At 37.8% G+C, this 224,041-nt stretch overlaps 2 protein-coding genes across 7 annotated transcripts; one reads left to right on the forward strand and one right to left on the reverse strand.

The window, feature by feature from the left end:
* Positions 1–9,747: 9,747 nt before the first annotated feature.
* Positions 9,748–142,960, forward strand: RIC1 (RIC1 homolog, RAB6A GEF complex partner 1). 4 transcript variants are annotated; one of them, XM_068552550.1, is made up of 26 exons: positions 9,748–10,188; positions 47,879–47,986; positions 70,950–71,029; positions 91,667–91,774; positions 96,106–96,248; positions 96,547–96,683; positions 101,785–101,873; positions 107,284–107,372; positions 112,506–112,650; positions 113,333–113,381; positions 115,015–115,167; positions 116,842–117,045; positions 122,273–122,311; positions 122,633–122,743; positions 123,593–123,682; positions 124,304–124,464; positions 125,418–125,553; positions 129,968–130,084; positions 130,577–131,305; positions 132,927–133,085; positions 133,168–133,304; positions 135,238–135,524; positions 136,382–136,573; positions 138,980–139,157; positions 139,312–139,500; positions 140,342–142,960. In XM_068552550.1, the coding sequence occupies exons 1-26, from the start codon at positions 10,045–10,047 to the stop codon at positions 140,628–140,630; spliced, it is 4,263 nt and encodes a 1,420-aa protein (XP_068408651.1). In that variant the 5' UTR covers positions 9,748–10,044; the 3' UTR covers positions 140,631–142,960. The 4 variants fall into 4 exon arrangements, with proteins under 4 accessions (XP_068408651.1, XP_068408649.1, XP_068408650.1 ...); XM_068552548.1 differs by having other exon boundaries at positions 9,749–10,188; positions 101,782–101,873; XM_068552549.1 differs by having other exon boundaries at positions 9,749–10,188; positions 96,550–96,683; positions 101,782–101,873.
* Positions 142,961–145,270: 2,310 nt separating this feature from the next.
* Positions 145,271–195,500, reverse strand: ERMP1 (endoplasmic reticulum metallopeptidase 1). 3 transcript variants are annotated; one of them, XM_068552003.1, is made up of 15 exons: positions 195,089–195,500; positions 193,429–193,730; positions 189,699–189,826; positions 188,933–189,038; positions 178,115–178,261; positions 177,362–177,454; positions 174,952–175,164; positions 173,868–174,088; positions 170,420–170,594; positions 169,839–170,029; positions 166,001–166,057; positions 163,585–163,787; positions 162,895–163,010; positions 149,148–149,311; positions 145,271–149,022 (listed from the first exon to the last, which is right to left on the reverse strand). In XM_068552003.1, exons 1-15 carry the CDS (start codon positions 195,427–195,429, stop codon positions 148,858–148,860), a joined length of 2,622 nt encoding a protein of 873 aa, XP_068408104.1. In that variant the 5' UTR covers positions 195,430–195,500; the 3' UTR covers positions 145,271–148,857. The 3 variants fall into 3 exon arrangements, with proteins under 3 accessions (XP_068408104.1, XP_068408103.1, XP_068408105.1); XM_068552002.1 differs by having other exon boundaries at positions 165,905–166,057; XM_068552004.1 differs by lacking the exons at positions 188,933–189,038; positions 189,699–189,826 and having other exon boundaries at positions 165,905–166,057.
* Between the last annotated feature and the right edge of the window lie 28,541 nt (positions 195,501–224,041).

The raw sequence follows: 224,041 nt of genomic DNA on the forward strand, positions 1-224,041 counted from the left end.
TGCTGGCATTTCCTGTTACCAACACCCAAATAAACTATTGACATATGTATTCTTGTTGGCTTCTGGGGGAACAAAACGAAGACAAAGGGTAAAGGAAAGGTGGGTCTACAAAAGAAGGAGAACCCAGGTGGAGGAGGTGCTGCATTGCTGGAAGGAGTGCACGGGGTTGCTTCTTTAGGGAGCAGCCTCATAGATAGTTCCCTGTTCTTGAAGGTGACAGTGTCTTTGGGCGACAGGAGAGAAAGGTTTTGAAGGATTATTGAATATTGACACACTAGATGGTTCTTTTACTGCTTTGTTGGTGGACCTTTTTTCAGAAGTCTCTTTTGCTCCATTCCTTTTAAATTTATATTTGTCTAAAGTTTTAATAAGAAGTAAGAGAACCCAGGAAATGCATCCATTAATAAGTGGAATAGTGAAACAGGTATAAATGCAAACATGTTCTCAATAGAACATTGAGGAAGCAATCATAAGTAAATGAAAGATTAAAAGTACATATATAATTTTGGAGGATTTATAGCTTACCCATGGCCTGAATATAATAATGTTACGTACTGTGTTTCATAGTGACAAATTCTTTCACCAACTTGTGACCCTATGGCCTTTGTTGATTAACTGGACTTCCAGTGGTGTCTAATGTTTTCAGGGACTAACATGGGCTTTGGGAAACTCTTGCTTTGTTAAGGTTAATGACATTGTAAAGTGTTAACTATCGTGTTCACACATTTTAATTCCTTGACTGTCTTTGATTTCATATACTCAACTTCATGTCTGCATTAACTGAGTTTTGACATCTTTAAAATTTATTGTATGGTAGTTATATGGTCTAAATAAGTTTGTTTCGGAACTTTTGCTTGGGGGTATTGTTATTAGTGCTTTCAAGGTGAACAAACTTAGAAATGCCCATAGTTGTTACAAAATTTGTAGAGTAAGAGAGGATGATACAAACTTGAGTAGTTTTTTTTCTAGTGACTACTTTAGCCACAAGAGGGAACTGTATGAGCAATAATAGGATATTTAGGGATAAGCTTTAGAGGATCTCAGCACCCATTTCCCCCATTCCTTGAGTCTTGGAGCTTGCCGCATTTTAGACAAACAGACTTTTCACCAGAGATCTGGGTTACAGAGCTGGATAACTCTTTCTACTTTTTAACAGACATTAACAGGTAAACTTTTTTAGTTCTGTGATAATGGAAGGATGTGGGCTTAATAACAAAGTATATGCAGGCAATGGCCAAGTTCCTTTTCTAATCCACACACTTGGCTGATATAAACCCATGTGTTTCCTTCCACCTGGTCAAGGTAAAAACCTGGAGAGAGCTGTTGCCGTCTTTGTCAATTTTTTGTCTTTACTGCAGAGGAATTCTGAGACAACCTCTGAAAACAATGTGCTTGCCTGGGGTTGGGGAAATGTAGGTTGAGGGGAGAAATTGGAACAATATGCTCCCTTTCGCAGGGTCCTGCCGAAGATTCCTCTCTATTGGGAAGCCACAGGCTGTGCAGCACACGGCAGGAACACAATCAAATCCTAAGGACCTTCAGAGGAAAGAGCCTGCAGTGCATTCCAATGGGCATTTTTAGGAAGTGACTTGGGTAAGGGGAGAGTCTTCCTTTGGTGAATCATGTATTGAATGATGTGGGTGGGTTAATGTTGTTAAACTACTATCCAATTGTTAAAAGACTAATTCCTTGATTCACCTTATAGCCTTCAACATCCTACCTGAGTGATGTGATTTCTTCTTCCCTCTCTTCTGTCTACTGCTTATTTTTAAGAATTCACATGACCTTTTGGATAAATTACCGTTTTCATTTTTGCTTAAGATACAAATGATGTTATTTGCTAGGTGAATGTGAAAATGCCAATTTCATTCATTTTCTTAGCAATTTTTCTGCATGAAGGATTAATAAAAAATATTCTTAGGAATTAAAAAAAATAGTTAATAAGTCAGCCTGACATACAATATGTATATTTAGGTAGTGAGAAAATAAGTTTGTAGAAAGAGACAGTATTGAAGTTGTTAAGTGTTTGGGTTCTGGGTTCAAGTTTTGACTCCACCACTTCTTAACTCTATGAACCTTGAGTCTTTCTAAGCCTCAGGTTCTTCACCTGTAAAATAAGGATAATAATAGCTACCTCATATGATTGTTAGGACGATAAAAATTAAGTGCTTAGAGCAGTATCTAGCACATAATGAGGGCTGAATAAATACTAGCTGTTGTTATTATTATTACTATTATTATTATTATTCGTGTAATAGCATTAATCATTAGGAAGTTCTTTGTGTCTAATCCAAAATATACTGCTAAGGGCACGGATTACTCTGAGCTCTCGGTTTCCAGCATTATGAAAGAAAAAAAAGAATCTGATAAGATAGGTATTATCATTTCCACTCTACAGATGAGGAACAGTTAAGTGTAGCTCAGAGGGCTAGGAGGGCAAAACAAATATGATGAGCACGGGCCAGGTAGTCCATAAGCATGGGCTCAGCTCACTCATGATGATTGCTATTGAATGACCTAAGGTCACTTCAACCACTTGGTCTCATCTGGTCTCTACAGCAGAGTTGTTAAACCCTTTGGATAACTCTTTCATCAGGAAATCAAGAAAATTCAGATTTGCTGGAAGAGGGTTCATGCCCACACTTCCTAGGAATCCAGTGCACCTGGATTCTGACTTGTTTGCATGCTGACAGGAGAATTGGAGATTCAGTGCAGAGATTCTAGCCCACATATAGAGTACAAACAAGAGGCACTTTAGCTTTTTAACTCCTAATCAACTCTTCATCAACCTTATTAATATGCATGAGAATCAGGAGGGTATTTGTTTAAAATGCTAATTCTTGGGCCACACCATCTTGGAATTCTGATTCAGGAAGCCTGGGACTTGGCCAAGGAATCTACATTTTATTTTTGTGTGTGTGGCAGATTCTCTTTTTAATTTTTCTTTGTTTAATTGAAGTATAGTTGATATACAATATTATATGTTACAGGTATATAGTATAGTGATTCACAATTTTTAAAGGTTATACTCCATTTATAGTTATTATAAAATATTAGCTATATTCCCTGTGTTGTACAATATATCCTTGTAGCTTATTTTATACATGATAGTTTGTAGATATCTGCGTTTTTTGTTTTTTTTTAAAAAGGGAACGCTATTTATTTATTTATTTATTTATTTATTTTGGCTGTGTTGGGTCTTCGTTTCTGTGCGAGGGCTTTCTCTCGTTGCGGCGAGCGGGGGCCACTCTTCATCGCGGTGCGCGGGCCTTTCACTGTCGCGGCGCACAAGCTCCAGACGCGCAGACTCAGTAGTTGCGGCGCACGGGCCTAGTTGCTCCGCGGCATGTGGGATCTTCCCAGACCAGGGCTCGAACCTGTGTCCCCTGCATTGGCAGGCAGATTCTCAACCACTGCGCCACCAGGGAAGCCCCAGATATCTGCATTTTAAATGTATCTCCAGACAATTCTGATGCAGGTGATGAGTAGACCACACTTTGGGAAAACTGATCTCCTCAATAACAAATTAACATATTAAAAAATAGCACTTACTTTTTCTGATTATAAAAGAAAAAACCCAGAAAGTGCCGAGAATGAAAAAGAAAAGAAAAACCATTCATAATTATATTTTCTAGAGATGACTACTGCAAATATTTTGATGGCTGTCCCTTTAATTTTTTTTTTTTTTAAATATGTAGCCACTTTTCTGTATCTCTCAGGTTACAATCAAGTGTATTGAGTGTTATTTCATAGATATGTTCGTTTTATATTAATTCTTTAGTGGTTTTATAAATTATTTCTATGTTTTAAATATATGTAAACTTACTCTATGAAATCCACTTATATTCTTATCAGGTCTAGAGATTGGACTGGATATTATTTAAGGTCCATTCTGACTAAGATGTCATACTTGTAAGAATCCTGCAGTTCTCTGAATGTAAGGATTCACCACATTCAAACTTGATGGAGAACCTAAAATACATCCTCCAAAACTTCAGCTCAAAGATTTGCTCTTGAGCTTTGTCTTTCTGTGCAGACCTGCTGATGTGACATTGTATCAAAGGTAATAATAACATTTCTTCAAAGATGATATACAAATGTCCAACAAGTATATAAAAAGCTGTTCAACATCACTAATCATCAGAGAAATTCAAATCAAACCCAAAGTGGGATATCATCTCATATCCATGAAGTTGGCTACTATTAAAAAAAAAAAACAGAAAATAGCAAGTGTTGGTGAGGATGTGGAGAAATTGGAACCCTTGTGCACTGTTGCTGGGATTGCAAAATGGTGCAACTTCTATGAAAAACTGTATTGGAGGTTCCTCAAAAAATTAAAAATAGAACTGCCATATGATCTAATCATCCCACTTCTGGGTACATATCCAAAGGAATTGAAAGCAGGGACTTGAACAGATGTTTGTACACCAAAGTTCTCAGCAGCTTTATTCACAGTAGCCAAAACGTGGAAGCAACCCAAGTGTCTATCAATGGATGAATGCATAAACAAAGTGTGTTATATATATACAATGGGATATTATTCAGCCTTAAAAAGGAAGGAAATACTATCACAGTCTACAACATGGATGAACCTTGAGGACATTATGCTAAGTGAAATAAGCCAGTCACAAAAAAGACAAACATTGTACGATTCCACTTATATGAGGTGGAAACTAAACTAGTCAAACTCACAGAAACAGGAAGTAGAATGGTGGTTATCAGGGGCTGGGAGGCAGGGGAAGAGAGAAGTTATTGTTTAATGGATATAGAGTTTCAGTTTTGCAAAATGAAAAAGTTCTGTTGATCTGTTTCACAATAGGGTGAATATACTTAGGCTACTGAACTGTTCACTTAAAAATAGTTAAGATGGTAAATTTTATGTTATATGTTTACCACAACACAATAGCTAAACCATTAAAAAAGGTAATAAAAAAAACGAGTGTTGCCCTTTTATAACATTTTGAACTGTTACAAAACATAAGTTATACAGTTAATATTAAGGTTTGGTTTGATAAAAATTTTTCATGTAAACTGTTAAGTTTCTAGAATTGTACTCACTTGGGGTTTATAATTCTCAAAGTTATCAGATTAAACCTAGTGGGAAACCTAAGACTAATGGATGAGAATAGCGCAGAAGACAAAACTATTATATACCAGAATGGTTTGTTACACCTGGGCACTAAACATGACTCTAAGCTTACTGGTAAATACAGGCAATAAAAAAGATAATGCAATGAATATGAATTTTTCTCCAAATTAATGAAGGGAAATTTCTCTGAATATAGAGGGAAAAGAAGGAGGAGGAGGAGGAGATGGAGGTGGAGGAGGAGGAGGAGGTGGAGGAGGAAGGGGGGAATGAAGAAAGGGAGGTGTCATTAGAATTATGGTGAACTCTGTTGTCTCACATTATGGGGTTAAACAATTTCTCATTCGAACTCCTCTTACTATTTTAATAAAGAATACACACAGAAGATTCAGGTTGGCATTATTTTATACTGGAACACTGGATGAGACGTGGTCAAACAGAACGATTGTTATTGTTTGCTATTTGAGTGGAAGCAGGTCTGTTTTCAACGATTTTTTTTAAAAATTTCTAAAAAGATCAAAGTGAAGGGAAAGAATAGTGACTCTTTTCCCATTTTGCTTTATTAGGAACAGTAGACTTCCTCACTTTATTTTCTAGTTTGTGTTCAAGTGCCAGCCTAGGGAGTCTCATTTGCATCCATTAAGGCTTATTAATAATAAGCCATTCTGCCTTTATGGTTAATTAAATGATTCTAAGTAAAATTTAACACTATTTACCGTGAGGATTGTGGACAAGGTAGACTGGTTAATCACACATGATGGAGTTCCTGATTTTTTAAAAATTTAAATGTTTATACTTTTTTAATGGAAATTTCAACCATATGGAATAACAAGATGAGTTCCCAAGTTCCCATCATTTAGCTTCCTAGATTATCAACTCATGGCCAACCTTGTTCATATATATTTCCACCTTCTCCACTCACCCCCAGATTATCTTGAAGCAAAACCCAGACATTGTATCATTTCAGCTGAGATATTATCAATCTTCAGGAGGGGATGAATAATAATCAAGAATCTATGCCAGAAGCAAATACATCAGTTGCACATGACAAAAGTGTCATAAAGTTGAATGTTAAAAGCATATTAGGGACTTCCCTGGTGGTCCAGTGGTTAAGAATCTGCCTTCCAATGCAGGAGATGTGGGTTCGATCCCTGGTTAGGGAACTAAGATCCCACATGCCGCGGAGCAACTAAGCCCAAGAGCTGCAACTACTGAGCCTGCACACCATAACTAGAGAACCCACGCGGTTTGGAGCCCGGTGCCCACCCCCTTGCACCACAACTAGAGAGAAGCCTGTGCGCCGTAGGAAAGATCCCACGTGCCATCAACTAAGACCCAACGCAGCCAAAAATAAATAAATAAATAAATATTTTTTTTAAAAAGCATATTAAACAGTCAAAAACAAAAGCAGTATCACTTTCGGTGAATATTGTGATAGGCTATTATAGAGCTCCCCCCATATTGGGAGTGGTGTACGAAGGATCAAATTCCAGTCCAACTGTGTACTGTCATAAGAAGTCTGTGAATGTGCGAAGGGCAGAGAGCCTACTTTCAGTCTGATGACTCAGGGTGCTTTTCCTCCTAATCCTCCTCTCACCAGTCTTGGGACAGTGCCTGAAGCTCCACGTTACTACATTCCTCCCTGATTTGCCAGCACTGCAGGCCCCACTTAAAGCAGGCAAGTGGGGCATTATCAGTCATGAGCAATTTAACTTTGTTTTACATAATTGTTTTTCATTACAGAAGTAACATGTGTTCGTTATAGACAATTTGGAAAATACAGAAAAGCCCCCAAAAGAACATAAAAAGCACCATAGTCAGGGGTAAATACCAGTATTTTAGTGCATTTTCTTCCTTTTTTTTTTCTAGGCATTTTTATACTTTTTTTTTTTCATGAACATAGGATATTTTACATACTGCCTTTTTTCTGCTTTCATTACTTCATAATATATGGTGAATATACTTCTATATGATTAAATATTCTTCCCCAACATAATTTTTTATTTTTGCAAGATATTCCATTGTAAGGAAGGACTATAATTAATGTCTTTTGGGGGACATTTGGATTATTTCGTCTTAGCTACACCTCTGTGGGGTACATTCTTAAAGCTAAACTCTGTACATATTGGTGTTTATTTCTTAGAAAATAATCATAGGAAAAGAAATAGTTGGGGCCAAAGGTGTGCATATCTTTAAGATCTCTCTCTCTTTCTTAAATGTAATACCAACTACTCTTTAGAAAAATTGCACCAAATTATACTTCCACCAACCGTTTATAAATGTACCTCTGTTTCTGTGTACCAACATTTCTTCTAATTAAAAAAACCCGTTAATTTGATACATGAAAACACATACCTATTGATGTTCACTTACACCTTAGTCTTAGCTCAGAATAGAGTTTATTAAGTTTGACTTGAGAGTGACGGTGGTGGTGTAGGGAAAGGAAGAGAAGGAACATCCAGGGCACAGGAATTGCTAGTGTATTTAGAGTAACATTACACTGATATTTGAAAGCTGGAAAGTCCAGTTCATAAGGTTTCTATCACAACGGGGGAACTCTTAAGTAAGGGATTGTGGAGAGTCAGATATTTTACGTTTCCCCCCACAGGGCGAAAGGCCTACAGGGTCTCACTTCCTGGAGCAGCTACCACAGTTCAGTTCAATCCAAAGATCACTAGATCTGTAGAAGGAAGGCCAGTTCTCTTCAGGCCATGTGACTTGAGGCATGTCCACCACTCTGGTCCTGTTTCCTCATTAAGGAAGTGAGAATAACATCACACCAGTATTACCTACCTTGAAGATTTACTGTGGAAGGAAATCAAGTCATGCATTTGAAAATATTCTGCAAACCTTAAATGCTACAAAGGAGTGTGGCAGGGATATTAGATTCTAAAGCCAGCAAGTAAAGTTAAAACTGAGAGCAATGAAAATTACTTAGAAGTACCTTAAAATGTGCTTGAGTGCAGTTACAATGCTAACATTTAGGAAGCACGTGAGAACAAAGAACCTCTGAAGGAGAGCTGGGACGAATACACTCTCAGGAAATTTTGCCAGTGGAATCGGTGCCCTGTAACTTATTTTAATTTCCTCTCTCTTTCTGCCAAGTGCATAACTGAATCTGAGAATGTTAGATGACAGTATGATGCCACTGTTATTCTTCTACAATTTTATATTGGCAAGTCAAGAAACCACTCTGGGCCTCTTTATTTGTGTAATGGTACAGTTCAGCTGGATCACGGTTTCATCCAAAGTTTCCTTTGACAAATACTTTGAGTTTACTATTCTTACTACGTTCCAGGCTGCTTTGCTGTTTGTCAGAAAAAAAACACCAGGAAGCAGACACAGTCTGACCACAAGAGGCTGGTGAGCGGTGAGACAATTTCAACTTTGATTTGAGGAATCCTGGGTTCTTTGATCGCCTTCTGGGGAATGCACTGAATGTTTAGGAAGATTATGGAAAGTTATATATTTTGTTATGAATACCAGCTACAATACTACATCTGATACGGATTAAGTTACTTTGTTTCCTCTTTTGCTGTTTATCTTGCTACTTTTTCATGTAAGTTAACATTTTTTTTAAAACCTGGGCTAAGTTAAAAATCCTTTAATTTAAAAAGTAATAGAAACACGTGGAAAAATTCAGACTGTACAGAAAAGTAGATAATGAGAAGCAAGTCTTTTAATCCAGACCCCCCCCCCCCCTTTCGCCTACTCCACATTCCCTCGCCACTCCTGCCATCCTATTCAGAGGTAATCACAGAGTCAACACTTAAGAAAACCCTCTTATTGTTAAGGTGATCCCTGGGTCCAAAAAGTTAAACATTGAACTACAGAATCTCTAAAGTCTGTTCCAGCTCTAAAATTAAATCTTATACCCTACTGAGAGTGCAAATGAGAAAGCCTCGCCTTGTTTAACATTATGGTTGGTAAAGGGACAGAGAAATGCAAACTGAATTCAAAAACACACTACATTTAGAATTCCTGAAGGACAGAGAACAGGATTCAGGCACTTTCACGGTGGTTTATTTACGAATTGAAATAAAGGCCCCCTCTAGGGTGTAAACTCCATGAGGGCAGGAACTTCACCACCAGGTTTCACTGCAGACCTTGTCACACAAGAAAGGCTCACTGGGCGAGGGACACGACAACCCAGCACAGAGACTACGGCCCAGAAGGCAGGACCGGAACTAGAGCAGGGAGCGTCACGTGACTCGCCCTCCTCTGCAATTCCCCCCACCCCCACCCCCACCCCCACCCCCGCTCGGCGATGCAGCTCCGGGACCGCCTCCACCAGAGGCCGCACCAATCCGCGAGGGAAGTCAAATTTGGCTAGGCCAGGCAAGGGGCGGCTCCAGCTTGTAGTCGCCTTGTAGCTGCGTTTCGCTGGCTCGGCCCACTTGTCGCCGAGTCTCAGGCGGTGGTCCCGCCTTCCAGCCCTGACTACACGCTCTACATTGCAAGTGGGAGGTACAGAGGAGCAAGAGCGGGGCAAAGGCGCATGCGTGTTGAAGTGAAGCCCAAGGCGAAGTTTCAGAAAGCAGAGGGAGGGGGAGGGGAGAAGTCTCCAGTACGCGCGCGCGCGCAGCAGCCCTCCCTGCCAGACACACGCGGCGCGGCGTGGTGACGCCAGGTCGGCCCGAGGAAGGGGCGGGGCCGGGGCGGGCCTTTCCAGCTTTTCCAGCTTCTCCAGCTCCTCCCGCCCCCTGCCGGTCCCGACTCTCCTTCCCCCTCCCTCCCCCACACTGGGCCCCGTCTGCGCGGGGGTGCCTTCATCGCTTAGCTTCGCGTCGGCCCGGCCCGGCCCGGCCAACGGGCAAATGCCCTGAGCTGCCACCGCCGCCGCCGCCGACTCGGCCGGTGGCGGTGTGGGAGACGGGCGTCCGGCCCCGGGCCGCTGAGTGTGACGGACGGGGCCGGGGGCCGCCGGGCGCCGCGGCGTCGGCGGCTCCGCGCGGACCATGTATTTCCTGAGCGGCTGGCCCAAGAGGCTGCTCTGCCCTCTGGGGAGCCCGGCCGAGGCGCCTTTTCACGTTCAGTCCGACCCCCAGAGGACTTTCTTCGCCGTGCTGGCCCCGGCCCGCCTCAGCATCTGGTACAGCCGAGTAAGTAGAGCCGCCCGCCGTCTCTCGCCTCTCCCTCCCCGGCGTCCCGGCATCGTCTCGCCCCCAACTTCCACCCAGAGTCTGGGACCCCTGCCCCTTCGCGCCGGACCCACTCGTCTTCGCCGTCGGCGTCCTTGTTCCACCTACTCGGCCGCACGAACCCCCGGGTCCTAACACGTCCTCCGGCCAGGGCTCCAGGGTGGATGTCGTCGCTGCTGCCCCAAATCCCAGCGCTTCCCTGCGTTGGACCGACGGCCGCGCACAGTGCGGACCCCACGCGCTCCCTCGGCAGAGCCCAGACTTTCCCTCCTCTCCCTTCCCCCATTCGCTGAGGAACAAATTTGTTTAAACTTTCCGCAATTAGGAATCTGGCCGCCGTATTGTTCCTAGCCCTTCCTTGCCCTAAAGGCCATTGTTTTGAAGTTAGGGAAAGCCTGTTGGGCTTTACCCAGTGTCAGACTTTACATGCTGTGATAACTTATTTCTAGCAACTATAGCCAGAGTTATTTTTTACTAAAGTTCTGATAATCCAACTCCTCGCCTCACCCCAACATCTTTCCACTTTCAGGCCAGTTCTTTTTTCTGCTGCTCTTGCACTCTTCTGTAGAGAATTGTAGGGGGTTAGTAGGAGCGGAAGTAGAGCTCAAATCTGTTCGCGCTGCTCCTGGTATTCACACCTGGAAGTAATAAAATTTGGGAAGAGCTTGAACCGGTGTTCTGTTTTTGCTTTCTGTGAATCTTGCTTTTTTATTTCTTGTATCTAATTACTGAGTAGATAACTTCAAAAATAAGTGGTGGATAGGATACTCCTTATTTTCCGTGACGGTTCTGTTTATAAAAGCAACAAAACAGTATAAAAATGCCCCCCCGAAGGCAGTACTAATCGATGTCAGAGTAAAGTTGTTCTCTTTTCAAAGCTAATTTTACCAAGTGGAAATAGGTCGTGACCCTAGCTTTGTTAGATCTGTGTGAAATACTGGCTTTAGTTAAATTAGTTAAAACTGTCACATCTGTGTATCTGACCATTTGAATGCCTGTAAGGCCCTCGACTACCCTCACACACAGCCCTGGTAAAAGTGATGATGAGATTTAGGTATTTCTGGTATCTCTTTTATATGACTATCATAGTTAGTGTTTAAGTCAGACTATTTGCCATTAAGTTTTAGCTGATTTAATTTTTAAATATATATCAGAACAAAATAGGCTGTTATAAAACAACAGTGTGACTCTTCTGTCTGGTGCTTGATTGCATTTTTTGAATGTATGTACTGCATATCATTTGGTTCTTAAATGAGATACTAATTCATTTACATCGTGTATGCCAATTGAATAATATTTTATTTGGTTATATATAACTATTATACTTAAAGCATATAAAGAAAAAAATAATTAGAACTTGAATTTTATTTTTATTTTTTAAAATTTATTTATTTATTTTTGGCTGTGTTGGGTCTTCGTCTCTGTGCGAGGGCCCTCTCCAGTTGCGGCAAGCGGGGGCCACCCTTCATCGCGGTGCACGGGCCCCTCACCATCGCGGCCCCTCCCGTTGCGGAGCACAGGCTCCAGACGCGCAGGCTCAGTAGTTGTGGCTCGCGGGCCCAGCTGCTCCGCGGCATGTGGGATCCTCCCAGCTCAGGGCCCGAACCCCTGTCGCCTGCATTAGCAGGCAGACTCTCAACCACTGCGCCACGAGGGAAGCCCAGAACTTGAATTTTAAATTGCCTTCTGAATTTAGTACATAATTTCACTCTAATTTAACAAATTGTTTGTAAAGCCTAAAATTTAACTTTCCTTATCTCTATAAAGGGCAGACCTAACTTAATTTTAGACGGAACTAAACTTAATTTGAAGGAGGAATAGACCAGAAGCCTGTAGGCTACTATTCCTCTGTAGAAGAAACAGAAATGTGCCTTGACTTTCTTAGGGATATTGTGAATATTAAGAATATCAGGTTTTTTTGCTTTTGGACTTAGATACTAAATAAATCAAAGGCAGTCCTGGAATGTAAAACTACTCATACTCCTTTCCTTCAGATTCCCACCGTGCACACCAATAGCTACTTCCTACCGAAGTGCTGGGGCCACTACCATTAAGATCCACTGTACAAAAAGTTAGTTTGTACGGAATCTGTGGGTTCAGAAGTATGTGAAATGATATGCAGGAATACCTTAGAGAAGGCTCCATGGTACTGTAGGTTTACGAATGGTTAACTTTGATCTCTGGCATCACTGTCACTTTAAAGATCAAGTATTGGACCAGATGAATTTAAGGTCTTTAACTGGGTGAATGGGGGAACAGGTGCCAGACCCCAGTTTTTATTTTGATTTTTAAATTTCTAAACTTAAATTTATTTTAACTTACATAATTTAGGTCAACAGACTTCTTTTAGAAGTGAAAACACCTCTAGCTAAATTGAGTAGCTATCAGTTATTTCTATATAATTTAGAGTGAATTGGTTTAAAATGTTTGCGTGAGAACATGAAAGCTTTGATTTTGGAGACATTGTATATGCAAGTAATTTTACAGAATAAAGTGAATTTTGAAGATCCAAAGAAGGGTTTTATGGAGTTTGAGGTCTTAAAAGCAGCTTGAGGGCATTTGGAGACAGGGAGAAACATGCTCAAAGAGATGAGAGGATATAACACGATTTGCTTACTTGAAATTTTGTTAGGGCTCTCTTAGTAAGTTAAACTCACTTAGGAGGAATGCATTTTTAAAAAGAAAAAACTATCCTTGTGGGAGGATCGCGCATTTGATAGTCTAGCTGTTTTTTTAAAGATTAATTTATTTTGTGTCTTTGTTGCTGCCCCTGGGCTTTCTCTAGTTGCGGCCCGCGGGGGCTAGTCTTCCTTGTGGTGCGCGGGCTTCTCATTGCGGTGGCTTCTCTTGTTGCAGAGCACGGGCTCTAGGCACTCAGGCTTAAGTAGTTGCAGCATGCGGGCCCAGTAGTTGTGGCTCACGAGCTCTAGAGCGCAGGCTCAGTAGTTGTGGCGCACGGGCTTAGTTGCTCCGCTGCATGTGGGATCTTCCCAGACCAGGGATCGAACCCGTGTCCCCTGCATTGGCAGGCGGATTCTTAACCACTGAGCCACGGGGGTAGCCCTAGCTGGTTTGTTTTGCTGTTTAATGTCTAAAAGAATTGCTGTCTGGAAAATGTTGATTAGACATGAAACAATGGAAACATTAAAATAAAATCTCTAAGGATAACTTGTGTACATTTTATGGGTCTTCTGATGAGCTTATATGTATCAATACCTCATATAGCTACTATTATAAACTCTAAGTAGCTATTTGGAATCCCAGTGTTATAGAATCATATCTCTTCAAAATTCTTTCCTGACTCCAAGTTTGAGAAATGTAGTATAGTGTTTTTCAGATGTGTTAATAAACAAGAGTTTCTGTAGATGCTCATTTTGCTTTTTGATTTCATTTTTAGTGTGAGGATGTGACTTGTTTTCATTGTAACATGTTGATGTAAATTGCTTTCTCTACTTTGTGATTCTACTTAGGAGTTTTGAAAACTACTTGAGCTTAAAACAGGGATCATCCATATATTTTGGAACCCAAAAAAGGGGACTCAAAAAAGGTTTGGTATGTATGTTAGATTGGGGTGCTAGAAGTGGGACTTACTTGATGGAGCAGTTGATGATGTATTTCTGCCAAGGGTATTATAAAAGGACTAGTTTCAGCTTTGAGGATGAAGCTGCTGTTTAAAGCACATTATGATTTATGATTGACATGGGTGTTGTGTGAGATGAATTGTGTTTTGTATTGTATCAGAGAGCCTAGAATTATTCCTTTAATATACTGCTTAACTGTGAGTACAAAAAGTCTACAAATGTGAACCACAAAATGATACCTTAGAATGCTCTAATTCTAAATTAGTCTTACCTCAGTTTTCAGGTCATTGATTATTTCAAATATATGAACACCTCCTGTGAAAAAGGTAGTATAAATAGGCAGTATATGAAAGGGATTAAGGGGCACATTGTATGAAAAAACATTCTATCCAAAGATATTAGTGTGTTAATATAAATGAAAATTTTGTGAGTTATCACTACTAATAAAAAGCTGAAATAGATAAATAATTACTGGCCTTATGAAATAAATTGTCTTTGAGTAACCCTGAATAGAAACTTATCCTCTTGTTGCTGTATACTAATAATGGAAAACAATGAGATAGATGTTCAAAGAATCAGGTGTATGGTTAACTGTGTGACCTTAGGAAGGTAACTTAATTTGTATTGTACCTGTATTTTTCCAGCTCTCCTGTTTCTCACCTTTTCAACCCTATTCTATTAATGCCTCCAAAGAGCCTTCCTTATAAACTCACTGGTTGGAAGTCATTTAGGGTTCACTGTTGGTTAAAGAATGAAGTTCAGACTCCTTAGTTTGATACCAGAGACACTCCCCTCTTGGAATGCTCTCTTGCCCCATCTCTGTCTATCAGAATATTATTCAAACTTTAGCTACTGTTGAAATCCTGCTCTGTGAGTCATTCTTTATTTACTGTAATTAGAAGTGTTCTTTTTTTTTGATGAACTACTGTTTGTACTGTAGTTTGCACACGTGCTTTATTTATCCAACTAGATTGTAAGTTTCTGGAGTGCAGAAGTGGTCTTATTTATTTATTTAATTGAAGTGTAATTGAGTTACAACATTGTGTTATTTTAGAAGTGATCTTATTTTGTATCATCCATAATGCTTTGCACAAAGCACATGCTTAATACGTATTTAAAATAAATTAATGAATTTAGGATATCTGTCCTATGCGTAGCACAGAATTTTTTCAAGTTTTAATAATTGGAAGATTTTTAAATGTTGACATGTAACTTAAAAAAATGTAATACTAAGTTACAACTTAAAATCAGAAAAATTTGATTAGAGAGGTTTATATAAGTGAAGGTGAGTTAAATACTTTTTTATTACACACAGTCCAAATTGTATTAGAAAAGTGGTACATGTTATTCACAATAGCCAAGATGTGGAAGTCACCTAAGTATCTGTCAATGGATGAATGGATAAAGGAGATGTGGTACATATACACAGTGGAATATTATTCAGCCATGAGAAAGAAGGACATCTTAAACCATTTGTGGCGACATGGCAGGACCTTGAGGGCATTATGCTAAGTGGAATAAGTCAAGAGACAATTCATGTATGATATCATTTACATATATGGAATCTGAAAAAGCTGAATGCATAGAAACATTCTAGAATGGTGGGTACGAGGGGCTGGGGAGGGTGGAAAAGGGGAGATGTTGGTCCAAGAGCATAGACTTCCAGCTGTAAGATGAGTAAATTCATGTACAGCATGCATGGTGATTATAGTTGATAATACTGTATTATATACTTGAAACTTGCTTAGATGAGAGTAGATTTTCAATGTGTTCACTACAAAAAAGAAATGGTAATTATGTGACATGATGCAAGTGTTAGCTAAGACTATGGTGGTAATCATTTTGCAATATATAAGTATATCAAATCAACATGTACATCTTAAACTTATACAGTGTTATATGTCAGTCATAGCTCATTAAAGTTGGGGGAAAAAGTGGTACATGATAAAGGGTCCTTCTTTAATTATTAGATAATCTGCTGTTTGCCAAAACTTAAACTACTATGCAGTATTACAGCTAGTTGAACTCCTGGTTCCTAGTATGTGTTTATATTGATGTGATCTATGGAAAAAGAAGGTCACACACACAAAAGAAGCAGAATAAGAACGTTAAAGACATTTTGCTTATCTTCAGGTGCTTGTGAATTATCGAAGTGATCCATTTTACTTGTGAACATTCATTCTGAGTTTACTGTGGACTGTGTGCTTTACAACATGGGAATCAACGTTTCCTAAATTTAGGTTCTTAACATACCTCACTCATGATTTTTGCCCTGTCCTTATAGTACCTATCCAATCTAACTTTTAGATTTGAAGTTCTCTTTCAAAATAAATTAATTTATATCTTTATTACAAATGGAAAACTAGCACCACTTGTATGAATAGAGGGTTACTGCATGAGGGAATACAATGAAGAGAATGTTATGAAAATCTAGTTTCCTGCCAAAGGCTCTTACCTTTTTCTTTAAAACGGCAGTTTGCAGATTACATGAGAGGTGTTTAGAAGTAAACTAGCCCCTCATGCAGATTTCCTCACCTAAATCAAAAGGATTGAAGAATTGAAAAAATTTATTTTCTCACATATGATTAAATATTTAATACAGTGTTTATATGTTACCTAAAATAGTATAGAAAGTATTGCCTTAAAGCATTCCATTTACTGCTAAATAAAGCATTTATTATGCAGTTTATCAGGTTAGAAAAAATAAATTTACAATTTAAGCATTTTAAAATGTTCTAGAATTCATACTTGCCACAGAGTGAGACAGTTGCTTTAATTTTCTTTTTTTTTTTTAATTGACCAGCAAACATCAGTTGTTTGAGATCAAGGTATCTTACTTTTAAGTTCATTATAATTGCTTTGCTTTGAGTTGCTATCACAAACCTGTCTCCCCAAGTGATTGCCTTATTTCAGTCATAAATCATACCTAAATTTACATATGAAATTTTGGATATTATTGTAAATATACAGTAGAATTTGCTGTGGTTTAATTTTCAAACAGCTTTATTGAGGTGTATAAAATACATCTATTTTAAGTGTACAGTGATTTTTAGTAAATGAATAGCGTTGTGCAATCATCATTACAGTCTAGTTTTAGAACATTGATAGCAACCTCAAAAGTATTATGCCCATTTGTGGTCAACCTCTGCTCCCACTCCAGCCCCAGGAAATCATTGGCTGGCTTTTTGTCCCTTTGGATTTGGCAGTACTCCTTTTTATTGCTGAATATTATTCCATTATATGGATATACCATATATTTTTTTAGTCCATTCACCAGTTGATGGGTAGTTCGATTGTTTCTAATTTCGGACCATTATGAATAATGCTACTGTAGACATCTGTGTGTACTTTTTTGTGTGAGAGATTATATATTATCATTTCTCTTGGGGAGATACCTAAGAATGGAAGTGCTAGATCGTATGGTAAGTTTGTGTTTAGCTTTTTAGGAAACTGCCAAAATGTTCAAAGTAGCTGTCACATTTTACATCCGCACCAGCAGTGTATGAAGGTTTCTGTTTCTCCACATCCTGTTAACACTTCTTGTTGTCAAGCTTCTGTCAGTCTTCTTTATTATAGCCATTTAGTGGGTTTGTAGTGGTAATCTCATTGTAGTTTTAATTTGTATATTCCTAATGACTAAACATGTTTAACATCTTTTCATGTGTGTATTAGCCATTTGTATACCTTATTTGGTGAAATATCTATTCAAATCCTTTGCCCCCCCTTTTTTTAAATTGGAGTGTTTGTCCCATTGAGTTGTAAAAGTTCTTTATATAGTCTAGATAAAAATTCTTTATCAGATATATGACTTGCATATATTTTATCAGTCTTAGATTTGTCTTTTCGGTTTCTTTATGTGACCTTTTGAAGAACAAAAGTTTAGTTTTGATGAAGTCTGGATTATCATTTCTTTCTTTTATGAATCATGCTTTTTGTGTTTTATCTAAGGAACCTTTGGCTGGTCCAAGGTCACAGACATGTTCTGTATTTTCTTTTGTAAGTTTTATCATCTGAACTCTTATACATAGGTCTGTCACATGTTTTGAGTTGATTTTTATGCATGGTTTGAGGTAAAGGTCTAAGTTCAGTTTCTTTTTTACATATAGATCCAGTTGTTTTAGCATTATTTGTTGGAAAGACTCTTTTCACTATTGAATTGCATTGGCATCTTTGTCAAAAATCAGTTGACCATGAATGTAAGGGTTTATTTCTGTATTTTCTATTCTATTCCGTTAATCAATATGTCTGTCATCAGGCAGACATCACACTATAGCTTTTATGGCAAGGTGGTGAAAGTCCTACTTTTTGTTTTCAAAATTATTTTGCTATTCTAGATCCTTTGCATTTCTATATCAGTTTTTAAGATCATCTTGTCAATTTCTACCAAAAAAGAAAAAAGAAGAAAGAAAAACCTTGCTGGGATTTTCAGGAAATGGCACTAAATCAGACACTCATAAACATGAGTGTTTCTCCATTTATTTAGTTTGTAAAAAGTTTCTCTTGTTAATTGGCTATACTCCAATATAAAATTAAAAAAACAGTTTCTGTTGGCAGTATTTTTTCGTTTTCAGTGTACAGGTCTCTCACTTTTGTTAAACTTATTTCTAAGTATCTTATTTATCTTTTATGATGCTGTTTTGAATGTAATTTCATTTTCAGATTGTTACTGGTATATAGATGTAAAATTGATTTTTGTATATTAATCTGCAGCCTTGCCAAAGCTTGTTTACTTCAGTAGTTTTTTTTGTAGTTAGAACTAATAAATTCAGCAAAGTTACAGGACATAAAATCAAGACACAAAATTCAGTTGCATTTTTATACAAAAACAATGAGCATCCAGAAATGAAATTAAGAAAAAAGTTCCATTTACAGTAACATCAAAAAGAATAAAATACAGGGTGTGGGGGGAGTTTGGGATTAACATATACACACTACTATGTATAAAATAGATGAAAAACAAGGATCTACTCTGTAGCAAAGGGAACTATATTCAATGTCTTGTAATAACCTATAATGGAAAAGAATCTGAAAAAAAATGTGTGTGTGTATCTGATATAACTGAGTCACTTTTCTGTATACCTGAAGCTAACACAGCATTGTCAATTAACTAAAAACGGTTAATTAAAAAAATGGTTGTTGGGAAAAAAAGTAAAATACTTAGGATTAAACTTAACTAAGGAGGCGGAAGACATAGGCTAACAACTACAAAACATTGCTGAAAGAAAGAAGATGCAAATAAGTGGAAAGACATCTCATCTTTACGGGTTGGAAGACAATATTGTTAAGATGCCAGTAGTACCCAAAGCAGTCTACAGATTCAGTGCAATCCCAACAGTGTTTTTTTGCAGAAATATGAAAATCACTCTAAAATTGATACGGAATCACAAGGGACTCCCCACATCAGTTTAGTTAAAATTTTATCAATTTTTTAGATCTTTACAGAGAACCAGCGTTTGGTTTTACTGATCTTAGTCTGTTAATTTTCTGTTTTTTATTGATTTCTGCATTGAATTTTCTTAAAAAATTATTTTTTTCAGCTTGCTTTGGGTTTAATTTGTATAAACCAGATTAAAAGTAAAGTAAATTTTGCTAGGTTGAAAACAGGTTATTAATTAGAGTCATTTCTTTTTTTAAAATAGGCATTTTAAGCTCTAAGTTTTCTTCTAAGTACTGTATTAGCTGTATTCCATAACTTTTTTCTTTTTTTTGAGCAGTTTCAGGTTTACAGTAAAATTGAGAGGAAGGTACATAGATTTCCCATATCCCCCCCCCTTTACACATGCACAGCCTCCCCCATTATCAACATCAGTCGTCAGAATGGTACATTTTTTTTTAAACCACGGATAAACCTACATTGACACATCGTACTTACCCAAAGTTCATAGTTTACCTAAGAGTTTACTCTTCGTATGTGTGTTCAGTGCGGTTGGACAGATGTCTGATGACACATATCCATCGTAATATCATACAGAGTATTTTTCCTGCCTAAAAATTCTCTGTGTTCTGCGCATTCATCGCCTGCCCCACTGTAACTTTGATACGTTACAATTTTGTTTTCATTTAGTTCAGTTTTAAAAATTTAACCAATTTCTTTGAATCATGGATTATTTAGAAGTGTTACGGTTTAATTTCTAAATATTTGAGGATTTCCCAAATTCTTTCTGTTACTGATTTCTAGTGTAATTCCATTGTGGTTGGGGAATATATATTTTGGGTGATTTTATTCTTTTAAGGTTATTAACACTTGTTTTATGGGTTAACATATGGTTTGTGTAAGTGAATGTTCAGTATGCACTTGTAAAGAATGTGTTCTGCTGTTGGCAGAGTGTTCTCTAAATATTAGGTTAAATTGGTTGACATGGTTGCTAAGTGTTCTGTAGCCTTGCTAATGTTAAGTCTAGTTCTATCAGTTATTGAAAGTGAAGATTGAAGGCTCCAACTCTGTTGTTGAATTGCCGGTTTCGTCTTTGAGTTCTGTCAGTTTTTGCTTCATGTGTTTTTGGGCTGTGTTGTTAGATTTGTATACATTTATAATTGTTTTATCTTCCCTTTGTATAAACTGATTTATCATTATGAAATTCCCTCTCTCTAGTAATGTTCCCTTTCTTGAAGTGTATTTTGTTTTGCCTTAACATTGCCACTACAGTTCTCTTAATATTACCACTTGTGTGACATATCTTTTTCCACCCTTTTACTTTCAAACTGCTTATGTCTTTCAGTCTCAACTGTGTTTTGTATAGATATCATATACTTAGATCTTGCTTTTTTGCTGTTGTTTCAAAAATTCAGTCTGATAATTCCTGCGTTTTGATTGGAGTGTTTAGTCCGTTCACATATAATGTGATTACTGATGTGGTTGGATTTACGTTAGCTATTTTGTTATTTCTTTTCTACACCTCACATGTTTTTTGTTTACCCGTTATTCCTTTAATTGCTTTGATTTCTTAATCATACTTTTTGAGTTATTTTATTAATGGTTGCTCTAGCAATTAAAAAATGAATCTTATTACAGTATACTTCAAGTTAATACTGAATTAATTCCAGTAAAATATAGCAAATTTTTCATCCCTTCTTTTTACTTTTATGTTTCTAAAGTGATGAAATGTACGTAAAATTTACTGTTTTGATAATTTTTAAATATACAGTTCTGTGACGTTAAGTGCATTCACATTTGTGCAACCATCACCACCATCCATTTTCAGGACCTTTTTCATCTTCCCGTATTGAAACTCCCTTCCTGGTAAACAGTAACTCCCCATTTCCCCCTCCTCCCAGCCCCTGACAACCACTATTTTACTTTCTTTCCTTATGAATTTCACTAGTGTGGAAACACAATATTTGACCTTAAGTGATAGACTTAATTCACTTAGAATGTCTTCAGGGTTCTTCCATGTTATAGCATGTACCAAAATTTGCTTAAGGCTGAATAATATTTCATTGTAGGTGTGTATTATAGTTTGTTTATCCATTTATATGTTGATGGACACTTGGGTTGCATCCACTCTTTGGGTTGCTTTCACTTACTGTGAATAGTCCTGCTGTGAACATTAGTGTGCAAATATCTGTTTGCGTCCCTACTTTTGATTCTTTTGTGTATATACCCCAAAGTGGAATCGCTGGATCATATGGTAGTTCTGTGTTTAATTTTTTGAGAAACTGCTTTTTCTTTTTTTGATTGCCATACTGTTTTTCACAGTAGCTGCACCATTTTACATTCCCATCAGCAATATACAGGGGTTTCGATTTTCCCGCATCTGTGCCAACACTTTCTCTTTTTTGTTTGTTTTTTGATTATAGCTATCCTGAAATGTGCAAAGTGGTATCTTGTTTTTTTTTAAAACATTTTTATTGGAGTATAATTGCTTTACAATGTTGTGTTTCTGCTGTATAATTAAGTGAATCAGCTATATGCATATGTATATCCTCATATCCCCTCCCTCTTGCATCTCCATCCCACCCTCCTTATCCCACTCCTCTAAGTGGTTGCAAGGCACCCAGCTGATCTCCCTGTTCCAAGCAGCTGCTTCCCACTAGCTGTCTGTTTTACATTTGGTAGTGTATATATGTCAGTGTTACTCTCTCACTTCGTCCCAGCTTACCCTTCCCTCTCCCCGTGTCCTCAAGTCCATTCTCCACGTCTTTGTCTTTATTCCTGTCCTACACCTAGGTTCATCAGAACCATTTTTTTTTAGATTCTATATACATGTGTTAGCATACAGTATTTGTTTTTCTTTTTCTGATTTCCTTCACTCTGTATGACAGACTCTAGGTCCATCCACCTCACTACAAATAACTCAATTTCGTTTCTTTTTATGGCTGAGTAATATTCCATTGTATATATGCGCCACATCTTCTTTATCCATTCATCTGTTGATGGACACTTAGGTTGCTTCCAAGTCCTGGTTATTGTAAATAGTGCTGCTATGAACATTGTGGTACATGACTCTTCTTGAATTATGGTTTTCTCAGGGTATATGCCCAGTAGTGGGATTGCTAGGTCGTATGGTAGTTCTATTTTTAGTTTTTTAAGGAATCTCCATACTGTTCTCCATAGTGGCTGTATCAATTTCCATTCCCACCAACAGTGCAAGAGGGTTCCCTTTTCTCCACATCCTCTCGAGCATTTATTGTTTGTAGATTTTTTGATGATGGCCATTCTGACCTGTGTGAGGTGATACCTCATTGTAGTTTTGATTCGCATTTCTCTAATGATTAGTGATGTTGAGCATCTTTTCATGTGTTTGTTGGCAATCTGTATATCTTCTTTGGAGAAATGTCTGTTTAGGTCTTCTGCCCATTTTTGGATTGGGTTGTTTGTTTTTTTGACACTGAGCTGCTGAGCTGCTTGTATATTTTGGAGATTCATCCTTTGTCAGTTGCTTTGTTTGCAAATATTCTCTCCCATTCTGAGGGTTGTCTTTTCGTCTTGTTTATGGTTTCCTTTGCTGGGCAAAAGCTTTTAAGTTTCATTAGGTCCCATTTGTTTATTTTTGTTTTTATTTCCATTTCTCTAGGAGGTGGGTCAAAAAGGATCTTCCTGTGATTGATGTCTTAGAGTGTTCTGCCTGTGTTTTCCTCTAAGAGTTTTAGAGTGTCTGGCCTTACATTTAGGTCTTTAACCCATTTTGAGGTTACTTTTGTGTATGGTGTTGGGAAGAGTTCTAATTTCATTCTTTTACATGTAGCTGTCCAGTTTTCCCAGCACCACTTATTGAAGAGGCTGTCTTTTCTCCATTGTATACTCTTGCCTCCTTTATCAAAGGTGACCATATGTGTGTGGGTTTATCTTTGGGCTTTCTAACCTGTTCCATTGATCTATACTTGTGTTTTTGTGTCAGTACCATACTGTCTTCATTACTGTAGGTTTGTAGTATAGTCTGAAGTCCAGGAGGCTGATTCCTCCAGCTCCGTTTTTCTTTCTCAAGATTGCTTTGGCTGTTCGGGGTCTTTTGTGTTTCCATACAAATTGTTATTTTGTCCTAGTTTTGTGAAAAATGCCATTGGTAGTTTGATAGGGATTGCATTGAATCTGTAGATTGCTTTGGTTAGTATAGTCATTTTTACAATGTTGATTCTTCCAATCCAAGAACATGGTGTATCTATTCATCTGTTTTTATTGTCTTTAATGTCTTTCATCAGTGTTATAGTTTTCTCCATACATGTTTTTTGTTTCCTTAGGTAGCTTTATTCTTAAGTATTTTATTCTTTCTGTTGTAGTGGTATATGGGAGTGTTTCCTTAATTTCTCTTTCAAATTTTTCATTGTTAGTGTATAGGAATGCAAGAGATTTCTGTGCATTAATTTGGTATCCTGCTACTCTACCAAATTCATTGATTAGCTCTAGCAGTTTTCTGGTAGCATCTTTAGGATTCTCTATAGTATCATGTCATCTGCAAACAGTGGCTGTTTTACTTCTTTTCCGATTTTATTGGATTTCTTTTATTTCTTTTTCTTCTCTGATTGCTGTGGCTAAACTTCCAAAACTATGTTGAATAATAGTGGTGAGAGTGGGCAACCTTGTGTTGTTCCTGATCTTAGAGGAAATGGTTTCAGTTTTTCACCATTGAGAAGGATGTTGGCTGTGGGTTTGTCATATATGGCCTTTATTATGTTGAGATAGGTTCCCTCTGTGCCTACTTTGTGGAGAGTTTTTATCATAAATGGGTTTTGAATTTTGTCAAAAGCTTTTTCAGCATCTATTGAGATGATCATATGGTTTTTATCCTTCAGTTCGTTAATAAGGTGTATCACATTGATTGATTTGTGTATATTGAAGAATCCTTGCATTCCTGAGATAAACCCCACTTGATCATGGTGTATGATCCTTTTAATGTGTTGTTGGATTTTGTTTGCTAGTATTTTGTTGAGGGTTTTTGCATCTATGTTCATCAGTGATACCGGCCTGTAGTTTTCTTTTTTTGTGACATCTTTGTCTGGTTTTGGTATCAGGGTGATGGTGGCCTCATAGAATGAGTTTGGGAGTGTTCTTCCCTCTGCTATATTTTGGAAGAGTTTGAGAAGGATAGGTGTTAGCTCTTCTCTAAATGTTTGATAGAATTCACCTGTGAAGCTGTCTGGTCCTGGGCTTTTGTTTGTTGGAAGATTTTAAATCACAGTTTCAATTGCAGTGCTTGTGATTGGTCTGTTCATGTTTTCTATTTCTTCCTCGTTCAGTCTCAGGAAGTTGTGCTTTTCTAAGAATTTGTCCATTTTTTCCAGGTTGCCCATTTTATTGTCATATAGTTGCTTGTAGTAATCTCTCGTGATTCTTTGTATTTCTACAGTGTCAGTTGTTACGTCTCCTTTTTCATTTCTAATTCTGTTGGTTTGAGTCTTTTCCCATTTTTTCTTGATGAATCTGGTTAATGGTTTGTCAATTTTGTTTATCTTCTCAAAGAACCAGATTTTAGTTTTATTGATCTTTGCTGTCGTTTCCTTCATTTCTTTTTAATTTATTTCTGGTCTGATCTTTATGATTTCTTTTTTTGTGCTAACTTTGGGGTTTTTTTGTTTTTCTTTCTCTAATTGCTTTAGGTGTAAGATTAGGTTGTTTATTTGAGATTTTTCTTGTTTCTTGAGGTAGGATTGTATTGCTATAAACTTCCCTCTTAGAAATGCTTTTGCAGCATCCCATAGGTTTTGGGTCATCGTGTTTTCATTGTCATTTGTTTCTAGGTATTTTTTGATTTCCTCTTTGATTTTTTCAGTGATCTCTTGGTTATTTAGTAGTGTATTGTTTAGTCTCCATGTGTTTGTATTTTTTATAGTTGTTTTTCCTGGAATTGATATCTAGCTTCATAGCATTGTGGTTGGGAAAGATGCTTGATATGATTTCAATTTTCTTAAATTTACCAAGGCTTGATTTGTGACCCAAGATATGATCTATCCTGGAAAATGTCTCATGAGTACTTGAGACGTGTATACTGTTTTGGGATGGAATGTCCTATAAGTATCAATTGAGTCCATGTGGTCTAATGTATCATTTAAAGCTTCTGTGTCCTTATTTATTTTCATTTTGGATGATCTGTCCGTTGGTGAAAGTGAGGTGTTAAAGTCCCCTACTATTATTGTGTTGCTGTTGATTTCCTCTCTTATGGCTGTCAGCATTTGCGTTATGTATTGAGGAGCTCCTGTGTTGGGTGCGTAAATATTTACAATTGTTGTATCTTCTTCTTGGATTGATCCCTGAATCATTATGTAGTGTCCTTCTTTGTGTTTTATAATAGTCTTTATTTTAAAGTCTATTTTGTTGGATATGAGAATTGCTACTCCAGCTTTCTTTTGATTTCCATTTGCATGGAATATCTTTTTCCATCCCCTCACTTTCAGTCTGTATGTGTCCCTAGGTCTGAAGTGGGTCTCCTGTAGACAGCATATATATGGGTCTTGTTTTTGTATCCATTCAGTCAGTCTTTGTCTTTTGGTTGGAGTACTTAATCCATTTACATTTAAGGAAATTATCAATATGTATGTTCCTATTACCATTTTCTTCATTGTTTTGAGTTTTTTATTGTAAGTCTTTTCGTTCTCTTGTGTTTCCTGCCTAGAGAAGTTTCTTTAGCATGTGTTGTAAAGCTGGTTTGGTGGTGCTGAATTCTCTTAGCTTTTGCTTGTCTGTAAAGGTTTTTTTCTTTTTTCCTTAAGTTATTTTAATTAATTAATTTATTTATTTTTGGCTGTGTTGTGTCCTCGTTGCTGCATGCGGGCTTTCTCTAGTTGCGGTGAGCGGGGCTACTTTTCGTTTCTCTGCCCGGGCTTCTCATTGCGGTGGCTTCTCTTGTTGCAGAGCACGGGCGCCAGGCGCACGGGCTTCAGCAGTTGTGGCTTGCGGGCTCTAGAGCGCAGGTTCAGTAGTTGTGGCACACGGGCTTAGTTGCTCTGCGGCATGTGGGATCTTCCCAGACCAGGGCTTGAACCTGTGTCCCCTGCATTGGCAGGCGGATTCTCAACCACTGCACCACCAGGGAAGCCCTCTGTAAAGGTTTTAATTGCTCTGTCGAATGTGAATGAGACCCTTGCTGGGTAGAGTAATCTTGGTTGTAGGTTTTTTCTTTTTACCACTGTAAATATGTTCTTCCATTTCCTTCTAGCTTGCAGAGTTTCTGCTGAAAGATCAGCTTTTGACCTTTTGGGGATTCCCTTGTATGTTATTTGTTGCTTTTCCCTTGCAGTTTTTAATATTTTTTCTTTGTATTTAATTTTTGATAGTTTGATACATGTCTCAGCTTGTTTCTCTTTGGGTTTATCCTGTATGGGATTCTCTGCGCTTCCTGGATTTGATTGACTATTTCCTTTCCCATGTTAGGGAAGTTTTCAACTATAATCTCTTCATACATTTTCTCAGACCGTTTCTTTTTCTCTTTTTCTTCGGGGACCCCTATAATTCGAATATTGGTGCGTTTAATATCCCAGAGGTCTCTGAGACTCTCCTCAATTCTTTTCATTCTTTTTTCTTTTATTCTCCCTAGCAGTTATTTCCACCATTTTATCTTCCAGGTTACTTATCCTTTCTTCTGCCTCAGTTATTCTGCTATTGATTCTTTCTAGAGTATTTTTAATTTCAGTAATTGTGTTGTTCATCACTGTTTGTTTGCTCTTTAGTTCTTCTAGGTCCTTGTTAAATGTTTTTTGTATTTTCTTCATTCTGTTTCTGAGATTTTGGATCATCTTTACTAACATTACTCTGAATTCTTTTTCAGGTAGTTTCCCTATCTTCATTTATTTGGTCTTGTAGGTTTTTACCTTGCTCTTTCGTCTGTAACATTTTTTTTTTGTCGTTTCATTTTTCTTTTTTTTGATGGGTGGTACTGTATTCTTGTCTTACTGGTTGTTTGGCCTGAGACGTCCAGCACTGGAGTTTGCAGGCAGTTGGATAGAGCCTTGGTGCTGAGATGAGTACCTTTGGGAGGGCTCCCTCCGATTGATATTCCTTGGGGTCTGAGGTTCTCTGGTAGTCCAGCGTTTTGGACTTGGAGCTCCCACCGCAGGAGCTTGGGCCCAACCTCTGGCCTGGGAACCAAGGTCCTGCAAGCTTTGTGCCATGCTGTTAAAAAAAAAAAAAAGAAAAAAAGAAAAGAAAAAGGAGTAGTACGATATCGAAGAATAAAAAATAAAATTAGAAAGATAAAAAATATATTAGGAAAAATTAAACTATAATTGAAACAACTGCAGTAAGGTAAAATAAAGCTACAACAGGAAAAAGAATGGAAAAAAAATGGGAGGTGGGAGAAGCCAAAAGGAAAGAACAATAACAAAGTATAATGAATAAAATAAAATTAGAAAAATGAACGATTTATTAGGAAAAATAAGAATAGAAAAGAGTCAACAACAGTGAACCAACAAGATAAAACAGAACCCCAATCTAAAAGAAGACAAAGAAAAAAAAATGCCTTGGCTATAGGGGCGGAGTTTAGGCGGGGGTGGAACTTAGGCAAGGGAGGGGTTTAGGATGGGGTGGGACCTAGGCGGGTGGGGTGTGACATTTGAGTGTGGGACGGGGCCTCTGCTTAGGACCTGTGTGGAAGGGAAGAGCCAGCCTTCCACGAAAGAAGGGCCTCTGGAGTGTGGAGTTCCAGTGTTTAGAAGTAGGGCCCTGAGTGAGGGTGTGTGGGTGGGGTTTAGGCCCAGCGTGTTGGAGGGGGTCTCTGAGTGTAGTGGTAGGGCCCTGGGTGGGGGTGTAGTGGCAGGGTTTGTGTTCTGCGCAGCAGGAGGGAGTCTCCGAGGGCAGAGGATTAGGCCCGGGAGCCCAACAGGCTCCCCAGTGCCTAAGTGGACAGGAAAGCACTGGCCATGTTCCCTTCTGTTCCTTCGCGCCCCTCCCCCACCATCTCCCCCAGGGTCTCCCCCATCGCCATTGGACCCCTAACAGTGGGTGGGTCCCTCTGGGTGTAGGAACTCCTCCCCTCCCCTCCCCCAGCTACCCCTCACGGTTGCTGGTCCCGGAGGTCTGGCCTTTGTTTTTGCTCCCCTTCCCTCCCTCCCACACCCTCAGGACCCGCACGGCTGGAGGGGACCTAGGTGGGCAGAGGATCAGGCCTGGGATCTCAGCAGGTTCCTGGGGGCCCACGTGGGCAGGGGAAACCTGGCCACACTCCCTTTTGATCCTCTGCCCCCAGCAGTTCCCCTTTTCCCCCTTTGGGCATGGGAACCCTTCCCCTCCCTCAGCCACCCCTCAGGGGTGCCAGTCCTGTCTCGCCTCCACTTCTCCTTCCCCTTCACTCCCCCGCACACCCCACGTCCTACCCAGTCACTGGGGGTTCCTCCCGTTCCCTTAGGTGTCCGTGGTCCCCCACCAGTGCCTGGTAGGTGCCCTAGTTGTGAGGAGACACGAATTCCGCGTTTTCCTAGTACACTGTTTTGACTCTGTCCTCCTCGTTGTGGTTTTGATTTGCATCTCTAATGACAAGTGATGTTGAGTACCTTTTAAGGTATTTATTGGCTGTTCATGTATCTCTTTTGGAGAAACATCTGTTCCAATTCTTTGCCTGTTTTAAAATCGGGTAATTTTTCTTTTTGTTGTTGAGCTGTAGGAGTTCTGTATGTACAGTTGACCCTTGAACATCACGGGTATGACCTGCATGGATCCACTTATATGTGAACGTTTTTCAGTAGTAGATACTATAGTACTACATTCTTTGTGGTTGCTTGAATTCTCAGATGTGGAGCTGCAGTTATGGAGGGCCAACTGTTAAGTTATACTCAGATTTTTGACAGATGGTCAATTCCTGCATTGCAAGGGTCAACTGTATTCTGAATATCAATTTCTTATCATATATATGATTTGTAAATATTTTCTCCCATTATGTGGGCTGCCGTTGTACTCTGTTGATAGTGTCCTTTGATGTCCAAAAGCTTTTACTTTTGATGAAGTCTAACTAAACTAGTTTTTCTTTTGTTGCCTGTGCTTTTGGTGTCATATGCAAGAAATCATTGCAAATCCAAAGTCATGAAGTTTTTGCACTTTGTTGTTGTTTTTTTTTAAATTAACTTATTTTATTTTAGGCTGTGTTGGGTCTTCGTTGCTGCACGTGGGCTTTCTGTAGTTGCGGAGAGTGGGGGCTACTCTTCATTGCAGTGCGCGGGCTTCTCATTGCAGTGGCTTCTCTTGTTGCAGAGCACGGGCTCTAGGCATGCGGGCTTCAGTAGTTGTGGCACGTGGGTTTAGTTGTTCCGTGGCACGTGGGATCTTCCTGGATCAGGGCTCGAACCCGTGTCCCCTGCTTTGGCAGACAGATTCTTAACCACTGTGCCACTATGGAAGCCCCACCTTTTGTTTTTCTTCTAAGAATTTTATAGTTTTAGCTTATACTTAGGAATGTGATCCATTTTGAGTTGAATTTTGTATGTGGTGTGAGACAAGGATCAAATTTTATTTTTTTCCATGTGGGTATTCATGTTTCCTGGTGCAGTTTGTTAAACACTGTCCTTTTCCCCCATTGAATGGTTTTGGCACCCTTGTTGAAAATCGTTTAGCCACATATATGAGGGTTTATTCCTGGGTTCTGTTGTATTCTATTGTTGTGTATGTCAGTCTTTATGCCAGTGTGGTACTATTTTGATTACCATAGCTTTGTAGTAAGTTTTGAAATCAGAAAGTGTGACACCTTCAACTTTCTTCTTTTTCAAGATTGTTTTGGCTGTTTGGGGTCCCTTGAGATTCCATATTTTAGGATGAATTTTCATATTTTTGCAAAAAACTGGTGTTGTGATTTTGATAGGGCCTGCATTGAATCTGTACATTGGTTTGGGTAGTACTGATATCTTAACATTATTTTTTAACCCATGAGCGTGAGGTGTCTTTTTATTTATATGCATCTTCTTTATTTCAGCAACATTTATTAGATTTCAGCATACATGTCTTTCACTTCCTTGGTTAAGCTTAATTCTAAGTATTTTATTCTTTTCTATATTTACTTATTTATTTTCTATATATTCTTTTTATTTTCTACTATAAATGGAGTGATTTTCTTAATTTTATTTTTAGATGTTCATTACATAGAAATGGAATTGATTTTTGTGTGTTGATATTGCATCCTGCAACTGTGCTAAATGGTTAATCAATTCTAACAGTTTTATGTGGAATCTATAGGGTTTTCTACATGAAAGATCATGTTTTCAGAGAACAGAGATAATTCTGCTTCTCTTCTAGTTTGGATGCCTTTTATTTCATATTCTTGCTAATTGCCCTGGCCAGGACTTACAGTACTGTTTTGAAGGGAAGTAGTGAAAGTGAACATCCTTGTCTTATTCCTGACCTTAGGGGAAATGTTTTCAGTTTTTTACCATCAAGTATGATGTTGACTAATTTTTTTATGTATTGGTTTTACTACATTGAGGTAGTTCCCTCTATTCCTAATTTGTTGAGTGTTTTTGTTATGAAAGGGTGTTGAGTTTTGTCAAATGCTTTTTTACTGAGATGGTCATGTGGTGTTTTTCTTTCATTCTGTTAATGTGGTGTACTACATTGATTTTTCTTGTGTTGAACCATCCTTGCATTCCAGGAATAAATCTCACTGGTTTATAATTCTTTTCATACTGCTGTTAAATTTGGTTGGTTAGTATCTTGTTGAGGATTTTTGCATATGTATTCTTCAGGGATATTGACCTGTAGTTTTCTTTTCTTGTGAGTCTTTGTCTGGCTTTAGTATCAGGGTAGCCCTGATCCAGGAAGATCCCACATGCCACGGAACAGCTAAACCTGCGTGCCACAACTACTGAAGTCTGCACGCCTGGGCTCATAGGATGAGTTACTAAGTGGTCCTGTTTCAGTTTTTTGAAAGAGTTTGAGGAGAATTGGTGTTTATTTCAATTGTTTGATAGAATTCACTAGTGAAGCCGTATGGACTTTTCTTTGATTATGGATTTAATCTTATAAATTTATTCAGATTTTCTATTTCTTCAACATTCAGTTGTGGAATTTGTCCGTTTTATCTAAGTTTTCTGATTGGTCAGGGTACAGTTCAGAGTACTCTCTTATAATCATTTTTATTTTTGTAAAATCAGTAGTAATGTTTCCCCTTTCACTTCTGAGTTTAGTTATTTGAGTCTTTTTTTCCTTAGTCAGTCTACCTAAAGGTTTCTCAGTTTTGTTGATCTTTTAGAAGAACCAACTCCTGGTTTCTTTGATTTTTCTCTATTTTGCTCTTTTTCACTTTATTTCTGTCTGCTCTAATCTTTATTATTTCATTCTTTCTTCTAGGTTTGGGTTAATTCATTCTTTGTGTATTTCCGTAAGATGTAAAGTAATGTTGGTTTGAGATCTTTTTCTTTTAATGTAAGCATTTAGTTGTAAGTTTCCCACTTTGCACTGCTTTTGTTGCATCCCATGTGTTGTAGTGTGTTGTGTTTTCATTTTCATTTGTCTCAGGATATTTTGATTTCCTTTGTGATTTTTTTTTTCTTTTCCATGGGTTGTTTAAGAGTGGGTTAATTTCCATGTTTGTGAGTTTTTTGTTTTTCCTTTTGCTGTTGATCTTTACTTTCATTCCATTGTGATCAGAAAAAATACTTTGGATTGTTTCAGTCTTTTAAAGTTTATTAAGACTTGTTTTGTGGCCTAACCTATAATCTGTCTTGGAGAATATTCCATGTGCATTTGACAAAAATGTGTGTTTTTCTGTCATTGTATGGAGTGATTTGTGTATTTCTTTTAAGTCAAATTAGTCTGTAGTGCTGTTCAAATTCTCTATTTTCTTTTTGATTTTTTTTGTCTGGTTTTGTTCTCAGGTGCTTTCTTTGAGGTATTATTGTCACGTATGTTATATGTTATAAAGCCAATAGTGCAGTGTATTTTATTTTTAAGTTATTGTTTTATAAAGGCTGGTATACTTTAGAGAAATTAGAAGGAGGAAAGATAAAAATACATTTATTCAGTCTTTTGCCTTTATTCATTTACCATATCTTGTGCTCTATGTTTCTTCCTTTGGATTTGAGTTACCATCTTTTTCAGTAGTCCCCCAAATTACCCCCGGTTCAGTGATTTGCTAGGAAGACTCACAGTACACAGCATATAGTCACGCTCATGACTGATTTATTACAACGAAAGGATACAAAGCAAATTTGTCAAAGGGAAAAAGTTTAGTGGGCAAAATCTGGAGGAACCAGCTGCAAGCTTCAAATAGTCCTCTTTCTGTGCAGTCATATAGGATGTGCTTATTTTCTTCATTAAATTGTGACAACATTTGTGCAATGTTGAATACCAGGGAAGTTTGTTATAGACCTAGTCCCCAAGGTTTTTACTGGGGACTTTCTGCCCAACACATACCGAATTTCACATTCTCTGAAAGGAAACAGGTGTTTCAGCATAAGCCATTTGATTTGTATAAACAGTTTAGGTACAGTCAGCCACTCTAATTAGTTTTGGAATGGTGGGAACCCTCCAAAAATCCAAGTTCCCAGATGCCAGCTCAGGACCAACCTTGCAGGCAGGCGTTTTTTTTGTTTATTTGTTTGGTTTTTTTAGTAGCGCAGTCTTAGGCCTGTTAACTCTTTTCTGCATACCTTTTGATGTCCTTTCCTTTTTTTCTGAGGGATTTCTTTTAGTATTTCTCATAAGGCAGGTTCAGTAAGAACAAATATTTTAATCTCTGTTTATCTGGGAATGTCTTTGTGTATAGTTCCAAAAGATAGTTTTGCTGGATATAGAATTCATGGTTGATAGTTTTTCTGTTTCAGCATTTAAATATGTCCTTTCAGTGTCTTCTTGGTCTCCATTGTTTCTGACAAGAAGTCAGCCATTAATTGTATTTTTGTTGTCTTGTGTGCCATCACTTGTTTTACCTATATTCTTTTAACATTTTCTTTTTGTTGAGTTCAAGTAGTTTTGTGTATGATGTATGTGTGCATGTGTTTATCCCACTGGGATTTTGTCAAGCATTCTGAATCTGGGGCTTAATGTTTATCATAAAACTTGGGACATTTGCAGTCATTATTTATTCAAATTTTTTTTTATCCCATGTACTATCTCCTGGAACTTCCCATTATACATACATTGGTGCACTTGATGTCTTAGGGGTCTCTGAGGCTCTCTTCACTTCAGTCTTTCTTTTCTGTTTTTTAGATTGCTTAATTTTATTGAACTGTTTTCATGTTTTTTGATCTGCCATCTCAAATCTGCCACTGAGTCTGTATAATGTTTTCATTTCAGTTATTGTATTGGGTTGGCCAAAAAGTTTGTTCGGATTTTTCCATAAGATGTTATGGAAAAACCTGAATGAACTTTTTGACCAACCCAGTACTTCTAAACTGTAGAATTTCTAGAATTGGTTCTGTTTTATTGATTTTACTTCTTTTTCGAGATTCCCCACTTGTTTAGGTGTCATCATATTTTTTTTTCATTATTTAAACATACTTTCCTTTATTCTTTTAATATGTTTTTCATGACTGATTTGAATTATTTGCCTGCCATTCTGGGCCCGCTCACAGGTAGTTTCTTTTTCCTTCAGTCTGGGTCACTCATTGTATATCTTCAAACTTTTTTTGTTGATGATTGGACATTTTGGATAATTTATTATAGTAACTCTAGAGTCTGGTTTTTTGGTTTGTTTTTTGTTTTGTTTGTTTCCTGAGGGTCATTGTTGCTGATACTTGTTTTCGTATTGTTTTTTAGTAAGTTTCCTGGACTTAATCTGCAAAATTTATCTTCCCTGCAACGTGCAGCCACTGACTAATGTCTCTGCTTATTTTTTCTTATTTTTATTTTTACCATGGCTCTCTAGGGGTTGCCTCTATGTCTGCACCGTGAGTGTTTAGATGTTCAAACATCTTGAGCCAGTAAGGCATTTGTTCTCTGTTGATTGTGGGATGATGTGTGGGTTTGGGAGTACAGGCAAAGTTCAGGACGTTTTAATGTCTGCCCCAGCTTTTACTTCCTGCCAGGCCTTTCTGGAACTTCCTTGCAAACAGCTTCCCAGTGAGCTAGTGATGTGTGGGGAACTTGGCCTTTCAGTGCTCTTAGCTTTGCATGTACACAGCCTCCCTGACAGACAGGGTTGAGTGGAGAGCTTGGGTGCTTCAGCGTTTTTCCTTTTTATAAGTCTGCCTCCCATTGAACCAGGGATGTGTGGCAAGCTTATCTGTTCCCTCTTTGACTCTCTGGTTTCCAGGATTTTCCTGTTAAATTTCTTGCTGGTTGAGGGATGTGCTGCCTGCCCAAAGCAGGTCTGCAGACTCTCGCTAGCAACACTGTTAGCTTTTTCTGTTTGTTTTCTAAGAATTTGCCACTTTAACAGTGCTGCAGGCTGTATTGCACTCTGCTCCATGTCAAGGCAGCCTACCTTTAGCAGCAAAGCTGCTGGTTTTTCACCCACAGCCCCACCCTGGTGGCACTACTGCCTACCAGGCTTTGGTGAGGGGATGGAAACAGTCCTGGCAAGAACATCATTTATTGTCACTGTTCTTATCTGAGGTTCAGAAGTTTCCCATGCATAAAATGTTCTTAATTTGTATGCCATCATTTTTCAAATACAGTACAGTTAGTTGATCCTTGAATAACACAAGGGTTAGGGGCCCTGACCCTCTGTGTGGTCAAAAATCTGCGTATAACTTTACAGTCAGCCCTCTGTATCCATGTTTCCGTGTCCATGGGTTCAGCCGACCACAGATTGAGACGTACTGTAGTACGTATTTACTGAATAAAATCTGCATATGAGTAGACCTGTGCCGTTCAGAGCTATGTTGATCAAGGGTCAACTGTATTTGAAATGTTTGTTTTGACAGTTTTGTTCAGTTTAATGGTTGTTTTTTGGGGGAGAGGATTTGCCAGTCTCTCTACTCTCTCATTGTTGGAAGTCCTTGTGATTTAACTTTTGCTAGGCAATTTTATGTTTCCCTAAGTCTTAATGGGGTAAAACTGAGCAAATTGGCTCTTTGTGTCATAATTCTCAGTCATTAGAAGAAATAATTCCTTAATTTTTCTCTTCAAGCACATGTAATTGTTGATGTAATTACTGCTTTTTTCTTAAAGCAAGACTGAGCTGTTTGAGTGTGTGTGTGTGTGAGTGAAGTGGTAGGAAGAGAATATGTTTGAAGCTTGGTTATTTACAGCACAGTATTCAGTAGCTTTGGGGTCTCATTTGTCTTACGTTACCATTATTGTTATCACTTTCATTAAAAACCAGATCCACTACCATCAGCTCTGCTGCCATCATCAGTATCACTTGTTTTTGAAGCAGAAGGGTGATAGAATTTTTGTTCATTTTTTTTTGCTGTCAGTCACATGAAATATAAATCCCACTGACCTTAAAACTAAAAACCTACAGGAGAACAAATATAAACTAACAAGTATTGAGTGCATATTGTATGTCAGTCTCTATTTAAGTTTATTATGTATATTATTTCATGAAATCCTTACAGTAATTTTGGGAGATTGGTCTTAGTTCTGTTTTCCAGATACGGAAAGTGAGGCTCAAATAAAGTAATTGTGTGACCTAGAGGAAATAATTTAATAAATGGCAGAGCTGAGATTCAAACCCATGCTTAATGCCAAAGCTGATTTCGTGGAGATTGTCCCGTGCTGCTTCTCCTATAAAGTAAGAACAGTAACAGTTGAGACAATCTGTTTGAAAGATATCTTAGCAACAACTCAAGTAAAACCATATTCAAATAGTTCTATTCAGACTTAAAGATTGTTTAATAAATGCCCACTAAATTTCAAGCACGGTGTCCAATAATCTTTTGGTATATTCTGTTTAAATGAAATGGTACTGTGAAGTAGAATGTATTTTTTTCCATTTTAGACATTTTCTTAAGCCTGGGTTCCACCAATTTTGAGGTTGAACTAAAGGAAGATTATGAAACTCAACTGGAAAGATGGCATATAGGAAGCAGAAAAGTCTTAAAACATGGATGTATCTTTCAAACCAGAAAAATGTATTGTTTAGTGTATTTTAAAATGTTTATTATTTTTCTGGAATAGGGGAATTAGGTAGTCTCCCTAAGTCTATTTTCTGGATAACTGATTCTATTTCTTTAAGTCCAACTTATAAATCTTAGTTAATTTTTTTTTAAACTCTTTCTGAAGTTCTATTATTTGTTTTTTCTTTATATGGCATGTAAGTAGTATGTAATAGTGAAGACTTTAAGCCAAATAGTACATAAGACTTCTAGAGTCTTTGTTGTTGATATCATGATGTGCTGTTGAGGTATGTTGGTCTGTGACCCACAGTTTGCTCTTAACTATATGCTAGGAAACAGAGATGAATTATACAGATTGCATACCTTCAGCTCTGTACAGTTTGTTTCTAGAAATTTCCACCTCTAATTATGTCCAATTGTGTACACACATAGGACTAAACTGATGCTTCTCTAGAGGGACTAGTGTGGTTTCCTTAATTAATGAGATTTAAGTATTGTTTCCCAATTTAAGAATACAACCAACCCCTTATTTTCTTTATAAAGTTTTATAAAAGTTTTAAAACATACAGAACACCTGGATACTCACCACCTAGAATCAGCAATTGTCAACATTTTCTTTCTTATTTAATTGCTTGGGTGTATATGTGTATATGTCTGTGCGTATATATTTGTGGGAACTCTTCGAAAGTTGGAGACATCAAGACACTACACTAATACCTAACTACTTAGTGTGCATCTTCTAAAAATGACTTAAATATACATAACCATAATATGAAAATTAATAATTCCCTAATATATTCTATTATGGAGTTTGACTTGAAAATTTCCCCAGTATTCCCCAAATTACTTGCATAGCCTTTTTCTTATTTTAAAACAGATCTACTCAAGGATCACACATTCCATTGGATTGTTATATCTTAACTTAGAAATTGTTATCGCTTAACCTAGGATAGTCTTCCTTCCTTCTCTTACTTTCAGTTATTCAATATGTAGATTTATTTTGTTCTTAATAGATTAGGTCACTTTTCTTGAAAGATCACCCTCACACTCTGGATTTGCTTAGTTGTTAATGTTTTCCTTGAATCTGCTATAATTCTTGTAAACTGAAAGTTACATTTAAAGGTTTGATTAGATTAAAGTTAAGCATATCTAGTGTGCATACTTTATGGGTGATTTTTGTATTCATGAAATTAATTTTAAAAGTGTTTCTATTCAAGAGTACTTGTTAATTGAGGTAATATTGCACAGGATAAAGAATAGTAACATGGTAGGAGGTAAACAGTCTGGTTTCAGGAGCTTGAAAGTGGGAATCAGGTATTTCTCAAGTATTACTCATTTCGTAAAGGAAAGAAAGAAAATAACCAAAGTTTATTGGCTGTCCTTTTCCTGTACATGAAGGTGATCATCTCAGTTTAATGCCAAGAGTGTTGGTGTTGAGATTGAGTCATCAGTCACAGTCATCAGCTGCTACCCTTAAGGAAAATTGCACTTTGGAATTCGAGGAATGTTTGAAGCATGGAGTTAATTACTTATCACTACTGACATGGTATCAGTAGAAGAAATTGCGTGTTACTGATAAAAGTGACCTGTGTACTTTGAAAATAATACCTAATGGACTGTCAACAGTTAACCAGAAAACCATTTTTGAAAATCATCTTAAACATATTAGTAATGTTTCCTGCGTTTGTAAATAGTATTCAGTATACTTAAATGATGGCTTATTTATTTATTTTCTTTTAGACTTTTTTTTTTAATGTACAGTGATGTGTTGTTCTTAAGTGGTTATTGACAGGCGTATATACTAATGTAATGACTATTCCAATCAGGATTCAGAATATTTTCATCCAGAAAGTTCCCTGTGTCTACTTCTGGTCAGCCTGGTTCTTCTCCCCATTCAGGTATCTGGTGGTCCAAGCCCTATACTGCCAGAGAGTTGGGCTGATCTTGTCATTGCTTAAGCTGTAAGCAGAAAGCAATATGTTACTGGTGTCTTAAGTAGGAATTTCAAATACATTATCTCAAGGAAGCAGTTGGGAGTTTTGTTCTGTAGTATTTTTAATAATGTGATCCTGGGACATTAAAATAATAAAACAGCAACAAATAATATCTACAGTGCTTACTGAGCTCTAAGCGCTCTGCCAAGTGCTGTGTTATTTATTTATTCAATTTTTGCAGAACCTACCAGTGAGGTAGGTTCTATTGTTAGATTTATTTTAAAGATGCAGAAACTGAAGCAAATTAGTTTGTTCAAGCTCTCAAAGCTATTAAATGGCAGAGCAAGTATTTGAACCTTGCGTTCAGACTTCAGAGCTTGTATTATTAACCACTGTATTATATTCCCTGTTAGTATATGTGGGCTTAGCAGACCTTCTTGAGCTGGTCAGGGAATCTAATCACCATTTATAGTGAATTTTCCTATATGAACAAAAGAACCCCAGTAATCAACTTAAAAAGACAGATATTGGAACAATACCTCTTTGAAAGTTGGTGATCCCAGTTAAAAAAATAGGCAATGGATTTGAATAGGTATTTTCTCCAGAGATGATGTAAGATAGCCAATAACCACATGAAAAGATGCTCAGTGTGATTTATTCATTAGGGAAATGTAAATAAACCATAAGATACTACCACACTCACTAGAATGGCTACCATTAAAAAGACAGTAGCAAGTGTTGGCAAGGAGGTGAAAAAATTAGAACTCTCATGAACTGCTGGTGGGAATGTATAATAAAATAGTTCAGTCACTGTGGAAAACAGTTTGACAGTTCCTCAAAAAGTTAAACACAGAGTTATCATATGACCCAGCAATTCCATTCCTAGGTATATAGCCAAAAGAATTGATAACAGGTGTTCAAACAGAAACTTGTGCATGAACATTCATAGCAGCATTTTTCACAGTAACCAAAAGGTGGAAACAACCCAAACATCCATCAACAGATGAATGGATAAACACAACGTGGTATATCGATACAAGGGAATATTATTCAGTCATAACAGGAATGAAGTATTGATACATGCTACAACATGGATGAATCTTAAAAGATTATGCTAACTGGAAGGCCACATGTCATATGATTCCGTTTATATGAAATCTCCAGAATAGGCAAATCCATAGAGTCAGAAAGATTATTGGTTGCTAGGAGCTGGGGGTGGGGGTGGGGAGGGAATGGAGAATGACTACTGATAGATACAGAGTGTCTTATTGGAGTGATTTAAAAAATGCTCTGAAATTATATAGGGGTGATGATTGCACAACTCTGAATACACTAAAGCGCATTAAATTAGACACTATAAAAAGTAAAAAGTAGACTTTAAAAGTTGATGACATTTAGTTTATCAGACATAATATACACATATAACTACTTGAAAAGTGTAGAATAGAATTTCCTGGAGGCTGGTATACGAACTCTTGATACTGTGTGGTAATCTAGGGAGAGACGAGTTGTTTAATCAAATAAACGGGAAATATACAGACTGTATCTATTGAAGATTTACAGCATACCTCAGCCCACTGAAGATTTGCTAAAGCTCTGTGGTAAAGAAACCTGTTCAATGTTAACACAGGATTTTTGTAACTGAATTGGTCTTCTGCCCTTTAAATGAACAATCACCGGTTCTACAGAACCTACTTCATTATATCCAGCATGGAAACCACCGGTCACATATTATTAAAAATTTTAGTTTATTAAGAATTCAGTAAAATAAAATCATTTCCTTAAACTAGCCACATTTCAAGTGCTCAGTAGTCACATGTGACTCGTATATACTGTATTGGATAATGCATTTCTCTTGTTGCAGAAAGTTTGCACAGCCTTAGTAGACATACACAATAAGACATACAGTCATAGGATGTTTTTATTTACTCTTAGTGCCCCACTTCTCAGTTATTATAGAGCATTACAAAGAGAATGTTACGGGTTGAATCATGTCTCCCGCCAAAAGATATATTGAAGTCCTAACCCCCAGTACCAGAAAGTACTTTTTATGCAGAAAAATTCATGCCTACTTGAATCTGTGTTACCATGTTACAAGTTACAAGGAAATACGTGATAGACTTCTTTAGATATACATATATTTAGACAAGAGGCAGTTCTGTAAGGAGTAAAATTGCCTCTTAGGATTTTTTTTTAATAGAGTCAACAATTAATTGGGGGCCTTTAAACACGTTGATTTCTGCTATTTACAGAGTCAAAGTAGTACTTATTAACATTTATGCAAAATGTAAGTCACTAGAAGAGAGGTGAGACTGAAGACTGCTGGTTGTCTGCTTTACATAAAAATGTAGCAGTTTCATAAGCCCACGTTATTGTACATTATTCTTTTGATATGGATACAAGCAGAATAACAATATCAGGTTTGATACGCTTTCTGACTCCCAAATTAGGAAAGTCATTCATTTTGAGAAATGAAAAGTTTATAAGATATATAAATATTGAAATAGTTAGAAATAAATTAGTAAGTACTAAAACATACTATGGTTTTAAATTAGTGATTAAATATTGTCACTCTGATTGGCTCTTTTACCTTTATTAATCCAGTAGGCAAATTATCATCATTGCTGATTATAACAATAGAAACCTTTTTAAAAGCCCCTTTTTTGATTGGTTAATGTTGTCTCCTTTGTCATCACATTAAAAAATAATCTTTCAAATAGGTCAGAGATGCCTAAATCATCAAAAATAAAGATGCAATTTACTCTAACTTGTATCTTGCATGTATGTATTGTAGTTGTGAAACAAATTACAATCAGTTTTTGTTGTTGTTGTCTTCTTTCTGTTCCTCCTACCTTCTGTCATAGTTCAGGTTTCTCTTTTAGGTTTTTGCAACAGATTCTGAGTAGGCCTCTGTAAGTATGTTTTTTTTCCCCTCTAATTAGTTCTTCAAAAGACCATCTAAGATAACTTGTTTTTAACTTTTTAAACTTTTTTAGGATATACTTGACATAAATATAAATATAATTGACATATACATAAATTGTACATGTTTACAGTGTAAATTTGATTAAGTTTGATGTGTATACACCCATTAAACCATCACTATAATCATGATAATGAACATATCCATTACCCCCAGGTGTTTCCTCCTGTCTCTTTGTGTGGCTTCCCACTGCCCTCTATCTCTGGGCACTCATCTGCTTACTTTCTCTCACTGTAGATTAGTTTTCATTTTCTAGAATTTTATATGAATGAAATCGGACAGTATGTACTTGTTTTTTGGTTGTTCTTGTGTGTCTTTCACTTAGCATAATTATAAAGAGTAAATTAACATTGGTACAGTATTATTAAAGTACAGATCTCATTGAAATTTTCCCCAATTTTTCTAGTGATGTAGTTGTTATTTCTTAGTCTTTTCCATTCAGTAATAGTTGTTCAATTTTCCTTGTCTTTTATGACCTTGATCCTTTCGAAGAATACTGATCAGTTCATTTATAGAATCTTATCAGCTTGGGTTTATTTGATTTTTCTCATGAATGGAATGCGCTTATGTGTTTTTGGCAGAAATTATCACAAAAATGTCCTTCTCAGTATTATATCAAGGAGTTCATGATGTTCATATATCTTACTATTGGTGACCTTTACCTTGATCACTTGGTGTCTGCCACGTTTCTTTACTATAAACTGTCTTTCCTTTTGTAGTTAAAAAGGAACTGGGGGAAGATATTGTGCATATCCTATTTTTCCTGTAACTTTTGCTCACTGATTTTATGTCCATCACTGAATCTTGTCTGCAGCTAATTATGTGATTTTTATCTAATGATGATTCTCTACATCCTTTTTCCTTCTATATTTATTAATTGGAATTCTATGTAAGAAAGAGCTGTCCCTTTGCTTTCATTTATTCAGTTATTTATATTAGTATGTTTTTGTATTTACGTGTTAAATACAATGCTGTAATTATTTTGTTTAAATTTTTGCCTATTTAAAAAATTGGATTGTATATATATATATATATATATATATATTTTTTTTTTTTTACTGCGTTTTAAGAATTCTTCATTTGTTCTGAATACAAGTCATTGATGCAGATATATGATTTGCAAATTTTTTTTCCAGTTTGTAGCATGTGTTTTATTCTTTTTAGTAGTGTTTTTTGAAGAGAAATAAGTGATTTTTATAAGGACTAGTCTGTCAGTTTTAATAATATTTATTTTGTGAGTCATGAAATAAATGCTGTGTTTTATCTAAGAACTCTTTGCCTAACCCAAGACCACAAAAGATTTTCTCCTATATTCCTGAACTTTGATGGATCAGGTTTTACATATAGGTCTCTAATAGGTGAATTAATTAATTAATAGCTGTTATGCATCTATTACTATATTTATTAGGTTATTTTGATACTTTCGTCTTTTAACTTTTATACTAGGATTAAAAGGAATTTACTTATCGTTATAGTATTCTGTATTTGTCTATATATTTACCTCTACCAGTCAGTTTTATACTTTTTTATGCTATAGTGTTGCTGTTCTGTGACCTTTCATTTTAACTTGAAGAACTCCCTTTAACATTTCTGGTAAGTAGGTCTAGTGGTGATGAACTCCGTCAGTTTTTGTTTGTTTGGGAAAGATTTTAATTTTCCTTCTTTTTTGAAGGATAGTTTGCCAGTTATAGTATTCTTGGTTGGTGGCTTTTTCCTTTTAGCACTTAGAATATATCATTCCACTCCTTTCTGGCCTGCAAGGTTTCTGCTGAGAAATTTGCTTATAGTCCTATGGGGGTTCCCTTGTACATGACAAATTGCCTTTTTCTTCTGCTTTTAAAATTCTCTCTTTGCTTTGACTTTTGACAATTTAATTTTAATTTGTTTCATTGTGGATTTCTTTGAGTTCCTCTTTGGGGTTCTTTGGGCTTTTTGTATCAGGGCATCCATTTCCTTCCCCAGATTTGGGAAGTTTTCAGCCATTATTTCTTTGAAAAAGTTTTCTGGTCATTTCTCTTTCTCTTCTGAGCATACATTGATCTGCTTGTTGGTATCTCACAAGTTCCTTAGGTTGTTTTTTTACTGTTTTTTTCATTTTTTTTTCTTTTTGTTTTGTGATTGAATGATTCCTGATGACTTTTCTTAAACCTTTTTTCTTTCTGCCTGATCTAGTCTTCTGTTGAATCCCTCTAGTGAGTTTTTATTTCAGTTATATTCTTTAGCTCTGTGATTTCTGTTTGGTAGTTTTATATTTATATATAATAAATTATATATATAATATGTATATAAAAATATGTTTATATATATATTTTTAATTTATTTTATTTATTTTACTTCTGCCTGTGTTGGGTCTTCGCTGCTGCACACGGGCCCTCTCCAGTTGTGTTGAGCGGGGGCCACTCCTTGCTGCGGTGCACAGGCCTCTCACTGTGGTGACCTCTCCCACTGCAGAGCACGGGCTCTAGGCACGCGGGCCTCAGTAGTTGTGGCATGCGGGCTCAGTAGTTGTGGCTCGTGGGCTCTAGAGCACAGGCTCAGCAGCTGTAGTACATGGGCCCAGCTGCTCTGTGGCATGGGAGATCCCCCTGGACCAGGGCTTGAACTTGTGTCCCCTGCATTGGCAGGCGGATTCCCAACCACTGCGCCACCAGGGAAGCCCCTATTTATATATGTTTATTTAATAATTATTTATTTAGTATTTTGTCTTTGTTGAAATTCTTACTGTGTTCATGCATCGTTCTCCTGATCTCAGTGAACATCTTTATGATGGTTATTTTGAATTATTTGTCTAGTGAATCATATATCTCTATTTCATTAGGGTCTCTTTCTTTTTTTTTTTTAATTTATTTATTTTATTTTTAGCTGCATTGGGTTTTTGTTGCTGTGCGCGAGCTTTCTCTAGTTGCGGTGAGCAGGGGCTACTCTTTGTTGCGGCACGCAGGCTTCTCATTGCAGTGGCTTCTCTTGTTGTGGAGCACTGGCTCTAGGCACGTGGGCTTCAGCAGTTGTGGCACTTGGGCTCAGTAGTTGTGGCTTGCGGGCTCCAGAGCGCAGGCTCAGTAGTTGTGGAGCACGGGCTCAGTTGCTCTGCGACATGTGGGATCTTCCCGGACCAGGGCTTGAACCCGTGTCCCCTGCATTGGCAGGCGGATTCTTAATCACTGTGCCACCAGGGAAGCGCCATTAGGATCTCTTTCTAGAGATTTGTCCTGTGTCCTTTGGAACATATTTGCCTGTTTCTTCGTCTTCCTTGACTTTCTTTTTTGGTGTTTGTGCATTAGGCAAAGCAGCCACCTCTCCAGTCTTTATGGATTGGCCTCATATAGAAGAAGATCCCTACCAGTCAGCCCAGCCAGAGATTCTGGTGGCATCTCAAAACTATATTCTAGTTCAGCATCTTTACTTTATTCTTTGCGGCCGCCTAATGTCTAGGTTATTCTACATCCCCTCACAGCATCAAAACAAGTGAGACTGAAGCCATTTCTCAGGCAACCTCTAAAAAAGTTGGATCATTTGAAGGTTTAGCCAACTCTTTCCCTCCCTTGGGAGAAGCTGAGAGCTGCGTTTTTTCATCACTTGCTCTGTGCTGCACTGGGGGAGGAGCTTTGGGAACTGGCAGCCCAAACCTCGGTTTCTATTCTTATTAGCTACCTGGTGGCTAAATTATGCCAGGTCTCATTATTGCCCAGTGGAAGGCAAGACAGACCCCCCCACCCCCACCCCTTTTTTGGGCAGCCCCCGGAAAAGTTGGGGCATTGGAATTGTGGACTAATCTTTAGCTCCCCAGGGAGAAGGTGGGGTTGGGTTTTTTATCCACTTGCTCTATACTTAGCCAGGGAGACGGGCTATGGCAACTGCCTGCCCAAACCTCTGTCTCTGTGTTCACTAGCCCCCAGGCAGCTAGATTTTTCCAGATCCTGTCAACACTCTGAGGCAGGTAAGACAGAACCCATTCCTTTGAATAGGCCCCATAGAAACTGGGCTTTTGAACCTGTGGATCAACTCTTTTTTTCCCAGGGAAAAGCTGAGAGCTAGAATTATTTTCTCTGCTAACTCTGTGCTAAGCTGTGGAGAGGAGCTATTGGTGACTACCAGTCCAAGCTGTTGTCTCTGTTCTCCCCCAGGTAGCTAGATGATGCCGGTTCTGACAGTGCTTCAAGACTGACAAGTTAGAAGCCTGTCCTCTGAGGATCCCTGTGGAAGGGTTGGGGCATCTGACACACAGACCACCCCTTTTCCTTTGTAGGGATTAGCTGGGAGTTGGAGGGTTTCATCCTGATTGTATGGCACTGTGTTGGTGGTAGGAATTCTGGTGAGAAGGTGTCCTGAATTTCCCTACCAGCTTTGATGAGTGTGATCTCTCATTCATCCAGCATTCAGGTGCTTTTCAATTCGTTTCTGTATTTCTCACAAAAGGGGATTTGTCTGCGAATTGTCGTGGGGGGTGGTGGGGAAGAGAATCTAGGACTTTTTACTCTGACATTTTGTTAATGTCACTGCCCCCAGGGTATTTGTTTTTAACTTTTAATTGATATTTGAAGTACAGACAACTAATGCCTAGCAGTTTTAATGTGTTTGGAGCTTTGTTAGCTTCTTAGAAACTTTTGTGTTTCACTTTCAGAGATTAAAAAAAGCTTCTAAGGGGATGGCCTATGTAACTTTGGAAAATGGCATTGTAACTCGTTATTCTAAGGCTAAAGTAGAAGAAGTTATCAAAAATACCTGTATTGTGTTCGGTAAATTTGTTTGTTTATAGGGGTATAGTTAGCAATTCCAAAATACTGTATACATATGGTAAGGTTGAACAAAGAACTAAATTAGTTATATGAAATGATAGCCAGGTTCTCACTGTCTGAAGAAAGTTCCAAATAAGTAAGGGAGAAGGCTAGAAAGAACCACATTGTGCTTGATTATAGTCACATATGTTTTTGTTTATAAATACATGCATATATTGAAAGAAATATGTAGAGATACATGTGTATATGTGGGTTAGTATAGGTTCATATACTTCCTACTGTGTTTGCTGAGAGGACCTACAAGTAATGACACCCCACTAGCAGTAAGCATCTTGTTTTCAGGTCTTCTTTTCTAAATACTATCTCTAATAAAAGAGTCAGGAATCCCTGAAAAAATGGCTGATTTTAGGGCAAGGACAGACAGAGTACAAGATGACCTTGTGGAGCTTCTTGTAGTGCCAGAATGTGGATGTCCAGTTGTTCCAGCATCATTTGTTGAAAACTGTCTGTTCTCCATTGTGTTGCCTTTGCTTCTTTGTCAAAGGTCAGTTGAATGTATTTATGTGTGTCTGTTTCTAGGCTATTCTTTCATTGATCTGTTTTCTTTTCTTTGGCAATACCACACTCTCTTCATTACTGTATCTTTATAGTAAGTTTTGAAGTTGGGTGGTGTCAGTCTTTCAACTTAGTTCTTTTCCTTCAATATTGTGTTGGCCGTTCTCGGTCTTTTGCCTCTCCATGTACACCTTAGAACCAGTTTGTCAATATCTGTAAAATAACTTGCTGTGATTTTGATTGGGATTGTGTTGAATCTGTAGATCAAATTGGGAAGAACTGAACATCTTGACAATACTGGGCTTTTTAATCCATGATTTTGGAATATCTCTCCATTTATTTTTTCTTATTTTATTTTGTTCATTGAAACTTCGTAGTTTTCCTCACATAGATCCTACACATATTTTGAATTTATATCTAAATATTTTTTATTGAAAATTCCACTTGTTCAATGCTAGTATATAGGAAAGCAGTTGACTTGTATATATTAACATTGTATCCTGCAACCTTGCCATAGTCACTTATTACTTCCACAAGTTTTTTTGTTATTGTTCATTCTTTCTGATTTTCTATATGGGCAGTCATGTCATCTAAGAATAAGTTGTATTTCTTTCTTCTCAATCTGTATATCTTTCATTTCCTTTTCTTGTGTTCTCCCAGTATGATTTTGAAAAGGAAGGGTAAGAGGGAGTATCCTTACTTTGTTCCTGATCTTATCAGGAAAGCTAGTTTCTTCCAGTGAGTATGTTGTTAGCTATAGGTTTTTGTAGATGTTCTTTGTCAGGTTGCAGAAGTTCCCCTCTGTTTCTAGTTTGCTGAGAGTTTTTGTCATGAATGGGTGTTGGATTTTGTCAAATTCTTTCTCTGCATCTATTGATAAGATCATGTGATTTTTTTTTTCCTTTCGTCTGTTGATATGATGGTGGATTATATTAATTTTCAAATGTTGAACCAATCTTGCAGACCTGTAATAAATCCCACTTGATTATAGTATATGATTCTTTTTATACGTTGTTCGATTTGATTTGCTAATATTGTGTTCAGAATTTTTGCATCTATGTGCATGAGAGCTCTTGATTTGTCATTTTATTTTCTTATAATGTGTTTTCTGGTTTTAATATTAGGGTAATACTGGCCATAGGAGGAGTTAGTTAGTATTCTCTGCTTTTATCTTGTGGAAGAGATTGTAGAAAATTTGTATAATTTCTTCCTTAAATGTTTGGTAGAATCCACCAGTGAACCCATCTGGGCCTGGTCTTTTCTGTTTTTGAAGGTTATTAATTATCGATTCAATTTCTTTAATTGATATAGGCTTATTCAGATTGTCTTTCTTTATGGTTCTTTTTAGTTGATTTGCTTGGACTGTTTAAACTCATTTAATATTGGATTATGTTATCTTTTATTATACTTCTAGAATTATTAAAATACTGTCAGAGTGTACTCCATGATGTTATCTTAAATTTTTTACTTTTTATGAGATATTAATAAAATAAAACTGTTTTCTTCCAGCCTAGTGTATTAATCGTAACCTACAAGGAACCTGCAAAATCATCTTCTCAGTTTGGATCCTACAAGCAAGCTGAATGGAGGCCAGATAGTACCATGATAGCTGTGTCAGTAAGTACATTTTTCAACTTTAATGCTGTTTTTTTATGAAATCATTACATCGCATTTAAATTTAATTCTCTTAGATGAGATCCTTTCTCTTTTTCACACCCATTAGTATTTACCATCTGTGATAGGAATTGCTGTACCGATTCTTCTATTCAGGTTACTCCTACTATATCGTCTTTCTTGATTCTTCTACTTTCTCCCATTCCTAAACGGTGCCTATATCCTTTTCTTTTTATTCCTCTCACTTTCCTGTTTTGTCCTTGAAGTCTAATCTAGATTTTTTAAGCTTTCATCTGTATTTATGTGGTACTCCCAAATTTATATTATAAATCCTGCCCTCTGTTCCCAAGGATGTCTCATAAAAATGATAAACTTTGTGTTTATGTCATACTACATTCTCATATCCATTTGGGTTTATTTCTGCATTTCTCCTCTATTCCATTAATGTGCTTAGGTCTGGTTAATTTTACCTTTTGATTTGCATTTCTCTGATCATTAGCGATGTGGAGCATCTTTTCATGTGCCTGTTGGCCATCTGTATGTCTTCTTCGGAGAAATGTCTACTTAGGTCTTCTGCCCATTTTTTGATTGGGTTGTTTGATTTTTTGTTATTGAGTTGTATGAGCTGTTTGTATGTTTTGGAAATTAAGCCCTTGTTGGTCACATCATTTGCAAATATTTTCTCCCATTCCATAGGTTGTCTTTTCATTTTGTTCATGGTTTCCTTTGCTGTGCCAAAGCTTATAAGTCTGAATAGGTCCCGTTTTTTTATTTTTGTTTTTATTTCTATTGCCTTAGGAGACTGACCTAAGAAAACACTGCTACAGTTTATGCCAGAGAATGTTTCGCTTATGTTCTCTTCTAGGAGTTTTATGGTGTCATGTCTTATATTTAAGTCTTTAAGCCACTTTGAGTTTATTTTTGTGTGTGGTGTGAGAGTGTGTTCTAACTTCACTGATTTACATGCAGCTGTCCAGCTTTCCCAACACTGCTTGCTGAAGAGACTTCTTCAGCAAGAAGAAGAAGAAGAAGAGATGACTTCTTGCCTCCTTTGTCAAAGATTGACTGAGTGTGGGTGTGTGGGTCTATTTCTGGGCTCTCTGTTCTGTTCCGTTTATCCATATGTCTGTTTTTGTGCCAGTACCATGCCATGCTGTTTTGGTTACTGTAGCTTTGTAGCATTTTCTGAAGTCTGGGAGAGTTATGCCTCCTGCTATGTTCTTTTTCCTCAGGATTGCTTTGACAGTTCTGGGTCTTTTATGGTTCCATATAAATTTTAGGATTATTTGTTCTAGTTCTGTGAAAAAGGTCATGGGTAATTTTATGATAGGGATTGCATTAAATCTGTAGATTGCTTTGGGTAGTATGGCCATTTTAACAATATTAATTTTTTCAGTCCAAAAGCATGAAATGTCTTTCCATTTCTTTGAGTCATTTTCAGTTTCCTTTATCAATGTTTTATAATTCTCATCATATAAGTCTTTAACCTCCTTGGTCAGTTTTATTCCTAAGTATTTTATTTCATTTTTTGGATGTAGTTTTAAAGGGATTTTTTTTTTAACTTTCTGATATTTCATTGGTAGGGTAAAGAGGTGCAACTGATTTCTGTATGTTAATCTTGTATCCTGCTATGTTGCTGAATTCGTTTATCAGTTCTAGTAGTTTTTGTGTGGAGTTTTTAGGGTTTTCGATATATAGTATCTTGTCATCTGTGTATTATGACAATTTTACCTCTTCCCTTCCAATTTGGATACCTTTAATTTCCTTTTCTTGTCTGATTGCTTTGGCTAGGACTTCCAATATTATGTTGAATAGAAGTGGTGAGAGTAGGCATCCTTGTCTTGTTCTAGATTTTAGCAGGAAGGCTTTCAGCTTTTCCCCATTGAATATTATGTTGGCAGGGGAACATTAACTTTAAACCTCAATTAAGCAAAAAATATTATCCCCACAAAAAGAATTTCATTCTCTTTAGTGGATATATATTACAAAGAAAAATTGTACTAAATTTTCATCACTATTACATTTAGAATTTTGTAACAGTAAAATTTATGAAAATTTGTTTTCTGTCTGTAGTTTGTTTTTTTTTTTTTTGGTAAGCTGTATTAGTCAAGTTTTAATAACGACATTCTCAAAAGTGTCAAAGTCCAATTACGATATCATCTCACACCGGTCAGAGTGGCCATCATCAAAAAATCTAGAAACAATAAATGCTGGAGAGGGTGTGGAGAAAAGGGAACCCTCCTGCACTGTTGGTGGGAATGTAAATTGATACAGCCACTATGGAGAACAGTATGGAGGTTCCTTAAAAAACTAAAAATAGAACTACCATACGACCCAGCAATCCCACTACTGGGCATATACCCTGAGAAAACCATAAGTCAAAAAGAGTCATGTACCAAAATGTTCATTGCAGCTCTATTTACAATAGCCAGAACATGGAAGCAACCTAAGTGTCCATCATCGGATGAATGGATAAAGAAGATGTGGCACATATATACAATGGAATATTACTCAGCCATAAAAAGAAACGAAATGGAGTTATTTGTAGTGAGGTGGATGGACCTAGAGTCTGTCATACAGAGTGAAGTAAGTTAGAAAGAGAAAAACAAATACCGTATGCTAACACATATATATGGAATCTAAGAAAAAAAAAAAAAAGGTCATGAGGAACCTAGGGGTAAAACGGGAATAAAGACACAGACCTACTAGAGAATGGACTTGAGGATATGGGGAGGGGGAAGGGTAAGCTGTGACAAAGTGAGAGAGTGGCATGGACATATATACACTCTCTGTAATCTTTTTGTTGTTGTTTTTCTGTATTTTGATGCTTTGACGCTGGCCCTGGAGAGACTGCCCCTCTCAGGGCTAGCCAATTTCTAGAGATAGTAAAGGATTACCTGCTAATGTTCCTTTCATGTGCAAACCAAGCACTTCACAGCCTGTACCCTCAAGCACATCATTTATGGAGCTCTTTAACATCCTTTATGGAGCTCTTTAACTTGGGCCACTATTCCCCACTCCTGATTACTCCAGGGCCAGGTACCAGATAACTAGAAACAACCTTTACAGAAACAATTTCACAATAATTTATTAACCTTTGCATATACTGAATATTAAGAAAACAAAGAAGTTAGGAATTATTTCTGTTCTCAAGTTGGGGGTGGGTAAAATACATATGTAAGAGAAGATAACAAGCAATTTACTCTTTTTGGCTACTGAAAATCCAGTTTTTATTTTACTTAGTTATTGCTTATAGTCTTTTTCTAGAAGATACATTTCCATACAACTGGAGATATCATGATGAACATAAATTTAGCTATTGTAGTCTGGTTTATGTTAAATATGCTAAGTAAATGCTGACCTGATTCAAGTGATTTAAGTTAAATTCATCTCTGTATAATTTAAAACATGAATTAATGGTTTAGCTTATATGAATTATAAGGTCATAAATGGACTTTATGAAAAATAGACTTTGTCTTTTAGAGCAATTTTAAGTTAACAGCAAAATTGAGAGGAAGGTATAGAGATTTCTTTCATTACTCCCTGCCCCAACACATGCATAGCCTCCCCCAATTATCCTCCACTACAGTGATACATTTGTTACAATTGGTGAATCTACATTCACCATCATTATCACCCAGAGCCCATAGTTTGCATTATGGTGCACTTTTGGTGTTGTACATTGTGTGGGTTTGGATGAATTTATAATGACATGTATCCACCATTATAGTATATAAAGAGTAGTTTCACTGCCCCTCAAGTCCTCTGTGCTTTGCCTATTTATCCCTTCATATCCCATAATCCCCGGCAGCCACTGATCTGTTTTATTGTCTTCATAGTTTTGCCTTTTCTAGAATGTCATATAATTGGAATCATACAGTATGTAGCCTTTTCAGATTAGCTTCTTTCACTTAGTAGTATGCATTTAACGTTCCTCTGCGTCTTTTCATGACTTGATAGCTCATTTCTTTTTAGCATGAATATTAATTCGTTGTTTGGATGTATTAACAGTTTATACATTCACCTACTGAAGGACATCTTGGTTGCTTCCAAATTTTAGCAGTTATGAATAAAGCTGGTATAAACATCTATGTGCAGGTTTTCTTACGGACATGTTTTCAACTCCTTTCATGTGCTGAGGTGTACTTGCTGGGTTGTATGGTAAAACTATGTTTAGTTTTGTAAGAAACTGCCAAACTGTCTTCCAGAGTGGCTGTACCATTTTGTATTTCCATCAGCAATGAATGAGAGTTCCTGTTACTCCACATCTTTGACAGTGTTGTCAGTGTTTTGGATTATGGTCATTCTGATAGGTGTATAGTGGTATCTCGTCGTTTTAATTTGCATTTTTCTTCTGACATATGCTATGGAATATCTTTTCGTATGCTTATTTGCCATCCATATATCTTTGGTGAGGTGCCTGTTAGGGTCTTTGGCCCATTTTTTAGTTGGGTTGTTTGTTTTCTTATTTTTGAATTTTAAGAGTTCTTTGTTATTTTGGATAACAGTCCTTTATCAGATATGTCTTTTGCAAATATTTTCTGCCAGTCTGTGGCTTGTCTTTTCATTCTTTTGACAGATTTTTTGCAGAGCAGAAGTTTTTAATTTTAATGATGTCTAGCTTATCAGTTTATTTCATCAGTTGTGCCTTTGGTGTTGTATCTAAAAGTCATCACCAAACCGAGGTCATGTAGATTTTCTGTTATGTTATCTTTTAGGAGTTTTATAGTTTTGAGAATTGGATTTTTAAAAGTTTTAGTTTTTAATAAGGGGGATAAATGTTTGATGAAGAAAATCTGAGAATTGTAGAGATAAACAAGAAAAAATAAATAACTTCACTACTCACAAATAATCATTAATTTTTACTTATGTTCCTATATTTTTTTAATGGATGTTTGCAGATACACTTATATTTAATAGTACATAGAATTTGAAAGGCTACTGAAGTCTGTTTGTTTTTAAATCTAAAGTGATATTACTATAAGTGACTGCTAATGTCACCTGTTCATGAGGAGCACATTTGATAAATCTGAGTTTTCATAGGTAGAGGATTATCGAAAACATGTTTTTTTCTTTATAGAAAGCTACTGTACAGCTTTTTTGACATGTTATATCATGAACATTGTCTCACTTCAACATTTTTCTATAACTTGATTTTGAATGTTTGCATAGGATTCTAACTTACAGATGAGAAGATATTTAAATAGATAAATATAGAAATTTTCATTATTTTCCCACAAAATTGACATCTTAATTTACACATTACTCTGCAATTTGATTTTTTTCACTTAGTATATTATGACTACTCTTCTAGATTAATACATATACTTCCAACTTATTAGTTTTAGTATTTGTATAATGTTCCATAGTATGGAAGTTTCTTATTTTCTTCGCTATTCTTCTCTTAATGGACCTTTGGCAACTATAAACAGTGCTGCAGTAAACATCGTTATACATATACCCTTTTGTATTGGTGCATTTATTTCTTTAGGGCACTTTCCCCTATGTAGGATTGCTGGGTCAAAGTGCATATGTGTATTCTTTTTAATGAATATTGCCAAATCATTTTTTCATAAAATTGTGTCAGTTTCCAGAGTCACTCCTATGTGTTCTTAAGATTCCTGTTGACCTACATTTGTGCCTGCATTGGATTGGTGAAAAATGGTCTTGTCATTTTAATTTCCATTTGTTTAATTTCTATTGCTAGTGAGGTTTGGCATCTTTTCCTATATTTATTGGCCCTTTGCAGTTCCTCTTCTGTAGGTTGCCTGTGTTTGTCCATTTTTCTTTTTTTCTTTTTAAATTTATTTATTTGGTTGCACTGGGTCTTAAGTTGTGGCTCGCGGGCCCCTTAGTTGCGGCTTGCCGGCTCCTTAGTTGCAGCTTTCCTTAGTTGTGGCACACAGGCTCCTTAGTTGTGGCATGCGAACTCTTGGTTGCGGCATGCATGTGGGATCTAGTTCCCTGACCAGGGATTGAACCCAGACCCCCTGCATTGGGAGTGCGGAGTCTTATCCACTGTGCCACCAGGGAAGTCCCTGTCCATTTTTCAAACCCAGAATATTAGTTCTATGTCTTTCTGCTTGTTATTTTCACTATAGTTTCAATGCCAAGAGCATTTTCTGCACACGGTGGGCATTCATATATTAAATAATATCTGAACGTACTGTTCTTTAAGCATGGTGAAGGATATCCTGTCTAGGTACAGGATTCTTAGGTAGAGATTCTTTTTTTTTTTCCCTAGCCATGAGGTAATGTTCTAGTGCCCTCTGGTTTCTAGGGTTATTAGTGAGAAGTCTAGTGTTAATCTGAGTCTTTTCCCTTTTCAGGAAACCTATTCTTTTTCTCTGAAAGATTTTTCTCTTTGTGATTGAAATTAGGTTATTTTTACTTACAAGATTGTATCTTTTTTTTTTTTCATTAAATTGTCTCCCTCTGCCTGCCTCCCTTCTTCCCACCCCGTGCCAATCCACCCAAATTAAACCTGAGTCTTAGGTGTTTCAATCTGAAGACTTCAGTCTGTTTCTGCAGGTAGGGATTTTTTTTTTCTTTTTCCTAAATAAGAGAAGAATAGAACAAGGTTTGTCCTGTTTTCTTTCTTTTATTCATTATTTGCAGACCTCCTGAATTTGTCTTCCAAGTCTCTTACTTTACAGTAATGATTTTATCAAGAAGGGACAAGCTGTCAAGATGGCAGCATAGAAGGACATGGAGCTCACCTCCTCCCACAGATACATGAAATAATACATCTACACGTGGAGTAGTTCTCACAGAATACATACCGAAAGCTGGCAGAAGATATAATACAACCAAAGCTGCAAGAAAGATACCCACATAACTGGTTAGGATGAAAGGGGAAATAAAAAGGAATCAGGACAGGACCTCACCCCTGGGAGGGACCTGTGAAAGAAGAAAGGTTTCCTCACCCTGGGAACCTCCTTCACCAGCTGGGAGGTCCACTAGGACAGATAGGGAGCTTCAGAGGCGAATACAGGAGCCAGCTTATGGCCAGGTAGGGTAGAGGGAGACCAGCATAGACGGTCTTTGCACATTGGTGCACTTTGCAGCCCGACATGCAGGCCAGCCGGTATGCACAGGGGCTGGATGCTGAAACTCGGGTTTCAGTGGACAGACCTGGTGAGGAGACTTGGTTTGGCTGTGCAGAGATAGCCCGAAGGGCCTGAAGTGTGGTCTGGGATGCAACTGGCACGGAGCGCAGGTCTGCCATAGCAGCCCCATTGTCAATACATGAAGGGAAGGGTGTGGGCCCACCATGGCAGCCTCATTGTCAGCATGCTCCCAGCGGGGCATGGCTGCAGCCACTGCAGACTTTGGAAGTGTGCACCAGCAAGTTTTGGGAGCATGCAAGCGCCACCAGAGTGGGTGTGCACATGCAAAGGCAGGGCTGAAATCTGAGCAGATTACCAGCACTCCCATAGTGGGTGCAGGAGCATGACTTCAGTGGGTTTTCGCACCGGTGGCTTTGGGAGCATGCACATCCCTGAGAAATGTATGAGTCTGTTGATTATTGATGCTCCTGTAGCGGAGGCTGGTTTGAAGGCAGTGCCAGCAATATTGTACTTTGTGGGCGCACACACCGGGTGGCGGGTGACATCACGGAGTTGCACATCCTGGTGGACAGCTCCTGGAGAAAAATACACAGTGGCCCCTTTCCTAGTGAGAGCATTCCAGTCCTCCCTACCTCACACTGTAGCTTAGAACTGGATCTGGGGGCTTCTACTCCAACAATTGGGGAGCAGACCCTGCTCCCAACAGGGCTGTGACAACCACAGAGCAAAGAAGAGGCCCCACCCAACATCCAGTGCAGGCTCTGATCACCACAACACAACCCCTCTGTCAAGGGGATAACAGCCAGAACATGGCAGGCATCCATACCAAAAACAGGCCTTGCACCAAAAACACTGGACTCACACAGGCTACACAGGGATGCTCCCAAATACAAAACAGCCCTTTAAGACCACAGTAGATAACTGTTTCTCCTAAATTCAAAGAGAGAAATATGAGTAAAATGAAAAATTGGAGGAACCACTCCCAATTAAAAGAACAAGAGAAATCCCCTGAAAGAACACAAAATGAAAGAAACCTCTCCATTCTACCAAACTCTGAGTTCAAAAAGGAGGTAATAAAAATGCTAAAGAAATTAAGAAAGATTGATAGAAATGCAGATCACTGTAACAAGGAACTAGAAACTATAAAGAGGAGCTAGTCAAAATTAGACAATTCAATTGCCAAGATAAAAACTGAGCTAAAGGCAATGAACAGTGGACTAAATAAGGCAGAAGAATGAATAAGTGATCTGGATGATAGAATAACAGAAATCACCCAATCAGAACAGCAGACAGAAAGAAAATTGAAAAAAAAATTGAAAGCAACATACGAGATCTATGGGATAATGTTAAGCATTCCAATCTACGCATAATAGAGATCCCAGGAGAAGAAAGAGAAAAGGGGATTGAAAGTGTATTTGAAGAAATTATGGCTGAAAACTTCCCAAATCTAAAGAAGGAAACAGATATCCAGGTACAGGAAGCACAGAGGGTCCCAAACAAAATGAACCAAAACAGACCTACACTGACACATGTTATAATTAAAATGTCAGAATTTAAAGGTAAAGAGAGGATTCTTAAGGCATCAAGAGAAAAACAAACAGTCAGTTACAAGGGAACCCCCATAAGGCTATCAGCTGATTTCTCTACAGAAACTTTGCAAGCCAGAAGGGAGTGGCAAGATCTGTTCAAAGTCATGAAAGGGAAAAATCTGCAACCTAGGATACTGTACCCAGCAAAATTATCATTTAGAGTAGCAGGGGAGATAAAGAATTTCCCAGACAAGCAAAAACTAAAAGAATACAGCAATACTAAACCTATCCTAAAAGAAATATTGAAAGGTCTTCTCTAAATAGAAAAGAAGCAAGACTCTGTAGGAAAGAGAAATCACAATAGGAAAGGCAAATACATAAAGGGATTGTTTGGTCACTTAAGGAAGCCAGTACATAGATTTTTTAAAAAATCAAAAAATTTTGTGAAAGTGATTATAATTAAAACGAACAGCAAGAGGATAACATGAAGATGTAAAATAGGACATCAGAGTCACAAAATGTAGGGGAGGGGAGTAAGAAAATATAGATCTTTTTGAATGTGTTTGAACTTATATGACTACCTGTCTAAAGCAAGGAGATATAGTAATGGGTTAACATATTTGAAAATCAGGGTAACCACGAATCAAAAACACACAATACGTTACAAAAAACAAAAAGAAAAGAACTCAAGAATAATACAAAACAAAACTGTCAAACCACAAAAGGAAAAACAAAAAGAAGAAAGGAACAAAAAAACAAATACAAAATCAACTGGAAAACAAGGTTTAAAATGGCAATAAAGACATACCTACTTATCAGTAATTACTTTAAATGTCAATGGACTAAATGCTCTGATCAAAAGACAGAGAGTGGCAGATTGGATAACAAAACAAGAACCTATAGCATGCTGCCTACAAGAGACCCACTTTAGGGTAAAAGAAACACATAGACTGAAAATGAGGGGATGGAAAAAGATACTTCATGCAAATGGACATGACAGGAAAGTGGGGGTAGCAATACTCGTATCAGACAAAATAGACTTCAAAGCAAAGGCCATAAAGAAAGACAGAAAAGGACACTATACAATGATAAAAGCATTAATACAAGAAGAGGATGTCATATGTTAACATGTATGCACCCATATAGGAGCGCCTGAATACATAAAACAAACACTAACAGACATAAAAGGAGAAATTGCTGGAAATACAATAATAGTAGGAGACTTTAACACCCCACTGACGTCAATGACCAGATCTTGCAGACAGAAAATCAGTAAGGCAACTGAGATCCTAAACGACACAATATAACAGTTAGACTTAATTGATATCTACAGGACATTACATCTTAAAAAGCCAAACAAACAGAATAAACATTCTATTCAAGCACACATGGAACATTCTCTGGGATAAACCATATGCTGGGACACAAAACAAGCCTCAATAAATTTAAGAGAATAGAAATTATTTCAAGCATCTTTGCTGACCACAACGGCTTGAAACTAGAAATCAACCGCAGAAAGAGAAATGAGGAAGAAATGATTACATGGAGACTAAACAACATGTTACTAAAAAAACCCAAATGGGTCAGTAGTGAAATCAAAGAGGAAATTTTAAAAAATCCTGAGACAAGATAATGAAAACACAACCATACAAAATCCATGGGATGCAGCAAAAGCAGTTCTAAGAGGGAAGTTCATAGAGATACAGGCCTTCCTCAGAAAAGAAAAAAAATCTCAAATAAACAACATACCCTACTACCTAAAAGAATTAGAAAAAGAAGAACAAACCTAGATTCAGCAGAAGGGAGGAGATAATAAAGATCAGAGAGAAAATAAATAAAATAGAGATTAAGAAAAACAATAGAAAAGATCAATAAAATTTATGTGGAACCACAAAAGTCTCAGAATTGCCAAAGCCATTGTGAAGAAAAAGAACAAAACTTGAGGCATAACCTTTCCAGACTTCAGACTATACTACAAAGCTACAGTAATCAGAACAGCATGGTATTGGCACAAAAATAGACATGGATCAATGGAACAGAATAGAGAGTCCAGAAATAAACCCATGAATCTATGGTCAATTAATCTGTGACAGAGAGAGCAAAAATATACAATGGAGAAAAGATAGTCTCTTCAACAAGTGGTGTTGGGAAGGCTGGACAGCTACATGTAAATTAGTGATGTTAGAACACTCCCTCAAACCATATACAAAAATAAACTCAAAATGGTTTAGAGACCTAGATGTAAGACTTGAAACTATAGACCTCCTAGAGGAGAACATAGGCAAAACATTCTCTGACATAAATGATAGCAGTATTTTCTTAGATCCATTTCCCAAAGCAAAAGAAATAAAAGCAAAGATAAACAAATGGGACTTATTCACACTTAAGCTTTTGCACAACAAAGTAAGCCATAAACAAAATGACGAAACAGCCTACAGACTGGGAGAAAAATATTTGCAAATGATGTGACCAGCAAGGGCTTAATTTCTAAAATATACAAACAGCTCATACAACTCAATATCAAAAAATCAACCCAATCAAAAAATGGGCAGAAGACCTAAATAGACATTTCTCCAAAGAAGACATACAGATGGCCAATAGGCACATGAAAAGATGCTCCACATCACTAATTATTAGAGAAATGCAAATCAAAACTGCAGTGAGGTATCACCTCACACCAGTCATCATCAAAAAGTCTACAAATAATAAATGCTAGAGAGGGTGTGGAGAAAAGGGAACCCTCTTATACTGCTGGTGGGAATGTAAACTGGTGCAGCCACTGTGGAAAATAGTATGGAGGTTCCTTAAAAAACTAAACCTCGAGTTACCATATGATCCAGCAAGCCCACCCCTGGGCATATGTCCGGAAAAAAAAGGAAAAGTCTAATTTGAAAAGATACATACACCACAGTGTTCAGAGCAGCACTGTTTACGATAGCCAAGACATGGAAGCAACCTAAGTGTCCATTGACAGATGAATGGATAAAGATGCGTGTGTATGTGTGTGTATATCTATATATCATAGATAGGTAGATACACACACACACACACACACACACACACACACTGGAATATTACTAAGCCATAAAAAAGAATGAAATATTGCCATTTACAGCAACATGGCTGGACCTAGAGATTATCATACTAAGTGAAGTAAGTCAGACAGATAAAGACAAATATATGATATCGCTTATATGTGGAATCTAAAAAAATAATGCAAATGAACTTATTTACAAAACAGAAAGAGTCACAGACATAGAAAACAAACATGTTTACCAAAGGGATGGGGGGGTAAATCAGGAGTATGGGATTAATATGTACACACTACTATAGATAGAATAGGTAAACAACAAGGACTTATTGTATAGCACAGGGAACTATATTCAATATCTTGTAATAACCTATAATGGAAAAGATTCTGAAAAAATAAATATGTATAACTGAATATGTTTGCTGTACACCTGAAGGTAACACAATATTGTAAATCAACTAAACTTCAATAAAAAAATACAAATTATAAAAAATAATGATTATATCTGTGTGATTTCTGTATCATGAGATTGTTTCCATTTGAGCGTCTGGAATAAAAGGTTCAGCTGCCATAAAGGATTATTCTTCATCAGTCCATGTGTTGCATTTTTCTATTAGGAAATATTTAGCTCTGAAGAGTCTTGTTTATATCCTAATAGTATCTCCTGAAAGTCCTTAATATTTTTTCCTTAATTTACTTGCATTTTTCTGTCTCATCATTGTGGCTTATTGGTAGGATCCATATATTTAGCTGTTTATTTTGGTCTTTTATCATAAAGTTACTGAGATTCCATAGAGGTGGTATTTTTCTTGGTTTTGTTCCATTAGCTACCCACAGAGGTTAGACTTTTGTGTCAGTCTTTCTGGCAATGCACACCAGCAGGTGTTTGCTAAAATGGCAGTTTGCAGAGGCAGATAAGGTCACAAACTCCTGTCTTCTTTTGAGGCTTAGGGTGTCTCCCCTGCTCAGGCACTTTCTCTGAGTGGAAGAGTCTTAAGCGGAAGGATCCTCCAGACCATGAGGTCTGGGAGCAATTCATTTCAACAGTACAGTGTCTGCTCTAAGCCTGCTGAAGTCAGTAGGGTTAAGCGTACGGCCCTGTCAATGTCCACTTCTGGGAGCAGTCACATTCAACTCTTTCAGGGCTCTGCTTTTTAAGCTTACTTAGGGAACTGTGAAATTCCAGGTATTGGCCCAGAGCCTCAAGGAGTCGCAAAACACAGCTTAACATTTTCTTAGTCTCTTACATGAAATATATTGATTATGAATTAGCTACTTACTTAAAGATTCAGAGTTACTATTATGGTAGTTAACTTTTTTGGTGTCTACTATGTGCTAGGCACTATTGTAAGTGCTTTATGTATGTTAAAATTAATTTATTCTTCATAACACTCCTCTAAAGGTAGGTAATTTTATTGCTTCCACCATATAGTAGAGCTAACTATGGTAGACAGGTTAAAGCACCTGCCCCAGATTACATAAATACTATGTACGTAAGATCACATCACTGATAATGGAATTCTAAACCATGAAGGCTGGTTCTAGAATTTGGAAGTCTTAATAATTTTGCCTTGCTGCCTTTCACTGTTAGCCTGGTTGTTTAATCTTACTAGCTATTATGGAATAAAGCTGAACCTAGGAGACACTTTGAAATTTGCTTCTACAAAAAAAATCATTGATAGACTGTGTGAGAAGGATATACAGTTGTATGACCTATAGAGCAATACAGCATCACTCTCTTTCTGCACATTAAGTCAAAGCCAAAGCAGTTATCCCCATTTAATTTTCTTATGACCTTCCCCCTGATCCCCAAGTATAGTCATTGTATGCTCTGACATGTCAGTTATATTAAAAATTCTATTACTGTATCATCAACAGAACCACAGTCACCTCCTTATCAACTTGTACCTTAGAAAGAAATCTGACACTGTTTTTTAATGGGGTGTGAGAAAGAAAATCCTTTACCATTTTAAGAATTGGCCCATAGCTTTTGGGAGCGTGTATTCTCTGAGCATCAGAAGTAGAATATCATTTTTGTAGACATGTTACCAGACCATAAATATCCATACAGTTTTCCTCAGTTTTAGACAATTGATGTATATCCATGCGCAAGGAACATTAAAATGAATTTGAAGTACTATCTCATTTCTAGGACTCTATCTGGCAAATAGTAGCACCAGTGTATTTAGGCATATGCGTAAGTATTTTTATTGAGGCTTTGCTTATAATAGGAAAAAGCCTGGAGTCCCTTGACTCTGTGTTCCCATCCAATCACCAGTATTTTGCTAAGTCCTGTCTCTAGTTTACTTCCATCCTCTTCTCTTTATTCTCATTGTCATTGCCTTAGCACAGGCCTTTATTATCTTGTGTAGATTGCCTAGAACTCAAAACTTTCAGTTACATTTTTTGTCTACTTGCAATGCATCTAAATTATGCATAGCTATTTCTGAATCACAGCTCTTATATTATTTTTTTAATATTTATTTATTTATTTGGCTGTGCCGGGTCTTAGTTGCAGCACGCGGGATCTTCATTGCAGCACGTGGGATCTTTAGTTGCAGCATGCGGGGTCTTTAGTTGAGGCATGTGAACTCTTAGTTGCGGCATGTGGAATCTAGTTCCCTGACCAGGGATCGAACCCGGGCCCCTTGCACTGGGAGCATGGAGTCTTAGCCACTGGACCACCAAGGAAGTCCCACTTATATTATTCTTACTTTAAACCTTTTGGTGGCTTCCCACTGCATTCAAAATGTGTTCCAAACTTCTTAGCCTGGTGTTCAGGGCATCTTGTGATCTGGCCTCAACCTGCCATTCCAACTCTATTTCTCATTGCTACTCATAATATTCTCTTTCACACCCAGCTAAATGGAAATGTAGATTGTTTTGCCACAACATGAGTTACTGTGACATGAATTAGAATATAACTTATTTATGAATAAGGGAAAGACATCAGTTTAATTTAGAATTCCTGTTGTTTCATTGTGATTTTTTTCCCCCTTTCCAGCATGTTAATGTATTGAGTCACCAAATAACAGCTGAAGGCAAAGTATTATAAGAGAGTGGAATACAGCAAATTGTGGAGGAGTACAGTGTTCTAAATAGTACCCATTCATCCCTCTTTTCTTTTTTTTTTTTCTTTTTTTTCGCATCTTGGTGTGACCAGACACTGTTTTGGAAGTGATTACTCTGCTGTTCTCCTGGATCTCTTTGAATTTTGCTTGTCTCCATAACTTGGTGTCTTTAAATTATAATATTTATACTTCCTTAAATTATACTAATTATACTTCCTTAAATTATACTAATTTTGTTAGGGTTGTTATTTTTCACACTTAACATCTATTGAACCATTATCTTCAAAATGGTGGCTCAAAACAGCCATTTGTTTACTCTCATTCTGTGATTTGCTCTGGGTTTGGTCAAATGGTTCTCCTGATCTCACCTCTAGTACTGATGTGGCTACAGTCATTTGACAGCTCCACTGATGCGGGATGGCCCCTTAGTTACATATCTGGTAGTTGACTGTAGCTGTCTGCTTTGGTTTTCTTTGTGACCTCTTATTTTCCAGTAGGCTAGATAAGGTCTTTCTTGTGATGGTAGAAGCTTTTCAAGAAGCAGAAGTTTCTAAGTCCAACCATCACTTCCATTCCTCTTTTCTAAATAGCTTTATTGAAGTACAGTTGATGTACAATAAACTGCACATGTTTGAAATGTACAATTAGATAAATTTTGAAACCATAACTACAGTCAAGATAGTGAACAGATCCATCACAGGTTTCCTTGTACCCTTTTGTAATTCCTCCGTCCTGCCATGATTCACCTCCCTCTAAAACCAATTATTGATTTGCTTTCTATCACTACAGATTACTAGAGTTTTAAATAAATGGAATCATACAATATGTGCTATGACATTTTTCTAATTTCTTTTACTCAGCATAATTATTTTGAGATTCACGCATGTTGTCATGGATCAGTAGTTCATGCTGAGTATCTTATTGGATATAACACAGTTGGTTTATCCATTTATCTGTTGATGGGCATTTGAGTTGTTTATAGTTTTGGGCTGTTTTAAATAAAAGTGCTATGAACATTCATATACAGATCTTTATATGCACATACATTTCCTTTTCTCTTGGGTAAATAGCCATGAATGGAACAGCTAGATCGTAAGGTAGGTCCCTTATGTTTAACTTTTTAAGGACACGCTAAACTTTTTACAAAGTAATTGTACCATTTTACATTCCTACCAGCAGGGTACAAGAGTTCTCATTCCTCTTTGCCAACTTAAGGTGTGCCTTTTTAATTTTAGCTATTCTAATGGCTGTGTGGTGGTATCCCGTTATAGTTTTAATTTACATTTCTCTAATAACTAATGATGTTGAACATCTTTTCATTTGTTTATTTGCCATGTGTGTTTTCTGTGGTAAAGTGTCTTTTCAAATCATTCACCCATTTTATTTATTGGGTTCTTTGCTTTCTTATTGTTGAGTTTCTAGAGTTCTTAGTGTATTTTGGATTCAAGTCCTTTATTACACATATGCTTTATGAAGAATTTCTCCTAGTATGTTACTTGTCTTTTCATTCTCTTAACACTATTTTTTGAATGCGTGAAGTACTTAATTTTGATGACGTCTGGTTCATTAGTTTTATTTTTTAATGGCTCTTAACCTTCTTCCTATGCTTTCCTCTAGAAGTCTTATGATTTAGGTTTTATATTTAGGTCTCTGATATATGTTCAGTTAATTTTTATATATGGTGCAGGATATGGATCTAAGTTAATTGTTTGCATATTGATATTCAGTTGTTCCAGCACCATTTGTTGAAAAGGTTATCCTTTCTATACTGCATTTCTTTTGCATCTGTGTCATAAATCTGTTGTCCACATGTATGTGGGGTTTTGTCTGTATTCTCTATTCAGTTCCATGATGTATTTGTCTGTGTTAGTACAGTATTATCTTTGATTACTCTAGCTTTGTAATAATTTTTGAAATCACAGTGTGTTACTTTTTCAACTTCTTTGTTTTCAAAGTTGTTTTCAGTGTTGTAGGACCTTTTGTTTCCGTATGAATTTTAGCATCAGGTTGTTGGTTTCTATGAAAATGCCTGCTGAGATTTTGACTGGCATTGCATTGGATATGTGGATCCATTTGGGGAGAGTTGTCATCTTAGCAGTATTGAATCTTCTGACCTATAAACAACATATATCTCTCCCTTTATTTAGATATTTTTAACTTTGTCAATGTTCTGTTATCAGCGTACAAGTATTTCACATCTTTTGCCAGGTTTATCCCAAAGTATTTTATATTTTTTGATGTTTTTTGAAAACAGTATTTTAATTTTCTGACTGTTCACTGATAGTATATAGAAATGCAGTTGATTTTTCTATTGATTTTGTATCTTGCAACCATGCTAAACTCACTTATTCTAGTACTGTTTTTGTAGATTCTGCCAGATTTTCTCTATAGACAGTGATGTCAAAAAACAGTTTTACTTTTTTCCTTTCCAATCTGGATCCTTTTATTTCTTTTTTTTGCCTGATTTTATTGGTTAGACCGTCCAGTACAATTTTGAATAGGAGGAAAGCATTTAGTCTTTTACTATTAAGAATCATGTTATAGGGGCTTTCCTGGTGGCGCAGTGGTTAAGAATCCACCTGCCAATGCAGGGAGCACTGGCCCAGGAAGATCCCACATGCTGCAGAGCAACTAAGCCCGTGCGCCACAACTACTGAGCCTGCGCTCTGGAGCCCACAAGCTACAGCGACTGAGCCCGCGTGCCACAACTACTGAAGCCCGCATGCCTAGAGCCTGTGCTCCTCAACAAGAGAAACCTGCACACCGCAACTAAGAGTAGCCCCCGCTCACCGCAACTAGAGGAAGCCCATGCACAGCAATAGAAACCCAGTGCAGCCAAAGATAAATAAATAAATAAATATTAAAAAAAAGAAGAAGAAGAATCATGTTATAGGTATTTTGTAAATCCCCTTTATCAAGTTGTGGAAGTTCACCCTCTCATTAATTTGCTGGAAATTTTTAATTAGGAATGTTATATTGGATTTTGTCTAATGTCTTTCCTGCATTTATTGAGACTATCATACTGTTTTTCTTTTTTAGTTTGTTAATATGGTAAATTACATTTATAGATTCTTGAATGTTAAACCAACCCTGCATTCCTGGATAAACCCCATTTACTTATGATGTATTAATGCATTGTTAGATTTAATTTGCTAAAACTGTTTATAAATTTTACATCTGTGTTCATAAGGGATATTGGCTTGTAGTTACTTTTCCTTATAGTGTCTTTGTCTTCTTTTAGTATGAGGGTAATGCTGGCCTCATAAAATGTGATCAAAAGTGTTCCCTCTTTGTTGGTTTTCTAGAAGAGTTTGTGTTGAATTGATATCTCTTTTGGTAGACTTCACCAGTGACAGCATCTGGGCCTAGAGTTTTGTTTTGTTTTGTGGAAAGGATTTTAATTGAAATTTCAATTTCTTTAGTAGATATAAGCCTGTGTAGGGTACCTCTTTCTTTTCAGTAAGTTTTGATAGTTTGTGTCTTTCAAGGAACCCGTCCATTTCATCCAAGCTGGAAATTTACTGTCATAAAGTTATTCACAGTACTCCCTTGTTATTCTTTTAATATCTGTAGAATATGTAGTGATGTCACCTCTCTCATTTCTGATAGTGGTTATTCTCTTTCTTTTTTTCCTGGACAGTATGACTAGATGTATATCGATTTTAATGATCTTTAAAAAAAACAAAACAAAACCAGATTTTAATTTCATTGATTTTATTTTTGTTTTCTACTTCACTGATTTCCATGCTGATCTGTATTATTTCCTCTTATTTTTTTAAAAAATTTGTTTACTTTGCGTTTCATTTGCTCATCTGTTTCTCGTTTAAAGTAGAACCAAAGGTCACTGATTTGGCATTTTTCTTTTTTCTAATACAGGTATTTGAAGCTATAAAATTTCCCTTAAGTACTGCTGTAATAACACCCCACAAATTTTAGTATCGTGTATTTTTCTAAATTTCTGTCTTGATTTCTTCTTTTATTCATGAATTATTTACAAGCATATTATTTAGTTTCAAAATATTTGAGAGTTCTCCAGAAATCTTCTGTCATCAATTTCTAGTTTAATTCTGTTGGGGTGAAGGAACATATATTATACATGTTTTATTTTTATATGTGGTAAGACCCCAACATACATTGCTATTATTCTTGTTTAAAAAGTCAATTTACCACAGCCATACCTGAGGACTACCTTCCTGAGCATTCTAATCAATGCCCTGTGCATTATGAGTTTCCTCAGTCTTGCTGGTGGGACAGGGACTGTTTTCAGGACTGTTGGAGCACCATGCACTGTTCCCTTTACTAAGGCTTTTGGTTTCTCTTCTGCCTTGGTAGTATCCTCACATGCATGTGCTTATTGGTGCTCTCTGATTCTTTCTCCATGCAGCTCTCTTGTCTCTGGTACTCTGTCATATAAATTTTGTTAGTGCCTTGTTCTTCCTGGACTCTCAACATCATCTTCTTAACTCAGGGAGTCTGCCAGGCTCTGTCTCCATTCCCCTTCTCAGTGCTGTGACCTGGAAACTCTCAAGAGAGTAAGCTGGAACAATCATAGAACTCACCTCAGTTGTTTTCCATCTGTCAGGGATCACTAGCCTTCATTGCTTGTCAGTGGTTTGAAAATCATTGTTTCATATATTTTGTTTGGTTTTTGGTTGTTTGTTTCAGATGGGAGCACAAGTTGACTTCAGCTTAATCCATCTTGGTTGGAAGCAGAAGTCTTTTTTTTTTTAAGTATTCTGGTATAAAACAAATGTGATAGAACTAGTAATAATATAATAATTTTTGATGACTATTTGTATCAAAAGATATTCTTCACCTATCTTTGAGAGAATGTGTTATTTATAACCGTTTTTGTTATTTTTCATTTAAATATATTCATAAGTATGAATGTACAAAGTCTGAAAGAGTATACAAAAGTGTTAGATCATTATCTTAGTGGTATGCTTTGGGGTGAGTAATTTTATATACTTGAACATGTATAACAAAAAAAAAAGCTAAAAACAGAAAACACCATTTATAAACCAGTGTAAAGAATTAAAAAATGCTAGTCTGTTATCAGCCTTATTTGAAACCTGATACGACAGTATGTTGGGATAGAAGATACATCTCTAAATCATCAAATCCTTATCTCTTAAGTTATTATAGAAATCTCTGTGATGCCATTATTCAAGTCATTGGAGCCAGGTGCATAAATCTGTCCTATTCTTTATGGTAAAAATGGTATATGCTGAGGAAGAAATGCACTTTGACTTGGAGTTCTAAAGTATCTGGTGAATTCATATACAAAAAAGTATTTGGGTTGGTAGAGGAAAGTATTGGGATGCTGCCTACAGGTTAAGCATTAGTTATATATAGCAGTTGATTTGTCTCATGACACAGTTAGATTTAAATTACTCCTGCTACAGAAATTTACTATTTGTAATATATATGTCATACATCAATCATAAAATAATTTAAAAATACATTTAATTTGGGGTGGCAAGTGAAAACTTCCCAAATGCCCAAACAAACCAGAATAGAAACAGGCAGTTAATAATAATAATAATAATAATAATAATAATAATAACCATATCAACTACCACCACCACCTGTAGAATTCAATCTCTTCTTTTTAAAATGTGGAATTAGGTGAGGTACTTTGCATGGTTTTTTAAAAGCTCTGTTACTAGATTTGCAATTGAAATAAATGATGTCAAACTTTAATATTCATACCTCTCTGACTGATAATTTGTTGCATTATTAATATCCTTTTACATTATTGTTTTTAGTTCTTTTTCTTCTAAGTAGCATTAGTAGAGACAAGTCTGTCTCTTCCATCCTCTATTTAAGTAGTGATTTTCTTTTATCCTCTCAATACCTTTATCCTTATGACCTTACGGCCCTAATTCATGGATATACAAAAGAAAGGGACATAAAGACTTGTCATATAAGTTGCCTACAGATTGTTGGGCCTCTGTAATTAAAGGCACATAATCCAGTAATATACCTTGGAGAAAGAAAAAAATATTGTTAAGATAGGGATGATAACAGGAAAGAGAACTTGGAAGTTCTTTATTTTGTCTTTTCATTAACTTAGAAAAGTTAGTTTTGGGGTGTGTGCGTGTATTTATGTATGTATACTCGAAGAAGGTATTGTTGCCCACAGATTAAGCAATAGTTATATACTTTCTTGCAGTATTTTGGGGATAGGAAGAGAAGGGCCATCATAACACTGCATAAAAACAGTTTTGGTATAGATACTACTTTTTAAGGATGATCATTTTTTTACCACCAAAACTTTTTAAGTTGTTCAAAGGCAGGACTGTTCATGAAATTATCACTGATGAATGTCATTGAGATCTGGAAATAAATAGCATTTAATATACATGCAAAGCCATAGAAACTTGGTAAAGATGATTGATACAGAATACCGAAATAGTAAATCAAGCCATTATTTGTAATTTGATCTAGTATAGTGTCTATATAAAATTTCTAAATGCTGGTGCAAAGTGATGCTGTATTTTTCCTGACATTATAGTCTTCTAAGCACTTGTTAAAATTGAGTATATTATTAGCATTTGATATTCTGAAATGTTGAACTTTTGACCTTGAGTGACTGATATTCAGACAGTGGTTGTATGTTATTCATCTAAGTACTAGACCGTATTATTTTACTTTTCTAGCCCCTGTAACAGTAGAGTTTACACATTTTAAACAGTCACTAATCTATATAGGAGTCATGATGTCTGTGAAACTTTCAATATAGTTTGATTTGAATCCATTTTCTTTTTGATCCCATAGTTTTCACATTAGAAGAATAAAAAATTGCACATGAGGAATTAGAATGATGATCTTTTCTGAAGGATTTTAACCTTTTTTCTTTTGTATCCCAATATGTTGAATTAGAGTTTTGGAATACATTAAAATACTAAAGTTTATAGCTTAGAAACAAAACACCTGGCTTTGCTGAAGAAATTGAGTATTTCCTCTGGCATTCCTTTATGTGAAAAACAGAAAACCAGTACTGGAAAGAAATTTGAAACTTTGAATAATTTTTTCAGTTTCTTTAGTTCTACTTTGGGTAAAAGCCCTCCTGCCTCTAAAGTGATAAGAATTCAGTATGAATATAAAGAAGTTTGGGTAAAACATTGCCACCTCACTCTGTTAATGCCTGAAAATGTTTGTTTAGAAAAAGCTAAATACTGTATTTTCTGTATTTATATAAATGTAAAATGGTTGTTTGAGCTTTACAAGTCAGATATGTGCCATGATCATATGATGGCACTGTTTTAATATAATTTATATATATTTTTTTAATTGAAAGATAGTTGATTTACAATGTGTTAATTTCTGCTGTACAGAAAAGTGATTGTTATACACATATATACGTTTTTTAATATTCTTTTCCATTATGGTTTATCACAGGATATTGACTATATTTCCCTGTGCTGTACAGTAGGACCTTGTTGTTCATCCATTCTATGCATAACATGTTTGCATCTGCTAATCCCAAACTCCCAACCCATCCCCCACACCCCCCCACCCCCCGGCAACCACAAGTATGTTCTCTATGTCTGTGAGTCTGTTTCTGTTTTGTAGATAAGTTCGTTTGTGTCATATTTTAGATTCCACATATAAGTGATATCATATGGTATTTGTCTTTCTCTTTCTGACTTACTTCACTTAATACAGTTTATATTTTTAAAACATTTTATTAACTTAGAAAAATTAGCTGATGTTCAAATTTTTTAAGTTGAAGGTTTGCTCTGTTTTTTCTTCTGTCTTGGTATATTTTGTAGTAAATCAGAGGCTAACTGATTGATTTTGAAATGTCTAAAATATGTTATTCTGAAGTTACACTATATAAACTTTGAGTAGAGTCAAGAATTTCATCATACTATTACTATTGTGGTGACATAATTGCTTTGAAAACTCAGAAAAATTACTTGCCGTGTTATTCCAGAGTTTAAAACGTTCTGTATATTTTGCAAAATAATCATCTATTATTCAATAATAAAGTTATTTTAGAATATTAATGTCTACAGCATGTTATGAACTATTGATTTCAATTACCTATGAAATATTTTGCAATCTGTAAATCCCTTTCATGAGTTACTTTAAACAAGATGGATTATATTGAAACAAAGTGATTTTTTATTTGCATAATTAAGCTATAGCTCTTCAAAAGAGGGTTCTTGAAGTGTTTTCAAAGTAAGAATATATAAAATTAAGATTACAGTCATAGCCTTACCCTTTAATTCATGGTAAATAAAATTTATCTTTCAGACGGCAAATGGCTACATCTTGTTTTTTCATATAACATCTACAAGAGGGGACAAGTACCTTTATGAACCAGTGTATCCCAAGTAAGTTTGTTGTCTTTCATTTTTTAAGTATTTGATTTGCATACTTTGTATTCACAAAACATTACAGTTTGGGGTTGTCTGAAGTGCTAAGCCAGCATTTCCAAAACACTGTTTTAAAGATTACCAGGTCTTTGAACTGCTGTCACTTGAATAAAGAATTCTATAATTAAATAAGTCTGAAAATCTTGGATGGATGTACTATCTCCCTTCTTGGACATTCAGAATTACTATGAAAATACTCCAGATCTAGCATCCTTTAGTCTTTATTGGGGATGTATGAGGTAAGATCATGAGGGGAAGAGGTGAAGTGTCAGTAAGCTATACGTACTTTTTCCTGTACATTTTAGTATATGCATAGAAAAAATATGTACCCCAAACAGTGGGTTACCTCTTGATTAGAATTTGAGGGAACTTGGACTTCCGATCTTTAATCTGTGGTGTTCTGTATGTTTTGCATTGTTTCTTTTCCTTTTTTGTTATTTGCCTTACTTTTGAAACAAGAGAACATTTTATTGAAAGACCTTTTGAAATAAAAGAACATGTAATTTTCAAGTATTTCACGTTTTTAAAAAATGATCAAGCCATTAAAACTGGATGAAAATATAAATGAATTATTTATCATATTTCTAGATGATAGAAGACAGAGGTTATTAGTTATTAAATTAATTAATTAAATTAATTAATTAAATTAATTAAAGGGAAAATAGATTACATTGTATGAAAGTTTAAATTTCTGAAAATTAACAGAAAAAAAAAAAGACCAACATTAGAAGGGCAGATAACAAACTGGGGGAAAATTTTGCAGTAAATAAGACCAAGGCTTACTATTTTTTATATGAAGGGGTCATATAAATTGCTAAGAAACACAAAGATTTCAAAAGATAAATAGGTAAAAGCAATCTCATAAGAGGAAACATCATCCATTTTAATTCTCAATTTAGACATACTCTGAAAAATTTCAAAAGATAAATAGGTGAAAGCAATCTCATGAGAGGAACTATCTCCATTTTAATTCTCCAATTTAGACACTCTCCTGTAAATAAAAAGCAATAAACAGAATCACCTGTACTTAACTTGATTATTTTTTATACTATTATAGGTGGGCAGAGGAGGGAAATAACATCTCTTGAAACAGTGAAAAATACAGTTTTCTTCCATTTGCCAACATGATTTACATATATTTAGAGTGTTTTGGAATAGTATTTTGAGACTCACTTTTTGTTTTCCAGAGGTTTTAAAAAGTTTCTTACCTTTTAATTCTGAGACTCCAGGGCACGCTGCTTATTAACTAAGTAGTGGTCCCAACAATGCATGAGCTATGCTGTGTTTGACTGTATATGTTAAGCTAAAGAACTAAGTAAAGAGCATTATTGTTTTGTTTTGTTTTTAAACTTGGATGTTCTTCCACTGTGTTGAAGAGTTTGAGTTTCAATATGTGGGCTCAATAAAATGTGTATTGTCTTAGAGCAGCATAAATAGAAATTAAGGGGGGATATAGGCTTTGGTGTCAGATAGACCTGGAATTGAATGTCAGTTCTGCTGCTTTTCAGCTGTATGTCTCCTATCAAGTTAATACCTCTAAAAACCTCAGTTTCCTCATCTGTAGAATGAGATAACAGTAGTAATTATTTTATAGGATTAAATGAGACCATGCATATTAAATGTTTAGATAAGTGCCTAGCTTGTGGAAAAATTAATAATGGACAGCTGCTATTATTATTAATATATTTTTCCCTCATCAAATTTTTACTTTATTTCTAATGATTTAAGTGATTATATATATAAAGTGATTTCATATATTACATAAATTGTATATATTATATATATTTTTTGTTTTTAACTTGATAATATACTTTTTTCAGAGTTTAACTTCTAGTAACTGCTACATAAAATCAAACAAAATCTCTTATATGGAAACAGTTTCACAGAGCAGATTAGAATCAGCCTATTATGCATTTGTTTGCTAGACTACTTTCTAGTTCGGTGTTTTAGCCTAGTAAGTTTCTTAGTTTTTCTGTAGAACCTGTTTATAAAATGGGAATAAAAATATTTTCTTCTTCAGTTGTTTGAAGGGTTATGTGAGTTTAGGTTTTTAAAACCTGATTTGAGGAGAGTTTTTTTTAAAATTTAGTTTTTATTAGGTGTAAGATAAGCTCAAGGATGTATTATACAATATGGAATATAGCCAATATTTTGTAATAACTGTAAATGGAAAGTAACCTTTAAAAATTGTATAAAAATTTTTAAAAATTAAAAAATTTAGTTTTGAGAGTGTATCATCATCATCTGTGCCATTGTAAACACTTATGCAATTCAAGACACTGTTCTAAGCACTTTTTCAAACTAACTTAATCCCTGTAGCAACCTGATGAGGTAGTTATGTACAGTAACTCTACAAACTGCAGCACAGAGACGGCTAAGTAACTCACCCATAGTCATACACTAGTAAGTGACACAGTCAGGATCTAAACATAAGTGTTGTAGCTTCAAAATCTGTGTATTTAAATTAACCACCAATACTACACTGCTTCAACCCTGTGTGTCCATCTAGCCATCTACTACTTTGGGTTTTATTTGGGGAGTTAGGGAACCAAAAATGGATAAATGATCTGGAGTGGTTTATAGTAGTCCTGAAGAATAGAGACAGCATAATTGAGGCCAGTGGTTAGTCATCCTCTTCTCAGTTTTAGAAACGCTATTGTCTCTTGCTTCTCTCCTCTAAATCTTATAAGTTCCTCCCATGAGTTTTTCTATAGTATCTCAACTTCCTTGTATTATGTGACAGCATCTTAACCTCAGACTGCCTCTTTTCCCATAGTGCTTCATCTTAGAACAGGTCAGATGCCCCCATAATCTTTCAGTTTCCACATAGTTTTGTTTCCAGCATCCTTCCTTTTGATGATGGGAGTCAGGCTTCAGCAATGGTTACAGTCTTATATTAAATGACTCTTTATGCCTCAAAGGTCATTTAGGTCATTTATTCTTTGATTAATGAATTTTCCATTTCTTTCATTCTTTGCATATTTATAAATTCCATTCTATATTAAAATATTCCTTCATATTGGTTACACAGGCCAGTGAATGGACTTACCCATTGAAGGTCGTCTTGATGGCTTTTTCTTTCATGTCTTGTAACTTACAGTGAAATTAATGAAGGAAACTCTGCCAGGGATAAATCAGAAATAATTTGTGTTAAGCTTTAGAATATGTTCATGTGTTTATGTTTAAATATGAGTTTGGTAGTTCTTGAAACTGCAAATCATTTAATTTCATAATGAAAGTAATTTCAACAAACATTTCATCATTACGTATACTACTTTTGAGAGCAGAGATTTTTTTCTCCTTATTCTTTCTATCTTTCCACCTTACTGAGACCAGCCTTATTGAGGTTAGTGTTCTTTTAAAAAGAAAAGTTACTGTACTAAAATTCAGTATATTTAATTATCAACTATTAAAGATGAAGATACTATCTTTTTCACTGAAAAACATCACTCCAAAACAACTATCAAAATTCAGACGTCCCACTCCCTCCCCAAGGCCAATATTTTTACCACCTGTTATGAATTCGTGCTAGGTGGGAAGCAAGAAGAGAATAATTAGTTGAGGTTAGCAATTTCTAACTTCAACACAACTTGTCTTTTCAAAAATCCTGCTTCTTGGGAACTATACTCAATATGTTGTAATAACCTATAAGAGAAAAAAATCTGAAAAAGAACATATATATGATATTATATATATACACATGTATATTATATATACAACTGAATCACTTTGCTGTACACCTGAAACTAGCATAACATTGTAAGTCAATTATACCTCAGTAAAATAAAGCTTCTTGCAGGAGAAACCTGCAAGGAAGGGGGATATAAACATTTACTCAATTACATCAAAGAGAATAAAAGAGGTTTGAATTACTTACAGATGTGAAAGATTCCCCTCAACATTTGTTTTTTTCTTTTTGCTAGTAAGTTTTGAGTGTTAGTTTTCTGGAGAATAAACTTTAACTGCTTTTTTCCCCTTAAGCTTCTATAGATTTAGAAAGTTATTTCTAACAATATATCTTGGTCTAAGTTCAGTTTTTGAACTTGACAAAGTATGTTAGTTATCCTAACATTTTTGATTCCCTTTGATCTTCTCAAAACGTTGCATGTGTAGTTTGATTTCAATATGTATGTATTCTGTTAACAGTACATGTGTAACCTTTAGCTGTTCAACTTTGCGTCTTTTATGTATCCATTAGCTTACATTATAATTGCATGAGCATTTACTAATAAGATTAATTAGCAACGTTATTCTATAAATTCTGGACAGTGAAAACCACTCCCCTGTTGGCCACACTTCTAAGACTGGCACCTGAATTCAAAAAATCACAGAATTGTTAAAAGATCTGCCTGATTCAAAGAGCCCTATGCATTGTTCTTATCAGACTCAAAGCTGTCTGATTTTGTGATAATGTAAATAAAAAGCTTTTTTTTTTTTTTTTTTTTTTTTTTAAGAAAAATGATATAAAAGGCCTGGTGATAAAGAGTACTACCTCTTTCAGAAAACTCTTCTGAAAAATTGTTGTCATCCATCCATCCATTTAAGTATTAAATTTTGTCAGGCTCCAGGACTGTTCTAGATACTGGGATGCAGCAGAGGAAAAAGAAAAAAGAAGAAAAACAACAACAACAAGAAACCCTACTCATACAGCCTGCATTCTTCTAATAGATGGTGATAAATAAGTAAAATACATTACAAATTAGGTGATACATTCTGTGGAGAAAAATAAAGCTGGGAAAGGGAATGGGAAGTGGGGAAACAACTTGAAATAGAGTGGTCAGGGTCTTTACTGAGAAGATGATGTTTAAAAGTTCTCAGTGAGATGAGGAAACAAAACATACGCCCATGGCCGGAGCATTCTGGATTGGTGAGATTTAGAAGGTAAGAAAGTTAATAAGAAGAAATTACTGTGAATAAATCCTAGGTCTTATCTAATAACTTACAGTGAAAAAGTCAGAAGGGAGAAATTTTTTATTAAGTATAAAAAGAAAAATTACATTCTGCCTTTTAAATAACCTAATCCTGGGAAAGCCTACAGTTTATTCTCTTTTTTTGTAAATGGCACCGTCATTTGAGCTTATTTATTCTTGCCACTTAATAACTCCAATAGCCAGGCTATATCAAGTCCAGTATATTCTACCTTATATTCCTCATGTCTTTCCCTTCTTCCTAATTCTGAGCAACACTACTTTAGTTTGGGTTTTGTCATTTTTCTCTTGGATTATTGTAATATCTTATTAATTCATCTTCTGTGGTTTTCCCCTAAGTGAATTTTTCTAACATAAAATTAACTTGCCATTTTTCTACAGTTTTTCCGTGGCTTTTCTTAGCTTTCAGGATTAATCGTGTTGCTTAGTTTTTTTGAGTTTTATTTTACAAGTCTGAAGAATGGAGTTAATATCCACTTCATGAAGATGTCATTAGGTTTAACTCAACACCCTAAATTACTCTATAGTACCTAAAATAATGCTTTACTGTTCCCTAGGATTTTGTTCTGTGTTCTCTTGTATTCTACATGCTCTTACTGGCTTTAGTTATCCAGTATATGTGGATGAGGTTCAGACGTTTCTGTAATATAGTACCACTTTCTTAAGCTTTTGGCCCACCTTTCTGGAACACATCTATTTAGATATCTCTAGGCAGCCTCAAACTCATCATGTCTAAACCTAACTCATTTCCTCTTTACCAAGCCAAACATGTTATTGCTTTTCTAAAATTTATTGCCATTACCATGATCTTTTTTTTTTTTTTTAATTAATTTATTTATTTTTGGCTGTGTTGGGTCTTCGTTTCTGTACGAGGGCTTTCTCTAGTTGCGGCAAGTGGGGGCCACTCTTCATCGCGGTGCATGGGCCTCTCACTGTCATGGCCTCTCGTTGCGGAGCACTGGCTCCAGACGCGCAGGCTCAGTAGTTGTGGCTCACGGGCCTAGTTGCTCCGCGGCATGTGGGATCTTCCCGGACCAGGGCTCGAACCCGTGTCTCCTGCATTGGCAGGCAGATTCTCAACCACTGCGCCACCAGGGAAGCCCTACCATGATCTTTTACACAGTGTGTGATGTTGAAAACATGTTGAATCTTTATTTCTTCATTTCTCTTCTTTGGTAATCAAGTTGTATTGATTGATTACAACTCTCTAGTGCCTCTAAAATTTGCTAGTATGTATTTTACTCTCACTTGTCATATTAGGGGTGTTCATGGCCTGTCCTTGCTATTGAAAAGCTTGTTTACTAACTCATTCTTGTCCTCTAGTCTCTTTCTCCTCCATACTGAAATACATTCTTTGCACTGATAACCAGATTTATTCTTCAAAACAGAGACTTGATGATGTGATTCTTGTCTCAGAAACTTTTTTTTAAAGTCTGGATTAACTTTGTTCTAAATAATTAACACCTGGATCTAAAGATACAAAAATGCTAGCATTATACATCAGTACTTCCTGGAATATTATTTCAGAAAGATCATATCAGTAAATTTTTTTATTTCTAATTTTTTTATTGTGGTAAAATACACATAATGTAACATTTATCATCGTAACTGTTTTAAAGTATAGTTATATAGTTGGCCCTTTAACAACACAGGTTTGAACTGTGCAGGTCCACTTATATGTGGATTTTTTTCAGTAAATATGTACTGCAGGATTCTTGGTTGGTTGAATCCAAGGACGCAGAGCCACATATATGGAGGGCCAACTGTAAAGTTACGCACAGATTTTCTAGTGCATGGGGGTCTGCATCCCTAACCCCCAGGTTGTTCAAGGTTTAACTGTACTTCATATAAGTGAAACCATACGATATTTATCTTTTGTGACTGACTTATTTCACTTAGCATAATGTCCTCAAGTTTCATTCATTTTGTAGCATATGTTAGACTTTCCTTCCTTTTAAAGGTTGAATAATATTCCACTGTATGTATATACCACATTCTATCGTGAATAATGCTGCTATAAACATGGGTATTCAAATGTCTCTTTGAGACCCTGATTTCAGTTCCTCTGGGTATATACCCCAAAGTACAATTGCTGTATCTTATGGTAATTCTATTTTTAATTTTTTGAGGAACTGCCATACTATTATCCTCAAGGGCTGTACCATTTGCTGTACTTAGTGCACAAGGACTCTAATTTCTCTACATTCTTGCCAACACTTATTGTTATATATGTATTTTTATAGTAACTTGTAGGTGTGAGGTGGTATCTCACTTTAGTTTTGATTTGCATTTCCCTACTGATTAGTGATGTTAGGTACTCTTCTAATGTGCTTATTGGCCGATTGTGTATCATTGGAGAAATGTCTGTTTTGAGTCCTCTGTCCCTTTTTGAATCAGATTGTTTTGGTGTTTTGTTGTTGAGTTTTAGGAGTTCTCTATATATTCAGGGTATTAATTCCTTATCTCATAAACTTCTGTTGCTCTCCAGTCCCCACAAAATAAAGCCCAAGAGATCTGGCTTGGCATTTAGAACCTACTTTTCCCCTATCTCCAGCACACTGAACCCACACTTCCTATGTATTTTAATTCTGTTCATTTGCTATTTGCTTTACTTGGTATGCCTTCACCACTATCTTTTTTATGTAAGAAAGCTATCTCACTTGGTTTTCAAGCTCAGATCAAGTATTTATAAAGCTTTGGACCTCAACTCTCCTATCTTCCCTTGTACCCAAGAAATAGCTGATCCCTCATGTATAATCCCATGGCACTTTAAAAAAATTTACACTGGTAGTCCATGAATATATTCTTACAAAAACAGACAAGTACTATGTTGAGGTATGTTCCTGCTGTGCCTGCTTTCTGGAGAGTTTTTATTATAAATGGATGTTGAATTTTATCAAAAGCTTTTTCTGCATCTATTGACATGATCTGTGGTTTTTATTCTTCAGTTTGTTGATGTGATGTATCACATTGATTGATTTGTGGATTGAAAAATCCTTGCATCTGTGGAATAAATCCCACTTGATCATGTTGTATGATCCTTTTAATGTATTGTTGGATTTGGTTTGCTAGTATTTTGTTGAGGATTTTTGCATCTGTGTTCATCAGTGATATTGGCCTGTAATTTTCCTTTTGTGTGATATCTTTGTCTGGTTTTGGTATCAGGGCGATGGTGGCCTCATAGAGTGAGTTTGGAAGTCTTCCTTCCTCTGCAATTTTTTGGAATAGTTTCAGAAGGATAGGTGTTAACTCTTCTCTAAATGTTTGGTAGAATTCACCTGTGAAGCCATCTGGTCCTGGAATTTCAATTTTTGGGAGTTTTTAAATTACTGATTCAGTTTCAGTACTGGTGATTGGTCTGTTCATATTTTCTGTTTCTTCTTGGTTCAGTCTTGGGTGATTACACCTTTCTAAGAATTTGGCCATTTTTTCTAGGTTGTCCATTTTATTGGCATATAGTTGTTTGTAGTAGTCTCTTATTATCCTTTGTATTTCTGTGGTGTTGGTTGTAACTTCTCCTTTTTCATTCCTCATTTTATTGATTTGAGACCTATATTACAAACCAACAGCTAATATCATCCTCAGCGGTGAAAAAGCTGAAAGCATTTCCTCTAAGACCAGGAACAAGACAAGGGTGCCCACAATTGCCACTTTTATTCAACATAGTATTGGAAGTCCTAGACACGTCAATCAGAGAAGAAAAAGAAATAAAAGGAATCCAAATTGGAAAAGAAGTAAAGCTGTCACTGTTGGCAGGTGATACGATACTATACGTAGAAAATCCTAAAGATGCCACGAGAAGACTACCAGAGCTCATCAGTGAGTTCGGTAAGGTTGCAGGACAGAAAAGTAATACACAGAAATCTGTTGCATTTCTATACACTGACAGTGAACTATCAGAGAAATTAAGGAAACGATCTGATTTACCATCACATCAAAATGAATAAAATACCTAGGAATAAACCTACCTAAGGAGACAAAAGACCTGTACTCAGAAAACTGAAAGATACTGATGAAAGAAATCAAAGATGACTCAGATGGAAAGATATACCATGTTCTTGGATTGGAATAATCAATATTGTTAAAATGACCATACTACCCAAGGCAATCTACAGATTCAGTGCAATCCCTGTCGGAATACCAATGGCATTTTTCACAAAAGCAGAACAAATAATTTTAAAATTTGTATGGAAATGCAGAAGACTCCAAATAGCTAAAACAATCTAGAGAAAGAAGAACAAAGCTGGAGGAATCACATTCCCTGTCTTCAGACTATACTACAAAGCTACAGTAATCAAAACAGTATGGTACTGGCACAAAAACAGACACATAGATCAATGGAACAGGATAGAGAGCCCAGAAATAAAGCCACACACTTATAGTCAATTAATCTGACAAAGGAGGCAAGAATATACAATGGAGAAAAGACATTCTTTTCAGTAAGTGGTGCTGGGTAAGCTGGACAGCTACATGTTAAAGAATAAAATTAGAACATTCTCCAACACCATATACAAAAATAAACTCAAAATGGATCAAAGACCTAAATGTAAGACTGTATACTATAAAACTCCTAGAGGAAAATGTAGGCAGGAACACTGACATAAATCACAGCAATATTTTTTTGGATCCGTCTCCTAAAGCAAAGGAAACAAAAGAAAAAATAAACAAATGGGACCTAATTAAACCTAAAAGCTTCTGCACAGCAAGGTGCAGGAATAAAGACGCAGACGTAGAGAATGAACTTGAGGACATGGGGAGGGGGGGAAGGGTAAGCTGGGACGAAGTGAGAGAGTGGCATGGACATATATACACTACCAAATGTAAAATAGATAGCCAGTGTGAAGCAGCCACATAGCACAGGGAGATCAGCTCAGTGCTTTGTGACCACCTAGACGGGTGGGATAGGGAGGGTGGGAGGGAGATGCAAGAGGGAGGAGATATGGGGATATATGTATATGTATATCTGATTCACTTTGTTATAAAGCAGAAACTAACACACCATTGTAAAGCAATTATACTCCAATAAAGATGTTAAAAAAAATAAAAGCTTTCTGCACAGCAAGGGAAACCATTGACAAAACAAAAGACAACCTACTGAATGGGAGAAAATATTTGCAAACAACATGACCAATAAGGGATTAATATTCAACATACATTAACAGCTCATATAACTCAACATCAGAAAAACAACCCAATTAAAAAATGGGCAGAAGATCCGAATAGACATTTTTCTCTAGAGGAAATTTAGATGGTCAACAGGCACATGTAAAGAGGCTCAACGTTGCTAATTATCAGGGAAATTCAAGTCAGAACCACAATGAGATATCACCTCACACCTGTCAGAATGGCCATCATAAAAAAGAACATGAATAACAAGTATTGCCAAGGATGTGGAGAAAAGGGAACTCTCGTACACTGTTGGTGTGACTGTAAATCAGTGCAGTCACTGTGGAAAACCATATTTTTAGTCAAAAGACTAAAAATAGAACTACCATATGACTTAGCAATTCTACTTCTGGGTATATGTCAAAAAAAACCTAAAAACACTAATTTGAAAAGATACATGCACCCCATTGTTCCTAGCAGCATTATTTGCAATTGTCAAGATATGGAAGCAACCTAAGTGTCTATCAACAGATGAATGGATAAAGAAGAAGTGGTGTATATATATATATGTATATATATATATATATATATATATATATATATATATACATATATATATATACACACATATATACATATACATACAATGGAATACTACTCAGCCATAAAAAGGAATGAAATTTTGCCATTTGCAGCACCATGGATGGACTTGGAGGGCATTATGCTAAGTGAAATAAGCCAGACAGAGAAAGACAAATACTGTGTATCACTTCTGTGTGGAATCTAAAAAATATAACAAACGAGTGAATACAACAAAAGAGAAGTAGACTCACAGATACAGAGAACAAGCTAGTGGTTACCATTGAGGGGAGAGGCAATACAGGGGTGAGAGAGTAGTAGATACAAACTACTGAGTGTAAGATAGGCTGCAAGGATGTATTGTACAACACAGGGGATGTATCCAATATTTTGTAACAACTGTAAATAGAGTGTAACCTTTAAAAATTGTATTAAAAAGCACACAAATAATGAGAGACATATAAAAAGTAAAAAGTGAAATTGTGAACCTTGTCTGCTTTTTCAGATTCCAGTCTCATTTCACTCTCCAGTTAGCTTTATATCTTCTGAGTAAATAAATACCTAAGAGTTGAGTTGCTGGGGCCTATCACATGTCTCGTGATTTTAGGTTGGATCATGGGCATTGTATTAGGTATCAAGTGTCTGATTTTCATTCTTTTGCTTTAAAGAATGTTGAAGTTTGTTTTGGATGGCAGTTAAGTTGGAGAGCTTCGTGATCCTTTTGAAGCTTGTTTATGTATTTTTAGGGTAGGTTCAACCTTTACTGTAGACTAGCTTAGCCCTTCTGAGCTCTCTGCTAATGTCCTGGGTCTTTAATGAGGTCTCTTTTATGTGGTCAGAACTGGAATGTCTCTCAGCCCTATATGAACGGTACAGCTTAAAACTCTGGTAGTTATTCTTTGGCTGACCTTGTGGGGTTTCACCATATAAATGCATAGCTTAGTATTCAGCAAGACTTAAGGGGAATCCCTATAGGTTTCTAGAGCTCTTTCTCTGTATCTCTCACCTCTCTTTTACTCTGTTCCACAAATAGCTGCTTCTGCTTCCCTGAACTTTAATCTTTTTCTCCTCAGCTTAACAAGACTGCCATAGTATGCTTGTGTCTTCCCACCGTACATGGTAGTCTAGAAAGTGACTTCTATCAGAAAACCTTGTTTGTCTCCCTTCACTCAGGATTGTAGTCCTGTGCTGCCTGTTATGCAGTGTCTGAATATGGTTGTTTTATATATTTTGCCCAGTTGTTTTTTTTTTTATTGTTTCTGGAGGGCTAATTTGGCACCAGTTTTCTGTTAGTATAATAATAACGTGACTGATGACCACCTATGTGTCCATCAGTCAGCTTGAACAATTTTCAGTCTTTTTTCACTGAGTATGTTTTATCACATTCAAGTTATCATCATTTTATTTCATGCCCAAATACTTTCATTATTGATAATTCTGGTAAACAATTAGGTTGACTGAAAATGATGAAATAGGAGGTATGGAGTTTGATGAAAGAAACCATCCTGAGCCTTTCCAGAACTATGGTGGGAGAACCAAAGCCTTTTGGTCCAGAATTCACCTAGGATTGCCAGAACTTCCTGGATCAAGCCTAATACATTCCAGAATCATTTTAAAATTTGATAACATGAGTTGTAAGAGAGTAGATCTTGAAAGTTCTTATCACAAGGGGAAAAAAATTGTGACTCTGAGGTGTTGGATGTTAACTAATCTTATTGTGGTAATCATTTTACAGTGTATACATATTGCAAATCATTTTTGTTGTGCACCTTAAACTCATACAGTGTTCTATGTCAATTACACCTCAAGAAACTGAAAAAAAAAAATGTGAAAATCTGGAATGAGACTTTTTTTCATCATCATCAAACACTTATTGTATGCTTTACTATCATTTGTAAGGCACTAGCTATTTTGTTGCTGTAAAGGTGTAAGATGCTAAAGAAGAGATACATATTTAAAATTAATGGCAATATGCAATGGCAAATGCCAAGTAAATGAACATCCCTAAAGGTGGTAATAGCATTTCAGGGGAAAGTGCTTGAGTTGTTAGGGAAAGGTTTGTAGATAAGGAGATTTGAGCTATACTTGGAAGGAAAGATAGGCCTTAGGGTAAGTTATGTTGCTAGGAAAAACACTGTATAGTTAGCTATACTTCTGAAATTCCTATCCCGTGTCCCTGTGTCATTGTGCGCTGCCCGCCCCCACCCCCAGCACCACCAAATCCATCAGGTTATCTGCTATGTTATTGTTTTCTTTAGCTGGCACTTAAAGTATTTGAGATTTCCTGCACTCTAGACTTTGTTGAAATCAATGCCTGTTGAATTTAATTGCATAGTGACAGTTTTCTGTATCATCTTGTTTAGCCCTCCAAAGCATACTTGACATATATATTAAAGGCAATTTTTTCTCTTTTAAGACTTCTTTGTAATTTTTATGATACATTTTTGAGTACTGTAGTTTGCTTTTTATTTTTATCAATTTAGTGGGAAACTACTCCCTCCTCAAGGCTATGGGAAGTTTGACTAGTAGTTGACCTACCCCTCATTTCATTTTTCATTGCCCTTTGGGGACCGTTCATTGACATGAATGCATTGCATTCATTAGAATGGAAAGCTAGGAAACTTTGCTTTTTTTAAAAATAAATTTATTTTTATTTTTGGTTGTGTTGGGTCTTCATTGCTGTGCGTGGCTTTCTCTAGTTACGGCGAGCGGGGGCTACTCTTTGTTGCAGTGCACGGGCTTCTCATTGTGGTGTCTTCTCATTGCGGAGCACGGGCTCTAGGCGCGCGGGCTTCAGTAGTTGTGGCATGTGGGCTCAGTAGTTGTGGCTCTCGGGCTGTAGAGCGCAGGCTCAGTAGTTGTGGCACACAGGCTTAGTTGCTCTGTGGCATACGGGATCTTCCCGGACCAGGGCTTGAACCCGTGCCCCCTGTATTGGCAGGTGGATTCTTAACCACTGGCACCACCAGGGAGGCCTGGAAACTGCTTTTAATTCATGAAAAATACATCAGTAAAACAGAACTCTTAAACAGGCTTAATTTCATTTTCCCTACTTTCTTATGACATTGGACTTAATATTACTACCTCTGATAAATATATAGCAGTTTAGAGATGTGGAGAAGAGAATGGCATTTGAAATTAGAGCCACATGGGTTTCAGTCTGGGTTCTACTTTTTATAGGCAATAACTTTGGAAAAGCTGCTTGTTCAGTTACTTTCTATGTTTTTGTGCATCTATAAAATGAGAACAATGAGTTAGTACGTTCTTAGTAAGTTGCAGTTGTTGTTGTCTAGGTTGCCTTTTGAATTATTAAACATAATCTGCTTCCACTGGATATTTAAGACAATTTGTGTGTGTTCAGGAAAGAAGGAAATTCAAGTTCACTAAATATATGGATTCTCTTATAATCCATTTATTTCTCTAAGGTCAGTAGTAATGTCCCCTCTTTCATTTCTGATTTTAGTGAGTTGAGTCTTCCTTTCTTTTTTCCTTAGGTTTTTCAGTTTTGTTGATGTTTTCAAAGAACTACGTTTGCTTTGCTTGATTTTCTCTATTGTTTTCCCATTCTCTATTTTTTGTTCATATCCGCTCCAGTCTTCATTATAGCCTTCCTTCTGCTAGTTTTGAGTTAAGTTTGCTCTTTTTCTAGATCCTTTTAAGGTGTAAAGTTAGGTTATGGATTTGAGATTTTTCTTCTTTTTTGGTGCAAGCATTTTAGCGGTAAATTTTCCTCTGATCACTGCATTCACTGCCCCCTATGGTGTTGTGTTTTCATTTTCATTAGTCTCAAAGTATTTTCTAATTTTCCTTTTGGTCTTTTCTTTGACCTATTGGCTGTCTCAGAGGTGTTGTTTAATTTCCACATATTTGTGAATTTTCTAGTTTTCCTTCTGTTATTGCTATCTAGTTTCATTTCATTGTGGTCAGAGAAGATAATTTCAATCTTTTAAAATTTATTGAGGCATTGTGGTGGCCTCACATGTTCTATCCTAGAGAATGTTTCATGTACATTTGCGAAAGAATGTGTGTTCTGCTGTTACTGGGTAGAGTTTGGTATACATCTTAGGTCTGAGTGGTTTATAATTTTCAGATTCTCTGTTTCCTTACTAATCTTCTGTCTAGTTGTTCTGTGCATTATTGAAAGTGGGGTATTGTCCAGTTGTTACTTTAGAACTATTGTCTAGTCGTTACTTTAGAACTATTTCTCCCTTCAGTTGCTTCAGTATTTGCTTCATGTGTTTTGGGGCTCTGTTGTTACATGTGTTATCTGTTTATAATTGTTATATCTTCTTGTTGGATTGACACTTTCATCAATATATAATGTCCTTTATCTCTTGTAACAATTTTTGATTTAAAGTATTTTGTCAAATGTTACTGTAACCACTAAGCTCTTAGTTATACAGTTTGCATGGAGTATCTTTTTTCATCCTTCACTTTCAACTTATTTGTTTCTTTTGATCTAAACTGAGTTTCTTATAGAAAACTTAGAAATGGAATCATATGTTTTTTTAATCTATTCTGACAATGTGTCTTTTAATTGAAGTGTTTAATCCATTTACATTTAAAATAATTGCTGGTAAGGAAGAACTTCTGCCATTTTGCTGTTTGTTCTCTGTGTGTCGTATCTTTTTTGTTCCTCAGTTCCTTCATTATTGTCTTCTTTTGTGTTTAATTTTGATTCCTTTTTCATTTCCTTTTCTCTGTATATTTGATGTTTCTTTAGTGGTTATCTTGGGATTACGTAGCATCTTACACTTACAACAACCTAGATTGAATTAATAACAACTTGGTTTCAGTAATGAAACTATATTCCTCTACATCTTCATCCTTCCCCTTTTATGTTCTTATTGTCACACATTACATCATTATACATTGTGTGCCCATAATGTAGATTTAGAATTATCTCTTCATTCATTAGTCTTTTAAATCATGTAGTTAAAAAGGTGGATTTCCAAATCAAAAATACAATATTGCTGGCTTTATATTCACCTATGTAGTTACCTTTACTGGTGTTCTTTATTTTTTTCATATGGCTCTGGATTACTGTTTAGTGTTCTCTCATTTCAGCCTGAAGGACTCCCTTTAGTGTTTCTTGTAGTTCAGATCTGCTTGTGACAAAATCCCTCAACTTTTGTTTATCTGAAAATCTCTTAATTTCTCCTTTATTTTTGAAGGATAGTTTTTCTAGTTAAAGAATTCTTAGTTAACTTTTTTTTGTCTTCCAGCACTTGCATTGTCATCCCACTGCCCCTGTCCTCCATGGTTTCTGATGAGAAATTGGCTGCTAATGTTATTGAGGATCCCTTGTATATGATGAGTCACTTCTCTTGTTGCTTTCAAGATTCTCTTTGTCTTTCAGTAGTTTGAATACGATGTATCTTGGTATGGATCTTTTTGAATTTATCCTTCTTGGGAGTTTGCTAAGCTTCTTGGATGGTTAGATTCATGTTTCTATTAGATTTGGGACATTTTCAACCATTATTTCTTCAAATATTCTTCCTGCCTCTTCCTCTTGCCTTGCCTTTGGGACTCCCATTATATTTATGTTGGTATGTATGGTGGTATCCCACAGTCTCTTAAGCTGTGTTCATTTTTCTTCATTCTTTTTTCTTCCTGCTCCTCAGAGTACATAGTTAATAAAATCACTCATGAATAATAATCACAAACTATTAATTTGTTGAGTTTTACTGGACCACAGTCTAACAACTCTCAGTTATTTGATGTGGTATACAGTTGACCCTTGAACAACATGGGTTTGAACTGTGCAGCTCCGCTTATGCACTTTTTTTTTTTTTAGTAAACACAAATAGTACAACATGATGCACGGTTGGTAGAATCTTTGAACGCAGAACCACAGATAAAGAGGACTGACTGTGGGACTTGAGCATCAGCGGATTTTGGTATGAATGGTGGGTCCTGAAAACAATCCCCTGCACACACCAAGGGACAGCTGTACTGTGTAAGTCAGCATAGGCTAAGTCCCTGCAGTAGAGGATAAAAGCAGAGCATTGTGTACCAAGTGTTGGCTCTTTAAAGCCTCTGCCCAGAAATGACACAAGTCACTTCCCCTTGTGTTTTATAGGCCAAAGTAAGTCACATGGCCATACCTAATTTTAAGTGGTGAGGAAAGCACAGTTCTGTGTGCCCAAGAATGAAGAATATATTATGTTTCAATAGCTTGAATGACAACCAGGTATGCATACAATGTGATTGTATCTGTCTGTCTCTGAGAAGCCTCTGTTAATGACCGGGAACTATAATTCTCATTATGCTTTTATCATATCCCTTCAGAAAAGATTATGATAAAATTGTCTGAAAAGACATTTCTGCTGCCACTGCTAGTAGATGCCTTTGTGTACTCTTATTAAGTCTCCTAATTAATTTACAGACTACTCCCTCCCCACTCTATCACCAATGCATTCTTTAGCATTCATTGTAGTATTTCTTTGTGTACACAAAGGTTATTATTAGTCTCTTTAACTCTACTAGTTTTCAGTTTAACTCCTTCACTTACTAGCTCTGTGACCATAAACAAAATTCTTAATAATAAACTGAAGCTTCAGTTTCTTTTCTGGAAAAATACGGATAATAACGCCTGACTCAAAGGATTGTAATCAATCAGTTGACATAATGTGTGCAGAACGTTTTGTACACTCATACTTGGTAACCTTTCAATTTATTGTTTTTTTTCCTCCTGGCATTCAGTGCTCTGCATAGTTTGGCTCTCCCTTACAAAAGTCTGATGCAATACTCTCAAATTACTGTTGAACTATAAGTAATAATATTTTTGATCAGAAAGTTAGATTTTTTTGTTCATGTAATTTTTAACAGTTTACTGCATTTTAGTATGTTTGGAGGAAGGGATGGAAATTATACTGTGAAGTTTATCTCCTAATTTTATAATGGAAGTCATTGAGACGTCAGGATTTACTTAAATTTGCTATAAAATTCTTATCGTAATACTTTTAGCTCTAATAAATGATAGTATTTATATAAAGGAAAATAGTTTCCAGTTTCAAGATGGGTAATGAGGTTTCCACCTTTTTCTTGAAAATCACCAACAGAACAAAAAGTTGAAATACTGTTTTCATCTTTAATGAGAGCTGGAGGTATCTCTAACCCATGACCTAAAAATTAGATGAGAAAAAATAAATGACTTAGGAAGAATATCAAACCTGAGAGCCTAAGGTTACATATATGATATTGATGAAAAGCAACTTGTTTGATCTGCAAAACCCTAGAATGGCTCAGGCATTAGTACCACAGAATACAGGAGTGAACCAGGGGCCATAAATGGGGATTGTTTGAAAAATCTGAATAAGGAATAGGATTTCTGTGTTCTCACCTCACAGGAGACAGGATGTCTGATTAAACCAGAGGGATTCCAGACACAGGGTAGGGCAAGGATGAGATGCTAAACTAAAGACGGGGATTAAGTGAAAGTTGTTGTACTGAACAATAGGATGTCAAGCTTTCTTCCCCTGCTTGGCTCCAGACTTCTGGCTTCTGTACTTGATTGAGGGATTCTTCCTATGGAAATTAAATCACTCCAGATGAATGACCCAACATCCTCTCATATTGGAAGACCTCAACAAAAATGCCTACCGTGAGGTCCACCAGTTGACAACCAAACTTGAACACATAGAGCTTATAATTAGTTTTTTCTCATTAACCTCTTGAACATGAAGAAAGATGCTAGCCCTCTTAGGAAAGTTTCTAATGTAAAATAGAGACACACAACAGAAAAAAGGAAACTCAGAGGAAACAGGCAATACAGGGAACAAAAACACTTTGGGGAAATGAAAATTAACTACCTTAAACAGGTATTGCCTAATTAAAAAAAAAATTGGTGCTATAAGAAAAAAGGGGAGGTGGGTGTGAGAAAGTTCCTGGAATGAAAAGTATGATAGCAGAAATTAAAAATTCAATAAAAGCATTAAAAGAAACGTTTGACAGACCCTCCCAGGATATAGAACAGTGGCAGAAGAAATGTCTTTTCAGACAACTTTATCATAGTCTTTTTTGAAGGGACATTCATTCAAGTGTCATAATAAAATAGAGACATTTCAGACTTGAGAGTTCTAAGTTTACTTCTCATGCACCTTTCCAGGAAGCCCCAAGAATATGTGAACCGAGGAAGATACAGGATCTATAAAATAAAGGATTCAACATAGGAAAGAAGCAAAGAAATCATAAGGATGATGACAAAGTAAATATCATGTTGATAGCTGTGCATTAGACTTAGTAGGGCACTGGGCATAAAGAGGGATGCCTCCAAGGGCGGGGGGGAAATGGAACTGATAAGCTATGTAGCAGGTTTGACCACATAGAAGATTATATTGAGAATTGTTTTGTCAGAGCTATTAAGGAGTATGAGATGACTTAGGTATAAGTTTAAAGAAAACCAAGCAAATGAAAGCATGTGGAAAATTATCAAGTTATTTAAGGAAAGATTACTGAACACTACTTGACCCAGAAGTGAAAAATATTTATGTAATCATCATAATGAAAACAGTTTGGTATAATTATGTTGGGAGGATGGGAAAAAATGGGTAAATGAGAATAAAAAGTTAATAATATCTAAAATTAATGATGTTAAAGCAGTGTAAACACATGGTTTAAAAAATACGCAGGTAAATAGAAGAAGATAACAGCTCAAAGAATTCAAGCTGGTTGCCTCCTCGCTGAAAGAAGACTACTTCAGTAGTTATTTTTGTTTGTCATAAGCCTTCTAGCACTGTTTGACTATTTATGTGTATGTATTACTTTGAATAATAACTTTAAAACTAGATGTACATGGAGAACATCTCAGGAAATTCATCACAGTGTTTTGTGTGGTTAGCAATTCAGATATGACTCCTGTAAACTAATAACTTATGGTGTCCTTTTAAGGGCTGTCATATCAAACATACTAATTGAACATGAACATGTTTGGTTAAACATTAGCCAATTTAGACATTCAGACACGTAGAAGGAATCAAATATTCCAGGTCATGGCAGTAGCAGAGGAGGATAGTAATAAAGCACCACCAGGTTTCTGTATGGAAAGTCATCTAAAACTAATAAGTAAGCATCTAAATAATTTTCTGAGCATCCAAATAATTTTCACAAAGCTAGGAACCTTAACTTGTTAGATTCTTTGCACTTAGTTTTAATAGTATTGACAAATTGGTTTCTAGGATTGTAGGTGATGAGAAGGAAAGATGATGTAGGCAGGCTAATTGTTGCCTAGAGTAAGTGGTAGCTGATAGTAAGAGAAGAGACAGATAGCTGTTAAATTCTGCACAGGCATTGAGAAAGAATGGTCCAGTGCCGTATGGATATAAAGATTCCAAAATAGCTTTATAGTCCTTTTGAGGGCTTGTATGTGACAGCTCAATTATGTTGGCATTGACTTAGCCACTCTAGTGCAGCCATTTAGTGCCACGGAGTTTTCGAATTTACCCATTTTGCCACTTAATGTAAAACATCTCCTAATTGCATCCCTGAATCTGACCTTAAGTCTGATATATACCTGAAGGATAGGAATCAAGAATGAGGTGTGGAGCAAGGGAAGATGAGGTGACGATTTGGATCACTTCGGACATGCACTGTATAATAGAATGGTATATAAGTTTCGTAGTTGCTCAACTCAGAAGGGGCTGTCAGTCATTTTAAATAAGATGTCTGTTGGTTCCCTTGAGAATTAACTTCTGTCTTTACTGTTTTTTTCCATAAGATTCTTTGCTCTTCTCCCTCTTCTCCCTCCATTCCCACTCCCCCCCAATATAAGTTACACTGGTCAGACACATTTATTTCTAATTGATAAATAGATAGGTCTGCTATAGTGGAATTTAAGTATGTTTTTCATTTGAGAACCTAAAGGATGAACACCTGAGTTTTATGTTTGATTGTGTTACTTTATTTGATTTGCTGTTAGTCACAGAGTAGAGGAGAATTCAGTATCTTTCTCTTTAATCCTGCGTATTTGCTTTTTTTTTAGAGGAAGTCCACAAGTGAAGGGGACACCCCATTTTAAGGAAGAACAGTGTGCCCCAGCATTAAATTTAGAGATGAGGAAAATATTGGATTTGCAAGCACCCATCATGAGGTACAGTACTTTGGTTAAATTTAGCATTTTGTGATGACAATATACAGTGTAGTTTGTTAATTGCATGAGCAGTAAGAAAGTTGATTTTATTTCTTTGCATTGAGGATCATTTTTTTTTTAATTTAAAAATTCTTGATTAGCCCTTATAAAAAATGTAAAATTTTACAGATGGTACATTATTATACTTAAATTACTGTAATAAAGCCCACAATTTGGGTATACCAACTGTAATTTTATTTAGAAATTTATATTTTTTGATAAGATCTAGAATTGTTTGAATGGTATAACATAGTACATGTTACTTAAAAAGATACTCATATGCATTTAAAAAAAAAGGGGGGCACTTTTTCTTGAAAAAACTTCCCAAATATGTTGTTGGGTTAAAAAAAGTGAGGTATACTGTACATAAAAATGCTACTATTTTATTTTAAAGCGAGCTGGTGGTGGTAATTTATGTGTTGTTCTGGAAGAATACGTAAGAAACTGGGCGTGAGAACTGAGTGGCTAGGTGGACAGTTTTGGAAAAAAGACTTTACTATGTAGTCTTATTAAGTGTTGACCTATATGGATACAATACGTGAATATATTAAACTATATGAATGTAATACATATGTTTCTTAAATTCTTCTGATTCACAGTTCTAATGAAAGGCTTTCTTCATCATTTCTCTTGTTAGAATACAGTACAGATACTAGAACATGTTAAATAGAATTGTATACAAGTGGCTGGCTATTGTCTTGCCTTGTTTAATCTATCCTTTTTTTTACTTTAAGTCTCCTCAGAGAAAAAGAATGCCTTTTTGTTTTTGTTGTTATTTGTTTAAATGTGATCAGGGCTACAGGAGATTGAGTTCAGGTTACTCTTTATCTCAGATTTTATTTCAGAATAGAGATCCTTTTCAAGAGTGTAACTTGTGTAAGGAATTTTGAATGTCTGTGTTCCAAGTTGGATGGAACTGTACAAGCATGGCTTTCTACCTCCACCTGGTGGCAAAAACTGTGTGGTTCATGGATATGGGATAGAAAAAGAGCCTTTAAAAAAAGAATTCCTGCTGTCTTGTACAAGTGTAACTTGTCAGGTGCTAGTTTTTAATCTACTAATTTAGATGATTGGAAATCTCTCATTTTCTCTCAGAACTTCAGTAAAATAATTGCATTTCAGAGCCGTGTTATTATTAGCACCTGTAACATGTACCTCCTGGAAATTTGATTGGAGAATTCCTGTATACTTTTGAATTGAGTGAGGGGGCATGAAACTTGGCCTTTAAACCAACTGTTTTCCCTCCCACTACCAAAAATTAGTCAAATAAAGTTAGGGACAGTGATTATGCTGTTGCTTATAGGCGTAAGATTGCAAGAGTCTGCCATCTTTTAATTTTTGATTGAAGAAAGAATTGGATTAATGTTAAGCATCTACACCTTGTTATTAATTGAGGATAGAGAATATATAGAAAGTTAAAAAGTACTGGGACTTCCTGGTGGTGCAGTGGTTAAGAATTCGCCTCCCAATGCGGAGGATGCGGTTCGATCCCTGGTCAGGGAACTAGATCCCACATGCACGCCGCAACTAGGAGTTCACATGCCACAACTAAGGAGCCCGCCAGCTGCAACTAAGACCCGGCACAACCAAAAATAAATAAATCAGTTAAATAAAATTTTTTAAAAAAGAAAAAAGTACTGATATAATTTATAATTAAAACTTTTAGTCTATTTCTAACTAATACTAATAAATACTACAGTTTATTATCTTCCTTCTTCCCAGGCACTTAGAAAGACCCATGTAGTATATATAGTATTTAATGTTAATTAGGTATTAAACATATTTACATATTTGAGAATCGGTAATTATGAATTATTCATTTTATATTAAGAATATTTGATTAATCAGATTCCAAAATCCTATTGTTCTCCTCCCAAAATCCTATTATTCTACTTCTAAGATCCTAAATTAAACAACAACAGCAATAACAAACACCTCTGGTATACTACATAGCTGTTAATAAAGCCCATAGAAGTCAGTGATTGTAGAGGCTCTCTAAGGGCATAACTTAGAGTATCTTTATGTGTATTTTGTGTGTACTTACACCCAGGGGTGATTTTCAATAAAAATCAGTACAACATATGAAGACATAGGATATAAATTATTGGTACAGGGTCCTAACATCCCGTAGATGGCAAGAATTAATCCTTTAGTTCTTAAATCTTTGTGAGAATGGGAATTGGTGGGGACAGACCCTTGGGTGACTTGAAACAAGGCCTATTTACTAAACTTCATGGAAATATTCAATACTTTAACATCTGACATCAGCCTTTAATTGGAAGTTTGTTTACTTTCAACTGTTTAATTGAAAGTTTGTTTACTTTCAATTAAACGAGGAGGATCTATTTTTTTTTTATAGATTGTTTATCATTTTTGTCACAGTTATTTGTTAATTCCAATGTCAGGATTGTTTATGAGTCTATTTACATTGATGGATTTTTCTCGACTCTGGGTCACATTTTCCTGTTTATTCAGACATCTGGTCATTTTTTATCACAGTACTGTGGATGATGATGATGTAGAGATTCCGAATTCTGTTAACTTTGTCAGAGGAGTGTTGAGTTTTGCCTAGCAGGCAATTAAACTACTGGAGGGTAACCTTGATCTTGTTCCTAATCGTCATATGCAGTGATTCTTCCAGGGAGATACAAGCTGGGGAGAGGGAGAATGTGGTTTGAAAAAACCGAGGCTGAATCCTGCTGAATGAAAATCACTGGTAAACCAATGACTCCTCCACTAAATTGCCTCTCTTGTATCAGGTCTAAAACAAAGTTTTTATATTCTAGCCACCACATGCTACACATAAATTTTACCACTAAAATATAAATTTGAAATAAAAGAATATATAATATTTTAAAAGGTGAACTTTCATTAAACTGGGAATTGTAGTTGACTGCAAATGCTCTGAAGTTCAAGAGATGGAGCTCAGTAAGGTGACATGTTACTCTTATCTTTTTTAATATTTTTATAGTTGGGAAGAAAGTACAGTGAATTCTTCATTATCTGAAATATATGGTGGAATAAGTCATTGAACTTAACTTTCCAAAGAATTAAAAGTTAAAGAAAACATTAAAAACGTTCTTTTCACCATTATGGATTAAAATATTTCTGAAATAGACTCTTAAGTATGAAAGGAAATTTAACAGTACATAATAGAGTATATAAATAGACATTACATTTTTCATTCTTTCTTATACTTAAATTTTTTTTTACAGCATTTGATACTCCTGAGTACTCTTTCTTTAGTCCATCTTATTCTCTTGGCTTTTTTGATACCAGTTTCCACTGGTTCTCTTTCTTTCTCTCTGCCATTATCTTTGTAGCCTCACTTTTGGATTCCCCTTCCCTCTTGACCTTCCTCCCACAAACATTTGGTGCCATACGTAACTAACATTGCCCTAGGGGCTTGGCATTATAGGAGTAAACAAATTAGGCAGTTATTGCCATGCAGTCGTAATTGTTAAATCTCTCTGCAAGTATCAGTAAGTGCTGAGATCATACTACATAATTACTTTTCACTACTTAGTCAACTGAGAGGTCTTTTGCAGGGAGAAACTGTATTTTATTCACCTCTGAATCTCCAGCCCAGCATAGTGCCTGTCACAGAGCTCAGGCTTAATTAAATGTTTGTTGAATAGATGCACAATGTGAGATTCTTTGATACCCTAGAAATACTGTGGTCTAGAACTGTGCTCTTCACTACAGTAGCCACTAGTCAAATGAAGTGATTTAAATGTAAATTACAGATAAAATAAACAGAATTAAAAATTTAGGTTTTCTGTCACACTAGCCATATTACAAGTGTACAATTACCACATGTGGCTAATGGCTACCGTGTTGGATAGTACAGATACAGAACATTTCCATTACTGGTGAAAGTTCTGTTGGACAGGGTTAGAGGATTGTTACCTCTATACTCCATGTCTCCGGATTGTCATTCTGTCATTAGTTCTTTTCATGGTTTCTCTGTCTCTTTCCTTTCTTGTCAGCTGTCACTTATCCTCCCATCTTCTAATTTGCTGTTTCAGTACGTCTAGTTTTTAAACATAATTCATCAGGTTTGTGACTACAGCAACGCGTGTCTTTCATTTTTTTCAGAATTTCTGATTCCAGATTGAATTATACATAGATAAAGCTGATATATAGCTAAATTGTAGATAAATGGCAGTTTTGTAAGTGGTTTTATGATCTTTGCATGAATATTCTCCAGAGCAGTTATACTCATATTCATTGCTTTCCCAATATGCTTTTCTTAAAAGGAAATTGATTCTAAATTGCTTATTTCTCTACAGTTTGCAGTCTGTGCTGGAAGATCTCCTGGTTGCTACTTCTGATGGACTTCTTCATCTTATTCACTGGGAAGGAATGACAAATGGGAGGAAAGCTATTAATCTTTGTACAGTACCCTTTTCAGTAGACCTCCAGTCATCTAGAGGTAGCTACACTTTTTTCATGAGACAGAACCAGATGTTTAATATTTTATATAAACTAGTTAGATATTTTTTATGGATGAACATTGGTTTTTCTACTTTGGAATTAATCATGCAAGGGAGGAGGGTGTGTGTGTGCCTGAGAGAGAGAGAGAGAGAGAGTAGGAAGGAGTAGTTCAATTGTTTAGTGTTGTTAGGTCATTATGTTTGCCCTTTTAACTGTCCTTATATGGTTTGCAAGCAAAAATATAAGAGAATTTACTATATTTATATTCATATTTCATGTACTTTTTTTTTCATCAGCAGGTTCATTCCTGGGCTTTGCAGATGTGCACATTAGAGACATGGAATACTGTGCCACACTTGATGGGTTTGCTGTTGTGTTTAATGATGGTAAAGTTGGATTTATCACACCAGTGTCAAGTAGATTTACTGCAGAGGTATGACTTATTTACTTGGAATGTTTATGTTTTAATTTTGCATTTATTAATTTTAGTCTTTATTAAACCCCTCCCCTATTTTCCTTATTTAAGATTTTAGGGGTTGTTAATTTTTTAATCAAAACTATACATATAAATAGTGTAAGTAGACAATTCTATTGACATGTTAATGAAAAATGATAGTTCCTTTCCTCCTGCTTGTTCTCTTCATGCCCAGTTTTCATTCTCAGAGGCAACTACTTTTTATTCCTTCACTGATGATTTTGCTATTTATCTCCACTACTCTGAATATTTCCTGTAATTTTTAGTTTTTAGGCTGTGTTCATTGACTTCCCATTGTGGAAAATGAATGACCATGTACTTCCCTCTTCCCTGTTCCCCTACCCTGTCTGTAAGTTCTTCCCATCTTCCCAATATAGTTATTGTGACTTTGATTATATTAGTATCCGTTTCATCTTCTTGAATAAATTTCTCTTGGAGCCTTCTGGACGATTGCTTACTATACATACCTATTTAACACAGTTGCATTTTTAGGCTGTCCATCATTATCATCCTGTGGATTTCCTATATTCCTTTATTTTTAGATCCTTTCAGAGTTAATGGTTAATTAATATTTGATTCATTAATATATGAATTTGGTTGCTGTGACAGAGACCCAAAATAAAAATTTGGATTCACTGAAGGCTGTGTGGGCTTTGGTGGGTTTGGTTGTGTGATCTTCGTCATAGGGTGAGCTAACTGGGTTATTTCTTTTCCTCCCCGCTCCATATCCAGTGTCTGTTGGAGAAGAGTCCTGCAGTCTTTCTCAGAGAATATGTACCTGGCTGGCCCAGTATTTTTGGATTTGAGTTATGGAAGAGTTAGACTAGAGGGTCTAAATTCAGGATTAAACTCCCATGTATCCCTGTTTTTGGTGTGGTCTAGAGACCACTGAGATTTTTTTGTTTTTCTCTAAAGAAAAACTCCAGTTTTCTATTGCAGTGGAGGTGGGGTATTTCTTAGCTGCTCAGACTGGGAGGTAGGCAGTCTCAGCTACTGATTAAACAGGCTTTAAACCAATCCTACTGCTTTTAGTTCAGCTTTTGAGAGACATTTAAATTCCCAGGCCTTTTGTGTACCTTACAATGTAAATGTGGCTGTTTTTCAACATCATTACTGCTAGTTAAGGATTCTACTCATTCACTTGCTTCCCAGCTTCCAGAATTTTCTGATACCACCTCCTCTCCCATTCTTTGTCCTTGCCAACATATGCATTTTGAAAAAAATCTTTTCTGTTATAAAAGTTGGGGTTTTAAGAGTCAGAGAAGCTAAATATTCATGTTCAGTCTGTTCTCTTTAATGGAAAGGATTTTAAGTTTTCAAGGGCATATTTTCCTACATGGTATCATCTCTCTCTGTCTGATTTATTTCACTCAGCATAATGCCCTCAAGGTCCATCCATGCTGTTGCAAAAGGCAAGATTTCATTCTTCTTTATGGCTAAATAATATAGTTGACCCTTGAACAACATAGATTTGAACTGTGCAGGTCCACCTACACCTGGGTTTTTTTCAGTGAATACATACTACAGTACTCTACGATCTGCAGTTGATTGAATCCACAGATGCAGAACCAAGGATATGGAGGGCCGACTGTAAAGTTGTATGTGCCGGGGGTAGGTGCCCCTAACCCCCATGTTGTAAGGGTCACCTGTATATTCCTGTGTGTGTGTGTGTGTGTGTGTGTGTGTACACCAAATTTTCTTTATCCATTCATCCATCAGTGGGCACTTAGGTGTTTACATATATTGGCTATTGTAAATAATGCTGCATTGAACATGGGGGTACAGTTGTCTTTTCAAGTTAGTGTTTTCTTTTCTTCTTCTTCTTTTTTTTTTTTTGGATAAATACCCAGAAGTGGAATTGCTGGATTTTATGGTTGTTCTAACTTTACTTTTTTGAGGAAGTTCCATACTGTTTTCTGTAGTGGCATACCAATTTACATTCCCATCAACAGTGCACAAGGGTTCCCTTTTCTCCACATCCTCCCAACACTTATTATTTCTTGTCTTTTTGATAATAGCCATTCTGACAGGTGTGAGGTGATACCTCATTGTGGTTTTGATTTGCATTTCCCTGGTGTTAGTGATGTTGAGCATCTTGTCAGGTACTTTTTGGCTCTCTCTGTGTGTTCTTTGGAGAAATGTCTATTCAGAGCATCTGCCCATTTTTTAATCAGAATTTTTTTTGCTATTAAATGTATGAGTTTTTTATGTATTTTGGATACAGTCTTTTCTCGCATATATGATTTGCAAATATTTTCTCCCATTCAGTAGATTGCCTCTTCATTTTGTTGACATACGTTTGGGATTTAAATGTTTTTACTGAAAAAAAAATTAGAGCTGGAAAGTGATTGACTCATTTCTGAATATCAGCTTGTATTAGTATTTGGTTAAAGAAAGTTTTCTAGTAAATTAAGGATCTAAAATAATGAAAAGTAGATGAAACATTATTAAATAAGTTATAAGTAGAAAATATAAATTACAAGAAAACAATACATTTGTATTACTGGTAATTGGGAAATACACTAATGCCACATTTATATCAGACATTATTTAAGTGCTTTATAAAAATCCTGTTTAGCATTGCTTTTTTTTTTTTTTTTTTTTTTTTGGCTGTTCCCTGACCAGGGATCGAACCCACGCCCCCTGCAGTGGAAGCGTGGAGTCTTAACCGCTGGACTGCCAGGGAAGTCCCCTGTTTGGCACTGTTTAATACAGTTAGCAAATGTATTAAAGTATGTCAGATTATGCCACTCCTCTGCTCAGAACCCTTCAGTAGGACAAGATATTTAGGACAAAACCTGCTGAGGACAACTAAAAGAGCTGGAGAAAAAATATTTTTTGAATGTGCTTAACGGCTTTGGAGAGCTAAAAAGACTGTAAAGAGCTAACAAGACTGGTTAGGGGAGGCCAGAGGCCCAGTGAGCTAAAAGCCCAGTGTTTGACATGACAATGAGCATGAACAAACAAGGCTGTATGCAACAACATGGATGAATCTCACAAACATGTTTAGTGGAAGCAGCTAGACACAAAAGAGTTCATGCTATGATTCTATTTTATATAAAATGGAAGGAAAACTAAAAACATAGGCAGCTCTGAATCAGTTCTGTGTGGACGCATGTTTAAGTGTTAATGGTTTAAAGGAAAAGAAGGAAGTGATTACTATGTAGGTCTGGATATTGTTTCTTTTGTGGTAGAGGTGAGGATAATATTGATCAGGAGTGACACTGTTGGGGGACTTGTGGGTACTGGTAATTCCTAGCCTGAGTGGTAATTTCACAAGTGTTTATTACTTTGTGATATTATTGTGATGTACATTTTTGCTTTTGTATTTTTCTGTAATGTATTATAATTCATAATAGAAAGGGTTAAAAAAATTAAAGACATTCCAAATGACTCCCCATATATGAATTGGAGAAAAAGCCAAAGTTCTTATGGTGACTTTCAAAGCCCTATAAATCTGGCCCCCTATTTCATCTGTTACCTCATTTATTCCTTCTCCTTCCCCCATTCCATTCCACTCCACTCCACTCCACTCCATCTGCACAGGCCTCTTTGATGTTCTTTGAACATGCCAGAAATGCTACTGTGACAGGGCCTTTCTACTGCTGTAGCTCCTAAAGTACTTTCCTCAAGAGGCACCTTCATAGGGAAGACCTTTTAATATTACATCCTTCCTCCATACACTCTCTTCTCCTTAATTGTGTTATTATTTTTGCTGTAACATTTACTAACCTCCCATGTGATACTGTACAATTTTTTAAACTTGTCAGTCTCTTAACAAATGTAAAGCCAGGGATATAGCTAGGGATTTTGGTATGTTTGAATATCTGCAGTATCCTTGGCACCTAGAGCAGTACCTGGTGAATAGTGGGCACCTGGAAAATTTTTGTTATAGGAATGAATAAACGAATTTCGGTCGAGGCAGCAGTCCAAAGAAATAATGCTCAATGCTGTCTTTGCCATTTTTGTTAACTAAAATAATGTCTAGTTTTATTATTAAAATTGAAGAATAAATAAAATTCCTACAAAAAAGCAAATATTCCATATTTAGATAGTAGATTCTCTAGTTTATTTAGGAATTAAATAAAATCTATAGTATTATATTTCAAACAGTTTGATTATATTGGATCATCTAATTTTACTATCGTGATAATCCAGAAATAATCCAGTGCTGTATTGTAGTGTGCTAATTTTTGTGCTTACTAAACTAACAGTCATGATGACCTTTGCCTTAGAAATTTATGATCTAGGATGCCCTTGATTTGACTAATAAAAACAGACAAGGGAGCTGAATCTATTCTGTGTCTGTATTCAGAATTAAGTAGCATATAAAGCTTAATAATAATATCATTCATTTATTGAAGCTTAACTTGTTGAATTCCAGGCATTGTATTAAGTGGGTTACTTGTATGTAAGTTCTCATTTAATTTTCAAAACACTCTAAGAGGTAGTTTACAGATAAGAAAACTGAAGCTTGGAAAGGTCAAATAATCATTTTAGCAAGTCAGGTAGATCTGAGATGTTATGTCAGGCTGCCAGATACCATGCTACTAACCACTGTACTATAAAGCAAAGGAGTCATAGAGAATAGTAAGCAATTGACAAATCATTAATCACTTCTAAAGGATAGACCAAATAGAATCGACCATTTTAGATTGATCAGAAAAGTTCAACACTATATGCTAGGTGACAAGAATAACAATAGTGAGCAAATTAGATGCAGTTTCTACCATGAAGAGGTTTACATTTTGATAGGAAAGTCGTCTTCATTTAATTTGAATTTAGAGGTCAGATATCCATTTTTTAGTGTTTTATGAATAGATTAGCACTGGACTGAGCTCATTTGGGAATATTTATTGAACCAGTTAATGAAATTGAGGTTTTTAAGGGAGAAAATCCAGATGGTAGTTCCGATGGGATGTTTTCCTATCCAGATCAAACCATATAAAGAACCATATAAAGCCTTATAAAACTATGTTTATTGAAGGAGAATTATATTGATAAAAGTATATTTGGGGAACATGCGTTAAATCTTAACTATTTTTCTTAATTTTAGCAGCTTCATGGAGTTTGGCCACAAGATGTTGTTGATGGAACTTGTGTAGCGGTAAATAACAAGTATCGACTGATGGCGTTTGGTTGTGCGAGGTAATTGATATAGATGTCTGCATTTTAAGACTTACTGCCAAAAATAATGGGTTTTTTTTAAACCGTAAGATGTTCTTAACACACTTATGAACTTCATTGTGCCTTTCATAATTTATGAATCAGCCTTAATATAAAATTTAAAAGCATTTTAATAGATTGAAGCAAACAAATCTAAAGGGCAGATTTTGGAGATTGGGTGTTTAAGTTTGTAAAAGTGAGCTTTTTTCCAGTGGTAGGAAATTGAGTCACAAGTTAAGAAGATTAAATCAGTTAAAATTTAGGTTCTTTATTGTTTAAAAGAAGATCAGGAAGAATGTTTTCCTTTTTTGGAAACAATCCTTTCTTTTTAAGACATCAGTGTTGACTTGCCTTTGAATTAGTGGGTGTGCCTTAGTTAACAAGCAAATTAAAAGCTCATACATAAAATCAATTTCTTGCTTTAATTCAAATAATTCAGGTTTTAGAAGTAAAATTGAATACAAATTATTCATTCAGCAAACATATTTGTGTCTGCCAGGTGCCAGGCACAATTCTAAGCACTTGGGATACATTATAAAACAACAAATATACCTGACTTGTTTGAGCTTTATGTTGTAGCTCAAATAAAAAGATTATATCAGATGCTGAGAGTAATGCCTTAAAATGTGTATAGTGCTTTTTAGTCTTCAAAACTCTTTCTTAAATATAAAATTCCATTTTGACCTCAAAATGTGACTTAGTGGTTCTGTAGAACATAACATCTAATATAGTGTCCAGCTACATCAAGGTAAGTATCAAAGTATTTCTATCAGTATAAGTAATACACTGATAGTGTTATAAATCACTGCCTTCATTACACTGTCAATAATCTGTTTGTGAAGTAGGAAATCCTTATCCTCAACACATTGCTTCTCACTGAGGAGATAAATGTAGAAAGTAAATTTAACGTAGTGTAAGGAGAAAAGGAAAGCGTATTTTTCTTCATCATCATGGGTTTGATTTGGTCACATTTTGTTTAGAATTTTTTTTTTAAGGCTCTGGTTTTTTTTTTTTAATATATTTATTTTTTATTTTTGGCTGCGCTGGGTCTTTGTTGCTGCACCCGGGCTTTTCTCTAGTTGAGGTGAGTGGGGGCTACTCTTTGCTGCGGTGCACTGGCTTCTCATTGCGGTGGCCTCCCTTCTTGCGGAGTGCCGGCTCTAGAGCGCAGGCTCAGTAGTTGTGGCGCACGGACTTAGTTGTTCCGTGGCATGTGGGATCTTCCCGGACCAGGGCTCGAACCTGTGTCCCCTGCATTGGCAGGCGGATTCTTAACCACTGCGCCACCAGGGAAGCCCTGTTTAGATTTTTTAAATCTATGTTCATGAGTACAGTTTGCTATAGTTTTTTTTTTTTTTTTTTCTCTCCTGGTTAACCAAGGTTATGCTTGCCTCATAAGACAAGTTGAGGAAGGATTTCTCTCTTTCCCTTCTTTGTTCATCTTTGAATGTGTGGCTGAATTTGTCAGTGAAGCCACCTGAGCCTAGAATTTTCTTGATTACTAATTCAATTCAGTTTTAAAATAGACTGAAGAAGATTTAGATTTTTTGTCTCTTAGTCGTTTTGGCAGGTTGTATTTTTCTAGGACTTGGTTTCTTTCATATACACTGTCAAATTTATTGGCATAGAGTTTATAATATCCTTTTAAACTTTCATATTATAAAATAAAAACAAACAGGAAAGTGCATAATCCAAATATTCACAGTTTTACAAATAATTATAATATAAACATCCATCTTTTCACAACTCAGTCAAGAAATAGAACATTGCCAGCCAATATAAGTTTTACTCCTGCCACTTCCTAATCATGACTCCCATCCCCTCCTTAACACTTAAAGGAAACCAATTTTGTCTTTCATGATAATCATTTCCTTTTTTTTTTTTTTTTTACAGTTTTACCACTCACGTATGCATTCCTAAAAAGTATAATATAGTTTTACCTAATTTTGAACTTTATATGAATAGAATCATATTCTATGTTTTGTGTCTTGATTCTTTCAGTCAACGTTGTGAATTCATCCATCTTATTTGCCAGTAACTGAAATCATTTATTTGGGATTGATTTATAAGTAGAGTTTTGGTGTATGAATATATCATAATTTATCTGATTTCCTGTTAAAGGACATTTACATTATTTCTTGGTTTCCAAAAAAGGAGACATTCTCTTACATAAACACATCATCTTTAGTCAAACACATGGGAAAATTAATGATAAATCCCCTATAAGATCTAATACTCAATTCATATTCAGACTAACCCAGTTGTCACCAAATTTCCTTTATCTCTTTTGTTTCAATCAGAATCATTCAAAAGTCATGAATTATATTTGGTTATTATTTCTCTTTAGTTACCTTTTGCCTATAAAAATCTTTGTATCTTTTTTCTTATTTTTATGACATTAACTTTTTTTTGAGTCTAGGTCAGTTGTTTACAGAATATCCTACATTCTAAATGTGTCTCATTGTTTTCTCATAATGGCATTTAATTAGTTTCTGCAACACCTGTTTGAACCTTGAAGGTGGTTCTTATTGAGCCAGTATAGTCAAATGAGTAGGAAGCTCACATCAGCATTTAGAGGAAACTGATGGAGACGGGAACAGTGGTGGGTGTGCAGTTCTACATCACCTACATTCAGGGCTAGCACCCAGGGGTCTAGCAAGGCCATATTTTAGAAGCCAGGATTCTAGCCCTTCTTCCAGGATAATGCAGGTGGAATCTTGGCCTTCAGCCTTTTAGTTACCTCAGTTTTCATGAGTTGGGAGAGCATCAGCCCTTCTTATGGCGTGATCGTGGGTTGGGGTGAAAGTTCTGTGATTATAGCTATGTGACATAACTGACCTAGTGGCTTCTAGCCCTGATCTGCCAGCACTTATGAGGATTAATTGACTTGAACACCTTATTAGAGTTCTGTAAGAAGCCAGCTTTCTTTTAGGATGACAGTTTACAGCCTAATTCTTCCCTTATATTTAAAGGTTTGATTAGATTCTGGTTAAACATTTTTGTCATAGGTGTTTTGTACTTCTTATGACATCATGCAGCAATAACATTGAGTGGTCTCAGTATTGATGATGCTAAATTTGATTACTTACGGTGATAGTAGCCATATATATCTCTATTATAGAGATATGTTTTTTGCTTTGAGATTAGTATCTTTTTTTAAAAAAAATTAATTAATTAATTTTTGGCTGTGTTGGGTCTTCGTTTCTGTGCGAGGGCTTTCTCTAGTTGCGGCAAGCGGGGGGCCACTCTTCATCGCGGTGCGCGGGCCTCTCACTATCGCAGCCTTTCTTGTTGGGAGCACAGGCTCCAGACGCGCAGGCTCAGTAGTTGTGGCTCATGGGCCTAGTTGCTCCGCGGCATGTGGGATCTTCCCAGACCAGGGCTCGAACCCGTGTCCCCTGCATTGGCAGGCAGATTCTCAACCACTGCGCCACCAGGGAAGCCCCCGAGATTAGTATCTTTTTAATGAAATATATTTTTCTTTTATGGTGGGCTTATGAGAAATCGAAAGAAAAATAATTTAAGTAATATAGGTACTATAAATACTTAAAACGTTAATTGTCAGTCTTTTGTAACTATTGACATAGCACCTACTTCTTATATTAGAAATATCTGGACTCCTCACTGACTTGTCAGAGTTCAGCAACCCAGAGTTAGCACTAGACAGTTGTTAGATGCAAAGCAAAAACAGGTAAATACCTGCTAGCTACTTAGTGCTGTCTTTCAGCAAGGTATCTAATTGGGCAGGTAGTCTGGATAGATATCTGTTCCAGGCATTTGGCTTCTGACTAAGAGTAACAGATCAGATTTTCTCTCCCACCTAAAATAGCCAAGAAAATGGACAAAAATATGAAACAAGTGTTTTGAATTCAAGACATAGTACATCAGGCAACAAAGGATAGTGATCCCTGAAACATGAGAAACTAAATAAGAAAACTCTTCAACTGCCGCAGCTTTAATTACTTTGAGAGAATTTCCAGCACAAGGATGGAGAGACAGGGCCTGGCAGATTCCCTGGGTTGAGTGTGTGGAAAGGAAATGAGAGTCTGGGAGACCAAAGCAGCTGGGGCTCACAGGCCAGACATCAGAGGAGGGAGTGGCACAAAGAGAGAACTCCAGAGAGCTGTAGAGGTTTTCTTTTGAGTATTGAACTGAAGCATGGAAGATAAAAGACCCAAATCAAACATTACAGAAGAAAAGATTAATAAACTTGAAGAACGCAGCAAGAGAAATGATGCAAAATGAAACACAGAGAGGAAAAAAAGAATTTAAAAACAGAGCATCAGTGAGCTGTGGGATAACTTCAAGTGGCCTATTATTGCAGGTATTTTATTTAGTCCCCATCCTGATCCTTGAGAAGAGTGGGGCCTGGCTGGAAACTGATCAAAGCTGCTGTGAGGAGATCATCTGACTTCTCCTACCTTGAAGGAGTACAGTTAAGGGTCAGAACATTCTGGCAGTCATAAGCTAGTGTCATCCTGATGTGTGCAAAAGCAGCCTTGGATTTAAATTATTTTTAAAACAACATTTATGTTAAATTTTCCATCTGAGAATAGCTCTGTAAGTAGAAATGATATTTTCTGTGATCATTATAGTTCAATTTTGAAATATAGCTTAGATGTAATATACAGATTCTTTGTTTTGGTTTCTGGCCGTTTGTAAGTTTGACCCTTGTAAAGATTTTTTAATGGAATAGTGATACTTACCATATACATAAGAGTATGTATCTTGTGTACACATACAAAAGATAATATAAGGTAAAAAATAACAAAATGAAGATTTCTGAAAGTTTCCAGTACTGCATTCATGTAGCCCCTGCTTGTCTCTCTTCTTTAATATTCCCCTTTCTCCACCAGGGCAGTTACTAATCTGGAATCTGTGTACATTAGGTCTTTGTTGTATTTTTACCACAAATGTATTTAACTATGTTTTGAATGTTTTTCACAGTATAGAAACAGAATTATACTATTTATATAGATATATAGATAGATGGGTGGGTAGATAGATATGCTGTCCATTTTAATGCACATGACAAAAATTCATTTTCAGTGCTATATGGTATACTACTATATGAATATACCACAGTTTCTCTTTCCTTTCTCTTATTGCTGGACATGCAGATTGTTTCCATTTCTTTGCACTTATTCCCAGTACTATAATGAACATTATACATGTCTCAAAGACAAGGATATTTCTGGGGTATATCTGTAGGTGAAATTGCTAGATTACAGAATATGCATTTGTTTAAATTTAAGAGGTGACTGCAAATTATTTACAAAATGGTTTTGTTCTAGTTTACACTCCTATCAGCAGAACATAATATTTCCCATAGTCATGTTTTTTTACATTTGTATTTGTCATTTTACACTAAAAGTGTTTTTGATTTTTACAGTGGTTCTGTACAGGTTTATACAATAGATAACACCACTGGAGCCATGCTACTATCTCATAAACTGGAGTTAACAGCAAAACAATATCCTGGTGAGTCCTCTTCTTCTTTTTTTTTTTCTTCTTAATTACAGGTAATATGTGTAGTGAGGTTTTAAATTAAATGATGGAGGCCAAAGGCCAAATATTGTTAAAACATGTAACAACATTCTCTCTGACCCAAGGATTTCTGTGTAACTAGAGGCTCCTAGGATACCTCTTCATTTAGTTTTCTCTATCCTCACTTAGTTTTAGCCCCTATATTCCTTGTCTGGGTTTTGCTTTAGACTCTTGCCTGATTTCATTGCCTGTGTTATTTTATGCCTTCCAGTTCCATTTATTCATTCAACAAGTAATTACTGAGTACATACTATAGGCCAGACACTGTTCTAAATGCTGGTTACACAGCAGTAACCAAACCAGAAAGTCTCTTTCTGAACCCCCTTAGTGACTGTTGAGTGAATCCTGTCCACAGGTGTAAGTCTAAAGTCTATATCATTGGAAATGTTTTTGAATGAAAGTAACAGAAAACCCAACTTACTATTGCTTAAACAAATAGGATTTATTTTCTGTAATAGCAGGAAATCCAAAGGTAAGCTGCTGTTGGCATTCATTTAGCCTTTCTGTCATGATCACAGGGTAGCTTCTGAGCTCCAAGCATTACTTCTGCATTTGAGTCAAGAGGAAAGGAGGAAAGAAGGCATATATATGCTTTTTGATCAGGAAAGCAAAAAAGCTAGATTGAATTTGAGTTCTTCCAGAGATTTCTGTTTGTTTCTTCCAATCACCTGGGAAAACTACATCAGTCTGGAACCGTTTGCATTATATTCTCTGTTTGAGATTTTTTTGAATCATACAAGTTACACAAATTACAGATCAGACTGAGGACTGGTTTGTGGTTGCAGATTCTCAGGGGAACTTCTTTATTTTCCATTCAATACCATGGACAAAAACAGGGAAGTGTTCCTTGCTAATTTTTCACCTTCCATGTGGTAGAGTTTATTTCTCATTCTCCCTTGTTCATGGAATGTTTGTAGTCCCAGTGTTACGTGGGTATCTTCTATTAGATTCCCTGCCTTGGCCAAGCTCTGAGCTTTATCTCCTGTCCCTCAACATGCTGTGAGTCGTCAGATGTAAAAGTCAGGTCTCTAGGGTTTGGCAGAAAAATTCAGGGCAAGAGCACTTGGTACACTCACTTACCTCCCAGTATTTTTGGATATTTTGATGTGTTTAAGTATTCTGTTTTAACATTTTAGTTGTTTCAGTGTGGAGAGTCATTCAAGGTGTCATTTTGCTATACTGCCAGAAACGGAAGTTTGCTCCTTAAGTTTTTATCATTCTTATTGCATAGCCTTTAAAGGCTTGCATATATTTTTTTCTAAGGACACTTTTTTGCTGCAACTGACAAGAACAGGGTGTTGTGTATTTTGATTGTGTTTTCTAACCCTTTTATCTGTTTATTTTTCTATCCATATTAATGTTGTGATGTGCAATACAATAGCCACCAGCCACATGTGGCTTTTTAAATGAAACTAACCGACATCAAAGAAAATTAAAACTTTTCTCAGTTTCATAGTCACACCTAAATGTTGAATAGCCACATGTAGCTAGTGACTGTCTATTAGACCAAGCAAATATAGAACATTTATCATCATTTCAGGAAGTTCTCCTCGTTGCTTCTATTGATTGATTGACAGCACTGTATTGAATTTTTTAGATTGTTTCCTTTTCTCATGTTCTTGGAATGCCAATTCTCCCTTTGGTTATCTACTAACTCTCACTCTTGCAGTCTTTGTTATGGGAGAGTGCTGCCTTCTTGAGTTATATAACTTTAGACTATAAAAACTGCTTAAAATGTCAGGAGACTTGTGCTGTCCCGCATCTTGAACACAGACAAGCTTCTGTGTTTTCTTCTGGCTCCACTGGCTGATTTTTACAGGTGGCAGCACTGCAGGAGTCCTTACGTGACACAGCGACTTCCATTCTGATTCCCGGACTCACGCCGGCCTGAAACCCCTTTCTTGTCTTTGTATAGGATGTGAGACCCCAACTCCCTAGTCATTGCTAGGTCCCATTCCAACCTTCTGTCCCTATATTTCTAACCTTTTTCACCTCACCACTCCCCACTCTTCACAACTCCTCCCCCTGGGCTGCCTTAATTCAAGCACTAACCAAACTCACTTTCAGTTTTCTCCTTTCTTTCTTCAGAGTTCAGCTCTGTAACAGAAAGTCTTTGGATTACGTTTTACATTTTTCTCATTATGCAGATTATCACAGTCTATGTTTATGGTAGGTTACCAGCTAGATAAATTTTCCGTATTCCTACCACTTGAAGATTAGGTTAACTATCATTAACATTTTATTGTATATCTCTACAACTAGATTTTAATATGTGTATAATACTTGGAAAATAGATATGCATATTATGTACATATGTATATATATGTTTACTTGGGATTAATAGGAATACTGTTTATAACCTCTTTGTAAGCTTTGATTTGAGTTTGTATGTTTCTTCTTGGTTTGGTTTTAAATTTTGCTCTTAAATGTGTAAAGTATACTAATAAGATACGAGGTTTCTTATGCATGTTCCCATTTATTTATTTGTTTGTTTTGTTTTAGTTTCATCATTTGATATGGCTTTATTGGGCATTTTTTTTTCTATTTTGATAAGAATTTTTTTTTTATTGGAGTAGAATTGCTTTACAATGTTGTGTTAGTTTCTCCTGTACAATGAAATGAATCAGCTATATGTATACATATATACCCTCCTTCGTGGACCTCCCTCCCACCTCACCCATCTAGGTCATCACAGAGCACTGAGCTGAGCTCCCTGTGCTAGTGGTAACAGCAGGTTGCCACTAGCTATCTATTTTACACATGGTAGTGTATTTATGTCAAACCTAATCTCCCAATTTGTCCCACCCTCCCTATCCCCCGCTGTGTCCACATGTCCGTTCTCTACGTCTGCGTCTCTATTCCTGCCCTGCAAATAGGTTCATCTGTACCATTTTTCTAGATTCCACATATATGCATTAATATATGATATTTGTTTTTCTCTCTCTCGTTTACTTCACTCTGTATGACAGACTCTAGGTCCATCCACATCTCTACAAATGATCCAACTTCGTTCCTTTTTATGGCTGAGTAATATTCCATTGTATGTATGTACCACATCTTCTTTATCCATTCATCTGTCATTAGACATTTAGGTTGTTTCCATATCCTGGCTATTGTAAATAGAGCTGCAGTGAACATTGGGGTACATGTGTCCTTTTGAATTATGATTTTCTCAGGGTATATGCCCAGTAGTGGGATTGCTGGGTCATATAGTAGTTCTGTTTTTAGTTTTTTAAGGAACCTCCATACTGTTCTCCATAGTGGCTGTATCTTTTTACATCCCACCAATAGTGCGAAAGGGTTCCCTTTTCTCCACACCCTCTCCAGCATTTGTTTGTAGATATTTTGATGATGGCCATTCTGACCGGTGTGAGGTGATACCTCATTGTGGTTTTGATTTGCATTTCTCTAATGATTAGTGATGTTGAGCATCCTTTCATGTGTTTGTTGGCCATCTTTATATCTTCTTTGGAGAAATGTCTGTTTAGGTCTTCTGCCCATTTTTGGATTGGGTTGTTTGTTTTTTTGATATTGATCTGCATGAGCTGCTTGTATATTTTGGAGATTAATCCTTTGTCAGTTGCTTCGTTTGCAAATATTTTCTCCCATTCTGAGGGTTGTCTTTTCATCTGGTTTATGGTTTCCTTTGCTGTGCAAAAGCTTTTAAGTTTCATTAGGTCCCATTTGTTTATTTTTGTTTTTATTTTCATTACCCTAGGAGGTGGGTCAGAAAAGATATTGTTGTGGTTTATGTCAAAGAGTATTTTTCCTGTGTTTTCCTCTAAGAGTTTTATAGTGTCCGGTCTTACATTTAGGTCTTTAATCCATTTTGAGTTTATTTTTGTGTATGGTGTTAAGGTAGTGTTCTAATTCCATTCTTTTGCATGTAGCTGTCCAGTTTTCCCAGCACCACTTATTGAAGAGGCTGTCTTTTCTCCATTGTATGTTCTTGCCGCCTTTGTCATAAATTAGGTGACAGTATGTGCATGGGTTTATCTCTGGTCTTTCTGTCCTGTACCATTGATCTATATTTCTGTTTTTGTGCCAGTACCATACTGTCTTGATTACTCTAGCTTTGTAATATTGTTTGAAGTCAGAGAACCTGATTCCTCCAGCTCCATTTTTCTTTCTCAAGATTGCTTTGGCTATTCGGGGTCTTTTGTGTTTCCATACTATTTTTTATATACATAAATAACACAGTTATTCATATACTTGAATTATGGTGGGAAATGCTAATGTGAGGATTCAAACATAGGCAGAGGAAAAAAGTTTTACTTACTCTATTAACCAAGGCTGTCTTCTGTAGGCTAAAATCTGTATACCACCCCTTTGTGGCAAATGTACTTATAGCAAAAATTTATTAATACTGCAGATGTAAAGAATTTTAATTTTAAAGAGGTGAAAGCTATAGATCTTTTTGAATTGCTGATGGGAAATGCTAGTATGTTTCATTTAACTCTGCAGTAAAGAAACTTGGATTTTACTACACAATGAAATTTTCTCCTTTAATAATTATATGTGAAGAACTATTATTAGTTAAAAGAAGATATAAGCGCCTGTGGTACTGAGGCTGGAGTTTACCTACTTAATCCTAATATAAGGTTAAGCTTCAATTTATTTTAACTTGGATCCCTTTGATATTGCTGATGGAACATGGAGATCATGGTAAAATATTATTTTACATTTTAAAACACCTCATACTTTGCAGAGTACTTTGACATTCAGTGTTAAATCATTCAAGGGAAATATTATTCCCATCTTACAGAAACTGATTTGCCCAAATCCAAAGGCTTTTTAAGACTACACAGTTATAGTTATTTAAGCTAATAGTGGCCAGAAATGGTTTTTGGTTCATATAAATCACTTGGGTACTGACTTTGTTCTGCTTAGATCGGGTCAAGGCTAATGACCATACTGATTTTAAATAGCCCTAAACGAACAGAATTCATCTCATTATTTGAAGCAGACATGCCTTTCTGCTTGTTTCAACTTGAAGGTATAGGCTGTAAAAAATAGTATTTATGAAGCAATCATTTATTTTTAACTCTTCTCACAATTTCTTAACAGACATTTGGAACAAAACAGGAGCTGTTAAATTGGTCAGATGGTCTCCTGACAATAGTGTTGTAATAGTGACCTGGGAATATGGAGGCCTTTCTTTATGGAGTGTATTTGGAGCTCAGCTGATTTGTACACTTGGAGGAGATTTTGCGTGAGTCAATAAAGAAATTTTAGATGAAATAACTCCATTTTCTCCAAGACAGTACACATACACAGAAACTTTGTTATACAGCTACCATTTTGCCTTGACTCTGAACCCAAAACAATTTATAAGGTTCAGAATTAATTTATTCAGAATGTATTGTTTCCTCATACATCCATCCTCTTTCCATCCTCTTAAAACTGACCATTCAGTGAAAATGCATTTATTTATTGAACCCCTATTGTGTATATGATAACATGTTAGATTCAAAGCTAAATCAGACATGAATCCGCCTTCAAGTAGCTTACTATCTAATACGAGTGGTAAGCTATATATATAAATAAGTAGTAGGAAATTAAAAACTACATTATCTCATTGGGTTAATGTAGGTTAACTCAGTGGGTTGGTAGAACTGGGTTAATATCTCTGTCCACTTCATATACTACCCTGAACTTCAGTCCTGACATAATGAACACACCTTCCCAAACTGCATGACCCTGTTAAGAAGTTATTTAGTAACTGGAAGACTGTATCTCAGTGATATACCTAGGTGTATTAACCAGGAGTCTCATATTTCATGCAGTATTGTGTATTTCTCTTTCAAAGGAACAAAATCAGTTTTTTAAAATTAAAGCTAAATATTACATGCAATTAGAAGACTCTTTTTAATTAAGTTTCTATTGTGTTTCAGTTATAGGTCTGATGGTACCAAAAAAGATCCCCTTAAGATCAACTCTATGGTAAGTTCTTTCTATAAAATATTGATACAGTGTGAAAAACTTGGTTTTTTCTTCTTCTCTCATGTTGACCTGGTAAAATTACAAAGCTGTTCTAGTCTCAGCAGACTCTTATACAGTTCTTGCTTTGATAAAAGTATTATCTTTAAAAATCAGGAGGCTGCCCAATTTTCAGTATTTGATTTTGGTTTTGTTTGGATGTGTCCAGCAAGCCCTGTCATCTCTGTGAACCTAGTGACTGTTCAAATCAGGCCTTTGTTTTTCCAAAGCATACCTACATTTCTTATGTGACTCAATAGCACCCACTTCCCATGGCCTCCTTTCTTTTAACATAACGTGAAATGCTCATTGGGTCTTTTTCCTGGAGGACATGTGCTTGTACATTATTTGACCATATTTAAAATTTTTTCCATAGATGTATGTCAAAAGAATTGTAGTCCCTGTTGTAACAATATTTTTACTATCAGTTTTCAAGAGTTTCTGTAGAAAGCGGTGAGGTATAACCCCTGTCTTTACATACAAACATTTTCTTTCTATAGCCCTCTGTGTACCATCTTTGAGGAATTAGTGGCTGTGAGGCTTATCATTACCTTTCTCTCCTGCTCCACAGAGGAAGGCATTTTCTGATCATGGGTTTCTCGAAGAATTAAGACCACCATGGTTGCCTTCAGTAGGGGTTCCCAACCTTTCACCGCCAAGGATCCCATTTGATGGCTCTCCTCACCTCCATATTTTAAAATAAGTTTTCAAACACCATTTCTCTGACTGCCGATCAGTGCTTCTGAATGCCATGCAACAACCAGTGTTACCTGCCTCACTAAGTTAATATTTTAATCACAAACAAAGAATCTTAAGCATTTTAGTTAACTTATGCAACTAAAACTTTTCATGGGAAAGCAAAAGTTCTATTAGACTTCTGAAATTTTGGAAAAATTATGGACCTCTCCTCCCCCCATTAGTATTTTCTTGGCCTTGCAGATTGGAAATTACTAATGTTAAAAAAAATTTTTTTTTTAACACTCATGGAATCTAGTTATAGAATACTAAAATGAACTGGGCCTGGAGAATTTATTTGAACCCTCTCATTTTACAGAGGAAGAAACTTATACCCCGAGAAACCAAATAGCTTGGCCAAAGTCGTACAACAAAATGGTAGCCAAGCTGGAGTGCAAAACCCTAGTCTCATAGCCTCCAATCCAGTGTTCTTTGTTCTGTACAAAACTGCATGTGTTTGGGTGCTTCTTTGTAAAGCTTCAGCTATGTAACGTGGGTCTTGTCTCTGTAAGGAATTTCTTTGTATTTGAGAGGCAGTTAAATTAATGGAGAAGTTACAGAGAGCAGTAGGCATTTCTTAGGTTTTGGAGCTAAGATTGGTATGTAGTGTTTTCACTGTTCTAAGTGGAGAGCAGTAATGGTTTCTACTGGAGATCTAAGGTGTAGTAGATGTAGGTATAATTCTTGTCTGTGTTGTTTGTTATGGTTTCTCAAGCCTTCAGAAGTCATTAATAATGCTGTTGTTGGTTATTTCAGAATTTGAATATTTCAAACCAGGAAAAAAATCACAAACTTTTTATTGCTTTGATTTTCTCCCCCCCACCCCTGCCCCGTCTTCTTTCCCCCTCCTCCTCTCTCCAAGAGCTGGGGTGCCGAAGGCTATCACCTGTGGGTAATCAGTGGATTTGGTTCTCAAAATACTGAAAATGAGTCTGACTCCAAGAGCATAGTTAAACAGCCTAGCATTCTGCTATTTCAGTTTCTCAAGAGTGCACTCACCGTAAACCCTTGTATGGTAAGTTTATTTAATTAAAACTCCGTTTGTTTTTTTTAGTGGCTTTCATATTTGAATATGACTCTTCCTTATGACAGTTTTATTTCTGAGCAGGTTTTGCTTTTTTTTTGCCTCGTGGCATGCAGGATCTTAGTTCCTCAACTAGGGATTGAACCTGCACCCCCTGCATTGGAAGCGTGGAGTCTTAACCACTGGACCGCCGGGGGAGTCCCATGCTTTTTTTTTTCTTTTTTTAATAGGATCACAAGCGATTTGAGGAAAAGCAGTGTTTACAGATTCACTTGAATAACCTGAATAAAATTTAGTCTTTGTCTGAATAGCATTTCTCAAAGTATGTTCCACAGGCACTACTTGTGAGAAATATCAATAGCAGTTACATAGGACAAGAAAAATTTCTGTTGTCTTGTAAATGTGAAATAAAGGAGTTAAACAAAGCTGTAGAGATTTCTTTAACATAGGACTCGAGTCTTTAATATGCTGATGTGCATCATGAAAGTCCAGGAGTTGGTATATAAAAAGCATTGTTTCCCAAGCTTATTTAACTATGAATTTTTAAGGAATGCCTAGAAGAAAATAAGCCTAGAATCCTGCTTTGGGAAACACTGCCCCAAATTATAACATAAACTCATGTTTTATCAGTCTGAAATAAGATATTAATATGATATATTGTTGATATATAGTAACAGTGATATGTTATATGATAGGGGTGCATATCTTAGTATCTACCACCAATGGGTTTTTAAATATTTGGTGCAACCAATTTCTAATTAAAATATATAACACATTGAGAAAGAATGAAAATACCCTGGATCTCAGACCTCATTACTATAGCTGAATAATAAGAAAAACAAGAGTAGAGGATTTCTTCTCTGCTCACACATCCCAAATAAATAATTTAAAAGCACTCTGAGTTTTATATCAAGACAACATTTGGACTACAATGGGAAGGTGAGTGGCTGGGGTGCTGATCTAATTTAAATAGTGAGTGAATAATCTGCCCACATTTGAAAACACTGGCCTTTAATTAAAACCAGGGCATAAACACAGAGAGTAGAAACTATATTTTTGTCTAAATATCCTCAGAACCTGGTACACTCCTTGGTACTAACCAAGCTTTCACCAAGCAATTATTGAATTGTTCTGAACCAGGACCACAAATGTAGGCTACTCTTCCTCCTCCCCATGATTTAAAAGATCCTCCAGTATCCAGTTATCCCTGTTTGTAATCCACTCCTTCTTCTTACCATGTGGGCACACGGATGAGCGTATACACACAAACTGTTTGACCAGACATGTTTTCTTACTACCATTCATGAGGTATCTTATATGAAACTAGTTTGTAAACTGTAGACATTGAGTAGTCTTATTCAGCTTTCAGGTGGAAAATCTCTCATAGCATTGCCCTGGGCATGTTTTGGAATCTGTATGATAAAACAGACTTTAACAAAGATTTTATTTACACTGGGAAGTAATCACTAAAATGTCGTCTGTTAAATATAACAGTGTGTGAGATTATTAGGTAGTCTTGTCCTCTGTGAGGAAAATCAGCATTGAGATGTATGGTACATTTCCAACAATAAAACTAAATTGATTGTATTACTTACTTTCCCCTACCTTATACTAACTTGTTTTTATTTGCTTCCCTCCCCTCTGCTTCCTTTTTCCCTCATCTAGAGTAACCAAGAGCAAGTGTTGCTTCAGGGGGAAGATCGATTGTACTTGAACTGTGGAGAGGCCTCACAAACCCAGAATCCCAGGAGTACTTCGGCACGCTCTGATCATAAGCCCAGTCAGGAAAAGAGCCCATTTGCAGATGGCAGTTTAGAGTCTCAGAGTTTAAGCACTTTACTTGGTCATCGGCATTGGCATGTAGTACAGGTAAGTCTTCAGATGCTGCTGACTGTGGACTTAGTCCTTGGTAAGATAGCACCCTGAAGCAGATACTTAAGTATTTCATTTGTTGCTTTAGAAAACTGAGAAACTTTGTAAACTTTTTGACTGTCATGTCTCTCTTCTGCTGTTCTGTGCTCTTGTCCTGTTGTGTTCTCCTTTCTTTCCACCTGATGTAGATTGTGTTCCCACCTGCTTTAAGTCCATTAGTAAGTGAGTAGTTTAAAAAACTGGAAGTTTATGCTTTGTCCTCTTACTGTGCAAGACTGTTTATTTTACTTCCAGCCTTTTTTTGGTATAAATTTAGCTCTGGATTTGCATAGGCTAAAGTGTAGTAATTTCATGAAAAGTGACAATATTGATTAGTACCTTGTGCAGCTGACCTTGTAGTCCTAATGGGGACACATTGAGGTTAATTGCCTGACTTTGGACCCAAATTGCAGACTTCTGATTAGTCTAGAACCTTACTGTTAATAATTTTATTATTACTCAGTCTTGTTCCAGATTATTATTAAATTAGTTTCTTTTAGTAATTCTGATAAATTGACATTTAATATAGAAATTAATTCTGAGTTTCGATACCAAATAAAATTAATTTGGATAAATCAGTAAATTGAAGTTTCTTGAAAGAAACTTTCACACACATTTCAAAGTCCTGAGTGTTTTCTTCCCACTTTTCATGCCAGAATGTCTTAGGTACATCAGAGCCTACTCTTGGGTTAGTTTCTTTTAGTCATTTTCTATTTCCACAATTCTTTGTCTTACTTCTACATTCTGTACTTTCACCCTACTAGCTTACTTCAGCTCCCATGTTATTTTCGGTTGACTTTGAGTGGAGATAATGAGAGACATAAGAATGGTCATTGTGTGAAAAATTGAAGGAGGAATATCTCCTACATTGACATGTGGTATACACTAAAAGAAAATGTATTTAACTTACATTAAGAAATTCATAAAATCAAAACAATGTGCATACCATTTTATAATTAGTAACAGTTATTAAATAAAACTGCATCAGCTACTTCCTTGACTAAAATTTTCCACTGCTCCCTTCTCTCCTATAGCCATTTCTCTGCTATTTTCATTTCCCCATACTTTGAACTATTCATTCTACACTGACCTAGCATCAATGCCAGTTCTGCCTAGCCAGGTCTGTGTTGCCAGAGAGCCAAGTAGAGCAGAGGATCAAAGAAGGTAGGTCTGGAACTCAAAAATCCATCAGGCTATAACAAAAATTGAATTTCCTTCCAGCTCAAAAATTCAATGATTCTGTGATTCGTAGCCATCTATGAAGTATCCCATATTAGAAGCATATAACACTGATTTTACAACTTCAGGCAAAGTAGATACTAGCAAGATTCTTCTGTCATCCTGTTCTTTAGGTACCTAAAATATTTAGAAAGATAAACTTGTTTAACTCTAGCTTTACGTAATTTTTTCAGTTTCCTTAAAACTAATACAAATAATGCTAGAGTTGTACTCCCCCCAAATTAAGTTATAATGGACTCATAGAATTTTTAGAGCCTGAAGGACCTTAGCAATCATGTAGTCCAACTAGGTTTTATACATGAGGAAATTGAGGTTCAGGGAAGTTAGGTGACTTGCCCGAGGTCACACAGCAGAATAGTGGCAGACTCTATCCTTACCATGATATAAATTAAAGTAATAATCAAACCTGTTTTAAAACCTAGGTACTAAATGTTGAAGCATATAATATACTGCTGACCTTGATCTAAAACTTAGAATGTGCCTATTTGACATTCTTTTTACTTGGAGTTGCCCTATGCTTTGTTTGCTGGCACTCCGGCCACAAGAGTCAATGCAGCATTGTGGTGGTGTTCGTTTGGTAGTGTGGTTTACAGTGTCCATATAATGTTAATGCTTTTAACTTCCAGACATTTTAGCCATTAGTAAGTATTCCCTGAAGAAACATGGGTGCCTGTTTAATTCCCCCTTCAACATATGCTCTTGTGTAGGATAAGTGCCCGCATCCTCCATCACAATGGCTTTGTTTGCGTGGTTTATACTTTGTATGCTTCTTGTACAGCTTAGAGTTCATCATATGAACTCCAGCTAATTCTGCTGCTCTGTCTGTTCCTCATCTAGACTACTGGATTTTTTGTTTGTTTGTTTAAGCCTTCTACCTTACACTCGTTAGTTTCCTGGTCAGAAGATCCTGTGTTAACTATGTTTTCTCCTTTAACAAAAATAACACAAATACATACTTGTCGGAAGCAGGGTAATGTATCAGGCACTATGTTAGGGAGGTCAACAAGAGGATTGTAAAGGCTATTTCATTTATAAACGATTTGCTCTCATTCCTACAATGTGTATCAAATGTTCTAGGTATTTGGCACAGATCATATCTCCTAGGATGATGGCCCTCAGTCTCACCAGTTACAGAAGAAAGTAGTCTAGGTAGGAGACGTGGTTTTAGCAGAATGACTTTAAGGGAAAAAAGGTAGATTTAGGTTCTCCGAGAGACTAAAAAATCCTAAGATGTTAAAGAGTAGAGATTCTGTACCTTAGCACTGAGTTTCCCAGTGGTATGACATGACTTTTGTGCCGTGACTATGCATTCCTAACCCGAGTTTCTTCATTATTCATTAGCCGCCTCTTTTCTTACTTCTGCCATTTCCTGTTCTCAGTATTAGGGGTGGAACTCAAAGTTCAGGTAACGTATAGATCTCCTGGGGCAAATACAAGTTTTTGTTCTTATTTCATAGCATCTTCAAGACACAAAACCATATGAGAAAGAAAGCTTCATTTTAAGTTTTGAAAGTAAACCATTTGCCATTTGTGGCATCTCATACACTTTTGGAGGGTAAAAGAATTTGTTTTCTCCTAGAGATGGTCATCAGAATGTGATCGTTATGATAAGTTAACCCTGGTTCCCATGATTAGAAACTCTTCATGTTGGAGTCCACTTTGGCAGTGAGATCTCACTTCCCACTTTACCTGCCCACACATCTCACAAATACTTATGAAACACCAAGGTTTGGGGAAAGTGGGGGGCGGGGTGTTTAGTGTCATGGATGGCTAGCTCAGTTGTGCTCCAGGAACATCCTTCTTCAAGTGACTATTTTTATTTTCTTCATCCAAAAAAAGAATTTCACTTACAGCCTCCTACAAAACTACTTTCAAATTTTACTTCACCACCTGATTATTACCTCAGATTATCATTATTCTGAACTAATTCCACCCATCATAGCAAATTTTACTGGTTGGCCTGAATGGTACAGCATATCTGTTAAGATACAAGTTAAGCATTCTTCAAGCGTATCTATCCTGACACAGTTATTTTTAATTCTGTGAGGTAGGCTTCCACAAACCAGCACTGGGGTTAAGAACTTCCTAATGTACTAAAAGCTATTAATTTACTTAGATTTTAGGTTGACTTACTGGATAATAAGTGAAGTCTAACAAAAATAGTTTTATGAATAAATTTTATCAAGGTTAATACAGATGTTTTCAGCATATTATTTTTACTTGATTTTTGCTTTGTCTTCACATTACACAAAGAATCTTATTGGATTTGATTGCATTTACTTGGCTTTTTAATTTGGCTTTCTCTTTTTAAATATGTAATCATTTTTCTTTGAGTAAATGGAAACTAAATTAAATTGAAGGTTCTCTTATTCCAGGAACAGAAGATTTTTCCTTTGTTCTGTTGTTCTGTTAATTTTCACACTGCATTCACCATGTGCTCATGAAAACTATTTACTCAGCAGGCTAATAGAGAGATCACAGTCTCAGTAAAGCTAGACTTAACCTACATTGATACCTCACAGAGGATTTTTTAAGTTTAAAATTCTCAGAGTGACACAAAGACACTGTGTACAAAGATGTAAGACAGACGACATGGAAAGATATATTTATTGCTTATGTTGCAGATAAAGAGTTAATATCTGTAATATATTAAAAGTACTTGTAGGTGAATAAGTTGAACACCCCAGTAAAAAGCAGTAGCTTATACACACTCATATATATATGGCTGTTTGTTTAGAGATAGCAATGATATAACAGAAGAATTTCACTTTGTATTTTGTGCACTTTTATATTGTTTAAATTTTATAAGCATGCATTGCTTTTTTATCAGAAAAATGTAAAAATAATAAAAGAGATTTCCACTAAAAAAACATAAACAAAACTCTTGCTGAGGCTCTGATTTTATTAGATAAGGGTTTTTTGGGATGGCTCATATCAGCGAACCCAAACTGTTCATCTACACAATTCTTGGCTGCCTTGGTAGATGCTTCTCTAAATATCTTTTGTCATTCTATATTTATTGAGTGTTCAATATTTAATTTAAAACAAACAAAAACAGTGTAGAGAAAAAAGAGGAACGCCTGATGTCTAGAAACATATAATGAAATGGTTAAGACAGGAGTTGTGAAATATTGGCTGCTGGTAATAATACTCATTATTTGGGAGCACTTTTTTTTTTAATTTATTTATTTTTATATTTATTTTTGGCTGTGTTGGGTCTTCGTTTCTGTGCGAGGGCTTTCTCTAGTTGGCGGCGAGCAGGGGCCACTCTTCATCGCGGTGCGCGGGCCTCTCACTATCGCGGCCTCTTTTGTTGCAGAGCACAGGCTCCACAGACGCGCACGCTCAGTAGTTGTGGCTCACGGGCCCAGTTGCTCCGCGGCATGTGGGATCTTCCCAGACCAGGGCTCGAACCTGTGTCCCCTGCGTTGGCAGGCAGATTCTCAACCACCGCGCCACCAGGGAAGCCCTGGGAGCACTTTTTAAAAAACATTTATTTTTGGCTGTGTTGGGTCTTCGTTGCTGCGTGCGGGCTTTCACTAGTTGCGGCGAGCGGGGGCTACTCTTCGTTGCGGTGCGCGGGCTTCTCATTGCGTTGGCTTCTCTTGTTGTGGAGCACAGGCTCTAGGTGCGTGGCCTTCAGTAATTGCAGCATGCGGGCTCAGTAGTTGTGTCTCGCAGGCCCTAGAGCGCAGGCTCAGTAGTTGTGGCGCACGGGCTTAGTTGCTCCGCGGCATGTGGGATCTTCCCGGACCAGGGCTCAAACCTGTGTCCCCTGCATTGGCAGGCGGATTCTTAACCACTGCGCCACCAGGGAAGCCTTATTTGGGAGCATTTTAAACATTACAGGAAAATTAATCTCATATTATGATGTTAGTGCTTTTACGTGCTTTACTTTTAAATACATTTCAGAAGCCTTACCAAACTGATGTGTTATTTTCTATAGATTTCCAGCACCTATCTAGAGAGCAATTGGCCTATACGGGTGAGTTATTTGTTACTTTGTTGGTGTTGACTTTCATTGGATAGCATTTGCCGCAAGAGGTATTCTGGGAATTGAGCCTTTCAGTGGGTGCATTGATAAAAGTAAAATTTCAGTACTTGCTTCCTTGTACATTGTTAGTGTAAATCTATAATTTGGTCAAATGTAACATGTATAAATATTAAGATTTTTGAATTTAGCATTTTACATTTAATTCTCTTAGCAAATGTTTATTAATAGTCTGCTTGCCTGACATAATCCTCAGCTCTTTATGCCTAATTAAAAAACTCAAGAAAGAGCTCTTAATTTTTTTTTTTTAATCAGTTTTCAGCTATTGATAAGCTCGGACAGAATATTGCTGTGGTTGGCAAGTTTGGTTTTGCACATTACTCTTTACTCACCAAAAAATGGAAGCTTTTTGGAAACATTACCCAGGTTAGTCTTTTTGAAATTAAAAACCTATTTCTCAAAGTATGAGAGAACTACAATATGAAATAAGTATAAAGTAAACCACTGTTTACTTATTAAAAAGTAAAATCAAATATTAAAAAATGACAGTGGATTATATCTAAGGGTCAGTCCTGATAAAGTACTTGATATTTGATAAAAGATTTTGTATTGAGATAGTTGGTTTGTTTTTAATTCTTGTTAAGATCAGACACTATAATCCTGTAACTTGAGGATTTACTCTTACATTCCAGGTAGAGTTCATCAGATATGATCGGAATAAATCTCCACAAAATTTGAGATCATTCCCTGCTTGTCTGTGTATGACATAAATATTTGGGTAGCATACAAACATATGCAGTTGGATTTTGCAAGAATCAAATAGGAGGAAAAGAAGGAAGTTAACATTTAATAGGTGCCTACTGTGTACCAGGCACTTCCACATATGTTATCTCATTGTTCTTCATAACAACCCAATGAGAGCACTATTGTTACTCACCATTTTATAAAAGAGAAACTAGGATTCAGAGTCAAGCAGCTGATAAATGATAAAGCCAGAATTTAAACCAAGGTCTGTTGAATGTGTAATAATGATGCTACATGGTACCCAGTTATTTTGAATGATGTATTTTATGTCTTAGAGAAATATTTATTTCTTTCAAAATAGGATGTGAATCATTATTAATAAAGGCCCTAGAGTAATACTTAACTGTTGAGTGGGGCGGGAAGAGAGTAGAGCAGAAATAATTAGAGCTTTCATTGTCTGATTAGGAATATTTTACAAGTCTGTAACTGGCAGGAATAAATGTAAATATGTTTTTTATATTTTCTTTTAAGGAGCAGAATATGATTGTGACAGGTGGCTTAGCCTGGTGGAATGATTTTATTGTCCTTGCATGCTATAACATAAGTGATCATCAAGAAGAGGTATGTTTTTGTTTTCTCAGAAATAACAAGATTTTTACATTTTAAATATATTAAGCACAGTTTGGTTTTATATAAAAATAACCTATTGAAAATGAACAAAACGTTTTACTTTTTAATCAAGAATTTGGCATTTTTAACAAATGGGATTTTCATTTCAGGTTACTTAAAAATTTAAAGGGATAATCAGGACTTCTGTGATAACTTTTTCTAAGGATTTTAGCCATTAGACGTTCTCTATAAAGTTTGTAAATAATAAAAAATAGTTAAAAGTTGAGAAGTTTATAAAGATGGCTGTCCTTAGAGATTTATTAACTTTTTGATTTCTATATTTATTTTTTGAGAAACTACTGATCTCCTTGTATCAGGTCTAAATGTGCAGGTCTAAAAGGAGTATCTCATAATAGTACATCACAGTTTTGATGACGTCATCTTTTAGTTATTTGTAGAATGAGCCTACCTTGTCAAAAGATAAACATCCATTTGTTATTAATGCTCAGATTAGTCTTTAACTCCTCTTACTTGAAAAAAGTCAGTAGATAAAAAAACAGCATGTCTAAAGTATTTAGTCATCCATGGTAGGTATCTTGTTTTTACAGTTTTCTTTATTTTTGTTTTCTATAGCTCAGAGTATACTTGAGAACATCAAATCTGGACAATGCTTTTGCTCATGTCACCAAAACACAAGCAGAAACATTACTGCTTAGTGTCTTCCGGGACATGGTAATAGTATTTAGAGCTGACTGTTCAATATGCCTTTACAGTATTGAAAGAAAACCTGATGGGTAAGTATATAACATATGACAGGTCACTTTTTGCTCCTATTTATCATGTTTCCTCTGTAGTTTTTATTTCTCAAAACAGTTATTCTAATTTTATATTTAGTTTCCTTTGTTTTAGGAGTTAAAAAAGCAAGGAATTTTAATTAGTGATATTCATATAGTAGTTATTTTTTAGCTACCAAAATAAATAAAGAGCCTGTACCAACTTCTTCAGCTAATCTTACTGGACTCATTTGAAAAAAATCTAGTTCAGGATGGGGTAAAGCTTTAAATACTAATTTTTTTTCACAATCTTGAAAACAGGTGGTTACTAACTATCCTGGTGTTCTAGAAACTTGGGGAAATTTGTAGGAGTTTACAGCTTTAAGGTCTTAGGAAGCATGACCTTGGAAGACTCATTAATGTTTTCACTGAGCTACATGGCTGTAGTCTGGGAAAGGAAAAACTGTCAGACCTGTTGGAGCTGTGTGTTGCCTATATTCTTGGCATCTGGCTGGCTTGCAGCATTTAGACCATTCTTCTTGAGTTTTATTTTGTTCTCAAATGGTTTTTGTTTCTTTTTTTAAACAGCTATGAAGTGCATATTTGCTGAAGTAGCTTATAATTGAGGAGTAATATAAAAATAAAAATTAACAAATCTAGTAGCCTCAGAATGCATGTCTTTCTCAACCAACTATTTCTCAACTGACTAAGCTATTCCTGTAGCTTCTTCCCAGTTTATTTCTTCCTTTCTACATCTTACTCCTTTTTTTTCCCTCCCTCATTTCCAGATGTGTTCTTGGGTGCCACAACCTTGTTGGTCTGCTGCTTAAAGGATACTTGGGGAGGAGAAAATGATAGGTAGAAGGCATTTGGGCCCATAAACATAAAATCTCATACTATTAGTAGTGGAAAAGGAAAAAAAACCTCGTTAGCATTGTTGTTGAGGTGTATGGGTTTCTTTCTCTTTTTTGCAGTCCAAATACTGCTGGTATTCAAGTTCTTCAGGAAGTCTCCATGTCACGCTACATTCCTCACCCCTTCCTGGTAGTATCTGTCACTCTGACATCAGTGAGTACAGAGAATGGAATCACCTTGAAAATGCCACAGCAGGTACCATTCTATTATCAGAGCTCTTTAGAGTTTTCATTTCAGTCTTTTGTGTTTTAATTTGATGTTAGGAACTGTTTATTTGTTCAGCAAATACATACTAAATGTCTAGAATTTGCCTTGCATGAAGATGCTGGGTTACAGTGGCAAACTAAACAAACATGGTTTCTGCTCATACTATAAAGAAATAATTACATACATAATTAATTACAGTTGTGATGTGTGTACCAAAAAGTAATATAGCTTACTGTGTATAACAAAAACCTGGAGTAGTCTAAGCAATCACGGAAGATTTCTATATCATTTAAATTGAAACCTGAAGAACAAGTGGCGGTTATCTAAGTAAAGAAGGGGAATTTCAGGCAGAGGGAACGGTATTCAAAGGCCCATAGATAAGAGAAAACATGACACATTCAGGGAATTGGAAGAAATTTCAGAGTGACTGGAACATAGAGTATGAGAAGATGAGAGTCTTATTGATAATACGGACTTTGGAGTTTGTCTTAAAGTCTAAAGCATTTTAAGCTGGATGTTATTAGATCTAAGCTTTATAATGTTAGAAAAAACATTACAAAGGAGGAAAATGAAACAGAGTGGGACAGAACTGGATGTAGGGAGAGCAGCTGAAAGGCCATTGTAATGATCTAGGTGAATGGTGTCTGTGGCCCGAACTTGGGTAGGGAAAAGAAGATGGAAAGAAATGGAAGGAATATGACATATAGAGGACTCCATGATTAGTTAATTATGAGCAAAGAGAAGGGATAATCCCATAGCTTCTGGTTAAAGTAGCTGTGTAGGTAGCAGTGTCACCAGGACCCAGGTATTATAACTTTCTATTCCAAGCCTCCTTCCATTATACCACTGGTTTCCACACTTCATGTCGATGTGGAACCCATTTTCAAAGGAAAGTTCTGGGTGGATTTATTTGTCATCCCTGTCTGCCCAGTCTGTCTTTTACTTCCTTTTAAGGCACTTCCACTGAGTGCCTTTAAAATACAGGTCCCATTTTTCTCTGCAAGCTCTATTTCATGTAACAAGATAGTCCTAGTTGATAAGAGGAAGTTATCTTTTACAGAAGAACTCTAGCTAAAAGATACGGAAGGAATGTAAGAATTTAAGAATCACCATTTTGCAGCCCGTGAAGAAATGAGTGATTCAGGCAGTGATCATTGGATGAAACCAGTGAAAGGTTGATGGGAACTTTACAATGAAGGTATCAAGTTGTCATGCCCAAGCCTTATTAATCAATTTTAGCATCACTAAAAGTGGGAGAATCAGATGTGGCATGCTTCCTGGGGTGAAGCAACCTGAAGTTCATGTGAAGAATTACTAGCAAAAACATTGAGCCTGATCTGAATCAAGCTTCTAGAGTCATCTTCTATTCACAGAAAATACAGGGAAAGAGGTTTAGTTTAATAATATTCTATAGGAAAGCTGCAGGTCAATAATGTGGGGGGAAAAAGAAAAGTTTCTTCTAAATAAGACTTTAGAGCTATAACAACAAAATGCATGTGTAAGTTCATTTGTATCTTGATTCAAATAGGCTATATATAAAAAGACTGTTAAAACAATTTGCAATATTTAAATGTGAACTAAGGAATAGTTGTAAGTTTTATTACATTTAGATGTGATATTGGCGTTGTGATTATGTAAGCAAATACCCATATATTTTAGAGATGCCTATTAAATGTATAGGGGTAAAATGGCATGGTATCTTCTTTTAAAATGCTTTGGCAAAATAAGTAAAAAGAAAAGAGGGATAGGTGGAGCAAACCTTGATAATTGTGAATCTGGATGATGGGAATAAGGGGGGGCTGTTGTACATTTTACATACTTTTGATCATGTTTGAAGTCATATTAGAAAAAAAAAGGAGGACTCTTTGTATATCCTAGATATAGTAGGCAATCAGTGGCATCAGTAATACTGGGTGCCCCATTTTAAGAGGGCCCTTTACAAAGAGGAGATACCTAACTCGGTAAAGAGCAGATTAAGAAGTAAGTTGAAATATAATAGGAAATAGACTGATTACATCTTGCACAGAGGGAAGACTAAGATTTAAAGCAAAGCAAGTCTTGATTTAACAACAAAAAACTAGCAGTAAGAACTGTTCAACAGTAAGGTGGCCTTCACTCAGGAGAGAGGTGAGCACCTTGTCTCTGAAGCTCCCAATGAGAATTATCTACCAGGGATTTTTTACGGTAAGAGATGGTATGTTGGGTTCCTTCAAATTTAGGATTTTGAGGATACATGTAGTCCCTGCTTGTATGTTACAGTCAGTGTCTGAGAAGTTCATTAAAGTTGCCTGAGAGGGCTGTCTTGGTCACCTGTTCTTACATATTGTAATATTATCAGTAGAAAATGTTGACTGCATGTAGAGCTGAAGGAAAAAAAAGAATTTTGCTTTTTTAAAAAATGAAGTAGTATAAAATGTAGTGGTGAATTTACCATCTTAAAACTTAAAAGTGGTCATTATGAACATTAACCAGATTTTAGTGAACTTCAGTAAATGCTCTTTAGGTCTTCTGAAGTGTTTGAGGAGTTTGTCCCTATGCCAGTCCCCAAACAGTCATACTGTTTGATTCTTGGCATTGCATATTCATTTTCCTTTTTCCTCTACTCTCTAGCGCTTATAATTCCCACATAGCTTTTAAATTCCATTTTTCCTTCTCTTACCTCCAAGTTATTTGCTTTTTCTCGTGTGTTAGGGACAGATGTTCAATTTTTAGTTTTCATGTCATTATGTGCTAAGTGGGGAATTGAAGATTTCTTTCCAAATAAAATTCTTGAGTTTTGTGACAGTTGCTTGGAGATTTTGTAGGGTTTATTTTTTAGATTCCTACTTTGTAAATTAACAGCAGTTCATATCATGCTTACTACCTACCTGGATATGATCTAAAGCAAAAAAGAATAACAAAATCTGTGAGTATTCTGTACCCTTTTGCCATTTCTTTATACACAATCCCTTGTGTCTTAGAGCAGTGCAAAAGAGCATTTCATATATCTGAGTATTTTTTGCAAGTAGAATACATAGGGTGATGGTTGTTTTCTTGACCAAACCCTAAATGATATCAGCAGCTTAAATTCATTCAGCCAGCAAGAGTCAAAGCTGGGACATAATCCATGTCTTCTGAATAATCATCCTTTCCTTCTTAAAACTCTTTCCTTCTTTGGTTTGTGACATCACGCTCTATTCCTCTTCTTGCCTTCAAAAGCTTAGACAATGGCCCTCTGCTCTTTTGCCTCCCATGTACTTTACCTCAGAAAACTCATCTGTTTCCTTCAGTTTACCAGCTTTACCTTTATGGTTATGATTCTGGTATTCGTCTCCAGTTCAGTCATCTCTCACAACGTTTTTACTTGAAAGTCTTAAGATTCTTTCTAATTTAAAATGGGCAATAGAAGGAAACTCTTCAGTTTCCCTTCCCTAAACTGTATTCTCCTCCTAACTTCTATCAGTGACAACTGCAACTTCTCTAGCACCTCACCTAGATTTAGTTCCCTGAAATCATCTTTGATTCAGCTTTCTTTTTCTACCCTTCATGTTTAGAATATAAGTAAGCTTTTGTTTTGTTTTGTTTTAATCAAAATGCTTTTTCCTCTTTACAAGTGAAAATGACTTGAAGTCTGAGATTCATTTTAAAAGTCCTCCTGAAACTTAAAGCTGGGTGATAGCGTTCAATGAAAATCATTATACTAGGTTCTCTACTTTGGGGTTTGATTGAAATTTTCCGTAATAAAAAGGCAGACTATATCCTTCATTCTTGAAGTCACCACCCGTGATATCTTCCTCTCCTCAGTAATCCATCCTGAATAACTCAGAATTTTAAATAACTCCCTTATTCAAGGACCATACATAGTGGCTTATTTCCTGCTATATTTTTACCTGACTTTCCAAGCCCTCTTTGAAGGTCTGTTACCATCAGCATTTTTTCTCATAATATCCCTAATTTAGCCAGATTGTTCTCACTTTCCCAGTAGAACTATTTTATCCTACCTCCATGTCGTTTATATTGCATTCTTCAACTAAAGTACCAACCCTTTTTCTCCCACCCATGTATGTTAACCTCACCCTTCAAGTCCCACCTCATCCTTTAAACCCTGTCTAGCTGTGCCTGCCAGGTCACTGAAGCGATGTCTCATTTTTATGAACTTCTGAAGGTCTCTTAGTTTTTCCAGGATAATTCAGCTCTGCCTTCCATTTTATGTTCACTTGCATTGGTCATTAATTACATTGTGTTAAGCTTGTTCTACCCTAGCCAGACAGCTCCTTGTACTTCCACAGAGCCTAGCAGAATGCCTGTACATAGTGCACACTCAATATTGTTGTTTGTTTAACCTGTAACCCTTGTGCATTGGCGGGGGAAATGCTGAAAACACAGCTATTAATTTCTATGAATACGATTTCTTTTCTTTCAGGCTCGTGATGCAGAGAGCATTATGCTAAATCTTGCAGGGCAGCTCATCATGATGCAGAGGGACAGATCAGGCCCTCAGATCCGGGAGAAGGACAGTAACCCTAGCCAAAGGAAACTTGTGAGTAAAGTGCAAGTCATTTAAAACGTTAAGAATGTATGGGAGGAGGATGAAGGAATAAAAGAATTTAAGAGGAGAGTATTATCTTGTGATTTGGAAAGTGAGTAAGTACATAAAATAAGTCTTAAGCCTCTGGGTACAAGACTGTGAAGGGTGGAAGATAAGGTCCTAAAATGATAATAAAATGCTCTGTATGCCAGATGTTACTGCTTAGGCATTATTATTTACAAATTCTAATGGAAAAACAGGATAAATTGGTGAAGTTCCTTGGGGTGTGGGGGGGGGGGTGTTCTTTTGGGTTTTTTTAGATTTAAATACACATACTTTGAAAGTCAGGGTACTATTATTAACTCTGACTCTAAATAAATTCCCCTAATTTTCCCCAAAATTTATACTATCATTTTGAAAGACTTGGGGAACTAGTACCTAGGAAAACTTAGGAATCTACAAATTTAATAGGGAAAAAACTGATCTCTGTCTCTCCTTCTCCAGCTGCCATTCTGTCCTCCTGTTGTACTAGCCCAGTCTGTTGAAAATGTCTGGACCACGTGTCGAGCAAATAAACAAAAGCGTCACCTTTTGGAGGCCCTCTGGCTGAGCTGTGGGGGTTCAGGGATGAAAGTTTGGCTCCCTCTCTTCCCTAGGGATCACCGCAAGCCCCATTCCTTCTTGTCCCAGCGGATCATGCTGCCTTTCCACATCAATATCTACCCCCTGGCTGTTCTGTTTGAAGATGCATTAGTCCTTGGTGCTGTCAATGACACTGTGCTCTATGATTCTTTGTATACTCGGAACAGTGCTAGGGAACAGCTGGAGGTGCTCTTCCCTTTCTGTGTTGTGGAGAGAACCTCTCAGATCTACCTCCACCACATTCTACGTCAGCTGCTGGTGAGGAACCTTGGGGAACAAGCCTTGCTCTTAGCCCAGTCCTGTGCCGCGTTACCTTACTTTCCTCACGTGCTGGAGCTCATGCTCCATGAAGTGCTGGAAGAAGAAGCTACCTCACGGGAGCCCATTCCCGACCCTCTGCTTCCCACTGTGGCAAAATTTATCACCGAGTTCCCACTCTTCCTGCAGACAGTTGTTCATTGTGCCAGGAAGACTGAATATGCCCTGTGGAATTACCTTTTTGCAGCCGTTGGAAACCCCAAGGACTTGTTTGAGGAATGTTTGATGGCTCAGGATTTGGATACTGCTGCCTCGTACCTTATTATTTTACAGGTAACAGTTCTCTCCTTACAAAGGTATAAGAATTATTGAGCATAAACCTAGAGGAAAAGGAAGGCAGCTGTCCTGTGTTGGCACTGTGACTGTGTTTAAAGAACTATTATAGTCATGTTTTCTGTTCAGTTTTTATCTTTCCTTTTGAAGAACTCAATCTTACCATATGATGGCAGAAAATTTCTTCACTATCATAAAGTAACATTGCAGGGTTGTGTTTTTTTTAATCCTGTTTGTCCATAAATGGGCCTAAAACAAATTAATGAGTTTACAGTATTATTTTGAATAATACTGAAGAAGCGTATATATACATATATGTATGTATATACATATAATGTATCATAGTACATATAATGATATGCACATGTTACATAAGATTATTGAAATATTATATAAGAAACAATAATAAAGAATTATTTTGAATATCAGTGGGTTTGTCTGAGCCCTTCACAATAATCTCTCTCCTTAGAGTGTGGAATTGCTGAGGGGATTCTGATTAGAACGTGGGTTATAATAGAGTACCTTATGTTAGGCTCCCCATAGCAAGCAGGGAAGACCCAAACCTGCTGCAGTAATTAAACAGTTTTTCTCAAAATAATGGGTTCTTTGAGACTCCTGAAAATTTGTTTCATTATACGTTTGACAAAAGGGCTTGATAGTTTGTTTTCCTATTAGTCTGATGTGAATTTGGTAGGTTACATTTAAAAGTTCTTTAAAATTACTGCAGAGTTGTTTTCATTGATTAAAGAAGCTAACCGTAAACCTGGTTTGAAATTCTGCCTGAAGCAGTTTTCCTGTCAGTTTATTTGCTTCATGGCAACTGATTGAAACCAGAGGGGATGTTTAGGCAGAAGGTGGGTGGCCCTGAGATTCTGTGATTCCTTGGGTATTCTTAAAAGGCCACAGAGTCATAAAAACAAACAATAAATGCAGCTGTTTTTTGTTTTAGGTCACTCCTTAGACTTTCAGTGATCTCCCAAGCAATGGAATTAGAAACTTGATCAGAATTCCTAAGTTGATGTGGATTGACAGATCATAATTACAGTTGAACTTGCCTGTTAGGCACCTTTCCATGAAGGCCAAGGCAAGCAGCAAGTTTAAATTTGTGAAAAAATTACAGAGAATGCTCATTGTGTAGCAGGACTACGTACTATTGCCCAAAGCAAAGATTTTTTTTTAGTCACATTCTCAGAAAACTCTCTGTCGCAGGAAATAGACCTGAGCTTTTTTGGAGTCAGGGAGACAAATTTTTATTCTTTTCTGTTGATCTTCAACAAGTTATTTAACTCAGTTTTCTCATCTGTAAAATGGGAATGATATACATATTTTGAGAGCCACTAGGAGAAATGAAAGAATGTATGTAAGGTTTATGTAAGATATCTGGCAATAATGGGAGTTCAAGAAATCATAAATTATATTACACCAGCAGAGTATTTGCCTCACTTTTCCTTGTATGGTACTTTTTAATGCTTCTTTTAATTTTACTGTTAAACTATCCCCATTGTTGTAGCTGCATTACTTCTCTGGGTTTAGGGAACTGTGGAGATAAAGAATTGATTATATCTTCCCAAGTCATTTGTAGTATAAAAGGAATTCTTGTCTTCCTTGGTTGTTCTTCTAGAACATGGAAGTCCCAGCAGTAAGTAGGCAACATGCCACCCTTCTGTTCAACACAGCCCTGGAACAAAGCAAGTGGGACCTGTGTCGACACATGATTCGATTTCTTAAAGCCATTGGCTCTGGAGAATCTGAGACGCCTCCATCCACACCTACAGCTCAGGTTAGTTGCAGAATTGCACAGCTTCTCTAGGCCATTACACCCACGTGGCATCTTCCTCTAACTGTACGGTGTGTAATCATAGGAACCCAGTTCAAGTGGTGGATTTGAGTTCTTCAGGAATCGAAGCATCAGTTTATCCCAGTCAGCTGAAAATGTTCCTGCTAGTAAATTCAGCTTACAGAAAACACTAAGTATGCCGTCTGGCCCTTCTGGAAAAAGGTAAAAGAATGAAGAGCCGTTAACTGGTTTTAGGGCATTCTGCGACACATTGCATTTCAGGGTATTTGTAATAAATTGCATCTTGGGAAAACAACTATTTGATCCACTTGCAGTTCTTTTTTACATTCCCAAAAGGCTTCCCTTTTTTCTTTCTCCAAAGTTCACTTCTTTATTCTTTGTACAGTTTCTGCCCTTTGTACTGGAGTAGATCTTGGTGTGCCCATGCTGAATGCCACTGACTTTAAATTACCTCTGATAATAGAGGACCATAATAAAAAGGAAGATAGATAAATCTGCAGATAATTCAAAAGCCTTCTTACAGTCAGCAGTTTTACCCTTCTTTCCAACTATACCTCTTGACAAAAAGTAAAATTTAGTTCTCATGTACTTGACTCTCCTGTGACTCTTTTGGGTGGAGAAGTCATTAAACAGTGGAAGCCAAAAAGAAGTGTATCCTGGAGCCTGAAACCTACATTACACATATTGTCTCCTGAGAGGTAACTATGAACTCATACTGAACGTTATAAAATAGAATTTCCTCCGTTTTGTGAGGTCCTTGTATTCCTTCCTGTGTTATTTGGTTCTGTGTGTATTCTTACTACAGTGCCTAACATAGTGAGAGCTTATTGAACATTTTTTATTGTGATGTTTTACTGCTTTTTCTTATCACAGCCATTAATACAGCCCCATTCCCAGCACGCGCACACAAACACACACAGTCATGGGCTATAAACAAGTTAAATGCAACCATGGAGGATTGTAAACAGTTGCCAGGCAAACAGTAGCTTCTCAGCCATGCCCTGAATTTAAAAGTGCTGGCTAAAACCACAGCTTCAGAAGTTGTGCCAGCTGTTGATTTTGTTAAATGATGACAGGAAACTGCTAAAATTCACAAGACTAAACCATTAATGTTTCAAGCCTCCTGAATGAGATTACATTGGACCACCTAAATCCGTGGGAACTACCCTGGCATGTTAGTGGTCTCAAACAGTATTCAAGTAATTACACGTGTATGAACTATACTCCAAAAAGCAAGAAAACACAGTTTCTATCTGTGGTTTCAGTCTGTGCGAGTTCATATTGCATGTTTATTTTGGACAGTCTTCTGTTAAGCATGGTGCTTGTACTGGTTTAAATAAAATGTTAACATGAAAGGAAAAAAAATAAAAAATAAAAGTGCTGGCTAATATATACTAAGCACTCACTATGTGCTAGGCACAGTTCTAAGCATTTCCATGTGTAGGTCTTTCAGTCCTTACAACAGCTCCGTATGGGTAGATACTGTTCCGCATGACACAGGTGAAAAACAGAGGCCCAGAAAAATAAACTTGCTTTATGTTCGTACAACTAATGTGTGGCAGAGCCAAGATCTGAATCCAGGCAGTCCTGCTCCAGTACTGCCTCTTGCTGAAAGCACCCCGTGACCCAGTGACCAAACCAGTTATACCACATCAGTTCATGTGAATAAGGGACAATAGACTGTATTTAGCAGTTAATTTTTAAAAATCCGTTTTGTTTTTCTGTGTCTGTAAAACTCACATTAAGAGACTTCATTTCACTTTGCTTCTCTCTTGATAGTTTCTTTGATCTGATCTTCCCTCTTTTCATCGGTCTTTTCAAATACAGCATTTATTTGCTCCCTTTCTTTCCTTTATCCAGCCACCATCCTCTTCCTGGTTTGACTTTGTCAGTCTCCTGTTTTTTCCTATTCTATGTTTTCATTATACAAATATGTTTTAAGAGGCTACTATGATCCAGGTATTGTTTAATAGATTGTGGTATCACATGGAGAAGCCCTAATACTTTATCTTCAATCAGAATTAGATCTTAGATGTCTTACCTCCTTGTCAGCGTTTTCAATGCTACTTCATAAAAGTATTTGAAGTCCTCCAGTGCAGATTGTTCTGTAGCTTTCTTGTGTTCCCACTTACAGATGGAGCAAAGACAGTGACTGTGCTGAGAACATGTATATTGATATGATGCTCTGGAGACATGCCCGGCGTCTCTTAGAAGAAGTTCGGCTAAAGGATCTCGGCTGCTTTGCAGCCCAGCTGGGCTTTGAACTAATTAGTTGGCTATGCAAGGAACGTACCCGAGCTGCCCGAGTAGACAACTTTGTGTTAGCCCTGAAGAGACTCCACAAAGATTTCCTGTGGCCACTTCCCATCATCCCAGCTTCTTCTCTCAGTTCTCCTTTCAAAAATGGAAAATACCGAACAGGTAATGTAGGTTTTGTGTTACTTGTACGGGGAGGATTGTATTTTGCTCCAAATGTTTAGACATTTTGCTGTTAGTTGATATTCAAGGAAGTCTTCATTCCAAGGTCAGAACAGATAAAAACTAACTTTTTGTGCATCACTTGGAACATCCACCATTTGACTAAGGATGTAAATAAAGTAGAACATATGTCTCTAGGTCTTATGACCTTGAAGTCTAATTTATAAATCCAACCAATTGTATCAGATGATCAACAAGTTGAGCATTGACTGAACATAGAAGCTACCACATTTTTTTTGTAGGAAGGAGTTATTAATCACAGACCTCAAAATAAGCTAAATTGTGACTTACCTGACAGGACTCATTCCAGAGAAGTGGTAAAAATGCATCCTGAGAGCTTGGGCCATCTTCTAAATTAGGAGAGGACAAAGTGAAACTGTATTTTGATAAAAGAAAAAAGTTTTTTAGTTCAGGTCTTTTAAGGGAGACTGTTGTAATTATTATCACTTATGAAAATTCAAACAAAAACCTTTATTATGGCGTTTGGAAGCTTCATGTCATGTTAAAACCAAGGAAAATCATTTAAAGATGAACAGAATAAAGTTTTGCCTAGTTCTAGGAAGATACATGATGATATAAGATGACTGCTGGGTGGCGTTATATAGTCATTCCATTCTGTTACAGTCCCACATCCCTGGTTCAGTGGATGGATGATGCAGTGTAGGGACAGTAATTAGCTCTGAACTTTTAGTATTTGGGGTTGGTGAGGGAAGAGAAGCTGAAAGAACTGAATTGGAAATGGCAGTGTGTGCACCTTTAATTCCCTTTTTTTTTTTTTTGTTTTTGGACCTACCTTGCAGTGGGAGAGCAGCTGTTAACGTCCCAGTCAGCTGACCCTTTTTTGAACCTTGAGATAGACGCTGGCATCTCTAATGTCCAACGAAGTCAGAGCTGGCTGGGCAACATCGGCCCCACACATCATGAGATAGACACGGCCTCGTCCCATGGACCACAGATGCAAGACGCCTTCCTTTCACCTTTGTCTAATAAAGGTAGATATCATTTTAAACCCTAGCTCTTCTTCAGTTCCTGTGGAGGAAAGTTTATATGCTATAGCACTTGAGAGAGAGAGCGCTTCACTCTTTTCTTTCAAGATATGTCCTTGAGGATTAGCCATTAGTATCTGCTGGAGAGGTGGATAGTTACTAGAACAAGGCCATATTGGCCTTGACTATACTTTGCCATGTTTATTTTAGATAAATGAAATAGGTAAAATCTCATTACAGCTCAGCACTAATAAATGAACCTTTGTAATCAACTTTGATGATACAGAAACACTAACTTTGAACCTCAAGTAAGCAAAATGTTATCTGTGTGTAAAGAATTCCATTCTTCTCATAGGTAGACCTGTATCATAAAAAATTGTACCCAGTTATCTTCTGTTTTTTTATTTCACTGATACAAATTTATGGAAAAATTTTTTTCTCTTATAAATTCCTGCATGATATCCTTAATTTTGCCTCTTAGCCTTCAAAGCCTAAAATATTACTGTCTGACCCTTTATCAAAAAAATGTGTATCAACTTCTGCAGTTACAGTAATGGTTACATTACAGATTGAAGAAGTTTTAAAGTGATTTATGTTGTTTAGGTTTATGTAAGAACTTAAGTAGCAATTGGTCTTATTTTCTGGAGTTTTTTAATGGCCAGGCATTCACCTGATGTTTGATTTTCAGTGTGTCATCACTGTTACTGGAGCTTCTGCTATGTGGAGAGGCATATAGCTGCCATGACTTTCATTTTAAATTTTGGTAGAATACATGTAAAATTTACTATCTTAACCATTTTTAAGTGTACAGTTCAGTGGTATTAACTACATTTGTATTGTTGTGCAACCAACCTGCAGAACTCTTTTAATTCTTTTCATCTTGCAAAACCAAAGCTCTATACTCCCCATCCCTCTCTCCCCCAGCTCCTGGCAACTACCATTCTATTTTCTGTCTCTGTGTATTTGTCTTTTTAAAGTCTGGCTTCTTTCACTTAGCATAATGTTCTCAAAGTTCATCCCTGTTGTAGCATGCATGGAAATTTCCTTTCTTTTTAAGGCTGAATAATATTCCATTATGTGTTTATGCCACATTTTATCCATCCATCAGGGGACACCTGCATTGCTTCCACCTTTTGGTTATTGTGAGTTATGCTGTAATGAATGTGGGAGTACAGTGAACATTGGAGGTCTCTTCGAGACCCTACTTTCAATTCTTTTGGGTATATACCCAGAAGTAGGATTGCCAGATCATATGGTAATTCTATTTTCAATTTTTTTCCCATAGCAGCTGCACCATTTTACATTCCTACCAACATTGGCAAGGATTCCAGTTTTGCCACATCCTCACCAGCACTTATTTGCTGGTTTTGTTGATAGCAGCATCCTAATGGACGTGAGGTGGCATCATTGCTTTTTTTTAGAAAACTTTTTAAAGAGGTCACTTCAAACATATTTAAAAAGGAGAAATAATAGTATAATGGACACCCTCCCCCCAGCCCCCACTCCAGTTATTACCAACTCAGGAACAAATTTGTTTTATCCACTTTCCCCTTCCTGTATTATTGAACTAAATCCAAGACATATTTTATCTGTGAACATTTCAGTATATATTTTTGAAGACTCTTCTTGAAAATAATGATAATCATACCATTAACATCTCTCTAAAAATTTAATAGTAATTCCTTAATACCATCAAATATCCAGTAAATAGTCAAATTCCAACTGTTTCATAATGTCATAATTTTTTAATGGTTTGAATCAATATCCAAATAAGATTCGCACACTGTGATTATGTTTTTTAATTTTCTTTTTAGTGATTGTTCCCCCTCCCCATCTCTCTTTTTCCCCTTGCAATTTATTCATTGAAGAAACTTGCTTCTGTGGATTTTCTCATGATGTGGATTTTAGGTTATTGCATCTTCATGGTTTAAACAGTTTCCTCTGTATTTCTTATAAATTGGTAATTGAATCTAAAAACGTGATCGGGAATTCCCTGGTGGTCCAGTGGTTAGGACTCTGCACTCTCACTGCCGAGGGGGCCCAGGTTTAATCCCTGGTCAGGGAACTAAAATCCCACAAGCCACGAAGCATGCCCCCAAACCCCCCCAAAAAAAACCAAAAAAAAGACAAATTATTGCTAGGTTTTTTTTTTTTTTTTTTTCCAGAGGTGGGCAAGACTACTTCTTAGGTAGTATGAAGGCACATAATGCCTGGTTACCTCTCTAGTGATTTTTTTTTTTTATATATCTACTACTATTAATGTAACATGGGAGTTTTAGTAGTGGATTTAATGTTTTGGTCTCAAAATCCTGAAGAGAAATCAACATCTGAGAGATAGCTAATATTTATAATGAAAGGAAAACATATGTTCTACATGAAGCTAGTTTGTAACTTTTGGCAATTCTTCATCAGGTGATGAATGCAGTATTGGTTCAGCCACAGACTTGACTGAAAGTAGCTCCATGGTGGACGGAGACTGGACAATGGTGGATGAAAATTTCTCCACACTCAGTTTAACTCAGTCAGACCTAGAGCACATCTCCATGGAGTTGGCAAGTAAAGGGCCTCACAAATCCCAGGTTCAGCTTCGGTGAGTTTCTCAGCATTTTGAAAGCATAGAATGCCTACTCAGGATATTTGGGCAATTAGGGTACGGAGGCTACTTTCCTGATAATGATTGCCCTTATGTACATCTGTAGATCATTTTTAGCATCAGTCATTTTTGTTTCTGCTTATATATGTAGGTATTTGCTACACATCTTCATGGAGGCAGGATGTCTGGACTGGTGCGTTGTTATAGGCCTGATTCTCAGAGAATCCTCAGTAATCAACCAGATTTTGGTTATCATACAATCTTCAGAGGTAGATGGAGAGATGTTACAGAACATAAAGACAGGGCTGCATGCTGTGGACAGATGGGCCTCTACAGATTGGTAAGTGCTAGTTTCATTAGGTTTGTTATCTTCACTGTCCTTTGGTGAATCCTGTCCTTTCACATTAAGGCTTAGTTCTGGTTCATTTATTTGGAGATTTTTTAGGTTGCTAGAAATAAAATCTCCTTTTGTATATTCATTTTAAAGGCTAGTTTCTTTAGTTACTATTTTATACCAGTTTAGGTGAGTAATATCCATTGAGATAGTGTTGGTCAGTGAATACATGTCACTGACTCAAGACTGATGCAGTACAAATGATCTCAGAACTAGGGTGGAACTTGAGATTTTTAGTTCTGTCGAATTGAAGGTAATAACCTAAAAACATCTGCTTGAGAAGATAAAAATTTAAGGTCTGTGTGAATTTAACATTCCATGGCAATTACTAACAAGCCCAAATTAAGAGTAGTGAATGAACTTAAAAGAGCCTGGGATTCTACCCCTTTGTCACCAGTTACGTGTGGATTTGGGGTTTCCCTTACTTGGGTCTAGTTTTCCTTAATTGGTAGATTCATTCAGGTTAAATGTTCTCCGAAGGTCCTGTTTTTCAAGTCTAAAATCCTATCGGTGCTTAGATTATAGAATGTGATTTTTAATCGTATTGCTGGATAAAGAGTATCAGTCTGTGCTCTTCGTGCTCACACTTACATTATGTGCTGCTCCCTCTATGGTGGCCTTGGCACCTAAAAAACCTTTCTTCCCGACCCTTCTGTGCCTCCTCCCCTTCCCCACAATCTGTCATTGACCTTACTATATCAGTGCTTGGTAGGAATTCATCCATAACATGCTATGGAGCCTTTTGAATGTGGCAGAGGAGAGCTAATTTCCTTTTTCTTCTACTTAGTCCTGGATATAAGCCATTTTTAAACATCATTAAGCCACAACTGCAGAAGCTCAGTGAGATAACAGAAGAGCAGGTCCAGCCTGAAGCCTTCCAGCCAATAACTGTGGGTAAGACTCCTGAACAGACTAGCCCCCGGGCAGAGGAGAACAGGAGCTCCTCCGGCCACGGGAGCATCCCCCAGGGCGAGGTCGGAGGTAGCAGTTTGGTCAGCCGGAAAGAGGAGGACACAACCCGAGCAGAGGAGGAGGAACCTTTTCAGGATGGGACTTACGACTGTTCTGTGTCCTAACAACAATGGGTGCCGTCACCACGGGCAGTATTAATTAGCAGCAGCATGCAGCTGAGGACACTGTGACCTAGCTGGATGATTTAACCAGGGAGAGAACTCAGCTCAGAGACTCTGGTAAGGTATTACTAAATTTTAACTAACTCTTTCTCCTCTAAGAAATCTCTTTGAGTCCATAAAAATGTGATATCAAAAAAATCATCTTTCATAAAAAATTTTTTAAGCTGCAGTGGAAGTAATAAAGAATATTATACAGATGTACATGAGAATATTTTGGTTTTATTCTTAAAGGTTGGTAGCTCTTAAACCACAGGGATTGTTTTGCCCCAGATGAGCAAAACACTTTTCACTACTTACAGCTTCCTATGTTTTCTGGTTCAGCGTGTGTTCAGACTGCTTTTTAAAAACAAACGCTAAGGTGCTTGCTGTAGCTCATCGAGTACCCGGGCTACCTGTATGCCCCCTTGGATCAAGAGCACTGGCCTCCCTAACTGGGCCTCTGAATAGATGCCTGCCCTAGCGTAAGAGGTGCCTGTATGAAGGAGACATGCTCCTCTGCTAGCCTGTTAAATCCCGGTCCTGAATGGATGGAAGCTATTTACCTGTGAGTCAGTGTGCCTGCTTTTTAGCAAGCTTGGTTCCTGCTAGGTCAGCGTGGGCTGAGGTCTGAGGAGTTCGTATCAATTATGCTATTAGATACCACTAAACTATTTTGTATCAAAGAATTGTTATCTTTTTGTGAGTACTCTTGTGTAAGTATACTCAAAGGCACTGTTCATATTTTTAGGGCTTGTACAATAATTTGTAAGGTTTTATGCTGGATTCTGCATGGCTATAGATACTTACTCTTGGAACAAAGACAGGGCTTGCTCTTCTTTCCAAATATAAGCAGTCTTCATAGAGGAAGACAGGTTTATTGGCTTGGTCATAAGGTAACAGAAATGGTCACACTGATCATGAAATGAAACAGGTTTTGTGCAAATTAATGTAGTTTCTTATTTATTGCTTTTGTAAATTGAATAAAAATGGACTTTTATGTAAATAGACTGCTGAATCCTGTATTATCACGGCTACTAAAAATTAGTATGTAAAGAATGCATTCTTCATTGTAACTTTTAAAATATTTTATGTATTTCTAGAAATGACAAACTTTAGTTTTCATACATTATGAAAACATGACTGCATACTCGATTGCTTTAGACTGAACACATATCCACTGTATGTACATCAATTACCTTATAACAGTATTAATTTAGATAGCTTGTTTGTACTGTGCAATTTGAACAAAGGAATGCAATGTTATTTTTTACAAAAATGAACTTATTTTTATAATAACAGTGTATTTGATGTGGACCAAATTCATACCACTATGTAAAACAGCCTCTCTTCTCATAGTGCAATTACAGTTTAGAAATAAAACTTGGTCCTCTATCCTTGCTTTTTAAAGTAAATGGCTAGCTTTAGTTGTCCTAGCCAGGTTTCCTTTGAAGGGAAACCCAAAACCATTTTGAAAATGCTTTGTTCATAACTCATCAAACGGTTTTAAATTATTGAGTTTGGTAATTTACTATCACTTACTTTTCACATTACAAGTGCAATAATTTCACATACAAAAACTCCTGAATGGGTGGAATATGTGATTACTGGTACCTGGTCCTTCTGGTGCTATGTTTATTTAAGCCTTTGTTTTAAACCACCTTTCCCTGAATTTTAAGATAGAAAATGTTTCCCATGTGAGTACATGCAGCCCAGCAAGAAACTAAACTGAAGAATTTCTTCTCCTGTCCTAGTCTTATTAGGAGAAGAACTAGCATTACTTTTGTGTTTGGTGTGAGTATTTAGTCAATAAAAATGATTTACCATTGTAAACAGCTATGATCTTTTCAGGTATCCTAATGTGCTGCTGGGTTCATCTTGCACTCTTTAAAGCAGGGCACCAATAAGTTAACTGTATTCCTGTGGTTAACGCCATGAACGAAGCTTTTCTTGTATAAACTACTTGTTTTTCAACTAACAGATATAGGTGGCCCCAAGGCAAAAAAATTGGCAACTTTACAGAAAATTTCTCTTTGGTAATGTGTTACATACTTTAATTTTTTAAATTCATATTTTAATTTTGCCTTGTTTGGATCACATATCGACTGTTTAAGCCATAATTTTAACCAATGAATTTAAATATTCAATATAACTATTTGAAGTTTAAATTATTTGCTGATACCAAAACAAGAAGTCATTTGGGGGTAGAGTCAACCTTTGCTTGTAATTAAAGTTGCTGCTACTTCTGTAATGTGTATTTTTTTACTTGGTAAAGGGCAATAAAACCATTACATGAACTTTTGTTTATTCATCATCTCAAATTAACAGCAAAAAGTATATGTATTGAAAGTCATAAAAATATTCTTTTCATTATATAATTCTATCTTAGAATTTTCCTTATGAAATAACTAGAAATTTAGATTTAAAATGTGTATGCAGAATTATTTAGAAAAGGAGCATCAAGAGTTGGCAGCATCCTAGATGCCTGGCAATAAATAGGCAATTGGAACAGACGGTCCATATTGATGACATGGAAAATATTCAAAATATAATGAAAAAATGATATAAAATTACACATACCAGAGGAAACTAGTCATCTCTAATACATGCGACTAAAATAATAGGTGGAATTTTGACTTTTTCTTTTCCTAAATCTGCTTTCTGTCTCTGAATTTGCCTGTTCTGGACATTTCATATAAATGGACTTATATAATATGTGCCTTTTTCTGTCTGGCTTTCACTTAGCATGCGGTTTCCAACTTTGTATATTAGTAGTTCATTCCTTTTTAAGGCTGAATAATACGTTTTATGGATATACTAAATGTTTATCCATTCATCAGTTGAGGGACATTTGGGTGGTTTCCACTTTTTGACCATCATTAATAATGAACATTGATGTACAAGTTTCTGTGTGGACATGTGTTTTCAGTTCTCTCTAGCAGTGGAAATGCTGGGTCATATAACTGGTTAGTTTTTTTGAGGCAATGCCTAACTGTATTACAAAGTGCCTGTGCCTTTTTTTTTTTTTTTTTTTAACATTTCCACTAGCAGTGGAGGAGGGTTCTGGTTTCTACTATCAGCACATGTTATTGTCTGTATTTTTGGTTATAGTCATCTAAGTTATGTATGAAGTGGTATCTTATGGTTTAGATTTACATTTCCCTGATGGCTAAATAATGTCTTTTCATATGATTATTAGCCATTCACATCTCTCAGGAGAAAAATATGTATTCACATCCTTTGTGCATTTCACAAATGGGTCATTTATTTTATTGTTGGTTTGCAAGAGACCTTTATATATTCTGGATACTAGACTTATCAGAGATATGATTTGCAAATATTTTCTCATTCTGAGAGCTTTTCACTTTTATGATACTGTCTTGAGGCAAAGAAGTTTTTCATTTTGGTGAAGTCCAACTTTTTCTTTGGTTGCTTGAGCTTTTGGGTGTCATATCCAAGAAATCATTGCCTAATCCTAGGTTATGAAGATTTATGCCTGTGTCTTCTAATGAGAGTTTTATATTTTAGCACCTGCATTTAGGTCTTTGATCCATTTTGAGTTAATTTTTGTATATGGTATGAAGTAAGAGGTCTATAACTTTGTTCTTTCGTATGTGAATATTCAGTTGTTCCAGCATCATACACTGAAAAGATTTTTTTCCTATTTGAATTGTCGAAATCAATTGACTAGAAATGTATGGGTTTATTTCTGAGACTGTCAGTTGTATTACATTGATCTCTGGGGTCTTTCCTTAATGCCAGTACCACATCGTCTTGATTACTGTTGCTCTTTAGTAGGAGATTTTGAATGTGTGAGTAAGTCATAAGAAGTTTGGTTTTTTTCAGGACCATTTTGGCTCTTCTGGGTCCTGTGCATTTCCATTTGAGCTTTAGAATCAGCTTGTCAATTTCCGTGCACACCTGCACACACACACAAGGCAGCTAGGATTTTTATAAGGATTGTATTCAGATGAATTTGGAGAATATTGCCGTCTTGATAATATGCTTTCCAGTCCATGAACATGGGGTGTTTTTCCAGTTATTCATGTCTTCAGTTTCTTTCAGTAGTGTTTTATAGGTACTTTTGTTAAGCTTATTAGTATTTTATTCTTCTTGATGCTATTGAAAATAGAATTGTTTTATTTTTGGATTGTTCTTTGTTAGTATATAAAAATACTATGCTGTAATTGGATCCTACAGCACTGCTGAATTCATTTACTATTGGGTTGGCCAAAAAGTTCGTTCAGGTTTTTTGTAAGATCTTAGGGAAAAACCAAAATGAACTTTTTGGCTGACCCAATATAGTTTTTTGTGTGGACTCTTTAGGATTTTCTGTATAGAAGATCATGTCGTCTGCAATTAGAGCCCTGGCCAGAGCCTCCAATACAGTATTCAAGTGGCAGCAGTAGATAACCTTGTCCTTCTGGCGTTAGGGGGTAAGTATTGAGTCTTTCATAAATTAGGATGTTAGCTGTTGAGTTTTTCATAGATGACCTTTATTTATCAGGTTGAGGAAGTTCCCTTCTATCATTAGTTTGTTGAGTGTTTGTTTTCTATCATAAAAAGGTGTTACTTAGTTAACAAAAAAATTTTTTGCATCTGTTGAGATGATTATACTGTAGTCCTTTATTCTACTAATCTGGTATATGACATTGGTTTTTTGAGGTGTTAAACCAACATTCCATTCCTGGTATACATCCCATTTGGTCATGGTGTAGGGCCAAACGGAGAAAAGAAATTATCAACAAACATGCTTATTATATTTTTTACCAATCAATCAATCAAATCAGGAAGTAGTGGTATCAAAAAAAGTACTGATGCACTTCAGAAATGCCCAAGATGTTTTTTCGAACAAAAACAGACATAAAGAGGCATAGATGCATTTTGGCTTTATTGGCCCTAAAAGAAGGCAAGGTGTATTTAAGAATAGAAGTTATTCGGAGGGTATTCACTTAGGAAGGGCAGTTAACTTGCACAGAGCTCTGGGAGCTCACAAGTGGTACACTGTTTGGGGACTGGTGGTGCCCCTTCCTTGTGTGAAGATTGGAATGCACAGTGGGTTACTCTCTGGCTGAAAGACTGTATTTTCTTCCCTCCCTCCTATCCCTATCAATCAATCAATCAATCACTTAATGAAAGAATAGCCTTTATTTATTTATTAGCCCTTCAGTGATTTATTCTTTGCCAGTGGCAATGATAAAACTGCTAAATATGCTGTAGCTCAATATTTACCAAATGATTGATTGATAGGCCATTGATTTCTGTGAAATTCAGATGCACAATTTCATTCCACAGTAAAATGGATTCCAGTTGAAGCCATGTTGAGTTCTTTGCTCACATGACCCTTTAAAACATCAATGATACCACATGAGCCATCTAGGTCTTTTTAACGGCTTTAAAAGGCTCTGTACCCTTCAAATATGGGGGCTACAGGAAAACAAAGATCTGTTTCTCTGTTAAAGATACTAACTCATATGTTAAAAAATTTCAGTTAAATTGTAAGGCAATAATTAATTCTTAGCAAACCAGTGAAAAGAAATAGACATAATCATTTTTTCTATAGCTTCCTGAGTCAGCAGTCTGGCTTCGTAAGTAGTGGCTCCCTCAGTGGTGACATTTTAGGAGTCCTGTCGTGCTTATTTACATCTGCTAAAGTGTGGAAACAGAAATACTTCATGCAACAATCTTAGGTCAGACACAATGTAAATTTTAAGGCTTTCTTCAAAATCGCAACCCTTCATACTTTCCCTGAATGTGCAGTACTGTACATTTTAAATTCTGCAGGAAATGCATTAGAATTTGAAAAGACCCTTTTAGAAACGAGTTATTCAAATCAGATACTCAAAAAACTAACAAGTTCTTTAATCTCAGAGATTGCTGATCTGACAGTGTTCTTAACAGAGCCATGAATATTGTGTATAATTACTTAACCACTTTTGGCATTAAAACAGTCCCCCAGAATATTAAGCATGCCGTGAGACTAGTGAGCATTTGTACGATAATCAGAGCTTTATAATGCCAGAGAAAACCAAAACAAGAGAGAATTGTTCGCATAGGAAAATAACTCAAAGGCAAAAAGAAAACCGTGATTATTACTGAAAAGGAGTAACAACAGGGAACTATTTGTTTCTCATGTAATGTCCTTCTTCAACACTTGTGATTTTGCTTTTCTTTTTCCTATAAATAATTTCCATTAATCTATTTCAGATTAACCACAGGAACAGAAAATATGCCTGTATTTTGAAATGTGTTTAGATACGTTTTTTTCTCCACAATTGTTGAGTCTATAAAAGCTATAAACACTGCAAACCTTATGTGTACTGCCTGACACGTGAAGCACCCAAGACTAGTGATACAGCTGACCCTTGAACAACATGGGTTTGAATGGTACAGATCCAATTATACACAGATTATTTTCATTAAATGGGTATTACAGTACTACACGATCCGTGGTTGGTTGAATCCATGGCTGTAGAACCTTGGATACAGAGGTATGACTGTAAAGTTATATGCAAATTTTCAACTGCACAGTGGTCAGCACCCCATATCCCCGTGTTGTTCAAGGGTCAACTCTATATGGTTCCTACAACGTCCAGGAAAAGCAATGGTTCCAGTGTCCACGCATGTGACAGCATGTTACCATTCAGCTCTGGCTGCAACCCTGCTGTCTGTGTGGGCTCGGTCAGTTTTTAAGGAGTCACAAATTAGGCAGGCAGTATGAGGAGCATGATTCAGAAAGCACTAGCAGCTTCAAGAAGTATTTTCTTCAACAGTGCACACTTACTATGCTCCTTCTGTTCAGGCAGATCCGAGTGCCACTTTTTTTGTTTTACTATGGCTTTTCTTTAAAATGTTTTTTTTTTGGCCTAGGCTTGCTAAATGCAAAAATTGTCTTTTTACATTTTTAATGGAAAAAAGAAAGCTAGCAGAATTTACCACTGCTCTAACTAAACTCTTCCACTGCTGGAGCCAGGAAGCCAACAGCCATCTTCCTCAACATGAAAAGTACCTCTAAGTCCTAGAGCTGCCATCATGTAGGATCTGAACACCAACAACTATAAGGACAGTTACAGAAGGACATTCCAGTACAAGCCACAGCCTCAAGTCTCAGGAAAGCCAGCTCTGCTGAACACAGTAAGTTAGTGAGAAACTAATCTGTTCAACTGGCTGGAAAACAGACAAAAATAAGGACCCAGTGCATCAATAAAATTATGCCCTAAAGGATTAACCTTGGATAACAGAAGACTCCTAAAAAATGAGAATAAATATAAAATGCCCAGCCACTCCCAACCCCACTCTCCTCCCACCCCAGAATAGCCACCATGGCAACTAGTGCTCTGAAGAAGGAAGTTAACGTCATATACTTGCACAAACAATATTCTAAACCAAAAGAGCCTGTGAAACTCAGAGGGAAAGGTAACTAGACAAATGCTCTTCTCACAATGGTGAGGTGTGGAGAGGAGGAAAAGAGATGTTTCAGAGGCAAACAGGCATTGAGAACAACCTCAGAAAAGCATTACAATGATGGAGCTCAGTGACCACTTGTCAGAAGGACAGGAGTCACCAACTCACACAGGTTTCCACATCAGAGGACGGGGGCTTCAGAGATGCAAAGCACACTAAAGGCTGCATGCAGAAGCAGAGCTCTCGGCAGAGGCTGGGGCCTCAAAAGCCCAATGGTTCTTCCCCAGTCTTTACCGCAGTTGCTTTCTAATGACCTACAGAGTTAGGTCTCAAGGGGAATCATTACTGTGAATGATATTTAACCTACCATCCAATGACACAAAAGAAAATAGTCTTGGGCTTTAACTAGAAATGTCATTTGTCTCATTAACAGGGGATTTACAGTACCTTCTGCATCTTTCATGATCCTAAGGGGACAACTATTAAAGTGGTTTGTTGGCTTTCGTCCTTAAGGTCATATAAAATGACATATGTAGGTAGTGGCAATACCCACATGTGCTTAAGTGCCAGAAAACTGGTATTTTCAAGTGTCAGAAGGGCCATGCACACTACCCCAACAGCATAACCATTACAGACAGTGCTGGGCTCTGAAGAGTGTTAGCCCACAAAGCTCTTTGAACATAATGCTCATTAATTCATTGACTTACATACCAACATCCATGAAACACAAGGAGAAACCGTGCCACGTGGAGTATCCCACTGGGCATGTACTTAGAGCTCATCCACAAGACTAAAACACAAAGAGATTGTAGGTGCACACCCAGGCAGAGGGAAATGTCCAATCTGGGAACTTCTCTTTCAGAGCATCCAGCTGGGAGGATCTCTTGTCATCCCCAGAAAGATAGTGGGCAGCAATGGCCACAGTGACCACTCCTTCAGGCTGTTCTTCCAAGACCTGGAGGAGAAAATTAGTTACTTCTCTACTTCTAGGAAGGCAGAACACTGACTGATCCCAAGGTTCTTGCCAAATACCACCTGGAAACCTGATCAGTAATACCAGCAATGCTGGGAAGTTCCCACCTGTACTTCTATCCAGAACTGCCATGCAGAGGCCTGGAGTCCATGGGAATAGAATACAAAGTAGTCCCCTCCTTTACTCGTGACTGGGGTGCCATTGCCGAGAGACCACTGAGAAAGTGTAGACCCTTTGTGCGTTCGAACGTAGAATGACATATGGCTTGGTCCTGTATGATAAGAGGAAGGAAGAATAGTTAAAACAATCTTTGAAAAAGCAACAAGAAAAGAAACCCACCACCCAAACCAGACTACGAAGTTCATGCTTTATATCACTTTTAAGACACTCAGTACAAACCTAAAAAAGGTCTGCCAGGTTGGATGTTCAGTGTGTATCAACAAAGGTAAGTAATGAGGTGCAGCAGAAAAGTTATAATGAGAAAACCTGTTTACATCTCGGTCTGGTCATTTAAACATGCAAGAACCTTACCACTCATGGGCCCTTCTTCAGAAATCTAGAGAATAAGCTTCATCTAACCCAAGAGATAACTGCAAAAACTAAAGCAAAAGAACTGACAGTGAGGATTTTAATATATCCACATACATTATTAAGACAAACAAATACTGAGGTGAGGGTGGAAGACTAATGGGCAAATGTTGCATGTAACAAACACAGAGGGAAAGGGCAAAGCAGATAATCAAACTGTTGTATAAGCTAATAGAGTTAAAGAATATAATTAAACACTGACACACAGATAGTAAAAGGTTAAATAACAGGCAATCAAAACAAAAATATAAACCTTACATGCCAGAAACTACTTTTTTAAAGAGCAAAGACAGCACATCATAGAAAAAAATACAGCAGATAAAACACACGTAATTATAAATATTGTGTGAAAGTTGAGACCAAAAGTATTATAGTTACACAGTAAAAATAAATGTGAAAAGACCTACCCCAGCTGCTAAAAGAAAAAAAAGTTTAACTTAGCTTACAAAGCTAGACCTAATCACATACTGTATTCCAAGAAACATAAAGAGATTCAGGAAGGGTAAAAATAAAGGTTATTTCAGGCAAGTGGACAGAGTTTTTAAAAAGACAAGAAACATTATTACAGGTAAAACTAGAAATCAATGAAATAGAGAATAGAAGAAATAGACCTAATAATCAAAAATCTGTTATTCTTTTAAATTAACAAGACAACCACTAATTAACCTGATTGGAAAAGAGACAGAGGGAAAGGAGAGTGGAGCAGAGAAAACAAGTATACACAAAGAGAAACAAGAAAAGTAAGCAGAGGTTGTTTAAAAAATCACACATAATCACTCTGCCGCCCTCTGTAAGTTTGAAAACCCACATGAAATGGATATTCTGCTAGGGAAATACAGATTATCAAAACTGGTAAGAGATAATACAGCTAAAGCAGAGATAATAAAGCTAAAGCAAACCAATTTCCCTAGAAAAATTATTAAGAAACTACCCTAAGAAAAAGCACCAGGCCCAGGTGGTTTTAGAGAGGAATTCAAGCCAACTTTTCAACAGAATAGTTCTAATGCACCATAAACTGTTGCAAGAAAATGAAAATTAAGGAAAACTTACCAACTGTTTTTATGATGTGTAACATTCAATACATTAATGATGTATACCTAAATCTGATAAGGACAGTACCCGCCCACCCCCCCCCCCAAAAAAACCCCCATACATCACAAACCAATATCACTCATGAACACTGATGCGGAATTTCTAATTAATATATTTGTAAACAAATCCAACATCACGTTAAGAAAATAACAGCCTATGTATGACCTGGTAGGATACACCATTTATTAAAAGACCCAAGGAAGAAAAATCCCGTCATTAGTTTTATAATGCTAAAAAAGCTTCTCACAAAATTAAAATCCATTCCTTAAAAAAACATTCAAGGAATGACAAGTGACGAATGCTTGTTTAACATGATAAAAAAATATATACCTTAGCCCCAACGTCAATCTCTTACATAATAGGAAAACACTAGAGACCTTGGTTCTAATATCAAGAACAAGGTGAGGATGCTCACCATCTCCGCAACTGTTCTATCCTATGCTAGAAATATTAGTTATTTAGACAAATCAATTAGAGGCATAAGAGTTCGTAAAGAAAAATTATTTGCAGATGATATACAGTAGTAAACTATACACCTGAGGTCTGTATTTGTATGGCTCTCGGGCTAAGAATGGTTTTTACGTTTTTAAAGAGTGGTTAACAAAAGAATCTATCATGGAGACATATGGCGAAGCCTAAAATACTATCTGGCCCTTTAAATTTTGGCAATTCCTGGTATACCTGGTGAACCCTAGTATCAGTGATTAACTAAAACAAGAAGATTCAGTAAGGTAGCAAGATATAAAATGACATACAGAAGTCAACTGCCTTCATACATAAAAAATATAGCCAGTTTGAGGACACAGTGATAGAGAAAATCCCAATGATAGTAGCAACAAAACCTTTATGGCACTCCTGAAAGACACGAAAGTAGAACTGATCCAACAAATGCAAAGACATTTCCAGGTTCATGGATAGGGTGATTCAACATTATATGTCAGGTCTCCTTAATTTATAAATTTATTATGATACTCCTCTAAATACCAATTAGCAATATGTTTTATATTAGATGATACTAAAGTTCTAAATACTAAAATTATGGAAAAATAAGCATGCAAAAAAATGGCAAGGAAGATTCTAAAAAAACAAAAACTACAAAGGATCTTAACCCTCCCAATCATTAAATTATAAAGCTTCTATAATTAAAAGTGTGGTAACTGGTGCACAAACAGACCTGCACACATAACGTCAAAAAATAATTTTAAAAAAAATGATTTCTTGACATTTGTAATCACAAAACACAGGGCAGTAGGTGTGCAACCTGCCTGCCAGGAACCTGAATTTTACTGGAATTCTCCAAATGGTGCATAAAGGATAGAAAAAGGTTTGAATTTTTCTGTGCTTCCTTTTTATAGGCTGGCATTTAAATAAAATAAAAAATTATTGGCATGAAGAAGAAAACCAATTAGTGCAAAATAAATTTATTTCTAATTAAAATTTTAAAGCCTAGAAAACAGAAGTATTCACCTTCAGAAGTGTCAGCTAAGGCACTTACTTCCCATAAGTGCTTCATCCCACTGGTTAACTACCAAATATTATTATTTCACTACTACCATCTTGTGTCCTCCAGCTTCCCTCGCTTACAAGATTTTCAAGTCCCTGCTGTGTTAAACTGAATGGAAATACAAAAACCAAACAAGCTACTTGTAGAACAGAAAGTTCAGTAAAAAGTGGGCAAAGCTGAGGTATATATAGTCAAGTAATTTTGTGTATGGTGTTTGGTAGTGTTCTAATTTCATTCTTTTGCATGTAGCTGTCCAGTTTTCCCAGCACCACTTATTGAAGAGGCTGTCTTTTCTCCACTGTATACTCTTGCCTCCTTTGTCATAAATTAGGTGCCCATATGTGCATAGGTTTATCTCTGGGCTTTCTATCCTGTACCATTGATCTATATTTCTGTTTTTGTGCCAGTACCATACTTATACAGTCAAATAATTTTTGACAAGGGCACCAAAGCAATTCAGTGAGCAAAGTCTTTTCAACAGATGGTGCTAGAACAACTGGATATCCATAAAGGAAAAAGGACCTTGACCTCTACCTCACACCATATACAAAAAACTAACTTAAGGTGCATCCCAGGCCTAAACATAAAAGCTTAAAGCTATAAAGTTTCTAAAAGAAAAAGTCTAAATTCATGATCTCTGGGTAGGCAAGCTTTTTTGGAAGACACATAACGCATTAATCCTGAAAGAAAAACCTGATAAAATGGACTTCATAAAAATTTAAAACTTCTTCACATCAGAAGACATCATTAAGAAAATGAGTGGGCAAGAAATCTTGATAACACTATAGTTATCTGATAAAGGATTTTATCTAGAATGTATGAACTCCTGTAAGACAACAAGCTCAGTTTTTAAAAGGGAAAAAGACATGAGGAAACAGCAGATGAATGGCCAGTAAGCACTTAGAAAAGTGTTCCACATCTTAATTATCAGAGGAATGCAAGAGGTACTACTACTAAACACCCACAAGAAATGATAAAATGAAAAAAAACAGTAAATTCTGATGAGAATGTGGAGTAACTGGAACTCTCGTATACTACTGGTGGGAGTGAAAAATGGAAAAAAACAATTTTAAAAAGTTAAACGTCTGTACTATGAACCAAACAATTCCACTCTTAGACATTTATCCAAGAAAAGTGGAAAACATATATTCCCAAAAAGCTTTGTACAAGAATGTTCATAATAGCTTTATTCATATTAGCCCCAAACTGGAAACTGCCCAGGTGTCCATCAACGAGAATGATAAGCTGTGGTATAGTCATGCACTGAATACTACACTCAGCAATGAATAGGAACAAAATAGTGATACTCAAAAACAACACAGCTCAATCTCAAACACATTATGCTTAATGACCAGACACAGAATATTACATACTGGACGATTCCATGTATATGAAGTTTAAGAATGGGCAAATCAAGTCTGTCAATGTAGGAATCAGAAAGTTGCTTCTCCAGGGCAGGGAGACTTGAGTGTAAGGGAACTTTCTGGGGTGATGGAAATGTTTTGTTTTGATAGTGGTTACATGGGTATATGTATGCTTTTATCAAAACTAATGGAACTGTATAAGATCTGGACATGTCAATGTATGTAAATTAGGCCTTAAAAGATATACATATATATATATGAATGAATAAAAATAAGGAAGGGGGAAAGTTACGTATGAAGATACTTTTCACTCATAAAATCCTGGGCAACTTTCTATCAACCTTTTTTTTTTAAAAAATTAATTTATTTTTGGCTGCATCGGGTCTTCGTTGCTGCATGCGGGCTTTCTCTAGTTGTGGTGAGCAGGGGCTGTTCTTTGCAGTGCGTGGGCTTCTCATTGTGGTGGCTTCTCTTGTTGCAGAGCATGGGCTCTAGGTGTGCGGGCTTCAGTAGTTGTGGCACACGGCTCAGTACTTGTGGCTTGCAGGCTTAGTTGCTCTGCGGCACATGGGATCTTCCTGGACCAGGGCTCAAACCCATGTCCCCTGCACTGGCAGGTGGATTCTTAACCACTGCACCACCAGAGCAGTACCTCAACCTTTTTTTTTTAAACTCAGTAATTAAAGTACAGAGTGAACAGTAGCAGGAACTTTTAAAAATGAACTTCCTGTATTAGGGTTCTCTAAAGAAACAGAATAGGATGTGTGGAGAAAGAGAAAGAGAATTATTTTACAGAACTGGCTCATGTAATTGTAGAGGCTGGCAAATCCAAAATCTGCAGTAGGGGCTGGCAGGCTGGAGACTCAGGAAAGAGCTGAATTTGAATTCCTAGGCTGTGCTGGCAAGACTCCCCCTCCTTGGAGGAGGAGAGTCTTTTTTTTAAGGCCTTCAACTGATTGGATGAAGCCCACCACATTATGGAGAACAGTCTGCTCTACTCAGAATTTACTGATTTAAATTAAATGTCAATCCCATCCAAAAAATACCATCACTGGAAACATCTAGTATGGTGTTTGTTCACATATCTGGGTACCATCTTAAAAAGAAAAAAGCTGACAAATTTAATTTAACTCAACACATTTGAGTGCCCATTATGTGTCAGTGATTTCACCAGGCACCAAGAACAGAAAGATAAGAATCCACCCATGTCTGCCTCCCTTGAATTCTAGTGGAAAATACAGACATGAACTAAATAATCATGATACAAGGAGGTCAGCACTACAATCAAGATATGTACAAAGGAAAGAAAAAGGATAGCAGTTGCTTAGTCTGTTGGAGAAGATGGGAGAGAAAGGTCAGCGTAATCTTGGCGTTTTGCCAAGGGGAGAAACACAGAGTTTGGGTGGGAGGTAGTAGCAAGAAAATCTCTCTCTCACCAGGAGTGAGTATGTGTTTGACTGGACAGAAAGGGGCAGTTGGATGTAGGTAAGGAATGCATCAAGGGAAGTGCTGAAAAAAGTTTAAATGGGTACCTGGGCCAAACTACCAAAGACCAAACATGCTTTGCCAAAGAATTTGGATGTATTCTGCAGCAACAGGGAATCATTAAAAGTTCTTTAAGCAGGAAAGTGACGTGATCCAATGTATTTTTGAAAAATAATATTAGAGACAAGACTCAGAAGCCAGAACACCAGTTGAGAAGCTCAAGGAGCTAACTACTAGTTTTAAACATAGTAAATATACCAAGAAAGGTAAATAAAAGTCACACTGTCTACTAATGCCAGGCCAAATGCTGTTTTGGATCTACCTGACAACTAATATCTGACACTAAAAGTTTTTCAATAAAGCTCCTTAAAAATTATAATCTGCCTCAATTTGTTTTTAGAAACACTATAAGCTCTCAAGTTGCTGGTCATGATAATAAATCTGAGGGGAAAAAAGCTCACATGCAACATATTATAAAGTTTAAGAAGTGAAGAAAGAGAAAGAAGAAGAAAAAAACTCTTGTCTGACTTACCCATTGCTTCAAAGGTCAACTTTACAGAATCCCAGGGAGGGAAGAATTGGGAATATTACATTATAAAGCATCTGTACTACCCATGAAGCAGTATAGTGTTATTTAAAGTAAACTTATTGAAAGCTCTAAACCACTTAAAATAATTTTTAACAAGTATAATCAAAATGCTAATATATCAGTTTTATCAAACAAGCATAATTGCTATGTGCCTAAAAAGCAGACCAAAATAGGTGAGGCAAAAACTGACAGAATGGAAAGAGAAAAAGACAAATTCACCATTATAGTTGGAGACTTCAACAACACTTTACAGTAACTGACAAATCCAGCAGGCAGAAAATCAGTAAGGGTATATAGTTGAACTAAAACACCACCATCAAAAACATTCATAGAACTTCATCCAAAACCAGAATACACATTCTTTTCAAGCTCACATGGAACATTCACCAAGAGAGACCATATCCTGCACCATAAAACACACCTCAACAAATTTAGAATAGAAATCATATAAAGTATGCTCTCAGACTACAATGGAATTGTAGAAATAAATATTGAAAAACAGCTGGAAAATCCAAAATATTTGAAGATTAAAGAACATACTTCTAGGGCTTCCCTGGTGGCGCAGTGGTTGAGAATCTGCCTGCCAGTGCGGGGGACACGGGTTCGAGCCCTGGTCTGGGAGGATCCCACATGCCGCGGAGCAACTGGGCCTGTGAGCCACAACTACTGAGCCTGAGCGTCTGGAGCCTCTGCTCCGCGACAAGAGAGGCCGCAATAGTGAGAGGCCCGCGCACCACGATGAAGAGTGGCCCCCACTCGCCGCAACTGGAGAAAGCCCTCACACAGAAACGAAGACCCAACACAGCCAAAAATAAACATAATAAATAAATAATAAATTAAAATTAAAAAAAAAAAAAGAACATACTTCTAAATAACAAATGAGTCAAAGAAACCTCAAGAGAAATTTTTAAGTAAATTGAACTAAAATTTTAAATTTGTGAGATGCAGCCAAAATAGAGCTTAGGGGGAAAAATATAGCACTGAATGCATACATTAGAAAAGATGATCTAAAGTCAATAATCTAAGCTTCCACTTTAATAAGCTAGAAAAAGAAGAGTATTTAAATCCAAACTAAGCAGAAAAAAAGAAATACTTAAAAATAGAGCAGAGAGCCTCCCATCAAGCCTCTTAGATAGCCTCAACCACCAGAGGGCAGACAACAGAAGCAAGAAAAACTACAATCCTGCAGCCTGTGGACCAAAAACCACAGTTACAGAAAGATAGACAAGATGAAAAGGCAGAGGGCTATGTACCAGATGAAGGAACAAGAAAAAACCCCAGAAAAACAACTAAATGAAGTGGAGATAGGCAACCTTCCAGAAAAAGAATTCAGAATAATGATAGTGAAGATGATCCAGGACCTCGGAATAAGAATGGAGGCAAAGATTGAGAAGATGCAAGAAATGATTAACAAAGACCTCGAAGAATTAAAGAACAAACAAACAGAGATGACCAATACAATAACTGAAATGAAAACTACACTAGAAGGAATCAATAGCAGAATAACTGAGGCAGAAGAACGGATAAGTGACCTGGAAGACAGAATGGTGGAATTCACTGCTGCGGAACAGACTAAAGAAAAAAGAATGAAAAGAAATGAAGACAGCCTAAGAGACCTCTGGGACAACGTTAAACGCAACAACATTCGCATTATAGGGGTCCCAGAAGGAGAAGAGAGAGAGAAAGGACCAGAGAAAATATTTGAAGAGATTATAGTCGAAAACTTCCCTAACATGGGAAAGGAAATAGCCACCCAAGTCCAGGAAGCGCAGAGAGTCCCATACAGAATAAACCCAAGGAGAAACACGCCGAGACACATAGTAATCAAAGTGGCAAAAATGAAAGACAAAGAAAAATTATTGAAAGCAGCAAGGGAAAAACGACAAATAACATACAAGGGAACTCCCATAAGGTTAACAGCTGATTTCTCAGCAGAAACTCTGCAAGCCAGAAGGGAGTGGCATGATATACTTAAAGTGATGAAAGGGAAGAACCTACAACCAAGATTACTCTACCCGGCAAGGATCTCATTTAGATTTGATGGAGAAATCAAAAGCTTTACAGACAAGCAAAAGCTAAGAGAATTCAGCACCACCAAACCAGCTCTACAACAAATGCTAACGGAACTTCTCTAAGTGGGAAACACAAGAGAAGAAAAGGACCTACAAAAACAAACCCAAAACAATTAAGAAAATGGTCATAGGAACATACATATCGATAATTACCTTAAACGTGAATGGATTAAATGCCCCAACCAAAAGACATAGACTGGCTGAATGGATACAAAAACAAGACCCATATATATGCTGTCTACAAGAGACCCACTTTAGACCTAGGGACACATACAGACTGAAAGTGAGGGGATGGAAAAAGATATTCCATGCAAATGGAAATCAAAAGAAAGCTGGAGTAGCTATACTCATATCAGATAAAATAGACTTTAAAATAAAGAATGTTACAAGAGACAAGGAAGGACACTACATAATGATCCAGGGATCAATCCAAGAAGAAGATATAACAATTATAAATATATATGCACCCAACATAGGAGCACCTCAATACATAAGGCAACTGCTAACAGCTATAAAAGAGGAAATCGACAGTAACACAATAATAGTGGGGGACTTTAACACTTCACTTACACCAATGGACAGATCATCCAAAATGAAAATAAATAAGGAAACAGAAGCTTTAAATGACACAATAGACCAGATAGATTTAATTGATATATATAGGACATTCCATCCAAAAACAGCAGATTACACGTTCTTCTCAAGTGCGCACGGAACATTCTCCAGGATAGATCACACCTTGGGTCACAAATCAAGCCTCAGTAAATTTACGAAAATTGAAATCATATCAAGCATCTTTTCTGACCACAACGCTATGAGATTAGAAATGATTTACAGGGAAAAAAACGTAAAAAAGACAAACACATGGAGGCTAAACAATACGTTACTAAATAACCAAGAGATCACTGAAGAAATCAAAGAGGAAATAAAAAAATACCTAGAGACAAATGACAATGAAAACACGACGACCCAAAACCTATGGGATGCAGCAAAAGCGGTTCTAAGAGGGAAGTTTATAGCTATACAAGCCTACCTAAAGAAACAAGAAAAATCTCAAGTAAACAATCTAACCTTACACCTAAAGAAACTAGAGAAAGAAGAACAAACAAAACCCAAAGTTAGCAGAAGGAAAGAAATCATAAAGATCAGAGCAGAAATAAATGAAATAGAAACAAAGAAAACAATAGCAAAGATCAATAAAACTAAAAGTTGGTTCTTTGAGAAGATAAACAAAATTGATAAGCCATTAGCCAGACTCATCAAGAAAAAGAGGGAGAGGACTCAAATCAATAAAATCAGAAATGAAAAAGGAGAAGTTACAACAGACACTGCAGAAATACAAAGCATCCTAAGAGACTACTACAAGCAACTTTATGCCAATAAAATGGACAACCTGGAAGAAATGGACAAATTCTTAGAAAGGTATAACCTTCCAAGACTGAACCAGGAAGAAACAGAAAATATGAACAGACCAATCACAAGTAATGAAATTGAAACTGTGATTAAAAATCTTCCAACAAACGAAAGTCCAGGACCAGATGGCTTCACAGGTGAATTCTATCAAACATTTAGAGAAGAGCTGACACCCATCCTTCTCAAACTCTTCCAAAAGATTGCAGAGGAAGGAACACTCCCAAACTCATTCTATGAGGCCACCATCACCCTGATACCAAAACCAGACAAAGACACTACAAAAAAAGAAAATTACAGACCAATATCACTGATGAATATAGATGCAAAAATCCTCAACAAAATACTAGCAAACAGAATCCAACAACACATTAAAAGGATCATACACCACGATCAAGTGGGATTTATCCCAGGGATGCAAGGATTCTTCAATATACACAAATCAATCAATGTGATACACCATATTAACAAATTGAAGAATAAAAACCATATGATCATCTCAATAGATGCAGAAAAAGCTTTTGACAAAATTCAACACCCATTTCTGATAAAAACTCTCCAGAAAGTGGGCATAGAGGGAACCTACCTCAACATAATAAAGGCCATATATGACAAACCCACAGCAAACATCATTCTCAATGGTGAAAAACTGAAAGCATTTCCTCTAAGATCAGGAACGAGACAAGGATGTCCACTCTCACCGCTATTATTCAACATAGTTCTGGAAGTCTTAGCCACGGCAATCAGAGAAGAAAAAGAAATAAAAGGAATACAAATTGGAAAAGAAGAAGTAAAACTGTCACTGTTTGCGGATGACATGATACTATACATAGAGAATCCTAAAACTGCCACCAGAAAACTGCTAGAGCTAATTAATGAATATGGTAAAGTTGCAGGATACAAAATTAATGCACAGAAATCTCTTGCATTCCTATACACTAATGATGAAAAATCTGAAAGAGAAATTATGGAAACACTCCCATTTACCATTGCAACAAAAAGAATAAAATACTTAGGAATAAACCTACCTAGGGAGACAAAAGACCTGTATGCAGAAAACTATAAGACACTGATGAAAGAAATTAAAGATGATACCAACAGATGGAGAGATATACCATGTTCTTGGATTGGAAGAATCAACATTGTGAAAATGACTATACTACCCAAAGCAATCTACAGATTCAATGCAATCCCTATCAAATTACCAATGGCATTTTTTACGGAGCTAGAACAAATCATCTTAAAATTTGTATGGAGACACAAAAGACCCCGAATAGCCAAAGCAATCTTGAGGCAAAAAAACGGAGCTGGAGGAATCAGACTCCGTGACTTCAGACTATACTACAAAGCTACAGTAATCAAGACAATATGGTACTGGCACAAAAACAGAAACATAGATCAATGGAACAAGATAGAAAGCCCAGAGATTAACCCACGCACCTATGGTCAACTAATCTATGACAAAGGAGGCAAAGATATACAATGGAGAAAAGACAGTCTCTTCAATAAGTGGTGGTGGGAAAACTGGACAGCTACATGTAAAAGAATGAAATTAGAATACTCCCTAACACCATACACAAAAATAAACTCAAAATGGATTAGAGACCTAAATATAAGACTGGACACTATAAAACTCTTAGAGGAAAACATAGGAAGAACACTCTTTGACATAAATCACAGCAAGATCTTTTTTGATCCACCTCCTAGAGTAATGGAAATAAAAAAAAAAATAAACAAATGGAACCTAACGAAACTTAAAAGCTTTTGCAAAGCAAAGGAAACTACAAACAAGAGGAAAAGACAACCCTCAGAATAGGAGAAAATATTTGCAAATGAATCAACGGACAAAGGATTAATCTCCAACATATATAAACAGCTCATGCAGCTCAATATTAAAAAAACAAACAACCCAATCCAAAAATGGGCAAAAGACCTAAATAGACATTTCTCCAAAGAAGACATACAGATGGCCAAGAAGCACATGAAAAGCTGCTCAACATCACTAATTATTAGAGACATGCAAATCAAAACTACAATGAGGTATCACCTCACACCAGTTAGAATGGGTATCATCAGAAAATCTACAAACAACAAATGCTGGAGCAGGTATGGAGAAAAGGGAACCCTCTGGCACTGTTGGTGGGAATGTAAATTGATACAGCCACTATGGAGAACAGTATGGAGGTTCCTTAAAAAACTAAAAATAGAATTACCATATGACCCAGCAATCCCACTACTGGGCATATACCCAGAGAAAACCATAATTCAAAAAGACACATGCACCTGAATGTTCATTGCAGCACTATTTACAATAGCCAGGTCATGGAGGCAACCTAAATGCCCATCAACAGACGAATGGATAAAGAAGATGTGGTACATATATACAATGGAATATTACTCAGCCATAAAAAGGAACGAAATTGGGTCATTTGTAGAGACGTGGATGGATCTAGGAACTGTCATACAGAGTGAAGTAAGTCAGAAAGAGAAAAACAAATATCGTATATTAACGCATATATGTGGAACCTAGAAAAACGGTACAGATGAACCGGTTTGCAGGGCAGAAATTGAAACACAGATGTGGAGAACGTACGTATGGACACCAAGTGGGGAAAGTGGCGGGGGGTGGCGGTGGTGGTGTGATGAATGGGGCGATTGGAATTGACATGTATACACTGATGTGTATAAAATGGATGACTAATAAGAACCTGCTGTATAAAAAAATAAATTTTAAAAATTAAAAAAAAAAAAAGAATGGCTAAAATCCAAAGCACTAACAGCACCAAATGCTGGTGAGAATGTAGAGCAACAGGAACTCACATTCATTGCTGGTGGGAATTCATACTGCCTTTGGAAGACACTTCGGCAGTTTCTTACGAAGGTAAATATAAGCTTACTATACAGTCCAGCAATTGCACTCCTAGATATTTATCCAAATGAGTTGAAAACTTATTCTACACAAAAATCTGCACACAAATGTGTATAGAAGCTTTACTCACAACTGCCAAAAACTGGAAGCAACCAAGATGTTCCTCAGTAGGTCAGAAGATAAACAAACTGTGGTACATTCACAGCAATAAAAAGAAATGAGCTATCAAGCCACTCAAAAGACATAAAGGCACCTTAAATGAAAATTACTAAACAAAAGAAGCCAATCCGAAAAGGCTACAAAGTATAATTCCAGCTATATGATATTCTGGAAAAGGCAAAACAATGGAGACAGTAAAAAGATCAGTGGTTGCCAGAGGGAGGAAGGAGAGAGGGGTGAATAAGTGGAGACAGGGGATTTGAGGGCAGTGAATCTATTCTGTATGATACTGTAATGGTAGACACATGACCATATGCATCTGTCAAAACCCACAGAACTAAACAACACAAAGAGTGAACTAAGTCTAATGTAAACTAAGGACTTTAGTTAATAATAATGTATCAATGTAGGCTCATCAATTGTAAGAGATGTACCATACTTAATGCAAAAGGGATAATAATAAGGGAAGCTGGGGGGTAGAAGGGACAATAGGGAAATCTCTGTACTTTCTGGTCAATTTTTCTGTAAACTTAAAACTACTCTAAAAAATAAAGTCTATTAAATTTTCTTTTAAAAATCATAACCAGCTTCAATTGCTTTTAAAAACACCAAGTTCTTCCTAAGTTGCTGGTCACTATTATACATTTGAGGGAAAAAATATACATGCATATTAAAATTTTTAAGAAGTGACAGAGAGAAGAAAAAACTATCATATGACTTACCTGTTACTTCAAAGGTCAGCTTTACAGAATCCCAGGGTGTCTGTTCTTTGGATACTAGTCTGAAATGAGCAGCTTCTTTTGGAGAAACTTCTGGGGCAGGAAGATACCAGTTTTTCCTATTTGGAAAGGTAACTTCAATATTCAGGTTGCTTTATTAGTTGATTTTGAGCTATAATTCATGGAAGTGCTCAGAATATAATAAACACATAAACTGATGGATATGATAAACAATGTCAGTTTCTCTGAAGCCCAGGTCATTGTGTAATAAAACCTTCCCAAAGATAAGAACAAGGATCCTAGGTGATCTTGATTCCACTACCCATCCTATTTCTTCTCATCCATTCCTTCACTGCCAAACCATAAAAACTTCCCAGAAATAAAACAATTTGAAATTGATGCTTAGCTGCTTGCTATCTGTTAGACCAGTTAAGAGGGCTACACTTTCTAACTATTCAGCTTTCTAGAGGAAAGACTTCCTATTTGAAAAAGCAAAATTTGGGGGAGAATAAAAAACTTCTGAGTGCTTTATCCCACAAAGAAATACAACTTTTGTAGTGATATTAAAAAAAAAATAGTATAAACAGCACTCAACTTCTGTGTTAACCAGTTTAAATAATAAAGTACTGATACAGTGATAGGACTTGAGAACAAACTAACCGCCAACTAAAAGCAGAAAAGTAATGAACCAACCTTATGAGAAAGTGCACTGGAAGATACCAAGGGAAACCACATAGGGGTGCGTTCTCCTCACAGTGAGCTCGGATGGTATCGTTGATCTCGGGAATGTGAGGTGTTATGTGAGACATTCCGGTATAATCAAACCCGTTGATCCATATTCCAGAGTCTCGTTTAACTACGTTTCCATCCAAGTCATGAAATGTTCTAGTCACATGCTGAAAAGAACAAGACTAATGAGGAAACTACTGTTTGAACTCCTTCACCCACATCCCCACTCCAGATTAACAGAAATGACTAAATGACAATACCAAGAAATGATGAGGCTACTGAGCAACAGGAACCCACCGCTGGCACAATCACTTTAGGAGGCTGCTTGGCATTACCTAATAAAGTTAACATGCGCATACCCTTCAAGCCAGCAACTCCACTCCTGAATATGGACCTTAGAGAAACTCTTGCAAGGTACAGAAGTTTTGGTTCAGCATTGTCCATATTAGCAAAAACTGGAAACAACCCAACTGCTCATTAACAGTAGAATGGGCAAATAAATTGGGGCATCATCCTATGACAGAAGTCTATTCAGCAATGAAAAATAATGAACTACAGTGACACAAATCAACCTGGAAGACTCTGACATGCTGTTGGGCAATAAGAAGCAAGCCACCAAAAAGTATACGGTATGGCTTTACCTGTAAGAAGCTCAAAAACAGGCAAAACTATATGTTGTTGTTTAGCGATTAATACATATGTGGTAAAATAATGATTAACTCCAACCTTTAAGATAGTCAGTACTTTGGGGGGTGGTAAGAGGGAGAGGAGTAAAAGAGTTGGGATTAAGAAGGGCATACTGAGGTTTTCTAAGGTACAGCTAATGATCTTTTAAACTCAGCAGATACTCACATGATTATTTTATTATTTCTTTCAAATATATTTCTATATTTAAATTTCATATAAAATTTTTCTGAAAACCTACTATTTCAGATATAAGAGACATGAAAACTAGAACTCCTAAAAGTCCTAAAAGGACTTAAATACATTCTAAAAGAAATACACACACATTTCTCTTTCGGGGTGTTACATGCTAATTCATGTGCAGAGAAAAATAGGAATCACAGCTCACCACTAGATGACAGACCTGTGCCTAACAGAATTCTATGAAAAGGCACCAATGCTCCATCTGGAATAGCTCTATTAACAACGGAAACCAGCCTGAAGAATATCAAACAGGAAAAGAAAAAGGATTGCAAAGGGCAGGGGTAAACCACAGCCCACAGGCCAAATGGCCCACTGCCATTTTTATAAATAAAGCTTTATTAAAACATGGCCACATTCATCTGCAGGTATCGTCTATGGCTCCTTTCACTCTGTAGAAACAGAGTAGCTGCAACAGAGACCACATGGCTGGCAGAGCCTAAAATATTTATTTTCTGGCCCTTTATAGGAAAAGTTTGTCAACTTCTGGCACTGGGGAAGAAGAGAACCCCAAAACAAATCAGAACAAGAGTTTTTAAAAATAAAAATCTAGCTTTTCCTAATGACTACTGATGTGATTGTAAAATTTGTCGCATAAAACGTATCACTGTGTCCTACAGGACTGGAAACAAAAACAAGGAATAGTTGGCTCTTTCTCAAAATCTCCTCTCTGATATTTAAGTTCAAATATATTATTACTACTTACTCAAGTCCTTGAATAATTATCTAGGTTATGACTCTTGGCTTTTCTGTTTGGCCACTCCATTCCCTCTAACAGAGAGGAAGACTGGAAAAAAGGTGACTTAAGTTCTTTTTCCTGTTTTAACACCAGCTCTAAAAAGTTTGCAGAAAAACCTGAAATCTAAGAAAGTTCTAAATCTTTTATTAATATCTAAGTTATTATATTTTCACTGTCACATTACCTTGAACATTACCGAAGATCAATCTTACCGCATTTTAAAGAATCTGTTTCATTTTGCCAGTTGACAGGAGGTCATATTTTTACTCAGCCCACAGACATTATTACAGTCTGTACTTCTGACAGCTCATTATTCCATGATACATATTTGCTCTCGTTTTTCCACGTAGGTACATTTTTGTAATTTGAACAGTAATAAGAGCAACAAGCAGACATTTCCGATTCAGGCTCTTAGGAGAAGTGTTTCTAGCTGATAAGAATGCCTCTTGATGGTCGGTCTTTTCCTCACTGCCTTACACAAAATAGTCGAGGTACAACTAACAGGTCAACAGTAGAAAAGTCACTTATGTGTTTCGAGCTTCACTGTTGACTAGTAAGCTCAAAACACCATAAGCCTTTCCTCTCCAGGATCTCAAACAGCTCAGGCAAAATCGCTCTTACCTGAAGGAACACTCTCTTTGGCTTTGGACTGGCAGGGTTGGAGCTGTATGGGAAAAAAGTTCCACTGCAAACAAGGAGGAATGCAATTGTACATACCAAAGTTAAAGTTAGCATAGTTCTTTTTGTGCTTTTGGCAAGGTAGATGAAGTTAATCTAAAACACAAAACACAAAAATAGAAAAATTACCATTGGCAGAAAGGTGGCTTTACTGACTTTACTTTGTAACAGGTATTGTCAGACAGATAATAAAGGACATGTATCAGCATGTGCTACCATACTCCAGCTCCCAGTACACAAAGCACTAATTATAAGGGACTTCCATCACAAGTCAGAGCCTAAATAAATGAGAGATGCCCCCATCTGCATGATGGTGCCTTTCTGACAGGCAGCCAGACAGTAAGAGGGAAAAAGGAAACTGAGACAGTGTCTCTGCTCAGTCAGCCAAGAGACTAGAGGATGTACATCCACCATCAGTCAAACCATGACCTTATTTTATTTCCGATTCTATCAAACCCTGTAAGTTAACTGCACAGCAGACACTATTTGGGTTGTACCAAACATCATGACATCAGGCTTTTATTAAAGAACCAGAGGTAAGCTTTTAAGCAAGTAAGTAGGCCTATTTCGACAAAACTCAAGTTCTAATAATGCTTTCATAATGTGCCTATGTGCTGGATTCATCTTTTAGATGCACCTTCAAGACTCTGCCTGTGGACCTGCACATAAGGAAAAACTGCAATAAAAGTAATTCTGCACCTGAGACTAACACAATATTGTAAATCAACTTATAGTTCACTTGGAAAAAAACCCAAAAAACTATGAAAATTGAAACCAGGGAAAAAAGGTAATTCTGCCCTTGTCACTGCAGAGTTAACCAAGGCCAACACAATCAAAATAACAAATCTGAACTTGGGCAGGAAAAGCAAGTGGCTCAGTCTCAAGATGGGCATCCAGGAAGTCCTAAATATGCTTATATTAATTTTTAAATTGTAATAAAATCACTGAATTAAAAATTGCGGGGGACACATGATTATAGAATATGTCCACAGATCCCTTAGGGGTTCTGAAGGAGCCACTTTGAGAAACAATGACCTAGTCCCTGCTCCCCCTTTTGCCTTCTCCCCCTTATTGCCCACCCTCCAGGGTCAATATGTAGAAAAGTGAAGAACATAAATGTGAAAATATTTATACTGAGATGAAAATGAAAAATTAAGCAGCTATTCATAACCTACCATATACTCTACTATATGAAACTAAGAGATTTTATATCTACAGTGTAACAATATGCCAACCAGGGTAATCTCCAGCAAAACAGTACTGGTCTTAAGTCGAAGATCTTAATGTTTTTACACTGAAGGACAGAAATAAGACAAAGTACCCAAGGATTTATGGCAGTGAGTTAGCAAAACACAATTTGTTACCCTGTCCGTCGCTCTTTCTCCTAACAGTAACAATATTTAAAATGTGGCTCCTTAGAACAGTGTCAAATAGCCTGCCAAGTAATGAGTTTCACCTCCACTGGTTAAGTTTAGGTATACAGAGTCGTTTGGGTCCAAATAAAACCTCCCTGTCATAATGCTGTGGCTCCTGCCATTCGCAACCCTGTTGCTACCCAAAGTTGTCCTACAACTTCAGGTTAAGCTACAGTTTCCACATCCATATTTTCTCTTCTCCAGGTCATGAGGCTCATCTTCTGCCTCTTCCACCCACCTTCTGGAAGAGGTTTGGTAATGGTGATAAATGAAAAGGTGATCAGAGTGGGAGAGAAGGAAGAAGAGAATGGCCTCAGTGACAATGTGTTTGGATCCCACTGTATTAAATTTTACTGTCTTTTGTCTTAAATGTTACATCTGATATCACTCTAGGTTCCGAAATGGGTGTGAAATAAAATGAAGAGAAGCGTGAAAAGGGACTATGAAGTGTCCAATGTGTGCTGGCTCTTTCTCTGTTTCTCTCTGAGAATCTCCTCCTGATCCCACTCCTATCAGCAGTCTCATTTAATCAATATAACCATGATGGCCCCAGCACAGGATAACCCCAGGAAACCTGTTAACCGATCATTTGACAGCAATTTAATTGCTTCCTAGCAAATATATTTAATAAATCCCCAAGGACTAAAAGACAAGCTCTCTGAAGTGTGCATTGTGGTTCAATTCTCCATTACTCAAGGAGAAAAGTCTCACTCTATTAAAAAGCCACTATCTGTAACACAGCTACACATAAATAAGAAAATAGCGAAGAGAATGATAACCCACAGCATCAAAGGGCAGCAGAGTTATTTCACATTATAATGAACATTAAATGAGGGTTTAAAGTATTCCAAGAGCCACTCTCCAAAAGTAATTTAGAAGGTAATAAACTTTAATCTACTTGCTTACGGTTTCCAAGATTTCCATGCTTTTGGGGTCATTTTCAATTTCCACAGTGAAGTTTTCAGGGTTCATTTTGTCCCCTTCCCTATGGAACAGAACTGAAATGCCCCACATTCTGATCATCTTTTATGAGCATCAATAGCTTTCATTCATTGACTATGATTTAAATACACTGCAGGGGGTGGGGGGGAGTCCAGTTCATAACTTAGCTGACTCTAGATTACAACCTAATCTACATGTGATGAAACTACATCTCCTTTAGTCCTCACAACAGCAAACCATCTATTAAGATGTACAGAGGATTTAAAGGCTTAATATTAAAACCAAAAGAAGTAAACCCTGAAGGCAACAAAGAACATTTTAGAATTTTCCATCTATCCCTGCAAATACCGGTAAGGACTAAATCATAATATTAAAAGTGAAATGGCTGCAATGCTCAGATTTGTTTCAGAACTAGTACAGCTGATCTCAAACAATAGCGTGCATAAGAATTACTCTACAGGGCTGTATACGCAGTCACACACACAGCTATTTATTTGCTATTTAAGGGACTACCATGGACAGTGCTGACCACGCACGTGGTACTTTTATCTGCTGTCCCTGGACCCTAGTCCCCACATGAGATGCCCTTTACTATATCAGTGTGAAAAAGCGCACTCTTCTCTCCATGAAGGGAAGAGCTATAATAGTCATAGCTACTTTTTCTAGTTGGTACCCTAGCCTCAAATCTCAGAGTGTACCTACGGGTATTCAGTAAATACTTCTTACTCTTAAGGACTGCAATGAAAAGAGCCACAAAACAGCAGCCAGGCCAGAGTCCTGGAGAGTGCCGACACCACGCCAAGGGCAGGACTCTGCCTGGAGCTTGCTCTAACAGAGGGCAGTCTGGTTGTCAACTCTGCATCATGTCTTTTCTTCCCTCTGGAGAGTCCCAGGGAGGAGAAGCAGGGATGGCACAGGTAGGACTCTCCCTGCGAGGGCAGAACACTGATACAGTAAAATGACAAGGCCTGTAACATGTATTCATTACTCGGTAAAGGAAGGCATGTTTGGGTGTCGTAAGTGTATGTCACTCGAGGACACAGACTCGATCAGTGACCTTGGCTGCGCCAGCAGCAAGGCAGGTGAACGACAAGGGAAAACTCCTCATCAGAATTAGTCTTTCTTCACTAGCTCTAACAGCACCAATGAAACTACCATGTATTTATTAACATTTTCCTCTAATTAGTAAGTTCAAAACACACTCTAAAAATTCACCACTAAGCAATCTCTACCAATTCTCACTTGGTATTCGTTCCACACATTCAAATTCAGGTAGTTTGAAAGCTATTTGAAAAGAAGTATAATCAGAGGATTTGGGAGGATGAGGAAGCAAAATTAACAACAAAACCGCCCTTCTACATTTTCTGCCCATACCGAACCCACAATATGCAGAGTCATTCACCATTTCTTTTGCTTAAGAGTAGAATCAACACTATTTCACAGGATCTAGCATGGCAAAACTCACCATGGATTTATATATAAAATGAAGAAGGAAATTAAAAAAAATTTTTTTTCCTTACAAAATAGGATGAGAGAATCATTGTACAACCAGCCAAAATAGAAGCCAGCACAACATCAGGTGGAATTTCCGAACCACTCCTCCCAAGGATAGGGGTAAACATCTCAAATACGGCCCAGATGAGGTACAATGCATAAAGATAAGGAATAAACATCCCCAAAAGGTAAAAGGCAATAAATTTTCCTCCGGCACCTACAGAAAAAGAGAAAGAAAACACATCTCTGAAATTCTCCAGTGAGATAACAGCTTTTTATAGTCCTGGTATACCTTCGCACCTAACAGAAATTAGGTTAGCTCTGACTCTTGCCCTTTTGGTACATGTTATCTTAGTGAGATAAAACACTTTGACTTAGGGTAGAATACAAATAAGAAAACAAAATATGTAATATATTAATTAGCATGTGCTCATTTACGTGTAAGGTGTAAGATAAAAATCTGTGTCATCTGAAAATTAAAAAGAAACAAACAGCAACAATTTAGAAAGCCTACCCAAAAAGATCAAATATGGAAATAGTCCCTGGAAGCCTTATCTTATGTATTTTAAGGTATTTCCCATTTGTATCACAACCAAAAATACCCTACCATGCCGCCTAAAGTCCTTGTGCACGCAAAGCTTTGTGAGCAATGGGAATGCCACCCAGACAGCGCTAATAAATGCCGAGCAGAGCCCTTGGTAAGTGAGAGCTGTAAGGAACCCACAGTGCACAAACAGAGAGACGTCAAAAAATACTTCTCCCAGATACTGGTCACTGGCATTCTGAAAGAAAGAAAATACACAAGTAGTCTCATTCATGGGCCATTCATAAAGATCTTCTATTGTAGTGTAACTTCCACTGCTCCAAAAAGCTATGTTTTGTTTGGAGCAGGGTCTATCCTTTAAACTTTAAAGTAAACACTGACAAAGCTACCTCCTATCATAAAGTAATAAATTCAAATTACTGCACAGGAAAGGGGAATTTAACAAGATGGGGTAAAAACATCATTACTTGTATATAATCTGTGCTCTCCCTCCACCAGGCTGAAAGACCTTTGGAAATGTTCTAAAATAGAAGAAAGGACTCTCCTAAAAACATTCACCTCTGTAAGCTCTTTTATTCATGCAACTTACAAGGAATGTCAAGCAAACTGGAGAAATGACCTATGTGAAGGCGGCTGCAGCGCCACCAACAGCACAGCTTGAGAACTGCAGGACCTTTAGAGCACACAGCCATGGGGTTTTTTTGCTTGATTCCTGAGTCTTTTCTATCTCCAACTGGTCTTGTAGCACAACTTTGCCCCCATCCTGGATTCCTGGTGGTTTCACGTTATAAAATTTGATCTACATTTTATGAGCTCTGAAGTCTGAGGATTCCTGTGCAGCACCTTGAGTTCTTCAGAAGAAAGTTGCCATATGAACTTAATACATTTTAACATCTGCACCAGCGATTCTATTAATGTAAACATGAAAGTTATAATTTTAGTGCAGAAATACCAAAACAGAAATAGATATATTTAAGCTTTTCTCTCTCCTCTGCCTTCTCATTACTGTATAGTCCAGGGCATGTTTGTTATAAGGGTCCCTAACTCAAGAGCTCAAAAGAGTTTGTCACATGTTTTCAAAACAAGTTAAAGTTCACTTGACAAACCTTCTTTGGACAATGAAAGATAGGGTGTCATCGTTAAATAATTAGATGTTCAACATTGTTAATCAAGAGTCATGGTCGGGCTTCCCTGGTGGCGCAGTGGTTAAGAATCCTCCTGCCAATGCAGGGGACACGGGTTCGAGCCCTGGTCCGGGAAGATCCCACATGCCGCAGAGCAACTAAGCCCGTGAGCCACAACTACTGAAGCTTGCGCGCCCAGAGCCGGTGCTCCGCAACAAGAGAAGCCACCGCAATGAGAAGCCCGCACACCACTCTCTGTAACTGAAGAAAGCCCGTGCACAGCAATGAGATCCAATGCAACCAAAAATAAATACATTTCTAAAAAAAAAAAAAAAAAAAAGTCATGGTCTTCAAAAAGAATAAAATAATTCTCAGGATTCAATTTGAAGCCAAATTCACTCAGACATTTAAAAACAAAGATCTCAACAACGAAGACTGTAATAACTGGAAATGTTTTACATTGTTCCCACATTGTACCCAAGTCCAAACATCCCTCAAATCTAGTTCCCCTCTCCCCATCTCTATTATCCCTCTACCCCTTCCAATCCATTCTATACACTGTTACCAGTGTGTTCCTACTAAATCACAAATTCTCTCACTCAATATCCTGCTTAGAAATTTTAAATTGTGGCCCCACTGATTTTTAGGGTCATGCTCCAACTTCACCCTGGCCTACTTTCCCAGTTATTATCCTACCAACCTCATCTTCACCACACTGAACTTTTTATTGACTGTGAGCCAAATGCATCTTGTACGTTCCCACCTTTGCCCATCAACCTGTTCTCTATCTGGCACACTTCTACTCAGGCTTCAAAAACCCAGTTCAAATGTCACCACCTCCTTCATGAAGCCTTCCTGACTTCCACAAACAAAATTCATCTCTCCTGGCCCTATATTCCTACAGCACTGTGAATATATCACTCTACTTCACTTCGGCCCAATGTACTGAAACCCCTGTGATTTCCCCATCGTTTCATCCCCAAATGAAACTGTGAGCTCCTCAAAGTAAAAGACTATGTCCTGAATCTCTGTACCAGGCCTTAGCATGGAAGCCCACTGGATACTCAAAGACCATTTGTGAAATGAAAATAAAACACACTACTCTTTACATTGTGCCTTCAGCCCGAAGTTTTGTAATCAGACAAGTGAAATCAGTCAAAGTAAATAGAACTTTACTAAGCATTTCTGTCTTACCCTCTACTGAACCCCAATGCCGTATCAACGACAGTCAGCCACACTCTGACTGGTTACATACCATGGCACTAAGAATAAGCATGTGAAATTGAGCCCCATGGTATAATTCTTTTGGAGACAGAAGCCACTAAGATACAAGCATTGGCTCAACCATAAACAGATGGCTAATCTCAAAGAACCTTTCTTCAATAGGGCCTAAAACACAGAAGGGCTCCTCAGATCATATCCCAACATGAACTGAAACTGAGACCAAGGTTCAGGTACCAAAGACATCCTTGTGAAAGGATGCTGTATTATAGTCTTCCATGTCTCCATTCTAATCCTCAGCAGTACAAACCGAAAAAACAGGTGTATACTGGCCATCTTGAAAATGACGGAACTAAGAAAGATTTTCCCTTTAACTCTCTTAGAAAATCAGAAACACTGCTTGCTCTCTCACTGTAATTTATTTTTAGTCCTATTATCTCATAACCCTAACACCTAATTTTGTTTTTACCAAACAAAATACACTGGTATACAGTTGAAACCATAACAATATGGCTATATTCTCTAAGTCAGCATAAATCATTTTGGAACCCTATCTCCCTTCCCTTATTCTCCTTAGCAATGTGTCAGTATAACCCCCAGACCACAAAGGCATGCTGACAGAATCTGCATCAACAACATAAAAGTTAAAAAAAAAAAAAAAAGTGAAGGAAACTGAAAACTTTAAGCGCAGCTTTAAGTGCAACGTTCATTCAGGCAGCAAACACTGGGTGTTAGTGCTGCGTCAGACACTGCCTAAGCACAGGGGACAATGAACAAAACAATCCATGCCCTCAAGGAGCTTACAGTCCAGTGGAAAACAGCGCTATTCAAATATAAATAATTGGGTGATCCCAAAGAAGGCTGGTAGATTCAAGAGCATGGCTACAAAAACTGCAGAGTCAGGAGAGGCAAAAGGCTATGCTAACACACCTTGCTGTCACCAACACCCCAAACTGTTTGCAGCTTCATAACCTCATTTGAAGTCTGCTACCCTCAGAATGAGAAGCCTTCCAGAAAGTCAACACAGATCTGGGAGTCAATTATCTATAGCCATGCCAAACAATCTTTGATAGCTCAAAAGGCCAAACACAAGGAACACCCACCTGAGTTTGTCTTCAATCCTAGAAGGCAGCAAAAAGAAATCAATAAATATGCCCAACACTTACCACATAATGAAATCTTTTTGCGAGGGTATGTATGAATATTATTTTGGCAACAGCTGCAGTTCCATACAGACAAACAGAGACGTAGAAGTGGTTATACCATGAGAGAGACTGTCCAATAAGAGAGATGAACACTGCTATAATGAGAACTGTAACCAAGCTAGTAAACCAGCTTATCAGAGTGATGCCAAGTCCACAGAAGAAGTCCTTTGTATAGGCAGCAGCTAATGGAGAGAAAACAAAAAGTAGAGATCACCGTCTTTATCAAATCAATTTCATAACCAGTCAGTAGAATTAAAGGAGCAAACATTAAAACAAAATTCACCATTGTAATTGAAAATACTGAAATTTCTTAGGGGTAAGGTTTGTTAAACACTACACAGGGAAAGTATCAGTGAATAAGATTCAAGTATTGACATCTACTCAGAGTCTGTGGGTGCAAAAGACGCAAAGAGATAAGTCTTCAGGAGTAGTTCAGATATATTCCTGGCTAGAAAAGTGGGTTGTCTTAATCTTCATCACCTTTGGGATGCTTTGTGTATTGAAATAACAGCAGAAATGGAAGGCAAAGTTCCATATAAAATCTTACTAAAAGAAGCTAACAGAGGAATAGAAGTAGCATGAGAAAATAACCAGTGATAAATGAGTATTTAAATTGCTGCTAAATATTTTATCTGATAACAGCACACACCAACTTAGAGTACAAAACATAGTAGAAGGAGACCAATTTAACCAGAAGAAGCTCATTTATACTCCAGAACAGTGTGCTATTGGTCTGCAGTGTGGACAAGAATTTTTAATGGGACTCTTCACTAAAAGTCAGTCTTTACAAACCATTTTCCACAAGCTTTTGTGGTACTTCTATGAAGTGCATAAGTACATAAAACTTGCCTGCTTCACCAAGACTAAAAGTATAATGAGCATATCAACCTGATATTCATTTACAAGTTTCTTACAACAGTATAAATCAAATGTTATTTTTCGTAAGATTTTTAACTTCTTGGAAAGATATAAGCAAAGTGACTAAAAAACTTCAGGCAAATTCCATATCCGTGCCAGTACTGTAGTTTTAAAGGAAAATACTTACTCTTATTTTGGGGCTGCAATAATTTCTTTCCCAGGTATAAAGCAACAGCCATTACCACCATGTAGTTAATTATCAAGCCAACACGAGAGGGGTAGGCAATGACAAACAGGCCAAGCACATCAAAGAAGACCATGTTTCCATGTTGATACTTAGAAGAAGAAGCCAACATATCAGATGTAGCTAGATATTTAACAACTGCTAAAATGTTGTCACCTATTAGTTAAAAAAAAAAAAAAAAAGAAAGGTAACAAAGTTGAATAAACCATCCACTGTTGGAGTAAAGAAATACCTAGAAAGACTGTGAACAGAAATAGCTTTCTACCATCCTACTGCTCTCCCCCACTTTTCTTACTAAATATCTCAGATAAGGTCCATGCCCCCTACTCTTGTTTCCTCTCCACTTCAAAGCTCAGCGACCTGGTCTTCATCCTTTCTCTTCTATTTATTACAGCTACTCCCTGATCAGTTCTACCCTCACTGTTGACAAATCCAGTGGCTGTTTCTTAGTCCTTCTTCATTTAATATATACTTAATGTAGCAGACACTGCTCTAGATACCAGAAATTCAGTGGGGAACCAAGAAGCTCATGAAGCTCACAAACACCAAACAAGTTATTACACGTGTGTTAAGAATTAATAAGGAATGTCAATGATATTCCAATTAAAAAAAGAAAGAATAAGGAGAGAGTCCCCTAAAAACATATCACGGGAGACTAATGGAGTTTGAGAAGTCAGGGAAGCACTCGAGGAAGTGAAATTTACAGCTAAAGGATGGACAGGAGCTACATCGCGGGAGAGATTGTCCAGACTGAGACTGTTCATCTGTGTAGATGAAGGCCCTGAGGAGGGCAATTTCCAGATACAGGGTGGAAAAAAAGTCCGGAATGAGGAGAGAGAGTATTCAGCAATGAAGCTGGAGAGCTGGGAGAGTCATTATCAGGCAGAATCTGGCACATCAGATGCTGTCACAAATATCTGTTATATCAATCACTGACTAAATGAGTTTGAACTTAATAATGAAGAATTATCAGAAGACATGAATGACTGGCATTTCTTCCTGCTGCTCATCCCACTGACTTTCTCTTTCCACTGAAGACACCACCTCTGTCTTACTGCGGGATTTCTTTCATTGGCTCTTCTGTCACACCTTAGAATGTGTCTTCCTCAAAGCTCAAGTTTAGTCCTCTACCTTTGCTTCCCTCTTCCAAAAACCATTTCCATTCTCCATACGTCTGTGGTTTTCTCTATGCCTTTAATTTCCAAACCCAGAAACCCAGTTCTGTCATGAGCTCTAACAGTGTATCTATACTTTCATCTTGTCAGTTCACAGACACCCTCCGTCTTACATCTGACAGACTTCAGTCTCCTCCCCCTCTTCATGACTGCTCTGGATGGGGGCCTCCTTCCCGTGTTCCCATCATGGTCAATGGCATCATCTCTCCCCTGGCCAGCTAGGCCTGATGCTGCCCCTTCTATCTAATCTGTCAAGTTTTGTTGAATTTACATTCCAAATATACCTAATTTTCTATCTCCTTGCTTTCATTTCTATCTTTGCTCAACACCCCAGTCTAGGTCCTTTACTATTCCATACGAAAATTACTGTTGGAACAGCCCTGACTCCTGGCTCTCTCCCTGTCTCCACCATCCACTCCACACTGCATCACCAGACTAACAGCATTTTAAACCATCATTCATTCATGTACTCAGGCCTTTGATGATTCCTTATTCCTGCAGCATCTTCTTGCTGATTTTTAAAGCTTTCTACAATTTTCTCTACCCTATACACTTACACCTCATTTCTCTCTATTTCTGAAAATGCAACCTCCATTCTGACAAGCTACTCACCAACAGCCCCTCATACACAAACACAACCTACTCGCGCTCTGCTCTTCCTTGGGACACACCCTCTCTTCTCCATTGTGCCAAATCCCACCAACTCTTATTAAGGCTCAGAAACAGACTCACCTCCCCTGACTACTATAGATCTCTCTGGAAAACACTTTAACTCCCTTGCCCCTTGTCCTGACACCTGTCCTATAACCCACTCACTGGCCCTCACCACCCAACCTCGGATCGATGTAACTTTTCCAGACCTGGGCAAGTTGCCCAAACATGTGCTTGCACCACCTCCAATGTATAGCTTCCATTTTGGCTACACTCGCATCACTCAGCAATCCGACCATAACCCTGGGTCAACACCCTTTCAAATTCCTCATAATGAATAGTCTTATGTTCTTAACTGCTAAACTAGACTTCAAGGCTAAAATTCAAAGCCTCATCTAACTCCAAAGCCCCACCTCATTTACACCATACACTGCCTCCCTAATGCACAGGACACAGAATATTTATAGGTTTACCGGTCATCCACAGTATTCCATCTTAATATCAAAAGTCTAAATTAGAATACCAACCTGCTCGCTGAATGGAATCTGTTAGAATTCTGTCCGCTGTGTCATACTTGGTGTGATAAATGTATCCATTCTCAATAAAAGCTAAGTCTATTCCTAAGACATACAGAAAAAAAAAAAAGTCATTTTAAAGATCAACCTTACTTTAGGCCTACTTGTTTAATGTATTAAATTCCTGAAAGACAAAACATCAAAGCAGTGGCATGATTGTTTGTCACATTCATGAATGCATGATGTAAATTCTCTTCCAAATTCTCACAGAACCAATAGTTATGGTACATAATTCAATGCACAATGACTGGGGCATTACAATTCACACAGCAAGGGGTAGGAATATTGAGCACGGGAGGTCATCAAAACTTTGCCATCTACATCCTTGCCAGGCCAGAGCCAAATTTTAACTTCAAATAAGCTGTACAAGTCCCCAGGGCAGTTGGCAAAGCAAGATAACAATGAAAAAGACCCCTGAAGGATCTATTACCATCTTTTGGGAATGAAGTGCTAACCAGTCCTCCCCTGTTCTGTCACACTGTGGGCCAAGATGACATGTTCTAGAAAAGGGAAGCATTTAAATTAGACTGGAGTTTAAAAGAAAAAGAAACTATCAGGATCTCTCTTTCAGTAAGTCAAAATATGCAGTTTTCACATAGAGAATTTGCTCTCAGAAAATGCTGCTCACTCACAAACTTCCAAAAAGTAAAACTTGTTTTTGATTAATCATTGTCACAAAAAAGCCCGTAACGACTGACAGAATACCTGGAATGTTCCCAAAATCCCTGTAGATACGAAAGTCAGTATCTGAAGGAATGATTCCACTCTGGAAAACCTCCTGAGCCACCACGGAAGCAAAAGGGTGTTTAGCTGCTGAAACATAAGCTTGGACCAACCAAGGATTTTCAGGACCTGAAATGAAACATGACAACACAATACAAGGTTAATCTGGTAAATATTTTTAATACAGTAATTTTTTAAACACACCTAAAATAGTTACTGTGGTGATTTGGGGAGATAGGTCAAGAGTTTGTTTTTTTGAATCCTATTTTCTGTATTTTCCAACATTTCTTTGATAAATGTGTATGACTTTTTAGAATGAAAAATGACCTTTAAGAAAACAAAATTGCTTTTAATTATAAAATAACAGCACTATAAAAACTTTAAGTTTAAAAATGAAAAACCACTAAGATAACTATCATCATTTTTATATCTTCAATTTTCTTACAAATGTATGACTGTGTGTACATAGCTGTACTGATACGGTATATATACTCTCTACATTGCTCTTTCACTTAACAGTGTACTAAATGCATTTTCCTATGTTGCTAGATATTACAATGATCATTTTAAGAACTGCATAATCACTGAATATATCATAAATTTCCTTACTACTATACTTATAATTTTTATCATTATTAATAATTCTGCATTAACATCTTCATGTACATACAGCTTTTTTCAAATGTGGGAGTTTTTTCTTTAGGATAGCAAGATAAATTGTATTACTGTTCCCAATTATTCACTCCTCCCTCCCATATAACTTATAATGCCTCCCTGGGGAAGGAGCACATACATAAATTGCTTCGGTCAATTGATTGTGAATGGGAGAGAAATGAACTTCAACTGAGAAGACTCTGAAGAGCCATCACATGGTCCATCTCTCCCATTAACTTTGGCCCTGAGATTAAAACATCCCTGATGAGGGCTTCTCCTTCAGCCTAGGTCTCAGAATGAATAAGACACATGGAACATAATAACCATGGGATGTAGCTGCAGTTACTCAGGAACCAGAATGTAATGCAAGCAACAAATAAGCCTTTGCTATTGTAATCCACTGAGATTCAAGGGTTGTATGTTACAACTAAATTTACCAAAAAGTTGTCTGCTGTAGACAGATCAAGTAACTGTATTTCAGGAAATCTAAGAATATTAACATTTTTACAACTTTATAAACAGATAATCAATTTGCTTTCCTACAGAAAAAAATAACCATAAATGGTGGGGGAGGGAATGGGTGGAGAAACACTACAGAACCAGACACCCAAGTGACCCAGAGACTGGAGTTACCAGGCATGGATTTTAAAATAAATATTATTAATTATTCAAAAACACAGATGATAGCAAGAATTTCACTAGACAAGTACAGCCTATTAACAAAGAGTGAGAGACATAGTCAAATGGAAAGCCTAGAACCAAAAAGCATAATAATTGATGTTAAGAATTTTAATACATATATAGTTTAATACAAAATTAAACACAACAGGAGAAAAAATTATAGATCCAGAGAATTAAAGCACAAAAGGAAATAGGGATGGAAAACATAGAAATGCTTATAATACATATGGGATACAGTGAAAAAGTCTAACGTGAGTAACTGGAATCTCAGAGGAAGAGGAGAAAGAATGGAGTAGAAGCAATGTTTAAAGAGGTAAAGGCCAATAATTTCCCAAAACTTACAGAAAATACCAAGCTATGAATTCAAAAAGCCCTACAAACCCCAAATAGGATAAATATAAAAAAAACATACTCAGCACCAAGATCTTTGCTTCTGAATACCATTATCCACTAAAAGAACCAGTTCTCCCTAAAGATATGCCCAATTCCAGATCTGAGCCTAGGAAAATACTGGTAAGTGGGATCATCTTGTGCCAGAAAGTAAGAAAGTGCTCAGACAAACATGTCAGAGACATGTCAAAGGGACAGGCACCAGCTGAAGGGGCTGCCACTGGCCTAAACTGGAACAATTCATGCATCAAAATGATTATAACAGAATATAAAATCCATAAAATAAAACATACATGAAACATTGAAATAAATACAAGGGAGAAGAGAAAGCCTTCCTTCTAGCGAGCTCCAACTATTAACTATAGAGGGAATGACGGACCCAGAAAACAGCATCTGGCTAACATTATAGTAAAAATGCTTTGTGGCAAGAATCATCAATGATTGCTAAAACTAGGATCAAAGTTTCGTAAGAAACAGGATATTTACACAGCCTCAAAATATTTATTACAAAGGTGTAACTTTACAAAGTACAAAAACCTGGCAAATATAATCAAGTGATAGAAGGTTAACACCGTCAGTAATCAGACAGACATTACATGCTCCTGATGTGATGCACTGAGAAGAACACAAATGTAAAAGGAAAAAGAAAAATGATGGTGGGGAAACAGATTATCAAACCATATCATGTTAAAATATTGTTACTATTACAATTAGATATTAATAAAGTTATACGATTAAAATATTAAAACCACATTGAAAAACAGATAAAGCTAAACTACAAAGGAAAGAAAGTAATGATCATAAAAATTAGGATAATGGCTAACCTTAGATGAGAGGGAGGGAGTTGTATTTGAGAAGGGGCGGGTGGAAAACTTCTGGGAGGGTGTAGCAAGAGTCTATCCTCTTTCACACGTGGGGGTTAGAAGGGTATTCACTTTATAATAATTAAGTTCACACTGATATTTTTTATGTGCATGTTATATAATGACTGTGATGTATCAAAATACATCTGACATTTGATCCTGGATTGGAACTCAGACTAAAAAACAAAACAAAGGATGTTATCGGAACAATAGAAATCTGAATATGTACTGCTTATTCACTAACAGTTTTATATTAATGTCACACTTTTTGAGTGTGATAAATGTACTGTTATTGAAGGAACATATCCTTGCTCTTTATCTCCCTTACTCTGATAATGTGGTGAACTACATAGAGTGACTCAAATATTAAGCCATCTTCATTTACCATTAGTAAAACTGCAGGATGTAAAATCATTCCACAAAATCATTTGCATTTCTATACACTAATAATGAACTATCAGAGAGAGAAATTAAGAAAATAATCCCATTTCCAATTGCATCAAAAAGCATAAAATACCAAGGAATAAATTTAACCAAGGAGGTGAAAGAAATGTACACTGAAAACTTTAAGACACTGATGAAAGAAATTGAAGATAACACAAATAAATGGAAGAAACTGTGTGCTCATAGACTGGAAAAATTAATATTGTTAAAATGTCTGTGCCACACAAAGCATCTACAGATTCAATGCAATCCCTACCAAAATTCCAATGGCATTTTTCACAGAAATAAAACAAACAATCCTAAAATTTGTATGAAACCACAAAAGACCCCAAACAGCCAAAGCGACTTTAAGCAAGAAGAACAAAGCTAGAGACATCACACTTCCTGATTGGAAACTATATTACAAAGCACTAGTAATGAAAACAGTATAATACTGGCATAAAAACAGAAACATAGATCAATGGAACAGAATAAAGTTCAGAAGTAAACTCACATATATATGGTCAATTAATTTACAACAAAAGAGCCAAGAATATACAATTGGTAAGGGACAGTCTTTTCAAATAAATGATATTGGGAAAACTGAACCGCCACAAGCAAAATAATGGAAAGGGACCACTATCTTACACCATACACAAAAATTAACTCAAAATGGATTGAAGATTTGAACATATAAGACTGAAAGCAGGGACTTCCCTGGCGGTCCAATAGTTAAGACTCCGAGCTTCCAATGCAGGGGTAGCGGGTTCGATCCCTGGTTGGAGAACTAAGATCCCGCAAGCCGTGTGGCCAAAATAAATAAATAAATAAATAAATAAACAAACTTTAAAAGACTGAAATCATATAATTCCAAGGAGAAACCATAGGCAGTAAGCTCCTTGACACTGGTCCTGATGATGATTTTTTGGGTAAGGCAACAAAAGCAAAAAACAAACAAGTGGGACTACTTCAAACTAAAAAGCCTCTGCGCAGCAAAGGAAACCATCAACAAAATAAAAAAGGCAGTGCACTGAATGAGAGAAAATATTTTCAAATCACAATTCTGATAAGGGGTTAATATCTAAAATATAAAGAATTCATACAAATCAAGAGCAAAAAACCCCCCAAACAATCTGATTGAAAAATGGACAGACGACCTGAATAGACATTTTTTTCCAAAGACGACAAACAGATGGCCAAGAGGTCCCTGAAAGGTGCTCAACATCACTAATCATCAGGGATATGCAAATCAAAACCACAGTGAGATATCATCTCATACCTGTCAGAATGGCTATTACCAAAAAGACAAGAAGTAAGTGTTGGTGAGGGCGTGGAAAAAAGGAAACCCTTGTGAATTTGGTGGGAAAGTAAATTGGTGCAGCCACTATAAAAAAACAGTATGGATGTTCCTCAAAAAATTTAAAAATAGACCTACTGTATGATTCCATACAGTAGGAATGTGGGTATTTATCCAAAAAAACAAAATCTAACTCAGAAAGATATCTGCACCCCCATGTTCACTGCAGCATTATTTACAATACCCAACACATGGAAGCAACCTAAGTGTCATCAATGGATGAATGGATAAAGAAAATGTGTGTGTGTGTGTGTATACACACACACACACACAAAATGGAATATTATTCAGTCTATCCTAAGTGAAATAAGCCAGACAGAGAAAGAAAAATACCATACAATCTCACTTATATGTGGAATCTTGACCAAAAAAAAAAAAAGAGGACTTCATAGATACAGAGAACAGATTGGTGGTTGCCAGAGATGGGGGGGTTGGGAGATGGGTGAAATGGGTGAAGGTGGTCAGAAGGTACAAACTTCCAATTATAAAATAAATAAGTCATGGGGATGTAGTGTATGTACAGCATGGTGATTAAGTTAATAATACTGTCTTGTATACTTGAAGGTTGCTAAGAGAACAGGTCTTAAAAGTTCTCAGCACAAGAAAAAAATTTGCAACTTTATGGTGATGAGTGTTAACTAGACTTACTGATGATCATTTTGCAATATATACAAATATTGAGTCACTATGTTGTACACCTGAAACTTAAAAAATCTTGTATTCCTGAAATAAGCTCAACTTGGTTGGAAAGCATTATCTTTTTAGTATGTATATATACATATATGTACACATATACACATACACATAAATACACATATATTGCTGGATTCAGTTTGCTAATATTTTATTTAGGATTTTTGCATCCAAGTATGGCATATATCTACCAAAAGTATCTACCAAAGCTGAAATTACACACACCTTATGACTCAGTAGTTCTACTCAGAAACGTGCATACACAAATGTGTGTAAAGACACTCATAAGAATGTTCCTAAAACCACTCATAAGAGCCAAAGCCTAGAAACAACCTAACATCACTAGTAGAATGGATATCCTTATCAATGGAATATTATTCAGCAATGAAAAAGAATGAACTAAACACAACATAGAGGAATCTTACAGACATAATACTGAGTGAAAAAAAGCCATACACAAAAGAAAACAGCGTATGAGTCAATTTACAGAACGTTCAAACACAAGCAAGATTAAATCTATCAAGGCATAAGTTAGAATGGGGTACTCCTGGGGAAGGAAGACTGAGAAGGGACACAGAGGAGGCTTCAAGCTTCTGGAGTACCCACAATACTCTCAATCTTGAGCTGGGTTCTAGTTACATGACTTATTCAGTCTGTAAAAATTCATTAAGCTGAGCACTCTCAGAGCTGTGTACTTTTCTTAGTTTATAATAAAAGATGAAATGAAGACACCTAAGGATATTATCAAGTTTAAGTTCACTTTATGCATTGTACCATAAAAAATATTTGAGAAAAACGTAAGATCCATCAGCAGGAAAGGGTTCTGAATAGCCACTGCCTGGCCTTTGACCCCTTTCAGATCACACTGCTGCACAGTAGTGCTCCAGCCCCACTCCAGCCTCTCACTGATTGTCCACTGAGGCCTACAGGTCACAGACAGGTCAAGTGTTGGTGAAAAAGGGAAGACTGGGGAGACTGGGATGGGGAAGGCAGATGAACTACTGAGTAAGACACTCCCTGTGATATAAACAGGGCAAAGGCAGCTCTTAAACAAGAAATTACAGACTTGAGGATTTTACTCACTGGTTATTAATCCTATACTATCCCAGTTTTACTGATGAGGAGCTGAAGCATGGAGCTCCAAGGCTGCAATGCTACGGCTGAGATTGGAACTTGGGTCAGCAGAATACAGAGGCTGTGTTCTTCATCACTACCTATCCTGCCTCCCCCAGAAAGCTCTTATCTTAATTATCTCATAGAGGAAGGTGGGAGGCACACACAGAAATATTTTCACCTTATAGTCTTTCTCCTGCCATCATCTAAATCCCATGATGCTTCCAGTTTCTTGTGCATCCATTTCTTCTTAAAGAATGAATCCCATCTTTCTTAAAGCAAAAGGCATGAGCATGTGTGATACTGAGGGGAGGCAGATCGCAATGTCAACAATGAAAAGTCAAAGTTCCCTGGAAGTCCAGAACCAACTCACACACAGGATCATTCCCTCTGCTCTGCTTTCTTCTAACTTTAGTTGGTAGCATCAATGCCCAGAATAAACAAAAAAAGGCGGAAGTAAAAAAGGAGACTGAGAGCAGCAAATATTATTATGGAAGCCAAGTAAGATGTTTAACTCAACGCTAATATAACCAGTCCCTTATGCATGGACGTGGAAGGTGTTTTCAGTTTTTCATTCTTATGAAAAAAAGCTGAGAAGATTATGCAGTACTTAGACCTATGCGTCTATGTGCAACTATTTCTACAGGATAAATTCCTGCAAGTGGACCTGCTGGACAGAAGAGTCTGTACATTTTTTAAAGTGATACATATGGCCAAACTGCCCCAAAACTGCACCAATCTATACTTCCACCAATAGTGTTTGAAAATGCCTGTTCCTCTGTATTCATCAGAACTGGGCATTATCATTCTACTTACTTTTTGCAAATCTAGTATTAAAAAATTCTTACTGTTATTTGAATTTACATTTCTTCTAAAATAAAACTTATTTGGTTTAGCAGTTTCTTAAAAAGTTAAAACATAAATTTACCATATGACCCAGGAATTCCATTCTTAGGAATCCACCCAAAAGAAATTAAACTATATGTCCACACAAAGACTTACACACAAATGCTCATAGCAGCATTATTCATAATAGCCTAAAAGTGGAAACAATCCAGATGTCCATCAGCTGATGAATGGATCAATGAAATGCAGGATATCCATACAATGTAATATAATCTAGCCATAAAAAAGAATGAAGTACTTGGGAATCCCTGGCGGTTCAGTGATCAGGACTCTGCGCTTCCACTGCAGAAGGGCTCGGGTTCAATTCCTGGTGGGGAACTAAGATCCCGCAAGCCATGTGGTGGAAAAAAAAAAAAAAAAGAATAAGAAAAAGAATGAAGTACTGATACACGCTACAACATGGATGAACCTCAAAAAATACTCTAAGGGGCTTCCCTAGTGGCGCAGTGGTTGAGAATCCGCTTGACAATGCAGGGGACACGGGTTCGAGCCCAGGTCCAGGAAGATCCCACATGCCGCGGAGCAACTAAGCCCAGGCGCCACAGTTACTGAGCCTGCGAGCCACAACTACTGAGCCCGCGAGCCACAACTACTGAAGCCCGCGCGCCTAGAGCCCGTGCTCCACAACAAGAGAAGCCACCGCAATGAGAAGCCCGTGCACCACAATGAAGAGTAGCCCCCAGTCGCGGCAACTAGAGAAAGCCTGTGCGCAGCAACGAAGACCCAATGCAGCCAAAAATAAATAAATAAAGTAAATAAATTTTTTAAAAAATTAGGTAGCAATGATTATTCTAGTCACTAAAAACTCCCCAAACGAATGTCTCTCTGAAGTGACAACAGAGCACTAGAGAGGACAAACTGTTTTAACAGAAACGTTCCCAGGGCAGGACAAGCGCTACTGTGTAGGATAAAAGCGCCTGTTGCAGAAGCTGAGGACAGGGTGGTCTGGCAGAGCTCCCCAGGACTCCAGACCCAGGAGGCCTCATCCTCCCTCTTCAGACATGGAAGCAACACTAACTAGCTTTCTGAAAGCAATCCCCACAAGAAAGCTAGTCTTTTGTAGGAAGGGCATCTGGAAGTGAGAGAGATACTGGGAAAGGTATTAGACTGTCAGAAAGTGCCCAGAAAGCTTTCAGGTATACAGTTTAGCCACAAGAATAAGCTACCAAAACCTAGAGGGAAAACAGCATACAAAGACTCAAAGAAAGGGGGAGAACATTCTTTACAAATATTTGTAGGATGCTCCTCTAGAAAACACTTAATTCTGAAATACTAGGATTTTACTTTAGAATGAGTAAAACATTTAAATTGTATATATATTGCTAACTAGTAACAAGTCTGTTTTTATTATTAAAGTAATCATATGAAATGCAAAAAATGTAAACAATACAGAAAACTATAAAGAGTATCAGTAGGGCTTCCCTGGTGGTGCAGTGGTTGAGAGTCCGCCTGCTAATGCAGGGGACACGGGTTCGCGCCCTGGTCCGGGAAGATCCCACATGCCGCGGAGCAACTAGACCCGTGAGCCACAACTGCTGAGACTGCGCGTCTGGAGCCTGTGCTCCGCAACAAGAGAGGCCACAATGGTGAGAGGCCCGCGCACCGCGATGAAGAGTGGCCCCTGCTTGCCGCGACTAGAGAAAGCCCTAGCACAGAAACGAAGACCCAACATAGCAATCAATCAATAAAAATAAATCTTTAAAAAAAAAAGAGTATCAGTAAAGCTGTAATGGCAATTCTGGTTGTAAGTTTATGAAGCAGTGGAGAGTTCAAATTGGCTTTTCACATTTTGCCCCATCCTCCACTCTAGTCACACCCACCACAGCTCTGACAGCAATGCCCACCATCCAGTAGTGACTGTTATTAACAGTTTGTTTATATCCTTCCAAATAATGCAATTATATCTAAAATGTAAACTGTAGAATTTTTATGTCTAACTGTCCACATTTAGTAAAAAGAGCAGGACTGTAAATTAGACCTAGCATAAATGAGTACTCAATAAATGTAAATAAATAAATGAAATGACTTGGGTCTAGCCCTTGCTAACCCTAGGTAAGTATTTTTTTTTTTTTGAAACACAATTTTTAAAGGTTACTTTCCATTTAAAGTTATTACAAAATATTGGCTATATTCCCCATGTTGCACAACACATCCTTGAGCCTGTCTTACACCCAATAGTGTGCACCTCCTACTCCCCTACCCCTATAGTGCCCCTCCCTGCCTCCCTGGTAACCACTAGTTTGTGCTCTATATCTGTGAGTCTGCCTCTTTTTTGTTATATTTACTAGTCTGTTGTATTTTTTAGATTCCACATATAAGTGATATCATACAGTATTTGTCTTTCTCTGACTGATTTCACTTAGCATAATGCCCTCCAAGTCCATTCACATTGCTGCAAATGGCAAAGTTTCATTCTTTTTTATGGCTGAGTAGTATTCCATCGTGTACACACACACACTATCCATTCACCTGTTGATGGACACTTAGGTTGCTTCCATATCTTGGCAATTGTAAATAATGCTGCTAGGAACATCGCAGTGCATGTAACTATTCAAGTTAATGTCTCTGTTTTTTTTTTTTTTTTGAATGTATACCCAGGAGTTAGGTAAATGTGTTTTAACCTCTCTGGATTATATGTACGAAAGATATATTAATATATACACACAGAATATGTATGCATTAATAAATACGCACAGAAAAAATTCAGGAAAGGCACAGACTAAACCTTAAGACTGGTTCTTCTCTGGGTCCTAGAAGTACAGGGGCAGGGTCCAGTGATAACAAATTAAAAAGTATGGATGTGAAGGTACTTAAATTATAGTACACTTCCAGGAGGGAAAATATACAAAGACACACTCCTGCCCATGTGCAGCCCTAGTATTTTCACCAGAGAAAAGAAAGACACAGTGTCCTCTTTGCTTACAGAATGTTCTCTTGCTGCTTTTTGATCTGGTGGTTGTTATATCAAGTGTTCCTCTTATCCTGACTGACATCCAAGAATTAGAGGAAAATGGATAATAGCGTTGCATCCACTGACCCCTATAGATATTAGGTACCAGCTTCTTCTCATTATTCAGATGAAGAGTAAACAGAAAGGTTTGAGGTGAAAAGAAGGGAGAACCTTGCTTCTGACCTCATAACCTTGAGATGCTCAAAGGTTTGGCTCAAGTTAAAATATACATTCATTTTGAGTGGTAAAAGTCTAAAGTAAGTTGGATGGAGAATATTAAAATGTGGTACTGTTTAGGTTGTGAAGACATACTTAGCACTTAACATATCTCTATAACTTAAACAATATCATGTCTGTGAAGGGTGCTAAAAAATAAAAAACAAGTTCCCATATCACCTTCTTCACTTCCCCTAGCCCACCTCATACCTCAAAACACTCCTCATTATTAAGCTTCTAGCAAATGCTACATCTCTGGCTAAAATACATTACCCAAATTTCTAATAGAGCAGGAAAATGGCATGAAACGACCAACATCAGATTTTAGTATGCCCTAACTAAACAAATCTGAGCTTTGAACTCTGATTCATATTACTGGATTTTTATGACATTAAAATTAATATGATTTTGTTAAAAACTTCAAAAAGACAAGCTAAAACTGTCTCATGATTTTAAAAGAATGTTCATTTCATTAGATTATTTACATTCAAAAAACTTCCACTTTTATAAAAACAAAAATAGCATTAAAATATACAACGTACAGCCTCACACACCTGTTTGGAATACAAGTTCTTTCCCTCCTACACCCGCGGCCTCCAGGTTAATAAATGCACGAATCAAGCTGGCCCACGGGTGCTGGGTAATAAAACCATGACTGGCCTGAATGAGAAGGAAAGAAAACAGATATCAGTTAAACAATTTTATACTATTAAAGTCTTTATTTTGCTTTTTTAAAGGACGGAACGTCTATGTTGATGAGGGGAAGAATAAAAAAAAAAAACCAATCTTTTTTTTTCAAAGGCAGGATCTAAAGACATCATCTGTGTGTCTCTCTCTGCCTAATGGCCGTGTGCAGTTTGCTCAGCAGAAAGTCACTCTTCACAAAAGGCAGCCTGATTTCCACGAGTGGAGCCAAACAACATCTTTAGTAAGTGTGAGCCTGTGCAAAAGAAAGTGCAAAACAATAGAAGGGAAGGCGCTATCCCTGTGGTTGGGCATTCATGCCATGTGCCTGCCTCAAAACATCTCTGAAACTCTAGAAAACCTGAGGCAAATAATTATGCCATCACAGAGCCCTTTTATGAATAAAACACTGATAAGACGATCTGTTCTAAGTTGAGTTTTCAAATATTAAACATGTATACATAAGTGGCTGTAGATTTTTTTAAAGTACTGCCCAGTACAGTATCTCTTTTGCATGTCATTTTATGATACTACTCGAATGAATAATCAAAATGCATAAGTGTTAGCTATTGTTATTATTATTATTCTCATTACCATTATTACTCAAGCCTAGTCTTTAAAACAGTAAAATCTCACTTGCAAGACATTTTCCTCAGCACCATTAAAGAGAAATATGACAGCATGATGTAAGGCTTCTGAAGATGTTGACAAGACACGTAGGACTTCCAGCATCACTGAACAGCTAACTGCATCATCACTGGCACCTTTAAATCAGAAAAACAGATTTGCTTCTCAGATTTTAAAACCTTTACAGTATGAACCATTATGGCAAGAAACAGAGTTTTCTCATCAAGGAAGCATCACGATAGCTGCAAGTAGCATAGCTCTGTCATCATCTGGTGATAACTACACCCACCAGCAGTAAACTCCAGGAGAACGGGAATCTTTGGTTTGCTTGCTGATTTACTCTCAGTATCTGGAACTGTGCCTGGCCCTGCAATAGTTGCTCAATTAATACCTGTTGAATAATCAACCAGAAGGGACCTAAGGCAATATTGAAAACTGGCATTCTCATCGCCCAAAGCAATTTTTAAAATTCTTTATCCTTATTCCACGTCCTCTGTAGTATCCTCACTTCTGGTGTTCACGGTTTCCTATGTCATCTCCAACTGCCACCCACTCCCTTCCTGCTAGTTTTCCTGCCAAAATCATAAGAGAGGTCAGTGTGGATAGTGTAGCATTTTTTAAAGTTTCTCCAAGGGGATCATGTGATGAAAAAGTACAAAGAAGACACTCAATCTAGTAAGATACAGGAAAGGAAACCAATGACCTAAGTAGTAATCTTTGGTCCCAGCACTGATAAAGCAGAGAACCTCATCAAATCACTTAACCTCTTAATTCAGAAACGTTATATATTAATTAAAGGTGATTATAAAGATGACTTTAGGGCCAAGACTTTTTTAAAAGTACCATAAGAGGTCATTAAGGAACTGACTGGATATTTGATGATATTAAGGAATTATTGTTAAGTTTTTCAGTGAGGTAATTCATGGTGTTATGAGCATGTCAAAAAAAAAAAAAAAGAGTCCTTATCTTTCAACAATACAGCCCAAAATACTTACAGAGGAACTGATATAGCTGAGATCTGCTTTAAAATAGTCAAGGTCAGGGGTGGGGGGTAGGGCAGTAGAGAAGCAAGATTGAACTGTTGAAGCTGGGTGACAGGTACACTCAGGTTCACTAAACAATTCTCTTTCTGTATATATTTGAAATTTTCCATAATAAAATTTCAAAGAATAATCAAAGTAAATAGGCACAGTAACAACCCAGGCCATAGCATTTCTGGGTTTACACAGTGTGAGGCAGGGTGCTACGGAGAATAGTGTAGGTTTTAGAATAAGAAAGACTTGGATGTAAATTCTAGCTCTGCCCCTTTACTATTTCCTGGTCTAGAGAGCAGATTAATGACATCTATATTTCACAGTTGTGTTGTGAGGATTGCAAGGTAATGCACAGTGCCTAGCATGTGGTAGGCATTCAGTGTTAGCTTTTCCTTCTCCTCTTTGCAAACTTAAGGAAGGCTCTGCAGCCAGCTAAAATGCTTGTTTTGGTGCTGTTAAATTCCAGACCCCATTCCTACTTGAGAAGAAACTACTTACTAGCTATACTTGTCTCAGTAGTGATTACTGGATTGTATTTTAATCGAAGTGAAACAAAGTAATAATTACCTAAGTACTATCAAGCAGGAAGTATAATGTAGCTATCAGTAAAAAGTGCCACCTTTCAAAAACCAAAGGAAACAAAGGATTTTTAACTTTGAGACTGTGACTTACTTTAAAATAAAAAGCAGTAAAATTTTTCTTTACTCAAAAGAAGAGAAATGGAAATTTAAAGATATATACCTCTAAAGAGTTGATTAAAAGTTAAACTGTCCTTTTATCTTCCTTTATTTTAATGGCTCTGGTGTCTGAGAATAAACCTAGAGAAGGGTCAGGTATCTTTAAGAAAGTGAAGGAAAGTCAGAGGACAGTATCTATAAGGGCTGGATGCTTAACCAACATCCCTTTCCATTTAGAATTAACCCTGAAACTGAAGCCAGCCCCAGAATAACAACCTGGAACCATGCAGCAAACCCAAGAAGATATTTAAGGCCTTTCTGTGGGTAACATTACTCCTAATTGGTATCAGTTCCTAAGTTCCAGATACCTTGCTGAGAAGTACCCTTAAAAAATAACCATGTTTCAATTTGTTCATCCACTAAAAAAATTTAGGTGACAGTCTATTTTATGAACGTTTTTAAAACTATTTTTAACAATTTATTAATGACAGAAATTTCCCTGAGATTGTTGGCATAGGTATCCTTACAAAATTTTAGTTAAAAATGGGTTCCAGTAACCCACAAAAATGCCATCCTTTCATTACTGGACTCCATACATGTGATTTCTAACATTTGGTACTGTTTGTTTCTGATACTTGTATACATGTCTTTCTTATATAATGCTCTTAAATAACCATGATGTTAATTTGTCCCTTCCTAGATTTTAAGCATCAAAATAGTGGGCATAGGGTGATGCTTATTTTATTAGCGCTTTGAAATGGACATACAAGACCACTAATTTCCCCAGCACACACAAAGGTATTTCTGACCTTATAAAACAGATGAGTGCATACTAATTTTTGAAAAAGCATGTTACATTCTAAATGCAATTGGCAAGATTCCTAATTAAAGATATCCTAGTATGAAAAATTTTATCAAGCACATAAATTTTAATTTATAGTTTGTATAACTCTAGATGTTCATATTGGGGATGATGTAAGTTTAAGCAATCCGGAAGTACTTAATATTAAATAACTACTAATTGCAAAAAAAAGGATTTTTCATGCCAGTTGCTATTCTACTATTTTACTCGTATTTAATCCGCATTTAATCCTCTAAGCAATGCCATTAGGAAAGTACTGTTATATCGCCATTTTTCAGATTAGAAACTGAGGAAAGAAGTTAAGTAGTTTGCCAAAGAGAACATTAACTACATCCTAATACTCTCCTTCCTTTCAAATATAGCTAAAAGAACTGACTAGCCAGGAAACCCAGGTCCTGGGCCTGTCTCAGATCAGTGGTGATCAGCTAAGTGTATTCCTGTGTCAAATGAGGGGACTGAACCAGATGCCATCTCACTGCAATTGCTATTATTTTCTATTCTTCCCTATTTACAATTTCTAGCCACTGAAAACCTTTTTCTGAGGAATCTTACTCTAAAAAATTGAAGTTCGATTTAGGAGATATTGAATTCAACAAATATTTACTGGTCAGGCACTGTCCTAAACATCAAGTACTCTATTCTGCTGAAGTATTTTCAGGGCAAGATTAATGGATTAATGAGGTACTCTACCAGTATGACATCCCCAACGGACCAACATTCTCACGTTATAGGTCGACAGAAACTGCTAGGAGAGTGAGCCTCCAAACCATGTGTCCCTTGAAGGCCAGTACTGTTCCTTTATCCCATAACCCCAAAGCCTAGCACGACACCTAGCTGAGTAAACACTTGAAGTGGCAGGACCTAACTCCATGACTGAAGAACACACACTGGTAACACTGATAAGGCTATTTCAGTCTGCCAGAAATACTCGATGCCCTGTCACTGGGCTGCTGGCACTAATGTTTAAAAATTAAGTAAACAAAGCACTTGAGAGAATACTGAAAGGTAGACCTTAAACTAAATGATAATTATTCTAATTATCCTATCTTCCATCGCAATGAAAAGATTTGTCTAAGAAAATAGTGCCCACAATTGCTCAAGCAGCTTAGAGTTAACAAGCTTTCTTATTGTGAGGATTTCAAAATGACTAAAAAACAGGCACAAACCTGGTGAGTTTGCCACTGAGTCAAAATGACAGTTGGCCAGGAGAGCATGCTGGGCTCCATCTCTGGGTTCCAGCTTTACCACAACGTTGGTGATGTTGTCATAGTAGCTTGTAAACCCTCCCAAAAAGTCAATGCTAAAGGAGCCTGTGGGCCGTTGTACATCTACTGAAATCCTGTGAAGGTTGTTGCTCTGAACTTCAATCAGTTTAATCTGTTCCAAAAGGTAACGCACTGTCAGAATTTCATTTTCTGGACTTCCTGTAGTCCTGGGGCCAATGGATGTTATGTGTTCAAGATAATCCCTGGAAGCAACCAGAAGAATCACGATGACAAGGCATCCTAGGCTTAAAACTAACACTTAACACAGAGCAACTTTTCCTCCACACTTCCCCTTGCCAAAGAACAAGTTCTCTGACTTCTCACATAAAAGAGGCTGCCTTTAGTATTTCAGGTAACATGTGAAAATCACTTGCAAAGTTCCATCATTTTATTTTGCCTTCCATGAGTTCATCCCTTCAGTTTTCTACACTCACTCCACTCCCAACTTCTCCCAACCCCCATATCGAATCAATACAAAACCAAGAGATTTTATTCAAAATGTATCACTGCTGATGGCTAGACAGGACAGAATACAATTTCATTGTGTCACACTCTGGAGGGTTACTGACGGCTGGGTTACTGATTCTAAGTAGCAGAAACCAAAAGCAAAGACAATTAAGTCAAGAGGTTAAATAAGCAAAGAAAAACTTTTGAAGAATGGACTCAGCCCTCCCATTGTGCACACAAGGCCAAGTAACTTCAATTCAGGCCAAAACCAACTCTACCCCTAAAACAAACAAAAAATTTTTTTGTCTTTTCATTGCATTCCAAGTGAGGAAAACAGGGGGTGGGGAGCCGTGTTTCAGAAAGCCTTTAAGAAAATAAGCTTCCAGCATTTTGTACTTAAAAAGTTTTCCAAAACACCATGGCTGTTGAAAAGTCTGCTAACTTATGATTTTATGAGCTTTGACACACTTAGGTCACAATACCTTTGACTTAATTCACGTTTCCTAGTATACTTAAAGGTCTCTTGTTTTTTTTTTTTTAAAAAAAAAAAAAAAAAAAAAAAGCCAAACCTTACACACCAAGGACCCAAGGACAAACTCCAGGAAATTGAGAAGTTCTGAAATAGTAAAATTTTGAATGTGCCATCTTCCAGGGAGAGCCTCCATAGCTCTCAGGTTTGAGACCTGTGATCCTCAAAGATTTAGACCACTGCATTAGCCCCTTCGGACCCTTCCCAGAAAACCGAACTGGGTCCACAAACCTCACAGCCTTTCATCTCACTTGCAAAGTAGGAGAGCTAGTAAAAAGGGTAAGTTGCTCCGAAAGATGGGCGATTACTAATAACCAAACCATCTGCAGGTGAGGCAAAAAAGGGATGGAAAAGCCGGCGCAATCGCCCTGGCCACCCGCACCTGTACGACGAGCTTAAAAGGGGGCCGCGCGAGCCCCGCGTCCCGCAAGTTGGGGCTCCAGAAGGGGAACGCGCCAGGCCACCCCACCCCACGTGCAGCCGGGCGGGGGCGGCGAGCCCGGGAGGCCCCGCGGGGGCAGGTGCACACAGGTGCGGGGTCCCGCACCGAAAAGGGACGCCCGGGCCCAGCGGAGGCGGCGGTACCTGGCTCGGCGTGCGTCGAACTCTCCGCGGTGGCCAACAGCGGTCCCACGCACCATGAGCTGCTGCAGCGAGAGCTGCACGAGCGCCCGCAGCGCGAGGAGGTAAAGCGCCAGCCCCAGCGAGGCGCGCGCCTCAGACAGTCCGGTACCCGCGCCCCGGCTCGCGCTGCCGCTCCCCTCCCCACTCCGCTTCCGCGTCCTCGCGCCGCCGCCACACGCGTCCGCCAGGGGCTCCTGCGCCAGGGCCTCCCTCTCCAGTTGCGGCGCGGCCGCCGGGCCGTCCCGGCGCTCCCCTCCGATGCGGTGCCGCCTCACAGCTCCCGACTCCGAACCCCACTCCATGACCACGAGCGTCAGCAGCCAGTCCAACCGCCCCGGCCCGCTACAGCCCCGGGAGCCGCCGCGGCGGCCGCAGCGCCTCCTAGTGAGCGGACGGAAACTGCAGAGGGCCAAACTTCTTCTGATTGGCCGGTCCCGCCGCGCCGCGACCCAGGTTCTTCGGGCAGATTGCTGGCGGGCTCCGCGGCAGGGCCAACACCCGGCTGGGCGTGATGGATGTACCTTCTTATTCAGGGCTTCCCTGCCTGGTGTGGGGACAGAGATTAATAAATGGAAAGATAACCATAAACCTAGAAACGTGAGAAAAGAGAGATTGCTTTTAAAAGAATGCACGAGGTTCATTATTTACGCATCATGAAGAAGGCAATGGCCCAGCTTTCGCAAGGAGCGTTAGAATAGGCTCTGGAAAAAGTAGGCGCCTGGCTCTTCATATTAGAAACAGGACTGCGCAGAGGAGGCCTAGCCTCATGCTTCCACGTACAGTGATCTAATCACAGGTCTTCATAACCATGTGAGGTAACCATTGTCTCCATTTAACAGACTAAGATAAATAATAGCTGTTATTTCTTGAATACCCTCCATGAGCCAAACACTGTGCTAAGTGCTTTAATACACTATCTCATTTGATTCTCATAAGAATCCTGAAAAGAAAGTATTTTTATGTCCTCTTAATAGCTGAAGAACTTAAGGTAACAGGTGAAGAACTTAAATCTAATTCAGTGGGTTCCCAAAACAGCATATTGAATATGGCACTCTGGAAAGGAAGATTCAGAAAAGACATTCCTCCCTCCATGTCGCCCTGGGTGGGAAGAAGCAGAGCCTTGGTTTTAGTGTAGACCCTAGTGAGCATCTAGTCTTCTTCCTGCTGATGCAATGAGCCTCTCTGCCTCAAATCTCTGTGTCTCCAGCATGGAGTTGCTGCGGTACCCTATTAACCTAGAGACCAACTGGGAATGTGTACTACCTGACCGGTCTGCCCCTGCCTACTGCTCAGGCCCACCTGAGACCAGGGCACTCCTTACTTCCAACTCTCTAGTCACAGTGACCTCTTTCAAAGTCCTTCCTGCTCACCATCCTTCCTTCTACAGCAGGATCTTACACACTGAGTTGTCTGGAATGTTCTTCCCTCCCCTCATTGCCTAGTTTTAACTCCTGTTTATCATTCAAGTCTTAGCTTAAGGGGAACTTGCTCAAGCAAGAATCTCCTAATCTGATGAAGTCAGTTTCCCCTAATTGTAGGATCTCATAGCACCTTGTATGTGTGTAATTATTTAACATCTTCCTCATTAGACTGTAAGCTCCATGAAGGCAGGAATCATGTCTGGTTTTGCTCACCATTTTATTTCCTTCTCTTAACACAACATGTAGTATGTAATCAATAAATATTTCTTGATTGTGTGAATGAATGAAATCATAACAGTTTTATGGCAGCAGCATAATTTTAGCTCAGTAAGATCCTTTTTAGTCTGTAAGATCCATGAGACCAAAGACAATGTCTATCTTATTTATTCATTACTATGTCCTCAGTGCTTAACTCTGTGCTTAGCCCATGGTCACCACTCAGTACATATTTATTAAATGAGCAAATGAATATATATTGTCTTTTTATAAGAACCAGCTGTCTTACTGTCTTGTCTCTTTCCAAAAATTCAGCACCTCCACCATCTTTGGAAGGTAAAACCTCGGAAATGACTCTGTCCACTGCAGCATAACAAGTTGTGGAGGTCTCTAGTTCCTAGGGGTAGGGCACAAATGTCTCATGGTCTTTTACACTTTACTTATTTTATGCTGTGACTTGCTAGGCTGGGTGGGTGTCAGAAAACCTAGGGATAAGTTACACTTCTCAGGAGCTGTGTTACTGGTTAAGTCATCTGGGCTCTCTTTTTCTGAATAGATAATGTATGTTAAGCATCTCTGACAATATTCCATGGGAGGCAGTGTACCATAGTAGAAAAAAGACTGGAAAAAAGAAAAAAAAGCCTGATCGTTGGAGGCAAATAGATCTGAGTTCCTGAATCATGTACCTTTAATACACATGGCATTATGCAAGGTAAAGTTTCAGTGTGAATGGCCTTATCTGTGATAATGGAGATAACGACTGCCTTAAAGAACTTCAGTGAGGATTAATCAGCTAATCCATGTGAAAGATCCTCATACATAAATCTCATTAAATACTATTTTCCAGAATTTTCCTTCTTATACAATCCTTGGCAGAATGGGTTAAAAGCCAGTTTCCTATCATGATATAATCATAGAGTCCTAGGTGGTGGAAGTTGAGCTATTACAGTTGGGGTCTTGGAAGGCAGTCTTTCTCTAGACTTATATAAGCTATGCTATTCACATTTGAATATTTTTAAGCTACCAGTTGTTGGCTGTCTACTCTGTGTCAGATGCTGATCAAGGTGGGGAAACATCTAGATGAACAAATCAGTGTTTCTGCCTTCACAGAGCTTACATTCTAGTGGGGAGACAATAAACGAAAGTGTGTGTGTGTGTGTGTGTGTGTGTGTGTTTCTGTGTGAATAAAATGTCAGATAAACTGTTAAGGAGAAAAATAAAGCAGGGAATTGAGAGTGACCGAGGCTGCTCTTTTAAGCAAGGTGATCAAAGAAGATCTCTCTGAGGAGATGACATTTGATCTCTCTCTCTGCATGAAGTCAGGAATAGGGCCATAAAAGCCTGAGGAAAGAATGTTCCCAGCAGAGGGAAATGAACTGGGGTGTTCTGAAGCAACACTGAGCAGGGCATGTGGCTAAAGCAGACTGAGCATGGGGTTAGGGAGTAGTGATAGAGAGAGATGATCAGAGAAGTGGGCAGGGGCCAGTGCAAGGAGGGCTTCCTGGGTCACAGCAAGGACTCTGGAGTGGTTTTGAGCAGTGGAAGGTTATGCTCTAGGTTATGCTTTATGAGATCACTCAGTGTCTCAGTGCCAGGCAGAGCAGCACAATGACCACACCTAGATGATAGAGGCTAATAAAAGACTTTGCTAATGTCTGGCCTTTGAAGTATTTGAGGTCATTTATCTGTAGTTTTAATTGCGTGGGAAGTAGACCACAGTCAATTGAAACACACATTCTAGTTCCTACATATCAAATTGCTGATGAGGACAGAATGGGATGTGAGAGTCTTCGGCTGCCCCATCTGGTGAGCTATTGATCAGTGGGGTTGACTCAATTCATCTGGCTTGGCAGATAATTATGTTTTTCTTATGTGTCCCTTTAGGACAAAGTGAGAGTTAAACCAACTTGACAGGCATTGAGAGCCCCAAGTCCCTGTTTTGCCATCTCTCCAGTATTTCCTAGTAACCTGGCCAAGGTGAATGGAAAGGCATGCAAGCTGTCAGGATTCAGGTAAATTGCCAGTCTCTGTCTTCCACAGACGTCATCCCATGGCCTACATGCCTCCTTCCTTGGAAGAGGGGCTACTGGGGCACTTGGTGAAAGTTCTCTGAGACTGACATTAAAATCAAGGGAGGTGCCAAGCCAAGAGGTGAGAAGAGAATCCAGGGAATTCCCTGGTGGTCCAGTGGTTAGGGATCCTCGCTCTCACTGCCAAGGGCCCAGGTTTGATCCATGGTCAGGTAACTAAGATCCTCCGTGCTGCACATGGCACGGCCAAAAAAAAAAAAAAAAAGAGCGAGAGAGAGAGAATGCAAACCGGTTGCAAAAGACAGAAAAGATGTCAAAACTCGACAGGCAGAGTGAATCAAAGATCGAGAAATCAAGAACAATGATTCCAAAGGCAAAAAAGATCTTGGATAAATATTGTAGACAGGTCCTGTTGCCTACAGCAACAGGGTTTAGTGTACTCCCTGAGGTGGTATGAGGATGGGCCGACTCTGTTTAAAGGGCCAGGGATGGAGCTCATGCCCAGGTTCAGGGGACACCATTAGTTTTTTGGTTTTGGGTTTTGTTTTTTTGGGGGGCAGAGGGCAGGTTTAGGTCCCTTCAGGCTTAAGCAAGGGCCTCAGGGTGCCGGTAGACAACTGGTCTTCCTAATTATGGAGCTCTGCAATGGAATATTTGGGAGCTGGTAACAATGGTCAGCTACAGTAAGCACCTGCAATAAGCCAGGCAGTCTGGGAGCTGACAGTGCTGGTGGAAACGGGCTTTCTAAAGGAAACGGAGGGACTTCCCTGGTGGTCCAATGTTAAAGAATCTGCCTTACAATGCAGGGGATGAGGGTTCAATCCCTTGTTGGGGAACTAAGATCCCACGTGCCGCGGGGTAACTAAAGCCTGTGTGCCACAACTACTGACCTCGCGCGCCTCAACTAGAGCCCATGTGCCGCAAACTACAGAGCCCTCATGCTCTGGAACCCGCGCGCCACAACTACAGAGCCCACGCACCCTGGAGCCTGCGTGCCACAGCTAGAAAAGAGAAAACCCGCAGGCCACAGCTAGAGAGAAGCCCGCGCACCACAACGATAAAAGATGCCATGTGTGTCAACGAAGATCCCACGTGCTGCAACTAAGACCCGATGCAGCCTAAAATAAGTAAATAATAAATAAATCTTAAAAAGTAAAATAAAAGAGCCAGTGCTTTCTAAATAAATAAATAATTAATTAAAGGGCACAGAGGCCAGATCTGTAAATCCCCCTTGTGTTCGGAGCTTTTCTACCCCCACGAGCTGAGCTGTCCTTGGAGCCCAGGGAGAGGGTGATGGTGCACCTCTTACCTCCCCTTCAAACTCCAGGTTGGTCCCTCCTGCTCCTTACTATCCTGTTGCTGGTGGCCACATAGGAGGTAGAAAACCAGTCCAGTTTCATTACTAACTGAAGTTGCCATGTCCGATAACTCTTTTCCATGGCCAATTGGAAAGGAGATTCTCTGATTTTGGAAGAACCTATATCTGGCTAAAAAGGCCTTTTGAATGGGCAGAAAACCTAAAGAGACATTTCTCCAAAGAAGAAATACAGATGGACAATAGGCACATGAAAAAATGCTTAACATCACTAATTATAAGAGAAATGAAAATCAAAATTACAATGAGGTACCACCTCACACTGGTCAGAATGGCCATCATTAAAAAAGTCTACAAATAACAAATGCTACAGAGGGTGTGGGGAAAAAGGGGCCCTCTTACACTGTTGGTGGGAATGTAAGTTGGTGCAGTCACTGTGGAAAACAGTATGGAGGTTCCTCAGAAAACTAAAAATAGAATTACCATATGATCCAGCAATCCCACTCCTGGGCATATATCTGGACAAAACTATAACTCAAAAAGATACATGCACCCCTGTGTTCATAGCAGCACTATTCACAAGAGCCAATACATGGAAACAACCTAAATGTCCATTGACAGGTGAATGGATAAAGAAGATGTGGTATATATACACAATGGAATACTACTCAGTCATAAAAAAGAATGAAATAATGCCATTTGCAGCAACATGGATGCAACTAGAGATTATCATACTAAGCAAAGTAAATCAGAAAGAGCAAGACAAATACCATATGATATCAGTTATATGTGGAATCTAATATATGACACAATGAACCTATCTATGAAACAGAAACAAAACCAGGGACATAGAGAATAGGCTGGTGGTGGCCAAGGGGGAGGGGGGTAGTAGAGGGTAGGAGTGGGAGTTTGGGATTCTAAGATGCAAACTGGCATATATAAGAATGGATAAACATCAAGGTCCTACTGTATAGCACAGGGAAGTATATTCAATATCCTGTGATAAGCCATAACGGAAAAGAATATGAAAATGAATATATATATGTATAACTGAGTCACTTTGCTGTACAGCAGTAATTAAAACAACATTATAATTCAACTATAATTCAATAAAAAATAAATTTTATAAAAGGCCTTTTGGAAACAAATGGGGTGACAAAATTGGCTCTTTTGAGGGAAAAATAAAATTGGAAACTTACACCATATTACACCCCCCCCAATCAAGTAGAAATCAGAATTAAGTATAAACAATTTTTAACTGATTAAAAAATAAGGTAAACATAATTAAATAATTATAATAATTAAGATTAGAAATGGCCAAGGACACTTTAATCAAAAAAGAAGTAGAGGAAATCATAAAGTGGAAAATCACATGCTGAACACACAAAATTTAAAACTTCTGTATGTCAAAAACAATCACCAAAAAAATGAAAAGTCAAATGACAAACTTGAAACATTATTTTCAACAAATTTTTAAAACAGGAGACTAATATACTGTATACTCTGTCTCTCATTCTCTCTCTCTGTCTTGATAAATTTAATGTACATATTTATATTTTATTATATATTATTTTATATTACATAATTTATTATAAATTAATAGCTATATTTAACTTAATATATATATTAACATCAGCAAGAAAAATATCAATGCCTCATTAGAAAAATATGTAAACCATTCACCCTTTGTATCAAAGGAATACATGTGAAAATGTAGGCCATTTTAAACTTATCACATTGAAAAAGGTTTCTGTGTTCTGTTTTTTAATTATAATATGCACGCTGGCAAAAGTTTAATTGATAAGCACTTACATGATGCAGATAGAATACATATCTGAATGCCTTTCTGGAAAGCAATTTGGCAAGATGTACCAGGAGCCTTAAAAGAATTTACAATTTTTGATGTAGTATTTTCACATGTAGGAATATGTTGATGTGATAAAATTAAAAAAAAAAAGAAAAATGCAAAAGAATGTTCATCTATAAAAATCAAACATGTGGAAATGACTTCAGCATATAAAAATCAAGGCCAAATAAATTACAGTACATCCGGAGTGTGGGACATCATATAGTATTAAATACAACGTTACCAAAGTCTATTCAATAATGTGGGAGAAGTGCTCATGTTGTAAATATAAAGAGGAAGGAAAAAATATACCAAATCGAGCAAAGCATATACTTCTGAATATTAAATATGTGGAAGGAAATACATTGATGCGATGACAGTGGTTCTCTGTGGGTGATTTTTTTCTTCTTTATTCATTTCTCTCCCGCCTTTCCTACCATGATCTCAGTGTTCCCTTTAAAGAGCCTCAGGCTGTGAGGTCAGGCTTCTCAACCCTGTGTCTAGGAAGACGCTTAATATCTGCCACATTTTAATCCTTAGGAAGGCAGTTTTAAAATTGATTCCAGCATGGATGTGATCCAACAGGGGAATGCAATGTCAAAACCTCATCTCTGACCTGAGCTCAAGTACATTTCTAGACTAAAAATTTTAGGGTAAAGATTCAGCAATTAATGAATAGCTGAACAAATAAAAAATTTTTTTGGAGAGAATTTTCACTTAATTCTCATTCTTTAAATTCAATCTGTGACACTAGAGAAGAACTGGTGCTTAGACTTTTAAATGGCTTTGGATTTTGCATTTTCTCTTCCGTCCATCCAGAGTACATTCTTTGTATTAGAGGAAAAGAACCCAGGAAGCCAGAAGTCTCCAGGGATTTATTGGTACTTGAGGGCCATGTGCCCAGGGCTTTATTTGCCTTCCTCCCGGGGCTGCAGGGGCAGGTGAGCGGGGACAGAGGCGGGTGACTCAGCAGTTTGGGGGTGGGAGAAGCTGACTCCATGCTGAAGCTCAGTTGTTTTAGACAACTAAAAAATTAACGAGCATGGACTTCCCTGGTGGTGCAGTGGTTAAGAACCCACCTGCCAAGGCAGGGGACACGGGTTCGAGCCCTGGTCTGGGAAGATCCCACATGCCACGGAGCAACTAAGCCCATGTGCCACAACTACTGAGACTGAGCTCTAGAGCCCACGAGCCATAACTACTGAGCCCACGTACCACAACTACTGAGCCCTCATGCCACAACTACTGAAGCCCGTGCACCTAGAGCCTGTGCTCCACAGCAAGAGAAGCCACCACAATGAGAAACCCGCGCACCGCAACGTAGAGTAGCCCCCGCTCGCCCCAACTAGAGAAAGCCCATGTGCAGCAAAGAAGACCCAACGTGGCCAAAAATTAATTAATTAATTAATTAATTTTAAAAAAATAATGAGCATGAGTGTTGCCAGGGCTCAGCGCATCTAAGAGAGCACACCCAGAGACCGCATCTCTAAGCAGCTACCTCCTCCTGCAGCTGCCTGAACCCCTCTCGCGGGCTCTGTGCTGGGCCTGTTTCACTTGCCCTGTGAGCCTGTGACCATCTGGACCTTACTGGTTGAAAATAGCCTCTGCAACTGTGCTTCTCCAAGACACCCAAAGGAGAAAAGGGACAACAATAGATCTTGGATGAGAATAACAAATATCTCTCACAGTGTGGTCTGAGGACCACGTGGCATGAGAATCACTTGGGGACCTGCTAAAAAATCTTTTTCCTGTGTCCTATGCACCTACTGCATCTGACTCCCTGCAGGCAAGGCCCTGGAAACTGTGATTCCTGCGTACGCCAAAATGGTAAACCACGGTGCAGTCAAGGGTCTTATGTCTGTGGTCCACAAGCCCAAGATGGCACACGGGCCGACTGTGAGTGGAGCCTGGGCCAGATGGTCCCTCCCTCACCTTTAGGAGGATTGAGTCAGCATTGCTGCTGCCACCTTCTTCCAGCCTGCCGTGCCCACCCCACCCCCAATGGCCAGAAGAACAGTGTAGCAGCTTGCCACATCTCATTAGAAAATAGGGATGCCAGAGGCGGAAGGTGCATTGGTTAAGAGCATGGGTTCTGCACTCAAACTGCTTCCATCTGGGCTCTCTACCACCAACATGCTGTGTGACCTCCAGTGAATTACTTAACCTTGCAGTGCCTCAGTTTCTCCAACTGAGAAGTAGGGCCAATAGGGCTGTTTTGAGGGCCTAGACCGGGAGACCTGGCAAGAGCTCGAGGTGTGACAGCTGTTGCTCCTATTCTGTGGTTTGAACCTTATCTGCAGGACATTCGGAAGATGAAGAGATAACATCTCTGCGTCTCTGACTCAGTTTCCAAATTCTCCAATCACTCTTTTGCAGGTGGCTATGTGAGTGAAAGGAAATCAGAGAACTCGGACAGACCCCTTTACAGCAACTTAAAGTTGTGAAAGGCAGTTTGCAACCTTAGCCTGAGGGAAACTTGGCTTCTATCTTTACTGGAAGGGCAACTGCTCTGCTCTCTCCACCCCCTTGAAATACACGCATTCACATCTCTACAAGTACATTCCTCTTTATTCCTATCTTCTTGGTGAGAGGGTTTGTGAAAGACGTGTTTTCTTCTCTTATCTCAAGTCTTGGTCTCCCTTGGTACATAAGCGGTCAATGAGCAAAAAACCAGAAGTATCAAGAATAGGTACTTAATTTTTTTAAATAATAAAAACTTATTCACAATATTATTCAGTCACAGAAAAAAATGAAGTGCTGATACATGCTGCAGTGTTGATGAACAGAGAAAACATTATGCTACATGAAAGAAGCCAGACACAAAAGATTGCATATTGTCTGATTCTGTTCATATAAAATATCCAGAATAGGTAAACTCATACAGACAGAACACAGATTGGTGATTATCAGGGATACGGAAGAGGGGGAAAGGAATCAACTGCTTTATGGGTACAAGATTTCCTTTTGGGCTGATGAAAATGTTTTGGAACTTGATAGAGGTGGCATCTTGCACAATATTGTGAATGTACTAAGTGCCACTAAATTGTACACTTTATATTACGTGAATTTTACCTCAATAACAATAATTTAAAGTTTTATTCACTATAAATTATACACTGCTGACTAGATAGTAAGTGGAATTTAAAAAGAATTCTTAGCTCCAGAGACAGATGCCTGCCCAAGTTCAGTTACAGTAAAATGATTTGTGACTCCAGATCTATTGTTATAAATTGTGATGATAATAATAAAGTCCGTGGGTTTCAATAGCTTCTTATTTCCGAGCAACTCAAATTAGGATTTCTGCTCCAAGGTTTTTTGGGTTTTTTTTCCTAAGAAAATCAATGAACAGATCTGTGGCAGAAACGCTGATTCTTTAGAGAAGGCAAAGGAAGGAGCTTAATTCATGGCCTCAAGTTTTTAAAATCATTTCCTCCCAGATTCCTCCATGGTTCTGATTTCACTTAACATAAAGAGCTAGCCAGAGGTAAGGCTAATCTTTAAGGGACTCCTGCAAGATCGGGAGCCCAAGTTGAGAGATTCAGAGATAAAAATCCAAGAGAACTGTGCTATTGTGTCCACGAGGTGGTTTTGACTTATTTGGGGTGACAGAAAAGAGCATTTACCAACCATTTTCTGATACGGGCAGATAAGGTAAGAATAAAACAGTTCAGATTACAGTTGTAGGGGGTGGTAGGAACTGGGGTGAACTGTGACCCCAAGCCCCACCTGAATCTGTAACTATTGCTCTCTGGAATTTGGGGCTCAGCATAGCCAGGTCTTCTAGTTTTTCAAGAAATGACAGAAATTCAGGTATTTATGTGAAACCTTCTGCTTTGTTAATGTTGAGAGCTAATTTAAAAAAGAGATCATTGTATACATGCCAAACAAAACAGGTCTGCAAACTGGATCCTGCCCTCCAGCTGCCAGTATGGAACTTCTGAGCCCTCACCTTCAAGGACACACTTGCTAAAGATAAAATATTTCCCTGAGTGACAATCAGATTATAAACAGAATTCTTAGCTCTTGATTTAGGGTAAAGTTTACAGGGCTAGAGTGGATCAGATATAGCCAGTATAGCCAGGCCTCTTTCTTTTCTTTTTAGGTGACAGGTGAGTCTTGTCACATGCATCCCCCTTCTACTCCTCTTCCCCGGACACCCCATCTTTATTTTGCCTTGAACATACTGGAGCATGAAACTGACATGTAGTTACAGCCCTCTTAGATTCTGGACCAAGCTGGGACTATGCAGCTGTTATTTACCCTCCCTGTGTGTCCCGTGGGGAGGAAGGAAGGGAAGAGCAGAGAGTGAGTGGGCCTAGGATAAAGCCCACAACCATGGGAAACAGAGTGTTCCTCCACACAGTGGCCAATATCAGTAGCACCGACTCTTAATTTGAAGTGTAATCCTCTGTGAACTAGGAGGGCATTTCCAGGAGTTGAGACTCAGTCAAACCTACAAATTGGTTCTGATGTTAAGAAAAACACTTTCTTCTTAAAATTAGATACCCTGTCCTGGAAAACACTGGCATCCTAAATCCCGGGACTTCCTTCCTGCACCTTCGAGCTCTTTCCTCCCAGGCTCAGACATAAGTGGCCAAGGAGCCACAGTGACCCAGCAGGAGAGATTAAATTCAACTTTTGTAAGAACTAAAGAGAAATCTCTGCAGTCCACCTTGCCGAAACCTGACAAAAAGCTACTTGGGTCAGACGGAAAGGCGCTCCTCTCGAAGAAACCTAGGCAAACTACTTGCACCCCTCCTTTCCCCTGGGTTTTTCAGGTTTAACAGCCTTGAAGGAAACCATAGATTTCCAGTTGACACTCATGCTTTCTGGTTATGTCAACCTCAGTTCTTCCTTCCAGAGACACCCTCCTGGTTGTAGAGAGAAAAATCAACAAATACCACATTCTTTCCAACTGGTTTACCCATAAATTACAATTGGTTTGAGCATGTCAGCCTTCTGGTTTTCTCCAGAGTGTAAGATGTACCCTGGCCTCACTGGTGGCTTAGCTGGGTTTCCTGCTGACACAAACAGGAAAAAATGCCCCCCTCCACGCTGTCCAGGCCCCTCCCTGGGAACAGCATCAGGCCTTTGAATCTTTTAAAACTCCACTTGCTGAGCCTAAAACCTATATCTTGGTATTTTACTTGTTTCTGTTTTCATCAGGCAACCTTCAGTACTCCTTCTGTGTTGGCTTAAAAGAAAAAAATCATTGTTTATTTTTAAACCTATAATGCCCCTGACCTGTGACCCTGAGGGGATTTGACAATTATTTGTGCTCTTAAAAAAAAAAAGGTTTCTTAAACTGTGGAGGAGTGGGGAGGAGAGAGAAAGCATTAGAGTGAGAAAACAGTTTGTTCAATTTATTTATCTTCTCTCTTTTCTGTCTCACAAAACCAATTCCGATTGACTGATTATCTGTGCTCTTCCAGGCCTGTGGCTTAATTACACGCCCCCCTCATATCTTTCGCCTTCCTTTGCTGCCAAGTGTCTGTTGTTTCTGCTACAGAAGAGGGAAGAAAAAACTCAAAGTAGTTCTCTTTGATTACCCAAGAGAGGTTGGTGGGGTCCAGGCCTTATCTTGGTCTCTCTTAAAGCAAACAATGGGGTCAGCTCTCGCCTCTCAGGAAAGCACACCTTGCTGAGGGCTCTGTGGGCATTTTATGAGAAAACTTTCTCGAGTGAACTTCCTGCTAGAGTGAGCCAGGACTCCAAGGTGGAAAGGCTTAACAGAAAAAAATACGGGGAATGAACGGGCCTAAGGAGTTCTTTTGAGGCCATAAAGCCATCAACTGGTACGGGGAAAGTTCCAGAAGGAAAGAGGAAATCAGTGAAATTCCACTGTTAAAACCCTCATGGTGCTTGGGTCAGGAAAAAGGGGAGAGGAGGAGCCATTCTGGAATACCAGGTAGGCCTGGGTGCAGATGCGGCCCAGTAGGGCTTCTTGAACTTGACTGTGCGTACGAAACACCTAGGATCTGAGTCTGGAGGTCTAGGGTGGCCGAGATTCTGTGTTTCTAGCAGAGGCTCCCTGATACTGCCAGTGCTGCTACTTTACCACACTTTTAGAAGCAAAATGGTAGAGTATTTTGGGAACTAGGGACAGCATAAAGGTGAGGTGAGGGGCAAAGGCAGGAGAGAGCAGACAAAGCAGTCTGCAATTACTTCACCATGAAGGCAACAGATGGACAGTCTTACAGTGAGGCAGCCAAGAGCAGAACAAGACTACCAGTGGCCGATCAATCTGGGTTCAAATTCTGGCTCTGCCACTACTCTGCTGTCTGCCCTTAGAGAAGTCATTTCATCCCTTGGTGCTTCAGTTTCCACATCTGTAAAAGCAGGGATAATAAAACCTACGTTGGCCAATTCCCAGGGTTACCCTGAGGATTACATGAAATAAATATGAGGAAACTCTTTATAGAGGCCAAAATACTTTGCAAATGTAATCTGTGATTATGCTGACACCATTGCAAAGTTTCACCCACATATGATTAATAGCCAAATCTAACTGCATTTCTCAGAGCACTGGGTGGAAAGGAGGAACTTCTATCTGTTTCATCATCCTTCAAAGCCTTTGTGACTAGATGTTAACTGGTCTGTGTCCCCGGCCTTTGCTATTCCTCTGGTTCGACATCAATCACCTCACCTGTTTTATTGGATGATTATTCCCATCTGAAAAGATGAAGGAAGTGTTTGTGTTGACAGAAACTCTTCTTTTCTAGTTGGGGCTGTCTCACATTTACACTCGTGGGCAGAATAGTCGATTTTCCTATTGGACGTGGAATAGAGGCCCTTTCTCTAGGAAACTCCAAATGCGTAGGCTACAAAGATACATTACAGATGCCTTCTCCTGAAAACAGGGCTCATTTTCCTTCCAGTTCGCCAGACAGTGTGATGGTGCCCCTCGCAGCAGACTCGGTACATTTCCTACTGCATTCCCCTCAGCACCAAGGCAAGGTATCCCCAGGCAGGCCTCAGGGACCACGAATACCCAGGGGAGAGGGGAAGAGACTGGCAAATGGAATTTTCTGTTTAACTCACCATTATATCTAGGAAATATGGAGTTTCCCCCCCCCCAATTCTTACAATTAAAAATTTCTCTAAAACAGTACTCTCCAATTTACTACCTTAATTAGCAGAATATCCCAAACAATTACTTAAAGTTTTTGAAGATTAGGATTTTGCAGCATCTGAGTCATCATCCTGAATATCATCGCTAATTACACATGATACCAAGATGTAGATGACGGTAGACAGGCTCCAGATTGATTTTTAAACTAAAGTCCTAATTTTTCTCCTTCTCTTATGAATAACACGTATCAGGCAGGCAGTATGCCATGTGCTTAACAAGCTTTACCCTTATTTAATCCTCAAAAAACCAACCAATTAAAACAAAACAAAAACCCTGTAAACTACATTTGTTATTAACCCACTTTTACTGATGAGGAAACTGAAGCTCAGAGAAAGGATACAATTTAACAAAAGTCACAGGGCTTCCTTGGTGGCACAGTGGTTAAGAATCCGCCTGCCGGGCTTCCCTGGTGGCGCAGTGGTTGAGAGTCTGCCTGCCGGTGCAGGAGACACGGGTTCGGGCCCTGGTTTGGGAGGATCCCACGTGCCGTGGAGCAAATGGGCCTGTGAGCCACAGTTGCTGAGCCTGCGCGTCTGGAGCCTGTGCTCCGCAACGGGAGAGGCTGCGATGGTGGGAGGCCCGCGCACTGTGATGAGGGGTGGCCCCCGCTTGCCGCGGCTGGAGAAAGCCCTCGCACAGAAACGAGGATCCAACACAGCCATAAATAAATAAATAAAGCACACCTAGTATAGTGTAATTAAAAAAAAAAAATTAAAAAAAAAAAAAAAAAAAAGAATCCGCCTGCCAATGCAGGGAACACGGGTTCGAGCCCCGGTCCGGGAAGATCCCACATGCCGCGGAGCAACTAAGCCCATGCGCCACAGTTACTGAGCCTGCGCTCTAGAGCCCGCGAGCCACAACTACTGAGCCCACGTGCCACAACTACTGAAGCCCGCGTACCTAGAGCCCGTGCTCCGCAACGAGAAGCCACCACAATGAGAAGCCCGCGCACCACAACAAAGAGTAGCCCCACTTGCCACAACTAAAGAAAGCCCACGCACAGCAATGAAGACCCAACGCAGCCAAAAATAAATAAATAAAATAAATTTATATAAAAAAAATAGTCACATGAACAGTAAGTGGCCAAGGTGGGATCTGAAGGTAAATCTGCAGGTTAGGCAAAATAAGAGCCCACCCCTCCCCCAGCCCCAACTATGTCCACACCCTAATCCCAGAACCTGGGAATATATTGCCTTATTTGGCAAAAGGGAATTTGCAGATTGCTTAAATTAAGGACCTTGAGATGGGAGATTATCTGGATGGGCCCAGTATAAACATGAGGGTTCTTATAAGGGAAAGTGGGAGGTGAGAGAGTCAGAGAAGAAGTGAAGACAGAGCACAGGTTGGAGTGATACAGAGCCACAAGCCAAGGAATGCAGACAGCCTCTTGGAGCTAGAAAAGGCAAGGATGTGGATTCTCCCCTAGAACCTCCACAAGAAACACAGCTCAGCTGAGCCATTTTGGACTTTTTGACCTCCAGAACTGTAAGGTAACACATCTGGGCTGTTTTAAGCCACGAAACTTGGAGTAATTTCTTATAGTAGCAATAGGAAACTAATACACATACAGGCATATCTTGGCGATATTGCAGGTTCGGTTCCAAACCACCACAATAAAACAAATATTTCAGGACTTCCCTGGTGGTCCAGTGGCTAAGACTCCCCGTTCTCAATGCCGAGGGCCCGGGTTTGATCCCTGGTCGGGGAAGTAGATCCCACATGCCGCAACTAAGAGTCTGTATGCTGCAACTAAAAGATCCCTCATGCTGCAACAAAGATCCCGTGTGCCGCAGCTAAGAACTGGTGCAGCCAAATAAATAAATAAATATTTATAAAACAAATATTGCAATAAAGTGAGTCACCCGAATTTTTTTGTTTGCCAGTGCATAAAGAAGTTAGGTTTACACTATACTGTCATCCATTAAGTGTACAATAGCATTATGTATAAAAAAAAAATGTATGTACATTAGCTTAAAAATACTTTATTGCTAAAAATCATCTGAGCCTTCAGCGAGTGGTCATCTTTTTGCAACAGTAACATCACAGATCACCAATCACAGATAACCATAACAAATATAATAATAATGAAAAAGTTTAAAATATTGCAAGAATTACCAAATGTGACACAGAGACACGAAATAAGCAAATGCTTTGGAAAAATGGCACCAAAGGACTTGCTCGACACAGGGTTGCCACAACCTTCAATTTGTGAAAAATGAACTCTCTGTGAAGTGCAATAAAGTGAAGCACAATAAAACAATATCTGCTTGTACCGATAGGAGGAATAGCGGAAAGAAAAGTCTGGTTTTGTCAATGAGTCATATATACGTTGCTATTAGACATTTCTGGTTTTCCATGTGGATTTAGGGAACTGTAATTATTTTTATTTTTATTTTTTTTAAATAAATTTAATTTTTATTTATTTATTTATTTTTGGGTGTGTTGGGTCTTCGTTTCTGTGCGAGGGCTTTCTCTAGCTGCGGCAAGCGGGGGCCCCTCCTCATCGCGGTGCGCGGGCCTCTCACTGTCGCGGCCTCTTGTTGCGGAGCACAGGCTCCAGATGCGCAGGCTCAGTAATTGTGGCTCACGGGCCCACCCGCTCCACGGCATGTGGGATCTTCCCAGACCAGGGCTCGAACCCGTGTCCCCTGCATCGGCAGGCAGACTCCCAACCACCACACCACCAGGGAAGCCCTGTAATTATTTTTTAATGCTCAGAGCCTTAACTCTTAACCACAGAATGAGATGGCCTCTCCCTATCTCCACCCCCAAATAAGCCCTTTATTGTTTGAAGGTGGTTGTTTGTAGATAGAATTCTGGTTTAATAGGGATTATTAAAGAAATAACGACTTTAAAGTTTATTTGCATTGGAAATTATTGGTAGACTTCTTGGGTATCACCTTTCCAAAAGAGTGAGTAGTGTGGACTGGGTTACAGGGGTGTCAGTTTGAGTGCAGGTTGAATGCCAGAAAAGGGAAGGAGAGACCCACTTGGTTTACTCTGATCAGATGGGGTGACTCTGACTGAGTAGAGAGAATGAACGGAGAAGTCTTTCTGAGCTTCAGTCTTGCAATCAGATAGTCACAGCCTGTGGGGGACAAAAGGGGCCCTCAAGATAATCATCCAACCTCTTCATTTTACAGATGAGGAAGTTAGTCCCAGGGAGGAGAGCCAACTTGCCCAAGGTACACAGTGAGTCCAGGGTCAGGACTAGAACCCAGACTGGTCCCTGGCCCCAGTCTTTTGCTCTGCCCACTCCCCTGACTTGGCACTTGGTGCAGTTTTGGTACACTAATTGGGTATTTCACATAAATAAGGTCAAAATTTGGTCACTGTTCAGAGGATGGTATTTGTAGACACTCTCTTAAATCACCAAGAAATGTTCATACTTCAATAAATTGTCCTGTTATACTTGGCCAATAAAACCCATGCTGTTATAACAGGTTTATTTCAGAGCTACATGTGTCACAAAAATAAATCATTCAATTATAGCACATCTTTGGCAAGCTCAGTTCTTGCAGAAGTGTCTATGCCAGCAGTGGCAAACTTAACCATCTGCCTGTTGGATTACATCTAAATCCACCCAAATTTTGACATAAGATAGACGAAACCAGGCCAAAGGGCATCCCTCCACCCGTGTCCCAAACTCACACACACAGGCTTAAACGAATGAACCCAGAGACCCAGATTTCCATCATGGGCTTGTGGATTTCAGTCTAGCCCTCTGTACACATACCCCGCCCCCCATACACACACACACACACCCACCCAATAAAAATGCATAGCTCGTGGCCACAGACATACTTAATCCTTTTAAAATCTGCTTTCCCAAATAGGAGCACATCTTCAATTTAGTTGAGTGCCTACTCTGTGCCAGGCATTGATCTAGGTTGGGGGGATACAAAAATTAATAGGTCTCAGTCCCTGACTTGGTGGAGCTTGGTAGATGTAGGTATAGCAGATTATTTCTATAACCATTTTACCAATGAGGAGTAAAACTAGAGTACTTAATAATAGGCCCAAGGTCACATAGCCTGCTGTTGTCAGAGCAGACTAGACCCCAAGTCTTTCCCCCTCTAAACTTCATGGACTGGTGTGAATCTGTGGATGGGCTGCCTCAGAATTACCTAGGGTTCTTGTTTAAAATATAGAATTCCCTGGCCTTCTGCATCGGAAGCTGGGTGGATTAGGAGGCAGAATGTGGCTGGGGAATTTTAATGTTTAACAACCTCCCTAGGTGACTGATACATACTCAGGTTTGTAGACCTCCGAGTAGACCCAGTTGTCGGCGGGTCTCTACTCAGCTGGCTGTACATAAAAATGAGCTGGGGGGCTTCCCTGGTGGCGCAGTGGTTGAGAATCTGCCTGCCGATGCAGGGGACACGGGTTCAAGCCCTGGTCTGGGAAGATCCCACATGCCGCGGAGCAACTAGGCCCGTGAGCCACAGTTACTGAGCCTGCGCGTCTGGAGCCTGTGCTCCGCAACAAGAGAGGCCGCGACAGTGAGAGGCCCGTGCACCGCGATGAAGAGTGGCCCCCGCTTGCCCCAACTAGAGAAAGCCCTCGCACAGAAACGAAGACCCAGCGCAGCCAAAAATAAATAAATAAATAAATAAATGCATTCCCTAACATTTAAAAAAGAATTAGCTGGAACATTTAACATCTATATGAATTCCTGGGCCCAATCCTAGAGATCTATCTTCAGTTCATCTAAGTGGTGCCCAGGCAATTACCTAATTTTGGAAAGTTGCCCAAATTATTCTAATGTGCAGAGCTTGAAACCCACAGCCCTGTGAGCAGTGATAACAAATACTTCACCCCAAAGTCAGGGTAACTCCTCAGGTAAATCAACCCTATCCTTCTGGCTGCGTCCTAGCTTGCAGGGTCCCAGAAGGAAGCGCACGGCTAGGGAGACTAGACAAGGAGTGAGGAACAAGGTGGAGTCCCCTGAGAACACCGGGGTTTTGGGCCAGCAACCTGACCCCCAAATCAGTGAGGAAGGAACTGCCCGAACCCTGAGGTCCTCCCCTAATGGCTTTTCCCCAGAGATTCCCCCAGTGTTCCCTTTTTGCTGGTGTCAAGCAAAGCCTCTGGGGTGTTTCCATTTTGTGGATACTGTGAATCTTATAATTGATTTGTTCTTTCCTTCGTTTTACTCTGAACCTCAGAGCCAAATTGAAGGCTCACTTTCAGCAATTATACAGCACATGTGGCATGCACTGTGTATACTCTTAGCCCTGGGCCACTTCTTATTTTCCTTCCTTGGTTTTTTCATCACTTGTTTCTGCATTTACCTTTCTTTTTTTTTTTGGACAAATGTTCTCTTAATTTATTTTGACATGTTATAAGTGAATAAATTACACTATTTAAAGAGTTATCATCAATACATTTTTCTTCCTCTTAGGTCAGCGAGAGAAAAATAAAAGAGCATGCAAATAAGACTGAGAAAGGAAGCACCTGCACAGGTAACTTACAGATGCGGGTGGGGAGAGAGGCTCAGGTGAGAACCTTGCACACAGTGAGGCTCTCCAAGGGTGAGAGTCAATCTGCTCAGAGCCAATTCACAAGGGTTTTTTAAAACTTTCTTTTGTGGTCAAGCCTTTTAACACTTTCATTCTTATTCATAATCAGTCCACTTGTTACGTCAGTGGCAGCAGGAGTTACAATATCAAGGCCTGGCAGTTGGGATACTAGGTATTATGTCTATGAGTCATTTAAAAAAGAATGTGAAAAAAAGAAAGAAAATGAAAGAATGTCTTTCATCTTCACACACACACACACACACACACACACACACACACGCACACCCCAAAATTTTAAAACAAAAAATTGAGAATAAGTTATAACACTACATCTAAAATAATTTGCAAAGGAATATTTCCTTTACAAAAGGCTTGAAGTAGTCTAGTAACAAATTAGGGATATTTTGATTTCATAGTAAGTCAGCAAGGCATTTTTGTTATTGTCTAAAAAAAAACCTCATTTCTTTACGGAAACACTTTTTGGTTTTTAATGACCTTGTATACAAAAAAAGCTCCCATTTCAAATAAAAACTAAATCCCAGATCATATAGACATTTACAGCAATTGCATTTATCTAAGTGACATACATAATCAGTTGTAAGATGTTAACTAAATTTCGGTGACAAGTATGCTTTCTTTTTTAATAACCAAGAACAATAGAGAGAATGCAGCACCTGAAGGATAATTTTGATGTCACCAAGTTTTTCTTAAGTCTTTACTTTAGGTGCTGTTACTTCTAGCAGAAGTGACTAGCAGAGTCTTTCGTACGCTCAAACGCTGGAACCTTTTGTTGCTATCATACCAGCAAAGAAGCCAACCATTTTAAGAACGTTTTAAATGAACAATTTACAAACTCCAATGATATCTATTTTTTTTAGCTTTGTATTATATATATCTTAATAAGTTGCCTCAAATCTGCATTTTGAAATAAAGGAGATTATAGAAAAGTTGATAACAGCAACAGAAGAGATTCCATTCACCACAGAGACATGTTTTTATAAGTGGGATGAAAATTTTTCCTTTTTCAATGCCATGCCACATGTCAGTTCTTTCCACTGTAGCAGGTGGGGACGGGGGGAACTTTTTCACCATTCTCAGTTTAGTCACTGGGACCTGCGAATTAAACTGACAGGAGAAAAGGCATACAAATTTTATGTGCACAGGGGCTTCACAGAAAAGAGGTGAAAACTCAAAGAAGCAGTTAGAGTTATATACCATTTTAACAAAGCGATAAATAGTGGAGAAGTGACTAGACAAAAGAAAGGGAGTTCGGGCTTCTAGGAGCAATAAACTATGTGAAAGGGACTAGGAAATGCATGGGGGAAACTATTAGAAGGTAGAAGATAAGGGTTGTATTAGTAAGGTCTGTTTATGCAGACCCATCTTGGTGCCAGCCCTCCATCTACAATGATAAGGGTCACTCTCTCCGTCCTAGGACAAGAGGTGAGGTAAATTATTGCCACCTTCAAGAGGGAAATTTATACCCTGGCTTTATGAAGTGGGGAGGGCAGAGCTTTTCTTGCATTTGCTGTTTCCCAGTTGCCTTCAGCTCAAAATAATCAATATGCCAAAATGGCATCCTTGGCATAGCTCATCCTGAGCCCCTTCACCACATCACTTGTCTTCCCTCTTGCCCTGTGGCTGCACTCAGAGATGCCTGAGCTCCCAGGATTGTTATACTTGTCCTGTCAGGAATCGTGCTCTGCCCATTAAGAAACAGCCACCACAGGGGGTTCAAAGGATTCTGCACCCCAGCTTGTGCGTGTTCTTAAATGTGCTTCAGCCTTGAGAAACAAGGGTTGGGAAGCCTTGGAAAGCCACGTACGTGCGAGTTAGAAGCCCTGGCAAGGGTCCTAGAAGAACCGCTCCCCACCCCCAGTTCTCCAGGAAGCGGTTCTCAAACTTGAGTGTGCGTTAGAATCATCTGGAGGCCTTATTAAATTGCAGATTCCAGGGCTCTGCCCCAATTCTATCCAGTAGACCTAGGAGGCCCAGCAATTTGCATTTCTAACAAGCTCCCAAGGGATGCTGGTCAGGGGACCACACTGAGCAGCACTGCCCCAGAGTTAGGACTCTCCAGTCGGGCTGACGTGGAGAAAGAGGAGCTGCTGTGGGTGAAGATCCATTCTGAACTGGAGGGAGGAGGGGGGGCCACGGTCATGTGGGTATCCAGGTGCTAAAAAGAAAACAGCTGGGATTTTCCATAAACTGTCAGTATTCGTTAGGATTCTGGCAGGAAACTGATAGCACACTTAAATGGGAGATGAAGGGAGTTTAGTACCGGGATTATTTACAAAGGTGTGGGCAGGATGCAGGGAAATCAGCAACGGTCAGTGAAGCACCCCGGGGCTCGCTTCAGTGGGGACCTGTTTCCACCCCAGGCACCTAAAGGGACAAGGAGAGGGAGCTGCTACCAGAATTCTAAGACAATAACTGTAGCTCCAAAGAAGCTGCCCTGATGGGAGCTGTGGCTTTTGACAGATGGATGGAATTGACCTCACATCAACCCAGCAGGTAGGAACCTTCCTGGGGAATAAATACAGTTGATTCTCATTATTCAAGGCAGTTATGCTCTGTAAGCTGCAGCTGACTCTGAATTAGTGAGTGCTGACCCATTGCTCCTGGGGCGATCCAGAGTTAGGATCCTGCAATCTCCGGCCACGACATTTTCATCAACCGATCAATACATATCCTTGCTTCACGTGTGTTTCTTTTAAAGACACATTATTTAATACATATTGTTAATTCATTAACTTTGGACTCACGGCCGAGAGCACCTGAACTCAGCTTATGTAACACACATATTTTTTTCCATAAGGAACACTACATAGCACTTCAGCTCTAAGCTCGAGGCTGTTTTAAACAGTGAAATCACCAGCAAAAAACACAAACGTGCAAAAACATGGTGCTAAATGGACTGTAAAAGGGACGATTGTTCACAGTAGGAGAGCTGAAATAAGAAGGCAGAGCAGTTGCCTTGTCTGACCTCAGCTGGGAATGTGCACATCGGGCAACAGAAATTTTTTACCTCTCTGTGCGTGTCTATGAATGACCACCAAAGCACCACGAGCATTGATTTGGGGGTTCCAAATAGATATTAGCAAGTAGGCAAATTTGCAGCTGCAGAATCTGTAAATAAGGAGGATCAACTCTACCTACACTTCACTCTTCTCCCTCCCTGTAATCTATTGGTGCCTCCAACTGACTGAACCCAACCAGAGGGCACAAGGACCCATTGATACAGTCTTATTAAGGTCAACTTTCAAGGCTACTGAAAAGGATGGGACAAGGTAGAGAGTAGATCTGGGAAGGATCTAGAAAATATTCAGTGCATCACCCCTTATTATTTATAGACTTGGCTGAGACCCTAGGGGCTATGCCTATTTTACAAGCCATTAATTCATTCATTCACTCATTCATTCATCAAGCATTTAGTGAGCACCTAGCACTAGGCTATGCACTCTCATCTGTATAGGAGAAGGTTGAAAAAGTTAGAAGATACAGTTTTCCACCCGGAACTAACACAATATTGTAAATCAACTATAAATAGGTAGGTAAATAAATAAAAGATACAGTTCCCATTTGAGCTATTTGAGCACCCTATACATTCTAAACCCTGTTTTAGGTGCCCAGGATATAGCAGGACCCAAGAAACATCCCTGCCCTGACAGAACTTATAGACCAGAGAAGGGGAAAGACAAGTGAGAGAAGGACCCTGCTCTGGGATGTTAAGTGGAATAGAGGAGCCTCTACTCGTCAGGGGAATTAGGGCATATCCAATTAGGGAAGAAAGAATGACTGTGGAATAGTCAGGGGGAGATTTCTAGAGGCAGGAAAGCGTGGCTTGAAGGACTCTGAGTCAGTGCCAGGAGCCCAGAGCAGGGGAAGTTAAGAGAGGCGAGAGGTGAAGCCATGTCTGTGCACAAATGTGATTACATTGTGTCTCCAAATGCTGAGAAGTGCCGATGAGAGGAAGAGATAAAGCACTGCAGGAGCTCACAGGAAGGCAAGGTCACACTGCACTGGCCCTGAAAGGATGAGGCGGACTCAGGCCCGTAGGGAAGAACCAGGCAAGTTATTCTAGAGCTCCTGGCTCACTGTAATAACTTCCTAAAAGCACGGACTCGTCCTCTGTGCCGGCCACACACAGTGCCCACATGGCAGCATTTGATGGCGCTCATTCTTCTAGCCCGAGGCTCCTTGAATTGCCCAGGGAGGCCCATCGCCTCTCTGGAGCTCAAAAGTCAGAATTCGTAAGCAAAGTGCCCTAAAGGGAGACTCAAATACTTAAAAGGGGTAAAATTGTGGGGCAGTTGGGGTACTGGGGAAATGTTCAAATCACATAATGCAAAAGGGCCTTCTTCACCCCTATGGTGGCCCTGAGATCAGAGAAACATTCAACAACATTACACGGACTCGCTCTGCTCAGCTTCAAGTGGGTGCACTCAGTAGAAGTAGGAAGGGAGGGAGGGAGGAAGGGAGGAAGGAAGGAAGGAAGAGAGGAAAGAAGGAAGAGAGGGAGGGAGGGAGGAAGGGAGGAAGGAAGGAAAAGAGGGAGGAAGGAAGGAAAAGAGGGAGGAAGGGAGAGAGGGAGGAAGGGAGGGAAGATGAATGGATAGATGAATGGGAACAAAGTAAAACCTAACATTTTCTACCCTTGTGGCACTCGGCTGGCTCCAAGCTGTGGTTCCTTCTACTCACCAAGGCAGGGAGTTCACCAAGTCCCTCCTGTGTGCCTGGCTCTGAGCTAGGCCCTCTCACACACATGGACTCACTTCATACTTCCAATAACCCTGAGGGGGAGACTTTGCTTTCCCCATTTAATGAGTGAGGAATGTGAGGCCCAGAGAAGGTTAGTAACGTATTCCAACTCCATGCCTTGAAGGAGACAGAACGGAGACCTGAATCTAAGCCTCTGCCTCCAAGTTCTGTCCTTTTTCCTTGTTCCTTTTCCATTTTGCTTCCTCTTCTCCTTTCCTTCTCTGTGTTAGTAAGAAGGAAATCCTTTTGAAATAGTATCTTCTCTGTTCTAAATAGGAACAGAGCTCTTAATGGAGCTTTGTCACCTGGCAAAGATGCTATTTTTGTTTTTGTGAATTCAGGGACCTCTTGCTGTCCCCTTGGGAGTGCCTTGCTCTTTTAACCTTTCAGGCACTTTCCCACCCCTCTTACCATTTAAATCTCCTAAGTGCTATATAAGGTAGTTAGGGGAAGCTATGGTCTCCATTCCACAGATGAGTAAACACATGCTCAGAGGAATTTAATGACTTATCTCAAAGTCATGCATCCTGGGGTTTCCCTGGTGGTGCAGTGGTTAAGAATCCGCCTGCCAATGCAGGGGACGCAGGTTTCAGCCCAGCCCTGGTCCAGGAAGATCCCACATGCCGTGGAGCAACTAAGCCCGTGTGCCACAACTACTGAGCCTGTGCTCTAGAGCCCGCGAGCCACAACTGCTGAGCCCACATGCCACAACTACTGAAGCCCACGCGCCTAGAGCCTGTGCTCTGCAACAAGAGAAGCCACCGCAATGAGAAGCCTGCGCACCGCAACGAAGAGTAGCCCCCCACTCGCCGCAACCAGAGAAAAGCCTGTGGGCAGCAACAAAGACCCAACACAGCCAAAAATGGTAAAATAAAATAGTACAATAAATAAATTTATATATATATTAAAAAAGTCATGCATCCTTACCTTGAGACAAAATAAGGAAGAACCTCTAGACTCCTAGTCTCTTTCTCCTAGCCTAGGAATGGGAGTGGCAAATGGGTTATATCTTTGACTGAGAGAAGGATTCTGAGGCCATCTTCAGACTCAATGGGAAAGAGACCTATGATCAATTAGCAATGTCTGCCATGGGAGGGGGAATGAGGTAAATGGAGGCACACATGCTTAGTATTTGCTATCCCAACTTACCATAACTATTTCTAAGCCTTATGTTCTTTTTTTTAAAATTAATTAATTTATGTGTTTTTATTTTTGGCTGCGTTGGGTCTTTGTTCCTGTGTGCGGGCTTTCTCTAGTTGCGGCGAGCGGGGGCTACTCTTCGTTGCGGTGCGCAGGCTTCTCATTGTGGTGTCTTCTCTTGTTGCAGAGCACAGGCTCTAGGTGTGCGGGCTTCAGCAGTTGTGGCACGCGGGCTCAGTAGCTGTAGCTTGTGGGCTCCAGAGCACAGGCTCAGTAGTTGTGGCGCATGGGCTTAGTTGCTCCGTGGCATGTGGGATCTTCCCGGGCCAGGACTTGAACCTGTGTCCGCTGCATTGGTAGGCGGATTCCTAACCACTGCGCCACCAGGGAAGCCCTGTTGTTTCTTATTTAATGAAGAATTTTGTTAATTCTCTTAGCCTGACACAAAGTTGATGCTCAGTACAGAGAGGTACTATAATTTATTGAGTGACTACTGGTATCAGGCACTGAGCCAGGCTACAGCGCTACATTTATAGCCATTCAAGTTGATCATAAACATTCTGATTCAGCTAAACTTAAACATGGTGAGCTGTTTTTACTCCCAATACTTCTAACCAAAGGTGTGGTGTTTTTCCCAAGAGCAACCAATTATGCAGTTCCCTGAACACCAAATGGATGTCCAACAATTCAATTCAACTCTGATACTAACTACCCAGAATTAGCAGAGACCCCATAGGTTAAGGGCTCAGCCCCACAACACTGCCTCCACTTCAGATACTAGTCACAAGCCCCAGGTTACCACCTGTACTTCTGACTGACTGGCTCTAAACTGAGATTCTGGGGACTTCCATGGTGGTCCAGTGGTAAAGAATCCACCTTACAATGCAGGGGACATGGGTTCAATCCCTGGTCAGGGAACTAAGATCCCATATGCAGTGGGGGAACTAAGCCTGTGAGCCACAACTACTGAGCTTGCGTGCCTCAACTAGAGCCGGGGTGCCGCAAACTACAGAGCCCACGCACCCTGCAGCCCACGCACCACAATGAGAGAGAAGCCCGCGCACCACAACGAAAGTTCCTGCATGCCTCAACAAAGATCCCACCTGCCGCAACTAAGACTCAACGCAGCCAAAAATAAATAAATAAATAAATAAATCTTAGAAAAAAAAATTGAGATTCTCACGACCCTCTCTTCAGGTTTGGTAATTCACTAGAATGGCTTACACAAGTCAGGAAAACACTTTACGTACATTACTGATTTTTTTAAAATTAATTAATTAATTAATTAATTAATTAATTATGGCTGTGTTGGGTCTTCGTTTCTGTGTGAGGGCTTTCTCTAGTTGTGGCAAGTGGGGGCCACTCTTCATCGCGGTGCGCGGGCCCCTCACTATCGCGGCCTCTCTTGTTGCAGAGCACAGGCTCCAGACGCGCAGGCTCAGTAATTGTGGCGCACGGGCTTAGTTGCTCCGCGGCATGTGGGATCTTCCCAGACCAGGGCTCGAACCCGTGTCCCCTGCATTGGCAGGCAGATTCTCAACCACTGTGCCACCAGGGAAGCCCACTGATTTTTAAAATAAAGGATACAGGGACTTCCCTGGTGGCGCAGTGGTTAAGAATCCACCTGCCAATGCAGGGGACACAGGTTCGAGCCCTGGTCCAGGAAGATACCACATGCCGCGGAGCAACCAAGTCTGTGCGCCACGACTACTGAGTCTGCGTTCTAAAGCTGGTGAGCCACAACTACTGAGCATGTGTGCCACAACTACTGAGCCCGTGTGCTGCAACTACTGAAGCCTGAGGGCCTACAGCCCGTGCTCCACAACAAGAGAAGCCACCACAATGAGAAGCCCACGCACCACAACGAAGAGTAGCCCCCGCTTGCCGCAACTAGAGAAAGCCCGCGCACAGCAACAAAGACCCAACGCAGCCAAAAATAAAACAATAAAAAATAGAAGAAATAAAAAAATAAAATCATAAAAAAATAAAATAAAATAAAGGATACAACTCAGGAACAGACAAATGGAAGAGATGCATGGGGCAAGCTATGGGGAAAGGGGGTGGAGCTTCCATGCCCTCTCTAAGAGCATCCCCCTCCCAGCACCTTGGTGTGTTTACCAACACAGAAGCTCTCCAAACCCCATCATTTACGGGTTTTATGGAGCTTTCATTACATAGTCATGATTGATTAAATTACTGCCCATTGGTGGTTAACTTAATCTCCAGCCCCTCTCCCCATGCCGGTGGTTGGGGGTGGGGTGAAAGTTCCAATACTCTAATCACACCTTGGTCTTTCTGGAGACCCGTCTCCATCCTGAAGCTATTTAGGGGCCCCCAGCCATCAACCATCTCATTAGCATACAAAAGACTCTTATTGCTCTGGAGATTCCAAGGGTTTTTAGGAGGGATGTGCCAGGAACCAGGGAAAAAAGACCAAATATGTATTTGTCACACATGGCCTTAGACATAACTTGGAAAAACACATCTCTTTTGTACACTGATGTCAATACCATGATTAAAAGAACCCTAATAAAACTTTCTTAGGCACCAAATAAGCTTACATTAAGTTTATAAAGACAGCACTTATACATGTGATAAATGCGACTGTCAGTATTTTAGGTGTGAAGTTTACTGCCAGTGAGCACAGGGAGTGTTCTATTCATTTTTATGTCTCCAATGTCTGGCCAACTCTGGGCACAAACAGAATGAATGAGTGAGTGAGTGAAGCTGAGAGCCATTTGCTGATTTTAACTAGTGACATGTCACATGTCCTCCCTCTAGTGGACATGAAAGGTTGCCAGGACAATTCCTACACCTTTGATCCACGTTCTTTCAAAATTCTCTCAATATGGACACTTTGGACATCTAGGACGATGTCACTGGTGATTGCTTTCTGTACTTATGTGTGGATGTGAATGCATGCAAATGTGGTTACAAATGGCCACAAGCAAGGCCCAAAAGTCAAGGTGTCTTCCAGTGTTCAGACCCCCAGTTATGATACAGGAACAACAGCCTCTGCCCCCGGAGAGGGGGAGAGAATGCGGGGCTCTAAGTCTGGCACTCTAAGGTGTTAAGTGAGGGCAAGAGAAGACCATCCTCCCTGAGATAGTGATTCCAAAGCACGAGTCTTGCTTGCCGAGAGCAACAGGAGGAGGATGTCCCGAAATCATGCTCGTGAGAAACCTGGACAACCCTGAACTTGTTCTCCATCCCATTCCATTCTTTCTTCAGCTCCCTGCCTGTGACACTGGGACAATCTGCTTTCCTGGGAGAACACTAGATAGAGTGGTGCAGGGTGTATTAGCCCAGACTCGGGAAGCAAGACATGTCATTTGCTTTATTTTTCTGTTTCTCAATTCAATTTCTGTGTCAAGGGCCCAATTCCCAGGAGTACAGGAAAGAAATCTCATTAAATGGGAGCTCTGTCAAGGCCCTGTGATTTGTCTTTGCCAAACCCTGCCGAGATGTTTGAGTTCTTGCCCTCCTGGAACCTTCAGTTGGAGGACATTTCTGCTCCCAGTCTGCCAGCTG

Source organism: Eschrichtius robustus, chromosome 10 (assembly GCF_028021215.1).
Source record: "Eschrichtius robustus isolate mEscRob2 chromosome 10, mEscRob2.pri, whole genome shotgun sequence".
Lineage (NCBI taxonomy): Eukaryota > Metazoa > Chordata > Mammalia > Artiodactyla > Eschrichtiidae > Eschrichtius > Eschrichtius robustus.

Excerpts from the sequence above, each read along its gene's own strand:
- ERMP1 (XM_068552002.1), bottom strand. The coding sequence starts at position 195,429 with ATGGAGTGGGGTTCGGAGTCGGGAGCTGTGAGGCGGCACCGCATCGGA. Across the intron at positions 175,165-177,361 it reads AGATTCCATTCAGCGAGCAG|GTGACAACATTTTAGCAGTT; the intron begins GTTGGTATTCTA and ends TTTAACTAATAG. Across the intron at positions 166,058-169,838 it reads TGATTCTCTCATCCTATTTT|ATTAACTTCATCTACCTTGC; the intron begins GTAAGGAAAAAA and ends TTTGTGTTTTAG.
- RIC1 (XM_068552548.1), top strand. The coding sequence starts at position 10,045 with ATGTATTTCCTGAGCGGCTGGCCCAAGAGGCTGCTCTGCCCTCTGGGG. Across the intron at positions 131,306-132,926 it reads CGTACCTTATTATTTTACAG|AACATGGAAGTCCCAGCAGT; the intron begins GTAACAGTTCTC and ends TTGTTCTTCTAG. Across the intron at positions 139,501-140,341 it reads AGATGGGCCTCTACAGATTG|TCCTGGATATAAGCCATTTT; the intron begins GTAAGTGCTAGT and ends TCTTCTACTTAG.